The sequence below is a fragment of the Thamnophis sirtalis genome, unplaced genomic scaffold (genome assembly GCF_051295495.1).
Source record: "Thamnophis sirtalis isolate CommonGarterSnake01/CBP01778 unplaced genomic scaffold, rThaSir2_p1.2 scaffold_12, whole genome shotgun sequence".
NCBI lineage: Eukaryota > Metazoa > Chordata > Lepidosauria > Squamata > Natricidae > Thamnophis > Thamnophis sirtalis.
This window is the reverse complement of record NW_028261392.1, coordinates 63,217,527-63,455,205: the sequence shown is the minus strand read 5'-3', so window position 1 is coordinate 63,455,205 and position 237,679 is coordinate 63,217,527. Positions and strand designations below refer to the sequence as shown.

Here is a 237,679-nt window from a genome sequence, read left to right as displayed (position 1 = left end):
TCAAGTAGTGAATAATTTTGCAAGCTAACCAGTTATAACTTGGTTGAATGTTTAGCCTTTCCTATTTTTTGAAAACACAGTTCATTGGGAATATGGATTGCCCTTTTGACAATGAACAATCTGTTTGTGAATGACAAATAGCGACTCTCAGTAGAATTTAGAAGGAAGTGCTAAAATCAGGTGTTGCAAGAGAGAGAAAAATATTACGTGATATATAATAAAGAAAAAAAAGGAAGGCAAATCTTTAACAGAAATAATAGTAAAAATTTCCTTACTGGAATCTTATGGAAGATAATTGTATATAGTGTTTTGAATTTTCATAGGTATATTGTTGTTTTTGTACTTAAAAGCTTTGGCAGATATTTTGAGAATGGAGAGAACTAATTCCTCTTCTTTTACCATTGTTACTGTTGCTATATTTAAAATTTACCAGAATAATTGGAACAGATTTTTCTATCCTATTTTTCTATATCTTCTGTGGAGCACTTTATACCTGCTTTTTTTCCCCAAAGGGAATGACAAATTTTTACTGTAATTTGTGCCACAAAAATAAAACAGAAGCAAGCCAGCCAATAATTAATAATCCACACCTCAGTATCATGTCAGTCCATTTTCCTAATATTGAATTCTATTCCTGCACCTGTAAGACAGTTTCTTTGTTATTTATTTGAGACCATTTATTCTGATTGTGCTAATTAAGGAGACAAGAAGAAGTCGTAGGCCATTGGATCAGCCCAAAGCCTGGGAACTGGTTCCACCACAAAACCACGGAGGACAAAATCGCGCTCGACGAAAGCGCGCATTTGACGTCATCACGCTGTGATCGAAAAATGTAAAAATAAAGCGAAAACCTTACCCTAACCCTAAACCTAACCCTTAACCTAACCCTAAATCTAACCCTAAACCTAACCGTTAATGTAACGCTAAACCTAACGCTAACCCTTAACCTAACGCTAAACGTAACCCTAACGCTCTAAACCTAACCCTAACCCTTAACCTAACCCTAACCCTAAACCTAACCCTTACCTTTATGTGAATCGGCTTGCTTTAATTTTAATTTTATTTCAATTTTTAATTTTTTTCGTCGCGCTGTGATGATGTCACATGCGCGCTTTCGTCGAGCGCGATTTTGTCCTCCGCGGTTTTGATGGGTCACGAACTAGAATCATTTTTTTCTGATTCCTGTCGTTGAACAGGATTAAAGGGCATCCATTGCATTAAGACTGGTTGGTGGCCACATAATACAGTGTTTTAAAATTGATAGCAAGGGCAGATAAGTTAATTCATTTATTAAAAGCGGGTGCCGCAAATGTAGTCAAGCTGAATCACTAATCACACATTGTGAAACAATTTTAAAAGTTTGCAATTAGTTGCATTAGCAGAGCAGCTGCAGATAGTATTAACCACAAAATAAGAAATTTGGCACTCATTCTGGGCAGGAGGAGACCTCTCCAGCCAGAGCAGAGAAAAACAACTATGCTTTTGGCTAATTGAAAAATGTTCCCACATTATGACTATTTAAATTTGCTAACTTATTGCTCATATTTCATCATCCTGTTTTCCAACTTCCTGTTCACAACCCCGAGAACTAAAATACTTTTAGATTATAATTCTTTGAACTCTAAACTGCAAAAGTACCTTTTAATTGCATAGGCCGTCAGATTATTTTGATGATAAACCACCATTTACTATTTTAGTTCAGTGCGTGAAATTAAAAAAAAAAACATTAAATAAATTTGCACAATGACATATCTCTTTTTTAATATGTTCAAATAATTGATAGCATGCTATGTCAGTTATGCATTTAGCATCCTATATTCTAGAGGTGTTATATACTGAAAATATTTATGGCTACATTTCTCCATTTCCTATAAACCCAGAACAGTAAAATATGTCCCTTTGCTGTTAGTCATACAACATAAAAAAAACACACTTAAGTTTTGATCTATACAACAATAGAGCTTCACTGTGCATGCAGGGGAGGAAATTGAATAATGGAGGATTAGCAAAATAATAGAAACTATTAGTCACCAATTAGTTCTACACTTATTACAAGCAGCACTTACCACTCCTAACTGATTTCTCATTATTTGACAATTGGAAAAAGGCAAAGTGGGCAGATTTAGCCCTAAAGACTCCAGTTGCTAATCTTTGTCATAGTTATATTACAATATGAATTAATTTGAGATTTTAAATATTTAATTCAGGGGTGAAATCAACTTACCTTCGTTACTAGTTCACAAATCTGAGCGTGCACTATTGATAGTAATTAATACCGTGTTTCCCCCAAAATAAGACAGGGTCTTATTTTCTTTTGACCCCTGGAATAAGCGCTTGGCCTTATTTTTGGGGAGGTCTTATTATTTTTGAGGTGCAGGAGACGGTGAGTGTGGTCACTTCATGGCTGCTGCTGTGTTGCAATATTTTGGGGGAGGGTTATTTTTAGGAGAGGACTTATTTTAGTGGATGCGCTCAAAAGCCTGATTAGGGTAATTCGGTACTATGAACATTCCTTCTGAATTCTTTACTAAGTTTGCATAGCCATAACCTGTACACGATAAACCAGTATTTAACATCCTGAGATTTCAGAAAAGGCTGTTCCACTATTATTAATTACTGCTACCGTTCATTTTTTTCAAGCTCATAGGTGAGCCTAAAAAAAGATGCAGCTGCTTTGATGAGTCAACTTACATGACTCTTAAAGCAGTGGTGAATATCATTTCAGAAGTAGAGCATCTTTTATGATGTTCTGAGAAACTTGGCTGAAACTTGACTGAAAGTAATAATCTGTGTCGTGCTCCTATTCTCACAAAATGCTTTCGTAATGTTTCCTAACCTCCATTCTATAGTATTTGATGTGAAAGCAGGCCTTTGTTTATTGAATCTAACATGAGACCTTAAGAAATATGTGTTGGATCTTTATATTTTAAAAGAATGGCTTGGTACATGTTCAATGAAGCATGCCCAGGCATAACATCTCTTTCAAGCAGCAAATTTTTTTCCAGGTTTCCATAGGAGACTGAAAAATAATTTAGCTGTTCTAGAGCAATGCTTATGCTCTCCTATCTACCAAAATATATTTTCTGCATTATTTCCAAAGCATCTAGAAGATTTCATAAAAGGGAGATAAAATTAATGCAAGTCTACCACTTTCATTCAAAAATTGACTAACATGCTTATGATTGATAATACATATTTGTTTCCTAAAACAAGGGATCTAAATATTTACTTATGATTAAATCGGAAATAGCTCCAATTGCTTGCAATTGAGCCTTATGAGAATATATTTAGGAGTATAGCCTTAAAAATAAGCAAATTCCTTTTTTTCCTTTCTTTTTGAAGATTTGAGTATTTAATAGGAAATAATCATTTTAGAAAGTTTCTTCTCTCGAGACTTTTTAAAATCTGATATACTCTAATTTCATATGTACATGATTTCTTTCCTATGCATAGAACATTCCAGGTATCACTTCACATTCTTTATGTGTATATATTTCATTTGAAATAATCAACTTGACTAAAAGAACCTACAAAACACAATGTAATGATGTTAACTTTTCTCAACTGCATGTTTACAAAATAAAATATTAATCTCTCACATTGTGCATTTTTTCAAAAGAGATTTGGGACTCATTGGGGAGAGGGGATTGCTAGGTATTTACAAAATCCCAGTGAATATCATATTTGCCTATTACAGTGGCAACCCATTGCATAATAAGAACAAATATACAGATTGTAAATACAAACACCTAATTTTGAGATAATGAATACAGTGCAGGACTGAAACTATGAAAGTAAAATGGTGGAAATATTTGGAAGACAAAAAGGGGAAATAACTATTTAGGAAATGTACCCCGCGTACAAATTTAGTCTTTTAGCTTTTAAAACTGTTTTAAAGCTTTAAAAGTTGAGGGATTCCTATTTATTCAGCAATCTCTTTAGGTTGTTTAAAAGTGATGACTAGAATGGGTGCTGGATAGTAATATGAGGAGGAGGAGGTACACCCATGCTTCCTAACATTAAAACAGCGCATCTTCCTGGTGTGGTTATCTGATTTAGCTTCAAGATAATGGCCAATGAAGCATAAGAGAACTTGTATCCTGATCTGGGAGAAAGGCACTGGAAATAAAATAGAGGCTGATTGGAAAGGACTCTGTTTATTGATGAGCAGAACCAACAACTTGTACTTCTGGGACAGCTGACAAAATGGGATTGGGATAGCTGGGCGTTTATACATTCTTTACGGTTTTGTGTTTGAGATGCTCCAGGGGGTTGTGCAATGTGGTGAGCTTTTGCTATTCTAATGGTGGTGGGGTTAATCCTATTACGTCCCAAAAGTCCTGTCCTGTCCTCCTTAATCCCATCAACTGGATATGAACGTGTTTTGTTTGTGAATAGATTAGCCCCGTCTTTCTTAATGGGAACAAAATATTGTTCTATAAAGACTTCTGGTATCTGCTGAAGGCTGTTGGGGTGCATTCAGAGGTGGGTTCCTACCAGTTCGCACCAGTTCGGTAGAACCGGTTTGTCAAATCTACCGAACCGGTTAGAAGAGGTTCCACCAGTGGACCCGGAAAGCAGGCCACACCTGCTTTCCAAAGAGGTTCCAAAAAATTTTGAAACCCACCACTGACACACACACACACACACAGACTCACACAGAGAGAGAAAGAAAAAGAAAGAAAGAAATAAAAAAGAAAGAAAAAGTGAGAGATAAAAGGAAAAAGGGACAGAGAGACAAAAGGAAGGAAAGAGAGAAAGAGAGAGAGAAAGAAAGCACATGGCCGGCAAGCCACTCCCACTAGGTCACATGGCCAGCAAGCCACTCCCATAAAGTAGGTACGAAATTTTTTTGAAACCCACCACTGACACACACACACACACACACTCACACAGAGAGAGAAAGAGAAAGAAAGGAAGAAAGAAAGAAATAAAAAAAGAAAGAAAAAGTGAGAGATGAAAGGAAAAAGGGACAGAGAGACAAAAAGAAGGAAAGAGAGAGAGGGAAAGAAAGAAAACACATGGCGGCAAGCCACTACCACTAGGTCACATGGCCAGCAAGCCACTCCCACAAAGGAGGCCACACCCACAGAGTAGGTACGAAAATTTTTTGAAACCCACCACTGACACACACACATACACACACAGACTCACACAGAGAGAAAGAGAAAGAAAGAAAAAAAGAAAAAAGAAAGAAAAAGTGAGAGATGAAAGGAAAAAGGGACAGAGAGACAAAAGGAAGGAAAGAGAGAGAGAGAAAGAAAACACATGGCCAGCAAGCCAGTCCCACTAGGTCACATGGCCAGCAAGCCACTCCCACAGTAGGTTCGAAAAATTTTTTGAAACCCACCACTGGGTGCATTCTGACTTTTTAAAGATTTTTTTTTCCATTTGTCCTTTGGGGAATATTCTGCCTCTTTCTATATTCCCTAAAATATTTCAATCTCGGGGGGTTTCCTACATTAGCATATTGGGGAGTGGGATGGACTTTATACCAGCATCGCTAAAGGTGCTAAAAGTTGCCTCCTTTCTAAATTGCCGAGGTAAAGAAACAACAACGTGGGAATAAAGCAAAGCAAAAAATGATTTGCTTCATTGTACCACGCCAAGAAATGTGTAGCGAGCGGGATTGTGTTGCTTTGTAAATCCTTCGACAATCTAATACTTGGATTGGCCGTTCTGTACTTTTATCAAGTAGTGTGCTTTACTCAAAGAAATAAACATATTTTTTTTTAGGATTTGCAATTCACACATGTAACCAAGTCTTATGATGTCCGTGGGAACACAGATGAAGCAATATATGAATCAGCCAGTTTTCACACTTTCTACAGCATGTTGTTGCAAAAGCATTTTGAGGACTGCTGCAATAAATGGATAATTAGATTAAATATAAGCTTTATTCCTCACATCAAACACTACATTGGTGTGCCAGAGGTAGCACCTGGCTTTTAAGCAGGATTACCACCTTTCCAATTTTGATCAGAGTACCTGGGTTTAGTTTCTTTACTGCACCTGGGCTCCAATAACATCTGTCTGGAAAGGAAAACATTTTTTTCTAACTTTTCAAGTGATGTTGAACTTGGTAAATATAGTTTCTTTTTAAAACCTAAAAAAAGAAATTTCTGAATACATTTGCTTGCTTTGCCAATAGTTCCTTTGTCTCTCCAAAGCCTGGATAACCCTAAGGAGAATCAAGTCCAGATGATCCTGGAGATAAATATGAGAAAACGACTATTACTTTCTTGTTTTTTTTTTTTCCATTCCCTTGCTCTCTCCTCCCACTCAAAATAGCAATAGCACTTAGATTTATATACCACTTTATGAGGGGAGGAATGGGAAGAAGAGGGGAAGGGTAAAGGGAAGGAAGGGGAAGGAGAGAAGGGAAAGGAGAGGAGGAAGGAAGGAAGGAGAGAAGAAAGAGAAGAAAGGAGGGTAGGAAGGAAGGAGGGAAGGAAGGAGGGAAGGAAGGAGAGAAGGAGAGAAGAAAGAAGGGAAGAAGGGAAGGAAGGAGAGAAGAAAGGAGGGAATGTAGGAGAGAAGGAAGGGGGAAAGGAAGGAGGAAAGAAGGGGGAAAGGAAGGAGAGAAGGAGAAAAGAAAGGAGGGAAGGAAGGAGAGAAGGAGGGAGGGAAGGAAGGGGAGTAGGAGAGAAGAAACGAGGGAAGGAAAGAGGGAGGGAAGAAGAAGTAGGACCGTTGTAAGATAAGATGGATCTTCAAGTATATTGTCAACAGTAGGGAAAAATTGTTATAAATACATATTATTAATAAGTTATGAGATTATATAATTGTGAATGTATATATGAAATTGATAAAATAAAATAAATTATTATGTTATATATATATATATATATATATATATATATATATATGTATGTATGTATGTATGTATGTATGTATGTACGTACGTACGTACGTACGTACGTACGTACGTACATACATACATACATACATACATACATACATACATACATACATACATACATACATATATATATATATATATATATATATATATATATATACCACTTTATAGTACTTCACAGCCCTCTTTAAGCAGTTTCCAGAGTCAGTAAATTGACCCCAACAATCTGGGTTCTCATTTTGCCGGCCTTGGAAGGATGGAAAGTTGAGTCAATCTTGAGCCAGTCACGTCAGCAGAATTAGCCTGCAATATTGCATTCTAACCCCTGGGCCACCATGGAGTTAAAGCCCCCAGTCGAAGTCCATTTTCCTTTGGTTACCTTTGTTATATTTCTAGATAGCTGGCATGGGCAAAGATGCCTTTAACTGGCATGCCTGAAGCATTGAGACATGATGATTCGATACATTATGCAAGTGGTTTGCTGGTTTTCCGGGGCTAAACCTCAAAATTAGAAACCGCTTGGTTCTAGAACAGGTCTGTTTGGTCCAGAACACCACAAGAAACAGGACACATAGATAGCAGAGATAAAAATCTAAATTAGATTTCATTTCTATTTAATTAAAAATTACCTAATAAGAGTATTCCATCATATATTTGGGTTTTTTTAAAATTATTTTAAACAAACATAAAACAGACATAGACATACACAATACATAAAAATCATCCTTCAGTTACATACAATACGTCAATTGGTTACAAAGCTTTGTGCTTCCTCATAATAGTCCCCGCTGGCAATTTACACAAATTATCATATCATCAATCCTGTGTGTGTGTGTGTGTGTGTGTGTGTGTGTGTGTGTGTGTTGCATTTGTGCTGATAAGTAAATAAAGGGAGACTAGTATAGATCTATTTCAAGCTATTTAGCTCTCATCAGTTAGCCATACCCTTACTGGGATTTGAACCTGTGCTGTATTGCATATTAGGCAGCTGTGTTAGCCACTAGGCCACAGGTTCTCCTCCTTTATCAGCTAGGCCAGGGAAATAGGTATGTATTGTGTAATAACCCCTGGTATGCCCAAATATGGGAGGAAGCATACTGCTTCCTTTCTCTGTCTATCGGCTCATCACAAGAGACCATCACGACAGAAAGCCATTATTTTTACTGTTGCCTTTGTTACATTTGTGTTGCATTTGTGCTGATAAATAATGTTGATATATTTATTAAACATTCTTTTGACTATAACTGTTACTTAAAATATTCTAAATTTAAAGTAAATCTATATTATGGCATTTCATTACATCTCCATAAAATCATCCAATAATTTATACCATATTCTATATAAAAATTGTTTATATTTAAACATCCTCTGCATAGTCCTCACTTACAATTTGTATAAAGTTTCATATTGTCAATCCGGTGTATATGCATTATTATCATTATTATTCATTTATTTGACTATAACTATTATCACTCCATTTTATACATAATACTCTAAATTTAACTAAATTTAACTTGATTTTTATTATGACCTTTCATTACATCATCCTGTGTCCTTCCAGTAGTAGTAGTGCAATCTTATATTTCTTGCCATTTGTAGTATTAGTGTTCTAATTGCTTTCTTGGTAAGTCTTATATGGACTTCTCTTAGCAACTTGTTGCTCATTACGTATCTTGTAAAAACTCGAAACCCTCCATTTGATCCTTGCATCAGCTTGCCTTTGGTTATCACCGTGCTTCTGCCAAAATTTCTCTCATTACTTCAATCAAATTTTCTCCCTTTTCTTCTTCTACATTTTGAGGTCTGAGATAAGAGTTCCAATTCGTCGATCTCCCCTTTCCATTTCCACTCTTGCCATTTCCAACCACGCTCAGTTAGGTTTTTTATATTTGGGGTTTTTTTTTAACCACAATGAAAACGATAAGAAAATTTCTGGAGGTTTTCAAGAGACTCTGCCTAGGTCTTGTTGATTCCCAAGTTCCCATGGCCTGTTTTACAATTGCTACTGTGATTGAACTGAAGACTCTTACATCATGTGTTTGTCTAAAAGTTGCCCTGTTTATACTAGAATCCTGGCAATCTCAGAAACACAAAACGTATTTCCTTCTGCTTGCAGAAGACTGGCAGAACTTGAATTTCAATTATTTAATGTGATTAAACCTTGGACACAAGAGCAGTAGCTAATACAACAGTTTGTTTCTATGACCTGTAATCTCTATGGGTATAGATCTAAAATTCTAGAACATGATTGTTTTTCACTAGACATGTGATATCATTTTAGCCAGTCTATCCACTGCAGGATGAAAGCCTATTCCGCATTTTTCCAACCAATAAGATCCGGAGTTGTTTTTTTTTTTTTGCCAATTTGGCCCACAATACTTGCTGATGTAATCGATCCACCTTGTTTTAGTGGACGCTTTTTATCAAGTAGGATCCATTCTACGACTGCCTTGGTCCTAAGTACATGGAAAGATACATGCTCGGCATTACAAGACAAGATAGAAAGACCCGCACAAGGATAAGAGAACAAATGAAAGTATTTTATATAATCAAGAGAAAGAATTGAAATGGAAATGGGCTGGTCACATAGCAAGGCAGGAAGGAAACATTCTGGTGTTGTTTCTAGCCTCATCTTTATTGCCCTGCTTACAGAAACTGCCTCTCCGGTTAACCCTTATTACCATTGTAACCGCTAAGGCGAAGCGCCTATCAACGTGAGTGACATTGACTTGGCCACGCCCACCCAGTCACATGACCACTGAGCCCCGCCTACCCAGGTGATCATTAGGGCAGAGAACCCTTGTTAAATTATTTGAATCCCACCACTGGCTCCCTTCTTTCCCTGCCTTATTGAGGCATTATGGAAACGTCTGATATGACAAAAAATGCCTGACATCTCAGGGCAGGAAGATTCCCTACTATGCTCAATGTGTATAGATAGATGATTGATAGATAGATAGATAGATAGATAGATAGATAGATAGATAGATAGATAGATAGATAGATAGACAGACAGATTAGATTAGATAGATAGATGATAGATAGATGATAGATAAATAGATTAGATATAGATTGATTAGATAGATTGATTAGATAGATAGATATAGAGATAGATAGATAGATAGATAGATAGATGATAGATAGATATAGATAGATAGATGATAGATAGATTAGATAGATAGATTAGATTAGATAGATTGATGATAGATAGATAGACAGACAGATTAGATTAGATAGATAGATGATAGATAGATAGGATAGATAGATAGATTAGATAGATTAGATAGATAGATGATAGATAGATGATAGATAGATAGATTAGATATAGATTGATTAGATATAGATTGATTAGATAGATATAGAGATAGATAGAGATAGATAGATAGATGATAGATAGATAGAGATAGATAGATAGATAGATGATAGATAGATAGATTAGATAGATAGATAGATTAGATAGATAGATGATAGATAGATGATAGATAGATTAGATATAGATTGATTAGATAGATTGATTAGATAGATTGATTGGATAGATATAGAGATAGAGAGATAGAGATAGATAGATAGATGATAGATAGATTAGATAGATAGATTAGATAGATTGATTAGATAGATATAGAGATAGATAGATAGATAGATAGATGATAGATAGATTAGATAGATAGATAGATTGATTAGATAGATTGATTAGATAGATAGATATAGAGATAGATAGATAGATAGATTAGATAGATGATAGATAGATAGATTGACTAGATAGATTGATTAGATAGATAGAGATAGAGATAGATAGATAGATAGATAGATATGTGTGTGTGTGTGTGTGTGTGTGTGTGTGTGTGTGTGTGTGTGTGTGTGTGTTCGTTCGAGCCGTTGGCCGTTATTTTTCAAACGTGGATCGGCCCGACATGAAGCCGGAAATGACGGAGAGCAAGAGAGAGAGAGAAAGAGGAAATAGAAGAGAGAGCGGTCGCTAGAGCAAAGTCTCATCGTTTTTAAGAGCGCGACCGCCACGTCCAGGTTAGGCAGATAGCCCCGCCCGTTTGTTCCACGTATCCCTGCATCCCGGAGGGAGGGGGGCGGAGTGACGCACAGCCAGGTGATACAAACCTCGGCTCTCATTGGCCCGCGGGGCAGCGTCGCGTCGCGCGACCGGAAGGGAACCCGGAAGCAACCTAGCGGCAAGATCCCGGTTTCCTTGGCTACGCCAGAGAAAAGGGGCTGAGAGCGAGAGAAGAGGCGAGCGAAGGGCCGGTCCTTCGTCCTGTGGCGGCGGCCGCGCTGTTTGAAGGGATGGGACCGAACCGGGCCTAGCGAGGGGCAGCTGCCGCTATGAGCGGAGCAGCAGCTGGGGGCGAGGGAAGGAGCGGCGACCGCCCGGCAGGCCGTTGGTCCGGCTGGAAACTGCTGGCTTTGGGCCTCCTCTCCGCTTCCTCGGTGTTGGCAGCAGCGCCGGCTGCGCAGGCCATGAGCCGGGAGGAGAAGCGCCACCTCGGGTAAGAGAGCTTTCCTCCGCCGCGGTTCCTTTGGGCGAGGGGATGCCTCCCCGTCGACCGTTGGTTTTGGGAAGCCGAGGGTGGAAGCACATTGTGCCGTAGCCCCGAGGAAAGGTGTGATGGTTGGACTAGAGCCAGTGTTTTTCAACCTTGGCCACATGAAGATGCCTGGACTTCAACTCCCAGAATTCCCCAGCAGTGGTTAGGACAGTGTTTCTCAACCTTGGCCACTTGAAGATGTCTGGACTTCAACTCCCAGAATTCCCCAGCAGTGGTTAGGACAGTGTTTCTCAACCTTGGCCACTTGAAGATGTCTGGACTTCAACTCCCAGAATTCCCCAGCAGTGGTTAGGACAGTGTTTCTCAACCTTGGCCACTTGAAGATGTCTGGACTTCAACTCCCAGAATTCCCCAGCAGTGGTTAGGACAGTGTTTCTCAACCTTGGCCACTTGAAGATGTCCGGACTTCAACTCCCAGAATTCCCCAGCCAGCATTTGCTGGCTGGGGAATTCTGGGAGTTGAAGTCCAGACATCTTCAAGTGGCCAAGGTTGAAAAACACTGGACTAGACCTCTTCAAGGTTCCCTCCCGGCTCTGTTCTGATCGAAGCCCCGCTCCTTTCGTAGGTTGCCTTTGGCTGCCTGGGGGAGAACCGAGCCAAAGTTACCTTGAAGTCTTCTTTAACCCGACTGACACAGGCTGATTTCACGCTTGTCCTCACGGCAGAACCCGAGAAGGATTCCCCCCAGCTCATTGTTTATTTCAGCTTTTCTATGTAAAGCTGGACAGTAAAGATAGATAGATAGAGAGAGAGAGAGAGAGAGAGAGGATAGATGGATGGATGGATGGATGGATGGATGGATGGATGGATGGATGGATGGATGGATGGATGGATGGATGGATGGATGGATGGATGGATAGATAGATTGATTACTGGGTAGGTTTTCAAAATCTTAAGTTGCATTTCATTAGATTATTGGTGGGGTTCCTTTTTTTTTTTACCTCCACGCCCTCGGAAATTGTTTCTCTATTATTATTATTATTGTGAAACTTCCCTGTCTAGAAACAAAGCTGGACAATAAATATATATATTACTGGGTAGGTTTTCAAAATCTTAAAGTTGCATTTCATTAGATTATTGGTGGGGTTCCTTTTTTTTTTTTAACCTCCATGCCCTCGGAAATTGTTTCTCTATTATTATTTTTTTTGCGAAACTTCCCTGTCTAGAAACGATGAGTGTCATATATAGCAAGGGGATGTTAAGAACTTCGGTTAGTCAAAGTGAGAAACAGTTAAGTTAAAAGTGAGTCATAACAGGTCAGACACAAATGCTGTCATTGAAAGAGAAGAGAAAGATGGGAGGGGGCTTTTTTTAAAAAAAAATAAAAAACCTGAAAGATGCCCCAAATTTAAAGCATGCTTACCCGGGATGGTAAACGCATGGATGTCATTCTGTAAAATGATGCTTGTACAACGGAAAGTTCAGTTATGTAACTTCACTGAACTTTTCTTCTTGTTGCTTTTTTTTCCCCATAGAAAGATTTTTATTTTCCATTTTCATAGCATATAATCACATGTATACTATTACATAGTCAATATCATGTTGTATTATTAAGTAATTACATCAATTCATCTTACCATCAACTACCAAAGGGAAAAAAAGGAAAAACCCTGTTATTGGCTCTTCTGCTCTCCATACATCATATTTATACCTTATCCGACACTTTCTTCCCCCTCTCTCCTCCCCCTTTCTACATCCTGTCTTCCCTCCATCATTTTCTACTCTACTTCCCCTTCCTTTCTCCTCCTCCTCTCTCCCCTTACCACTCCTCCTTATACACCTCATCTTCCCCCTTCACCCTCTCTGCTATCCCTCTCTTCCTATCTTTCTTCTCTCCTCTGCTTCCCACTCTTCTACATCCTTTCTTCCCTCCATCATTTTCTACTCTACTTCCCCTTCCTTTCTCCTTCTCCTCTCTCCCCTTACCACTCCTCCTTGTACACCTCATCTTCCCCCTTCACCCTCTCTCCTATCCCTCTCTTCCTATCTTCTCTCCTCTGCTTCCCACTCTTCTACATCCTTTCTTCCCTCCATCATTTTCTACTCTACTTCCCCTTCCTTTCTCCTTCTCCTCTCTTCCCTTACCACTCCTCCTTGTACACCTCATCTCCCCCCCCACCCTCTCTCCTGTCCCTCTCTTCCTATCTTTCTTCTCTCCTCTGCTTCCCACTCTTCTACATCCTGTCTTCCCTCCATCATTTTCTACTCTACTTCCCCTTCCTTTCTCCTTCTCCTCTCTCCCCTTACCACTCCTCCTTGTACCCCTCATCTTCCCCCTTCCCCCTCTTTCCTATCCCTCTCTTCCTATCTTTCTTCTCTCCTCTGCTTCCCACTCTTCCTCTAATTCACTTGGTGCATTTCAGCTTCTGAGCAAACTCCCTTTTGTGTTGATGGTATTTATAATTCCATTTCAATATACATAAAAAAGAAAAAATAGCAGTATACATGTACAATCATAATAACTTAAAATCCAACACCCCTCCTCCAACTTAGTAAACTCCACTCCCTCCCACCCTCCCCCCAACCTTCCCCCACCCTGATTTCCCAGAACCAATACAAGGTATAAATCTTTAACAAAAACAGTTTAAAATATACTTAAAGAGAAAGTTGTTGCTTTTTATAGTTAGGTTAGAACACTTTTTTGCTATTGCGAGTTTTGCTGATCGACATGTTTTTTTTCCATGTGTGCTTATCATATGGAAGTATGATGGTGGTTCTAATATTTCAACAAGAAGGCACAAGGGTACTTAATGTAGAATTTTGTACATAATATGTGATGTAGCAGGTATTGGCAAAGAGGAGTGAATCCCACAGTTGAAAGTAATTTGGGGACTTCTCAAAGAAATACATTTATTTCTTCGCTGTTGACCTCTTTTGAGGACAGTTGAAGGCCCTGGAAACTATAACGTTATGTGGATAATATAATTACTTATAAAGAGTCACTGTTAAGGGATAATCTTGTTAGCTGTACAAACATTGTTTTGTTTTGAAAGAACAGATCCTTTAAATAGTGACCTCACTCATAAGGCAAATCAGACTCTTGTTTTTCATAGATTATACGTTCAACAGAAATGTACATCTCTGGAACCTGACTATAGCAAATATCTTCAGTGTCAATGCCTACTAATAATCAAGGATGCATCTACACATTACATTTATAATATTTGCACATTTCACTTTTTTTAAACTGTCATAATATTAATTTAACCTATGGCAGAAAACAATTTCACTTTTGGGAGCATTAGGAGAACCATCAGATTTTCTGGAGTCCTCTGGCCTTTAGAAAAAATAGGACTTAGATTAATTCTGGGGCTCTAAATTAAGAATTTCATAATTCATGGCTTGGTTGCTTTATTAACTGCAGTATTCTAATCTATCTTTGGTATGCAAATGCATCTGTGTTCATTATAAGGTTTTAAATGATATGAAAATGTATCTGATTTCATCCTAAGATTTAAATAAACTTATTTAATGCTACTTCCTCTTTGGGGGACTATTTATCAATATACAATTTTGTACATGTTTACTTAAAAGCAGATGTTTCATTTTTTTTGTTGAGATACCTATGTAAATATTTAAGATTACAGTCTGAGGTTTTCTTGAATAATCATAGAATATAAATTGATTGATGTATTGTTATACACATGTAGGTTCAGTGAGTCTTAAGATAACCTCAGTGACTACGGTATTCAGTTGGCACATTTTTAAAACTTAAGCAGAGTTAGCAATGCACATTTGAATCTGAACTCATTATTTCATTAAAATAGCCATGTAATTTTCTTAGCAACTGTACAGAATTGATTGCCCCCTTCCAGGATACTTCAATCTAGCATACTAACCTGAAATCTCCTTTTACTGTAATCGTCCTTTTAAATGCTAACTATATTTGACTTTTTTTTTTGCTTTTTTGAGAGCAGCTATCTAAAGTACTGTCACCTAACTGAGCATTAAAAAAAATCACATTAGCATTGAATCTTCTCTGTTTGAAAGCCCAATAGATACTGTCCACAGATCACTTTTTGGAACATCCACTTTCTTAGAATCATTTTGAATGCCTATTAAGTTAAAAAAAGCCATGTTTTTTAAAAAATAATTTCATAAAGAATCATAGCTCTCTTATAATAACAAGTGGCTACATAGCTTAGGATTATTAAACAATTATTATTGTAAAATCCCCAACAGTTCATCAAAATGTTTGGAAAGTCTCTGCAGATTAAGCAAAAATGTTGCTAGCAAATCTTGAGCATCAATTGATTATTCTGGTTTTATCTCTTTTTCAGAAATCAAGTACAGGAAATGTTTGATCATGCCTATAGTAATTACATGGTAAGTGCAATGTTTACATTATTTTAATGTTAAATAACAGTTTTTTACATAAACTATACATGATGAACTCTTGCTAGTATATTTTTAATTAATTATGATTTAATGCAAGGTTGGCCAGCTCATCACCTGGATAGTAATAGACAAGCAGTGCTCTACTTTCATTCTGATACTGTTTTTGGAATCTGGTTTTTGTTTCTTTCCTTAGTGTATTAAGCTTAAGAGAAACCGCTGACATCCTAATATTTTTTTCCCCTGCAAACAATGGGGAGAGATCATATTTTCATTCCTTCATAGTTTAATTAACAACTTTCAGTGGCAAGTCTCCAAAAAGGGATTTGGGGCCCACAGATGATTGGCAGACTATTGGATGCTCATTCTTGTACTAAAATACAATAAAGGGTCATAATTATTGTTTGATGTAATATGCTGAATCATACTATCAGCAACTTAAAAACTGGTTCACAGTGCATTGTGTTGATGTATGGTTTGGCCTGATGTATTATTTACAGTGAATAACCCTGCAGTTCTTACTTGTTTAATTGTTAGGCTATTTACGTGTTGAGATTTAAAATTTACTAATTTTGAATGCTAAAATATTCAACTGGGACTCACTGTTTCCTTGGTTTTCAATCTGTTTTATGTATTTCATAGGACGGAACTGGCACATTTATGCCTTACTGTATTTTTAAGTATGGTACACGTAACTGCAAATAAAATATGCATAAAATTGTATATATATTTTTGTGCTGGGGAGAACCTAGGGCATGTGGTCATTCTTTTACACTGTGTTGTGAAAAGGCTTTTTATCATTTGTGAGCTGGCAAAGAATGTCTATACTTGTAGCATGAATTATTTGTATTATACTTAAGGAAGTATGAGACTTGGCACATCCTGGAAGCTTATATGTCAAAAGGATATTTATTTAGTGTGAGTCCTAAAACAAATAGAATTTGTGAGTATATTGAATTTGGCAAACAAGATTAAGAATTTCAACATTTTTTTTGGATGATGCTAATCTTGATTCTATGGATCAGTTCTTTCCTCATTTTCCAATCTTGCAAGACTTTTTACTTGTTTTTTTTTTTTTTACAATAATGTAGCAAAATTCTATTCTAGAAATAGATTTTATTACTAAAGTTACTTGAAAATGTGCTTTTCTACTTTTAAAAGGGGAATGTTCATTACGTCTTGCTTTATATATCATACATGCCTTCAATGAAAAGTTCCATTTCTTCACTGATTTTTGTAAAGAATTGCATAGTGCTCATAGTTACAAATTCTACTTCAGTTTTGATGTTGCTCACTTAGTGATAAGGCGAGAAGGATGTTTAGATGGATTTAAAAATACAATCCAGTTGATTATTTGCCCTACACCCTCTTGTCTACAGTATATCCATAAAAGCCTAGTGCAGTGTTTCTCAACCTTGGCGACTTTCAGTCCTGTGGACTTCAACTCCCAGAATTCCCCCAGCCAGCTATGCTGGCTGGGGGATTCTGGGAGTTGAAGTCCACAGGACTGAAAGTCACCAAGGTTGAGAAACACTGGCGTAGTGTAACACTTCTGTACCAGATAATTTGTTGAAAAATCTGCAGTCCTGCATATTCTGTAAAATCTCTTTAAGTGGCATCTAGTGCAACTTCTTGTCTTGAGGCTACTGACATTTCAAAGAGATATAGAATCCTTATTGTCATTTATGTCCTTTCCATCAGCGTTGAAAATAATAAGTGATTAAAGGTCAAAGAATTATCTTAAGAGCTAGTAAAAGAGCAGAATCATCTTTATAAATGCGAGAATGTGGTCGTCCCATGTGCCACATAAGATTAAAATTTTTTTTTAAAGGTTATTGCTAAATTTACCATTTAATAAAGCAAATGTTGACATTAAAAGTATCTTGTAGAATGCATTTTCATTATTTTGGAATAGTTAAAGTTTGATTTTATTTGTATATGGACGTACATAGAGCAAAAAACGGTGCAAGATGCTTTGTATACATATACACAAAGATGAACATCTATCTGCTAGCACTTTTTCTGAAGGCAAAGTTTGAGTTTGGTTTGGAAATGAAATTCTGCCATCTTATTATGCTGTACATTTCTATTAAGAACTAGTGGTGTATATCAATATATTCTGAAATATACTGAGTTAGATACTTTTTTCTGCATTTAAAAGATTTAAATCCTTATAGAATCAATTTTAGCCATTCTGGAAGTGTTCTGAACTTAAACCGACTTTATGTCAAGCTCATAATTTCTGTTTCAGACAGGATATTCCTGAAATGGTTGGCATAGCCTGTATCAAGCAGTTTTTGAAATTGAAGTGTTTCCAAAATCCTTAACTTTTATACATTTTACACATCCCTTTTAGGGACATTAGTGAGAATGTAACATACCATTTGAAGGACCTTGGTTTGAAAAACCTGCTGATCACTACTTGTCAATATAGTGATCTTCTTAAATACATTATTTTGCTTTTCTAAGGATGGAGGCCGAAGGGGCAGTGTTCAGATATCGTCCCAATTTTCTTTAAATGAAAACAGTGCATGAGACTTTCAAGTGTAACTAGTTCTAGGTGGCAAAACCATGGTGAATATTTTATTTACATTCCTGAATTGCATTAATTAGCTCTTTAAAACAATTTGAATTAATTCAAAACAAGCTGCTGACAAAGAATTCCTAGTTATGTGCAATAACGGTGCAATGAATTCCTAGGTTAGCAACTTGAGATGTACTGAATAAGAAACATTTCAAAACCAATCTTTCAAATACCAAAATTAGTGTTCCACCAATATGGAACCATTCCCTTTTTGACTCTTGAAAGTTGAAAAAATAAATGTATAGTGTTGAAAGTTTTTTGAGGACATTAAGCTGGACTTACTGTTTCAGCCAATTTAGGAGAAGCAAATAAGGTACATTTTTTCAGGGCTTAATAAAGATTTCTGTGAAAAGCCAACTTGAGGGTAGAAAGCTGATTATGTTTATGATGCATCTTATTCTGAGAAATAAGTTCTGAACCACAAAATCTTGTTCCAGGCTGTATGGTGAGTAAATAAGACCCAGAACCATAAAACAAAACAAGAAATCCCCCACTTATTTTCTACAGTTCAGAAAACATTAGAGTAATTATGGCTTTTATCTTGCAATCTGCTTCTTTGCTATGGTACTAACTGAATGCATTAATGTGTTTCTGTAGGAAAAGTATTATAGGTAGTACTTGACTTACGACCAGTTATTTACCAACTGTTTGAAGTTATGACTTACTTACTTACTTACAACCTGCTCTCAAAGTTATGACTGCTGCCTTTCCTCTCCTCTGCAGTGATGTTATCATATTTTGGGCACTTGGCAACTGACTCACATTTATGACCAGTTGCAGCATTGCATAGTTACATAATCATTGCCACTTTTTTTGCCATTTTCCAGGAGAAACAACCCATTGGATATACTGGATTTGCTTGGCAACCATGGTGACTCCCTTTATGACTACTATAAAAATGGTCATTAATTTTTTTTTAAATTCGGTCGCATGCTGACTCCGCATATGATCACATGACTTATAGCAGGGGTGGGTTTCAGGCGGTTCGCGGCGGTCCCCGCGAACCGGTTGGTCAGCGAACCCGGAAGTAAGTAACTTCTGGGAACGCCGAAGGGTCCACCCACCCGCCCGCGTTTCTTACCCGGTTTTGACGAGTTCTGTGCTTCCACGCATGCGCAGGACGCATACAGCGCCTGCACGATCCTCCAGGAACAGCTGGAGCATCGCACAGACGCTAGTACGCATGCGTGCACTGCGCGCGTGCACGAGGACGCCGCCAGCCCCGTTCCAACCGAACCGGTTGGAACGGGGCGAGAAACCCACCCCTGACTTATAGCTACAATTCTGGGTTCCATCATAGTCATAAATTGAGGACTAACTGTACTGCAGTTCATGAAAAATATCGATTTAATCCAGTGTAAGAAACCTGTGTACCGTTTGGCGCTTTCTGCATTGTTTAATTTTGTAAACGCATACTCCTATGAATATAGAAATAGTCTTCCTTTTTATTTCCTGCATTTGTAAGAGTAAACGGTGAAACTTGATCTAACTGCTATTGCACCATGCATTTCAACTTCACTAGATTATTATTCTGCTTTGTTTTTCTTTCCTCCCCCCCCCCCCCCCCCAATAGGAACATGCTTACCCAGCTGATGAGCTCATGCCTTTAACTTGCCGTGGAAGAATTCGGGGTCAAGAACCAAGTCGTGGAGATGTGGATGATGCCTTGGGAAAGTTAGTATTTAGAAATAATTATTTGATGATTCAGTATTTACTTTTAATTGAAATTCTGTGGATCCGTTATTACAAATCCAATAGAATTGAATCTAAATTCTGAATAAATAGCCATAAACAGAACAGGAATATTTACCAAAATTGAGGAAAACAAAAATAATATCTGACTAATAATTGCATCATAGATGAACATTATTAATTTCATTCAATTATTTTTAGTTTGTGCATTATCTGGAGAATATTGTAGCAGGTTACAGTGTTTTAATAACATAAAACAGTTACACTATGGTAAGTAAAATAAATACTATAATTTATTGTAAAGGGATACGGTTGTTAAATGACCCATGTCCAATTTAGCTATCTTTTTTGCTGTGGTTGATAAGTGAATTTCACTTCTCCCGTTGACTTCGCTTGTTAGAAGCCCTCCTAGGAAGGTAGCAAATGGTGATCATGTGACTCTGGGAATGCTACAACCATTGTAAACAGGTGTTGGTTGCCATGGCAGATGGGGTTGATCTTTTCTCAAGCTGACAAAAGTCCTGAAGGCGTTCATTGTTTTTATTAATTGCTGAAGCTTCATATTTTTAATGTACAGTCTGTTTTCAGAAGTCTTCAATGGTTCATGAAAGCATTGTGTGTCTTCAACAGTTCATCAACTTGAGGAAGGGGAACACAGTCCACCATTTTTAGTAATAGGCAGCCTGTAACAAGTTCTTACATGAACATTTAATAATCAATTATTGCATTTCATTAAATCCTGTTTTTCATCTCTCCTCCTTTCTCACCCAGGTTTTCACTGACGCTAATAGATTCTTTGGACACTCTTGTGGTAGGTTTGATTTCTTCTACCATGTGTTAAATTTAAATTCTTGTTTTACAGTATTGCATAGAGCTTAATAATTGTCCTTAACCAATATATTGGTATTCGGAGACTTCAACTCGTCCAGAATGCAGCTGCGCGAGCGATTGTGTGTGCACCTCGGTACACCCACGTTACACCTATCCTCCGCGAGCTGCACTGGCTACCGATCGGTCTCTGGATACGCTTCAAAGTGCTAGTCGTAACTTATAAAGCCCTTCATGGTATTGGACCTGGGTACTTGAGAGACCGCCTGCTGCCAATTACCTCCCAAAGACCCGTCAGATCACACAGGGTCGGCCTCCTCCGGGTTCCGTCCACCAGCCAATGCCATCTGGCTACTACCCGGGGGAGGGCCTTCTCTGTAGCAGCTCCGGCCCTTTGGAATGAACTCCCCGCGGAGATCCGGACCCTCACCTCTCTCCAGGCCTTCCGGAAAGCCGTCAAAACCTGGCTGTGCCGGCAGGCCTGGGGTTGATGAGTTCCCCTCCCCTCTTGACTTGTATGGCTATATGATTCTTGTGTATTTTAATTATGTGTACTGTTGTTTATGTTCCCTTTCCCCTTTGAGTTGTTCGCCGCCCTGAGTCCCTCCTGGAGAAGGGCGGCATACAAATAAACCAAAACTAAACTAAACGAAATACTTGATTTAATACTTAAAATATAATCTATCCTTACAAAATGGATTCGTGATATAAGGTGGCAAACGCAGTTCTCCCCTATCCCATTTTTCTCACAGCAACCACCCAGTGGAGTACATAGATTGGGCTGAGAGATTGTGATTACTCCACAGTCATCCTTGAGCTTTTGAGAGTGAACTAACACTTGGGTCTCCCTCCTCCTAGACCAGCACTTGTATCTTAAGTGGATTGAGAGTGTAATGAGATTCCAGATTTCTTTAGTATTGCTCAACTATACCTCTTACCTTTTTTGAGACAGGATAAATTAAACAAAGCTGACAACCTTCGTTCAAAGTTTCTCTTTGTAATAGGATTTTTAGCTTGTTGCTGACCAAAGATGACAAGAATCTGATGTTCTTTATTTTTTTATTTAAAATGAAACTTCAAGTTTTTCCTTAACAAAACTTAGTTTCCAAAGAGATAATCAGCCTGTTTACTCTTGTTTTTCAGGTGTTAAATAAAACCAAAGAGTTTGAAGATGCTGTTAAAAAAGTAATTAGAGATGTTAACTTAGACAACGACATTGTGGTATCAGTGTTTGAAACAAACATAAGAGTGCTTGGGTAAGATTTATACCGTGGTCTCAAATTAAATACACCTATTTCTTAAATTTTTAAGCATAATAGAATTCATAGTTTGTAAACCTATTGTTTGTAAATTGCATTTTCTGCATTACTTTCATTTATCTTCATTTATAAACACTTTTTAGAAGTAAGTAGTATTTAAATGTTCTACAAACTATTTCAGTTTTTCAGCACTTACGCTATGCTTAAGGCTAGTATAACTAATTACTAAATATCATTAGGGATTGGAAGCCTGGGGCTGTTGACCTTAGTGTTAAGGTCCAGCCCCGATTAGAACGTATGCGTGTTGTGAATTTTAAATTATTTTTTATTTATTTTGCTTTTCTTTCTTTCTTCTTTCATTGTAAGCTGCCCGGAGTCCTCCGGGATTGGGCGCCCTATAACTTTAATAAATGAAATGAAATGAATGCTAGATCATCATTCGCTAAGCTGATAAACTTACTGACTTCTCCCTTTCATTTTATCTAGAGGTCTTCTAGGTGGGCACTCAGTAGCAATCATGCTGAAAGAGAAAGGGGAAGTCATGCAGTGGTACAATGGAGAACTTCTGCACATGGCAAAACAGTTAGGCTACAAACTGTTGCCAGCTTTTAACACTACAAGTGGTCTCCCATATCCAAGAGTAAGTAAACTGTGAGCTAAGACTAATGTATGCCATGTATTATTTGCTTTTCCAGTATGATAAAATTACATGTTGAGTCAGAGAGAGAAGTTATTAGCGATATTGTGAAACTTCTGATTTTTACAACTCTTAGAATCTTAACTCTTCAGCTAATAGCATGATTTATGAAGATATTTATATGTTTATATTTACTACATTTTCAAATGCAATAGATTTTAAAAAGTTTTGATTATGAAAATGAGGACTGCTCTCTCTCTAGCAGGTGATATACACAGCGATAGCTTCATTTAAACTTAAAGCATCAGTGACTTCAGCTTTGACATTTAAACTTACATACTAAATCAGTTTGCACAGGTTTGCCACACTCAGATGTTGTTGAGCATTATTTTATGGTGCTGAACATTCTCTGCTTCTAACTTCTGCAGCTTACTTAATTATTCCAGCTTTTCTGCAATATAGTACACAAACCTAGTGTCTACTTATTGTGTCTTGTTTGAAAGAACAAATTTATTTTCTTAAGTTTTTAAGAAATAACATTATCACAATAACAGATTTTAGCATTTCTTTTTTTTTTCTAGATTAATTTAAAATTTGGTCTAAGAAGTCCAGAAGCCCGGACAGGAACAGAGACCGAAACTTGTACAGCTTGTGCAGGAACGTTGATTTTAGAGTTTGCTGCTCTGAGTCGTTTCACAGGGGCATCGATATTTGAGGTTTGTTTAATGATAAGTGATGGATTATTTTTGTGCAACTGCTAACTTTTGATTTAAAAAAAAACAAAAAACTTCATAGTATTAATTTCATCTACGTTCTGTTGCTGAACCGGTCACTGAATCTCTCATACCAGAAATTGCTTTCCTATTTATATTATGAGGTACTGCTTAAAATATCTGTCAGTGTTCTGTCCCAGGGCCTGAACGCTGTGCTGTGTTTGGGAGAGTGAGACTTTTTATAACATAATGCTGTAATCTTTATTTTTTTAAATGGATTTTATTGTAATTTCTTTGATTCAGAGATGTTGAGAGTTGGGTGGTATAAATAAAAATTATTATAAAATATGTGAACATGAAAAAACCCTGTGTAAATTATACAATATTGAATTAAATTTTGTGTTACTACAAAAATTTAAAAGAGCAACTGAGAACAACATAAACATTCAGATGATATTTCCTCAATAAATTAAGTAGTTCATTAGGAATTTTATTTGTGCCTGGTGCCTTACCACTGTATTATAACTACAGTATTGGCCGTGTCTATTCTATAACTCCTTAGCATATCTTATGCATAATGAAAGCATACTGATTTTGTCTTTATATGATTCTTATTTTTGGATTGTATGTCCTTCAAGACAAATCTTTTTGGGACAAGTACTTGTTTTAATGATGCTGAAAAACTTGCTTATTGGACATTAATAATTTATGGTCTGTTGTACAGTCTACACGGAAAGATTTTGGCTGACATGGCAGCATCTCAAATTCAATTTCATATAACCATCAATTTGATTTTGGGGCTGCACTTTAGTGACATCTAGATGAAGTCTGCATTTATATTAGGGATTGTCAATAAAAAAGAATTATTTTCTTTAAAAACCTTTACATTCGTTTTTGCATCATTGCATCTTATCAGTCCGACTCTTCCTATAATTCCAGATACTTCAATTTTTACAATAACTGTATTTTAGTCATTATCTTTTCTTGAAGTTATATTTAGAATTCTTGCAATTAGCCATAGAGAATAGTGCATCAAAATCATTGTATACAATAAGCCTTCAGTTTCAGTTTTAATGGGCAACATTTTCCTTTACTAATCCATTAATCTGCAATATTATTTAAAGTAGTTTTTAGAAACTTTACAGATGGAAGTGGAGGCAGCAGTTAATCCTTAATTACAAAGTTTAAAGAAGCTCTGTCCATTTAAAACTTGGCCATGCTACTTGAGGCTTTTGGAAATTGAATTTTACTATATAGTATCCTAAAACATCTCTTACTTGAAGCAAAGAATAGGGTGGGGTTTTTAAATAAATGAACTGTTTTTGTTTATTAAAAATCGTATTTTATTGTTATGACATTCATAACTCCTTCTAGACCTTAATATTGGTACATAATATTGTTTCCTGATTTTTTATTGTGTCTAATGAAAATGAAAAAAAATGACAAATATTTGATTTGAGGGATTTATTTTGACATGGATTTAAGATACAATGTTCATTGGATCTGAATTCTTTTGTTTGAATTTCAGGCAATGAAGCTTTGCCCCAAATGCTGGTTCAAGTCTGAATCAATCTGAACAGTATTTGTTGCGATTCCTCAAAAATTGGCATTATTAGTGAGGGTTTTTTGATATACCAATATGTTTGGGGAGGTCTGAAGAATACCATTTTTTATTTAATAGGCAACTAGCTTTAATATACACTTCTTTCTTTTTTAGTCCATTAAGTGGAGATTTACTACAAAATGATATTAATTCTACTTCTCCCCCACCCCCAAAAGGGACAAAAATATCTGGAAATATATCTCATCTACAAAACAGCTTCCCAAATACTCAAAAGTCCTTCTTGTCCCCTGTTTCTTTAAAAACAAAATCAGAAGTTCACATTTGCCATCTGTTGGTGTGAGTCCAGCATAGAGTTATCCTTCCAATATTGTATGACAATTCTTAAGGAATATTTCCCACGTATAATTAATTATTGATGTTACATTTTAAATGCCTGAGGCTTAAAGCCAACAGGTAATTTATATACTTAGCATCTCTGATCAATATAAGGTTGCATTAATGATCTATCGATGTCCAAACTGCAGCAATAGTATGACGAATCCAAACTATACGAGTTATTCCCAATTTTTATGATGCATTTTTGGCAGTACCGCATTTTCATCCGACTTTTTTAAATCCTTCTCTGAGCTGTCCAGTACATACAAAATAAGGTTTGCTGTTGTGTGAGTTTAAAAGTAGAACCACAGAATAAATTTATTGCTTGCATCAATTTTCTGACTACTTCATTGCATGTAAAGCTGTATTTAATTAGGAAATGTTAATTTCGTTTTCTATAGGAATATGCCCGGAAGGCACTTGACTTCCTTTGGGAGAAAAGGCAACGTAGCAGCAATTTAGTAGGAGTTACTATTAACATTCATACGGGTGACTGGGTCCGTAAAGGTATGGATCTATTTTTCCCTCTTAATTACAGATAAGAATGAGATTGGAGGTTAGAGGTGTTTATGTAGAGCAGTGTTTCTCAAGCTTGGCAACTTGAAGATATCTGGACTTCAACTCCCAGAATTCCCCAGCCAGCATTCGCTGGCTGGGGAATTCTGGGAGTTGAAGTCCAGACATCTTCAAGTTGCCAAGCTGGAGAAACACTGATGTAGAGAACCTAAACTGTATGTCAGAAAATTGTACCTTACTTTGGACAAAAGTTTATGCTTTTTTCGTGCTTAGTTTCATTCCATGGTCCTTTTTATCTGTTTCTTGGTTGCACTTAATTGTTTTATAGTAATAAAAACTTACTTCATGGAAATGAAAACTAGTAATGAAATTAATTGTATTAATGTTTTTATCGTACTCTAGATAGCGGAGTTGGAGCAGGAATAGATTCGTATTATGAGTATTTATTAAAGGCCTATGTCTTGCTTGGAGATGACAGTTTTTTAGAACGATTTAACACTGTAAGTACAGATGGAATTCCTCTCTCCTTGAACTATAGAACTTTGTACTATGCTTGTGATGTATTATGTTAGATATTGTGGATCTCCGCTTCTAAAATTAGTGTATTACACTGCCAGAAATAATTATATGATGTTTCTTCCACGTTATCTTTTTTCCATTGTTCCATTCAGCATAAAATTCATCTACTTTCAAATATTGGTATATCTGTAATAAATATACTCAAATTAATCATAGAACTGATTTTAAAGATGCCTATTAGTGAGGCATTATCCACGTTTAGAATTCTTACGTTTTGGAAGTAAAATGGGCAATAAATAAGTGGATCAAAATATTTGCTAATGTTTGTATGTTGTTGGATTTAGAGGTCTGTCTATCCTGTTGACCAAAATAATAATAATAATTGACAGCTAAAATGTTCACTATAACTCATCTTGAATGTAGCATCTTCTGTCCTGAAGCAAGTTTATGCCAATGCTATGTATCCAAGACTAGAGCTTTATTGCGATGAAAGTACAGTTGAGGAAAATACAGATAGTCTTTGACCTACAAGCACAATGGTGACCAGAATTTCCATTGCCAAGTAAGGTGGTTGTTAAGCAAATCATGCCAGATTTTAAAACCTCTCTCCTGTGCGCTGCTTGGAGAGTCCAAGCATGGGGTTAAACACAGTCTATCTGCCCTAGGACTGAGTAGATTTTTCTTTGACCACGCCTCCCTTGCCTCATTGAGGGCAGTTTAAAAACTCAGTCCGCCTGTTAGGATTAATTTTGGGGAGCTCTTCAGTCAGAGGTGGATGCCCCTGTGGTCTCTTTGATGTCCAACTCAGCCCTACCAGCAGACTCTCCCTGGGACACAATAGCTTGGGTATGTCCCATGCTTGGACTCTTCAAGCAGCACACAGGAGAATGACCGTTGGCTTACCTGAATAGTTGTTCTCTGGGCGCTGCGGGAGAGTCCAAACCCGCCCAGGGTTCATTGCGGTGTCCAAGATTCTGCATCACGATCAAGATACCTGAAGGGCGTCCTACAGCGGATAAGATTTTGTTTTTAAACTGCCCTCAATGAGGCAAAGGAGGCGTGGTCAAAGAAAAATCTACTCAGTCCAAAAGCAGATAGACTGTATTTAACCCCATGCTTGGACTCTCCCGCAGTGCCCAGAGAACGACCGTTCAGGTAAGCCAACGGTCACTTTGCCATAGTTGTTAAGCTGATCATGTGATTATTAATCTGGTTTCCCCGAGCAACATTGCTTCTTGGAAGCTCTCTGGGAAGGTCTCAGATGATGATCACATGACCCTGGGATGCTGCAACTGTTATAAATAGATGCCAGTTGCCAAGCACCAAATCTTGATTACATGACCATGGAGTTGCTGTGACCCTTGTAATCATAAAGACTGGTTGTAGGTCATTTTTTCAGCGCCTTTATAAATTGAAACGGTTGCTAAATGAATGGTTATAAGTTGAAGATTACCTGTAAATAGGGAAACAAAAACTGATCCTTGGGACAGAAGGCAGTCTTTTAATTGCATATTCTGCTTGTGTATGGAACTTGGATTAATTGAATACTTCATTTTAAGTAAGACAATAATTACGTGAAATGTATTTCTGACTGTATTATTTATGCCTTAAGTAAAGTAGTTGAAGAGTGTGGCTGATTTCATTTTTAAACAAAAGCTGCAGATGGCTGATATTTGGCTTAATCTAAGTGTTATTGTTTCGTGTGCTTATCTGCTTTCAGTCCGTTTTTGCAAATAGGTTCAGTATTCAAAGTGAATAAATGCATCAAATGTTGATATTTTCTAGCATTACGATGCCATAATGAGATACATCAGCCAGCCGCCTCTCTTGCTTGATGTGCACATCCACAAGCCAATGCTCAATGCTCGCACATGGATGGACTCGCTACTAGCATTTTTTCCGGGTTTGCAAGTAAGTTGCATATGCAAAACATTTGCATCCAATGATATTAAAGCTACTCAATTCCAAAGCAATTCTAGATGGCTTCACAAGTTAGAAAGGCAACAATATACAAAAAACAACCAATATTCAGGAGACAACATAATCTCTAACCACATCCCCTCAATTAATATTAGTCCTCAAACAATTAATTTTCACAGGATTCTTTATCTATGCACAGAATCATCTTTCTTTCTAAATTATAAATTTGTTAGTCATTAAGAAGGTGCGTAAAATTATTAGATATTCCACATGTACTTTTTAACATTGTATTTCTTAAGCAATTTCAACTAATGCACTTCAGCATCATTTAATCTGAATTTATTATAAACATTAATTTTATAGACAGGCTATTTTATATTCTGTTAAAAGATTGCCACAAAGGATATGCAAATTTGAAATGTCCCATTTTCACTTTTTCAAATCTGAAATACTTCCAAAATGTTCAAAACAGCCTATATCAAATTTAAAAAAAAACCTGTGGCAAACCCAGAACAATATTTCAAACTTGCTACAGACTATTCTAAATTTAAAATAGTTCACATTTGATACTCTCCGTGTATCACTAACCACTACATTCTCAAAGCAAATGTATGTTTTTAGTTAGAGGACATAAATCATGTTGTTATCAAGTCCATTGCTTTTAATGAACAACTTACCATTTTAAAATATAAAATTGTTTTCATTATATTATTGTTAACTTGCAGTCTTACTCTAATGCCCTATGCTATGGATTGGAAAATAATAAAGTCTTTTATTTAAATATAATGGGATGTATCTTTTTTCCTTGAATTCTAGGTACTGAAAGGTGATATTCGACCTGCTATAGAAACTCATGAAATGCTATATCAGGTCATAAAAAAGCATAATTTTCTTCCTGAGGTAAGGCAATGATCGTGTCTTAAAAATTCAATATTCAGGGAGTGTAAATATGAAGTATAAATTTCAGGTATTTGGAGAAAATAATATTTCAGACTTGGAGAATTTAGCTTAAGTGTTAAGTCCATGAGTGTTAGGAATATTTAACTGTATCCACCTAGTTCGTTTAGTCAGTTTTTACTTTTAATTTTTTTAATTATTATTTTTAAACATAAATAAGACAAACAGTACATATACATCTGAATCCCAAAAAAGAAATAAAAAGGTAAAAAAAACATATTACAGTGTCGCCCCCACCCCCTGGAGACCTCCTCCCCTTATATTTCTTCATCTATAATAACTAATATATTCCAATTGTGCCCTTATCCTCTCCATAACAACATATATTCTTGAGTAGGTTTATTCCTTTTGCCTTCCACCAACACTGATTTTATAAAATCCCCCCATATTTCATTATAATTATTTGCTTTAATCATCCCTTTATAAATTTAATTTCTGTTGTTAATTTATCATTTGTTGCCATACTCCAGATTTCATTATACCACTCATTTCTTTGAATATCCCAATTTTGTCCCCAATATTTAGCCATCACTAATCTAGCTGCCATTATCAAATTTACAATCAATTCTTTTTTGTTTTATTTATATCCCATTTTTCCACCAGAAAGTGTAATGCAATCCTCAGTGACATATCTAAATTTACATTCAACAGTGCTCTAATTTCTCTAAACACCATGACCCATATTTTTCTGCACTATCACAATCCCTCCACATATGTTTATGTGTTCCAACCTCTTTCTTGCACCTCCAACAAATATTTGTATATTTACCATCTATTTGATTTAATTTGCGTGGTGTTAGGTACCACCTCCATATCACTTTATATGCATTTTCCTTAACTCTTAATTATTCTTATATACTCTTCTATTCCAAATATTTTTCCAATCATTATCATTTATTTCTTTCAAACCTGATTCCCAGATTAATTTTAAACCTTATGCCTGCTTTTCTAATTCAGTTAATAGTTTATATATTTTCCCAATTCTTCCTTTCCATATGTATTCTTCAATTTTTACTTTTTGAGATTTTGCATTAGTAACCCTGTCACTTTTCGAATGGCCAATTATATACTGACTCTCCTAAAAAAAAGAAGCTTCTAATTTTGACTAAAAATAAACCCTTAAAACATGCATGGATGTATGTGAAAATAAATTTTATATATAATAATAAATTATATATATAATATTTAATACGGTATTTGGTTATTTTGGTTGCTTTGTCTATTTCTATAAGATTTTTACCACTGATTGTCTTATTTTGAAGTTGATAACAGAATATTTGGATGGCTTACCATAAATATATTTAAAAAACCTTCAAGCAATGAATTATCATGAATGATAAAAGTAAACATTCAATGATTTAAATCAGTGTTTTTCTTAATGTTTGTGGATTGCTGTCTATTGATTACATTTAAATTGGAAGAGATTTTTGAATGAAAATGAAAATGTGAACTTGTTATTCTTCCATAAGCAAATTGCCCATTCTGAATTTTGCTGCACATGTTGAAAATGTCTTTTGGGCCTCTTTTAAGGTGGTGTGCCAAAAATGTCTGTGCATTCTGTTTCATTCATTTGAGAGTTGCTCCAGTAGAAGCAGACTTAAGGGGTCATTCATTGTAGCATCTGTATTACTGTTTGATATTTAGATATTTAGTGGTTAGAGGTTTAAAAAATGAGCTAAGTTTCAGAAGATTTCTTTTTCTTTACAGGACAATATATACATTTGGGGACATTTTTAATTTTTAATTAATTTTTTGCTGGAATCCCAGTATGCTAGAAGTTATTCCTTCAAAGAAGAATAATTCAGTATTTTTATCTTTCCACTTGTCTTGTTCAGGCATTTACAACAGACTTCCGGGTACATTGGGCTCAGCATCCTTTACGGCCAGAATTTGCAGAAAGCACATATTTCTTGTATAAAGTAAGTAAGGTTCTTCAAATTCAAGATATGCTACATTCTAGAAAATAGCAGGAAGCACATTAAAAATGAAATGAAATATATGGAGTATCTTCTCTTTGCAGAACTCATTTTGCCTCCTCCTTATCTAGGAAAGCTAGATATGCTTGGTTGTTCAAGTCTGACTGATGGAAAATATTTCTGTGAAATTGGTTATGCTGAAAGATGGCAGCTAGATGGTTGGGGGGAAAACTACTTATTTGTTTATTAGGAGGTGTGCTAGTTAAGTGTAATTACTGCACTGGAAAACAAAACCTTCCCTAATTTTAGCAGATGCTAGGACAGCAGGAGGGGTGGTTATCTTTATTTCAGCATAACTTAAGCACTGGGGTGACTGTTTTGATGGAAGTTCTGGATTTCTGGAATCTTTAATTTTAGCCTGTAGGTGGCAGATTATGATTTGAGTCTGAGAAAGTTGAGACATTTGTAATCAACCTGCTATTAAAATAAAATTTAAATTGATTTGATTTGTTTTAACTGAATGCAGAAAATAATTCTGGAGTGTAGTTTGTTTTTTGTTGGAAGACTATATTTTAAAGCATATTGGAATTATGACAATTAGCATGCAGTTCTGTTGAGAGTTTGTGATACTTCCACAACAAAAATACTTGAGAATTTTCTTTAAAGATACAGAAGCAGCCTCTAACTATGGTTATTAACAGGCTACAATTCCTAGTATGTTTTAGACATTATGACTTCAGATCAGGGGTGGGTTTCTCGCCCCGTTCCAACCGGTTCGGTTGGAACGTGGCCGGCGGCGTCCTCGTGCACGCGCGCAGTGCACGCATGCGTACTAGCGTCTGTGCGATGCTCCAGCTGCTCCTGGAAGATCGTGCAGGCGCTGTATGTGTCCTGCGCATGCGTGGAAGCGCAGAACTCGTCAAAACCGGGTAAGGAGCGCGGGCGGGCGGGCGGGCCCTTCGCCGTTCCCGGAAGTTAGTTACTTACGGGTTCGCCGACCAACCGGTTCGCGGGGACCGCCACGAACCGGTTGAAACCCACCCCTGCTTCAGATCAAAATCTTAAAATGCATCAGAGATCGAATATCAGAGTAATACAGTTATGGTTTTAATAAGTGTAATATATTAATCCAAATTATTTCCCTGAAAATAGGCTACCGGTGATCCCTATTATCTAGAAGTAGGAAAAACTCTCATTGAGAACTTAAATAAATACGCACGGGTACCTTGTGGATTTGCTGCTATGAAGGATGTTCGCACGGGAAGCCATGAGGACAGGTAACTTAATTTTTCAAAAGTCTGTAAAATTCCGTTTAAAAATGTCGATGCTCATTTGCCTGTCAAAGAACATTTGATGCTAGTAGGATTTTTTTTTTCTTTTTCATGTTACTATTTTATTATTTAAGCTTAAGAGCCAAGGTGGCGCAGTGGTTAAATGCAGCACTGCAGGCTACTGCTAGATCAGCAGGTCAGCGGTTCAAATCTCACCGGCTCAGGGTTGACTCAGCCTTCCATCCTTCCGAGGTGGGTAAAATGAGGACCCAGATTGTTGGGGGCAATATGCTGACTCTCTGTAAACCGCTTAGAGAGGCCTGTAAGGCCTATGAAGCGGTATATAAGTCTACTGCTATTGCTATAAGTCTACTGCTATTGCTTATGCAAAATAACATTCAATTAATACCTTGGGAAAATAATTGCATAGAGGAACCTCCAAGGCAGCTAATTAAAATTTTAAAATAAACATAATTAAGACTTTATAATAATAACTGGGAAAATAACTCCATAGCTAGGGTCCATAACACCAAGAGAGGAAATGCATGTGCAATTCTGTAAACATTTTGCAGGCTGGACAATTTTTTGCACTATATACTGTGTTTAACTATCGCATTGCTCAATTAAATATAACCGTATGTACAATTTTGAAATTATGGCTAACACAATCTAGATGCTAAAGCTGTGATTAGTAATTGTTCTTTAGCTACTTTATTAAAGAAAGATTTGTTTAGAAGTATAGGAAAATTAAAACATCAAAAAAGAAGTAATATATACGCAAATGCATGTTCTCTTCTTTTTTGTAGGATGGATTCTTTCTTCCTAGCTGAAATGTTCAAATATTTATACCTGCTGTTTGCTGATAAAGAAGACCTAAATTTCGATATTGAAGACTACATTTTTACTACGGAGGCCCATTTGCTACCTCTTTGGCTATCTACTGCAAACCAAACAGCCCTGGTAAAAAATATTGTGAGTTCTGCATTGCAAACCTTTCAGTCTAATTCAATTAATCACTTTTGCTTAAGTATTCGTTCTGTTCTTATTCTCTGTGTGCAGAGAGTACGCAGAATATGATTATGGAATTTGGACATAAAATCTTGATCGGTTGGAAGAAGAGTCTGCCTCCGTCCACATATCATTTTTACGCACTCCATTGGTCTATTTTGTAAAATAATATGATGATTTATAGGCATTAAAATGTAGCTCTAAACTTAGCAGGATGTGTATGTCCTTTTTTCCCCCTACAGACTACAGAATACATGGAGCTGGATGACAGTAATTTTGATTGGACTTGTCCTAACACCCAAATTCTGTTTCCCAATGACCCAATGTATGCTCAGAGTATAAGGGAACCCCTGAAAAACGTGGTGGATAAGAGCTGCCCTCGGAGTATTTCAAGAATGTAAGAGTTGTTTCTATTTTCCATTGGGGTTTTAAAGGAAGATAAACAGAAAAATGATTATGTTAATCCACATGTTGGTTTTGCTAAATTAAGTCCTGCTATTAATATTTTATTACTAATTTTTGCTAGGCTTAACAAATTGTATAAATGCAATTATAGAAATATAATTATCTTGTGGGAGGTTGCTTCCTTAAGATCTAATTTCCACAAGCAGGCTTTTTATTGAAACATTTTGCCAAATCCTTATAATCTTTTTCAGGGCATAACCTTGAAATATATGCACAAATTAGCTACTCGACAGAGTGAGAAGTGGAAGGAAACCAGGAAATAAAAAGTGCAAAAAATAAATAACATTGGAACAATTTTCAATAGTTGTGCATGCTGCCTCTCCCTCCCTCCCTCCCTGCCTGCTGATGCTGCTGTTATTTAGGGAAAGAGACAAAAAAATTACTTTGTATTTGTATTTGTATTTTATTATTTGTATGCCGCCCTTCTCCGGGAGGAATCAGGGCAGCGAAAAATTCAAGGGGAAAAAAAGGGGGAACATAAAAGACAAAATACAAATAATAAAAGTAGACAACAGTCGCACAACCATACATGTCGAGAGGGGAGGGAACTCATCACCCCCAGGCCTGCCGGCAAAGCCAGGTTTTAACGGCTTTTCGGAAGGCCTGGAGAGAGGTGAGTGTCCGAATCCCTGCAGGGAGTTCATTCCAGAGGGCCGGAGCTGCCACAGAGAAGGCCCTCCCCCGGGTAATAGCCAGGTGGCATTGGCTGGTAGATGGCACCCGGAGGAGGCCAACCCTGTGAGATCTAATGGGTCTGTGGGAGGTAATTGGCAGCAGGCGGTCTCTCAAGTACCCGGATCCAATACCATGAAGGGCTTTATAAGTGACGACTAGCACCTTGAAGCGTATCCGGAGACTGATCGGTAACCAGTGCAGCTCGCGGAGGATAGGTGTAACGTGGGTGTACCGACTTTGGACATCTCCTGTGCAGTTGGGCTTTTGACAATTTACTGGCCATTTGCCAAGTGTGCTTAGGTCTTCCTTGGCATGTCTTTTCCAATGTGGCATAAGGATAGGATTATAGGGAATGAAGTCCATGTGGATGGACATTAACAGGCATGTCACGCCCTCTGCAGGCTTGGAAAAAGTTTCCCTTCCATTCCTTTGGGGAAGGAGCAAGCCCCAGAACAAGGAATGGTAGCACAAAACAGACTGGAAAAAGCCTTGTTTATATAATAGCATCAAAGTAAGTAATGGGAGAAAAAGAGATTTTTAAAGCTGCCTGGAAGACGCTGACAATTTCTCAAGTACTTTTTTAACCTTTCAGCTTCTTAGAAGCTGTGGTGTTTTTTCAGGGGTTTTTGGGGGTGCTTTTAAGTTAAGATTGACACAGTCTTGTAAACATTTTTGGTAGTTATTATTATTTTTTTTGCCTTCTTTCTAGGCTAGAGGCATGACTAACCCAAAATCACCCACTCAGGAAACTTTTAACTACTTTACCACTCATACTCATTAATGGAAATCCATGGCACACTCAAGGCCATGCATGTCTGCTTTATATTCTTAAAATGTTGATAACGCTGGCTTTGCTTGCCTTTTTTTCAGGGAAGAGGGCTTAGGCAGTGGACCAAAGCCTCCGCTGAGAGCCCGGGATTTCATGGCTAGTAATCCTGAACATTTAGAGATACTGAAAAAGATGGGCGTCAGCTTGATTCATCTCAAAGATGGACGAGTACAATTGGTGCAGCATGCTATCCAAGTAAGCTCTCACTTTGCCTTAACCTTCTTTTCATTTATGTACAATAAAATACTTTTTTGAAATGCTTGCTCTAACCTCTGTGAACTATTTGGACAATGCATATTTCTTCATGCTATTTATCCTAGCGATAATAGGTATATTATAATTACTTATTCATGCTTGGCTATCATAGTGCTGATAGTTTCACGAGAGACAGGTTAAAATCATAGGAAAATTATAGATATTTATATATAAAAGACCAGGACCTGAATCATCTTTATGGTGGCACCAATGACTTTGGAATTCCTTCTTAAAGGATAGTTGTTCTAAAACTCTCTGAGCCAACAATTAGACCAGTTCAGTTATAAAGATCTCTCTCCAAATATCTCTTGGTTATTTTGGATTTAGTACAGTGGTGGGATTCAAATAATTTAACAACCGGTTCTCTGCCCTAATGACTATCTGGGTAGGTGGGGCTCGGTGGTCATGGGACTGGGTGGGCTTGGCCAACTCAATGTCACTCACATCAATGGGCGCTTCGCCTTAGCTGTTACAATGTAATAAGGGTTAACCGGAGAGGCAGTTTCTGTAAGCAGGGCAATAAAGATTAGGCTAGAAACAACACTAGAATGTTTCCTTCCTGCCTTCCTTACAGGATTAGCCCTGTAAAGTAGAAAAAAACAAAAGGAGATTTCTTCCAACAACCGGTTCTCTGAACTACTTAGAAAATTATCAACCGGTTCTTCCGAATAGGTGCTAACCGGCTGAATCCCACCACTGATTTAGTAGAAGGCTTTGGAAAATGCTAATTGAAATATTGACTTTTTAAAACTTTTATTAGGCAGCAAGTTCATTAGATGCTGAAGATGGCTTACGGTTCATGCAAGAAATGATTGAGTTATCCAGCCAACAACAAAAAGAACAGCAGCTTCCTCCACGCGCAGTTCAAATCATTTCCCATCCATTCTTTGGCCGGGTAGTTTTGACAGCAGGGCCTGCCCAGTTTGGAATGGATCTGTCTAAGCACCAATCGGGGGTATGTGTTGTCTTTGAAATTTTACTTAACCTACATCTTATATTTTGTGGTATGTGTAAATGCAGAAGGTGAAGTTATTGACAGGCATTCAGAATATCTTAAAGTTTGCTGTGAAATGTTTTATTTAGAAAAGAGGCTTATTAACTTGCATAAAAAGAGCCCATATGATATTCCATTTTTTAGCAGCTAGTAAATAATCAGTTAATGAAAAAAGGACCTTTTATTTATTTATTTGATTTGGAGATCACCTGACTTCAAAAAGGCTCTGAGAAGCTTACAATTCACACACAACCCCCCCCCCCCTAAAGAATAAAAAAGTATCTCCAGAAAAGTTGAATGACCAAATATGCCTGAAACCAGTTAAAAAACTAACAAAAGTCTTGGTATCTAATCAAACCTCATATGGATTTTTGACAACTTAAACAGCTTTAACGTGAGACTCATGAAACTACAGAGAGATGCTGTATCCAGGGCCAAGTACCATGATAGAGGAGGCACACTAGGCAGGCGGAAACTATTGAAGATAGACAGTCTGTTGTTGTTGTTTATTAGACTTGTATGCCGCCCACTCCCGGAGGACTCTCTTGGATAACTGGGCCCCATTAATTGCATTGGCATCCTTCAGTCTCAAAAGACTATGGTATCGTGCTCTGGAAAGAGGTAAAGCTAGAGTGTCCTCCCCGAAGCACGAGGCCTGGGTAGATTAATTTGGAGGATAGACTGTTACCCAATCAGCAGATTCCCCCTCTCCATGTTGCTGAAATAGTCCAATGAAACAGCAGAGCCGATACGATTGGTTTCAGCTACATCACAGGAGTTGCCAGAACATAGTTGTACACAGTCATGAACCACTTCCGGGACTCTGGCTCTGGATTTTGCCTCAAGGTTGACTCCTGAAGTCTGTTCTCGTAGTGGATATAGCCACAAGGCAGTGGAGGTTTGTAATCAGGGTTTCCCTTCTCCTAGAAGATGGTTCTGCTGCTTTATCTGCCGTTGGGGCGCGTAGAGCCCTCTTCCGCCTTCAAAACCGTTGACCGTCTTCTCCCGTAACCCTGGGAAGGGGCCCTTACGAGATGCTACCAGCCGGGCCAGCTGGACCAAGGCTTTTTAAGGAGGTCTTACTCCTCCATCACTCATCCTTTGTCCTGGCTTGTGACAGGCAGAGCCTGGCTTCCCAAACGTTGGGCCCAGGATGGCGGGTTTCCCCGTTAATATTGTACATCCTAGTCAGCACCCTGAATTGTAATCGGAAGCAAAGTGCAACCAGTACAGCTCATGAAGCAGAGATGACACATGCTTGCAATATGATATGCCCACCCACCCCCAAATTAGTAAGATAATGGAAGCCCCCCTAAGATTCTTCTTTTCATATTATACAAGTATTAAACAAGATGATTTCAATTAGTAGAAACAAAATATGGCGCATCTATAAGGAATTCAAAAGTTTGGAAAATAAGTATCATAAAAAAGGTTTGTCCAGGCTACTTGAAATCCTTGCCTCTGTTAAATGCAATAGCAATAGCAATAGCAGTTAGACTTATATACCGCTTCATAGGGCTTTCAGTCCTCTCTAAGCGGTTTACAGAGTCAGCATATCGCCCCCACAGTCTGGGTCCTCATTTCACCCACCTCGGAAGGATGGAAGGCTGAGTCAACCTTGAGCCGGTGAGATTTGAACCGCCGAACTGCAGATAACAGTCAGCTGAAGTGGCCTGCAGTACTGCACCCTAACCACTGCGCCACCTCGGAACACTCCCGCCCCCCACTTTTTTTGTGTTATCGTTCTCCCTCTTCTCCGCTTGCAATTTCTTAGAGATACTCTTTGGAATCTCATTTGCTGTTGTTAGAAAGTGCGCAAAATATTTCAAGCTTGCAACGGGGTATTGAAATTCCTCTGTTGTCAGTTTAGAACCTCCTGTGAAGACAGAACGACACATTTTAAGCTTGAAACAAATTCCCACAGTTATGTTGTTGATCAAGCACGTTTGGTTGATATGCAATGTAATAAATGCTCCAAATATTTACTATTTGCCTTTTTGAATTAATTTCATTATAACTTAGAGGGAACCTTTGAATCTTGAAGCATGATTTTATAGTACAGAATTCGAGGAATAGAATAGGTTACCAGTCCCAGTTGAATAACTGCTTGGCAACAATTCTGTCTTATGTTGGGTTTGCAACTCCAGAGATCAGATTGGACTAAGAAAACCTTCGTTGTAGCACTGATGCACAATAGAAGATTCAATCTAATTTACAATATAAATATTTTAAAAATGTCTTCAACTTCAACAAGGGGTTCAGTGATTAACTACAGCAAGATATACACCTGAATGCACATACAATTTAAAACCTAGCATGCAACTTTTTGGTTTGGAATAGTTTAACTGTGGGCTTGTCTTACATGCTTTCCTATTAAGTCTTGTGTATACTAAAATTATGGGTGAATTTTGATGTCATCCGATTCAAACCTTTGCATTCTAAATTACCAGATGCTACAAAAGACTTCGGACCAAATTTGGTCAATATGCTCCTTACCTTTTGGCTGTGTATATATTTTTATATAAAGATGTACATTGCATTTATGTTATGTGTGGTTAGCTAATATGTAAAATATGTTGGAAGCTTATTTCAATGCAAGAGTGTTCTTTTCCAGAAGAATATCATGTTCAACTGTATTTAGCAGAGATGGTCACCTTGCTGTTTAAGCTACAAATCTCAATATCTTCCACCACTGCCCATATTGGCTGAAAGTCCAACATATGGGGGCTACAGTCTGTTCACATTTTATACAAAACACAATGGAGATATTCAGCAAACGATGATAATTGTGCCTTCCACTTCTTAGAAGAAATCTTACGCTGAATATGATTATCTCAGTTCCATAATGAACTAGACAAGTGTTAATCTATCATGAGAAGCAGATTTTTTTTTTGTTTAAATAATATAGGAACTAAAAGAAATAAAAAATGTACCAATTTGGACCAGCGCTGCAAGGTTATGCAACCCCATATTAGATGCTCAATTTAATATATTAAAAATATTTAATACCCCCTTTTGTCATATGATAAATTAATGAAGCCGCTTCAAAATGTTCCTAAGGTTGATACAATTATTCTTATTTAGCCTAAGAATCTTATTGTTATTTAGCAGAACAAATATAAATGAAGAAAAACATTTTGTATTAAATGTCGTGAGTTTTAAAATTACTGCCTTATGTTCCAGTGCCGTTTAAGTGAATTGATTTCAGTGGATTTATACATATTGAATTTTGTGCTAGACTTGATAGATATGTTTGCTAGGAAGCTGTTCTTATGTTTTCCTGGCGGAATGCAAATGTCCTACAGGCTGGAATATTGTATACTAAAGCTTTTAATCTCTTCCACAGACAAGAGGGTTTGTTGCAGTCAGTAAACCATATAATGGATGCTCTGAGATTACCAATCTGGAAGCACTGAAGGAAAAAATTGCTCTGATGCAAAGAGGGCAGTGCATGTTTGCTGAAAAGGCCCGGAACATCCAAAAAGCAGGGGCTATAGGCGGCATCGTTATTGGTAAATTATTCACAATTATGCAAATATACACTATAATTCAGTGTAGATTTTCTGAATTGTCACAGGCAGGTATGAAACTTGCAATCTAGGATATTATCTGAATGGGTTATAAAATGACCCATGTTTAACAGCGAAACAGATAGGATTTATTGAACAGATTCAGCACTTGCTGTCTTAAGACTTCAGCGTCTTAAAGTTGTACAGGTAGTCCTCGACTTATGACCACGATGGAGCCCAAAATTTCTGTTCTTAAGTGAACTGTTTGTTAAGTGAATTTTGCCGCCATTTTAGACTTTTCTTGCCTCAGTTGTTAAGTAAATCGTTGCAGTTGTTAAATTAGTAACACAGCTGTTAAGTGACTGGCTTCCCCATTGATTTTGCTCGTCAAAAGGTTGCAATAAGTGATCACGTGACCTTGGGACACAGCAAGGGTCATAACTATGAACCAGTTGCCAAGCATCTGGACTTTGATCACATGATCATGGGGGATACTGCAAAGGTTGTAACTGTGAAAAATGGTCATACGTCACTTTTTTCAGTGCTGTTATAACTTTAGTCATTAAATGAACTGTTGTAAATCGAGGACTGCCTGTATTGATATCTGAACTGTATGCCAAACGGAGTAGAGAAATAGATTGGCCAGCCACAAGTTTATTTTAATCACTATCTGTTGACGAAGCCAAATGGCGATAAGTAGATGTAAGACAGACAGACCAAACAGTTGCCTAGATTCTTTCTGGTGGCTTGTGCTAGCTTAGTGACTTGGCCTTTCTTTTTTTTAGAGTGGGATATTTCATATTGTACGCCATTGTATTCCCTTTCTGTTCTGACCCCCCTCGTCCCACACCAAAGCGCACTCCGAGCCAGAGATAAAATACGGCATTTAATTAACAGACAAACAGGTCCTTGGCAGCAAACCAGCACAGACAAACTTGGGCAGCAATAAACACAGATAAGGCGTGGCAGCAATCCAGCCTGCCAAGTTCATAACAATGTTCTCTGACATTCAATTCTGTGTTGACTTCCGTAAAGAGGGGCGTGTGCACAAGTAGCCTTTTTATAGTCTGGAGAGGAGCCTAATGACCACCAGCTGAGTGCAATTACCTCCTGTAATTGCGTAATTGTTCCTGACGCCTATTAACTCTTCGATGGCGTGCATCCAGGAACAACTCACTACTGGCCTCCGGCTCACTCTCCCTTGTCTCCTCCCCACTGGTCCAAGGCTCAGGTGCCTCCTGGTGGCCAACCAGCCTCTCAGCGCCCTGCTTGGAGTCGGAACCCTGTCCAGGGTCCTCCACATCCTCCAGAGTCGACTCATAGGGCCCCTCGCTTTTGGAGTCTGGTGGCAGCTCCAACGGCTCCTGCTGGGCCACAACACCTTTCTAAGCATGTAGTATGATTTGGGTAGTGGGGCAGAAGCTGTAGACTAGAGAAACAGAGGTAAACACTTACATTATTTTAGATCTTGTTGCTTAGAGATGCACGCAGATATACAAATACAGAATGTGTGCTCAAAGTATATCAATAGAAGTATATCAATATCATGCTCACTGTAATTTTTAATTGTGCATCTGGGATTTGGATTCTCTTCATGACAGCTTGCAGTATTAAGCAGGTGATATTACCCATTATATAAAATCAGCACCTATCCATAACATCTTGAAAGATACATCTGAAATGCCTTTAAAAACCTTGTGAGTATTTGTACTTCATAGATTACACAAGATTTGCTGCCCCTATTTCTGTTAAAATAATTTCCCAAAAATTATTGCTGCCACACAAAAAAAATACATCACGTAGGTCAATCTGCACATATAAAATGCTCAATAAAAAGGTGGATATGGTAGAAATGATGGAAATTTTCTTTTCTTTTTTTTTAAATTTTAAACACATAAACAGAAACAAACACATGACTTAAAACAACAAGAAGTTCCATCATATATCATACAGCAGTTCCGTATCGGTTTCTTTACAGTTAGTGTTTTCCCTTCTATACATTTCTATCTTGCATTCATGGTCCCCTTATTTGTTATCCATTTTTATGTACAATTCTATATTTATACTTAACTATTTATAACAAAATATTGTTTACCTATATTATGCTTTATATTCTTACTGTCATTTATTCTCTTACATACAATTATAGGTATACATTCACATAGTTATTCTTTTTCTTTGCCATTCTTGTATTTTTGTTATTCTATTTAAAAGGTTATAATATACAGTTTGGGTTGCTTTGTTTACCATCCCTAGCGCCTGTTGTAACACCACCTTATTTTCCCTTTCTTTTCTTTTCACTGAAAATTTTAATGGGAAAAAATTATCTTTGCTGTGCCTAGATGATAATGAAGGAAGTAGCAGCGATACAGCTCCCCTTTTTCAAATGGCGGGTGATGGCAAGAATACAGACGACATCACTATCCCCATGCTGTTTCTCTTCAACAAGGAAGGAAATATTATCCTTGATGCCCTTCAGTCGTATGAAAGTGTAGAAGTGCTGCTTTCAGATAAAGCAAAAGACAGAGGTAAGGACAACATTGCTGCTTTCTGATAAAGAAAGGGATGTAAGAGTACATCTTTATTAAGATTAAAAGCTGTCCCAATGAACCATACAGTAGTACTTAACTTAATGATTAGGGGCTGTTCACATTTGCAGTTACACTGAATGAGTAGTAGTTACAACTGGGCCTCGGAGTTCCCGCTATTGCAGTGCGCCCATGGTCATGTGATTTTCAGTGTTCCCTGCTAGCTTCTCACAGGCAAAATCAACGGGAAAACTGGTGGAAAGGCAGAGTTGCAGTAACGGGAGATCCTTACTTAACAACCTGTGCAGTCCTCACTTAATGATGCCACTGTTAAACAGCATAGTCACATGACACAATTTATGTCTACATCGCTTAGCAATGGCAACTCCAGTCCCCGTCATTAATTGAGGACTACCTGTAGTCTTAAATTTCAATTGTGGAGAATATAGAAAGAGAGAATGAGAAGGGAAACGTGATCAGATTGGAAGTTAAGCTCTTAAAGTTAATAAACGAGAATCTATTCCAGAATTTTCTGAAATAGCATTATTTATTAAATACTCCGACTGAATTTCTTTAAGTGAATCCTTACTCGGCACAACAAAATAAATGTATTTTTTAAACAAAACATTTTAGAACAAAAAAACGTGTGAGGCGCAGTGCTTTACCCATGGAAGTTTATTAAGGAAATGTTGTAGGTTTACTTTTGCAACTCCAGGGATATTAAATCAGAAATTCCCAAGCTGTATATGTAAGGATAAAATGAACTGTGTTCTGATTTTATGGTTCTCCGTGATAATCAACCTTTCTGCTTGCCAGTTCAAGCCCACAGATATACATAATATAGATTTAGAGAAGAAAAATGTATTGCCGTGTCTTGATATGAATATGAACCTGGTAAAGTTTATCAGTGAATTTTCTTCCATAATCTTGAAAATAGCACGTTTAAAACAATGTTAAATAGTAAAGATGAATTTATGTAGTGGGCCACTGTCCTACACAGCAAAATAAATCTATACATTTTAAGCATACCAGAAAGATCAGATGATCATAACTTGTAATGCAAACAAGTTTGTTGATATCATGTAACAGACTAAATTTTTCAGTGCTTTAGGACCAAACAGTTTGCCTTGTAGCAAATTCTCATCAAAACTCCTGTGGATTTTGAAGTCTGAATTAACCAACTGCACGTTCGTGAAGACCGTTTTTCTTTTTCAATCTAAATGTTCTGTTGTTTTTTTTAAAGAACATTTTATGCACAGTATTGCAATGCCGAACTTTTAGGTTAATGTGGAAGTATCCAGAAACAGCATAATTTCATTGTCCCCCCCCCCCCCCAGTCTGGAGATTTGGGTTGAATTATTTTTAATTATTAAATAAATACCAGTTTAACACAACAATTTTTATTGAAAGACTTTTTCCTGGAAATGGCTGCTATTTCAAATTGTAATTTCTCTCAGACCAAGTATCTAAAAAGAATTTAAACCAAGGCAGCTGGACCAAATGTCTCAGTTTAACAAACTTTGGTCCAGTTGCCATGGTTTAATCTCATCCAAGTTACTTCTGTCAAAAAGCCTTTTTTTTTTCCTGAAAAAAATTATTTACAATCCAAGAGAAGTTATAAAAGCAAAGTATAGCAAATAGAGTGAAAATAGGAAAAAAATGCATAGGGAAAAATAATAATGTGAAAAAAGCACCAGATACTTTCTAAAACCATAACTCTCAATATAAATTTTGCAACACTTAAGGTTCTGAGAATTGATCACATAGAAGAATGGTTATCACAAAATCACAAGAGCAATGAACATTTCTGTCAATTGGGGCTATGAGTTTTGATTATGTGGGTATATAACAGGCATTTAATCAGAAGTAACAATAAAACAGACTCCGGGAGAAACTTCACCCGAATTCCTATTTAAGCAAAGGCAGTAGGAAGTATTATAGTTAATTGTTAGGAATAAAATAATTTAGGGTTCATTGCCATTTCTATATTTTGTATTTTATATTTATATACTCCCTATATATTTTAAATTTATGTTATATGGTGGAAGAGGATGTTGTTTGTTTTCATGCTTTTTGCTCCCCAGAGTCACACTATTCGAGTTGGCTGCCTTTATAAATCTAACAAATAAAGACACCCATATAAATAGTTGTTTGAATCCTGTTGAGATCTTATTTAGAGAGGTTTTTTTCCCTAAAGCAGCCGCTATGTAAATAAATGAACTTAATTGAAAGTTGGTGGGTTTGTGGATTTATGCATATGTACTTTTTTCTCTTCTCCTTGTGCTACCTTTGGAATGTCAGCAACTATATTTAAAGATAAAACGATTCCAAACTACATTATTGATAGCAGTAAGTATTAAAAATATCTGTACATGCTTTACAGAGAGAGAGAGAGAGAGAGGGAGAGAGAGAGATAAAAAGATATTTTGAGATGTTTCCTTTTACTACAACTAAGTAAAATGTAAATTAGTCAGCAAGACCTACGCCTTAATTTACAAATAGTTTATGTCTAGAAGTTATTGGGATGCTACTGACATCTTGATCCAACAAGAAACGTACAAAATCTAGTTGTAGAAATACGCCTACTATTTTGGGTGCTCCCATTAGGAAAGTTGGGGTATTTTCTACAGTATCCTCACTGCTTTGCTCAAAATCACCACGGCTCAAAAATTTGATGAATATTTTAGATGCACATAAATTATGAGCGGCAGTGACTAGTTTATTAATTCCAACTTCAGGAATCTAGTGTGGTGGTCAAAGATTTCTTTTCAAATAATGCTGGAGATTAGGATTTTATGTACATCCTAATATTAGAATGCTTTGAAAACTTAGATTCAAAATAGATAAACATGGTTTTAGACATATTCTGCTAGGCTGTTTATTTTAATGCTTATATGATAAAAACAGTTGCTTTGGATAAGGGGAAAAATTTGGTCCCATGGAAACCTCGGTTGATCAGTTTCTCGAGGAGAACATTATCCTTGTTTTAGCAATCAAGTTAAGTAATTTAAACTGATTTCTTTATAATACTTATCTAATAGATGAAAATCTGAAGAACCTCAAAGGTGTGTCAATGGGAGTTTAACTTTGACACTATTAATCATAGTTAAGAAAAAAGCCAATTGATATTGCTTATGGTCATATGGTACTTCTAGCTGGAAGTAAACTAGAAATGTTTTAAAGAATTGTTTTTTTTCCCCCCCCCTTTACTTCGAAGATTTGGAAATGGAAGCCGTGGATCAGATGTCATCTGATAATGATTCTCACAATCAGAAAATGGAAGAGATTTCAGCAGATTTGAACTTGGTCTCTCAAGAAGCTGAAGGAGAAGTTGGTACGAGCTCATTTGCAGAGTCGGACAGCAATAGTTTTTCTCAAACCAACCAAGATTCTTGTACCCCTGAATTCCAGCCAACTACCAGTAGCAGTCAAGCAGCAGAACAGGATAATAATCATCCTGAGGAACAGTCAAAGATTGAGACAGATTCCAGTCCCAGTAATAACTGGAGTAATAAAGACCAATCTATGGAATCGATACTAGCTGATTGGAATGAAGACATAGAAGCATTTGAAATGATGGAAAAAGATGAACTATAACTTCAAAATACTTTGCCTGGGAACTTACCAAGGAGATAACGGCCCTGATATCTGAAATTCAAAAAGAATTGTTCAGTATTGTGACAAGTAGCCAGGTTTTTATTGGCAAAAGCCAGCATGTGTTATAATTTGAACTGTTTTTTTTTTGTTTACCTTGTTTTTAAAAAATGGGAATGTGCAATCGACCCATTTGCAGAGTTCCTTTGCATGGTGCTGTAATACAGAAGGTTCATTCAGGGAATGATATGAATTCTTCCTGTGTTCCAGATTGTTGTGGGTTAGTTTAGCATAATCTTTGGGAGGCAAAGACATGACTGCAGTGGGAATTCATGCACCAGTGAGCCTGAATGGCCAGCTGTAGCTTTTACATCTTGGCCCATAAAGGCCACCACGAATGGCAGGTGTGACAATGCTGTTTTTGAGGGTAAATATTGTATCTCAAAGTCTTTTTGGAGACTTGGTGGGAAATAGTTTGCCGTGCCTTTAGGATGAAGGCGAAGCAGTGGGCAGCTGTGATTGTTTTTGTGCCACTTAATGTAGTAAGTGTGCTGTACCTCCTTATCACTTCTTCCATTTTATCACTTCGGAGAATGACCGATTCACTTGGATGTTATTCTTTGTTCTTAATTCAAGACAAGATAGTTTATAAACCAAAGGCAATGTGTTCTGTTAAGAAAAAAATGAAGAAGAAAAACTGGATAATCCTTAAAAGTGGTTTATGGATAATGGGACAAAAGCTCTCTACACTCCCATCCCTTTGGTTTTGAATGTTGTGCATTAAATGGCAAGTTCAGAATGAGCCAAACTTAGTATCCTTCCCAATCTCTGGAAAAGGTACGGGATCATCTTGCATTAGGATTTAATTTATTCTGCGTTTTTTTATTTTTAATAATTAAGTGGGCCTTACATCAAAACCATCCTGTTCTGTGCGTATCTTAAAATCTGTGTGTTTTAAACGTGGTCAGTATCTCAACAAGAAATAAGGCATCCTTAGCATAATAGGAAGCCAAACAAAAATTAGTATCATGTCTAGTTGAGGGGTATGCAAAATATGTTGAATTTGAAATCTTTCGACTTCAATTGGGGGGGTGAACTCTGCTTATTGGCACAGATGCCTTCCTGATCAGGGTCCACAGCAGGTATTTTGTGTTTTTTCACTTCTGGAAAAGACCTGTTCAAACTTGGAACCGAGCAGTTTGAACTCAGCATGTTTTGAGTTCAGAACATTTGGCATGTCGCTAGTATAGATTTTTTTCCCCCAACTGTAGCAGAAATATTTCACAGCAATCATGTTTCACAGATGTCTTAAGTTTATATTTAGTTTCCTTTAAAAAAAAAAACCCAGTGTAGCAAACAAGGCAAAAAGACTGTCTAATATAGGTTTTTTTGTTTTCATTTTTTTTTTAACTTTTAGGAAGCAAAAAGTCAAATAATTTGACACTGCCATATTGCACTGCGCCCTATTCTTGGCCTTTTCACGTATAGCTGTTTTGTTGCAAAAAATGACAAAGATCATACGCTCAAATGTAATGCGTAGTATGGGAAGGCTTATCATATTGCAAATACGCTTCCATTGCATCTCCCTGCAGGCTCCTTATTACTGAAACCTGACTATCCAATATTGCATTGGATAGCAGATTTCTGGAGGGAACCAATGGCTTCCTCTCTAACACAGCATTTTATTTCCCCATAGAACGGAGTGATAAGAGTGTGCTTCTGTATCAGGAAAAGGTCAACCGCAACGGCACGGGAGTTAAACTAGCTCTGTTATATTCCAATTGAATTGGGAACTGAAGATGGAAGGATTTATTCTTTTGCTCCCGTATATCCGAGTTATTTCTTGGTCACAAAAGATTGATACATAGCCAACGATTAAATTCACATGGCAGTTATGTATGTACAGTAGGTAGGCAGGGCAGACGGCTGAAAGGTCCTTCTACAAAAAATTTACAGTGTGTATGTAAAGCAGCCTTTTAAATGTACAGATCAGAATGTTTTTAGGAATGTGATACCTAGGTGAGACTTTTACAGGAACTGGATGCAAATTGTCGTTGAGTTTTAGTGAATTAATAAAACAAGTGTCCTTTAACTTTTTAAAAATTTTTATTTCCATATAATGAACCCCAAATTGTGTTTAGATGTGAAACTTGGTTTTTACCCACTAAGATTATTCCTTCAGAGAACGTCAGTACCAGTTTCTTTAATGTGCCCTATGGTAAAGAACAAGTTTTGAGCTGAGGTGGCGCAGTGGTTAAATGCAGCACTGCAGGCTACTTCAGCTGACTTGCAGTTCTGCAGTTCGGCTGTTCAAATCTCACCGGCTCAGGGTTGACTCAGCCTTCCATCCTTCCGAGGTGGGTGAAATGAGGACCCGGATTGTTGTTGGGGGCGATATGCTGACTCTGTAAACCGCTTAGAGAGGGCTGAAAGCCCTATGAAGCGGTATATAAGTCTAACTGCTATTGCTATTGCTATTTTGAGCTGACAAAATGCATTAAAAACACCTGGAATGTATTGCATGTCCAGAATAGGAACACCTTTAGTAAAAGGCTTTTAAAATATTTCTTCTGATTTAGGAAAATTTACCAAGCTGCTGTTTTTCTTTAATCCTGTAGCAGGACTTGTTCATTTTATTTCTGATAAGATCATTTAGTCGTGTCTTCACAAAGCATTTTGGACAGATTCGTATCTTTTTGCACAACGGCCACTAAATTTTCACCACCTCTTACATGAACTTTTAATTAATGCAGCTCTTTATTGAGAGTTTGCGCGCCTGCTGTTTCCTATAACATAGGTCATGCCATGAATGTTAGGTTATGCCTGCCATTAAATACCCACAAATGCTTTTGAGTTTTCCTCATTGATTCAGGGATTATTGAGATATTTGCTTGCCATTATAAAGGCGCATCTGAAAGGTGGTAGTCTACCTCAGATATAGCTTGTCCTTTTTATAGATCTAGTTCTTCATCACAGCCATAAGCCTGCTCAACCAGTAAAAAGGGTTTACATATTAACTACACGAACGGCTTTTTGGAGAGAAGTTACCTAATTTAAGATTGTCGTATTAGCCCTTTTAGACTACCGTTCTGGCACGTTTTACGAGACGCACGAAGCTCAGCCTCTTGCACGCATCTAAAGGGAAGTCGTGCAGAAGTTGGCATAATACTAGTTCATCTCTCATTGGGCTCTTCCTTAACCTGCTTGTCTCTCATCTTTTTTCCCCCATGTGGTTACTTAGTGCAGGTACAAAGAGATCCAAGGGATGATCTTATACCCAACCGTCAGTTACAACGAAGAGAGAACATTCTATGAATGCGTACCATACATCCACATTTTTTGTAAGACTTTTTACCAGCCCAATTTACAGCCATATATTTTCTTATGATGTAATTTATGAAAAAGGTCTAAAAAAAGGGGTGCTTGTTAAACACTACTGTTGGATTTTTCAGTCTGGCGATATTTTAAGCGTGTACAATATCCCTAAGGGCAAACATGTACTGTGATGTAAAAGTCTGAGCTCAAACGTGTACATAATCTTTGTATATAAAAATTGTCTACTTGATTATCATTGCTGATTGTAAAGATTTAATAAAACATGTAAATATATACCTGGTCAAAGTGCTGGAATGAATTGTTCATCGAGACTTAATGATTTAAACAAAGTTGATGCTCCTCAAAGTAATCTGTGCTCTTCATAAGTACATGTATATTCCATTAAGGTGTTGGTTATCACCTTTAAAGCCCTACATGGCCTAGGACCTGGATATCCGCGAGACCGCCTCCTGCCACGTACCTCCCAACGGCCGATAAGAACTCACAGGCTGGGCCTTCTCCGGGTGCCGTCGACCGGACAATGCCAGCTGACGACCCCTCGGGGGAGGGCCTTCTCTGTAGCTGCTCCGGCCCTGTGGAACGATCTACCCGCAGAGATCCGGACCCTTCCCACTCTCTCGGCTTTCCGAAAAGCCACTAAAACCTGGCTGTTCCGGCAGGCCTGGGGCTGTTGACCCCATGAACGAGGTCCAGCCCCACCTAGGTTGAGTGTATAGTATGCTGCTTTTAAATCTGTTTCTCCCTATATGTTAACTTTCATTTTTACTCTTGTATTTTGTAAGCCGCCCGGAGTCCTACGGGATTGGGCGGCATATAAATTTATTAAATTACAATTGCACATTAATCCAAATTGCACGTGTGCATGCTTATTTTATAAGACGTATCTCTGAGAGGAGTGAAGAGCAATATGCTAAGACCAGATTGACAATACTTTGGAATGATTCCTAGGAATTGTGGGATGCACAAAGGTCTATAGAGGCTTCCTACTGAAGGAATTAAGTCATATATCCTCCAGTGCAAGCATGTCCCCATCTATGCATAACTATAGGCGCCGTGTATTGAATCAACATAAGCATCAGGTATTCCAATTGGAATCTAGGATGAAATAAACACAGTTAAGATTTTATTTTTGCAGGCGCTCAAGGCTTCCTTCAAAGCTTAATTTTCTTAGAGGAACCATCAACATCTTGTGGCCCAGTCCAGCACTTCTCTGCTATAGTTTCCTGTTTCGAATCCTTGTTTTACTTGAACTAATAAACCCTTCATTCTTGAAAGGTGCAGTAGATGTTTTGGGATCTAATTTCTCTCTTTGGAAGATGTAATCTGGTAACAGGGTTTCCGAAATTTAGGGTTGCCCAGATTGATTACCAAACACTGGACCTAAAGGGGTTCTTTATATCGGCAGAAAGAGAAAGCCATTTTCCTTTGGCCTGGTGTCAAGCGTGCCTCCTTCAATATCTCCTTCTTTACACAAAGTGCTATGAATCACTATCTTCATAAAAATTAGCAAGAACCAATGAATTCTGGCAACAGGAAACATACAACAAACTTGGCTTCTTGCCCTCATTAAAAACAACAGTACTTTGATTTTTGTGATTTTATTGTCTAGTTCTGGTGTCATATGTATAGTCTGCTACCTTGGTAACAGTATATTTTGTTGGCTGGCTGGACCTGAATACCTTCTGATACCTCCTCTACTGTATATCCACTATGATTTTTTAAAAAAAATAATGCTAATAGTCTCTTTCCCAGGAAAAGCAACTACTTAGTCCTTCAGGAATTTGCAAAATTGAGGTAGACTGCAGTTACACTAAACACCACCTTTTCAAAGAAAACTACCACTTCTGCAGGAGAAAAGATTTCTGTGGAGTCTAAATCTCCACCATCCATAGTCTAGACTATAAATTAGTCTGTATTATAAAAACAGTTCCAATAAAACCGTCTGGCCTTTAACTAGACAGTAAATCCTGAGGGGCAAAAAATTATGCAGCCCTTTCTGTGCCATTCAATGTATTTCTTGGCTTTTGGACCTTGTTTTAATAAGCTGAAGATCAGGTACATTTTAACAAACTACCATAGCAGCTATGAGTTAGGCAAGGCATTTTAGTCAATGAGTTTTCTGGTTGATGAAGTTTCTACAAAGTGGCAATAGATGGCACTAAAGATTAAGACCAAAAACAGGAATTTGATTCATATTTAGACTTGGATAAGACCCAATTCCCCTAGTCTAGAATTTCCACCTCATTATTTATGGAAGTTCATGAAAAGGTAGCAAACAGGCTATTTGTTCCTCCTTTCTTCAATAGATTTAAGATTTTGAAGTATTCTTTGATCAGTTATCCTCAGATTCGTGCTACGGAGGCTAAATTATGTCGGATATTTGGGGAGTTTTAAGAATTGTAGCTTATTTCCTGTAAGATCAGGAGGTGGCTGTTACATAATTGCTTGCATTAATCATCAAAGAAAAACTTGTTTGGATCCTGGACAAGTTTTTTTTTTCCCCTTCTATGAAATTAAAAAAGTATTTTAGCTTTGGATCATTTCCTTCAAAGAATAAATGAGCAAGTATAATTTTTTGACTTGACTTGACTGAATTTGGTTTTCTTTATCTTTAACTTGTGTGGAAAAATCTCATATATTTACGCAGACATATTAAAGTTTTAAAAGGGTAACATAAAACCTATGTTTATGTATGATGAGTTTCAAGAGGGGATATTTTAGCAGTAGATTAATGAAACACCCATATTCTGTTCCTCAGTCCATGGCTACCTATTAGTCTCCGAATCCGCTTCAAGGTGCTGGTTGCTACCTATAAAGCCCTACATGGCATCGGACCTGGGTACCTGAGAGACTGCCTCCTGCTGATTACCTCCCAAAGACCGATTCGATCGCACAGGCTGGGCCTTCTCTGGGTCCCATCTTCCAGCCAATGTCGGCTGGCGACTCCCCGGGGGAGAGCCTTCTCTGTCGCAGCTCCAGCCCTTTGGAACGATCTCCCTGTGGAGATCCGGACCCTTACTACCCTCCCGGCCTTCCGCAAAGCCACCAAGTCCTGGCTGTTCCAGCAGGCTGGGGGGGGGGGGGGGCGGGGCTGAGAAGCATCTACCTCCATGGAAATTGTGAATGTTGGTTTTGTTTTTAATATGTTGTCTTTGTCTCGTTCTCCCCCTTTCCCTTGTCTTTTGTGAGCCGCCCGGAGTCCTCCGGGAGTGGGCGGCATACAAGACAAAATAAATAAATAAATAAATAAATAAATAAATAAATAGCAATAGCAATAGTTAGGCTTATATACCGCTTCATAGGGCTTTCAGCCCTCTCTAAGCGGTTTACAGAGTCAGCATATTGCCCCCAACAACAATCCGGGTCATTTTACCCACCTTGGAAGGATGGAAGGCTGAGCCAACCTTGAGCCTGGTGGGATTTGAACAGCCAAACTGCTGAACTGAAGTCAGCTGAAGTAGCCTGCAGTGCTGCATTTAACCACTGCGCCACCTCGGCTCTTAGAATGCATATTAGGGTATTGCAAAAAGAAATAAACACTCATATGGTTTCTCCTTTCTATTCGGGCTCTAGGAAATCTCTGAAACTTTCATTGCATTCTAGAATGAACACTTTAGGCAAAAAGGAATTGCTTTGAGATGGTAGAATATGGGAACAGCCATGCTGTGGCATATCTAGGCACATCTGGTCAGCAGCTGTCACACAGTGACCTACCAGATGCATCTAAAAGGTCCACAGACAGGAGCTCAAAGAAGACCTCTTCTTTCCTTCATGTAGAAAATCCGAGTTTAGAAAACTTTTTTTCACTTTAGTGTATAGATTATATGCCTTTGCAAGAATCAGATGAGGATATGGAAACTGCTTCTGGCTTTGCTTTATGCTGGAACTCTGGGGAGACATTTGGCTCTTAGTCTCTTCCTGTTTACAGGTGTTTATAGCTAGGTTTTGTCTCATAAATGTTTACAATGGCCATATCCTTTTGATTACGCTGGCTGGGTATTATAGGACTTGTAAGGACTACAATCTTCTATTTCTACAAATAATTGGAATAAAGTGAAGGCTGTTTGAAGACTTCTAAATTACCCTTCCTTCTTCGGTTCTGAATTTTAGTTAAGTAAATAATGAATACTTCATCAGATATTCAACTATAAAATGCCCATTTACTTGTAGGCATCACCCAAATGGCTCCTGATTGTTTGCTCATTTGGCATTTCAATTCCATTTGTTTGTAATTCTACCCTGATTTGTTTCTACTGTGGCACATTTCTCTTGGCCAAATTCCATTGCTATATCTAAACTGAAAATTATTATTTTGTGTTCTCTTGAAAGGTGGAATCTTCCTCTCTCCCAATTCCAAAGTATTAACTATTATCATTAATTTGCCGTGGTCCCTATGCACAATAGTTGTAAAATAATAGTAAAGACTAGATGGTAAAAGGCATGAAAGACACCAAACTCACTGACCTGTTTTGAGAAGGGAACAAATAAGACAATATCCTATGGAATATGAACATTTTGTCATGACTATTAGAACACAGAAAATGCCTGGATAAATGTCTCTACCCTTTGCTTGCCTCAAGAGTTTATTTTGAATGTATTGAAGACTTGTCTGAAGTCCGTCCAGGTTTCAGAGAGCCAGGGCAATTTATTGTCCTGTTATTGCCAGTCCAAAAGTCAGAGGTTCAAAAGTAGAACCCACAAATATGAGCTGACGTCAGATATTATTTCCAGCAAGAGAGTCAACTCAAGAGATGTTTCTTAAATAAGGTCGCAGACAGTTGTCAATAATCAGGTTTACTTCTTCGCTTGGCAAGGAGTCAATTAGATCTTCGCTGTTCTGCTCTCTTCTCTACTTATCTGGTGTAGGGACTGGGAGGCTTGATGTCATCTTCACTTGACTTGCAGCTGTTCAGATGGTGCCTGTGTTTGATCAACCTCATACGATTCCTGGCTTTGTCCTTTCAGAGACCGACATTCCAGACTCAATTGGAACAGCTTCCTTAGGATCAGATTTAGATTCAAAATTTGAGTCCATGTTGCTTCACTGTGAAACCAGGAATCTTAAGTCACATGGGTTTGTGGATGAAACTGTTAATTCTCAGAAACAAAGGAGGATACCTGATGGTTAGATATAATAAAAGAGAAAACGTATGTATTTCATAATCAGAAACATAGTCCTTTAAATCCAGGAGCTTTGCCGGAAGCTAAAGTGACAGTTCTCCAGGTAGTTGGCAAACGAACCTTTATGTACATGCAGCTTGCTAGCAAGTATGAATCAGTGTTGCTTAACCAAGAGTAGGAACTATGTGGTGAAGATATTATAAAAAAATCATAGGACATGAACCAGTGCCAAAATTTGGCCCAAGAATTAGTTTGTGCAGAATTTGAAAACGTTTCAGAAATGTTTTGCAAAAACTTGCATAAACACAGCCCTTCTCTGCTATTCATTAAAGCTGTCATTTCTCACCAGCTTGAAGCCATTTCTCCTTTAACAATCTACTTGTTTTACTGAGTCAATTCATTAAAGCAGGTATGTCTTTTTCTGGAAACCTTTTTTGTTTTGTTTTAAGGAATAGCATAAATATTGTGCTAACATAAATTAAAAAATAGTTCTTGCAAGTACTTTAATTTTTAAGTAAATAAGTAAAGTATGTTCAGGCTGGATTGCACTCATAGTGATAATATTGAGTTTAAAGTAGTCAATTATACCTGTATCATCTTCAATTTAGCAGGCAGCAAGAATGAAAGTGTTGAGGAGAGTGACATTCCCATATACACTACTGATCAGTGATCGGATGGCTAGAATCATGTGAAGCTAAGACTTTTGCATAACATTGCATTGAGAGAAATGCAAGTAAAAATATTAGAATAATTTGCAATAAATTATGCATCAGACATGGAGTCTTAACTACATCAATCCTGGTCATACATACCATCTGGTCAGCCTCTATGGCAGCATTCGTTATGAAGATGAATGTTGTTTAGATAGTTTCTTCCCATAATTATTGTTTATGCTGCATATCTTCCTGTATGGTGACAATGTTCCAAACTGTCTTGTTTTAAGAACACTTCTGATTTATGTTCTTTAGGCACTGGTGCTGCAGTGAAACTGTAACTGATACTGTTTTCCTACCTCAATCTGTGAAATCTGGACATCAAGTGTTTTGTGAAGCACCATGATATCAGATGGAGTGAGAGTATTTAGAAGTCAAACACAATCAGTTCTAATGCAATTATAGTACAAAGTTTTGACAATTGACACCCGAGCCCATTCAATGACCTTCGTCTGAGCAAAAGACACGTTTGGGATGTCTTGGGGAAGGGATTTTTGATCCCACCACTGGATCAATTTAAGAAAAAAATCCCGTAATTCAGTGACTATGGGCTCAGGGAATTGATGAGGACTTGTAGCAAAAACCCTAAGAGAAGCCCTTCAAGTGGGTTATGAAAAAACACACTATGCATCAGTGGTGGGTTGCAGGTGGTACGCCCTGCTACGGGTGTACTGGAGCCTGCCCGGAGCACCAGATACCGTTCCAGTACGGTGCTCCGGAGGGCCCACCTGAGCTCCTTACCTGTCTTTTAAGGCTTCCGTGCTTCCGTGCACGTAGATGTGTGTGTCGCGCACGTCCATGTGGACCAGTGATGGGTTTCAAAAAATTTTCGAACCTACTCTGTGGGGGTGGCCTCCTTTGTGGGAGTGGCTTGCCAGACATGTGACCTGATGGGAGTGGCTTGCCGGCCATGTGTTCTCTCTCTCTCTCTCTCTCTCTCTTTCCTTCCTTTTGTCTCTCTGTCCCTTTTTCCTTTTTTTCTTTCATCTCTCTCTCACTCTTCCTTCCTTCCTTCCTTCCTCTTTCTCTCTCTATGTGAGTCTGTCTGTCTGTCTGTCTGTCTGTCTGTGTGAGTGGTGGGTTTCAAAAATGTTTGGAACCTCTTCTGTAGGTGTGGCCTGCTTTCTGGTGGAACCTCTTCTAACCGGTTCGGTAGATTTGACGAACCGGTTCTACCGAACTGGTGCGAACTGGTAGGAACCCACCTCTGATGTGGACGCCGCCGGTCCCGTTCTAACCATACCGGTTGGAACGGGATTCGGAACCCACCACTGCTATACATGAGGAACCGAGAAACAATGAGCTGAAACTATGTAAGTGGGAATGGGAAGGGCTTTTAGTAATTCCAGTTCAGCTAAGGAAATCTTACAGGGAGTGGAGGGTGGACTATAAAAATCCAAACCATCCTTTCCAAACAGTGTATTCATACACTCTACAAAGAATAGCCAACTAAATCAAGAAAACTGAAAATTATAAAGGGAAAAGAGGAAGCAAGAGACTTAGGAAAATAATTCTCAGCAGAGCTTAGAGTAAATATGGAAGAGATTTTTTTAAAAAGCTAGGGATAATGGACAAAGAGAAGATAAGGAATGAACCAATTCCACCATAAGTATCTGTTTTTACAGTAGAGATAAATGAATTGAAACAGACAATGTGGTTTGCCTTCTCTCACCAAATACTTGCAGAATCATTCAACAGATTAATACCCAAGAAGTTATTATCCTCAATCTTTGAGAGTCAACGTTTCATTGTTGTGTTTACTTGAAGTTGGATGAGTCAAATTCTACATACCTGTGAATAATCCAGCTGTTAGGTCAAAATCTTGATATTCTTCACTTGCTGTAACTGAGTTAATGGCAAATAGAGGACCACTTATATTTTAAGAGAAAATACAAAAACCCCTTTAGGAAGCTCCTTCAATTATTTGGACATGTGTACATTCCCATGGGATAAAATGTTAATTATTTTATAAATCCCATTGACAATGTGATTTCTTTATTGATGGATTGACATCATGAGATCCTAATTGGGCAAATGCATCTCCATTGCTGCAAAGCTGCATTTTCCTTTATGATCATGTTCCTCAAAGTCACAGGACAGAATATAACATATTTAAGTTATAATGTATTTAAAAAATAAATAAATGCAAAAGTTTTTTTTTTTTTAACCTTAGGATCATTTTTACTCATGACAATATTTGTTAAAAATATTACATCTGCCTTTGAGAAGAGAGAGTATCAACTTTTTATATTATGGAAAAATAAACTCTACAGACATCTCAAATTGGCACACAGCATTTGAAAATAACATCCTTTCAAACCATCTTTCTAAACTTTTATCAACTCCCTTTTCCCAATTATTCTTAACACACTGGGATGTATGAATGGGTAGAAGAGAAGAATACCTAAAAACAGTAAAATGTTTATTTCTTTAAAAAAAAAAGACTGTGTGTGTGGGAGAGAGAGAAAGGGAGAGAGGGATTCGAACTGATTGTGATCGTAATTCCCATCTGCGGTCAGCCAAGCCAAATACTGCAAATATATTCCTTGATTGAAATAGTTAATAAAAGAAACTGGTGGCTTATTTTTTTAAAAAATACGGATTTTTCTGCTCCCGCATCACCATATTCAGTATCTGTATGACAACATGCTTTTTAATTGTTAACTTCTTCCTAGCAGAAAAACGAAGTTCATCATGGCAAAACATCCCATTTTCCAAAGCTCTAAACTCTCAGTATAGCAAGAACTCCATGCCCCTAGGCTGATGAGTAGGGTGAACTGGAAGATTCATCTGCTTGGTTATGGAAGATTTTTGTACAACACCAACTCAGCCAATAGAAAACAGGCCAACAGCCCCACTGAAAGCCGCAGTGTCCTTTAGATGTTTTAAAGTCAAACTTCTGTGGTGTTCCTGGGCCCGAGGAAATGAAAACTTGCAACAGACCTCAGTTAGCAGCAGCAAAGGCAGTTCCATAGAAGCCGTTCTTCTTCCTGTGAACCATGCTCATTGTATGGTCATTAAGAAAACACCGTAACTGAATGGAGCATACAATGTGGGGATAACTGTTTTGTTATGTAGCGCTGTTCACTTTGAGAAGACTCCTCCAAAAAGATCTGGATTGAACCGTAATCTATTTACACAGGAGCACTCCTGTTTCGATCAGCAGAACTGGCATTATGTGATATCCTCTTCTTCTGAACAATAATCACGACCCTTTGGAAGAAAATAAAAGAGATTTTTTTTAAAAAAAAGAAGAATTACACTAAAACCGTACAAAAAGATAGCGCATCGAAGATGTAGGATAACAACCCTATCATCATTTTGATGTATGGACATCTGAGTCATATATTCAGGGTTGTGTGTGTGTGTTTTTTTTTAGAATATTTCTATTCCACAAAACTCAACAGAGGAAAATTAAATTAGTCAGTTCCCATTGTTTGTTCTACAATAACTTTGTGAACTGGGTATGTCTGAGAACTGTCAGTGGTGGGGATTCAAATAATTTAACAACCGGTTCTCTGCCTTAATGACCATCTGGGTAGGCGGGGCTTGGTGGTCATGTGACTGGGTGGGCATGGCCAATTTAGCGTCACTCAGGTCGATGGGCGCTTCGCCTTAGCTGTTATAATGTAATAAGGGTTAACCGGAGAGACAGTTTGTCTGTAAGCAGGTCAATAAAGATGATGCTAGAAACAACACCAGAATGTTTCCTTCCTGCCTTCCTTACAGGATTAGCCCTATAAAGTGGGGAAAAACAAAAGGAGATTTCTTCCAACAACCGGTTCTCTGAACTGCTTAGAAAGTTACCAACCGGTTCTCCCGAATAGGTGCGAACTGGCTGAATCCCACCACTGGAGAACTGTAAACCCCTCTTCAGTCTTTCAGTAATTGGCAATAATCTCCTGTTGTTCAAGAAAACTGAATGGTTAGATACCAGTTACCACGTTGGGACTGCACTCCCTTAATGAGGCAAGAATTTTAAAATGCTGTGTGTAGCTTTTACCTGCAGCAATTAAGAACTGCAACAGTATATACTTCAACATACTTCCTTTCTTTGTATTTCCAGTAATCACCAAGGGCTTAAAGGCTATATTAGTGTGTCTTTCAATAACTTATAGTACATTATATTGCTGATGTGCACGGATTCTCAAATAAAGAAAAAGCTTAATATCACAGAACAGGTTGGAGGTCTTTATACTTCCCTTATCTAGATCTCAGCTCTTTAAAATTAGAAATGAAGCTTTGGAAAAATATAGCATCCTGGAATAAACGTTTTAGCAATAGCAATAGCAGTTCAACTTATATACCGCTTCATAGGGCTTTCAGCCCTCTCTAAGCGGTTTACAGAGTCAGCACATCGCCCCCACAGTCTGGGTCCTCATTTCACCCACCTCGGAAGGATGGAAGGCTGAGTCAACCCTGAGCCGGTGAGATTTGAACCGCCGAACTGCAGTTAGCAGTCAGCTGAAGTGGCCTGTAGTACTGCACTCTAACCACTGCGCCACCTCGGCTCACAGTTTTCTACTGTGTGTGCGTGTGCAGATCCAGACATAATATTCTAGTATCTTATATGTAGGCACATATCTATATATAGATAATTTACCGTATTTTTTTGGATATAAGACTCACCTTTTTCCCTCAAAAAAGAGGCTGAAAATCTGGGTGAGTCTTATACACTGAATACAGCATTTTTTGCCTCCCAAAATTCTGTTCCCTTCATGAAAATGGTCGTGCATACCTTTTAGAAGGCTTTCAGAGAGCTCCTTGGGGTTGGGGAGGGCAGAAATTAGCAAAAAAACAGCCCTTTTTTTGCCCCCTAGCTACCAGCAGCACTCTATAAGCTTCCTAAAGGCTATCCATGCCCTTTTTTTTAACAAAAAACTGGCTCTTTTCATGAAAAACTAGCCTTTTTATCACACACCCCCAGGAGCACTCTACAAGCCTCCTTCGTCTATTCATGCCTTTTAAAAAAAACACGGGCCCGTTTTCACGAAAAATGGGCCGTTTTTGGGAGGTTTGCAGAGTGCAAAAAAATTTTTTTTTAAAAAAAAATTTCCTCTTCAAAAACTTGCTGAGTCTTACACTCCAGTGTGTCTTATACTCCGAAAAATACGGTAGATTGTAAACAAATAAGACTGATAAATGGCTGGTTTGATTTTTGGATTTTTGCTCTTTACATTTATGTTTTCAGATATACATTTAGGTCTCCTAATGCCAATATTTAAAAGTGGATATTTGCTCACCTCAGATACCATATATGACATATGTATGCCTTTGATAAGCCAGATTGCTGCACATCAGAATGGAATCTATATCTTTCCATAAACGTCTTTGGAAAGCTCTTATTTCCTACTTAATCCAATCTCAACTTCATGAACTTGATGGTCTAAAAATTATTGCAAATCTACATGAGAGCTCCTGTAACCTAAAGGCTAGGAGTGTATAATTACAGTGTTTACATAATTGTTATCTCACAGGGAAGGGAAAGGAGAGGAGGAAGGAAGGAAGAAGAGAAGAAAGGGGGGTAGGAAGGATGGAGGGAAGGAGGGAGGGAAGCAAGGAGGGAAGGAAGGAGGGAAGGAAGGAGAGAAGGAGAGAAGAAACGAGGGAAGAAAGGAGGGAAGGAAGGAGAGAAGGAGAGAAGAAAGGAGGGAAGGAAGGAGGGAATGTAGGAGAGAAGGAAGGGGGAAGGAAGGAGGAAAGGAAGGGGGAAAGGAAGGAGAGAAGGAGAAAAGAAAGGAGGGAAGGAAGGAGGGAAGGAAGGAGGGAAGGAGAGAAGGAGGGAAGGGGAAGGAGAGAGGGAAGGAAGGGGAGTAGGAGAGAATAAACGAGGGAAGGAAAGAGGGAGGGAGGGAAGAAGAAGTAGGACCGTTGTAAGATAAGATGGATCTATGGGATGTTAAAAAAGCAATCTTCAAGTATATTGTCTACTGTAGGTAGGGAAAAATTGTTATAAATACATATTATTAATAACAGTTATGAGATCATATAATTGTGAATGTATATATGAAATTGATAAAATAAAATAAAAAAAATTGTTATCTCACAAACCCAGCCCACATTGATTATATGTTGACAATATAAGTTTGAGTATATCTTCCAAAGCAATTCCATTTGCACTATTATAAAAATCTGAGTATAATTAACCATGGCATGGCAATCTCATGTTAAAGAAAGGGTCGCAGCGGGACCATGATTTAAACCAGTAGAAGGTAAACAGTCGAGTCTCCATATTCACAAGATTTATGTTGGTGGATTTGCCTTTTCATGGTGGCAGTTGTAAAATTTATCATACTGAAAATCTGGCTGCTGCTTGCTGCATTCACGCTGTGAGTGATGGAGCAGCAAATGCATCTTTAGTCTCACAGAGAAATGTCATCTGCGTAGGGTGGCTTGTGATCTTGGCGTGATTTGTGTATCTGCATTAAGCTACTCTAGCTTGACTTTAGGCATATAAGTTTATGCATGCATGGACAACATCTGGGGGTAACTGGGCATGAGTATACATTTTCACTGAATTTCACATTTTCAAAGTTTTGACACGAGACCCCCATGAATATGGAAAATTGCAATCTGTTGTGGAAGTAATTTAAATCTCCAGAGATAAATTAAGATTATAAGAACACTCCATAAGCTGAGGACATGATCTATTCTATCCAGAAAACTCTTAACATTACCTTCTAAATCAGATACAATAACCATCACCAACAAAGTTTACTTTTCCAGATTAAAATGCAGTTTATATGCTTGAGCCAACCATTTCTGGTTTGGTCAGACTCATTTTAAAAGCAGAAAATGAGATCAATGTTATCAACTTACGGATGACTCATTCCAAATTTGGAATGGTCTTTGCTCGGTTGTCTGTCTGCATTTAAAAAGAAAGGCAGTGGGTCAGAGGTGGGTTGCTCCCGGTTCGGGCAAACCGATAATGGTAATTGGGACTGAGTCGCCAAACTGGTAGTGACAACTGGCTGGCCGCGCCCCCAAACTGGCCTGCTCACCTTTGCAATGTGCCTCCTCCTGCATACACACAGGTAAGTATTTGCACTAGCCTAGCCCCCCCTTCCCTACTGGCAAGCATCTCCCGAAGCCACCGCTGTTGCAGACGGGGACGGGGGCAGCATTCTGGAGAGGGTGGCGGGAGGAGAGGGCAGTGGCTGCGGGAGGAGAGGGTGGCAGCAGGAGAAGGCAGTGGCGGTGAGAGGAGAGGGCAGTGGTAGGAGAGGGCAGTGGCTGCGGGAGGAGAGGGTGGCCTTCTCAGGTTCCAGAGCGAGAAACCAAAAGAGATGCCTCCTTTGTGCTCCGCTCGCTCCCCACTGGAAATGGGATTGGTTTGGATCTGGGGCCTGTCAAGGAGCCGCTCGGCTTCATCAAATTCCTGCAATGGGTAAGTTGAGCGGTGGTGACGGGAGGCGGAGTGCAGAGCCAGGAAAAGCCATAAGCATTCAACTTTGCAGCATGGAGGCCATGCCTGTGTTTATAGGAGCCAAGGTGGCGCAGTGGTTAAATGCAGCACTGCAGGCTACTTCAGCTGACTGCAGTTCTGCAGTTCGGCTGTTCAAATCTCACTGGCTCAAAGGCTGACTCAGCCTTCCATCCTTCCAAGGTGGGTAAAATGAGGACCCGGATTGTTGTTGGGGGCAATATGCTGACTCCGTAAACCGCTTAGAGAGGGCTGAAAGCCCTAGGAAGCGGTATATAAATCTAACTGCTAACTGCTTATAAATCCGGCGGGTCAGTGGAGGGGGGAAGACAAGAATGGGAAGGGAAGGGTGGGAAATGGGAAAAAATGCAGGCTGAGGCACTGGACTGTGCAAGGAGGGTGGGAAGAGGGAGGAAAGTTCACCTTCACCTGATCCTGGCATGGGACAAGTGGGGGGGAGGAGGAACCAGCTGCCACCCCCCAAAACAACCCCAGATGTGGGGTGGGGGCCTGCAGCTCCAGTGAGAAAGAGGATGAGAATCTTTCCTTCTTCAGTCTGTCATTAAAAGGTTTTGCACCTAAGGTAATTATAATTATTGAAATAATTCAGCTCAAACTCTTGCTTTACTTTTAAGCATCTTATCGGCTTCATGATGGCTCTATGTAGGCAGCAGCAGACTTGAAAAGGGGAAAGGAATGAAAAGAGAACATGCAAACATTGGTTAAAAAATCAGGGATACAACCCACGTCTTTCCTGAAGAATGGCATGCAGCTCTTCGGCATAGCTCCTTTCTCAGGGTAATTGCCATGGAAAAAAAAAGAGAGATCATCGCTGAACTTATTAATTCAATTTAAAAATCTGTACTTGAATATAGGTCACTGCCGTATAGCGTTAATATTAGTCTGCTTAAATGATGCCTTCTCCGTGTTGCAATTTGGATTCAGTTTTCAACTTTAGTTCACAATATAAGCAAGGTAATTTAATCAAATTACCAGACTGAGAGAAGATTAAAAAAAAACCGGGAGAGCAAATTAAGTGAGAAAAATCTTCCTTTGGAAAGGGTTGAAATCAGGAGATGGAAATAAGAGTGGTAGCAGAGGTGGGTTCCTACCAGTTCGCACCAGTTTGGTAGAACCGGTTCGTCAAATCTACCGAACCGGTTAGAAGAGGTCCCACCAGTGGACCCGGAAAGCAGGCCACACCTACAGAAGAGGTTCCAAAAATTTTTGAAACCCACCACTGACACACACACACACACACACTCACAGAGAGAGAGAGAGAGAGGAGAGAGAGAGAGAGAGAGAGAGAGAGAGAGAGAGAGAGAGAGAGAGAGAGAGAGAGGGGCAGGCAGGCAGGCAGGCAGGCAGGCAGGCAGGCAGGCAGGCAGGCAGACAGACTCATATAGAGAGAGAAAGAGAAAGAAAGGAAGAAAGAAATAAAAAAAGAAAAAAAGAAAGAAAAAAATGAGAGAGGATGAAAGAAAAAAAAGGAAAAAGGGACAGAGACACAAAAGGAAGGAGAGAGAGAGAGAGAGAGAGAGAGAGAGAGAGAGAGAGAAAGAGAACACATGGCTGGTAAGCCACTCCCACCAGGTCACATGGCTGGCAAGCCACTCCCACAAAGGAGGCCACACCCACAGAGTAGGTTCGAAAATTTGTTGAAACCCACCACTGCGTGGGAGAGAGGGAAGGTTTTTTTTTAATTCAAAATTTTAAATCTTGAAGATTGCTTTCTTAACATCCCATAGATCCATCTTATTTTACAACGGTCTACTTCTTCTTCCCTCCCCTCCTCTTCCTTCCCTCCTTCCTTCCCTCCCTCCCTCCCCTTCCCTCCTTCTCTCCTTCCCTCCTTCCTTCCTTCCCTCCTTCCTTCCTTCCCTCCTTTCTTTTCTCCTTCTCTCCTTCCTTTCCCCCTTCCTTTCCTCCTTCCTTCCCCCCTTCCTTCTCTCCTACATTCGAGAGGGAAGTTTTTGTGAGAAATCTATCTATGTCTAGGCAAAAAGGTCTATATACTTAAAAGGCACGAATAGGGAAACAAACCTAATATTGTTGTATGCCACATGAGTAATCATCCCAGCTAAAACTCAATACTTGTTTTAGTTTGAAATTCAGTTAGGTTCATGCTGTGTGTTTAATCAACTTGATGATTTATTTTGGCAGGGTAGCATTATATTCCTTAGCATTACAACCCTAAATACAATTGAAAGAGGAAAAAGTTGTAATCAACACAAGAAAGAGAATGAAATGATGGTGACATAAGAAGTGGAGATTATTGTTATTTAAAAACAAGAAAACAATGTGGTATGTGGCCAAAAGCAATTCATTTCAGTCCTCTCTCTCTCTCTCTCTCTCTCTCTCTCTCTCTCTCTCCCTCTCTCTCTCCCTCCCTCCCTCCCTCCCTCCCTCCCTCTCTCTCTCTCTTTCTTTTGGAATAAAGTCTAAGAATTCAGCCTATTTGTCATTGAAGAGAATCGCATAAAGATAGGAACATTGTAGAATAAATTATAGATGAGTCATGAAATATTTCTAAATTCTGGCCAGGCCTATGGAAAGGGATGTGCACATTCTGTCAATTGTTTTAGCTTGAAATGCAAATTAGATTAAGCTTTTTTAGATAAATGCAAATTATGGTGTAGTTTCTAAATGGTATGACTGATATGATGGAACTCAGATAGCAATCAGTTATCTTTGAGATTGCTGCGCTATTAATTTTTATATATTTAAACTCCTCTGAGAACAGTGAATAAATAAATACCATCTTGCATTTAGTGTTTCAACATTAGTTCTACTTTTAAATACTTGATTCTATCCTACACCTTCATCATTCCTACCACAAACACACATTTGTATCCAATGTTATGTTGTACAGTTAAGGGTATTTGGGTTATCATCATGGAAATTTAAATTCAAATCCCATTCATCCATCGATTCGCTAGGCAACTGTAGACCATTCACATTTTCTCAACCTAATAGTGTTGATATGAAAATAAAATGGAAGAGAAATACTGTGTGTCTGCAATCTGAAACTCTATAAAAGATGGGTATAAAATAGAAACAAATTAACCAGGTCAGTTCAAATTTGTCTAAACCATTGGTTCTCAAAATGTGATTTTTCATGTTGTCAAGACCTTTTCAAGGAGTCTGCATTTTTTTTTTAGATATCCCAGTTTTAATTTCTAATTTAGTAAATATCAATCATTTTTTTAAAATTTAAAATAGTCTTAAGGCCAAAATATTTCAGAACCGCTGTTCCAAACATGTTCAGTTCATCCAGATCATGGTTGTCTTAAAGGTTCTTTTTCAAGAGGCCCTGGACTGTTTCTCTGAAGACGTTTCGCTTCTCATCCAAGAAGCTTCTTCAGCCCTGACTGGATGGTGGGGAATGGAAAGATTTATATTCCTTGCAGACAGCTGGTCATTTGCATTCTTTTTAAAGGGGCGTTGAGGCGACTTGGATGAGAAGCAAAACATCTTCAAAGAAAAACAAGAAAGTCCAATTGTCTCTTGAAAAAGCACCTTTGAAGAACCAATAATGATGGAAGCGTGGGAAAAGATTTGGGTAAGAAACGTAAAATTTACGCAAGCTCAAAACCTGAGAGAGAATTTTTGTAAGATGTTTTATAAGATGGCATTTAGATCCCAAAAAGCTAGCTTGTATGTGTCCGAATTTACAATCCAAATGCTGGAGATGTGATTGTGTAGACGCTACGTATTATCATGTACGGTGGACTTGTAAAAAAGTTAAAGCATTTTGGATAAAAATATGGTGTATTATTCAAAATATTCTTAAAAAGAGGATAAAGTTTACTCCTCAGTTGTTCTTGCTAGGTATAATTACAGACTGTACAGTTATAGAGACTAATTTGATTCTGAACTTAACAACGGCAGCAAGACTGTTGGCGCAGTACTGGAAGAAGGAAGATTTGTCTACTATTCAAGAATGGATGTTAAAAGTAGTAAATTTAGCAGAGATGGCCAAAATCTCAGCATATTCAGATGAGAAATACAAGTTGGAATGGAGAAGATGGATTGACTACATTCAAAACAAATATTGGACTAAGAAATTTCAATTAGCTTATGAATGAACAATGAATGTTATAATTTATCTAAATTTAGTTTAATAAAAGGGGAGTTAAAATACAAGAGGGAGGTAAGATGTTATAGTTAGCTTATGTTAGTGTATGATTGTTAAATGTTTATGCCCTGTATTTTGCTCTGGGAAGTTGGGGGGAGGGAGGGTCCGGGGGGGGGGGAAGGTTGGGGTGGGAGGAGGGAAGGGGAAATATTTGTAAAATTTACCAAAACTTTTCAATTAAAAAAAAGAAAAAGCACCTTTGGGACATGCTGTTCTAAACCATTAAACTTTGAAGGTCCTAAAGCTTCTGTCTCTGTGCTTGAGGCACCAGACACTTATTTTAAAATTATTATTATTTTTTTTTAAAGAAAACAAAATCCAGGCAATTTCTGACACAGATATTCTGAGTCCTGTTACCTTTAACTACTGTATATACTCGAGTATAAGCCTAGTTTTTCAGCCCACTTTTTGGGCTGAAAAAAGCCGCCTCGGCTTATACTCGAGTCAGTGAAAAATTTGCCCGAAATGGAGGAGAAAAAGGGGCGGGGCCATGCCGCTGGGTGACACTCGTGAATGGCCCAGTGCCCCTGTGAGTTTCCCCTCCCTCTGTGTCAGTTTGCCGCGCAGTGCGCACCGCACCATCCCCCCTCCTCACGTTCTAATGTAATGCAGGGCTGTCTTACGATTCCCCTTCCTCCCCCTCCTGCCGCTCTGCAACGATGTCCCACCTCCTCCTTGTTATGGCAAGCAGCCACATAGCGATGTCCCACCTCCTCTGGTACAGTGATCCAATGATAGGAATCACTGTGCTGTGTGTCATAGGAGGCGGGACATCGCTCCCGCGGCTGCACGGGACATCATCATCACAGCGGGACATCAGCATCATGAGGTGAGTGAAGTATTTCATTGAATACACCGCTAGTTTACTGTTTTTCTTTGAAATAAATATTCAAAAACATTATTGGTATCTATTTTTATTTTTGAAATTTACCGGTAGCTGCTGCATTTCCCACCCTAGGCTTATACTCGAGTCAATAACTTTTCCAGTTTTTGTGGTAAAATTAGGTGCCTCGGCTTATATTCGGGTCGGCCTATACTCGAGTATATACGGTAGTTCTAAATTATGCCTCTTAAAATAAAAATAAGCAAAGGTTACATGCATGTAAACAGAAGCACGATTACAGCAAATTTATCCCCACAACTCAATACAGACAAGGATGAATTTGAGTTTAAGGCAGCATGTTCCTGTTCTGCTCCTTCTTCCTCTTTCTCATTTTTAACAATTGATGATAATCATGCTCATATTCTGGCAGCGTTCTGCCTGTTCTGCACCACATCCTTTTATTAGCTGCTTTATTGTTTTAAAATGATGCATTCATAAACAAACTGACACCCCAGGAATAGAGAAAACCAGTAGGATGAATTATTCTTTTGCATAGCTCTATTATAGTCCCACAGTATGAGGTTCAGTAACCAGAAAAGCACAATGCCTTCTACTGCTCCAGCCTTTAACTCCTTTTTCGAATTGCTATTTAAAGGAAGCAAGGGAAGAGGATGGATGGCCTGGTGTGGCCTGGTGAAAATAATTATGTCAAACATTTTTGCTTTAACGATAGTAAAGGGAACTGCAGAGACACTGCAGCTTTTCTGATGAATGGTTTCTCCAAGGGATTAAAGGGGTTCCCAACACCGAAACTCTGCTCTTCTGTTTCCATGATGCTCTTTAGAAGAATGTCAATGAATGCACGTGGAAGCACGTATTCAGAGCATAATTTTTCGTTTCTTGAAAAGAAACAAGCAGAGTCCACCCACACGAGTGAAAACGGCTTTGCGGCCTAACAGAACTAAGCTCTGAAATCACAAAAGGGGGAAAGAGGGGGGGGGGGAAACCAAGCTTCTATCTCCACAACATGCTGTTTTAGCAATAGCACTTAGGCGTGTATAACTCCCCATAGTGCTTTACAGCAATCACGGGGTGGTTTATAATGTCAGCATCTTGCCCCCCAACAATCTGGGTCCTCATTTCATCACTCTCAGAAGGATGGAAGGCTGAGACAATCCTGAGCTATTCAGGATTGAACTCCAGGCTGCGGGCAGAGTTAGCCTGCAATACTGGATTCTATATCACCGTGCTATCACGACTCCTGTTTTAATCTCCCAAGCGTCATTCTTTGTAAGTGATCAGTAGGATCCAAGGAGATCTATTTAAAATTCAAAAATATAGTAATTTATAGGACATTTTGGATATTCTTTGGTCATAATTAACTATTGTTAACTATAGATATTTATTGATTTATCTATCTACTGATATTTATCTACTGTAAGATAGAATTATTGAGAAGAATATATTGGGAAGGAGAGTCTGGAAATTAGGGAGTTTTGGAGATAAAATCTGAAACAGGGAAGAGCTGAAGTGTATGTTACAGGGTATTTTATCCTGGAGAAACTGTGAATTTGTGTGCAACTGTGGGCAAGTATTAATAGAGGAATAAGGATGGCAACTTTTACCATCTTAACTAAGAAGAAAACAACATCAAACCCTACATCAGCGTCATCTTCACCATAAAATCAAAGAACAATTGAGAGTGCACTGGAGTTGGAGAAAGGTGGAACAATGGCAGGAACATCGGGATCAGCTCAAACAATACAAAATATGCAAGCAATGCTCCTGATGATCCAAGAGGCAATGATAGCAATAGCAGTTAGACTTATATACCGCTTCATAGGGCTTTCAGCCCTCTCTAAGCGGTTTACAGAGTCAGCATATCGCCCCCACAGTCTGGGTCCTCATTTCATCCACCTCGGAAGGATGGAAGGCTGAGTCAACCTTGAGCCGGTGAGATTTGAACCGCCGAACTGCAGATAACAGTCAGCTGAAGTGGCCTGCAGTACTGCACCCTAACCACTGCGCCACCTCGGCTCCTATGATGAAAACCCAGGAAGCAATAGCTACCAATCATGAAGAGATGAGAAGGCTCCATGAGGAAATTAAAAATGAAATGGGAGAATTGAAAGGGGACATTAAAAATATGGATGATAAAATTGTAAAGATACAGAATGCGATAACAGTTAATGAACAGAAAATACAGACCATTGAAACAAAGATATAACATATGGATCAGAAGATGGAAAAAATAGACCTGAAATATGCACAAGCAAATAAAGAATTAGAAGAATCAATAATCTTCCTGGAGATGGAAAGAGCTTCATATTATTTAAGATTTCAAAACACAACTGAAGAAAAGGAGGAGGATCTGAAAGGAAAAATGTTGAAAATTTTCAGAGAAATCTTACAGAGAAATAAGCAAGAGATTAGAGGAGATATTGATGAGGTGTACCGGGTGCACACCAATTACGCAAGAAGACATAGACTGCCGAAGGAAGTTCACATAATAGCAATAGCAGTTAGACTTATATACTGCTTCATAGGGCTTTCAGCCCTCTCTAAGCGGTTTACAGAGTCAGCATATTGCCCCCAACAACAATCCGGGTCCTCATTTCACCCACCTCGGAAGGATGGAAGGCTGAGTCAACCTTGAGCCGGTGAGATTTGAACTGCCGAACTGCAGATAGCAGTCAGCTGAAGTGGCCTGCAGTACTGAACTCTAACCACCGCGCCACCTCGGCTCTATATTTGCAAAAAGAACAACTAGGAACAAAATGTATAGGAAAACCAGAGAGGGGACAATAACATACAAGGGAACAGAGTTAATCACAGTTAAACATACCACGAAGAGTCAGAGAACAATGAAGGCAGTACCAATTTCTAAGTAATCAATTAAACAAAAGTAGAATAATGTACAGATGGTTGGTACCGGAAGGATACTTGTTTCATGGCAAGAAAAAAAAAACTACAAAATTGAGAGGATAGAAAAAGCCCAAGAATTTTTAAAAAAATATTTTACAACGGAAGAAGAACAAGGAAGCAGAGAAGAGCTAGAAAGTAGAAGTCAAGAAGAAGAAGAATCAACCGAGGAAAAGTAAAGAAACAGGGAAGAGGAACAGAAGCAAGAGAGAGCGAGAGCAGAAAGGGAAGGCGCGAGCGGGAAAAGTCAGATACAAACTAGAAGTAACAAAAAACATCAAGCCAAGCCAAGGTGGCGCAGTGGTTAAATGCAGCACTGCAGGCTACTGCTAGATCAGCAGGTCAGCGGTTCAAATCTCACCGGCTCAGGGTTGACTCAGCCTTCCATCCTTCCGAGGTGGGTAAAATGAGGACCCAGATTGTTGGGGGCAATATGCTGACTCTCTGTAAACCGCTTAGAGAGGCCTGAAAGGCCTATGAAGCGGTATATAAGTCTACTGCTATTGCTATTGCTATTGCTATCCCAATTAATTATGGAACAGGAAACAACAATCATTTCGATAAATATTAACGGTATGAATGCATAAAAAAAAGAGCACAGATTTTCACAAAACTCCAGAAACTGAAGGCAGACACAACACATCTGCAGGAAGTACACATCAAAAAGGAACATATTAACTTACTAGAAAATGCAAAATTAGGAAAATTATATACTTCATTGGCAGACAAGAACTCCAAACTCCAAATTAATCTTTGCCAACGAAGAGGGCAGGATTTTAATGATTAATTTGGAAACAACACAAAAACTGATTTTATTAATAGTAATATACGCCCCAAACCAGAATCAACAGGATTTTTACAGGAAACTACATAACAAAATAAATGAATTGGACTATGAAAACATCTGTCTAATTGGGGACTACAATGCAATAGCGGATAAAAAGATGAATTACAAAAGTAAAAAATATCACCAACGATAATTGCCAAAATGCTGGAAATGTGAAAAAGCCCACGGAACATATTATCATACATATTATATCACACATGGTGGAAGTGGGAGACAGCCAAAAAATATTGGAAAAAGATTAGAAAATTGGTTGGAGTCGATAACAGGAGAACAAATTGACTGGAAATCAAAGGCATTTCTATTAGGAATAATGATGACTAATAAAAAAGAGACTTTATATTTAACTTTACACTTAATCACTGCAGCTAGGATTGCTTTCGCTCAGAAATGGAAAAACAAATTGATACCAAATGAAGACGAAATAATAAGAAAGATTCTGGACTGTGCCGAGATGGACAAGTTAACAAAAGAAATTCAGGAAAAGGAAGAAACTAAATAGGCTGTTTAAGTAGCGTGACCCTTCTCATTGCAAAACCTCATTCTGTAGTTCTGCAAAAGGACCAGCAATAACCAATATTAAGCTAATATTTCATCATTCCTGTCTTACAGTTCCAATTGTGAAGCTGCCCTTCAAGCTAAGTTCACGAAAGAAGGCCAGTTTTGTGGTTCTATCCTACACACATTATTGTTATTTCAAATTCTTAGGAAACTCCAAGTCTTCTTTTCAGTTGGCAGGTCTTAGGAAAATGAAAGAATTATGGGCAAAAACAACCATTACCTTTGAACTAAAATTGAGGGGTCTGGAGCTTTTTCTAAGAAAACAAACAAAAGAATAGAACCACTTGCAAGTTATCCTCTATTAATCTCCTTGGGTCATCACAACCTGGAATGTAGGAGACAGGTATCCTGGCTTGTGGCAGATTAAATGGAAAAAATAATGCCTTCATAAGTGAGTTCTTAACCCTGGGGAGGAAATAATCTTCAATGAACACTAGAAATGGTCGACATGATTATATTTGGCCAAGAAGTGAAAACAAAAGATTGGGCTTCTTTTATGATTCCTCTGCTAATAAACCTTTTCTTTTGAAACAATTCTAGGAAATGGATAGCACTCTCATTTACTTTGTGAATGTAAAGGATGGTTTATATATTATGCCAAGAAAAAGTCACTCCCAGCTCCCAATAGGTACTTACACACTAGTACAGATACTCAAAGCAAAGTCTAAAAATTCCAGTGGCACAAGCATTTTATTGCTCAAGTGGGGGCAACTCTTAATTTATATGGGGATTTTTTTATTAGTGGTTATTCATTTAATATTAATATCTCATTCCTTCTCAACATAATGGAAAACAGGAAGATGATTGCCTTCAATTTTTCTTGGTCATTTACATTATAGCTTTTGAGAATATACGTAAGGGCAGCAGCCATATTGTGACCCGACAAATGCACGCACAACAATAGCGTGCTGACAAAACCTCGCCCACAAAAGCGTGATTAGGGTTATGGTAAGGGTTAGGGTTAGGGTTAGGTTCAGGGTTAGGTTTAGGGCAGAGGTGCATTCCTACCAGTTCGCACCTATTCGGTAGAACCGGTTCGTCAAATCTACCCAACTGGTTAGAAGAGGTTCCACCAGTGGACCCGGAAAGCAGGCCACACCTACAGAAGAGGTTCCAACAGTTTTTGAAACCCACCACTGGTCCTTGGATATGATTATTCTACACTATCATGCTCCTATTTATAAAACTCAGGGCCTCTGTGAAAGGTAAGGATGACTACTGCGTTTGTGGTGCAATCAGAACATTGCGTGTGTTTAGAGGTTTAGAGGTTTAGAGGTTTATTTGCATTTGTAGGCCGCCCTTTTCCCTGAGGGGACTCAGGGCGGCTCACAGAAAACCAGGGAAGGGGGGATACAACGTTGAGACAACAACACATAATAAAATAATGAACAACATGCATACAACATTCGGGCGGGGTAGCGATCCTTATCCCCAGGCCTGACGGGCGAGCCAGTTCTTCAAGGCTGTGCGGAAGGCTTGGACGGTGGAGAGGGTACGAATCTCAACGGGGAGCTCGTTCCAAAGGGTCGGGGCCACTGCTGAGAAGGCCCTCCTCCTTGTGGTTGCCAGCCGACACTGGCTGGCCAATGGAATGCGGAGGAGGCCTAATCTATGGGATCTTATAGGTCGTAGGGAGGTAATTGGCAGAAGGCGGTCTCTCAAGTATCCAGATCCACTGCCATGTAGGGCTTTATGGGTGATCAATAGCACCTTGAAGCGCATCCGGAGATCGACAGGTAGCCAGCGCAGCTCGCGGAGGATAGGTGTAATGCGGGTGAATCGGGGTGCACCCGCAATCACTCGCGCGGCTGCGTTCTGTACTAGCTGAAGTCGCCGGATGCTCCTCAAGGGCAGCCCCATGTAGAGCACGTTGCAGTATTCCAGCCTAGAGGTCACAAGGGCCCGAGTGACTGTTGTGAGGGCCTCCCGATTCAGGTAGGGTCGCAACTGGCGCACCAGGCGTACCTGGGCGAATGCCCCCCTGGTCACAGCCGCTATATGGTGGTCGAATGACAGCTGTGGATCCAGGAGGACTCCCAAGTTGCGGACCCTCTCTGAGGGGTGTAAAATTTGACCCCCCAGCCTGAGTGTTGGATTATTGGCCAAATCTTTGGGAGGAAAACACAACAGCCACTCGGTCTTTTCTGGGTTGAGCACAAGTTTGTTAATCCTCATCCAGTCCATGACGGCTTCAAGTCCCCGGCCCATCACGTCAACCGCTTCATTGATTTGGCACGGGGCGGACAGATACAATTGAGTATCGTCCGCATATTGATGGTATCTGATCCCGTGCCTGCGGATGATCTCTCCCAGCGGTTTCATGTAGATGTTGAATAGTAGGGGGGATAAGACCGAACCCTGCGGCACCCCATATTTTAGGGGCCTTGGGGACGATCTCTGCCCTCCCACTAACACCGACTGCGACCTGTCCGAGAGGTAGGAGGAGAACCACCGTAACACGGTGCCTCCCACTCCCACCTCCCGCAGTCGTCGCAGAAGGATACCATGGTCGATGGTATCGAAAGCCGCTGAGAGGTCAAGGAGGACCAGGATGGAGGAATGTCCTTCATCTCTGGCTCTCCAAAGATCATCCATCAATGCGACCAAAGCGGTTTCTGTGCTGTAACCGGGTCTGAAGCCTGACTGGAAGGGGTCTAGATAATTTGCTTCCTCCAAGGACCGTTGGAGCTGGAAGGCCACCACCTTCTCAACAACCTTCCCCAGAAAGGGGAGGTTGGAGACCGGGCGATAGTTGTTAAGGGCAGCTGGATCCAAGGATGGTTTCTTCAGGAGGGGTCTCACCACCGCCGCTTTCAGTGCGGCGGGGAAGTTCCCCTCCCGAAGGGAGGCGGTTACAACCGCCTGGATCCAGCCTCGTGTCACCTCACTGCAGTTAGAGACCAACCATGAGGGACACGGATCCAGAACACAGGTGGAGGAACTTACAGCTCTCATGGCCTTGTCCACATCCCCGGGGGTAACTTCCTGAAACTCAACCCAGAGCTGTTCTACTTGGTCCCCCTGTGCCTCGGCTGGAACTGCAGGTGTGGAGTCCAAGTCCGCCCGAAACCGAGCAATTTTGTCCGCTAAGAATTGGGCATATTCTTCAGCTCTGCCCTGCAGGGGTTCCCCCGTCTCCCTTTTGTTCAACAGGGAGCGGGTTATCCTAAACAGGGCGGCTGGACGGGACTCAGCGGATGCAACCAGGGAGGCTATGTGTGATCTTTTAGCTGCCCTAAGTGCCCTAGTATATTCCCTGGTGCAGGTGGTTACCATTGCTCGGTTCGATGCGGACTTATCGGACCTCCAACGGTGCTCTAGGCATCTCCTCCGGCGCTTCATCTCCCGGAGCTCCTCGGTGAACCAAGGGGGTCTCCGGGATCCGCCGCCTCGGAGGGGCCGCAGTGGCGCAATCCGGTCGAGGGCCTCTGACGCTGCCAAGTGCCACGCAGCAGCCAGAGTCTCCGCCGGACTGTGGGCGAAAGTGTCAGGAATAACCCCAAGCTCTGTCTGGAACCTTGCTGGCTCCATAAGACGCCTGGGGCGGAACCACCTGGTCGGTTCCTCCTCCCTACAGTGGGGGTTTGGCCTCCGGAAGTCGAGCCTCAGTAGGCAATGGTCTGACCACGACAGGGGTATGATGTCACTCCCCCTCAGACCAAGATCACACATCCACTGCTCCGAGAGAAATACAAGGTCAAGCATGTGTCCCGCTGAATGGGTTGGGCCTCGGATTACTTGGGTCAAGCCCATGGCTGTCATGGAGGCCATGAACTCCTGCGCCCCATCAGAGTTTTCACCGAGCGACGGCAAATTAAAGTCCCCCAGGACCATCAACCTAGGGAACTCAATTGCCAGCTCGGCTACCGACTCGAGGAGCGAGGGGAGGGCTGCTGCAACGCTGTTGGGAGGCAGGTACGTTAGCAGCAGACCCACTTGACCCTTGAGGTCCAACTTTAACAGCAAAGACTCACACCCGACAATCTCCGGAGCAGGGACCCTACGAGGAACTAACGACTCCCGGATAACAGCGGCCACACCCCCACCCCTTCTCTGAGCTCTCGGCTGATGCAGCACCTGAAATCCTTCTGGGCACAGCTCTACAAGGGGGACTCCTCCCTCTGGGCCCAGCCAGGTCTCAGTAATACATGCCAGGTCTGCCCTCTCGTCTTCAATTAAGTCCCGGACGAGAGGAGCTTTATGTACGACAGACCTGGCATTTAGCGACAACAGCCTGAGACCAGGGTCCTGACTACTTGCGCCATCTGGTCTTGGAGTGGGACTCGTAGGGCCGGAAGGAGGGATCTCTGTAATGTAGCGAACCCTCCTTCCCCGGTAATGGCCTGCCCTAAAGTCCCCGCCATATCTGCCTCTCCCTGTTACGACCGCAATACCCCGACCCTCTCCCGTGTCTCTGGTCCCCTCACCCACCCCCGTAGCCCCCGCAGCTCCCGGCAGGTCCTCCGAAGCACGCATACTCATACACTCTCCCAAACAATCCCCACGTAAAAAGTTAAAAACACAAAATTACAACAATATAATCATAAAAGTGGGACATTCATTCATCCCAAGCATACCTCATGCATAACCCATGCAAAGAAAGAAGAAAAAGATGAAAGAAAAGAAAGAAATTATGGGTTGAAGTTGTTTTAACGCAAACCAAAGATGCCTTTTAAAAAACAAGTTGACATCATATTCTTATGCAGGCCAGTGCTGTGTGTGAGGTAATTTAAGGTGGTTCTGACAAGTGTCGTCAGCATCTTCATATCCGGTCACATGAGCGGCAAGCCACTCCCATCCGGTCACATGGGCGGCAAGCCACTCCCATGAAGGAGGCCACATCCACAGAGTAGGTTCGAACAATTTTTGAAACCCACCACTGGTTTAGGGTTATTACCTTGTTTTTGCATTGTTTGTTGATGGCACGGTTTTGTCGGCGCGCTGTTGTCGGCGCGATTTCGACATCGCGGTTTTCTCGCCGCGGTTTTGTCGGCGCGCTTTTGTTGTGCGCGCATTTGTCGGTGAACCATAATTATTTAAACATAATAATGTCAATCCAACAGTATTATGTCATTTAAGACTACTGAAATCAGAGACCAGAGACACAGGCTGATGTTCTGTTCCCATGTAGCCAATATCTTTTAAAATATGTGGTATCAAATATTAACTTGAAAATCTTTGGCGCAGTGTGCGTTGGTGTGGGACGAGGCGGGTCAGAACACCTGAGGTAATTCACTTCATGGTCTGTGACGCAATATTCGCTCCATAAGATGAACAGATATTGCTTAGTCCATTTGTATGCCTTCCCCTCCAATAAAGGAGCACATGGTACAATTGATTCTATTTGCCATAAATAGAAATCTAGAACAAAAAGGCTGCCAGCTTTTTTTTAAAAAAGTGTGCATTTCCAGGGTTCTTCATATCTGGGCCAGATGAAAACCTTTCATTTTCCCACATCAATTTTTCCTGTATCTTTCTCAAGCCCTCATATTCCTCTTTCCCCAGGGCAGGCTGTGTACAACTAATGCAGTCCGTCCAGTAGCAGCCAAATTCTTTCCATCATTTATTATTTTTGCGTTGTCTAGACAAGTTAAGTAATTGCTGCTCGGGGAATCACTTATTATTACACAAACCTTTCATGCATTTTCACATTTTATAGTTACAATACACATGAAATAAAAGCAGTGTATCCAAGTGTTTTGTGTAACCGATGCGTTGATTAATAGTACAGGAATCTGCAATGAAGTTGATTGGATTAATAGAAGCAACTACTGAAATCCGTGGCTGGTTATTCAGTATTGACATAAACCTATAGTAACTGCTTTTAACTGCACACATTTTACTCCTGCATTAGAAGACACTGAATTTCGCTGCTATTTATTCTAAAGCCGGGAGGGGAAAAAAATCCTGAGATTTGTCTTCATTATCTTCGGCCTGGATAAACTTCAATGGAAAAGTTGAACTATATACTAAAATATGCTTAATCAGAAAAGAGACTCCTGTTCCAAACACCTGAAGTTTTGTTGGAGGAAAGGATCATGCAGAAACCTAGATTTAAATTCAAATAGCTGAACTATGGTGACCAAAGGAATGATCAAATTTTCCACCTCCCCCTAGTGCATTTAACCAACATTTCAGTTTTGAGGGTAGAAGTTACCATAAGGTGAACAGATATTTCCACCCACTTATTGGGGGAGGGGGCAGTGCGTCTTATGGAGCAAAAAATATGATAATTTGTACTTGCTGATGTCAGAGAATAATTTTCAGTTTTTCTTATGGAGAACAGTAGTTTTGTTACCTAAGGTAACACCTCTATCAAGGATGAAGATAAAATGTTCTCTGACTTTTTTAAAAAAAATCTTCATTTTGGTTAAAGACCAAAAAAATCATGAAAAGAAAAGCAGAAGGGAAAATTGCAGTTGTTGAACCATTATCAGGTATAAGATGAAATATCAGACCTATGAAAAAACCCCATAACCTTCTATATGCCATTATGTCAGGGCATGATAAACAATAGTTCTTATATTCCCATAAAAGCCCTTGGATCAGACTAGCTTACTATTCTAGAGATTTCATGGTTTTTCAAACTTTTTTAGAGTGCCGAATCTGCTTTAAAAAATCTGTAATACCTGATCAAGAGTTCTAAATGTCATTTAAGAAGCCCTTTTAGAAGAAGAGCAAGCAGTGCTGGTGTGGGGCTGAGTTAAACAAGTCATCAGCTTAGAATCATTATGTTCCTACAAATGATCTAAGTCCCAACCCCTCTTGAATTCTGTTGAGTCTTATTTAGCATCAATTTAGAGCTGATCCTTGGTTGAAAAGGTTGAAAAGAGTTTTCTTTCCCCTCAGTCCCGAGGAACTCATTTAAATCCTTCTTCAACCTAGTCTGGAAAAAAAAGACATTCATGGTGCCTAAGAATTGTATCCATACCTACCTACAAACTCTCTGTATTGTCTTGGCCTTGGGACTTGCCTCTACTGAAAATGGACACTGTCCCAAAAGGAAGGGGTTTTTTTAGGGTTAAGGTTTTACATTCCAATAAAACCAATCAGTCAGTGAAAGTATAATAGCTGAGCATTAGGAACTTGTTATAAAATGGAAACTTGCTTAGCCAAAGATAAGTCCCAAATGGATTCTCACCTTTTAAATGATTCCATAGTCACAGTTGTACATTTTAGATAATTTCTGTGTCTCTTTGCATTTCAGGATGACCCACGAGCAACTATATCGCAGCTCAAGTACAATAATGTATAAATTATTTTTCTTTTGTTCCTCTTACCTTTTCAATTTTCTCATCCAGCATTCGGAAGAATTCTTGTTGGCTTTCAGAAATGTGCATGCTGAAAACAGAAAGAATCATTTCAAAGGGATTTTCAAGTGATGTACGTTAGCGGGACAGTTAAGTCTTCCTATGGCAATCGCTAACCTGCCACTTTCAGAAGAAGAGAAGTCATCAACCCCCGTTGAGCAAAAGACTCGGAAGAAGGAAATTTGTTTTAGTGGGGATGCCTTTGCATATTTCAGCACATGCAACAAGGTCTAATCAGATTATGGAAACAGATCATGTATCTCATCTCACATATATGACAACAGAGGGAATGATTCCCAATGGAAAAATTTCCAATATTTGAATTACAGGAGATTAGAGGAAGTCTACTATCTTGACCTGCTTTTTAGAAAACAATCAGGAGAGTCATAATTTTAATGAATCAAGAGCTGGGAACTATGAATTTAATTTAGGATAGCCTCCCCCAATTCAGAATAATTTAGTTATTTAAAAAAGTCTCTGTTGAAAACAAAGATTTCTCAAAGACACAGAACCAACTGCATGCTTGGGAGAGCAAAGTTGGCACAATTTACTTTTACCCTCAAAAGTCCTTTTATAGAGTTGGACATAGCACAATAATTCTTTACATTGAATTCATCTGAAGCCTCTAATTTATACTCTAACATATACTGACATTTTTTTTTTGCCACCACCCACAAAATCAAATAATCTGCTTCCAGTAACAACCCAGTGCTAAGATGCCAAATTGGGCAGACTTCATTTAATTTAATTTAATTTAATTTAATTTAATTTTATTTGTCTTGTATGCCGCCCACTCCCGGAGGACTCCGGGCGGCTCACAACAGACAAGGGGAGGGGGGATAAATAGACAAAGACAACACTTTAAAAAAGACGCAACATTCACTTCAGTTCTCAGAAGCAGGAAGGGCTGGAAATATAGTTTTGATAATACTATAGTACAGAACTGCAATACTATTAAAGCGTGGCAGTGCATTTGCAAAGTTCAGGACCCAAGACATCATAAAAATATACAGAATAAGGTCAGATAATTTCACTGTACAAAGCCAGGATACACAGAGGATTCAAAGGCTATGTTTTGAGCATCCACTGCTGAATTTTAGGATGTATTTTTTTTAAAAAAAAAACAGAGTCTGGCGTTTTTGCTTCTGGGAAAAATGAACTCAGATCAAAATATTCGGATACAGATTCCAGAGGACCACTCAGAAAGTAGAAGTGACCTACTTGAGATTTGCTTGTGTTTTGTTAGGTTTTTTTGCTTGTATTATTTCTTATGGTTCCACCACAAAACCGCGGAGTACAAAATCGCGCTCGACGAAAGCGTGCATTTGACGTCATCACAGCGCGACAAAAACATCGCGCTGTGATCGAAAAATGTAAAAATAAAGCGAAAACCTTACCCTAACCCCCCCAAACCTAACCCTAAACCTAACCCTAAATCTAACCCTAAACCTAACCGTTAACGTAACGCTAAACCTAACGCTAACCCTTAACCTAACGCTAAACGTAACACTAACGCTCTAACCCTAACCCTTAACCTAACCCTAACCCTAACCCTAACCCTAACCCTAACCCTTACCTTTATGTGAATCGGCTTGCTTTAATTTTAATTCAATTTTTAATTTTTTTCGTCGCGCTGTGATGATGTCACATGCGCGCTTTCGCCGATCGCGATTTTGTCCTCCGCGGTTTTGACGGGTCACGATTTCTTATGACTCAGTGGCTTCCATTTTTTACTACAATTCTATCGGCAATATATTGGTGAATCGCGATTTCTAATGGAAATACCCTGATGTATATAGTCCTTTTCCTAAAGGCATCTTCTGTTGATATATAAGCATTCAGAATGAGATTATATACCGTGAAACAGAAAATGGAGAAACCAAGATTTTTAACGCCAGGCAACAACATGTCAAACACACTGGAAATCGAGCTTCCTCTTTTTTAAAAAAAGGGAATTACATATTAAAAAAACAAGACAAACAACTCTGTAGAAAAGGATAAATGCTTTTAAAAGCATAGGGAGAAAAACCGTATATGTGATGCCAATGCCAAATTTGCTTGCCTATTTTAGTTATTTTTTTTTAATCAAAAGTTCTCAAAAGTAATAACGGCAGATTTCAGAATTTTATCCAATGGTAGGGCAGAAGACGTTTCAAAAACAAAAGATAAGACTTCCTTTTCAAGATTATCCAGGAAGAAAGATGGTTGATTATAGAAGTTAAACCAACTTCAGCTTCCTTCCTACAAATTTAATGTCTTATCGGTCATCATCTCTGTAGAGCAGTGGTTCCCAAACTTGGCAACTTTAAGACTTGTGGACTTCAACTCCCAGAATTCTCCAGGCAAGTTTGGGAACCACTGGTGTAGAGAATAGTTAGTGAAAAGGATGGTCACGGGGAGCAGGAAAGTGAAGAAATATGAAACACCGAGGAAGAGGCACCCTCAACAATGATCACAAAGAGGAGAGGCTGCTACATTCTAAATGCATCCATAAGGATTAAGCTCGGCAGTATTTTGAATTAGTTCTGAGGTCATCTTTTTCAAGAAGCAGACATGTTTTAGGAGCATAATAAGTTAGGTAACCAATTCAGTCATGCAGATGTATGCCCCAGCTTCTCCCCTTGTATGTCTGATGAAGCCACATACAAAGTAATGGAGAAATGATTACACTGCGCCATTTATAAAAGGTGATGTGGCAGTTTCATAGCAGCTGATGCCCTGTTTGACATACCAAGCGTGAGAGATGCAGACAGAATGCTGATGAGACAGCTTGCTCATCCTCCGTTGTTATTTGAGGCAACATCAACCTAGCATTTGAAAATTCAGAACTGCTGCTGAGCTCTCTAGAACAGTGTTTCTCAACCTTGTCAACTTGAAGATGTCCGGACTTCAACTCCCAGAATTCATAGGGCTTTCAGCCCTCTCTAAGTGGTTTACAGAGTCAGCATATCGCCCCCACAGTCTGGGTCCTCATTTCACCCACCTCGGAAGGATGGAAGGCTGAGTCAACCTTGAGCCAGTGAGATTAGAACCGCTGAACCGCAGATAACAATAGCAATAGCAGTTAGACTTATATACCGCTTCATAGGGCTTTCAGCCCTCTCTAAGCGGTTTACAGAGTCAGCATATCGCCCACAGTCTGGGTCCTCATTTCACCCACCTTGGAAGGATGGAAGGCTGAATCAACCTTGAGCCGGTGAGATTAGAACCGCCGAACTGCAGATAACAGTCAGTTGAAGTGGCCTGCAGTACTGCACCCTAACCACTGCGCCACCTCGGCTCATACGGCAGCACCTCAAATATTGTAATGCTAATATCATGTCATCCCTAGTTCTTCTTTTTCACTAGACTAGACATACCCAATTCCTGCAACTGTTCTTCATATGTTTAGCCTTCAGCTCCCCCTCAACCAATCATCTTTGCTACTCTTCTCTGCAGTCTTTCCAGAGTCTCCACATCATCAGAGCTGAGGTGGCGCAGTGGTTAAATGCAGCACTGCAGGCTACTTCAGCTGACTGCAGTTCTGCAGTTCGGCTGTTCAAATCTCACTGGCTCAAGGTTGACTCAGCCTTCCATCCTTCCGAGGTGGGTAAAATGAGGACCCAGATTGTTGTTGGGGGCGATATGCAAACCGCTTAGAGAGGGCTGAAAGCCCTATGAAGCGGTATATAAGTCTAACTCCTATTGCTATTTTTATATTGTGGTGACCAAAATTGGACGCAGTATTCCAAGTGCGGTCTTGCCAAGGCATTATAAAGTGGTAGTATCACTTCTCATGATCTTGATTCTATTACATTCAGAATAATCTTCTCTTTGGGTAAGTACAGTTGTCCCCAATCCACAGAGACCACCCCCCCCCCCCCAATTTATATCTATTTTGTAGCATAGCTTCAGTTCGACAATTACGGGTGTCAAATATTTTTGCTTTATTTTTGTATTTAACATTTTATAAAGGTGGCCACTATAAATTATAGCTTGAGAGTAAAACAAAATAATCATTTTTAAGGAGCAGCAAAAAGCCAGTCATATAAAATAAACTGATTAAATTGAGAGACCGCCTCCTGCCAATTACCTCCCTGCGACCAATTAGATCCCACAGATTAGGCCTCCTCTGAATACCATCCGCTAGCCAATGTCGACTGTCGACCCCCCGGGGGAGGGCCTTCTCTGTGGCTGCTCTGGCCCTCTGGAACGATCTCCCCGTGGATATTCGGCTCCTCACCACCCTTCAGGCTTTCCGCAAAGCCCTTAAGACCTGGCTGTTCCGGCAGGCCTGGGGATGATGCGTTCCCAGTCCCACTTGAATTGTTGCGACAGTTGCCTTGTTTTTAACTTGTTTTTGTCTTTATTTTGTTGCTTGTATCCTCACCCCACCTTTGTTTGTTAGCCGCCCTGAGTCCCTCGGGAATAGGGCGGCATACAAGTGGAATAAACATTTCCAAACATTTCAATAATGAAGAATATGAAAAATATCTTAGTTTGGGGAAAGGGGCAAAGGAATGGAAATTAAATGCAACAAAATGAAATTGGACTTACTTTGCTCTAGGTTGATGTACTAATCCTGGCAGTTCTTTATTAGCCTTAAGTTTTACATGTGAACTGGCACTTTTTTCCTGGGGAAAAAAAAAACAGATACATATTCACAAGTTGATGAGGTTTTTTTTTTTTAATGTTAGGGAATATTTCCCATCACAGTCAACTGACTAATGAAGAATTCACGTATAAATAGGAGAGTTTAAAAATGAAAAGGCAGTCAAGTTTTACAATGATAATCTACGACGAAACAGTCACACATCAACCTCCTATTTGAACACGCAATTCAAAGTGTTGTGTTAAGCCAATTCCTTTTTCGTAGCATTTGAATTATCCAAACGATCCAAAACGACACAGAAGCTTGAATAATGCAGTGATTCCTCATGAAAAACAAAAGCACAATATTTAATAAAACAGACCTAGGGTATCTGGGAGCCATAAACTCTTATTTCCATAATCTGTTTTTTTTTAAATATCAAAACACACCTATACTCAGTCTCCGGATACTCTTCAAGGTGCTAGTCGTAACTTATAAAGCCCTTCATGGTATTGGATCTGGGTACTTGAGAGACCGCCTGCTGCCAATTACCTCCCACAGACCCATTAGATCTCACAGGGTTGGCCTCCTCCGGGTTCCGTCTACCAGCCAATGCCACCTGGCTATTACCCGGGGGAGGGCCTTCTCTGTGGCAGCTCCGGCCCTCTGGAATGAACTCCCCGCAGGGATTCGGACCCTCACCTCTCTCCAGGCCTTCCGAAAAGCCGTCAAAACCTGGCTTTGCCGGCAGGCCTGGGGTTGATGAGTTCCCCTCCCCTCTCGACATGTATGGTTGTGCGACTGTTGCCTATTTTTATTATTTGTATTTCGTTTTTTATGTTCCCCTTTTCCCCCTTTTGAATTGTTCGCCGCCCTGAGTCCTCCCAGAGAAGGGCGGCATACAAATAATAAAATTCTATTCTATTCTATTCTATTCTATTCTACTTTCTGCTGTTACATCCACTCAATGAATCTCATGCTAGAATACTGATTAACCACTCAGTAAGAACCAGATGGACCTGTCATCCATTGTTACTATTTTCCATCCCACAGATCTTTCAGCCCCAAAGCATCTTGACTCTTGATTACCAGGAGGTAGAAGCTGAATGGGGAAGCCATTAATAAATTATTTTGTAGCTGGTGAGATAGTTCTATGGGTAAACTCTCTGTTAATACCTGATATTTCTCAGGGTTGCAGAATCGTATACTGCAGAGAAGAGACCGACAGAGAGATAAGCAACAATGCACGAATGGATTTTCATTCAAAGCTATCTGCCCTTTCCACTCAATTCTTCAGCAGCACAATGTAAAGCCTCGGAATAAAAGATGCCAAAGGCAACCCATCTCTTGTGTCCTTTTGATCCCAGGGCACTTGGGATTGTCATTCCTGGCCAGGCTTTCTTTTGCTTACAAACACGAGAAGCAGACAGAAATCTCAAGTCAACAGAGGTGGGGAGTGAGTGCTAATGAAATTGAACAATAGCAATAGCAGTTAGACTTATATACCGCTTCATAGGGCTTTCAGCCCTCTCTAAGCGGTTTACAGAGTCAGCATATTGCCCCCAACAACAATCCGGGTCCTCATTTCACCCACCTCGGAAGGATGGAAGGCTGAGTCAACCTTGAGCCGGTGAGATTTGAACAACCGAACTGCAGATAACAGTCAGCTGAAGTGGCCTGCAGTACTGCACTCTAAGCACTGCGCCACCTCGGCGCAGGGGCACTATGACAGGAGTCTCTGCAAAACTGGGGTTTTAAAATCAGCATCTAGTTCCACAAGTCGAGAATGCTTGTTTGTTTTTCATTATCTCCTGTGATCCAGCGGTGGGTTTCAAAAATTGTTCGAACCTACTCTGTGGGTGTGGCCTCCTTTGTGGGAGTGGCTTGCCGCCCATGTGACCGGATGGGAGTGGCTTGCCGCCCATGTGACCGGATATGAGGATGCTGACGACACTTGTCAGAACCACCTTAAATTACCTCTCACACACAGCACTGGCATGCATAAGAATAGGATGTAAACTTGTTTTTTAAAAGGCATCTTTGGTTTGCGTTAAAACAACTTCAACACACGCAAGGTTCTGATTGCACCACAAACGCAGTAGGATCCTGATCTGATAGGTTAGGAAAGGCTTAAAATATTTATTGTACCTTTACAAAAGAGATAGAAGAGAATATCAGTGCTACGTTTCTGCATCAGGACACGACAGAGAGATTCAGATCTGGCATTATAACAAACACGATCCCCCACTGGCGTTACTTGACCTGATCAGTTTAATTTTTGTGACATCTCTAAACCATCATTTGAAATATTGGGTATGCTGGGCATGTATACATGAAGTCTACTCCTCTGAGTAGTGAGGGCTTTTCCTCTCTGAAAAGATTTAGTGAACTAACAGAGATTGACAAGGCAGCGTTCTTCTCTCAAGCTATATAAGGACATCTCCTTTCCTGATTTGATTTTTGCAAATTCTTTCTTGGCAGACTCACTGGGATTTCGCCAATTATCTATTGTTCTTACACTATCACAGGAATAACATAATCTCTGGCCAATATTTTCTGGGAATAAAATCATGGAACTTGAGAGTTTTCTTTCTTTTTTAAAAAAAATTTTTTTTTATTTTCAAAACAAACACAACACATAAAATCTTCCTTTTTTACACACTGTAGAAAGTGTATCAGTTGGTTTCAAAAGACTTTTGTGCATCTCTTCCAGTCATCAAGCATAATTCATATTGACTGACGTATTTTAACTCAGATATTTATACATATTACCATCATTATACCTCCATTTGACTACAATTGTTTAATTGTTATCCCTCCTTCCTTCCCTCCTTTCTTTTCTCCTTCTCTCCTTCCTTTCCCCCTTCCTTTCCTCCTTCCTTCCCCGCTTCCTTCTCTCCTACATTCCCTCCTTCCTTCCCTCCTTTCTTCTCCCCTTCTCTCCTACATTCCCTCCTTCCTTCCCTCCTTTCTTCTCTCCTACTCTCCTTCCTTCCCTCCCTCCTTCCCCTTCCCTCCTTCTCTCCTTCCCTCCTTCCTTCCTTCCCTCCTTTCTTTTCTCCTTCTCTCCTTCCTTTCCCCCTTCCTTTCCTCCTTCCTTCCCCCCTTCCTTCTCTCCTACATTCCCTCCTTCCTTCTCTCCTTCTCTCCTTCCTTCCCTCCTTCCTTCCCTCCTTTCTTCTCTCCTTCCTTCCCTCCTTCCTTCCCTCCCTCCTTCCTACCCCCCTTTCTTCTCTTTCATCTCGGAACTTGAGAGTTTTCAAGCAAGTTCTTTTTTCCTTTCTTCCCAGTAAAAGTCTTTTCTTGATACTTTGGTAAAGCACACATAGTGCCTGGAACTTGTCCAGAGGTCACGTAATGTGCAGTATATGCTATAATCTATTTTGAAATCCCCCTGAAAGGGTTTGAAACAAGTGGCTCTTTCAACATATCCGCCTTCGGGCTTCGCTTACAAATCAGCAGAGCTAACCTTTGCTTTTCTTTAACAACCAAAGCATTGGGCAATCTGCTTCCCCCCCCCCCCCCCCCGTCTTCACCAGGCAGCGCGGAAAGGCATTTTTGTCCCCTGGTTAAGATGGCATTGGCTTTTATGCCATGTAGGGGGGATAAATATGCTGCTGCAGAATATATTACATTTCTTCTACACAACATCATCTCCGAGTTACTCTAAAGTAGTCATCTTCCAGTGGTGGGTTTCAAAAATGTTTTCGAACCTACTCTGTGGGTGTGGCCTCCTTTGTGGGAGTGGCTTGCTGGCCATGTGACCTGGTGGGAGTGGCTTGCCGGCCATGTGTTCTCTCTCTCTCTCTCTCTCTCTCCTTCCTTTTGTCTCTCTTTTCCCTTGTTTTCTTTTATCTCTCACTTTTTCTTTCTTTTTTCTTTTTTTATTTCTTTCTTCCTTTCTTTCTCTCTCTCTCTCTCTCTGTGAGTCTGTGTGTGTGTGTGTGTGTGTGTGTGTGTGTGTCAGTGGTGGGTTTCAAAATTTTTTGGAACCTCTTCTGTAGGTGTGAGTGGCTTGCTGGCCATGTGACCTGGTGGGAGTGGCTTGCTGGCCATGTGTTCTTTCTCTCTCTCTTTCTCTCTCTCTCTCTCTCCTTCTTTTTGTCTCTCTGTCCCTTTTTCCTTTTTTTCTTTTATCTCTCTCACTTTTTCTTTCTTTTTTCTTTTTTTATTTATTTCTTTCTTTCTCTTTCTCTCTCTCTGTGAGTCTGTCTGTCTCTCTCTCTCTCTCTCTCTGTGTGTCAATGGTGAGTTTAAAATTTTTTGGAACCTTTTCTGTAGGTGTGGCCTGCTTTCTGGGTCCACTGGTGGAACCTCTTCTAATCGGTTCGGTAGATTTGATAGCAATAGCAGTTAGACTTATATACCGCTTCATAGGGCTTTCAGCCCTCTCTAAGCGGTTTACAGAGTCAGCATATCGCCCCCAACAACAATCTGGGTCCTCATTTCACCCACCTCGGAAGGATGGAAGGCTGAGTCAACCCTGAGCCGGTGAGATTTGAACAGCCGAACTGCAGAACTGCAGTCAGCTGAAGTGGCCTGCAGTGCTGCATTTAACTACTGCACCACCTCAGCTCTAATGAACCGGTTCTACCGAATAGGTGCAAACTGGTAGGAACCCACCTCTGTCATCTTCTCTTTAATTACAATACCATCAAGTGAGATTCATTAAGCAGCTTCCTTTGTGCTTGTGCGCAGATTTTGTCGACCCTTCTCCAGAATGACCGCTGGGAGGTTTTCTCATTCACTAAGGGCATTTATATACGCTGTGATTTTACAGAATGCTTTCTATCATCTTCTCTAGTCCCCTAACCTCTCCTTACCTTTGATCTTTTTCTGGCATTTTTCCAAACAAAGCAATATGCTGTAGTTACCAATTATTTTTATTTTTTCTGAGAAACAATTATGTGGGTCCCAAAGGCAGTCTTAGATGTAAAGATAATGCAGAAGGCCGGTGCTTTCCTTCAACATTTTTTTTTTAAATGAAACAATAAAAAAGTAAGAAAAAAAGCAGGTGTGTGAGAAAAGTGGCTTCCCTGGGTGCCATGTTGGAGAGCCAGTTCTTAAGCCTGGTTATGCCATAGTGGATGAAGGAATAAATGTATAGAAGAATTAAGAAAGAAGATATATTCACTTTGGAGAAGTTCCCTTGTTTTACCTTGAAGTATGCTTTACAATTAAGAAAAATAAACCTGAGATATATTCTAAGAAAACACATTTTATTCAGTGGTGGGTTTCAAAAATTGTTCGAACCTACTCTGTGGGTGTGGCCTCCTTTGTGGGAGTGGCTTGCCACCCATGTGACCGGATGGGAGTGGCTTGCCACCCATGTGACTGGATGGGAGTGGCTTGCCATCCATGTGACCGGATGGGAGTGGCTTGCCGTCCATGTGACCGGATGGGAGTGGCTTGCCGCCCATGTGACCGGATATGAAGACGCCGATGACACTTGTCAGAACCACCTTAAATTACCTCACACACAGCACTGGCATGCATAAGAATAGGATGTAAACTTGTTTTTTATAAGGCATCTTTGGTTTGCGTTAAAACAACTTCAACACACGCAATGTTCTGATTGCACCACAAACGCAGTAGTCATCCTCACCTTTCACAGAGGCACTGAGTTTTATAAACAGGAGCATGATAGTGTAGAATAATCATATCCAAGGACCAGTGGTGGGTTTCAAAAACTTTTGGAACCTCTTCTGTAGGTGTGGCCTGCTTTCCGGGTCCACTGGTGGAACCTCTTCTAACCGGTTCAGTAGATTTGACGAACCGGTTCCACCAAATAGGTGCTAACTGGTAGGAACCCACCTCTGATTTTATTGTAAAATAAATAACAAACAAACTTACTAGCTAATGACCACATTTTGGCAAAGTTCCTAGCCTACCTCCTCGGCAGGCAAACAAAACAGAAAGTAAAGAGTGAACACAAGCGTGGTGAATTTACAGATAAGAGACAGTCTACCGTATATCTCAGAGTATAAGCACAGCTGGCAAAACAAACACATAGTGACATGGCATGTGTGCCGTAGCTTTGCCATCACAGTCCTAGACCATTCTGGATAAATGGCTGTCCAGCCTCTTCTTAAAAACCTCCAGTGATGGAGCATCCATAACTCCTGGAGGCAAGCCAGTCCACCATTTAACCGTTCTATCGACAGGAAATTTCTCTTAATTCTAAGCTGGATGTCAGGCCTGCATTTATATTCCTTTTAGAATTTTGGCCTGCCAAACTTTCTCTTATTTCATTACGCTGTTTCTTTAAGTATAGTCAATGGGAGGGGGGGAATAGACAGGAGTAGGATTGTGGAATGTATTGTTTTCATTCTTTACTAGAAGCCAAGGTCGTCCTTTGTCTCCGTACTTTGACACCTGACCGGAAGCAGCTGGGTGGAGAGGCCAGCATGGAAGAAGAAGATTGGACCATGTGATGGTTTGTGGGTGTGGGGACAAGATCATGAACTTTAAACTTGGTGGAATTCTGATGTTATTTCCAGTATTGGGATTAACACAGATGTGCTAAGATGTCTGCTTTATTAAATTGGAATTTCAAGGATCGTTTTGCCTTTGATTCTGATTTAATTCTACATGATACTTGGAACGCTGACACCAAACCTCTCTTTGGTAAGCTTCCATCTGTTACTTCTTATTGTTCCCTTAGGTGCTTTGGAGAAGAGGTTGACCACTTCTTCCCCGTGACAGACCCCCAAATATTGGAAGACTGCTATCATGTCAACCCTAGTCCTTCTCTTAGTTATGCTAGACATATCCAATTCCCGCAACCCGGCTAACATGATTTTTTAAAAAAGAATAAACCTTGTTGATGATAATTCCCAACAATAATATGTCTAAAATTTAGAGCAAGTATATGTGTTTTGCAAATATCCCTAGCTATTTTTTTTCAGTTTGCAACACACCACTACTGTACGTATTATGTGCTGACAACAGCTCTAAAAAACTATCTGTGCTGGGTGCAATAAATTGTGCAGTATATTAGTATTGGACACAAGAGGCCGAAGATAAAATCTTATTCCAGATAAAGATTATTAGACGGCATTAAGCAAGTTGCAATTTCTCATCCTAATGTACCTTAAAGACTAGGAATTGATACCAATTTGTCTTTTTAAGTAGATTGGAGAAGGTTGGGGGGTTGACAGAAGAAAATGGGTACAGCTAATCACCAAGTTTATCCAGGGAGAAGCAGCCATAATACCATATTGTACTGTTTTTAAAAAGCAACAATTGTCTACAACAAAGACATATCACAATGAGAGGTCCTTGATGCTCTCTGAGCTTTCTTGCAGATGTTTTATTATCCTTACTAGGTAACACCATCAGGACTAGACTAGCACTGATGATGTTACCTAGTTAGGGTAACGAAACGTCTTCAAGAAAACAAGCAAGCTTAGAAAGCATCAAGGAATCTTCATTTCAACCTGAGATGCAAATATTTTCCTTTATTGGTGCCACATATCACAAAGATTAATTCATTCATGAATAGGAGTGGCAAATTTGCCTGAATTTCTATGTCGTGTGTGCACATGCGTGTTTATCAGGGGTGGGTTTCTCTAGGTTCGCACCAGTACGCCAGAACCGGTTCGTGAAATTTAGCGTACCTTTTGGAACCTGTTCAGGAAGGAAGGAAGGAAGGAAGGAAGGAAGGAAGGGGGAGAGATACACACAGGAAAGGAAGAGATACACACAAGAAAGGAAAGAAGGAAGGAATGGAGGGAGAGGGAGAGAAAAGAGAGAGAGACAAAGATAGAAAGAGAAAGAAAAAAGAAAGAAAAAGGAAGTGGGAGAGAGAGAAGAAAGAGGTGGAGAGAGACAAAAGGAAGGAAGGAAGGAAGGAAAGAAAGTGAGTGTGTGTGTGTGTGTGTGAGAGAGAGAGAGAGAGAGAGAAAGAAAGAAAGAAAAAGAAAGAGAACTTACGACCACAATTGAGCCCAAAATTTTGGTTGCTAAGCAAGAGCGTCGTTAAGTGAGTTTCACCACATTTTCCAAGTTGGCCATGCCCGCCCGGTCACACGCCCACCAAGCCATGCCCCCAGTCACATGACCACCGAGCCACTCCCACAAAACAGGCCACACCTACAGAATAGGTTCTAAAATTTTTGAAACCCACCCCTGATGTTTAAGTATGTGCCACGATTATGTGGAATCAGGTCACAGAACCTTAGCAATCACACAGGTAGGCTCTTTCAGTATATATAGAACCAGTGGAAATACCCTGCGGATATTCTTGATTGTCACCCTTCGAAGAACTATTCAATGTCTAGCAACTGCATTTGAGATGGCAGCTTTCAATGGAATTCCATCTGGTTTTCTTTAAAAAAATGTGATACAAATGAAAAAAGTTGGATTTTTAAAAAATGCACAAGAAACTTGATCATGAAGAAAAAGAAAGAAGGAAACTTCTTTCGCAAAGGAGAAAAACAAATGCTGTCGCTTTAAATCGGAACTGAGCATGCCTGGCTGTGGAATTCTGGGAGTTGAAGTCCACAGCCTAAAAAAATTTGAAACCCACCACTGCGTCAGTGCCTCACCAGCCATAAACCTCACTGCACGTCACTCTCAGAAGACATTAGAGTTTGATAAGGTCATCTACTTTGCTACAAGAAAGCCCACCATCCTAGTAACAATTGAAGCAAAGCCAATATTTCTTACTGGTCATTTTAATAAAATTATTTCAAGGGCACATTTTCTGGGCAACAATTCAGAAGTTGCTTACTATTAGATTTTTTCTTTCTTTCTTTCTGAGGTGTTTTTTCTTTTTTCAACTATGACTGATCTATAATCCAATACTAGTCCTCCTTAAGTTTCTAAGAGCACCCAGCATCAGCCAGATAATGCCATCTCTTCTAGGATATCACTTCACTAACCACATCCTCAAACAGCAACCACTTAGTGGGAACACTGTTGTAAGATACCATACATTCAACCAGATTTAGCTACATTGCAACATCGCTGAAACTAAATGAAATGTTTGGACTGAGATGAATGCTTCCTGCAGAAGGGAGCAGTTGTAAAGATAGGCTTACTGATAAAATTGCTAAATTGACTTTTAATGCTGTTGGAAATATTCACGAAAGAGAGGTGTTAGGGTTTAGTCCCACTAGATGACATAAAAGTTCCGTAATAAACCGTGGTACTGAATTTCATAAACTGACTGTTTCATCTGATCTCACTGACAACCTCAACAACTAATGCAAGATTCCTTAAAGCAAATATTTCTGATATCTGCTCTAAATATCTTTCAATGCTGTTTCAAAAAAAAAGGTAAATTCAGATGGAATGATGGTCAAGGGAAGATCAAATGCCACTCGTCAATGATTGAACAGTTTTTTTTTCCTATTAGAATTGTTAAATATTTTACCACACAGAGAAACACACATACCAATATTATTTGTTTGTTCCTCTGTAGCAGTGGTGGGTTTCAAAAATTGTTGGAACCTACTCTGTGGGTGTGGCCTCCTTTGTGGGAGTGGCTTGCCACCCACGTGACTGGATGGGAGTGGCTTGCCGCCCATGTGACCGGATATGAAATTATGAATTAGTACTTGGGTCGGTCCAAGTAGCTATTCAGAAACTCTGGCATTGAAGCATGCAAGTCTTAAAGCTGTCAAGTTACAAGATCCTTGCCAGTGGTGGGTTTCAAAAATTTTTGGGACCTCTTCTGTAGGTGTGGCCTGCTTTCCGGGTCCACTGATGGAACCTCTTCTAACCGGTTCGGTAGATTTGACGAACCGGTTCTACCGAATAGGTGCGAACTGGTAGGAACCCAACTCTGCTCTGTAGGCTGTAACAGTGATCAAAGAAACTACTTACTAAATGTCTTTTTGCTGCCATTTGTGTAGCTTTATCATATGCAAGAATATTAGGAAATAATACTAACTGGATAGCCAGATGCTATTAGCAGAGAAACATCACTATGATTAATTGCTTCCTAATAATTTTACTTTTTTTAAAAAAATGTATCATGTCACTCTGAATAATTCTTTCTCTAGAACTACCTTGGAATTTTCTCTGCTCTGCTAATTTTACACAATGGACCCAGTCATTCTTAATAACATTATCTGAACGAACCACATCAACTTCCCTAGTTTTCTACAACATTAAAATTAAAATTTCCTTAATATTAGAGAAAGCTCTTCCTTAAATTGTCAGGTTTTAAATGATATTATAGGAGACTCCAAGTATATGACATATCTTTCCAGCCTTTGTTATGCTACCTGAAGAGTTACAGAAGTTTGAAGAACAATCCATATGGAAGGGACCAAAGTGAGACAAATTTTTATATTGTGAAAACCATCTGACATTATTCATGAGGAATTCACGTGCAATGCATTCCTAGGTTTTCTTTATTGTACCCAAAACTAATACTAGGAAAATCTAAAAAAAAAATGCTGCTCACTTCCCACAGATCTTTTCCTTATAACCCAACAATTGTACAATACTAGATACATTTTAGATAGCAGATAGTTTGGATCACAATGCCAATATTTAACCCAATACATCAGTCTTAGTTGTATTCTTACTAGTCTTTTCAAAAGAGTTGAGATCTGTCAAACATCTTTTATAAATATTTCAAATAATACAATTATTGCTAATAACGTATGCATAAGCTATGATGGATTCTTCAAACGAGCATTACACTAGGGGATGCTTAGCCACAGAGAGAACAAAGGTTTGTTTAGGGACATACAGATAATTCTGTTTACATTTTATTTATAAAGGTGAGCTATTGGTTAGTTGCAAAGATATGCAATGCTAAGTCAGATCTCTCAAGTCTGGAGACTAAGTTGGTATCTCCTGCCCAGAGGTGGGTTCCTACCAGTTTGCACCAGTTCGGTAGAACTGGTTCGTCAAATCTACCGAACCGGTTAGAAGAGGTTCCACCAGAAAGCAGGCCACACCTACAGAAGAGGTTCCAAAAAATTTTGAAACCCAACACTGACACACACACACACACACACACACACACACAGACAGACACACAAACACAGACATAGACTCACACAGAGAGAGAAAGAGAAAGGAAGAAAAAAATAAAGAAAAAAAGAAAAAAGAAAAAGTGAGAGAGAGATGAAAGAAAAAAAAGAAAAAGGGACAGAGAGACAAAAGCAAGGAAAGTGATAGATAGATAGATAGATAGATAGATAGATAGATAGATAGGTAGGTAGGTAGGTAGGTAGGTAGGTAGGTAGGTAGGTAGGTAGGTAGGTAGGTAGGTAGGTAGGTGGTAGGTAAATAGATAGAGATAGAGATAGAGAGAGAGAGATAGAGAGATAGAGAGAGAGAGAGAGAGAGAGAGAGAACGAGAACACATGGCCGGCAAGTCACTCCCACCAGGTCACATGGCCAGCAAGCCACTCCCACAAAGGAGGCCACACCCACAGAGTAGGTTCGAAAATTTTTTGAAACCCACCACTGCTCCTGCCCAAAAATCTCATGTTACTATGTTGAACTCTTTCATTCACATGGAATAGAAAAATTATTCACAAATGCCAGTTTTATAGTCCTTTTCTTTGCAATTTTGTTCTTACACAAAAACCAGTGATAACAGGATGGTCTAAATATAAATCTGGGCTCCTGTTAGATTCCTTTCCTACTTCATTCTCTTGGTGTTTACATGAACAATTATTTTGTTCTAGCAATTAAGCTGTCATTCTGCCAGAACAATATTTGTGTTATACGGGGCCATATCCTTCATTTCCTACAATCACAGGCAGCTCAAAACAACTGGAGAGTATTGATTACATTATAAACCTACAACAAAGCGGTGTTTAGAGACTTATGAGAATACATTCAGGTTATCCCATGGTGCTTAGTACCAGAATTGCACATAATTTCCCGAATTGGCAGACCCAGCACACCAGAGGTGGGTTCCTACCAGTTCGCACCTATTCGGTAGAACCGGTTCGTCAAATCTGCCAAACCGGTTAGAAGAGGTTCCACCAGTGGACTCGGAAAGCAGGCCACACCTACAGAAGAGGTTCCAAAAGATTTTGAAACCCACCACTGGTCCTTGGATATGATTATTCTACACTATCATGCTCCTATTTATAAAACTCAGTGCCTCTGTGAAAGGTAAGGATGACTACTGCGTTTGTGGTGCAATCAGAACATTGCGTGTGTTGAAGTTGTTTTAACGCAAACCAAAGATGCCTTTTAAAAACAAGTTTGCATCCTATTCTTATGCATGCCAGTGCTGCGTGCGAGGTAATTTAAGGTGGTTCTGACAAGTGTCGTCGGCATCTTCATATCCGGTCACATGGGCGGCAAGCCACTCCCATCCGGTCACATGGGTGGCAAGCCACTCCCACAAAGGAGGCCACACCCACAGAGTAGGTTCGAACAATTTTTGAAACCCACCACTGCAGCACAGAGATGCCCAGGATCATTAAGCAGAGCCAAGCCTAATGTCCTTTTGTCAACAAAGCCACTGAAAAAGCACATCACTCTAGAAAAAAAAGAGATCATTATTAGTTTTCTACGCAATCATTCTAGGGAATTATTATTTTATAGTATGATCGGCGTCGTGTCGACGCCTGTATACACAACCATGACACGAGTTGATAGACCTTGGCAGAGTTCCATCATTGATGTGCATTTTGCCCTGGGCCCTTAGAAAATACGCTTCACAATTTGCTGTTACTGTGACTTTTTATTTAAAGAAAAAAGAAAGGATATCCCATAACTGATGCGCTTCAGGCAAAAACGAAGCCTCTTCGTTTTTCAGTAGTAGGTTTTGTACAGCTATTGCCAGGAGGATCTCAGTCCACCAACACAAAAAGCACTTTAAAATATCCTTTATGGTTGTGCTTTATACTTTGGAGAACAAACAATTGTCCAGAGCTCCCTTCCTTTTGCACCAGACTAAGGGTCCTATTACCAGCCGAACAAAGAACTGCTTATAGGTTTCAAAAACAGGAAACAGATTGGTAATCTTTGTGAGACTGAAGGCGCGTGCCTCTTTGACGCACCTAAAATATCAGAATGCCTGAAAGGGAAACCACTGCAAAAATAGAACGTGTCTGAATCAAAATTCAGGAAAAAAACTCTAGAATATCATTTCCCCCCTCTCTGCTTTTAAAAGGGTTACCTTTGGCGGAGACAAGAAAATGTTATCGAAGATTTATCAATTTTTGACCTGCCAAGATGCTAATGAAGAGATGGACAAAAGCCTTCTAATAGCATGGGAGAGAAACTTTGGCTATGAGATTGAAATGGGCAAATGGTGGGATCTATGGAGTAAGACCATTAAACTTACAATATCTACAGCATTGAAAGAAAACATATACAAGATGGTTTATAGGTGGCACTTCCCCCCAACGAGGTTAGCCAAGATGTTCCCTGGGTTATCTCCATTGTGTTGGAAATGTGGAAGAAAGGATGGCACATTCTACCATATTTGGTGGTCCTGTACTGAGCCAAGGTGGCGCAGTGGTTAAATGCAGCACTGCAGGCTACTGCTAGATCAGCAGGTCAGCGGTTCAAATCTCACCGGCTCAGGGTTGACTCAGCCTTCCATCCTTCCGAGGTGGGTAAAATGAGGACCCAGATTGTTGGGGGCAATATGCTGACTCTCTGTAAACCGCTTAGAGAGGCCTGAAAGGCCTATGAAGCGGTATATAAGTCTACTGCTATTGCTATTGCTATTGCTATTACTGAGGCCACGAAATACTGGAGAAGGATTAAAAAATGGCTAAAAGAGGTTACCGGGGCAAGCATGGAATGGAGACCCGAGAACCTTCTACTAAGCATTAAACCAGAAAACATGAGCAATTCAATATGGCATTTGAGCCCTACATATAATTGTGGCCGCAAGAATAACTTATGCACAATTATGGAATTCCACTACCATACCGTCGGAAGATGCTATAATTAAAAAGATCTATGAATGTGCAGAAATGGACAGAATGACGGGTTGGCTGAGGGACAAAGGAGAAACGGAACATTATCTTAGCTGGAACCTATGGTATATGTGGGCGACAAGGAGAACAGCAGGGACTTAAAATGGGGAAAGTTAAAAGTGAACATGGGTATTGTAATAGATTCCTAAATTTTGTAATGAGAAGATGTGGCTTAGAGACCTAACAATGAGGAAGGAAAGAAAAAAGTTGGGCTGTGAATGACTGTCACCGCGGGGTGTGTGGGGTGTATGTTTAAAATTGTATTTGTATTTGTATGTTTTACTCTTAAAAAAATGTATAACTAACTATTATAGTACCTATTATAGAGAAGAAGAAAAAAAGGGTTACCTTTGCTATTATTTGCCGTCTGCAACACTTTATATTTAAAAAGTGTATCTTCCATATAGATTTTTAAAACCACTTAAGGTTTATTAGGAACTTTTGATAAATAATAGAGGATGGAAGGCCAAGTTATTTGTATTCTTGGATCAGGGGAGTCCAATCATTTGCTTTCCTGGATGACTTTTTCTTCAGCTAGGAAAAAAATATATCCTAACATAATGATGCTCCACAGGGCATTTCCCTTGAACGAGACTTGATCTGCTTTTGTGTTCCACAACATTTATGCGGTACATTTCATTAGCACATTTTCTTTTAATAGTCTCAAGAGGAATTTTCAAACAGTAACCAATTGAGTTTTTTTAAATTGGAAGAAGATTTAAGTTCTAATTATTCATCAATGAGAGTAAATACTAATTGAAGTTCTAAACTGTAAGAATTATCTTCCAGCAATTTGTGATCTTTAGTACGAGAAATAAATAAAATACTAAACAATATCCAACTTAGATTATCTTTGATGTGGATTTATTGGAACAAGGTCTCTTGGGTTACTTTATAAATTCTTTTATTTTTAAAGTTTTATCTGTGGTGCTGTATATTGTGCATCTGTGATCATAACCAATTTGTGTCTCATGAACACTGTAACTAGGTTTGTAAAACTAAGCCATGCTGAAACTATAATTGTCCAATTCATGCTTAATATTAAGTGATAAATTGGGTTTTACAAAGTCTTATTCTCACACTGCGCAAAATCAAAACTAAATAAACCATATTGATAGCTGGAGTGGCTGTGGCTCCTTGCAAATCTTGTTTTCATACTCCCCCAAAAACAAGTATTACCGCTTTTATATCCTGACTAGAAGATTAACAGACAATTAGTCCTTTTTTCTATGGCTCTGAACCAAACGAAAAAGACAATTGGAATTTGTTAACTTCTTGAGGAAGGCAGGTAGGTATAATAGAAAGACAAATAGAGACTTATTCTAAATAATACAACAGGAAAAATGGAGAGAACTCCAATAAATGTTCTATTGTGTATCTGCATTTGGCAATGAACTTCCAACCTTGTGCCATGTGGATATACCTGTCTGTATATATCATTATGTGATATGTCTTTCCTTTCCTTTCAATTATGCCTTAGATGACTCCTGCAATTAAACAACTATAAAAAGACATGTTAGAAGATGTAAGGCTCATAATAATAAATAAGAGAAATAGTTTGGACAGCCTAAAATACATTAAACATTGCAAAAATGGTTTACAAATAAATAGTTTAAATAAATGGAATTCAGAACAAGCTCTAGCAGAAGGCAGTAAAAAGGAATTTACAAATACATGGCATAATGAATCTTTCTTGAATGCAAGAACTTAATTTATAATTTATGTAAATATCTAACATCTAAATCTAAATACAGCAATGAAAATTGGATATTTATTGTATTATTTGAATTGTATTATTCAATATTATGGTTAAATATATTACCTACGAATGTCAAGACACTTACATTATTTGTCTAGTAGATGATGTACATATTTACATTCGCAAAGGCTGCATTCACACCTTCCTAGGAAAAGATCCAGCTGCTTTAAGGATTTACACATGTTTGGGAGTACCTCAGCACTCAAGAAGCACTTTTCCTGGTTTGAATCTGAAACACAATCCTAGAAGACTCCTGGAGCAAATTCTGAGAGATCTGGCAAAGCCCTTAGAAATATAATAACAATGTACTTCGTGTTTTATTTCTACCACACTAGTTTCATTTCTCTTTCTGTATACAAGAATAATGATCTGTTGTGGCCCAGCAGGAGCCGTTGGAGCTGCCACCAGACTCCAACAGCGAGGGGCCCTATGAGTCGGCTCTGGAGGACCCTGGACAGGGTTCCAACTCCAAGCAGGGCGCAGAGAGGCTGGTTGGCCACCAGGAGCCTTGGACCAGTGGGGAGGAGACAAGGGAGTGTGATCCAGACGTCATGCATTGGAGCAGTGGGGAGGAGACAAGGGAGGGTGATCCGGATGCCAGCAGTGAGTTGTTCCTGGATGCCTGGCACCGAAGAGCTAATAGGCGTCAGGAACAGTTGCGCAAGTACAGGAGGTAATTGCACTCAGCTGGTGGTCATTAGGCTCCTCTCCAGACTATAATAAGGACTGCTTGTGCACACGCCCTCTTGAAGAAGTCAACGCAGGAACGAATGTTGGAGAACAGAATTGTGAGCTTGGCAGGCTGGATTGCTGCCAAGACTTATCTGTGTTGGATTGCTGCCAAGGCTTATCTGTGCCGGTTTGCTGCCAAGGACCTGTCTGTCTGTTAATAAATTCTGGAAAGTATCTTTGACTCGGAGTGTGTTGGTGTGGGAAGAGGGGGGTCAGAACAATGATCATATTTAACTTCGCTGCTAGAATTGATCTCTTTTTAAACCAGCAAAACATTCTTAGCTCTTGAATAAATCTCAGAAATAAGAATCAGTATTGCATAGGCAATAGTAGTTCCTTTAAATATATTACAATGAAAAACCATGATGTGAGCACTGTTGCATTTAAGCATATCTCAACTGCTTCATTTTACTTTATATCTTAATAAATCCACCCTCCACTCTAAGAACTGCCTCTTGGTCTCCGGACACGCTTCAAGGTGCTAGTCGTTACTTTTAAAGCCCTACATGGTATCAGACCTGGGTATTTGAGAGACCGCCTCCTGCCAATCACCTCCCTACGACCAATTAGATCCCACAGATTAGGCCTCCTCCGAATACCATCTGCTAGCCAATGTCGACTGTCGACCCCTCGGGGGAGGGCTTTCTCTGTGGCTGCTCCGGCCCTCTGGAACGATCTCCCCGTGGAGATCTGGATCCTCACCACCCTTCCGGCTTTCCGCAAAGCCACTAAGACCTGGCTATTCCGGCAGGCCTGGGGGCTGATGAGTTCCCGGCCCCACTCAAACTGTTGTGACTGTTGTTTTGTTTTAACTTGCCTGTCTTGTGTTCTGTTTGTATTCCCCTTCCCTTTGGTTTGTTAGCCGCCCTGAGTCTCTCGGGAATAGGGCGGCATAGAAGTTGAAGTTGAATAAACAACAACTATCAAGGAAATCATTTTAAAGACTCAGATATGGACCAATATTGACTGTAAAAATAGTGGGAAGAAACACAAGGAAATGTCAATATTTTAAGTAAGGGTACTGATAAATTAAGTCCAACGTAGAAAAAGGTATCTCTTTTCTTTTCAAGATAGGTATGCCTAATTATTTTGCACCCTGTTTTTCTTTAATATTTTTGCCTAGGTTCTGCCTTGGAGCAAGATGAGACGAAACTGCTAGATAAAAACAGATCTAAAAACCATGGGGGCTCATTGCTGAAAGACTGGATTTTTTTAGCAGAAAGCTATAATTATTAAAGAGGCAGAGTTACAATACTAAAAGTAACTAACTGCAAACTAGCACCACCGACAGAGATTCTGTGTTGAACAAATGGAAATCACAATTCCACCCAGTGGTGGGTTTCAAAAAATTTTCGAACCTACTCTGTGGGTGTGGCCTCCTTTGGGGGAGTGGCTTGCCAGCCATGTGACCTGGTGGGAGTGGCTTGCCGGTCATGTGTTTTCTTTCTTTCTTTCTTTCTCCTTCCCTCCCCCCTTCTCCCTCTCTCTCTTTCCTTCCTTTTGTCTCTCTGTCCCTTTTTCCTTTTTTTTTTCATCTCTCTCTCTCTTTTTCTTTTTTTCTTTATTTCTTCCTTCCTTTATTTCTCTTTCTCTCTGTGTGTGAGTCTCTCTGTGTGTGTGTGTGTGTGTGTGTGTGTGTGTGTGTGTCAGTGGTGGGTTTCAAAAAATTTGGGAACCTCTTCTGTAGGTGTGGCCTGCTTTCTGGTGGAACCTCTTCTAACCAGTTCGGTAGATTTGACAAACCGGTTCTACCGAACTGGTGCGAACTGGTAGGAACCCACCTCTTGATTCCACCTCATTCTAACTCAATTGAAGTATTTTATGCCTTTGTTTCGCTTGGTAAGACATCCCCTCCCCATATGATGCCAATCAACCCTAGAGGGATATCCTGCCTCTCTTTTGAAATGGGAACTGCTAATTTAAACGAAGCGGTTACCTTTTGTCCTGAGGATGCTTTTGGGACATTGCTAGATATTCATTAAAAAAAAAAATTACAAAAATGAATCTCTCCTCCTGTTCTGGTTGTTGAGTTTCCTAGTTTCTGAGGTCCCAATCCCTGTGAGTAACTTCCGACCTGAAGGATGGCCAGAGAAAAGGCAACTACATAGTGAGGGAAGTTATCACCCAGTCCTCTCCCAGAAAAATGAAATATCCTAGGAAATATTGAAAAGGCAGAATATTTCTCTGGATGTGAAAAGAAAGAAACAGGCTTTAAAAGACAGAATAGCTGCCTGTAGCTTCCTGCCCATCCCCACTGTTAATGGGCCATTGAGAAGGCCAAGCTAGTCCTTTTTACATAATAAAGACTTCTCCACTGCAGCCCCAGGGGGGAGGTGGGAGTAAAGGCATGATAATATTGGCCCTTTACTCAACTGACCACATGGCATCTGAGAACTCAACTAAACCTGGATTCAAAACACAGCCTAGAGAGTTGCCCCTGCATGGCCCCATGGGAATCTGACAACCAATCAGAATATATTTCTTACACAGGAAGAGGAAACAGAGAGGTGGGACTGAACAGGGTATAAAAAGCCTAGCAAGCCCCTCCCTCAGCCCTTCTCTTCTTCTCCACCAACATTGAAGCATGTGATCCCCTTTTCTGTTCAGGGCTCAAGCCATGTGGTCCTGTCCAACAATAAACCATCTTTCCAAGCAGCCTCCGTGTCTCCAGTGTCTTTTTCCCACATTTGGAGCCGAACCCAGAAGGACATTTCTTTCATCAATAGAAATGAAGCACATGGATTTAAAAATATCTGTTTGAGTAGCTGTACCAAGTATAGATTAAAAAAAAAACAGTCGCTATGATGAGTTTTGCTTGAGATAAACATAAACAACCATAAAAGGGAGCGTCTGAAGAAGCTGACCATGATTTATACATGAGCATAAATTCAGTTAGGCTCCCAAAAGATTTGAGCTGTTAAATGCTAGTGATCTGAAAATCATTGACCCTAACACAATGTTGTGAGAAAGCTCCAATAGGACATGCTGTTCTGCAGCTGAGAATTATCTCAAAAATGTCCTCATGGTTCTAAAATATTTTGTTCATGAGGACTGTTTTTTCCCCCCAACATGTAGAATGTAATTCCCTAATAGTCATTTCCTCTTCACTCGTTTTTTCCAACTAGTACCAAAAATGGAGAAATATTTATCAAACAACACAGTGGCTTTTTAGGAACAGTTTTTACTTTAGATTCATTTTTTTTCCTACTTTGGTGGCCACTATTTATGTCAGTCTACAGGACCGGATTTAGGCTATTCCACTTATGAGGCCCTTTCACCTCCCATTTTTAAGTTTGTAAATTACATGAGAGACAATAAAATACATCATTACTGTGATATATATCAATATATATCAATATATATAGCTGGCCTCCCGACGGAGGGCGGCTCTGCTCTGCGGCAAAGGCAGCGAGGCCAGCCGCCTCCCCTGCTGCGCTCAGCTGCCCGGCTCGGCCCCCTCGCCCTCACCTGCCTGGCCGCTGGTGGGCTCCGCGTCGACGGGGCGGCTACTGGGAGCGGCCGCGCCTCTCGCCCAACCGCCGGTGCCGGGAACGTGGGCGGGCTCCCCAACTGCCACGGCGCTGGAACGATCTTAACCAATACATTTTTATGTTTGTTTATTAGTCATCTGCGTAGAATTTCTCCTTATTTTCGGTTCAGTGTTTTAGTGTTCACTGTTTTTAGAATAGTGTAATTCTAATTTTGCTAACAATTTGAATGTAGGCCCCTCTTGATCTTGAGGCCCTAGGCTGAAGCCTAGTTAGCCTATAGGAAAATCCGGCACTGTCAGTCTACCATGCCAAGAATTTCAAGGCAACATCCAACATCATCTTTGTCATAGTCTTGTTTTTAGTGATTTCAGCTTTCGGAAGCCTGATCTAGATTAGTCTACATTAGTCTTTAAATTCATATTAGGCTTCAGCTATCTAAATTCTATTCCATTTCATCCATCAACCAAAGGTAATACCACTGAGATTGTAGAAATGACACAGATTACAGAGATGGATGGATTCTCCCCTCAAGTGCAAATACTGCTATTACTAGCTAATGGGTTTAGGAAATGAAGGGCCTATACATTACAGGAACCTTGACACTAAAGTTCAGGAGAACGTGTGGGACAGGTTTTCACTGTCTTAATACTTATAACCAGGTTGAACTTTCTTACTTCAGTTTAATTCAGTGAAAGTCACTGACAACTGGATTAGCAGCAACTTTGATATCCCAATACTGTATCTTTCTGTATTAATTCTTGATCATGCTACAGTTTGATAAAACTAATGCATTTAGAAAATAACTGTTTAAAACCATGCTCACATTAAGGCATGGTGATATGTTCAGACTTCTGTGTATTTATATAGAAAGTGACTGTGTGCAATGTATGTATGTATGTATGTGTATGTATGTGTGTGTGTGTGTGTGTATATATATATATATATATATATATATATATATATATATATATATATATATATATATATATATATATATATATATATATATATATATATATATATATATATATATATATATATATATATATATATATATATATCAGCACAAATACAACACAAATGTAACAAAGGCAACAGTAAAAATATTGGGTTTCTGTCTGGATGGTCTCTTGTGATGAGCCGATAGACAGAGAAAGGAAGCAGTAGACTTCCTCCCATATTTGGGCATACCAGGGGTTGTGACACTAAATACATACCTATTTCCCTGGCTCAGGTGATAAAGGAGGAGAACCTTGTGGCTTAGTGGTTAACACATCTGCCTAATATGTAATAGAACCCAGGTTCAAATCCCAGTAAGGGTATGGCTAGCTGATGAGAGCTAAATAGCTTGAAATAGATCTATACTAGTCTCCCTTTATTTATTTATCAGCACAAATACAACATATATATATGTGTGTGTAACAAAGGCAACAGTAAAAATATTGGGTTTCTGTCATGATGGACTCTTGTGACGAGCTGATTGACAGATAATGGAGGCTGTTAGCTTTCTCCCATAATTGGGGCTTACCAGGGGTTGTGACACTAAATATATACATATATATATATGTGTGTGTGTGTGTGTGTGTGTGTGTGTGTGTGTGTGTGTGTGTGTGTAGCTCAATGGTTAACACATCTGCTTAAGAGGCAATAGAGAACAGGTTCGATTCCCAGCAAGGGTATGGCTAGCTGATGAGAGCTAAATAGCTTGAAATAGATCTATACTAGTCTCCCTTTATTTATTTATCAGCACAAATATAACAAATGTAACAAAAAGGCAACAGTAAAAAATATTGGGTTTCTGTCTGGATGGTCTCTTGTGACGAGCCGAAGGACAGAGAGTGGAAGTGTGACCTTCCTCCCATATTTGGGCATACCAGGGGTTGTGACTTTATATATATAAACTTTTCAGAACAGCTGATCTTCAAACCTTCTCCAGGACTATTACTTGCGTCTCACTCGTTTATGGTGATTAGCTCAGCTGAGTGAACTTACTAAAACAAAGCTTCTACCCTTGAGGAAAATAAAAGCTACCGATTCGATTCCCTTTTCAGTTTTCCTTTCTATGCTACACAATACTAAAGGGAGGAGGAGGGAACCGCTAACTCTGTAGAGCCCTCATTCAATTTTCATAAATGGGACTTAGGTTCTGCCTTATTTTACAGTACGGTTGCTATATACTTAAAAGTAATCCTGTATTTTCAGCACTGCTTCCTGGGCCATTCCTTTCTGAACAGTTTTGCAGAGTGTATGATGGATAACCACACAATCTTCAGCCTGCAAAAACAATGGTGACATGTTGTGTTACAAGGAGCCCACTTAATTCTTATCCAGTTGTGGATTGCTTTGACCTCACAGCAGGCCAGCAAAAAAAAAAAGAAAAAAAAGGGCTTATTCCTTCATATCAGTGGTGGGTTTCAAAAATTGTTCGAACCTACTCCGTGGGTGTGGCCTCCTTTGTGGGAGTGGCTTGCCACCCCATGTGACCGGATGGGAGTGGCTTGCCGCCCATGTGACCGGATATGAAGATGCCGACGACACTCGTCAGAACCACCTTAAATTACCTCACACACAGAACTGGCATGCATAAGAATAGGATGTCAACTTGTTTTTTAAAAGGCATCTTTGGTTTGCGTTAAAACAACTTCAACACACGCAATGTTCTGATTGCACCACAAACGCAGTAGTCATCCTTACCTTTCACAGAGGCACCGAGTTTTATAAATAGGAGCATGACAGTGTAGAATAATCATATCCAAGGACCAGTGGTGGGTTTCAAAAAATGTTGGAACCTCTTCTGTAGGTGTGGCCTGCTTTCCGGGTCCACTGGTGGAACCTCTTCTAACCGGTAGATTTGACGAACCGGTTCTACCGAATAGGTGCGAACTGGTAGGAACCCACCTCTGCTTCATATCCTAGTGGGTAACAGTGATCTAATGAGCATCTAAGAACAGCAGGCCATGACCCTTGCTACAGGAAAATGAGAAAAACTGCTTGCTTTTCCTTTTGTATGGGGATGTTCAAGATTTCTGAAGGATGAAACATGAATGACAGAATAACATGCATACTGTTTATACTTCTGAAGAAAGCCTTGATCACTTAACCTGGCACTTAAGTCTAGGAAGATACTAAAGAGGCTTTCTGTAGCAACAATTACAGCTGTAAACAGCAATCTAAGAAACACAAAGAAAAAATATATAGAACGCGCCTCTTTCACTGAACTGGGCAATACACATATTGTGACTTTTAAAACCCACGCATTCTTTATATGGATCTGATAAGCATAAAACCAGTCAAGGCTATGCCACAGAACCTTTCCATGTGAATTTCAAATGACGCGAAAATGTCGAATTCCAAAGCATGACATTTATCTGCCCCACATCTATTTTAAATAAGTGATGCACAATACATATTTGCTTTGTAATGAACATTCAAGCTAGCAGAAGTAAGATGATGTCTGAAGCAGCTGTTCCCAAGAGGAAAAGAACAGCAACGAAGTCATTTGTTAGGTTAGAATCCTTCCATTCTCCATCATTCAACCAGAAGTGAAGAAACGTCTAGGATGAGAAGTGTCTTCAAGGATCCAGAAGACTAAGAACCTCCATGTTGTTGTTGTTGGTTGCGAAGTTGTGTCTGACCCATTGCGACCCCATGGACAAGGTGTCTCCAGGGCTCCATGTCCTGTACCATCCTCTGGAGTCCATTTAAGCTCATGCCTACTGCTTCTAGTCCATTTAAACTCACCCCGACTACTACTACTGAATAGCACTAGCAATAGCAGTTAGACTTATATACCGCTTCATAGGGCTTTCAGCCCTCTCTAAGCAGTTTACAGAGTCAGCCTATTGCCCCCAACAACAATCCGGGCCCTCATTTTACCCACCTCGGAAGGATGGAAGGCTGAGTCAACCTTGAGCTGGTGAGATTTGAACAGCCGAACTGCAGAACTGCAGTCAGCTGAAGTAGCCTGCAGTGCTGCATTTAACCACTGCGCCACCTCGGCTCCTACTGAAGACTCCAAAGGAAACTGTATATCCTATTGATGTCAGCAGGTGGCAGCATCTAGCCAACTTTGCCTGTTGGTGGAATGTAGAGATCCATATACTAGCTTGGAATTTATTTATTTTTTAAACCTTTGAACAAGGCATTGGCAAGCCACTTCTGTAATGCTGCCTAGGAAATGGGCTAGTTGATTTTCCACCTTATGACAAGGGATAAATTGGGAATACTTTGCTCTCCCAAAGTATTAGAGCCGAGGTGGCGCAGTGGTTAAATGCAGCACTGCAGGCTACTGCTAGATCAGCAGTTCAGCGGTTCAAATCTCACCGGCTCAGGGTTGACTCAGCCTTCCATCCTTCCGAGGTGGGTAAAATGAGGACCCAGATTGTTGGGGGCAATATGCTGACTCTCTGTAAACCGCTTAGAGAGGGCTGAAAGGCCTATGAAGCGGTATATAAGTCTACTGCTATTGCTATTAAAAGTCTTTTGTTGCTAATACGTTTCATTTTGCACTGAGGTTTAAAAGGATGATCTTGCATCGTTTTTTATAAATCTGAAACGAAAGTTATGATCGGCTGTTACTTATGTGGTTTTTGACGATATTTATTACTATGGTTTTTATATTTGTATTGTTTTATCATTCTATTTGCCTATTACTGTAAATCACAGATAATACATTAAATCACAATAACATAAAAGTAAAGGTTCACCTCGCACATATAGCAATAGCAATAGCAGTTAGACTTATATACCGCTTCATAGGGCTTTCAGCCCTCTCTAAGCGGTTTTACAGAGTCAGCATATCGCCCCCCACAGTCTGGGTCCTCATTTCACCCACCTCGGAAGGATGGAAGGCTGAGTCAACCTTGAGCCAGTGAGATTTGAACTGCCGAACTGCAGATAGCAGTCAGCTGAAGTGGCCTGCAGTACTGCACCCTAACCACTGCGCCACCTCGGCTCTTGTGCTAGTCGTTCCTGACTCTAGGGGGCAATGCTCATCTCCATTTCAAAGCCGAAGAGCCAGCACTGTCCAAATACGCCTCCGTAGTCATGTGGCCGGCATGATTAAACACCAAAGGTGCATGGAACGCTGTTACCTTCCCACCAAAGATGGTTCCTATTTTTCTACTTGCATTTTTACATGCTTTCCAACTGCTAGATTGGCAGAAGCTGGGACAAGTAACGGGAGCTCGCTCCATTACGCAGCGCTACGGATTTGAACCGCTGAAATGCCGATCTTTCTGGTTGACAAGCTCAGCGTCTTAGCCACTGAGTCACCTTTACAAATTACAATAAACAACTAAGATTAGGAATAATGTAAACTGCTTAAAGTTTGTGTAACGGCAAGGAGCTGAGTTCAACGCAGAGATCTTATTGATTTTTTTTCTTTTTTTAAAATTTCCTTGGTTTTAATATATTTTAGACTGTGTTTGATAAAAAGCTATACCGTGTACAGGCTCTGGGAGGTCGGGGGGGGGGGAAGGGAGGTGGGGTCCTAGGGGGGAGGGGGAAAATATAGTATGTGCTAGATTTTAAAGTAACATGATTGCACTTGTATACTGTTGCTTTTTTAATTCTAGTGTAAAAATAGGAAGCTGAATATATTGATAGATAGTAGAAATACACCGAAGGGAGGAGTGGAGGGATAGAAGAAAGAGGGGTAGAGAGGGTGGGAGAGAGGATCGGAAGGAGGGTGAGGTGGAAGGGAGGGAGTGTATTGGGAGAGAGGAGTGATAGAGGGGGAGGGGAAGTAGGGTAGAGGGGAATGTTGGAGGGAAGAAAGGAAAGTTGGAGGGGGGTGAAAGAAAGGGTGTATGGAGGGTTGAAGTGGTATATTGGGTTTGTATTTTGGGGGGTATTGTTGACAAGAATGGCTGTGTTTATTGTTCAATGTTATATGGCCCCGGTTATGCACAGTATATATGTGACTGTATGAAATGAAAATGAAAATAAAACATATTTACACTGACAAATTACAATATAATTGTCATAATTGTAATTATTACATTATTTGTAAAACGTCTTTAAGAAATTCAAGCCAATGTGGTGCAAATGTTACAGTAACAATAAGAAAAGTGAAACCAACTCCAGATGCAGCGCTTTGCAGAGCAATACTGTAGGACTTATTCAAGGGAAAAATACAGGTAAACAAATAAATCTTCAGAGCTTCCTGGAAAGCTGGCAGCAATGAGGCCTGAGAGACACCAGATGGCAAGGCATTACAGATAAAATTATAAGGGTACAAAGACACATGTGGTACTGTCTTAAGAGTCACTGGAAATGGGAAAGTTTCATTCAGGGAGCATTTAACTTATCCCAACAGACCAGCACTGTTAAAGCCCATGAAACAAAACTTGAGGACCAATTTGGAATACTTCCAAGTCTAAAGATGCCTAGGCACACAGAAGGCGCAGGGCTGCAGCCACCCACACAATGCACACAGTGTCAACATTTGCATATGAGTCAGGCACGCATAGCTAGATATACGTACGCTCAAATGCATAGCAATTATCCTACACAGAACTGAGAACAGGAATACAGAATGGACCGCTGGGCGTTCAATCCACGCATGGATATTTTATGCAACGTTTACATTTAACACCCAAGTATTTTCTGGCCTCCCTGGCAACACTACATAAGAAAAAGTGCTTTTTTTAGCAATAGCAATAGCAACAGCAGTTAGACTTATATACCGCTTCATAGGGCTTTCAGCCCTCTCTAAGCGGTTTACAGAGTCAGCATATTGCCCCCAACAACAATCCGGGTCCTCATTTTACCCACCTCGGAAGGATGGAAGGCTGAGTCAACCCTGAGCCGGTGAGATTTGAACTGCAGAACTGCAATCAGCTGAAGTAGCCTGCAGTGCTGCATTTAACCACTGCGCCACCTCGGCTCATATCTCGGCTCGGCTTTTATCAGGGCATCTGTCAGCCTCTGCTTTGCTGTTACTTCGGCTGCCATGAAACGGGGAGGGAGGGCATGGTATTTGGGAGGGGTTACTCATTGTGCTGGAGGAAGGTTCTGGAGCTCAGCTGCCTGTCGGACTACGCCTGCATGGGAGATTCCCGCCAGGACTAACGGCACCGACATTCCATCTTGGTGATGCCTTTTGAAGTTATCTCACACCTGACACTTGGGAGAATTATGATTGGACTGTAACTGTGATGCCAAGGGGTGGGGAATGGGTTATTCTATATATCAATCGCTTTCGCGCCTAAATAATCAGTCTTCGCTTCGCTATGCCTTTAATCATTTATAATTAGTAAAAGTACACTTGATTTCTACTCATGGGAGTCTCGTGATCTTCTTTCCTAATTATCTAATGGAGAGGTTCTGACAGCAACCTCTCCATTAGATAATTAAACTAACTAAACTAAACTAAACTAAACCTGGTCTACCCAAATATGGGATAGAGCATACTGCTTCTGTTTTCACCTTTCAGCCGCAATCCAGGAGCCTTCGCAGGCCCTTGCTCTCGCCGCAAACTTATTTTTGTGTTAAATTTATATTTACCCTTTATATCTTTGTTGGTAAACGTAAATTTAACACAGCATAAGAAAGTCAGTCAAAGTCATAGATTAGATCATACTCTTCGAGCCTCACATGAGATGTATCAAGCAATTAGTGGACTGCACTGTTTATAGCATGGGAGGAAGAAAGGCCGTGTTGTTGAATTGAATTGGAATTGAATTTATTATATTTCTATGCCGCCCTATTCCCAGAAGGGACTCAGGGCGGCTCACAACCAAGTCGGGGCAGGGGGGGGGGATACAAATAGGGAAAAAAAGAACATGGACAGAACAATACCACAATTTAAAACACACAGCAGTCATACCATTCGAGCGGGGACAATAACTCATTAGCCCCAGGCCTGTCAGAACAGCCAGGTTTTAAGGGCTTTGCGGAAAGCCTGGAGGGTGGTGAGGGTTTGAATCTCCATGGGGAGCTCGTTCCAGAGGGTCGGAGCAGCCACAGAGAAGGCCCTCCTCCGGGTGGTCGCCAGTCGGCATTGGCCAGTGGGTGGAATTCGGAGGAGGCCTAATCTGTGGGATCTGATCGGTCTGTTGGAGGTAATTGGCAGCAGGCGGTCTCTCAAGTACCCAGGTCCAATACCATGAAGGGCTTTATAAGTGACGACTAGCGCCTTGAAGCGTATCCGAAGACCAATAGGCAGCCAGTGCAGCTCGCGGAGGATAGGTGTAACGTGGGTGTACCGAGGTGCCCCCACAATCGCTCGCGCGGCTGCATTCTGGACAAGCTGAAGTCTCCGAATGCTCTTCAAGGGCTGCCCCATGTGTTGTTGTTAGTTGCGAAGTCATGTCCGACCCATGGACAACGTTCCGCCTTCCTGTCCTTTACCATCCTCTGGAGTCCATTTAAGCTCACTCCTACTGCTTTGATGACTCCATCCAGCCATCTCATTCTTCATCATTCCCTTTTTCTTTTGCCCTCCATCGTTCCCAGCATGAGGCTCTTCTCCAGGGAGTCCTTCTTCCTTCTCATTAGGTGGCCAAAGTATTTGAGTTTCATCTTGAGGATCTGGCCTTCTAAAGAGCAGTCAGGCTTGATCTCCTCTAGGACTGACCGGCTTGATCGCCTTGCAGTCCAAGGGACTCGCAGGAGTCTTCTCCAGCACCAGAGTTCAAAGGCCTCCATTCTTTGGCGCTCAGCCTTTCTTATGGTCCAACTTTCACAGCCATCCATTGCAACTGGGAAAACCACAGCCTTGACTAGACACACTTTTGTTGGCAGGGTGATGTCTCTGCTTTTTAGTATGCTATCTAGATTTGCCACAGCTTTCCTCCCCAGGAATTTAGAATTTAGAATTTTAGAATTTTATTAGAATTTTATTAACATTTATAGGCTGCCCTTTTCCCTGAGGGGACTCAGGGCGGCTCACATAAAATCAGGAGGGGGAATACAAACAATGACATAGACACATATAAGTAAAATAATGAGCAACATACATTCATCATTCGGGAGGGGCGGCTATCTTTGTCCCCAGGCCTGACGGGCTAGCCAGGTCTTAAGGGCTATGCGGAAGGCCTGGACGGTGGTGAGGGTACGAATCTCCACGGGGAGATCGTTCCAAAGGGTCGGAGCAACTACTGAAAAGGCCCTCCTCCTTGTAGTTGCCAGCCGGCACTGACTGGCAGATGGAATTCGGAGGAGGCCCAATCTATGAGATCTAATTGGTCGCAGGGAGGTAATTGGCAGAAGGCGGTCTCTCAAGCAAGGAGAAAATGCCTTTTAATTTCTTGGCTATAGAAGACCATGTACCTATATTTCACTACTCAGAATGAGAAGGATCAGTGTTAAATCTCCATTATTAGAAGCAAAACATGACTTGCTGCTATCACTAAAGACAATTTATCTATGCATCACTGCACGCCAGCTTGCCAAAAAACATGTCTCAATAATATCTCATATCACACTATGCTTCAAATTAAACTTCTGAACAAATTCTGTATTTAATCATCAGGAAAACAAAGGGGAGATCAAATAATACAAATGCGTCCCTCCCTCTCTCTTTTTTTTTAAAAAAAAAGAAAATCGGATTAGAGCTAAAGAAAAAAAAAACAGTCTTAAAATCTCCCAGTGAATGTTGAGTTTATGGAAATCCTGATTTATTGCATATTTAGTATCTGTGGTTTCTGCTAAAGTTTTTCAAAATTTATCTTTGTTCGACAGATGTTGAGTGGTGCTCTTTAACCTTACAGTATGCTTCAAGTAGCTGAGGATCAACATTTCTTTCTTAACATTATAAAGGTTTAATTGAGGACTCAACTCTGGAAGTACTGAAATCTGGACAGAAGGAATTGTTTGCCGAGATAAATTCCCCATAAAATTAATCTGGCTGGGGAATGTTCTTTGCAAATCTGTACAGTTTGGGGCTTTTTTCCAGGTAGATTTTATAAAACTCGAGAGGAATAGGAGAAAGGGAAAGGCAGAGGAAGAATGGGAGGGAATGTAAGAGTAGGAAAGAGGGGAGGAATGGGAAGAAGAGGGGAAGGGTAAAGGGGAGGAAGGGGAAGGAGAGAAGGGAAAGGAGAGGAGGAAGGAAGGAAGGAGAGAAGAAAGAGAAGAAAGGGGGGTAGGAAGGAGGGAGGGAAGCAAGGAAAGAAGGAGAGAAGAAAGGAGGGAAAGAAGGAGGGAAGGAAGGAGAGGAGAGAAGAAAGGAGGGAAGGAAGGAGGGAATGTAGGAGAGAAGGAAGGGGGAAGGAAGGAGGAAAGGAAGGGGGAAAGGAAGGAGAGAAGGAGAAAAGAAAGGAGGGAAGGAAGGAAGGAGGGAAGGAAGGAGGGAAGGAGAGAAGGAGGGAAGGGGAAGGAGGGAGGGAAGGAAGGGGAGTAGGAGAGAAGAAACGAGGGAAGGAAAGAGGGAGGGAGGGAGGGAGGGAAGAAGAAGTAGGACCGTTGTAAGATAAGATGGATCTATGGGATGTTAAAAAAGCAATCTTCAAGTATATTGTCAATAGTAGGGAAAAATTGTTATAAATACATATTATTAATAACAGTTAGGAGATCATATAATTGTGAATGTATATATGAAATAAAAAAATAATAATCTGGCTGGGGAATGTTCTTTGCAAATCTGTACAGTTTGGGGCTTTTTTCCCAGGTAGATTTCATAAAACTCGACTTGTCCAAAAAAAAAAGCTTTTTCTGCAGGTTGTATTTTGCTTTGTATGGCTGCATCGGTTTAATTAGGAAACTTTAGAGGGTGGTGGTTTCATTAGCACTATTATTGTAAATGAACTGTGTGGGTTTTGTTGTGATATATTTTCCAATTGGTTTGCTGGAGCCCTTTGGTATATACTTTGTAAGCAACTCTGGGTATCATATAATCCAACAGAATGAGACACACAATATAAATACTTTATAAAATACATAATTATTTTTTAGCATCTGCTTGCCATAAGCGAGGCACTTTTTAATTTATCAGCTTCATTCTGGATTTCTCTATTCACTGCTGGCAAGTTCCCAGAACAACTTCATTAAATCTTACCTAAAATGTTTCAAATCAATGTTTTGCTTATTTTTAAATACTTCCTTAAAGCAGGAAAATATACAGCAAACAGATGTAGGCATGAAATTAGTAAGATAAAGAATGTATTTCCATACTGTTGATAGACAAGCCCTCTTTTAATAGCCGGGCATTCATAACAGAACTCACGCCTACACAGATTTCTTTAATAAACATGTCTTAAAAATATTTATTTTTTTTCAAAAATAGGCTGCCTGTTGGCATCTAAACCTGCAAGCCTTTGAAACATTTCTACTTTTACTTCCCATCATGAATAGTTACGGAAATAGAAATTTTAACATTATGTCATGAATTAGATGTCCCATAAGCTTAGTGACATTATATAGGAGGATAGCAAAAGAAACATGATACAAGGGTTGTTGCTTTTGAGAGTGACGAAATCTCAGATTAATAGGTTGTGCAAGACTTGTATGATGAAAAGATAAGAGGCAGACGTAAGCTAATTAATTGACTACATAGACTCTGTCTTGAAATTTACTTGGCAGAAATATTTAAGCGGCCCTTTTTGGGGGGGATTTCAGGTCTAGCCTAACTTGTCCTGACTTCGCTTAATTTTCAAGTCCAGACAAGGTTGTCTAGCAGGTGTCATTTCCTGAACTGCATTTCCATGACTGCATGTCTCTAAAGGCAGGAACTTTATTTTAGCCATATTACATTTTTACCTAAAGATCCATGCCAAGATAAATTTCTACCTATTTCCCATTCTGCAGGAGAGCACAGCTAGTTTTTTTTTGGACGCTAGGAATCACACACTGAAGTAAGTGGAGGACAGCATTAAATGGGGCAGTGACAAATAAGTGGGCAGCACCACATGATGTCCATTAGCAGATGAGATATTCGGTGTGTCTCACACACACACACACCTGCCGTTTTGCTATTTGATAAAAACTGACTGTTCTGACCCCCCTCGTCCCACACCAACACACACTCCGAGCCAAAGATAAGTTACGGTATTTAATTAACAGACAGGCAGGTCCTTGGCAGCAAACCGGCACAGATAAGCCGTGGCAGCAATCCAGCCTGCCAAGCTCACAATAATGTTCTCCAACATCAGTTCCTGCGTTGACTTCTGCAAGAGGGGTGTGTGCACAAGCAGTCCTTTTATAGTCTGGAGAGGAGCCTAATGACCACCAGCTGAGTGCAATTACCTCCTGTAACTGCGTAATTGTTCCTTACGCCTATTAGCTCTCCGGTGCCGGGCATCTAGGAACAACTCCCTTGGCTCCTCCCCACTGCTGATGTCCGGATCACACTCCCTTGTCTCCTTCCCACTGGTCCAAGGCTCAGGCGCCTCCTGGTGGCCAACAAGCCTCTCTGCGCCCTGCTCGGAGTCAGAACCCTGTCCAGGGTCCTCCAGAGCTGACTCATAGGGCCCCTCGCTGTCGGAGTCTGGTGGCAGCTCCAACGGCCCCTGCTGGGCCACAACACTTGACTATGCCTAAGACTACAGTAGACTGCCTTCCATGACTTTGTCTCAAAGACACTAGCAACCGGAGAAATCTGAGAGCAGGCAATCGAAAATAATCAGCTGAATCAAATAAATATTAAATAACTTCATCGGGTGTTCCTGCCTGATCCTAAAGGATCCTACTGCTATCTCACGATCACATTAGTTCAATCAATTCTTAAGCTTTTAGTACTAAAATGAAACTTTTGAGATTTATTTCCTCTATGGTCAAGAATAATGAAACGGGTTATAAATACCAAGACAAAATGACAAAATGAAAGACTTTTATACAATGCTTACATGAATGTACTGAGGTTCCTTTAAGTGTCTCTAGAAATAGTATTTGCAATACATAGTAGTTGCAATATTATCTAGAATTGTCAGCTAAGGGTTGGTTAGGGCAGTGTTTTTCACTAGTGTGCCGTGACATAGTGTAAGGTGTGCCGTGGGAAAAACACCCGCCGGGTGTTTTTGCCTCGGGACATCTCTGTGTCCCGAAAGTTGCTTTCGGGACACGGGGATGCCTCTATTAAGTCCCTGCGGCCCCGCCTTTACTTTAAAAACGCGGGGACCGCCGGGAGGTAGCGCACGCAGGGACGTCACTGACGTCCCATGCGTGCGCCCATAGCAACAATCGCGGAGGACCGGAGCAGCGAGGAGAAAGCGCGCTGTCAACTTGGTAAGTGAGAATTACTTTATATATAGTCAATATAGGCAGAGAGTTAATTTTTTTTTAACATTTTCTAATGGTGGTGTGCCTCGTGATTTTTTTCATGAAAAAAGTGTGCCTTTGCACAAAAAAGGTTGAAAAACACTGGGTTAGGGTTAGAGATCCTCCTTTGAAGTAGCTAGTCCATGACTAGCATAACCCTGGATTCATAGTTCCTGCTGGACCAGCAGATGGAAGTTATGCCCAGGAGAACGTTACATTGCTACAGCTGGTGTCCCCATTACTGCATCGCCCACTGATGACAGCAGCTTATGCTCTGATTAGTAGATGACTGGACTATTCCAATACATTCTTGAAGATGATTCAAAAGCTGCCACTTTCCCCCCAGGGATAACAATGCAGCTGCTGGTTGGGGAAACCAACTATTTCAGAATAATACTTGCCGTAAGGTTACTGTGCTGGTTACCAGTTGAGTTCTAGGCCCAGTTCAAAGTGCTGGTCACTGCCTTTATTGTGTGGCACCAGGATATCAGGATATATATACCATCTTAATAAGTAGGATTCTATTATTATTCGTCAAATCTACCGAACCGGTTAGAAGAGGTTCCACCAGTGGACCCGGAAAGCAGGCCACACCTACAGAAGAGGTCCCAAAATTTGTTTGAAACCCACCACTGGTCCTTGGATATGATTATTCTACACTATCATGCTCATACTTATAAAACTCAGTGCCTCTGTGAAAGGTAAGGATGACTACTGCGTTTGTGGTGCAATCAGAACATTGCGTGTGTTGAAGTTGTTTTAACGCAAACCAAAGATGCCTTTTAAAAAACAAGTTTGCATCATATTCTTATGCATGCCAGTGCTGTGTGTGAGGGAATTTAAGGTGGTTCTGACAAGTGTCGTCGGCATCTTCATATCCGGTCACATGGGACGGCAAGCCACTCCCATCCGGTCACATGGGCAGAAAGCCACTCCCACAAAGGAGGCCACACCCACAGAGTAGGTTCGAACGATTTTTGAAACCCACCACTGATCCCATCATACAGTCATGCCAGCCACCGGACCATGGAAGCATCTTTGGACAATGCTGGGTCCCTTGGCTAGGAAACAGAGATGATCACTGCCCCCTAGAGTCGGGCACAACTGGATAGGGAAAACTTTTATCTTTACCTTAGGTTAAAGATTGTTTTACACAAATTAACTCCAAGCGAAGATGAAGCAATAAGAAAGGTTATGGATTGTGCTGAAATGGACAAACCAACTAAAGAAATCCAGGGAAAAGAAGAATCAGAATTCTACCAGATATGGGATCAATGGTATAGGTGGATGGAGGAAAGAAACAAGAATCAATGAAAAGAATATAACAAAACTCAAAAAATAAATAGTTATGAGTAAAATAAGAATGGTGAAATCCAAATGAAATACAATAGAAGGGGAAATAATATAAGGTGAGCGGTATCGATTGATGATTGCTATTAGAAAGAACAGGAAGCTCCTGTTCGTATTGTATTATGTAAATGTGGTGTACGTCTAAGTTTTGTCTGTGTGTTTTACATGTTTGTTAATTTAAAAAAAAGATTGTTTTAGAGTATGGTCTTTGTGTTATTGTGTCACAATTATACACCAGAGTCCGATGATTGTTGACTATATACAAAAATATGAAAGAAACAAATAATCAAATAAATAATTATTAAGGCTGATTGAAATTCCTCTTTTAACAGGATTTGAAATCAACTTTCAGCCAAATTTTCATATTCTAATTTAAACAGGAGCTGTACTATAATTATTTTTAACTAGGACTACATACCGGTAGTTAACCATGGTTAAGAAAAGAAAGTGAAATTCATTCCAAAGACAAGAAAAGGTTAAGAAAAGGAATATATAAAGTGGTTTATAATTTGTCTCCCTTTTATAATGATTTCATAGCTGAGTGTTATTTCAGCTTTAATATAGGGAAAAATGAACATAACTTCATTTCATGAAGCTTTTGAATAACTTTTCATCCTTATAACGCAACCCTCTTTCCAGACCTAGGAAATCTGCCAAATGTGAATCGATGTGGTAATTCAGAGAATGTGTACAGAAAGTAGGATTTTGTGAACAAGTGATAGATTCTTTGATGGACAAATGAGAGGGGCCACCTGCTTCACACATACACAATGGTAAAAATTAAATATTGGAAGCCCTCAAAGGCTGGGGGTACATACATAATGCCATAATTAAACAAGGATACTATGCACTGTCTGACATAAGAATCTAGTTTGCGGAATCCATATCTCCTCTAATAACAAATGATTTTGAAATCCAGATTAAAAATTAAACATTTCGTCAGCTAGCAATATTGCTCAAATTTGTTCAGTCAAAAGAAATGCCTGTTCACTGATTTCGCTTCAAACCTCAAAATAAACCTGTTTGCATAATGAAGCTAAATAAATTTCCCTTATTGGATCCTGCTTCCCCCCCCCTTACTTCATAGCACAAATGATTCTTTGTTAAATTTGACCATCTACAATTTTCTAGCACAGGGGTTTTTCCACTGTGAGGCCTAGTTTGGGAAACTAATGATGATATATGGAAGTATAAAATATGTTTATAATACTTGCAAATGTAGCGTGCTTGCATCAATAAAAAAAATCAATGATTAAAGTATCGTTTTCATAAAACTACTTTTTGACATTACTGATTATTATTAAAGGCCTTTACTTTGTATTTCATTTGAAAACCCTACAGTTAAGCAAAAGCGATGAAAATAGAACAATAATTACAATTTAGAAAAGAAACTAACTCAGCCCAACATCATAACACACATACATTATCAAAAGGCAACACATTGCACTATTGCAATGTGAACAATATTGCACAATATTGCACAAATTGCACAATATTGTCCAATAACTAACAGTGGAGGAAAAGATTCTGACAATTTCTGTCAACATTTGTTAATTCAATACAGTTTTTATCTATGATATGTGAATGTTTACATATTACCATTAGTATCTTTTCATTCGTAATTAATACCTAACAGCCTTTTAATCCAGGAACAGATTTTTTTAATCTTCTCGCTACATTTCCAGCAGTGGAAGAAGCAAAATGCTTTGCTAAACAGCAAAAATTAAACAGTAAGTTATTCTGATATAACTTTCTCTAACCTCATCTGTATTATATGTCTACACAGCAAACGAGAACAGACACAAACATATGTAAAATGAACATTATCATGTAAGAACTTCAATTTGTCACAGGATTAATAAATGATGCTTATAAATAACAGAGATTCATAAACCATAAATTGCAAATATCCATTCACCAAAAATCTTTTCTGCAGCAGCAAAAAATATATTAAATTTCTCCAGAAAATACAATAATACAATACAATAGCAGAGTTGGAAGGGACCTTGGAGGTCTTCTAGTCCAACCCCCTGCCTAAGCAGGAAACCCTATATCGTTTCAGACAAATGGCTATCCAACATCTTCTTAAAGACTTCCAGTGTTGGGGCATTCACAACTTCTGGAGGCAACTTCTGTTCCGCTGATTAATTGTTCTAACTGTCAGGAAATTTCTCCTCAGTTCTAAGTTGCTTCTCTCCTTGATTAGTTTCTACCCATTCCTTCTTGTCCTGCCCTCAGGTGCCCTGGAGAATAGTTTGACTCCCTCTTCTTTGTGGCAACCCCTCAAATATTGGAAGACTGCTATCATGTCTCCCCTAGTCCTTCTTTCTATTAAACTAGACATACCCAATTCCTGCAACCGTTCTTCATATGTTATAGTCTCCAGCCGCCTAATCATCTTTGTTGCTCTTCTCTGCACTCTTTCTAGAGTCTCCACATCTTTTCTACATCGTGGTGACCAAAACTGAATGCCGTATTCCAAGTGTGGCCTTACCAAGGCCTTATAAAGTGGTATTAACACTTCACGTGATCTTGATTCTATCCCTCTGTTTATGCAGCCTAGAACTGTGTTGGCTTTTTTGACAGTTGCATGTTCAAGGTACTACTACTATTATTATTATTATTTTTGTAAACTTGAGACTAGTATACTTATTTTTCTCAATGAGCAATAGATTCTGCCTTGATACTCTTCTATGAATTCAATTTTTACCCAGTTCTTTTTTTTTTGATAGTAGGGTTAAGAATACTTAAAGGTGAGAGAAACTCATAGTTATATATTGTTCTTATTTGTGACTTCCCAGACTGATTGGAGTTCTTTTGACAGGTAAACTGTAGTTGGGAAGATTTACTACTGTCCAAAGTCTTTTCTATTGCAAGAGACCGTGACTCTAACTGTGGATGGTGGAGCTTAGAGACTTGGAAACTAGACTAACAGGCATTAATAACTTTTTATAGACCTTTAAAAATTACTTTGAGTGGAACATGTCTTATGCTGTTTGGAGCACTTTGCTCTGCTGAAGGCAGTCACAGTTTGTAAGCTTTATATAAGACAGAGTCAACTGTTTAGCTAACCACTCACACCACTAATCCTAGTTACCTTTTTCATTAAACTGAATTGACTCAACCGGGGGTGACGTTACTTTTTTACACTGTCAAACTACAAACTATGAAATAGATTTTTTGGGTTCTACCACAAAACCGCGTTCGACTAAAGCGCGCTCGACGAAACCGTGTAGCTGACGTCATCACAGCGCGACAAAAAAAGCACGCTGCGAACGCTAAAGCTAAAATTAACCCCTAAACCTAAACCTAACCCCCTAAACCTAACCCTTAACCTAACCCTAAACCTAACCCTAATCCTTAACCTAACCCTAAACCTAACCCTTACCTTAACTTGAATCGGCTTGCTTTCAAAGCGCTATTTAACGCGCCCTTTTTTCTCCGCGGTCGCTGTTGTCGCCCTGCTGATGACGTCAGCGACGCGGTTTAATCGGGCACGCTTTAGTGGAGCGCGGTTTTGTCGTGCCACGGATTTTTTGTCCCTCTGGATAAGTATTTAATTCTAACTGAGTTTTTGGAATGTTTGATTCCTGGCAACCATAAGAAGGCTTACAACGTATGTTCTTGGGTTTAACTTCTGATTACTTTAGATTTTTTTTAAAAAAATCCAAATTGCAAGATTTATGTTGTATGTTGTTCCGAATCAGTTGATCAACTTTCAAACAAAGCCTAATCCCATTTTTTAAAAATCTGTAGGAAAATACAAAGAGCATGTGACGAACAATCCGTGCCTCAATGAGACACTGAATGACAGGAACACACTATCAATCTCATTTTACCTTCCTCTGAGGTAATAGTTTACACAGAAATATCATCAGTAGGGCAATTATGCCAGTGTTATTTTGAATGTTAAACTGAGATGTTGTTATGGCTTTTTAATGAACTGAATGCACTGCTGTTCAGATAAAGCACTGAGTACTTTCAAGAGTAAAGATAAACGTACCTCTTTAACTGGACCATCATCTTATTTACACAAATCTCATACCTAAATGTGGTGGCCCGGCAGGAGTCGGTGGAGCTGCCGCCAGACTCCGACGGCGAGGGGTCTTATGGGTGGCCTTGGAGGAGGTGGAGGACCCTGGACAGGGTGTTAGGGCTCGTCCGGAGTTATTAAGAGCCGCCGCCAGACTCCGACAGTACGGGGGCTGGTGGGTCGGCCTTGGAGAGGGTGGAGGACCCTGGACGGGGTGTTAGGGCTCATCCGGAGTTATTAGAGCCGCCGCCAGACTCCGACAGTACGGGGGCTGGTGGTTCGGCCTTGGAGAGGGTGGAGGACCCTGGACAGGGTGTTAGAGCTCGGCCGGAGTTATTAGAGCCGCCGCCAGACTCCGACAGTACGGGGGCTGGTGGTTCGGCCTTGGAGAGGGTGGAGGACCCTGGACAGGGTGTTAGGGCTCGGCCGGAGTTATTAGAGCCGCCGCCAAACTCCGACAGTACGGGGGCTGGTGGGTCGGCCTTGGAGAGGGTGGAGGACCCTGGACAGGGTGTTAGGGCTCGTCCGGAGTTATTAGAGCCGCCGCCAGACTCCGACAGTACGGGGGCTGGTGGGTCGGCCTTGGAGAGGGTGGAGGACCCTGGACAGGGTGTTAGGGCTCGGCCGGAGCTGTTAGAGCTGCCGCCACACTCCGACATGGCACCATCCATCTTCTATCTGCAGAAGACGACCCTAACGAGCAACAGCTGCTCATTATTCTTGCATCCCGATGCAACTCACAGCAAGCTTCTGCTGAGTCACAACCCTTAAATATTTACAAAAATATATTTTTTTTCATTCTTCAGCAATAATTTTCTTTAGAGTTACTTTATCTATAACTGGAATGTTTTTTTTATATCTTTTTCATAATAAAAATAATAAAAATATTATAATACAATTTTCCCTATTTGGCTATCCATCAAAACATTTCACACTTTAAAATTCAGAACTCCCAAATCCCATGGTTTTCGGTTAGATGGAAATTCTGAAAGCTGAAATCCAGAACATCTGGAAGGGCCAGGATGAGGAAAACTGCTAATACCAGAAATCAACAAAACGTCCTTGTTAACCAACCAAATCACATTTTCCAGATAATCCTGCATCTTTTTTTCAGACGAAGTCTATCTGCATTAGATTAAGATTGACCCAACAAAATTGAAGAAGGGTCTGGTCTCCTTTAATGAAAAGGGTAAAACCTTCCCATTGTCTTAAGCCCCAGATGCTTCTAAAAGCATAATCTTCATTAAGGAAGCCTCATTATGGAATTTCCTACCCATGGCAATGTATTTGCAATTACTATTAGTTCAGTTTAGCTGACTGCTTAAGATACATCTCTTGCCGTAGGCTTCTGAATCCTCTTAATGTGCTTGTTCCTGCTGTTTTGAATGTAAGCATTGCTTTTAATGTTTGGTAATCAGCTCTGCCGCTTTATTTTGTCAACTGTGATCCTCTGATTTAAAAAAAACGTAATCTATAAATAAAGAATAAAGTACTAATAATATGAATAGTTACAACTTCCAAGTACCCTCGAGGCTTCGTATCAAAAAATAATTTTTTAGGTTTCTTCAAACAGAACAGTAGAAACTTCCCTCTATCTTTGCTCCAAACAAAATTAAAACGTATTTTACAACAGTGAGCACAATTCTTTAATGTAACAAAGACCACATACTGTATAGCAGTGATGGCGAACCTTTTTGGCATCGCGTGCCAAAAGCGGGGGGAACGCAGGGGGGTCGTGGGTGGGCATGCCACACCCATAATCCTATGTGCGCGACCCCGTGCACATGCACACGCTACCCCCCCACCCACGCGCATGGAAACCCCACCCTCTTTTGAGTCCGCAATGATCTCATTTTTTGCCCTCTCCGGGCTCCAGAGGATTTCTAGGAGCCTGGGGAGGGTGAAAATGACCCCCCCAGGCCCTCCGGAGGCTTCCAGCGCCTTTCACTTGCACCCACAGCACCTGCCGCTCCCCACCGCCTTCAGAGGCAACAGAGGCAAGCGCTACTCTTGGGGGGGGGTGCTCGCGCGGTCCTGGCCTGAAGCCTCATGACCACCACCCCCGCTGAGCCAAGCACGGCTCAACTGCGCCGGGAGGCACCTGGCAACACCAGCGGTCTCCCTGGTGGCCAGCAAGTGGTTGCAAGTGCAATGCCCCTGATGTCCAGTACCTTCCACCAGCGCAGAAAGGGTGTGCGGTGGGGAAACAGGTTCCCGAAGTAGGGGGGGGGGGAGAGAGATCGGACCAGTGGGGGGGGTGTTTTCCCGTTGGCCACAGGAGCAGCGCTGGGCTATATACTCTCAAGCAAATTTCTGAGGCTATAAAGCAGGGGTGTCAAACTCGATTTCATTGAGGGCCGCATCAGGATTGTGTTTGATCTCAGGGACTTGGCGGTGGTGGTTAGGGCGTGGCCAAAATGGGTATGGCCAACTCGATGTCACTTGTTGAGGCCCCGTTTTTGACCGTGATGGCCTCCTGCAGCCTTCTGCCAGCAAAAACAGAGCACGTGGCCTCCATTTTCGCTGGCAGAGGGCTGCAGGAGGCCATTGCGCCCCAAAACAGAGCCCAGGTGGGCCTTGTGCAGCCTTCCTGAGCTCCATTTTCACTGGCAGAGGCACCCTGGGCGGGTTCTTCGCTGTTTCCAGGGTGGCCCCGTAGGCCAGATCTAAGCACTCTGTGGGCCAGTTTCAGCCCCCGGGCCTTGAGTTTGAGAACCCTGCTATAAAGAATAGTGTTTTAACTTTTACTTTACTACAAAGTTTAATTCCTCCTTACCCACCGAACTGCAGGGCGCACAGACCCTGGCAATATGCAACTCAGGATAAAACAAGAATCCTACAAAATTATAAAGCTAGAAACGAGAGTATACATTATAACATATTGCTAAAAATATTCTTGTGAATTCTGTTATGATTACATTATGTAGATTTATATGTCCAAATTCAGGGTGGGATCCCAGAGAGTAAATAATGATAGACATCATCTTAAGAACAGGTAGCTTCCTTCTTCAACAGGTAGTAAATTCTGTGTTGGTAACAGCTCCTTTGCATGCAAAACACATTTATCATGAGCCAAGCAGTATTGCCTCTTGCAAAGGATTGGATATAAATGCCTGCTGTATTGGAGCGCCCTTCACAGTATTAAAAATGGGATAATTCATAAAGACAAGCAGTGAAGGGAGCATTTCACACTATGCCTCTAAGCTATAAATACTCCTGGCATTTTCAAGAAAGTTCTTCTTCAGAGCTTTAAGTGTTCTACATACTTCACCTTTCATGGCAGACATAGAATCGCGCCCAACTTGTTAGATAATAATAATGTTCAACACATACCAAGTTTTCTTGGTTTCTCGCAGCTACTTTCTGATCATCTTCTCCCCCATTTTTCATGTATTTGACTTCCTCCACAGGTTTGATCCTATACTCATCTGGAAATTTAAAGGAGAAGAAAAAAGTCACACACAAAAGTAGTAATAGAAACTATAGGGCTTACAGCAGGGGTGTCAAACTCGCGGTGTCTTGTCGTCATGTGATGTATCGCGGCTTTTCCCCCTTCGCTAAAACGGGGATAGGTGTGTGTATATATTTGTTTCATTTGCTATAAGCCAGGGGTGTCAAACTTGTGTCATAGTATAACCCAGTGGTGGGTTTCAAAATTTTTTAGAACCTCTTCTGTAGGTGTGGCCTGCTTTGTGGGAGTGGCTTGCCGGCCATGTGACTGGGTGGGTGTGGCCAACTTGTAAAATGTGATGAAACTCACTTAACAACGCTCTTGCTTAGCAACCAAAATGTTGGCTCAGAAACTCTGGCATTTGAAGCACACAAATCTTAAAGCTGTCAAGTTACAAGACCCTTGCACCCCTAACCCTTTAGAGAAAAAAACCCCAGGGGTGTTCAAACTTGACAGCTTTAAGACTTGTGGACTTCAACTTCCAGAATTCCTCCTCCAGTCATGTTGGCTCAGGAACTCTGGCATTGAAGCACGCAAGTCTTAAAGCTGTCAAGTTACAAGACCCTCGCATTCCTAACCCTTTTGGAAAAAAAAAACCCAGGGGTGTTCAAACTTGACAGCTTTAAGACTTGTGGACTTTAACTCCCAGAATTCCTCCTCTCGCTCTTCATCTTGATGATGTGCGGACGGGCGGGGAGAGGGAGCTGGAACCGGTTCTAAATGGCACTGTAGATTTGTGGAACCTCTTCTATAGAAGAGGTTAGAACTGGCAAGAACCCACCCCTGGTATAACCATACATTCATCTGTAAACCATATATAATGATTTACAGAGAACAAGCTATGCATTTTTCATAATGTCATTTAGCAGCTTAACAATAGTATTGTACAGTACTATCCTTTGAGTATTAGAAATAGCAATTTCTAGATATATAAGAAGATAGAATGAACATTTTTTTTTAAAAAGAACTTGAAGTATATAAATATGTTAAGAGTATTTTGATCAATGACCCCAAGGACCATTCAAAATATAATTGAATGGTCAAATGTGTACCTTTAATACCACTCTGAGCATACATACCTAGCATATGCAATTGAGAAGCACACCAGAGAATTGAGCAAAGTGCACCTCCCTGATACTGTATGCTGGGGTACAGGGAGTGGTAATGAGTTAAAAGAAAAGGAAACAGAATCATGAACAGTCATCACAAAGGAAGAATAGGAAATAGTGCCCCTCTGAAATATTAAGAATGATGCTTTTAAACTTTAGCAATAGCAGTTAGCAATAGCAGTTCGACTTATATACCGCTTCATGGGGCTTTCAGCCCTCTCTAAGCGGTTTACAGAGTGAGCATCTTGCCCCCAACAACAATCCGGGTCCTCATTTTACCCACCTCGGAAGGATGGAAGGCTGAGTCAACCTTGAGCCGGTGAGGTTTGAACTGCCGAACTAGCAGTCAGCTGAAGTAGCCTGCAGTACTGCACTCTAACCACTGCGCCACCTCGGCTCTACTAAAGATTGCCAATTTTTATTTCCTCATCATAGATTGTTGCATCTCTGTAAAACAGCCTTCCTCAATATAGTGCCCTCCAAATTTGGTGATATATCTGGTTCTCAAATGAAGGAGAATATTTTTAGCTCAGGGTTGGAATGCAGGGTCCTTGGTGCTCTCTGAGTTTGCTTGTTTTCTTGCAGACATTTCATTACCCTAACTAGTAACATCATCAGTGCTAGCATGATTAGGCATCACTAGCCCTGATGATGTTAGCAGTAGCAATAGCAGTTAGACTTATATACCGCTTCATAGGGCTTTCAGCCCTCTCTAAGCAGTTTACAGAGTCAGCATATCGCCCCCAACAACAATCCGGGTCCTCATTTTACCCACCTCGGAAGGATGGAAGGCTGAGTCAACCCTGAGCCAGTGAGATTTGAACAGCCGAACTGCAGTCAGCTGAAGTAGCCTGCAGTGCTGCATTTAACCACTGCGCCACCTCGGCTCTTACCTAGTTAAGGTAATGAAACATCTACAAGAAAACAAGCAAACTCAGAGAACACCACAGTCCTAGAATTCGTGGTCAGCATACCAACAAACATTAGTTCTGTCTTCTTCTGTCATCTCAGAATATTTTTTTAAAAAATGGCATTTCACAAGTTCAAGGGATCTCTGTTATTTTAGGAAGATTTGTTTCTACCCCACTAAGAAAAGTACGACTAAAATCTATGTTGTCAAAATGAAAAATTACCGCCAGAGGTAATTGGAAAAGTCTTAGTTCCTTGCTGAGAAAACAGAAGTGTCTCCTAGGTAACTTAACTGTCAACGTTAAAAGAGAAATATGACTAATTATGACCTACAACAGTATAATATGAATCACGGCAAGTATAAATATATCTGTCCTGGAATTGACCCAATGCACTTTGAATTCAAGAACTGGATTTCCATGAGGCTGAAAAGTATTATTTTAATTCAAATGTCAACATTCACAACTGGTAACTTGCAATAATTCAATTTCACAAATATTTCCCCGTGACGTTCGTACTAATGAAAATGGAATCCCTATAGGAATATACGAGAACACACTAAATTTATTTCTCCCAAGCATTTGGAAGTAATTCTGATAACACAAACTAAGAATTGTTACCAGAATGACAGCTGGGATACAGTCAAACTAGGTTAAGCAAAGTCATCATACAGCTTGTCATTGAAACCATAGGGTTACTGTTCTGACCCCTTCCTCTGTCCAGCTGAGACAAGTGTAAAATGGAATGTCCTTTAATAACAAGACCAGACTCTCGGTGGCTGAAAGCCAAATAAACAAACAGATAAGGACCTTGGCAGCAAGGCCGACAAACCTTGGCAGCAATTCAGACTAACTCTGGCAGCAATCCAGCCTGCCAAGTTCGTTCCTCTTTAGTCCAAGCATTGACTTCTGCAAGAAGGGCGTGGAACAAGCAGTCTCTTTTATAGTCTGGAGAGGAGCTTAATGACCATCAGCTGAGCGTAATTACCTCCTGTAATTACGTAGTTGTTCTTGACGCCGAGTAGCCCTTCGACAGCGTGCATCCCGGAACAACTCACTATTGGTTTCTGGCTCACTCTCGTTTGTCTCCTCCCCACTGATCCAAGGCTCAGGCGCCCCCTGGTGGCCAACCAGTCTCTCTGCGCCCTGCTCGGAGTCAGAACCCTGTCCAGGGTCCTCCACATCCTCCAGGGCCGACTCATAGGGCCCCTAGCTGTTGGAGTCTGGTGGCAGCTCCAACGGCTCCTACCGGGCCACAACAGGTTACTATCAGAGGTGGGTTGCTCCTGGTCCGGCCTGGATCAAGGGAACTGGTAGTAGCGGTGGTGGAACGCTCCACCCATCCACCCAGACACTTCTGCGCATGCACAGAAAGATTACGTGAGCGCACCCGAACCAGTAGTAAAAAAATTGGCAACCCACTACTGGTTACTATGTAATGTTCTGCAGAGCCAAGAACAACCTTGCAGAGAGAGCATCCTATAAATTGTATGAACCTTAGAATAGATTCTAAGGAGTGTAGGAAGTCTGTATTTTCATGCAGTATCATAGGAATCGAGATACGCATGCATATTTACTCAGAGGACTGGAATTCTCCATCTTTTAACCACAATCATGTCGGCATTTGGTTCTACATTTAACTGATTTTGTTTTACAATATTTTAAAGATGGTTTGAAATTTGATTATCGAGGGATTTAGGAACAGACTTTATAATAGTTCTACAAATCCAAAGTTAACATAATTTTGCTAGTGGTATCAAATAATTTCTACCTTTTTGAAAACATTTGGTCAACTGACCCATAGGAGCAGAGACAAAAAAAAACATAATGGCAACTTTAATTGGTGTTGTTACTTTAAAGCCATGTTTTTCACATTTAGTAACTTTAATATGCTGGCTGGGGGATTCTGAGAATTGAAGTCCATACATCTTAAAATGGCTAAGGTTAAGAATCATTGTTTAAAGTCATAACACTCACTGTGGCTTTTCACTGATTATCACTATGGCTTTTTTTAAATCCATTTTTAACGTTGATACAACTTTGCTCAATAACTTGCATTTCTGTTTTTTCATATCTCTCTTCCCCAATTATACAAATAGAAATTCCCTTATAGTTCCATATTTTATTTCTCAGGACTTTAAAAACAAAGAAGGAATGGTGCTATTTTACAGTTAGAGAGCGTATACAAAAACAGCGCTTAGCTACAACACAATAATGACTGAATAATATCCCAAATGAAGGAAAGTATACGGGACCCAGGATAATGTTGCACGATCCAATCTGGATCAATCACCAGGACCAGAAGTTTAGTTTTTGGTTTGTTTGTTTATTATATTTATATGCTGCCCTTTTCCCCCGAAGGGGACTCAGGGCGGCTCACAACTCAAACCAGGGAAGGGGGATACAGACAAAAAATTAAAAAAAACAAAGCATAACAATGCATAATTTAAAACACACAACAGTCATACCATTTGAGACAGGGGCAACAGCTCTTTAGCCCCAGGCCTGTCGGAACAGCCAGGTTTTAAGGTCTTTGCGGAAGGCCTGGAGGGTGGTGAGGGTTCGAATCTCCACGGGGAGTCCGTTCCAGAGGGTCGGAGCGGCCACAGAGAAGGCTCTCCTCCGGGTAGTTGCCAGTCGACACTGGCCGGCGGATGGAATTCAGAGGAGGCCTAATCTGTGGGATCTAATCGGTCTAGTGGAGGTAATTGGTAATTTTTGAGTCCTAACGCTTGGAAGACTAAACCTCTTGTCTTGGTGACCGACCCAGTTCTTGAATAATATCAGTCAGATTTGATGGAGAATCCTTATTATGATTATATGAGTTTATGCTTCAATCATAAAGAGAAAGAGTAGACATGTGAATAGAAGACGCCAGGAAGATATGGCCCTTGTGTTGGTTACTAGAAGGCCAAAGTTGGAAACAATAAAGATGAAAACATAGTGAGAGTATTTGACTTTGGAAATAAAAATGAAACAGGAGAATGACTTATTCATTTTTTGTACTCCAATCATTTCTTATTACTCACACCGTCTCCAAGCAAACAAAACAATGCCTATTTTACTACTGGTAAAAGGAAGTAAGAGCATCAAATACGTGGCCTGATGCTGACTGCAGAACAGTTCGTAACTATTTATGTACAATTTCCAAATTAAGGAAATGAAGTTAAAAAAAAAAGAACAATTTAGCAGATACGATCTTGACCCACCGTTTTCAGTGAGTACACTGGGAATCGCCCTGAACTCTTGAACCTTATTGACGAAGGACCCAGAGGAACTCTGGAATGAACTTAAAGATAAAGATAAGAGAGCCGAGGTGGCGCAGTGGTTAAATGCAGCACTGCAGGCTACTTCAGCTGACTGCAGTTCTGCAGTTCGGCGGTTCAAATCTCACCGGCTCAGGGGTGACTCAGCCTTCCATCCTTCCGAGGTGGGTAAAATGAGGACCCAGACTGTGGGGGCGATATGCTGACTCTGTAAACCGCTTAGAGAGGGCTGAAAGCCCTATGAAGCGGTATATAAGTCTAACTGCTATTGCTATTGCTATAAAGCTAACGGAGGCCAACTCCAAAAATGTCAGGAAAGAATTTCAACAAAGTATTTCAGAGATCTGATAGAACAGTGATGGCTAATCTTTTCCTTAAGGTGCCAAAATTGTCTGTGTGTGCTATCACATGCGTATGGATGCCCACCCATCTGCACATGAGCACATGACACCCCCCCATGCATGCACACATGACCCTGTTAAGTATTAATAAATCTTCTAGGAGGCCAGCAACAGACCCTCGATCTTCAAAAGACCCCACACACAGGAGGGAGTTTTTTTTAATAGCAATAGTTAGACTTATATACCGCTTCATAGGGCTTTCAGTCCTCTCTCAGCGGTTTACAGAGTCAGCATATTGCCCCCAACAACAATCCGGGTCCTCATTTTACCCACCTCGGAAGGATGGAAGGCTGAGTCAACCTTGAGCCTAGTGGGATTTGAACAGCCGAATTGCTGAACTGCAATCAGCTGAAGTAGCCTGCAGTGCTGCATTTAACCACTGCGCCACCTCGGCTCCTTTCCTAGGAGGTTCACCCTTCCTAGTCTTCAGGTAAGCCTCCGGAGCTTGGGGAGGGAGGAAAACAGGCCCAATGGATTCAGTTGGGCCTGTTTTTTGCCCTCCCCAAGCTCCAGAGGCTTTCTTGAAGCCTGGGGAGGGCAAAAATGGGCTTCTTTGGCCCTCTGGAAGGCTGAAAATCAGCCGATATGCTGGCAAATATATCTATGTGTGCCACCTGTGGCACGTGTGCCATAGGTTCGCCATTACAGTGATGGAAGAAGAAGTATTACAATGCCATCAGTAAAGACAATGAAATAGACATGGAAAAACAGGGAGGATCTTCCAAAGGATCTCTGAATGCAGAAGTAGATTACAACCTGGAATTGATTTGCTAAAGGATGCCAAAGGACAGATAATGTCTGATTCAATAACTGATCCAAAGATCAATGAAAGATGGTGGAGTATACTAAAATCCTTATGTAGCAGGGATATTGATGCTCATAAGACCTTAAAAAATACTCCATGCTTTTAAAAAAAACCTCTTGTATTGGACAATGAAGTAAGATGAGCACACTGGTCATTACAAATTGGAAGACGATAGGAACTGATAGAGCCGAGGTGGCGCAGTGGTTAGGGTGCAGTACTGCAGGCCACTTCAGCTGACTGTTATCTGCAGTTCGGCGGTTCTAATCTCACCGGCTCAAGGGTTGACTCAGCCTTCCATCCTTCCGAGGTGGGTGAAATGAGGACCCAGACTGTGGGGGCGATATGCTGACTCTGTAAACCGCTTAGAGAGGGCTGAAAGCCCTATGAAGCGGTATATAAGTCTAACTGCTATTGCTAACTGCTATAATACCTACGTAAATACCGCAAGTAACAGGAACAAAATATCAGTAAAGTTTTTAACCAAGGTATGGTACCAAATTGAAGGAGGTCACTCTACATACTACACTACATTACAGGAAGGGAGGGGGGGAGAGAGGGAGGGAGGGAGGGAGAGAGAGAGAGGGAGAGAGAGAGAGAGAGAGAGAGGGAGGGAGAGAGAACCAGAGGTTTAGGGAAACCGATAGCTCTGAAGATCAGCTGGGAGCAAACTGGTTCACTTCCACTAGCAAGCAAGGGCTCAGAGAACCGGTTATTAAAGTGGTAGGATCCCACCCATGGAGAGAACTGAACTAAAGAAAATGATTTACACCATTTAATATATACTCTGAGAATTCCTAGGGAGGAGCTTTTTCTGACTCCGTTCTTCCCACTCAAATGTTCTAAGCTTCACTGCGTTTTTGGTTCCTCTGGAATGCACTCCCTGCCTCCTGGGAATCTGGATTGCACTCCTTAATTTCATTTGCAGTGCTAGCAAAATCACGTTCAGGTTCATCCAGTGCAGATTAGAATTCTATCTAGAAAAAGAGGTTCAACTGGTTTTTAGAAAAGGCCAAGAATTTACCATATTGCTGATGCAGGTTGGGTAAGTAAGTGAGAAAGCCAAAGAATATCAAAAAACAAATCAGCATATGTTTGACTGATTAGAGAAAGCGACGAGTACAAATAATATTTTATCCTTTTCATACATGATTCTAAAGTGCACGATAAACAGAACCATAAAACTGAAATCGCTTAACAGTCCTGATAACAACAATCAGGTTGTTGCTTTTTTCTGTGGTGTGTGAAGGGAGTCAATACATTGGTACAATAAAGGACATTATTTATGTCAGAAGGTGTAATCTCAATAGAATGGATGGACTTGGAGCCTCATTATAAGAACAGAATGCAGAGGCCAACCCATAATGAGGCCAACTCATGTTATTATCAGATTCTGCCTTCTTTTGATGAAGCTATAATTTATTCTGCTTCTGTATGACCCGTATGTAACTTCAGAATACAATCAGTAACCATGTGGGCTTTGGAGTCCTCTGTGTTCTTTTTGGTCTTGTTGTATTCGGGTCTTTTCCCGTGTAAGATTGAGATTGTCTTGGCAACGTTTTTGCAAGGTCCCACTCGCCATCTTCAGGCTGGTGTTTTCGGTTTCTTGCTTGTGCGAGTAAGGCGTGGTCGGAGCTGTCGTCTTTCTATAAATCTTGGTGTGTGTGTGTGTGTGTGGAGTGCTGGCTTTGTTGCTGTAAGTGGGTTGATTGGCTGTGTAGTTGCATCCTGATTGGTAGATGGAGTTGATGTTTGTAGATTGGTCGGCTGTTTCGTATCATACTGTGTGGCTGAGGTGCTGGCTGTGTGTCCGTTGTTCTTTTGTGTTGTAATGACCTGGGTGGTGGGTGGGTTCATTTGTTGACTAGGGCTGGTTTCTAGATGTCTGGTAGGAGGGAGGTATGAATAAACATGACGATATCGGCTCTGAAGGATGTGGAGGACCCTGGACAGGGTTCCGACTCCGAGCAGGGCGCAGAGAGGCTGGTTGGCCACCAGGAGGCACAATAATGTTATTATTGTGAGCTTGGCAGGCTGGATTGCTGCCAAGCCTTATCTGTGCTGGATTGCTGCCCAAGCTTGTCTGTGCCGGTTTGCTGCCAAGGACCTGTCTGTCTGTTAATTAAATGCCGTAACTTATCTTTGGCTTGGAGTGTGTGTTGGTGTGGGACGAGGGGGGTCAGAACATATATGTAGAACATATTTAAAGAACTGCAATCTGAGAAAGATTGGCATACATATATTTCTCTAAATCTGTAAAGTAAAAAAAAAAATGCAGAATTTGCCTGATCAAATGCTTACCAGGGTCAGGTCACAGTTAATTCTTAGGTAGGAGATCAACTGGGAATTTAAGGGCTTTTAGCTAAACTGAGTGCTTGGAAAATCAATCTGGGAAAGAGGTTATGGCAAACTATGTCTTCAATACCGCCACCTGCGGATTATGCAAAATATTTTTAAAAGAAGGATAAAGTTTACTCCTCAGCTATTCTTACTAGGTATATGTACTGACTTTACAGTGGTAGAGACTAACTTGATTTTGCATCTAATAACGGCAGCAAGACTGTTGGTGGCGCAATACTGGAAGAAGGAAGACTTGCCTACAACTCAAGAATGGACATTGAAAGTTACAAACTTAGCCGAGATGGCAAAAATATCGGCATATCTTATATATAAAATAGATATAAACGAGACTGGAAAAAAATGGATTGACTATATACAAAATAAATATGGGACCAAGAAATTCCAGTTAGCCTATGCTTAAGATCAGAAATGATTTAAATTGTTTAAAGTTGGTTCAGCAAGAAGAAGCTAAGGTCAATGTAGAATGTTATTAATTTTTTTTTCTTTTTTTTTTCTCAATAGATTTTAGACTGTGTTTGTTAGAAATCCATACCGTGTACGGGTTCTGGGAAGTCGGGGGGGGGGAGGAGGAGGGGGGTTGGGGGGAGGGGGGAGGGGTATATATTAGGCTAGACAAGAATTTGGTGGTAAACTAGAATTATTTTGATATACAAGAAATTGTACTTCGATGTCTTACTGATTGAGGAATGATGAAATGTTTGCCTTAAAAGAAATAAAACTTTTGAAACAAACAAACAAACAAAAAATAATAAAAATAATTAGGGAAAAAATACCGCTACCTGCATTTTCAATTCAAAGCCATCTTCACTTTTTTAATGAAACGATTTTTTAAAAAATTAAAATTGAAACGCAACATGACACGAAGATAAAATAAATGTAAATAAGTAACAATGAGCCTTTAGAGAAATAACCACATTTACCCATAATAAAATTATTTATACACAAATAACTAAAGAATTCCACGTGGAGACAAAAAAAAAAAAATCCACCATACAATGCTACCATAGCAACATAATGAAGTAGCATGACATCCATTAATATCAGTCTTAGTGATAAATGAGTACATCACCGAGTACTACCGAATCAATTACTAAGTACAGGAAAAAAACTGATAAATTAAACAACACGAGATGCAGCTCCAACACAAAGAGGTATTCTTAAGAGATGCGTCCAACGAAAAATAATGAAAAACCACACCTCACAAATCAGATCAAGCGCATCTGAATGAAACACAGTTTTCACAAATTCAGACTTTTAACAATCAGATATTTCTGGTCCGGATGTATACAGACAAACTTTCAGAGATGTTTCACAATGTGGAGATCCTGTGAACTACACAACAGAAAAAAAAATCTTTTAAAATCAGTTTAAAACGGTTCCACCACAAAACCGTGCTCGACTAAACCGCGTCCGACTAAACCGCGTCGCTGACGTCATCAAAAGGGCGACAACAGCGCGGAGACAGAAGCACGCTGTAAACCCTAAACCTAAAATTAACCCCTAAACCTAAACCCCCTAAACCTAATCCTAAACCTAACCCTAAACCTAACCCTAATCCTAACCCTTAACCTAACCCTAAACCTAACCCTAATCCTAAACCTAACCCTAAACCTAACCCTAAAGCTAACCCTAAACCTAACCCTTACCTTAAGTTGAATCGGCTTGCTTTCAAAGCACTATTTAAAGCACCCTTCTTTCTCCGCGCTGGCTGTTGTCACCCTGTTGATGACATCAGCAACACGGTTTAATCGGGCGCGGTTTAGTCGAGCGCGGTTTTGACGGGTCACGGTTTAAAACAGACCTGGGTACTTGAGAGACCGCCTCCTGCCAATTACCTCCCTACGACCAATTAGATCCCACAGATTAGGCCTCCTCCGAATACCATCAGCTGGCCAATGTCGACTGTCAAACCCCCCCCCCCGGGGGAGGACCTTCTCTGTGGCTGCTCTGGCCCTCTGGAACGATCTCCCCGTGGAGATTCGGACCCTCACCACCCTTCAGGCTTTCCGCATAGCCGTCAAGACCTGGCTGTTCCGGCAGGCCTGGGGCTGATGAGTTCCCGGCCCCACTCGAATTGCTGCATTTGTTGTATTTTTAATCTGTCTCTGTATTCTGTTTGTCTTGTTCGTTTTTGTATTGCCCCTTCCCCATGTGTTTGTTCGCCGCCCTGAGTCCCCCTGGGAGTAGAGCAGAGGTGGGTTCCTACCAGTTCGCACTTATTCGGTAGAACCGGTTCGTCAAATCTACCGGACCGGTTAGAAGAGGTTCCACCAGTGGACCCGGAAAGCAGGCCACACCTACAGAAGAGCTTCCAAAGTTTTTTGAAACCCACCACTGGTCCTTGGATATGATTATTCTACACTATCATGCTCCTATTTATAAAACTCAGTGCCTCTGTGAAAGGTAAGGATGACTACTGCGTTTGTGGTACAATCAGAACATTGCGTGTGTTGAAGTTGTTTTATCGCAAACCAAAGTTTACATCATATTCTTATGCATGCCAGTGCTGTGTGTGAGGGAATTTAAGGTGGTTCTGACAAGTGTCGTCAGCATCTTCATATCTGGTCACATGGGTGGCAAGCCACTCCCATCCGGTCACATGGGCAGCAAGCCACTCCCACAAAGGAGGCCACACCCACAGAGTAGGTTCGAACAATTTTTGAAACCCACCACTGGAGTAGGGTGGCATACAAGTTTAATGAATACTAATACCAATACTAGTTTTACGAATAATACTTTGCTGATCCACTGATAGTAAATACACCGAGGTTCTGTGATCAACTGGCATCTTTAATGACAATTTCTTTCTTTGGTTTTAAAGCATCAATAATTCCCCTTCTACACAAAGAAAAGCAAGACAGCAAACAACTTATGTTGCGCAACTGGAAATAACATATGGGAATATTTTGCTTGATATCTGAAATTGAAATACACGCTTCGTGTAGCCACTTGCACTGTTTTTATTAGTGCCAAATAAATTCAACGTTAGTGTTACATCATTAATTCTTATTTATGGAAAGCAGCACACATGGTTGCACGCACTGACATATTAGTCATGTACAAAATAATGAAGGATGTGATACAACATTAGCTTTTTTGCTGTCTATATTTAGCCAAGCATTTTACAAACTTTACCAAAGGCAATGAAGCTGCGCTACACAATTATAGCACCCTTTGGCAAACAATCCCCCTAAATATTGAGCATCCTATATTTAGGTGTTTATCATTTCACGCTTCCTCTTTTTTTATGCCAGTACAAATCTAAGTCTAATGTGAAACAAAACACAACATAAATAATACTGTTATTATTTATGCAGGTAAATAGAAACACCATTGTTCCATTGTGATGTTCCCGTCCTCTGCTACCAAATGTGATGTTCCCGTGGTTGTGGAGAAAAGACAGGACACGATCTTTCTCGGGATGGAGCGACCCAGATTGGGGGTCTGAGAGCCCCTTTTATTGAGATAGGACAAAGGCAGGAGGAGCAATAGCATGTGGTTAAAAACAGCCTGTAAAAGTACAATTTCTAATCTGCTTGTAAACTTGTTTTTTAAAAGGCATCTTTGGTTTGCGTTAAAACAACTCCAACACACGCAATGTCCTGATTGCGCCACAAACGCAGTAGTCATCCTTACCTTCCACAGAGGCCCTGAGTTTTATAAATAGGAGCATGATAGTGTAGAATAATCATATCCAAGGACCAGTGGTGGGTTTCAAAAATGTTTGGAACCTCTTCTGTAGGTGTGGCCTGCTTTCCGGGTCCACTGGTGGAACCTCTTCTAACCGGTTCGGTAGATTTGACGAACCGGTTCTACCGAATAGGTGCGAACTGGTAGGAACCCACCTCTGACCATGACCTGGATGACTGAAAATCTCCATAGAAATCCACCCTTTTATCTTTCCTGCTAGCATTAACCCAGCAAGGGTTTGAATAAGAGACTCTCTAGCTTTGGATCTTACAACTTCCCTACTAGAATTACTCTGCCAGTGAACCTGATCCAGTCAATACGTATACACATTGAAACATTAAGTATTGAGTTATATACACACACTCAGTAAGATGTTCCTGGTTTATGGAGGGAATAACGCTAAGTGGTGCTTATCTGGCAATATACTATTGCCCTGGAGGAGAAAGCCACTTATTACATTATTGTTCAACATAAATAAAAGCTAGCAACAGACAGAGGTGAGTACATTTTTCTCTCAACTCTTCATGGCTTCTATCAAACAGGAGAAATAATCTCATTATTAAAGTTTAGGGGAAGTTAAAGGAGTGTTGTCCTAAATCAATAGATGACAGATTCAGCAGATTTATTTGACATATTTCTTCTTTTTTTTCCACCTTTGTCCAAATATAGAATACTAAATAGGTGAGTAGAAATTACCAACACTGTGCAATATTTGATGAACTCGTAAGGCTTTTTGGTCATTAAAATCCTGTAAGTGTGAACTTTCTAAGTCCTGGTTTATAAGGTACCCTCAATATTTGATGCAATATAGTGATATCTGTTCTGACCCCCCTCGTCCCACACCGACACACATTTTGAGCCAAAGATAACTTGCGGCATTTAATTAACAGACAGACAGGTCCTTGGCAGCAAACCGGCACAGATAAGGCCTGCCAAGCTCACAATAATGTTCTCCGACATTAATTCCTGCGTTGACTTCTGCAAGAGGGGCGTGTGCACAAGCAGTCCTTTTATAGTCTGGAGAGGAGCCTAATGACCACCAGCTGAGTGCAATTACCTCCTGTAACTGCGCAACTGTTCCTGATGCCTATTAGCTCTTCGGTGCCGGGCATCCAGGAACAACTCACTGCTGAGGTCAGGAACACTCTCCCTTGTCTCCTCCCCACTGGTCCAAGGCTCAGGTGCTTCCTGGTGGCCAACCAGCATCTCTGCACCCTGCTCGGAGTCAGAACCCTGTCCAGGGTCCTCCACATCCTCCAGAGCCGACTCATAGGGCCCCTCGCTGTCGGAGTCTGGTGGCAGCTCCAACGGCTCCTGCTGGGCCACAACAGATATCTATACAAGAGGTCCTCAATTTATGACCAGTAATTTAATAACCGTTTCAAGTTACAACAGCCACAGAAAGAGTGCTATATGGCCCATAAAACACTTCTGGGCATCATAAAATTCTGCTGCCGTATCCTCTCCTGGGAATCACATGACCATATTTCAGAAAGGTCACATTTATGGCTGGTTGAAGCATCTCGCAGCAAAATGATCCGTTTACAATGGTTTTTAAAATCACTGTCTGTCATTGTTGGTTTGTTGGTTGGTTTCTGGGAAAAATAAATCTATTTGAGAGAATGGGGTTTTCATTTATCACCACATCATTCACTTAACAATCTCCATAAAGGATAATAAAATCGGGCCTGGTAATATGGGCGCTTCAACTTGTGATCAGCCAGACCGAGAACCAAAATTCCAATCTGATTGCAGTCATAAATTAGGAATTATCTTTCACAGGAAAACATTGGTAATTGTTAAACTAAGTCAATATTAAAGAAAGATGGGAAGAACATGCAGAAAATAAAGGAAAGCCCATTTTCCTATCCTGCTGCAAAGTGTTCTTCCAGGAACGCTAGCATTTTCATAAGACAAGGAGAGATAAGAGTATTTATTGTACATGGTGTTGCTTCCTTGTTTACTTTTCAGCGATCCAGCAATTCACAAATTTGTTCCCACTGTTGATTAGGTCTTAAACCTAAAGCATCAGGAGTGTGATAGCACCTTATTAGTGTGACTAATAAGTATTTAAATAGTTTTTATAAGAAGTTACAAAGCTCAAGTTAAGATAAAAAAAATTTCTAGATCAACAGAAATAAATACAGCGGTTTTCTAAACGCTACAGACAAAAATAGAATACCAAAATAAAAATCTAAATATTTAAAACTAAATTTAAAAAACTACTTTAGGATTAAAGTGCTGAGATGGTAACGCGTTAAAGACAAAACTGTTAAAAGTGTATATCGTTTTTTGTGGCCAGGAACAAATGAGGCACAGCAGAAAATATAAAACAGCATAGAATGTGTTAAAATACATGTTTATGAGCTCTAAAATAGGAGGCCAATTTTCTGCATAAAACAGTGACAGCTGAATTTTTTTTTGCATCTATCCTAAAGATGGTAAGGTCTCCATCTAAAAATAAAAAGCAAATGGGATTATTCTCAAACAGGCTGAACTTCTGTCGGAAAGTGAGGTTATCAAATTAAGACTCAGCTTGTCGTAGAAAGGACACTGAAGAAATATGTACTGCTAGCATCTTCGGTTTCTCCAGGGGATTTTTGGCTCTGCAAAATAAATACTTTTATACCTTTCACTCAATGTCACAGAGAGCATTGAAGGTTAAGGAAAAAGCTGTACAATACACTGGGCAGATAATATTGAAAAAGTAATTTTTCCTGGTTATATTTCCTGCCATTATCGAGTATCTAATATGTTCTGCGACATCTGGAGAGATACATTTGAAGATGAATTGCAGCTCTAGCTCTTAATAACCTTACAGGCAGTAGAAATGTGATGGACATCAGCAGAAGTGTTTGTTTATTTATTTCTAAGTAAATGGTTCTAACAAGAAGTATCACATATGCAGGGCCGGATTTTCCTATAGGCTAACTAGGCTTCAGCCTAGGGCCTCAAGATCAAGAGGGGCCTACATTCAAATTGTTAGCAAAATTAAAATTACACTCTTCTAAAAACAGTGAACACTAAAACACTGAACCAAAAATAAGGAGAAATTCTACGCATATGACTAATAAACAAACATAAAAATGTATTGGTTAAGAACGTTCCAGTGCCGCGGCAGTTGGGGAGCCCGCCCACGTTCCCGGCACCTGCGGTCAGGCGAGAGGCGCGGCCGCTCCCAGTAGCCGCCCCGTCGACGTGGAGCCCACCAGCGGCCAGGCAGGTGAGGGCGAGGGGGCCGAGCCGGGCAGCTGAGCGCAGCAGGGGAGGTGGCTGGCCTCGCTGCCTTTGCCGCAGAGCAGAGCCGCCCTCCGTCGGGAGGCCAGCTATATATATTGATATATATTGATATATATCACAGTAATGATGTATTTTATTCCCTCTTATGTAATTTACAAACTTAAAAATGGGAGGTGAAAGGGCCTCTTAAGTGGAATAGCCTAGGGCCTCTTTTCATCTAAATCCGGCCCTGCACATATGTATGTTCCTGGATCAGAATTTCCCCTCATTGCTTCACATTTCCCAGGCTTTTGATACCGCTATTTGTGACCAATTTTAGTTTAATATCCCTTATGCTATGTATTTGTTGAAATTACTCTTAGTAATAGTCGCTAGGTAGCAGTTACAGTAATATTTCAATCCATAGAGTAATGTATCAATCACCATCTTTCCCTTCAGTGGCTGACAGGGATCCTGTCAAGTATCTCTAAACAAGAATATCTACTGAAACCTTGAAAATATGTGTTTATTAATATAGATTAAATCATTAATCCCTATTTGTAACATTTACCCCCTTTTCATTTAACTTTTAGAAAGATTATCAACTTCAACAATTTCACTGAAAATATATCTTAAATATTTGCAATTCAACAAGACCATCAGGAATGCATATGTTCTGTACTGTGCATCACAAAACAATACACACACACACGAACTTTTGGGCCAATATAACATACATTTTAAAAGGGAAAAAAAGTACTATCTAGAAAATTATATGAAAAATTACAAGAATATTCTTATTTTTGTATTATTATTCTACTTGAAGAGTGTTCGAAGACTACAGTTGGTCCAGAATGCAGCCGCGCGAGTGATAATGGGTGTACCTAGATACACCCATGTTACACCTATCCTCCGCGAGCTGCACTGGCTCCCCATGGGTCTCAGGACCCGCTTCAAGGTGCTAGTCGTTACTTTTAAAGCCCTAAAAGTATTGGACCTGGCTACCTGAGAGACCGCCTCCTGCCATTCACCTCCCAACAACCAATAAGATCGCACAGGTTGGGCCTCCTCCAGGTGCCGTCGACCGGACAATGCTGGATGGCGGCTCCCCGAGGGAGGGTCTTCTCTGTAGCTGCACCGGCCTTATGGAACGATCTACCTGTAGAGATCCGGACCCTTACCTACTCTCCCGGTCTTCCGTAAAGCAACCAAGACCTGGCTGTTCCGGCAGGCCTGGGGCTGTTGATTAATATCCAGCCCCACTTGATTGAATGGATGTTGTATTAATTTTAATAATTGTATTTTTTAATTTTTTTTAAATGTTCTTACTTTGTTGTGAGCCACCCAGAGTCCCAAGGGAGTGGGCGGCATACAAATCTTATTAAAGTTGAAAGTACTTCTCAAGAAGACAAAGGGCTTATGGGAACAAAAGAAGCAATAAAAGTCCCAATGCAAATAACTAGAAATATCTCAAAAGAGGGGAAAAAAAGGTTGTTACAATAGGTATCAGCAGATACCGTTCATATAGTTGAACACACTTTTACAAACATTGTAATGAGAAGCTGGACCTAGAAAGAAGCAGAGATTTTCAGGGAGATTACCTCTTTCATCAGTAAGATAAGATAAGATAAGATAAGATAAGATACTTTATTTGTATGCCGCCCTTTTCCCTGGGGGGCACTCAGGGCGGCTCACAGTTCAAGGGGAGGGGAGGACAAACCAAATTACATATAGGACAATACATCGGTAAAAGCACAACATTCATACTATTCGGGTAGGGTTAAGGTCTTTAGCCCCAGGCCTGTCGGGACAGCCAGGTTTTAAGGGCTATGCGGAAGGTCTGGAGGGTGGTGAGGGTACGAATCTCCACGGGGAGTTCGTTCCATAGGGTCGGAGCTGCCACAGAGAAGGCTCTCCTCCGCGTGGTTGCCAGTCGACATTGACTGGCTGATGGAACTCGGAGGAGGCCTAATCTGTGGGATCTGATTGGTCGAGTGGAGGTAATTGGCAGTAGGCGGTCTCTCAAGTACCCAGATCCAATACCATGAAGGGCTTTGTAGGTAACAACTAGCACCTTGAAGCGCACCCGGAGATCAACAGGTAGCCAGCGCAGCTCGCGGAGGATAGGTGTTATGTGGGTGAAACGAGGTGCACCCACGATCGCTCGTGCGGCCGCATTCTGGACTAGCTGCAGTCGCCGAATACTCTTCAAGGGCAGCCCCATGTAGAGCACATTGCAGTACTCCAGCCTAGAGGTCACAAGGGCACGAGTGACTGTTGTGAGAGCCTCCCGGTTCAGGTAGGGACGCAACTGGTGCACCAGGCGAACCTGGACAAATGCCCCCCCTGGTCACAGCTTACCACTTGCGTTCCAAAAACGAATCCTTTGAAATTGAAATGTTGAGAAACACTGAACAAATAGTTAGGCAGGAAAGTAAGAAGGGTGAAGAAAAATAAGAGATCCACATAAATAAAAACTCACCACCAAATACATCTCCATTCTGGTAGTTTTTCCCCTTCTGAGCTTCTTCTTCATTTTGTACAGCAGAAACATGCTTGGCTGACGCACAGCCCATACTTTCATTTAGTCAACTCCAGCTTGACTAAAGCCGCAAACCATTTCTACAGGTAAGCTCCCATGGTCTTTGTGTTTTTAGGAAAAATAATCCACCTTCCAGCTTTGTAGTCAAAATCTGTGATATAAAAAAAGAGGAATAAGAAAAAAAAATCAATAGGTATATAGCAGTTAGACTTATATACCGCTTCATAGGGCTTTCAGCCCTCTCTAAGCAGTTTACAGAGTCAGCATATCGCCCCCACAATCTGGGTCCTCATTTTACCCACCTCGGAAGGATGGAAGGCTGAGTCAACCTTGAGCCGGTGAGATTAGAACCGCTGAACTGCAGATAACAATAGCAATAGCAATAGCAGTTAGACTTATATACCGCTTCATAGGGCTTTCAGCCTTCTCTAAGCGGTTTACAGAGTCAGCATATCGCCCCCACAATCTGGGTCCTCATTTTATCCACCTCGGAAGGATGGAAGGCTGAGTCAACCCTGAGCCGGTGAGATTTGAACCGCTGAACTGCAGAACTGCAGTCAGCTGAAGTGGCCTGCAGTACTGCACTCTACCCACTGTGCCACCTCGGCTCTATATGAGCTAAATGGCTATTACTAATGTGTTCCACACTAAAATATTTTAAAAGAAGGAGGTTCCTTAATGGTCCTCTTCCTTATTACACAAATTCTTAACTGTAGAAAAAGTACTTTATATTATTTAGCCTGTATAAAATTGTAAAAAAAAAAACACTTTTGTTTTAATGCCTAAAGCTTTCTTTTCATCAGCGAACTTCATCACAACCCACAAAATCAAGGAATCGTTTCACTTAAACAATTCCTTCATCACGTACAATGTGTGTTTCAAGGAGATAAACCTGCAGAATTTTCATACAAATGATGATTTAGTGACAAAGTAGTTCCATCTCTAACACACAGCTATCATGTATGTCAACTTTAGGAAAAGGGTTCAATTATTGATAAAGATTGTTGAGTAAATAGTTCTTCAGAAGGTTCATGAATAATTGAATAAGATCAATTTCCCCATATACCACAATAAATCAGACCTCAGCATCAAATTTCTACTCTTATCGCCAACCTGTTGAATCAATCCACATAATGGACTGAACTTCAGCTAATCATAGCCAGTATATGGATATTATTTTAAATTGCGTGGGTATTCTAAAGAATCCCTTAGATGTAAATTTATGAGATATGCTCCTTGCAGAGAATACCTATGCATAATGTAAAATAACCCATAGACCTGGGGATACTATTATTATTATTCCAGGTCTCCTGTTCTACACTTGAGAGTTTTTTTGTAACTCTTGAACATATATAACAAATTATTCGGAGTTTACCTGTTTTGTTATTCCTACATCTGGTTCTATAAAAGTCCGAAGAAGAGAAAAGCTAGGTCTATTTCTATAAAATTCCTTGCCATTATAATCAGTATTGGTTATGTTGGGATACAATAAACAATGTTATGTATCACTAAAGAACAAGCTTCCCTTGTCTAGAATAGCCACACACCCACAAATCAAGTATTCAGTTTTACTTAAAGACTCTTGTAAAAACATGAAGCCTCCTAAAGCAGGACTCACACTGGTTCATTACCAAAATGTTTAAAATTAACCAAGCTGTCTGGATTTGATGAAAAACTGTAACTTCTAATCTCCTTCTTAGAGTTATGCTTGGATAAGATGGGTGACACCAATCCCATAGACTGCTGTGACTAAATATTACACTATGTTATAATATATAACATATAGATGAAACTATGAGGCACTAATTATATTTATTGCTTATTATGCTTATTTGCATAACACTAATATGGGACTGTTGTGGCCCAGCAGGAGCCGTTGGAGCTGCCGACAGCAAGGGGCCCTATGAGTCGGCTCTGGAGGACCCTGGACAGGGTTCTGACTCCGAGCAGGGCACAAAGAGGCTGGTTGGCCACCAGGAGACGCCTGAGCCTTGGACCAGTGGGGAGGAAATAAGGGAGTGTGATCCTGACGTCATGCATTGGACCAGTGGGGAGGAGACAAGGGAGTGTGATCCTGACATCATGCATTGGAGCAGTGGGGAGGAGACAAGGGACTTCTTCCTGAATGCCCAGCAATGGAGGGCTAATAGGCGTAAAGAACAATTACGCAGTTACAGGAGATAATTGAACTCAGCTGGTGGTAATTAGGCTCCTCTCAAGACTATAAAAGGAATGATTTTCCACGCGCTTGTCACAGGAGTCAACGTATTTACTAAGAGCTGGAGAACCTATCGTGGCTAGCTTGGCAGGCTGGATTGCTGCCAAGGTTAGTCTGTGCTGGATTGCTGCCAAGGTCTGGTCTGTGTGTTAATAAATCCTTGAAGTATCTTTGTCTCGGTGTGCTTTGGTGTATGAAGAGGGGGGGGGGTCAGAACATGGGACTAAGTTTAAATATATAGAAGACCAAACTAACAACAGGCACAGCAACCAGCCTTAGAACTGACAATGAAAATAATGAAGTGGTTGATAGCTTTTGCCATTTAGGATGAATTATAGACACAAGAAATATCCTCTCGACTAGCACTTGGCAGAACTGATAAGACCCCCGATGGCGAACCTATGGCACACGCGCCAGAAGTGGCACACAGAGCCCTCTCTGTGGGCATGCAGGCCATCACCAGCTGGTCTTCTGGTTTAGTTAGCAGTTAGCAGTTAGACTTATATACCGCTTCATAGGGCTTTCAGCCCTCTCTAAGCGGTTTACAGAGTCAGCATATCGCCCCCACAGTCTGGGTCCTCATTTCACCCACCTCGGAAGGATGGAAGGCTGAGTCAACCTTGAGCCGGTGAGATTTGAACCGCTGAACTGCAGATAACAGTCAGCTGAAGTGGCTGCAGTACAGCACTCTAACCACTGCGCCACCTCGGCTCTTTCACTGGTTTCCGGTGGGCGCATGCATGCCAGCTAACTGGTCTTCGAGTTTCCAGTGCTCTGGCGCACACGAAGACCAGCTGGACAGCATGCCGGCATCTGCCAGAAACCAGAAGGCCAGCTGGCCATCGCGTTCTGGTTTTGGGCACTTGGTTTGCCATCACTGTGATAGACCTTGGAAAAGATATTCAAATGCCAGGATGGGCGTTTACCTCCAAGGACAGAGTTGTGCAGACAATTTCCTGCAACATTTGGTGAAAGGGAAAGTTGGATGGAGCTGATCTAACTTCAAGGCAGGCACTTCGGAGGCAAAACTACTTGGGACTCAACAGATGTAGATCCCTAGTTGATAGCACCTTTCAGCATGTCTTCTCTATCAGATTTTACAGGGCAGGCCAATTTCACTAGGGAGAGGTGCAGAGGTGGGTTCCTACCAGTTCGCACCTATTCGGTAGAACCAGTTCGTCAATTCTACCGAACCGGTTAGAAGAGGTTCCACCAGTGGACCCGGAAAGCAGGTCACACCTACAGAAGAGGTTCCAAAATTTTTTGAAACCCACCACTGGTCCTTGGATATGATTATTCTACACTATCATGCTCCTATTTATAAAACTCAGGGCCTCTGTGAAAGGTAAGGATGACTACTGCGTTTGTGGTGCAATCAGAACATTGCGTGTGTTGAAGTTGTTTTAACACAAACCAAAGATGCCTTTTAAAAAGCAAGTTGACATCATATTCTTATACATGCCAGTGCTGTGTGTGAGGTAATTTAAGGTGGTTCTGACAAGTGTCGTCGGCATCTTCATATCTGGTCACATGGGCAGCAAGCCACTCCCATCCGGTCACATGGGCGGCAAGCCACTCCCACTAAGGAGGCCACACCCACAGAGTAGGTTCGAACAATCTTTGAAACCCACCACTGGAGAGGTCGTACCTCAGATAGCACAGTTCCCATGACATTTTGGTTGTCACTAAACTGTGATTTCAATGAGTTTTCTGCATCTTTTTTCCTTCATTCAGCAAAGTAGGGCCACCAGTACTTCATTCAACCAGCCACGCTTATATTCATGGAAGAAAAGAGATATGGGGACGATAGTTTTGAAGATCGGCGGAAGGACGAGACGAGAGCCAGGACTGCCAGAACAAGAGGTTTATTTACATTGAACTATTTACAGGCGATTCAGCACCATCCCTGCTTGACAGCTATTTAGACGAGCTGTCAGGGCAGGGATAACCAATGGGCGCGCTTTCATCATCTAGCAACTGATGACGCTGCGCCTTAACCAATCAGGGCGCCTCTAGCGGCTAGCAACAGGCGACGCTGCGCCCTAGCCAATCAGGGCTCTGCTTGGCCTGTTGCTGGCTGCCAGGTCATATGTCGAGGACTTTCCGAGTCCTCAACACATAGGCATCCCTGTTTCAAGTTTACTTTCACTACTGAATCACTGCAAATTCATGCATATTGTCATTTGTAGTTTATCGCAGAAAATCTTCAGATCTATAACCATGTATTCCAGTACTCCCGTTAATCTTGGGAGTGCTCAACCTTCTGACCCGATATACACAGTTAAAGTAGTCAAGCAAGCAAAGATCAACTTCTCAAAATGTTTTTGCTTTTCCCATATTCATCGTCTGCTGGTTATTTGACCTCATGTGTCTCTGCCTTGTCAGAAAACCTTCTTTTATAGCAGCGTTTGTCTCTGCAAGCATGATCTTAAGCAAAATTCTGCTTATGTGAAGAAACATTGTGTAATTTATAGCTTCTTTTGATTCCTTCTTCTTCAGTATAGGTATATACACCAATCTATCTCACTCTCTCTTGTTCCATATTTGTTGAGCCGAGGTGGCGCAGTGGTTAGAGTGCAGCACTGCAGGCTACTTCAGCTGACTGCAGTTCTGCAGTTCGGCTGTTCAAATCTCACCGGCTCAGGGTTGACTCAGCCTTCCATCCTTCTGAGGCGGGTGAAATGAGGACCCGGATTGTTGTTGGGGGCAATATGCTGACTCTGTATATAAGTCTAACTGCTATTGCTATTTATTTATTTAGAAAATCTATATAGCAATCTACTCGCTCACAGTGACTCTGGGTGGCTTACAAGCAATAAAAACATATGATAGAAAAAAATGAAAATAAAAAACAATAACCACCCCCACCCACCAATAAAATGTTAGTATTTTAAGTTCCTAGTAAGGTGGCAGGCTGAACCAAAGTAGGCCTCAAGCCTGAAGCAAACTAGGGTTTCATGATATTAAGCTTTAACTGTTCATATATAGAAATGGCAAAGATTTGCTTTTAGAACATGGTGCAATTAGACACGAGTTAGAAGGAAGTCTGCACATGAAATCTGCTGAAGCAAAGTATCTATTTTAACCTTTTGCTCGCTTGGTTGTAAATCTGTTTATTGTCAATTCCTCAAAATACGAGCTACGCTGCTCCATGTATACTTCCTGTAACTTACTGTAACTCAGGGGCAAATCTTGAGGGGTGTTTCCAAAACTAACAGATGGCTTTAGCTGAAAGCGATAAATTGTATAAGGAATTTCCTGACTTTCACTCTTTGTTCAGGCCACTGTTTCTGAACCTGCGCAATAAACATTTCCTTCCCTGAAGAGTTGGCTTGCGTGTCCTGTCTTTTCTACACCAGTTTTTGGCGACTACTCCGCCGGGACACTGAGCGAGGCGATGTTTCGCTGAGGGCAGCCTGACCCCTTGGACCCTGCAGGGGACCACCTCCGAACAGTCTCCAGGCGCCACGGGGGATTGAGCCTCCGGGAGACGGCTGTGGTACCTCGTTGGGGCCAATGGTGCTGAGGGCTAGTCCAAGATCCCTTAAGGGAAGGAAAGGAGGTCTGAACTGTATCCTGGCCAGGACAGGACTTTGTGGAGACGTCTCAGGCGAGTACATGTAACTGTTTGAAACCAGTTTGAAATCGCTCAGGGAGTTCTGTTCCTGGCATGGTCCTATCTGACTGCTGGTCTACTGCCTCTCTTCCTCCTTTTCTACCCGACTAATTCTGAAATTTATTTTTGCCCTGTAAATGCTTCCCTTTATTTGTAAAAGTTGTCAGCGTGGTCTTTTAATCTCCCTTTAACCACATCAAATCTCTTCCGTAATACTTTTAGGTATTCCTCTTAGGCCTAAATTTTCTTGCAATCCTTTTGATTTTGAATGCATAAATATTTTTAGTAGAATGTTCTTGTTCATTTCCTTTATCTCTTTGACATTTTTGACTGCTACATCATTTCTTGTCCTTTCACTTTTCAAGTGAAAGTTTGTTCAGTTGTTGTATGGCTTTGTTGCCATACATTTTTATTCTCTCTCTCTTTTCCTGGCTCTTCTGATAGCTTATTCTGAAAGCCCTTGGCTCCTTTCTTCTTTGATACTCTGAGAATACTTTTTCCACTTCAACTTTCATAGCTCTTCCCATAGTTCCTAGTTTGCTATTGAATGAGTTAATACGCTGAATCTGTTCCTTACATTGATCCTATATTCTGACTGACCTTCAAGTGGAAGCTTGCTGGCACACCTACTCACTTCATGCTCTAAATTTAATCTGTGTATCTGACACCAATAATTTATAGTTTGCTCCACAATCTGTACCTAGCCTGTCCTGTCTGACTAGATTATATTTCTCCAGCTTCTGTTCTCATTATTTAGTCTATTTAATTTCAGTATTGTCCATATGGTGATGTCTATATCTAGAGTCTGTTTATATTGCTTGAACAAATACACAAAGAAATCTCTCTGCAAAAGTCTATTAGCCTATCAGTACCCAATCTGAATCTTTCTAATTCTATGTACTGTACCTCTGGATCTACAATTTTTGCATTCCAGCCACTCATTAAGAGCACATCCTTTTCCTTTGTCTTAATATATTTTAGACTGTGTTTGTTAAAAATCTACACCGTGTACGGGCTCTGGGAAGTCGGGGGGGGGGGAGGGAGGTGGGGTTTTAGGGGGGAGGGGGGATATATAGTATGTGTTAGATTTTAAAGTAATGTGATTGCACTTGTATACTGTTGCTCTTTAATTCCAGTGTAAAAATAGGACAAGCTGAATATATTAACAGATAGTAGAAATACACCGAAGGGAGGAGTAGAGGGATAGAAGAAAGAGGGGTAGAGAGGGTGGGAGAGAGGATTGGAGGGAGGGTGAGAAGGGAGGGAGTGTACCGGGAGAGAGGAGTGGTAGAGGGGGAGGGGAAGTAGGGTAGAGGGGAATGATGGAGGGAAGATCGAAAGTTGGAGGGGGGCGAAAGGGTGTATGGAGGGTCGAAGAGGTACATTGGGTTTCTATTTTGGGGGTTATTATTGACAAGAGGAATGGCTGCGTTTATTGTTTAAAGTTATAAGGCCCCGGTTCTGCACAGTATATATGTGACTGTACGAAAATGAAAATGGAAAATAAAAACACATTTACACAAAAGTTTAAAAAAAAAAAAGAAGAAGAGCACATCATCTTTCCTTGATGTCCCATCTAGTGATATGCCACAAAATTATCCAATCTGCAGGGTTACGATGTGGAGAGCCCCGCATCCAGATCAGAAACACCATACATTGTTTTGAACGGTTTAATCCATCATCTCCTCAAGCTGCTTCAAGTCAGTTTGGAGAGAGTTAAACAAAATATTTTTGCATCCATTCAAAACCAAGTTCCCAAGAAAGAAAGATTTAAGCACTCAAACCCATATAACGGTGTTGATTTATTTATTTTATTAAGGGTAGATGAACAGCAGAATTAGCTCAGCATTACACAATTAATATAATGTGTGACTGGTTTACACAAAGTGGTACTCAGTGTGTATCCATCAGGCCATTATCAAGTATATTGCAAGGTCTCCATGGCACGTGTGCAAGATTTTTCTGGAAAACATCCATATGGAAATTACGTTCTCTAATTAATAAGTACTGCAGAACATCTGGTGACAGGGGAAGCACAATGGTGTTTGGAAGACCTGGGAGAAAGAAATCCTTGAGGGGTGGATATTCTGTAGTAACAGAAACACATTATGCAAGACAGGCATTCTGGAGAATAGGGGCCACATTTTTTTAATAGGGCAGAAACAGAAGCAATGTATTTGCTAACTAGGTCATTATTGCAGTAATCAACTCTCCTTTCCAAATCATTGCTTACCTCTCAGCTGTCATCTGATATCCAATTTACCCATTTTAGCCTATAAATAGAGTGACGTCCTTTTAAATGCATTTTTACTGCTTTTAGAATAACGACAGAGAAATGAAAAAAAGAACAGAAATGCATGCATTGTCAAATTAAAAAAACACATACATAGAAAGTAGAAGGGAGTTTTAAACCTGCTATTAATAATGCAAATACATATTTAAGTAATTGTGGATTTAAAGGCAAGGAGTTACCAACAATTGTGAAATAAAACAAGATGTGCTACAACACTGATTTACATGATAGAATACATTAATTAGTATTTTATTGATTTTCGTATTTACTACAATGTTTATTAATTTGCTGAATGAATAAAAAAGTAACAGAAATCAGAATTCATAGAAAATATAATTCTATTTTTTCATTAAATTTCTCTTTCCCCTGAATCCTACACCAAAACTATCCTACACAAATATAGGCCGGTATTTCTCAACCTTGCCAACTTAAAAATGTGTGGAGTTCATCTTCCAGAATTCCCCCAGTCAACGTGGGGATCCAGCCTAACTAATAACTTAGTGCAATACTTTTAGAAAATAAAAAAAAAGGCAATCCAGGAAATTATACGTCAGTATACTTAACGTGTATCCAGGAAAAAGTGGCAGAAACTATCATCAAAGCACAGAAAATTCTGCAAAGTCCTGCTTCACTAAACTTCTAACGTTCTTGAGGGAGTGAATGAAGGTCATACCGTACAGTGGGAGTTTCAAAATGCCTTAGACAAAATTCCTCATCAAAGTAAATCAGGAGTCACAGAATGAGAATGGTTATCCTTTTAAGGATTACTAATGCATTAAAAAAACATAAAGCAAGCAGGCATTTTTCTCAAAGGAAGACAGTAAAAAGTACACTCTCTCAAGGATCTGGGTTGTGATCGCTGCTTTTTAACTTGATCATAAAGTATCTTAACTAAGAAGTAAACATGAGCTGGCTAAGTTTGCGGAAGCATCTGTAATCATCCAGGAAAAAACAATTTGTAGACAGCTGTGTTAAAGACAAAACCCATACTAAGGATCAACAGGAAAGCTTTATCAATGTTTTAGGAATGGTATCGGACCTGGGTACTTGAGAGACCGCCTCCTGCCAATCACCTCCCAAAGACCTATTAGATCCCACAGATTAGGCCTCCTCCGGATTCCATCTGCCGGCCAATGTCGGCTGGCGACTCCCCGGGGGAGAGCCTTCTCTGTGGCTGCTCCGGCCCTCTGGAACGATCTCCCCGTGGAGATCCGGACCCTTACTACCCTTCCGGCCTTCCGTAAAGCAATTAAGACCTGGCGGTTCCGGCAGGCCTGGGGCTGTTGAACTATCCAGCCCCATCCGAGGTTAAGACTGTTGTGAATTTTAAACTGCTGTTTTTGTTTTATTTCTGTATCCCCTCCCCTTTTTATTGTTAGCCGCCCTGAGTCTCTTGGGAATAGGGCAGCATACAAACTCAATAAAATGAAATGAAAAAAGTGAGTATTGCTCAAGATAAGGCAGATTGCAAAGGGAGCTCTAAGCCATGTTTCAGATACAACAGAAAGATATAGTGAATTGAATTGAATTGAATTTTATTATTTGTATGCCGCCCTTCTCCGGGAGGGACTCAGGGCGGCAAACAACTCAAAAGGGGAAAAGGGGAACATAGAACAAAATACAAGTAATTAAAATAACCAAGAATCACACAACCATACAAGTCGAGAGGGGAGGGGAACTCGTCAACCCCAGGCCTGCCGGCAAAGCCAGGTTTTGATGGCTTTTCGGAAGGCCTGGAGAGAGGTGAGGGTCCGAATCCCTGCGGGGAGTTCGTTCCAAAGGGCCGGAGCTGCCACAGAGAAGGCCCTCCCCCGGGTAGTAGCCAGATGGCATTGGCTGGTAGACGGAACCCGGAGGAGGCCAACCCTGTGCGATCTAATGGGTCTTTGGGAGGTAATTGGCAGCAGGCGGTCTCTCAAGTACCCAGATCTAGTGGATACTAGTCTGCAAGGGTTTACATCTTCCTTCTGAGTAAAGTCTTCAAGGGATTTCCACTTGGCCCCATAAGACACCCTAGTGCAATGTTTCGTAACTTTACCAATTTTAAGACACGTGGATCTAACCTTGCAGTATTCTCCAGCCAGCATGATTTCCATTTGGTTGTGCGAGAACCCTAGTGCCATAATGGCAAACCTATGGCACACGGAGCCATTTCTGAGGGCATGTGAGGTGTTGCTCTGTCAGCTCCAGTGCGCTGGATTTTCGGCTACTTTTTGCCCTCGGGAGGCTTCCCGGAAACCTCCAGAGAGGGGAAAACCTCCTAGCGTGTAAGTTCGGGAACGGACTTCCAGTTTGCACATTGGGATGTTTTTCGCCCTCCGAAGGCTTCAGGGAAGCCTCCTGAAGCTTCTGGAGGGAGAGAAATGGCTCAACGGGCAACCCAGACTTCCGGTTTGTGTGTTGGGCTGGTTTTTCACCCTCCCCAGGCTCCTAGAAAGCCTCTGGAGCCTTGGGGAGGGTGAAAAACAGAAATACCGGGCCCACTGGAAGTCGGAAAATGGATTGTTTCTGATCTCCAGAGGGCTTCCTCGCAGGTGGGGGACTGTTTTTGCCCTCCCCAGCTCCAAGAAAGCCGTGTTGTGCACATGTGTGGGGAAGCGCTGGGAGGGTCACATGTGCATGCACAGGAGGCACAGTGGGGGGGCATTAAATGAAGGGGTTGGGCACATGAGTACGCGTGATAGCACGTGCACATGCTTTTGGCATCTGAGGTTGTGACCCAGCGGGAGCCATTTGAGCTGCCACCAGACTCCGACAGTAAGGGACCCTATTACTCTGGAGGGTGTGAAGGACCCTGGACAGGGTTCCGACTCCGAGCAGGGTGCAGAGAGGCTGGCTGGCCAACAGGAGGCGCCTGAGCCTTGGACCAGTGGGGAGGAGACAAGGGAGTGTGATCCTGATGTCATGCATTGAAACAGTGGGGAGGAGACAAGGGAGTTGGTCCTGGATGCCTGACAACAGAGAGCTAAGCAATTCGGAGAACCGGTTGTTGGAAGAAATCTCCTTTCGTTTTTTTCCCACTTTACAGGGCTAATCCTGCAAGGAAGGCAGGAAGGAAACATTCTGGTGTTGTTTCTAGCCTCATCTTTATTGCCCTGCTTACAGAAACTGCCTCTCCGGTTAACCCTTACTACATTGTAACAGCTAAGGCGAAGCGCCCATCGACCTGAGTGACCTTGAGTTGGCCACGCCCACCCAGTCACATGACCACTGATCCCCGCCGGATGCGCCACGCCCCACACCCGATTTAGCAAAGGAGGAAAAAGTCCCGATATGTCACACGATGCTGCCATGATGTGAGTTTGACACCCCTGCTGTAGTTGTTTCATCATTGGTAGCACCTTGCTTTTCTACAGATAGTCCTCATTTACCAACGACCTTGTATAACAACTGTTCACGGCTATGATGATGATGATGAAAAAGTAACTGACCAATCCTAACATTTATGACCTTTGCAGATCTGAAAAACAAAGAAAATGTGACGGAAAAATAATAAGTACAGTTGTGGTTTAACTTAACATAGAGTTGCCCTTTGCAGTTGTTACTAAAAGAGGACTACTTCCACATGGATTAAAAGCAGATTTCTGCAAAGATAAGAGTATAATGATGCAGCAAATCAGAACACACAAGGAAAGATCATAGAATAGCAATAGCAATAGCAGTGGACTTATATACCGCTTCATAGGGCTTTCAGCCCTCTCTAAGCGGTTTACAGAGAGTCAGCCTCTTGCCCCCAACAATCTGGGTCCTCATTTTACCCACCTCGGAAGGATGGAAGGCTGAGTCAACCCTGAGCCGGTGAGATTTGAACCGCTGAACTGCTGATCTAGCAGTAGCCTGCAGTGCTGCATTTAACCACTGCGCCACCTGATATCCCTTTTTTCAATTGTGACATCAACACATCCATCTGTTAGCCCTTCAACATCTTACAATTTTAAAAAAATGTTGTTTGTTTTATTCCCTTAATTTCTAACTCTACTTTTCAACGAATAATTGGTAGTTAGGACCGCTTGTAATCTTTGCAAGCTAAATGCCCTAGGAGGGTAGAGCATCTGTGGCAAAATGCCATCATTTTTTTTTATGAGAGAGAGGGAGACAATATGACCCCGTTTTCATCTAATTTACTCAAGGATACAGGCAGATAATCATGTCTTTCAGGCGGGAGCAGCAATATTCACTAAGAAAGATTTATGCATAGCTTCTCTCACAGACTACTCAGACTTCTCATATCTACTCAAGTGTGGTGTCCTATATCACCCTTCGTTGCCTTTTTTTTTTTGGCTCTGCTCTCCTAGACTGACATTGGAGGCCATATCAAGAATACAAGTATCAATGTCACCCTGCATGAGGCTCAAAAGCTGTGTACAACAGTGTGCCAATGGAGACTACGGAAACCTACTTTTTTCTTTTTTTAATTAAAGAGTTTTAATAAATTTTACAAATATTTCCCCTTCCCTCCCTCCACCCCATCCCTACCCTCCCCTCCACCCCACCCTCCCCACAACTTCCCAGAGCAAAATACAGGTTATAAACATTTAACAATCATACACTAACATAGGCTAACTAACTTTACATCCTACATAGCAATAGCAGTTAGACTTACATATCACTTCATGGGGCTTTCAGCCCTCTCTAAGCGGTTTACAGAGTCAGCATATTGCCCCCAACAACAATCCGGGTCCTCATTTCACCCACCTCGGAAGGATGGAAGGCTGAGTCAACCTTGAGCCGGTGAGATTAGAACCGCCGAACTGCAGATAACAGTCAGCTGAAGTGGCCTACAGTACTTCACCCTAACCACTGTGCCACCTCAGCTCCATTTAGTATCTGAAAAGGTTGCTTATTCTTGCCTGCTCTAAGAAAAAATGGTATTTGTGATGAAGTTAAAATGTCCCTAAAGATAATTAGAGATACTTAAATTTATTAAACCCTGGATATACATTCATTACACAAGGAAGATTCTGCAAATAGTGAAATACCACATGCTATGTAAACAGTTTTCTAATAAAACTTCAGTTTGTTTTTATAAAGCATTCCTCAATAATTCATCGTAAAACAAGCTTCAGCTTGTAGAAAGCAAAGATACTAGCATTTCATCAAATTTTTTGTCTAGCCTAGCTAGACAAAAACGATAAACAAACACTTCAAATTACAATTGTCCCTACTTTAAACGGGCTATTTTTCAGCTTCTCCACCCTGTCTAGCTCTTCTTCAATTGACACAGCTGCTCATTTCCCCTCCTTCATTTTAACCTTTTAAAAAGTTTTTTAAAAAGGAACCCAGTTTTCTGTTACGTGTATTTATCAACTGGTCATCCATTTCATCCAAGGAGTACAATCACAAAGAGTGAAAATGGGTGAGACTGATGAACCTTCTTCCACCCCAAAAGATTCACCTTTGACATTTTGGAAGGGGGGGGGACACAAAAGAAGTTGTCAAGCTACATATAAAACAACCTGGTTGGTACTTAAATAACTACTGCGTTAGCACTGATTTTACACACAAAATCTATATCCCACTGTTCTGACCCTCCTCGGCCTACACCAAAGGACGCCGAGACAAAGATACTTCAAGGATTTATTAACACACAGACCAGATCTTGGCAGCAATCCAGCACAGACAAGACATTGGCAGCAATCCAGCACAGACTAACCTTGGCAGCAATCCAGCCTGCCAAGCTAGCCACGAGAGTTCTCCAGCTCTAGTGAATACGTTGACTCCTGCAATGAGCGTGTGCACAATCATTCCTTTTATAGTCTTGAAAGGAGCCTAATTACCACCAGCTGAGTCCAATTATCTCCTGTAACTGCGTAACTGTTCCTTACGCCTATTAGCTCTCCGTTGTCGGGCATCCAGGATCAACTCCCTTGTCTCCTCCCCACTGCTCCAATGCATGACGTCAGGATCACTCTCCATTGTCTCCTCCCCACTGGTCCAAGGCTCAGGCGCCTCCTGGTGGCCAACCAGCCTCTCTGCGCCCTGCTCGGAGTCTGAACCCTGTCCAGGGTCCTCCACATCCTCCAGAGCCGACTCATAGGGCCCCTCGCTGTCAGAGTCTGGTGGCAGCTCCAATGGCTCCTGCTGGGCCACAACATCCCACTAGCCATTTTATATACATACAATATTTTTTGCTTTTTCTCCTCTTATTACTAGTATATAAAAAAACCTTTAATCGAATTTAAAATCCCCCCCTGTGTGTGGGGGGGGCAGTGGTGGGTTTCAAAAAAAATTGGAACCTCTTCTGTAGGTGTGGCCTGTTTTCCGGGTCCACTGGTGGAACCTCTTCTAACCGGTTTGGTAGATTTGACGAACCGGTTCTACCGAACTGGTGCGAACTGATAGGAACCCACCTCTGATGCAATTCAACATCAGTAGTAGCAATAGCAATAGCAGTTAGACTTATATACCCCTTCATAGGGCTTTCAGCCCTCTCTAAGCGGTTTACAGAGTCAGCATATCGCCATCACAGTCTGGGTCCTCATTTCACCCACCTCGGAAGGATGGAAGGCTGAGTCAACCCTGAGCTGGTGAGATTTGAACCGCTGAACTGCAGATAACAGTTAGCTGAAGTGGCCTGCAGTACTGCACTCTACCCACTGCGCCACCTCGGCTCATAGTACCCGCCCCAGGAGTACCCTCCCCATAGCAAAGCATATAATACTGAGAGAAGTCTCAAGGTCACCCAAGGTAATGTATAAGGAACTCAATATCTCTCTTGCATTGGCAAATGTCAGTGTTTTTTGGAAGCATTATTGCTTCAGACAGTTTGGTAATTCACTTCCTTCTATCCAGGACATAGCATGTAAGCAATACTTGAGCAGAATCCACAGGATTGTCTGGAACACAACATATCCTCTTCACATATATATGGTGCAGGCACATATATATATTTATTTAAGTATTATAGCATATGCATATTGTGTTATGTATGTGTTTGGATAGATATACGATTTCTCTTGCGAGCAGGCAACAGAATTTCATTTTTAACATGGGCCAGCGTGCTCACAGTAAAAAAAAAATGACAATAAAAGCAATCTTATTTAATCTTATGGGACCACCATCAGGAGAACATTGAAGAACGATAGTAGGCATGGCAGGGTTGCAAGAAAATAAGACATACTGTCTCTTGCTGTCTTTCTACAATTTGCAGAAGACCATGAGCTAAACCAGGGAAAAATATTCTGTGAATGGATGAAAGTAAAATGGAATTTGGATGAAAAGCGTTGTGTTTGGCGAAAGACACTGCATTCTAGAATAAGAGCCTTATATCCCTTCTATAAATCTAAACACAAAACACACATATCAATGGTTAAAGCAGAAGGAAGTTAATGTTTTGGAATGGCCAAGTTAAAGTCCTGGTTTTTAATCCTGGATAAATATAGTTTTAAGGATCTAAAGTAGGCTGGTTCATGGGATGAAGCCCACCAACAACCTCCTGTTCTGCAAGGAGGTGTGGGTTCAATTTTCTCCAAGCCAATATGCATGATTGATCCAACAGCTGTCACAGATGTTTAGCTGCAGTTACTGCTGTCCAGGTTATTGAAAGCAAACGTTTACATATTTTTGCCACACATGTGTAGCTTTGAATAACCTATCAATACATCAATGAACAATGTTTTTGACTTATTTGTTTAATTGGGTTTTCTTGATCTGGTTTTAGAACTTATGTAGAAACTTTAGAATACCTCTTCAGCTAATACATGGGGCAGCCCTTGAAGAGTATTCGGAGACTTCAACTCGTCCAGAATGCAGCCGCGCGAGCGATTGTGGGTGCACCTCGGTACACCCACGTTATACCTATCCTCCGCGAGCTGTACTGGCTACCAATCGGTCTCCGGATATGCTTCAAAGTGCTAGTCGTAACTTATAAAGCCCTTCATGGTATTGGACCTGGGTACTTGAGAGACCGCCTGCTGCCAATTACCTCCCAAAGACCCGTTAGATCACACAGGGTCGGCCTCCTCCGGGTTCTGTCCACCAGCCAATGCCACCTGGCTGCCACCCGGGGGAGGGCCTTCTCTGTGGCAGCTCCGGCCCTTTGGAACGAACTCCCCACGGAGGTTTGGACCCTCACCTCTCTCCAGGCCTTCTGGAAAGCCGTCAAAACCTGGCTGTGCCGGCAGGCCTGGGGTTGATGAGTTCCCCTCCCCTCTCGACTTGTATGGTTGTGTGATTCTTGTTTATTTTAATCACATGTATTGTGCTTTATGTTCCCTTTTCCCCCTTTGAGTTGTTCGCCGCACTGAGTCCCTCCCGGAGAAGGGCGGCATACAAATAAACTAAATCTGAAATCTGAAATCTAATACCTCTTCAGCTAACCTAAAGGCTACCAATGTCTTTTTTCTTGGAAGGCAGTTATGTCATTTCTTGTTTTTTCTTTCTTTCCATTCTCCTATAGCTGCCTTTCTTATATGGAGGGCGTAATTAGCTTTTTACTCACAACCGAGCAGAACAAAATGCATTTTCATCCAAACACTAAGTTCAGGCCTCAGATTATCCCATTCCATTCACCCAGATGTGCCTCCCTCATTTCAAAGGTCTGCAAACGAATGATTAAAGTCCGTGGCAACTGATTACAATCTCTTTTCAGAGGCAGTAAACATCTGTGTATCACGTACTGGACCCAAACAAGGGTCTTTATACCCAATTTATAAATTCCCAGAGGGATTTCATTCGGCCGATGGCTGTTGAGGAAGAGCATTGTACTAGATGGGTTCAGTGGGCATCAGATTGGTCCAAGAAGGCATTATCATACATAATCCTGTATGCATTAGCTGTGCCAAGTGAATTCCGTTGTTAGTGGCATCATTTAACCCAGAGCTTTATTGAGAACAGTCTAGACACACTTCCCACCCTCTTCAAAAGACTTCCAAGGCAAGCTGCGTGGAATCTTAATGTATAAAACTGAGTTGACATAGATCCATTTAATCCAAGATGATGCTCTTTCGTTGTAAGACGCCCGGAGTCCTCCGGGATCGGGCGGCCTATAAATTTCATCAATGAAAATTTAATAAATGAAACATATATTACTAGTCTACAGAAGCTGATAACCAGGCTTCCATTCCAAATATTGTGCGAATGACTAAATTAGACTGAATTTGGCAGGGAGGGTTTGAAGCTGTGAAATCTGATCGCGGCTCACATTGATAATCAATCAAAGAGACACAGCGTTTGAAAGAGTAGCACTGATTAATGAATACCTCAGCTGGGCAGGGATGAATGCTGACCAAATGCAGCAAATTCTCCCCTACATTTTTCACCTTGTACAATATGTGCTCCTTAGCTTTTCTTCGGAGGGATAATTTTAAGATTAGCTCAAACCAAATTCCCTAGGCCTTATACAAGTTATTTCCCAGACAGGTTCATTGAAAAAAAAAGATAAATATCAAATGTATGTACTTACGTACTTACATTCCTGTTCTGACCCCTCCCTTCTCCGTCCAGGAATGAAAGCCAAAAGCCACATAACTAAAAAGGTATCTTTTAATCAGTCCAAGCTCTTCTTGGCTGCAAGCCCAAATAAACAACGATAATAGCTCCGGCAGAAAGTCCTATAACTCACACCAAAATGCAAACCCGGCTTCTTTTATCTCAAACCACTTATCCAAGTTGGCTTCTCTCAGTTTGTGAACACGAACAAGAACAATCACTAGAACAGGAGCGGAACGTTGACTTCTGCAACCAGGGCGTGGCACCAGCAGTCTCTTTATACTCAGGAGAGGATCCCAATGAGCAACAGCTGCTCGCAATCATCTCCTGCTAGTACTCAGTTGTTCCTTCCATTGAGTAACCCTTCGACGGGGTGCATCCTGCAACAACTCCCAAGTGTTTCCCTGAACACTCCCTCTGATCCAATGCTCTGCCGCCACCTGTGGCCAATGTCTCCTTCCGGGCCACAACACATTCCTATCTATTAAAGAGTTACAAAACCAACTGCTCCAATGGTAAATCACTGCCAAATTCTACTAATCCAATAAAACTGCTTACATTCTATAAATTTGGAAAAAATAGGTCTATTGATAATATCTATTAAGTCCATTAGATAAGGAAAAATAAAGAGAAAGGTAGATTCTAAAAGAAATCATAGGATAACAAAGTATACATATGTTTAGATATCCTATTGGCGATAAGGGCTGAGAGAATGGGTTCACATAATTGCATTCCTTTTCTACAAATTTAAAGTCGTACTGTAGTTTATCAAGCATACTGTCTTACAACAACAATTGAAAATGACAGGCTTCTATCTCTGCAGAGATTCTGAAAACGTTCACGCAGAGCTAATATGTGAGTTTGAGTAGCTGAATGTGAATTCTCTGAAAATAAATATGTAAGCAGGAAAAAAAAGACATCAGCTTTAGGATCTGCAGTTTGCAAGGCTCTCATAAGCACGAACAGTCTAAATTAGGTGTGAAAGGGAACTGGAAAATTGTCTCTGCCATTGCTGATCTCCAAGTATTGTACATTGTACTATTTTTGAGGGTGGGAGGTAGCAATAGCAATAGTTAGACTTATATACCGCTTCATAGGGCTTTCAGCCCTCTCTAAGCGGTTTACAAGAGTCAGCATATTGCCCCCAACAACAATCCGGGTCCTCATTTTACCCACCTCGGAAGGATGGAAGGCTGAGTCAACCTTGAGCCTAGTGGGATTTGAACAGCCGAACTGCTGGACTGCAGTCAGCTGAAGTAGCCTGCAGTGCTGCATTTAACCACTGCGCCACCTCGGCTCCTGTATAATAAATCTGAAAGATAGATTATTATTATAGACCGTAAATCTGTAAAATGTGGCAACACAGCAAATCTCTCACTAAAGAAAAATGTAGTCAAATAATTGTCTTTGTTTTGTTGCTGGATATGATTATCAGACCATCTGGAAGCCATTCATCTAATTCCATTATTTGCTCCTAAAACAGAATGACGCCAAGAGATTTTAATTGTGTACGTTCTATTGAAAACTCAAAACTTGTTCCAAAAACTGTGCTTAATTATTATTTCAATCTTACCTCAGCTGTTAAAACCTATCATGCCTCTGAAATTATATCAAATAATTTCTTCCTTTTATTGTTTTTTTGACAACTAAATCTGTTTTTGCTTACATTGTTCAATAACTCATTCCTAACCCAGTGATGGTGGGACATACATAAAAAAAATGAAGGGATACACTATGCCAATACAAAATAATCTTTTAAAAAAAATGCTTAAAACAAAAGAAAAGATTGTGATATTTTAAATTGTGCAGCAAAAGATTTTAAAAATGTGTTTTTTTATTTATTTTACTGGTTAGAAATCCTAACCATAACCTTTCAACTCATCTCAAAAATGTCAACAGCCAAGCGGAATATCACACTCCCATTTCTATTAGGATACTAGAAAATACATTTCAAGATACAATTATAAATTATGGTCATGACCAGAGGTTCTAGTATAAATGGATTCTCCATGGTCAAAAAAATGCAGCATGGGAAAGTTAATTGTAACCCCCCTTTTACTCAAAAGATTAAAGACCTGGTTATATTTGGTACCTATGAGTGGATTGCCTACAGAGCAGTGGTGGGTTTCAAAAATTGTTCGAACCTACTCTGTGGGTGTGGCCTCCTTTGTGGGAGTGGCTTACCACCCATGTGACCGGATGGGAGTGGCTTGCCGCCCATGTGACCGGATATGAAGATGCCGACGACACTTGTCAGAACCACCTTAAATGACCTCACACACAGCACTGGCATGCATAAGAATATGATGTCAACTTGTTTTTTAAAAGGCATCTTTGGTTTGCGTCAAAACAACTTCAACACGCGCAATGTTCGGATTGCACCACAAACGCAGTAGTCATCCTTACCTTTCACAGAGGCACTGAGTTTTATCAATATGAGCATGATAGTGTAGAATAATCATATCCAAGGACCAGTGGTGGGTTTCAAAATTTTTTGGAAGCTCTTCTGTAGGTGTGGCCTGCTTTCCGGGTCCACTGGTGGAACCTCTTCTAACCGGTTCGGTAGATTTGACGAACCGGTTCTACCGAATAGGTGCGAACTGTTAGGAACCCACCTCTGCTACCGAGGCAGATTTTGCATGGACATATATGACATATAAGACTCATTCATACAAAACACAGGTTAAAATATGATTATATAAACATATTAGAAATATAGAAAACTATATACAGAATTCTAACTATAACTAAAATGATACATTATACATGTTTTTTCTTCCTTCATTACACTTTCTATGATTTTTCCCCCTTTTTCTTTTTCTATGATGACATTGCATGTAGTTATTTAGTTGTTATATTCCACCAGCAAAAAGCTGGCACTTGTCATTTAAAACCTATGCAAAACAAATGGTACATAATTTTCTGAATTCTGTTGCCACTTCTATTCTTTTATTTTGCATAATTTATGCTACTTCTGCGAGAATCTTGAGAACAGATCACTGGAATTCTTATTTTAACCATCCTGCTGGCTTCTGAGACATAATTCGTTGCCCACACACTTTCCCTCACTTTTCTCTGGAAACAAAGACGAGAAAAAACACAGTTTTTAAAAACTGAACTGTACTTTAGCAAAATACCTTCCAACCAGTTCAGAATGTCATACCAAGTTTCTCCTCCTCGCAAAAATCCTTTAAAGCAGATTATTGGACAAAGTCAGTCTGTGACTAAAGTCAACTCAGGTGTGTCAAACTCAAGGCCCAGGAATCGGATCTGGCGCATGGGTGCTAAGATCTGCCCCATGAGGTCACCCTTGAAACAGCGAAGGACTGGCCTGTGGTGCCGTTTCCAGCAAAAACGGAGGTTGGGTGAGCCGCGCGCAGCCCGTCTCAAGCCGTGTTTTCAGTGGCAGACGGTTGCAGGAGTCCGTCGCAGCCGAAAACGGAGCTCAAAACCCCGTTCTTTCTGGAAGAGCGCTCGGGACACCACAGGCGCCCCTGATACGAGTGATGTTGAGCTGGCCATGCCCACCCTGGCCACGCCCACTTCTGGGCCCCGAGGTCAAACACAGCCCTGATGCAGCCTCAATGAAATCACTAGAATAGAATAACAGAGTTGGAAGGGACCTTGAACGCCTTCTAATCCATCCCACCCCAAGACATTTCTGTGGTCATGACGTCACCATGACTATACATTGAGGCTCACAGAATGCTTTATCTTTCCAATGAAGTTGCAAGCAAACTTGAATTTAAAGTCCTTAGCTCATATCTGATAATGATCTACAGAGATGAGACTCTAGCAAGTTCCTCTACTTTTGTTTGTTGCAAGATATGTGTTTTATTTCCATCAGGAGGAACCTAAGTTTCTAAATATTTTCTCTGGAGCTAATCACTTCGATACTTTTCCAACTATAACACATGATTTCCAGATCAATTGATAAGGAAGTTGGTGGGAGGCATTCAACAGTGGGGTCTAAATCACTGCATTTGATACTTCTGTATTTAATTGCTACCATAGTTTTCTGTTCTGACCCCCCTCGTCCTACACCAAAGCACGTCAAGACAAAGATACTTCAAGGATTTATTAACACACAGACTAGCCCTTGGCAGCAATCCAGCATAGACCAGACCTTGGCAGCAATCCAGCACAGACTAGCCTTGGCAGCAATCCAGCCTGCCAAACTAGCCACGAGAGTTCTCCAGCTCTAGTGAATACGTTGACTCCTGCAACAAGCATGTGCACAATCATTCCTTTTATAGTCTTGGGTGGAGCCTAATTACCACCAGCTGAGTGCAATTATCTCCTGTAACTGCTCCTTACACCTATTAGCCCTCCGTTGCTGGGCATCCAGGACCAACTCCCTTGTCTCTTCCCCACTGCTCCAATGCATGACGTCAGGATCACACTCCCTTGTCTCCTCCCCACTGGTCCAAGGTTCAGGCGCCTCCTGGTGGCCAACCAGCCTCTCTGCGCCCTGCTCGGAGTCGGAACCCTGTCCAGGGTCCTCCACATCCTCCAGAGCTGACTCATAGGGCCCCTCGCTGTCGGAGTCTGGTGGCTCCTGCTGGGCCACAACAGTTTTCAGCATCATTCTTTAATCGTTTCATTTTGTCCCAGCATGAAAACACCAATCTTCAGTACAGCTAGTCCTGAACTTACAGCCATTTGTTTTGTAACCATTTGAAGTTACAACGGCACCAATATGTCTGCTTCTTACACTACAGTGATGACCACTGCAGCATCTCCATGGTTATGTGATCAAAATGCAGACGCGTGGCAACTGGCATGTATTTATGACGGTTACAATGTCCCAGGATCATGTGGGTAACCTCTTTTGACTTTCTGACCAACAAAATCAATGGAAAACTCAAGATTCACTTAACAACTGTGTTACCAATGTAATATCTGCATGTTTCACTTACCAACAATGGCAAGGAGCCGAGGTGGCACAGTGGTTAAATGCAGCACTGCAGGCTACTTCAGCTGACTGCAGTTCTGCAGTTCGGCTGTTCAAATCTCACCGGCTCAAGGTTGACTCAGCCTTCCATCCTTCCGAGGTGGGTAAAATGAGGACCCGGATTGTTGTTGGGGGCGATATGCTGACTCTGAAAGCCGCTTAGAGAGGGCTGAAAGCTCTTTGAAGCGGTATATAAGTCTAACTGCTATTGCTATTGCTAAGGAAAGTGGTAAAATAGGGCAAAACCCATTTAACAACTGCCTTGCTTAGCAATGGAAATGCTGGGCTCGATTGTGGTCATAAGTCAAGGATTATCTGATGGGCAACATGTTTGGAAAGCCTCCAGCTTTTCAAATCATTCAAGCAGGGTCAAAGATTCTGAATCATACAGCAACATCTGTAATGATTGATATATGCACATTTTAGAAGTAACACTCGTGCTGTTTCTTGCCAAAGGCAGTGGCAGATATTTTCTATTATTTGACAGCTGAATGGAGGTATTTAAACCATTCACCTTGCTTAAGGTGAAGAGCCAAGGTGGCGCAGTGGTTAAATGCAGCACTGCAGGCTACTGCTAGATCAGCAGTTCGGCTGTTCAAATCTCACCGGCTCAGGGTTGACTCAGCCTTCCATCCTTCCGAGGTGGGTAAAATGAGGACCCAGATTGTTGTTGGGGGCAATATGCTGACTCTCTGTAAACCGCTTAGAGAGGGCTGAAAGCCCTATGAAGCGGTATATAAGTCTACTGCTATTAAGCTGATTTCTGTCAAAATGGAGGGTTGCCCGCAAGCTACGTATACCTTGATCTTACTAGCAAACAAAAGGAGAAAAAAAAGGGATAAAATTTATATAGCAATGCCTCCTGGCTTTGTAGCAGAGAAGCAGGTGACCGGAGAAATCATCCTCTCCTTCTTTGAGGAGGTAGATCAACCTCACTTGGCGTTAAAAAAAGAAAAATCAAACTTTATTCTTTTAGGGAGAAGAGAAAAAGGAAGGTATTTCTTTTTAACTTTTAACAAATTACATGCAAAAACATTCACTGATGGAAGAGGTAAAATGCAAAGTTGTTAAAAAATCATAAAATCCTGAAAGAACCTCCAGTAGAAAAACAGGTAGTCCTCAAGTTATCATTGCTCATTTAATGACCATTCAAAGTTATAACAGGCACATCCCAAAAAAGCTATGTACAACCTGGTTCTGAAGTTCTGGCCCTTGTCCCATAATCACATGGGCATGATTTATGGCATTTTTGAGCTGTGGTGGCGCAGTGGTTAGAATCAGTATTGCAGGCTAACTCTGCCCACTGTCAGGGATTTGATCCTGACTGGCTCAATGTTGACCCAGCTTTCCATCCATCCGAGGTTGGTAAAATGAGGACCCAGATTGTTGGGGGCAATATGCTGATTTTGTAAACCACTTAGAGAGTCACATGGGCGGCAAGCCACTCCCACAAAGGAGGCCGCACCCACAGAGTAGGTTCGAACAATTTTTGAAACCCACCGGTGGAAAAAATTAACTTAGCATAATAGCAATAGCATTCAGACTTATAAACTGCTTCACAGTGCTTCACAGCCCTCTCTAAGTGCTTTACAGTATAACCATTATTGCCCCCAACAATCTGCGTCCTTTTACCGACCTTGGAAGGATGAAAGGATGAGTCAACCTTGGCCCTGTTGGGATTTGAACTGCCAAATTGCAGGCAGCCAGAAGTAGCCTGCAGTACTGCATTCTAATCACTGTGCCACTGGGGCTCAACTCAAATTAGTTTAACCCTAAACTAACTTTTTCCTATTCCTTTAGAAAATTGATGACTTTTAGAATTGACATTATCTAATGTCAGTTTATCACCTGGAACGTCCCGCTTTTACTATATCCCAATTTCAATCTGAGGCTGGGGAGAAATGTGAACTGCTAGTTTCCTGTTAACTTGATTTTCCTAATTAACAGGGGGGGGGAAAAAGAGGATTTGATGACATCTATTTATTGCGTCCTTGCCAAAACCTATGTTACTCTACTTGAGATGCAGAATACTGTGTGTCTATTCACTGTCTGGAAGCAACTGTCAATTCTATAAAATACAAGCAGTGTCACGACAGGCGAATGTGACAAATATATCATAATGCAACACAAATTTATATGCCCCCAAACTATTTCGGATGCAACAGAGTTGCCCATTATATAAGGAGTATGTGCAGGCAGAGAGTTTGTTCTCCCCAAATTCATTAAACAGGGTTTGATTATATTACAGAGCACAATTGGGCCACTCTTTTAACATAACTACTTTGAAGCACGTGGGAATGCATATGTTAAGACCCCTCTTTTTACTCCCCAAAGCAGCCATATAGTCACCCTAGTTCATATGGATACTTCAAAAGGTTCTTCCAGCTGTCTCCACATGTGTATGAACGCACAACCACTTTGTTTCAAAGTATATTTTTCAAAGAATTTGAAAACCTAATATACAGAATATATTGGCCGAATCAGCAGCTATAATTAGGGGGTGATTAAAGACAGCTAACATAAAATAAGCGTAATGTAGGGAAGATCTTGGGAGATTAGGAAATAATGGACCAATGTTGCTGGTGCCCTAACCCTAAGAGCCGAGGTGGCGCAGTGGGTAGAGTGCAGTACTGCAGGCTACTTCAGCTGACTGCAGTTCTGCAGTTCGGCGGTTCTAATCTCACCGGCTCAAGGTCGACTCAGCCTTCCATCCTTCCGAGGTGGGTGAAATGAGGACCCAGACTGTTGGGGGCGATATGCTGACTCTGTAAACCGCTTAGAGAGGGCTGAAAGCCCTATGAAGCGGTATATAAGTCTTAACTGCTATTGCTATTGCTATTTTTGAGCCAGGTAGAATCTCTGCCATCCAAGGATTCAAGCGTGTTTCTCTTCTGGTTTCAGTAGCACTTGTTTCATCATTGCAACTAGTATATATATTAGTTAAAAAAACAATAGGACATAATTGAGTATTTCTTGTGATCCTGATTAACACTTCCTCAATCTCAACATTAAATAGATAACCGTGGAATAAGCTCTATATGAAAAGACTGGTTAGTTCTATGTTGAGCACACTAGTCACAAATTAGCTTTATAATGTAATCCCAAATACTTTGTGAATAGCTTGGAGTCATGTGAATTAGCCTAGAATTTTTCTGTACATATTGAAATATATTTACTTTAATGTATGAATGTATACATGTGTATATACAGTGTTGCATTTGCGCTGATAAATAAATAAAGGGAGACTAGTATAGATCTATTTCAAGCTATTTAGCTCTCATCAGCTAGCCATACCCTTACTGGGATTCGAACCTGTGCTGTATTACATATTAAGCAGTTGTGTTAACCACTAAGCCACAAGGTTCTCCTTCCTTCCTTCCTTCCTTCCTTCCTTCCTTCCTTCCTTCCTTCCTTCCTTCCTTCCTTCCTTCCAATGTGTTGCAGCTGTCCAATTCCAATGGACCCATAAAAACAGATATATATAAAACCACATAGACAGCCTACATTAAATGTCCTGTCCCTCTTCTCTATCTTGTCAACCAGAGGATTGCCAACTACAATTGAAACCAATCCTGGAAATATCCCCTTTCAACAAATGCATGAATGCATGATAGGGGCACACACACATATAAACATTTACATTTGCCATAAGGATCTTCTAAAGAAGAGCCAAAATGTTTTAATTAACTTATTCATGAAAATTAATTGTAAAACAAGGCATCCAATGTATAGTATAGATCACACATCGAGATATATCAACCTTTCTTTCACATACATGCAAACCACCATTGCAGGCGCAAACACCAAGACACACTCACACATGCCTTCCTTCTTCCAGCAGAAGCAACAAAAAAAGAAGAAATACACCAGACGGTGATGCTTTCAGAGTAGTTGCATGAAGAAATACGGAAGGAAACTGGATGGTGGTGAGCAGCAGAAGGATACTGGGTAGGGATGGGGGGGAAAAGAAACGTAATCCAATTTAAGCATTATTTTAAAGAGGGGGAGAATAAAAATATATTCAGGTAAACTACAGAGATAGCAGCAATAGTATTTATATACCACTTCATAGTACTTTTATAGACCTCTCTAAGGAGTTTGCAGAGTCAGCATATTGTCCCCAACAATCTGGGTCCTCATTTTACCATAATACTGCATTCTAACCACTGCGCCACCATGGCTCCGGATAGCAATAGCAATAGCAATAGCAGTTAGACTTATATACCGCTTCATAGGGCTTTCAGCCCTCTCTAAGCGGTTTACAGAGTCAGCATATCGCCCCCACTGTCTGGGTCCTCATTTCACCCACCTCGGAAGGATGGAAGGCTGAGTCAACCTTGAGCCGGTGAGATTAGAACCGCTGAACTGCAGATAACAGTCAGCTGAAGTGGCCTGCAGTACTGCACCCTAACCACTGTGCCACCTTGGCTCTGATGAGCTCTGTAACTCCAGAGGCACCTAGCAATAGCTAATGGAACAGCTAATGGAACTTCCAAACACACACACACTCACACACACTCATTCTACTCACTGTCAACACACCCCACTCCCCAATTCATAGGTAATGATGAAAAACTTCAACTTCCAGGAAATGGTGTGGAATACTAGAACTCCCAACTCAAGGGCCATCAATGAGATTGAGGTTGAGTTTCTATTGGTGAACGCTTCCAATTCAAACATGAATTACGGTTCCCAGTGTTCAAAATAACACTGTGCTTTTTTAAAACATGATTTCCGAACCTTTTACTTGGACTATTTCTCACATTGTACTACCATATTTTCAAAGTTCAAAATATAAACACATGGAATAGACCAGTGTTTCTCAACCTTGGCCACTTGAAGATGTCTGGACTTCAACTCCCAGAATTCCCCAGCCAGCATTCGCTGGCTGGGGAATTCTGGGAGTTGAAGTCCAGACATCTTCAAGTGGCCAAGGTTGAGAAACACTGGAATAGACCATTGAAGCATAAAATAAGAATCGCCTTGAGGTTAGTCCATCTACTCCAATATTTATCATGTAGTGACCATATGCTTCTGAAGCTTACAGGTATAAAAATGTTAGGCTTCACCAAATTATTACTTTTCTCACTGTATAATTTTCAGAGATAATTTTATATATCTAGGAGACTCTACTTAAACTTAAGTAGAGACTCCTAAATATATAAGCCATTTTTAAAAAAAAAAAAAAAAACAGCACCATCACTTATAAATTAAGGCAGGGACGGTCATAATAATCTTGTAATAGTGGAATCCATAAATTCAATATTCTGCAATCAGATACTACTTAAATTAGCATTATAAACCATTAGATTTCTGGGCACCAAGCAGAGACTATGATGGGAATTGTAAACTAGCACGTTTAGATGGAGAAAGTTGTTTTAAGCTAATTTTAAATTTAACTGAAGCTCAAAAGCTACAAGTTTAAAACCTGATCTCGTAAAAATACATAAAAGGTTTTGTTCTTCCTTTAACAACTCCGGTATTCCAGCTAGCCAGATCATTCTTAAGCCCCTGGGTTAACTTATTATTAAGATAATGGATAATAATACTGTAGAACCAATACCTCTGAATACACCAGTGAGAACTATTTTATATATAATGACATCAAAATATTTATTTTTTTAAAAGAATTCTGAATTTTGAAGTGTCTTCCTGAGCTACGTTGGCTCAAACATGCACGTTAAGGAGTATGCAGAAAGTATGTTTAAAAGCCAATTAATTCAAATTCTGGGTTGTCCACAAATACCTCGCTTGGTAGCTTATTGGGATATCTGCTATTCCTGACCTTAATTTTCTATCAGATTCTTTTAATTGAACAAGGGAACTTGACCGTCTGCAAATCAGAGTACCAGCTTTAAACATCATTTTATTTATAAGTATTCTTCTACTTCCTACATTTCTCACACTGACATTTTTAAAAAAATATTGAATAGTTCTCCAGAAAAAAAAGTACTGAGAGACAGCTTGACTGCTAATAAACAATTTTATAAGTAGCTGCATCCATCAGGGCAGCTATTTTGTGAATAAGATGCGACCATCTCATGATGGTTTCTAATGGCTGTGAAAAACCCAAGTGTATCTACTCATCCCACAAGGTCATCTATCTCTAATATGTAAACGTATAAAGATCCCACATTTTAAAGAAAATTCCATAATGTAATTCACAGGAAGGAAACTATATATTTGGGGAACTACAGCTGGCAAATAGTGATTTAGAACATTCGAAAGATCTTAAAAATACTCCATAGTAGCTGCTGAAAATCATGGTTTCTATATGGGAAATGCCCTGGGAGTTTTACTCCTAAAATAAGCTTAACGTTAAAGAAAAAAGTTGATTTCAACCCAAAACCTAGAGAGAAGAAACTTTGATCTTTTCTATTACCATTGTTTTGTTTTGTTTTATATTTCCAAAGGTTTTATTTCTTTTAAAACACAAATATTTCATTGTTCGTCAATCATTAAAACATCGAAGTACATTTTTGTGTGTGTGTGTGCCCTTCCCTCCCTCCCCCCCATCCCCCTCCTCCCCCCCGACTTCCCAGAACCCGTACACGGTATGGATTTTTAACAAACACAGTCTAAAATCTATTGAAAAAAGAAAAGAAATAAAGAAATTAATGACATTCTGCATTGACCTTAGCTTCTTCTTGCTGAACTAACTTTAAACAATTTAAATCATTTCTGATCTTAAGCATAGGCTAACTGGAATTTCTTGGTCCCGTGTTTATTTTGTATATAGTCAATCCATTTTTTCCAGTCTCGTTTATATCTCTCATTTGAGTGATCTTTAAGATATGCCGATATTTTAGCCATCTCGGCTAAGTTTGTAACTTTCAATGTCCATTCTTGAGTTGTAGGCAAGTCTTCCTTCTTCCAGTATTGCGCCACCAAGAGTCTTGCTGCCGTTATTAGGTGCAGAATCAAGTTAGTCTCTACCACTGTAAAGTCAGTACATATACCTAGTAAAAACAACTGAGGAGTAAACTTTATCCTTCTTTTAAAGATATTTTGCATAACCCACCATATTTTTATCCAAAATGAAGAAACTTTGATCTTGTTCAGGTGGATGGCATAGGTCCAATCACATCCACCATGGCCATCTTTAAAACAACATCGCTTCTTAAGCACCGCAGGTGACTACAGGAATCATTCATTGTTTTCTATTGCCTGAATCCAGTAATTATGATTAATTTATACTTCCATTTTCTATGGCCCTGGGCAATTGAATTAATTCATTAAACCATGGTTCAATTAACCACGGGTAAATGTATTGTATAAACATGAGAAATTATTAATAATGAATGAGAGATGCAAAATTAAATCACATTAACTTGGAATATACTTCATTATTCTTCGGTCAGGAAACATAAAGAGTAAACTATAATTAATAATCAGTGGAACTGCTTAACGGTAATACAAAACTGCAAATGTTTTGATATATAACTAAGGGATTGAGAATATCCCCTAAAGCTACTACAGAATTCAGATTATTCACAAAGTCGATAGCCATCTAAGTAAACAAAAATTGCTTTATTTCTTCTATCTCCGAGGTTCCTGTGATACATCTGAAAAAATTAACCTAATCATTAGGGCCTTAATATTTTTAAAAAATTATATTAGAAAGGTTATGCTGCTAGAATTAATAAATTAATATCAGGGGTCTTCACATCTTATCCTTTGATAAGATGTGAAGACAATATTGTGTATTGTCTACACAATATTTTAAAAAGGCAGGAACATTGAAAATCTTCATGTAGAATGAAATAGATTTTGAGTAACTTAGAAATTTTTATCATATAAAATGCTCCACAATGAACATAAAGGCCCCTAATTAAAGAGAAATTGAATAAATGTAAGTTAACAGAGAAACATTCTTGACTGTTGCATGAAATATACATTGTGTAGCAACACACAAGTTATGAACAGTAAAACTGATTATGTTACATACAGTACAAGTAAACATACTGTATTTTGTTTCTGCTTTGCTTAGAGATGGGTTGAAACATTTGAAGAAACGGAAATATCAGAGTTTCTGTTTCCAAAGAATTCAGTAACTAACCATTTCCATTAAGGCCCCCAAATTAAAACAAATATATTAATTGACAACAAAGGATTTTTAAACATATGCTTCAGGGTGAAAAAGAAGTGAAAGCTGACAACCAAACAGGGAAAATTTTCAAAATAAAAATTATTCAAGAATTTGGTTCTCTACATCTCCCTTAAAAGATATGCACCAGGGAATCTGTCTGGAACCAGGTTAATAATCAGACAGAAAAGGTTTATACCCTATTAACATAACAAAGATAAAAACTAAAGAATGTTATGTAGAGTTGTTGTTAATTCCTAATGACTAAGTTACATTTTCTGATTCCTTACTAATTCAAATGGCAGCAAATGAAATGAAGTTAAGCATTCCTATGGTACTGCAAAAAATATTGTCACCTGGATTCATAAAAAGGAATACTACAAGCTATTACTTCCCTAAGCCCTATTTTCATTAATACCTGACTTGGACTTCAAAATGCCTGAATAACAATAGCAATAGCACTTAAGACTTATATACCGCTTCACGGTGTGTTACACCCATCTCTAAGCGGTTTACAGAGTCGGCATATTACCTCCAACAATCTGGGCCCTCATTTTACCGACTTCAAAAGGAGGGAAGGCTGAGTCAACCTTGAGCCGGTGAGACTCGAACTACTGAACTGCAGGCTGCCAGCAGTCAACAGAAGGAGCCTGCAAAACAAATATGGGACTAAGAAATTCCAGATAGCCTATGCTTAAGATCAGGAATGATTTAAACTGTTCAAAGTTAGCGTAGCAAGAAGAAGCTAAGATCAATGTAGAGATGTTTTTTCTTATTCCTTTTTTTTCTCAATATATTTTAGACTGTGTTTGTTAAAAATCTATACCGTGTACGGGCTCTGGGAAGTCAGGGGGGGGGGAAGGAGGTGGGGTGTTGGGGGGGAGGGTGGTGGGAGGGATATATACTAGGTTAGATACGATGTGTTAGATTTCAATGTAATGTGATTTCACATGTATACTGCTTTTCTTTAATTTCTCTGTAAAAATAGGATAAGTTAAGTATATTGACATATAGTGGAAATACACCAAGGGGAGGAGGAGTGGATAGAAGAAAGATGGATAGAGAGGGTGGGAGAGAGGAGGGGAGGGAGGGTGAGAAGGAAGGGAGGGAGTGGATCGGGAGAGAGGAGTGGTAGAGGAGAGGGGAAGTAGGGTAGAGGGGGATGATGGAGGGAAGATAGAAAGTTGGAGGGGGGTGGAAGAAAGAGGTGTACAGATAGTGGAAGAGGTATATTGGGTTTCTATTTTGGGGGGTATTGTTGACAAGAGGAATTGCTGCGATTATTGTTTAATGTTGCACGGTTCCGGCTATGCACAGTATATATGTGAGTGTATGAAAATGAAAAAATGGAAAATATAAACCTTTTACATGAAAAAAAGAAGCAGCCTGCAATTCTGCATTCTAACCACCCCACCACCATGGCTCTTATAGAACCATGAAGAACACAGTGAAATGGGCAGGAGAAGGACAGCGTAATTTTTAGAACACTCCATTTCCTATATTAGTATACTTTCAGAACCAGAAGAATAAATTAAGAAAATGGCTCTAAAGTTGACTGTTACTGTAGTAAAGTTTGAGTTAACCTAATCTCCAATTACATTAAACATTACTAATGTGCACTGAGCAGAATCAGATTCAATTCCAGCTACAAGCACATGATTTAAGACCAGTCACTATCTCTCAGCATAAATGATCCTAGAGGGCTATTGTGGAGAAAAATTCGCGGTATGGGCCGATATCAAAAGAAAAGTGTAAAATTAAGTACTTCCAACAAGCAGGATTAGTAGGAGACAATATTGCTATTAGTCTTTGATGGCATAGCTGCAACAGGGTCAAAATGTTCTTTACAATCATCGGAATGGCAGCTCACCCTACAGAGCTCTGAAAAGGGACCATTTCTATATAGAAAAATGATTCTAGGAAAATTTAGCAAAATATAGCCTCAAGTAATAGAAAAGCAATTTCCCCTTTGTGCAACCTAACCATTAAGGCGTGTGGTTGTAGAAATTAGACACTGTGCTGAATGAGGGAGTTGGTATTTGTTCACCTAGAAGAATAAATTTTCAGACAAATTTTGTGATTTATATAAAAATTCATGAGGGGAGGAGCCAACGTCACGACGATACGGACGTGCGGTCTCGATGCTCCGAGACCGCAGCCGATACTTTTGCCGCTGGGTGGTGCAATCGGACCTAAAATGTCCCACAGAGACGGTGAACAGGAAGAATACGTCTTGCTGATCTCAGGGACACCGCAAGCCAGCGACAAAAAATCCAGCCAAGGCTGATGAAGTCAGGGCGACTCCAAAATGGAAGGATACGGAAAGAGAAAGTGTTTCCAGCTGGTCAGGAATTTTTACCGTTTTAAAAAGAGACTGCCTATAAAAAACTTAAAATTAATTTAAATTGGAGAACAGAAGAAATAAGCAGCGGAATTAAATTTGAAATGGTTTTGGACAGTGGGTTAGCTTATTTTTTAAATGCGATCTTCATGGATGGAATTTATGCAAGCCTTTTAAAAGTGTTAATGGAGGATGTTAGAAATAGTAAATGAAATGCCAGTATGTGGTTATGTATTAAATCTTGGTATAATTTATGATGAAGGACGTTTAAACAATTATAGGCAAATGAAAATGGAGATATGATGAGGGTAACATGTATAAATATCTGAGTTAAAATATTTGAGTTAATATGAATTATGTTTGTGGACTGTGGAAGTCTTTTTGTAACCAACTGATAGACTTTCTACAGCATATAAAGAAGGATGTGTTGTGTTTCTTTTGAAAATTTAAAAAAAATGTATTAAAAATTCATAATTTGTAAGAATTATATTCTAAAACGTAGTATTAAGTTTTCATTCTTAATTCTTTTTGGAATAATAGAATATATTAAAATAAAGAACCTAAATAGTTTTTTTCCCTTTCTTGCAAAAGGAAAAAAAATACCCTAAAATATGAACTGAAACTCGTCATATTATGCGCACGCTTAAAATTACATCTCTTTTTTACACTACAGCTTTCATTGTCTCAAGCCAGCAAAGCAATCAACAGATGCTGTATAGGGTAGGACCTAAAATATATTTTTTTGAAAGAAACAAACAAAAAATGCAGCAAAATTACCAAAAATTCCAGAAAAATAAAAAGCATCAGTCAAAATCAGGGAATTTCAGATTATGCACAAAAGATATCTTAAATATGATTGACAAGAAATGTAAAATCTTCTGATCAAACAAGTTATTTCACTGGAATACATCTGACTAAACAAGACAATCATCTCTACACTGGGTTAGCATATTAGGATAAATCATGTCTTATTTTACCAATATAATTGGGTGGGTTTTGAAATGGTCTACAGGGAAATGTATTGCTAGGAGATTCCCATTTACCTTGATGCTAACAGGCCATGTTGTGACAGGAGCCATTCTGTTAATGAGGAAGTCTCCATCTTTCATATCACTATATAAGAAACATAACATACTCTCAATATTTTAAATGGGTCCATTCCATTCATTATGATTATGGGTACCTGCAGAGGTGGGTTCCTACCAGTTCGCACCTATTCGGTAGAACCGGTTCGCCAAATCTACCGAACCGGTTAGAAGAGGTTCCACCAGTGGACCCGGAAAGCAGGCCACACCTACAGAAGAGGTTCCAAAATTTGTTTGAAACCCACCACTGGTCCTTGGATGTGATTATTCTACACTATCATGCTCCTATTTATAAAACTCAGTGCCTCTGTGAAAGGTAAGGATGACTACTGCGTTTGTGGTGCAATCAGAACATTGCGTGTGTTGAAGTTGTTTTAACGCAAACCAAAGATGCCTTTTAAAAAACAAGTTTGCATCGTATTCTTATGCATGCCAGTGCTGTGTGTGAGGTAATTTAAGGTGGTTCTGACAAGTGTTGTCGGCATCTTCATATCCGGTCACATGGGCGGCAAAGCCACTCCCATTCGGTCACATGGGTGGCAAGCCACTCCCACAAAGGAGGCCACACCCACAGAGTAGGTTCAAACAATTTTTGAAACCCACCACTGGGTACCTGCCTCATTTCAGCCCTCTTGCTACTTGATTTGTGTTTCGTTCTTTCAACTATCAGTCACTATCCTGAAGTCCCTCAGTCTTCACAGGTTCTTCTAGCATATAATTTATATTTTTTTTAAATTAAAGATAACATAATAATTAACAAAAATTAATGCAGAATAAAGAGAAGGGACAGAGAGAAACTTCTGACTTCCTTTGCAATAAATACAAGTAGGATGACAAAGTTATCAGCCACAAATTGTAGATATTGTGTTTTCTCTAATCAAAACAAATTAATTTAATAAACTCTTCAAGGAGGCATTTTGCAATCTGCCTCTTATTCTTCAGCGAGGTGGTTGATACTGTTCTACTCTATTGTCAGAGTACCATTTTGGTTTCTTGAAAACTGGCTCTCAGAAAACTACATTATTGGTGTGTTATTGACAACACGCAGACCTGTTTAGTCTACATTGTGATCATCTTGTTCTTAATGTCTTTCAGGAAACTGGTGTGCATTTCGAAGTATTTTAAAAGTACTGACTTGCCCTGAAGCAGGTTCATTCATATCCCCATCTCACAGAGATTGCCCTAGATATACAGCTACATTTCCTCTTATAGATGCGGATAGAGCTAAATCAGCTATTCCAGGAATTAGTGAAATTATGTCAGTCCAGCTGCTAAGGGTTCTTCGTAAACATACTTTAGAGCTTAGCCAATGCTGTGGATAATCTCGCATATCAAAAATTGAATAATCTCACTAATATGAACATTGTCTGCCATTATAATTTACTGTTCTTAAACTTGGCTCAAATTTTAATTGCAAACTTGTTTCTGTGCAAAATTCTCCTTCAGTTCACAATATAAAACAAGAATCTGCAGGCTTAGTTAGCAAAACAGGAGACGCATTTATGCAGCTACAGCAATATTTGAACAATGCCTTCAAAATGACGTTATAGGCATAAGGAAAATGTTGGACTTTAATGCAGTCTTGGTTTATTATCTCGTTAATTACCTTGATAACTGCAATAAAACATAATCAGATGTTTGATATAGCTTAACAATACTTCTTGAAACATCTTGTTTAGAAAGAACTACACTGAAAAATCTGAGTTTATATGCATCATCATCTTTGTCTCTAAATCTATCGTAATAATATCTACTTGAAATAATCTGTTTTTTTTCTTATAAATAAATTTAGCATTTATAGCAAGGGGGCGAGTCACTAAGAAATTCACCACTTTGCTGGTGAGATTACTTTAATGAGAAATTGAGAATATCACACAACTGAAAAACAAGAATTTGTTTCTTAATTGATTTCGGATTCTTATAATTAAGACCTAATTCTACTTTGTGAAATCCCTTCCTATCCAAAATACACAAACTGTGTTTCACAGACTGTCTTCTTTGGGAAGAATTCTGGATATGCTCTGAAACTCAAGATTCAAAAGGAATGTACTGTTTGGGGAAAAGGAAAGAAAAATCCAGATTGGTTCAAATGTCCTATGGACCATGCCATTCCGGGCCAATTCAGTGATAAATTGTACTGACCTGGATACCACAAGCTGCTTCCCATATGGAGCATTTATTTTTGAAAATGGCCAAGCCAGTGACAGGATGGATCACTGTGGAATACTTCAGAAAATTCTATTCCTGAATCAGTAAGCTGTCCTTAATTACAAATATCTGCTACTCAGAAAAAATTAGTAATGCATATTGCGAGGGAAGAATTCTAAACAGAAATTTATTATTCTTGTTATGTGCAATTTTCCTCCTTGAAAATAAAGTCTGTTTTATTTCATTCCTCTTCTTTGAAATAAGTTGTTTGAAATATGGCTAAACTGGAGTAGATCAGACTTAAATGGAGTTTGGTATTTTGTGTTTCTGCTTGTTTTGTGAAACTCAGCCATTCTTGTAGCAGCCTGGGTGAACCAGATCCTCGCTTTACGCCATTACATGGTTTATGTGAGCATATAATATGCTATGAGAACACAAGAATTGTATTTTTTTTTAAAATACAGTTTTGCAGTTAATTTAATGTGTCGTTTCTTTTCACAAAAATTCTCATGCTTAGCACTTCACAGTGACAAATTTATTTCACAATGTGTTAAATTGTCTTTCATTTTATACACACACACACACACAGACACACACATATATATATTCATCAATGAAGACTGATATATTGAAAACTTTACTAAAACAATTACACACATCTCATGCAAAAAATATATAAGCAAGCATGTCCAAAATGAAATCTGTAAAGGCTTAGGTAATAGATCTAGTACATCCAACTCAGTGGTGGGTTTCAAAAATTGTTGGAACCTACTCTGTGGGTGTGGCCTCCTTTGTGGGAGTGGCTTGCCACCCATGTGACCGTATGGGAGTGGCTTGCCGCCCCTGTGACCGGATATGAAATTATGAATTAGTACTTAGGTTGGTCCAAGTAGCTATTCAGAAGTTAGTGGTTAGAAGCAATCGTAAAGCAAGATATGGAATTAAAACCAGAAATATTTTGTTGGCCATTTGAAAGGGAGTATAATATATATTTAATTTTACACATGTTAGCAGCTGCTGGAATTGTCTTTGCACAACAGTGGAAAAACAGAGATATGTAAATGAATAAATATTACAATGTGCAGGAATAAATAAATCGACAATTAAAATCAAGAAGGCTTTGAATACTTTTTCACGTGGGATTGGTTTTACCAATTGCCAACTAACGGAAACAGAAATTAGAAATCCAAAAGTATGAAAGAAAACACCAACTTTGTAAGGAAAGGTCCCTAAAATGTATAAGGAAATATTACTAGATCATTATTAATGCATAGATAACTGCGGGACATTACACACCCAGCAGTGGTGGGTTTCAAAAAATTTTGGAACCTCTTCTGTAGGTGTGGCCTGCTTTCCGGGTCCACTGGTGGAGCATCTTCTAACCGGTTTGGTAGATTTGACCTGGGTGGCAAGCCACTCCCACAAAGGAGGCCACACCCACAGAGTAGGTTCCAACAATTTTTGAAACCCACCACTGATTCATAGGCAATTAAAATTTATCTGAAACATAATAGACCAAGGAAGCAAACATTCTGTGTCAAATCATCAAATAGTAGTCTGACACACAGGTGGGTTGCTAATCTTTTTACTACTGGTTTGGGTGCGCTTGTCCGTGCACACAACACTTCCACGCATGCCACTACTACCGGTTCGGCTGATGTGGGCCGAACTGGCACCCCTGGTCCGACCACTGGGATAGAGAAAAACAGAACTCCCAACGATCAATCATTTGGGATTTTAAAAAGTGGCAAGAAAGCTGTTAATTTAATGACAGAGACTCATATTAAACAGGCAATAGATTATTTGCATGATGTTTACTGGATTGTATTATATCTACCTGTGGGCGTACGACCTGAGGAAACTCCCAATACTGACTAATAATGAGCAAGAACTTCCTTGGGGATAAAAAGAAAATTCCAGCAATTGCTTAATGAGCACTTGTTAAGTATGTAAATCAAGCTCACATCCCATGAAAATGTTTGCACTGTGGAGAGGCCAGTGAGTCCATTGTTTTAAATGGTGTACAGCATGAGGTTATCCGTGAACCAGACCACTAAAAACTATTCGAACACTGCCTTAGCACAAATGTGGAAACCTGTAATACCAGGAAAGAAAAAAGGGAGAAAGAAAACAAGGCAATCTGCAATTTTGCGTCCTGCTTTAAGCAATCTAAATTTAAACAATTTGCATGCATACTAAGCATACTTTATAAAAAGTGCTTGGTAGGTTGGAAATTAAAAGCAAAGCAAAATAATAGAGAAATTGTAAGCTAATATGAAAGTTCATTAATATGAACAAGAATTATGGTAGGTTTACTCACTGTATATTTAATAACTTAAAGCATGTCTCGTTCTTATGCTACAGAAATGCCGTTACATACTTAGCTTATCATAAGCAAATAACTGTACACCTTTATAGATGTACTACGTTTATAGATGAACTAAGGAAGAAGGATATATTCATACACAGAACTCCCAAAGGCCACTGCTGTGTTGGAATTTGGAACCATCTCTCTGATGGGCAAAGCTGGTGTATGTCTGTTTACACCTGGCATGGAATGGTTGAACCAAATCTCAGCATAGAAAAATGAACAACAGATATAAATTTGTTTTTTGTTTTTATATCCGCTGTCTTTCATTGTAGAAACACAATACTATTCATAATCAAAAGTATTCCACATCTGTGGGCGTACTTAAAGCAGCAGAGAATTATCAGCCGTATTTTGGAAATGGACAGGGAAATATTCTTTATTGTCTTCCTAACACTAACGTTATCTTTTCATGTTGCTATTTTTATTTTCTAGAATAAGGTCAGAAACAATGACCAATCTTACTAATGACATTGGGTCAAAGCCTTATCATTTTTTTCCTTTTACATTCTTCTGTTTCATAAATGTTTAAAATGACAGCATTATTTCTACTAAACAGGCTTTGTTGCAAGAACCTCTTTAAAGTAATCCATTGGGCCAAGCCAACGTTTTAATGATCAGTTACTATTTGATGAAGAGATTAGCTACTTAAATAATGCAATACCAAATGTGATGATGATGTTTTTGCCAACCTACAAAAAAACATGTCATTTCCAAATTGGAGAGCTCATTTTATATTTGAGAAATCATAATGGAGCAACTTATACTTATCCACTGCATATGAATATTCAACATCATTTACCAGTTGTGGTCCTTTTATAGAACTAAAGGCCTTTTAAACAAACATATTCTTTAGCACCTTTGATCATTTTTTAGTTTACTTCAGTGGTACTCAACCTTTTTCTACCTACCGCCCAGGAATGGATCTTTCTTGATGGATAAATTTCCTTACCGCCCACCAGTTTTTGCACAAGTGCGGAATATTTTTTAGAAATGAGGGTGTTTTTTAAAAAAATAAATAAATGTACGTACATTTATCTTTTTATTTCTACTTTATGCATGTTTATAATGTTTTTAACTTTATAAAGTTTAATTAGAAAACAAAAAAGTAAATTGAAATTAGCTTTAATAAGATTAATGAGATCTTTGAGGCTGACGCTGCGAGACTAAATATTTGATATCTGGTTCGACTTTCGTAAGGAACCAACGAAGGTCTCCTCTTTCGGTGATATTCAGACGGTTTCTCTGTTTGCTCATAATATGATTCTACAGCCTGATTCTACAAGATATGTGGTAGCTTCTGCCTGTCCCTGCTATCAATAGCAATAGCAATAGCAGTTAGACTTATATACCGCTTCATAGGGCTTTCAGACTTCTCTAAGCGGTTTACAGAGTCAGCATATCGCCCCCACAGTCTGGGTCCTCATTTCACCCACCTCGGAAGGATGGAAGGCTGAGTCAACCTTGAGCCGGTGAGATTTGAACCGCCGAACTGCAGATAGCAGTCAGCTGAAGTGGCCTGCAGTACTGCACTCTAACCACTGCGCCACCTCGGCTCCTCCCCTTCCTCTTCCGTGTTTGCGTGCACACGCACTTTGGTTTATTGATGTGTGCGCTTGCGCCTGCCCACTCGCTCAAAAGGAGGTTTTAACCTCCGAAGTCCCTACCGCCCACCTGAAATCCCGAAACGCCCCCTAGTGGGTGGTAGGGACCAGGTTGATGACCCACGGTTTACTTGGTTGGAATCACTCAACTCACCAGCCAAATGCAAGAACCTCAATTCCTTCAGGAGCCGAGGTGGCGCAGTGGTTAGAGTGCAGCACTGCAGGCTACTTCAGCTGACTGCAGTTCTGCAGTTCGGCGGTTCAAATCTCACCGGCTCAAGGTTGACTCAGCCTTCCATCCTTCCGAGGTGGGTAAAATGAGGACCCGGATTGTTGTTGGGGGCGATATGCTGACTCTGTAAACCGCTTAGAGAGGGCTGAAAGCCCTATGAAGCGGTATATAAGTCTAACTGCTATTGCTATTGCTATTCAGTCTACTGGGGAGCAACTCTCCAGAGTGCAGGTGGGTGATCTCACGATCTCTCCTTTTTCCAGAGAAACCTTGCTGGCCAGAAGTTACCATTTCACCTCCAACCTCCACCTCAATGCTCTCCTTCAGAGACAACCATTTTGCCATGAATAGTTGGTAGTAGTTGGTAGTTTATTTATTTATATGCCACCCTTTTCCCTGGGGGGACTCAGGGCGGCTCACAGTTCGGAAGGAAGGGAGGACAAAAAATTAAACACATAAGACAGTACATCATTAAAAGCACAACATTCATACAATTCGGGTGGGTTGCAGTCTTTAGCCCCAGGCCTGTCGGGACAGCCAGGTTTTAAGGGCTATGCGGAAGGTCTGGAGGGTGGTGAGGGTACGAATCTCCACGGGGAGTTCGTTCCATAGGGTCGGAGCTGCCACCGAGAAGGCTCTCCTCCACGTGGTTGCCAGTCGACATTGACCGGCAGATGGAACTCGGATCCCACCCACCCCCAAGAAGTTCCCTCTTTGATCAGAAATTAATCTGGCCAATGAACACATTGCCCTGCTCTGCTCCCAAACGCTCATCCTTTTTTTTTTTAAAGGATTCTGTAACTGTTCCATTAATAGCTTAGTAATATAAACCATTGCTGCAGGGATCACATAAACTATGAGCGAACGGCAATAATCCCCAAAGTGTGTGTCAGGACAAACTAGTGTTCCTGAAGGCCTTGTAGCAAGGGGAAAATGAAATATAATACAGGTGCCTGCAAGTACAAAAAAAAACAACCCACCCAGAGTTAAGATTAAAAGGTTGTGCCAAAGGATAGATTAGAATCAGGTTCTCTCTCAGTTAACATTCCTGGCCAATGTGACAAAAGGCACTCACGAAACTTCATTTATCCAGGTTTTCACTACTTCACTGCTTTCAAGAGCCGAGGTGGCGCAGTGGTTAGGGTGCAGTACTGCAGGCCACTTCAGCTGACTGTTAGCTGCAGTTCAGCGGTTCTAATCTCACCGGCTCAGGGTTGACTCAGCCTTCCATCCTTCCGAGGTGGGTGAAATGAGGACCCAGACTGTGGGGGCGATATGCTGACTCTGTAAACCGCTTAGAGAGGGCTGAAAGCCCTATGAAGCGGTATATAAGTCTAACTGCTATTGCTATTGCTATTAAGAAATGGTCATATGATCCCCTTTTGCAACCTTCTGACAAACAAAATCAATAGGGAAGCCAGATTCACTTAACAACCATGTTACTAACTTAACAACTGAAATGATTCACTTAATAACCGTGGCAAGAAAAGTTGTAAATGAGGCAAAACCCACTTAACAAATGTTTCACTTAACATAAAGTTTGGGCTCAAATTGTGGTCCAGGACTATGTATTTTTGATTTGAAGATACTCCAGATCTCCAGATTATAAAAAATAGCTTTGAGCACTATTGTTTTATGAAAATGCCACCTTTAATGATGTTTTACTGGAAGTTTTAAAGTTACATTCAACTGCATGTATACAATGTTACTACCATTATTTATTTACCAATAGAATGATTTGCAACAGTATTTCTGAATACGCAAAGCAATAGGAAACAAAAAATATTTTCTCATACCCAATATGTTCGTTAGTTTAACACCAGCTTAACACGTGTTTCCACCGATTTGTGCTGGATGCAACAGATACTTTTTATTCTAGAGTTTCCTATGATTTTGATACCATGACACCCCAAATTCCTAACCACTTTGGCTACTGGTTAAAAATTCTTCTCAGATGCTCATTCCGAATGTATTTTCTACAAAGTGAATTTTATTAAACCGCACTTGAGAAGTAGGCGAATGCAGAAGTTTTAACTCCCATTATAACAATTTGTGTAAGGGTTACTTCTTTCTAACCATCAAGAAATCAGCTGGCGCAGTGGTTAAATGCAGCACTGCAGGCTACTGCTAGATCAGCAGGTTAGCGGTTCAAATCTCACCGGCTCAGGGTTGACTCAGCCTTCCATCCTTCCGAGGTGGGTAAAATGAGGACCCAGATTGTTGGGGGCAATATGCTGACTCTCTGTAAACCGCTTAGAGAGGCCTGAAAGGCCTATGAAGCAGTATATAAGTCTACTGCTATTTTGAAAGTACAATAGTATCAAGAAACTTAAAGAAATATATTGTGTTTATTACTTCAAAAATGCTTTGGATTATGGCTAAGAATTAGGAATCCCTGTCCAACCCCATGTTCAACTCAGATTAGAAGACAATATGTCAGCATTTTTCTTTTAATTTCTTGTCATTAATCATAAAGGAATTTAGTTGGGATTCTAAATGACCTCTCATCCAGGCACTGTTGAGACCTGCATGGCATACCACAAACATAAATTCATAAAAAGTGGATATTTTTTGTTGCAGTGTTGAATACAAATTCCATTTATTTTTCATTTGCTTCTTCCTCTTTTATCTGACTGATAATTAGAAAGTGGTTCCAGGGGTACGTCTGGCTGAAATTTGCAGATATTCAACATAAAATAGCAATAGCAATAGCAGTTAGACTTATATACCGCTTCATAGGGCTTTCACCCCTCTCTAAGCGGTTTACAGAGTCAGCATATCACCCCCACAGTCTGGGTCCTCATTTTACCCACCTCGGAAGGATGGAAGGCTGAGTCAACCTTGAGCCGGTGAGATTTGAACCGCCGAACTGCAGATAGCAGTCAGGTGAAGTGGCCTGCAGTACTGCACTCTAACCACTGCACCACCTCAGCTCAATAAAACCCTGGTTCTATTTGTTCACTCGGGAGTCAAGCTTCTACAGCTTCAGTTATGATTATGATTAGCTACAGGCAACACCAGTGGTGGGATTCAAATAATTTAACAACCGGTTCTCTGCCCTAATGACCAGCTGGGTAGGTGGGGCTTGCTGGTCATGTGACTGGGTGGGCGTGGCCAACTCAAGGTCACTCATGTCGATGGGCGCTTCGCCTTAATTGTTACAATGGTAATAAGGGTTAACTGGAGAGGCAGTTTCTGTAAGCAGGTCAATAAAGATTAAGCTAGAAACAACACCAGAATGTTTCCTTCCTGCCTTCCTTACAGGATTAGCCTTGTAAAGTGGGGAAAAACAAAAGATTTCTTCCAACAATCGGTTCTCTGAACTGCTTAGAAAGTTACCAACCGGTTCTCCCGAATAGGTGCGAACCAGCTAATCCCACCATTGGGTGACATGTTAGATTATATGTAACATAAATAAAAATTAAAATGCAAATTGACATTTCTTAGTCAATAACTCTATGCTACAAGTAATCCTTGACTTATGACCACAATTGACCCAAAAATTTCCATTCCTAAGCAAGGCAGTTGTTAAGTGAATTCTGACTCATTTTATGACTTCCCCCCACAGTTGGTAAGCAAATCACTGCAGTTGTTAAGTGAGTCAGGCTTCCTTCTACTGACTTTGCTTGTTGGAAGCTAGCTGAGAAGGCTATAAAAAAGGTGGTCACATGACCTCAGGATGATGAAACTGTCATAAATACATGCCAGTTGCCAAGCAGGCGAATTTTGATCATGTGACCATGGAGAAGCTGCAAAAGGTCGTAAGTGTGAAAAACAAGCCTAACTCATTTTGTAAAGTGCTGTTATAATTTTGAACTGCCACTAAACAATTGGCTGTAAGTCAAAGACTACATGTACTGCTATGTGCTATTGTTATATATTATCTACTTGCATTTAAAGAATGAACAGAATATCGTCATAATCACCCCAGCAGGTAGATTTGAAAGGAACTAATAAGAAGTTTAAAAGGTTGATGGTGTGCCAAGAAGTAGAACAAGTCATACTTATTTTTCTTAAGAGGAAGACTAGGTTTTTCGGTTCACCGACAAATGCACGATAGATACATGCGCGGCGACAAAACCGCAACATCAAAATCGCGCCCACAAAAGCACGCCGACAAAATCGCGTCATCAACAAACTACATAGTGGGACGCATATACGTACGTTATAACCCTAACCCTAACTGTGCTTGTCATCGTGCTTTTGTCATCGCGCATTTGTGGGCGCGCTTTTGACGTCGCGGTTTTGTCGTCGCGCATATGTGTATCGCGCAATTGTCGAGTCACGGGTTTTTCTCAAACTGCATCTTTCATATAACCCTGCACCTCCATTTTCTAGGTATAATAATTATGGAAGTCATTCATCAGTCCTCTTATAAGTGTATTTATTTTGTTATTCTTACTATTGTACATATATCCTGTCTTTCCCCTAAAAAAAAAGGCAGCCCTAATGGAAACCTTCCCTCATTTTATCTCATCAAGGTAAAATTTTCTTCCTCTCTTTTTAGGATAAAAAAATAATGCTTGGCCAAGTCATGAAAGGAGGGTTTCAATTGGGTTTCTTCCTAGACACAATTCTACATTTTAATTATTGTTATCACACCGGTTCTCTTAAAAACACACACCTCCAGCCAAGAGGTGATAGGAGAAATAGTAGAACGTTTCTTATGCTGTTGAAGAATAAGATTCTTCAACAGCATAAGAAACTTACTACTATTTCCAGAATATAGTCCAACACTTCCGTTGTATAGGACAATAAAATATAGTCACAGATAGTTTAGTCTGATCCCTCTCTTTTAATGAAATAAAAGCATCCACAGTAGAGGGTACTTATTTGTGTGTCCCCCTTACCTGAACATTATTGAAATATACAAAAATCAAAAACAACACCCTATACCTTTTGATATAAATTATACTATTTACCCGAAGCAAAGATAGAAAAGTTTGATTTTAAAAAGCACCCCCCTCCCTCTTTCTTTTCCATCCTTTCACCTTTTCTTCCCATGGTTCACAAGGCTAGAAAACAAACACATGTAAAATACTGCCAGATGCATATGCTATAGAAAGAGACATAGTCCAATTCGTTGTCTCAGGCATAATTGACCCAAAGGAAGCAGTTAGGAAGATACACCAGGGAGAGAAAGAGAAGGAGAGAGGGTAGGAAGGGGAAGAGAGAGGGTAGGAGTAGGGGAGAGGTAAGGGAAGAAAGAAGGGGAAGGAGAGGTGGGTGGAAGGGAGAGAAAGAGAAGGAGAGGAGGGTGGAAGGGAGAGAAAGAGAAGGAGAGAGGGCAGGAAGGGGAAGAGAGAGGGTAGGAGTAGGGGAGAGGTAAGGGAAGAAGGAAGGGGAAGGAGAGGAGGAAGGAAGGAAGTAGAGAAGGAAGGGAGGGAGAAAAGAAAGGAAAAATATGGTGGTGTTACAACAGGCGCTAGGGATGGTAAACAAAGCAACCCAAACTGTATATTATAACCTTTTAAATGGAATAACAAAAGTATAAGAATGGCAAAGAAAAAGAATAACTATGTGAATGTAGACCTATAATTGTATGTAAGAGAATAAATGACAGTAAGAATATAAAGCACAATATCGGTAAACAATCTTTGGTTATAAACAGCTAAGTATAAATAAATATAGAAATAGTACATAAAAATGGATAACGAATAAGGAGACCATGAATGCAAGATAGAAATGTATAGAAGGGAAAACACTAACTGCAAAGAAACCGATACGGAACTGCTGTAAACTTTTTGTTCCTGTGTTGTTTTAAGTCATGTGTCTGTTTTTGTTGATGTGTTTATGTGTTTAAAATAAAAATTTATATATAAAAAAAAGGAAGATACAGCGGTGAACCCAAGATCCTCTTGGTCTGCCATTGTGCAAGAAGTCACTATTTATATATCCATGTTGCTTGCTGTGAGGGCAACTGTAACCCCTAACGTAAAAGCACAATATAAATAGGACAAAATTAAGGATATTCACAGGGATAGCTCAGCTCAGTCTAACAAACAGCCATTCAGTATGCAAACCGTAATACCACTAGCGGCAGAAAGGGACATTCCTCAGTCACAACTGAAAGAGGGAAATTTCCTTAAATGGCACATTTACTCTTGGCCAACTATACCCCCAGTTGTGGGGGCACAACTGCATCATGCAGAACAGCCATAGCAGGAAACATAGGTTGTTGTTGTTATCTTTTTGGCCAGCCAATACTGTGTAAAAGCAACCCGCGGACGAACAATGTGACAGCTCACAGAGCACTGTTGGCATAGCAACAGACAGGCCCACCACGGTGTTATTTTTACTCCAGACCTCCACTCCCATACTTAAAAAGTCCATTTTCTAAACTCAGTGGCAAGGCATTACTCCACTTCTATGATTCTCACTGACTCCGGGAATGAATTCTATGACCCTAAACTCCAGCACGCATCACTGTATGGCAAACATTTTATCACAATAGAAGCCTCTAGCATCAAATCTTAGAACGGTGGAGTAAGATATGCAGATATCACTCCCTTTCAAACCATCACAAAAACGTTAGTCGGAAAACAATTATAATGCAAGGCACTTTTTAATTGATGAAATGTTTTCTCACCGGGAAAACTATCCTGAAACCAAACCATGAGTAAATGACAAAAAAAATGACCATTTTCACATCATATTGCATTCTTTGACTTTTCTGTGGCTGCTCCGACCCTCTGGGATGACCTCCCCGTGGAGATTCGAACCCTCACCACCCTCCAGGCCTTCCACAAAGCCCTTAAAACCTGGCTGTTCCGACAGGCCTGGGGCTGATGAGTTTTTGTCCCCCCTCGAATGGTATGATTGTTGTGTGCTTTTAAATTGTGTATTGTTTTGTTTGTCTTTTTATCCCTTATCTGTATCCCCTTCCCTGACTTGGATTGTGAGCCACCCTGAGTCCCCTTCGGGGAAAAGGGTGGCATATAAGTGCAATAAATTCAATTCAATTCAATTTTCCAAATGCATGCATACATAAACCCACGTACAAACCTATATATCGGTCAAACAAAATAAGAAATAAATGCCTTAAAAAAGTTGTAACGTATGGAAATCCGAGAGAAGAAGAAGAAAAAAAATTTGCAGCGATGTGAAAGACTGAAGTTCACTTTTTAAAAAAAAAGATTTGTGTTGGACAAAAACACCCACCTTCTGTCTATCAATCTTTTAAGAATATTGAATGTTGTAAGAGGGAAGTACGCACAGATGTCGTCTACTAACATCCAGTCCCAAAGACAGAAAGTGAAAAATGACTTTCAGCCGCCAATATTATTGCACAACAAAACACAGACCCTGCTGTGTTCTGCTGCTGCTGTAACATAAGCTATCAAAAAAGGGAATATGACATGGAGTTCCAGCATACGTTACTGGATTGAGAAAAGATAAGAGTCACAATACTTGGGACTTGTCATTCTGAAGATATATAATACAGGTATTATCAACATAGCTGCAAACCAGAACTTTGAACAATACCCAGGGCTTAAATCTTTCCACCTACCACACAAAATTTGTGACAGTCCATCCTTGTCTTTAAACTTTACAAAACAGAATAATAATCATAATTAGCAAAACTTCCTGAGGGACACACTGACAAAACGCACAGCCTAAAATATATATCAAATTTCTGTTATAATTAAAATTATGAGGCCGTTAAATGTTTTTAAGGTATCAAAATAGAGTCAGACACTCAGACATAACAGCCAGCAAGAAGAATGCAGAAATTATGTGCAACTATAATAAATTGCCAGTCTGAATCCCTTTTCTACATCATGCTATTATTACATTTGGTATATTCATATGGTTCAATTAAGGATTACGGCTCCCTTGTTACACTGTACCATCTAGTAACTTACCTACAATGTTTCAGTGTTAATAAAACTACTGTCCTTTTCCTTATATTAAAATATGATTGTATATGTTCAGAATACTGAAAACAAATTTCATACCAACTTGCCAAGAATCATTCCCTAGACAACCAGGCACGGCAGCATCACTAATCTGACATTATTATTATTTTTTTACCAACACAGAATTTTATGAGAGGTATGCATGATTTAATCAAAACATTTAAACAGGAATCAATGAAGTTAATGTGTAAGCAAATCTGATCATCCAAAAAGTTAATATGATATATATTATAAGGAAATGAGATTTAGAGAAAACGCCAACTGTTAAAACTTCTCAGCATTAGGATAAGCTGTAAAATCTCCTCCCTTCTGGAGAGGATTTTAAAAAAAAAAAAATCAACATGTGTTGGGAAAATTTCGTCATAGTATCTCAGCTTCAGAAGTGAGGAGAGGGGGCTACACTAGGTTAACTAATTCCTTTTGAATTCTAAGTAGTTTCTCGCAAATAGAAACTCTTCGGAGCACCAAATGAATAGAACGTGAAATTTGATTCTACTGAACAGCAGTGTGTTTGAAATCATCTGTCAGACAAAACGAGAACTGTCTTGGCTGCAATCTCGAAGCTGTAGGGCAGAGATTTCCAACCTTGACCACCACCGTCTGCGGACTTCAACTCCCAGAATTCCCTAGCCCTTTCAATTCATACGCCTTTGAATACTTAGTATGCAATGGGCAAACTCATCCCACCATTCCAGAATTATTCTTCACGGGCATACATAAACAGCAAACAGCCGCTTTCTATCACAAACAGGGAAAACTCAACAGCAGTATAAATCGCACAGAGATTTTGCCTTGGGCAAAAATGGCTCTCTAATGCAGTTATTTCCAAAATTACAACGGATACGTATAAGAGACAATGAATGGCAAACAAATAAACAAACAAACGAATAAATAAACAACTCTTCCAAGTTTGCAATACAGTAACACCTCCAAAAGTACTGACACTCCCTAAGAAATGAAGCTTTTATGCACTAATTGGAGAAATTTTAGGGAGACGCCTTTATTGCTACTCCTCACACTGCTAAATGCAGCTTGAAAATAAACAGGAAGCCCTCCACTGGCCTCTTTGGGAGGAAGTATAAAACTGCAAACATATATAAATGTATATAAATGTGTGTTTATGTATGTATGTGTATGTGTATGTATGTTTGTATGCATGCATGCCAGGGAAAGCAGATTCTGACACCTACAGTTAAGTCAGCAATAATGTAAAAGGCTGGCTTTCTTATAGATATTGCACATTGAAATGTATTTTCTTTTAAACTGGAGAGGATAACAGCAGGATTTGAAGACCTAAGTGGTTTCCTTGTTTTGTTCCCCCCCTTTTTTAAAAAAAAGAAGTAATTCCCAAAAGGAACTTAGGGCAATGATTATTAGTTCACTTCTACAAACGAAACACAAACACAATAGGTGAATTTCAGATACTCCTTCAAACAACTGTCAGCGGCTACATGACTGGAATATCCCGATTAAGTCTGGTTCCCAGTATAGCACTGAGAAGTATTTATGTCTGAATGGTTCCCAGTATAGCCCTGAGAAGTATTGATGTCTGAATTCCTCTATGGGGAAACAACACGCATGCAAAAATAAACAACAGAGACATTCATCTTTTGTTGTTGTTGTTGTTATTTCTTCTCCAGAATAACTGGGACTGCAGGAGATGAGAAACCAGGTTATTTGAAACCCTCATCCAGCCAAGCCATGGCTTGTCACCTAGCAGAAGGCATTCTCACGATACCGTATTGGGAAGCAACCCAAAAGCGTGACCCGACAAAAGTGCGAACGTCATGAGCGCGCCGACAACACCGCAGCGCTAAAACCGTGATGTCAAAAGCACGCTGACAACAGCGCGCCGACAGAAGTGCGATTTAATTTAAGGTAAGATATACGGTTAGGTTTAGGGTTAGGTTTAGGGTTACGTTACAGCGCGCGTCGGCGCGCTTTAGGGCTCATTCGTCGCTCATTCGTCGCGCGGTTCTGTCCCCGCGCTTTAGACACCGCGGTTTAGTCCGGCGCGCTTTTGTTGCGCGCGCATTTGTGGTGGAACCCCCCCAAAGCACCAAAACAATCAAAACTCAACCTTAAATGAGAAAGAGAGAGATGGAAGAGGGTCTAATCAAATCCTGGAGGGCCCAAATCACCTGCCAGCCCATCTAAACCAAGCCCCGCAGGAGGAAAAAGACGCTCGCCCGCAGCAACTCAGCCGAGGGGGGGAGAGGATGCTCGAGTGCCTTTTGCTCAGTGCCAAGCTCCGGCTGGCAGCTTAACGCCCAACGTCCAAAGGGCGACAAAATAAACCAGGCCTCCCAGGACCTGGGAAAGGCAGAAGCAGCAGCATCGCTTTTCCTATCCAGCAGCAGATCCTTCATTCTCTCCCGGGGAGAAGAGAGAGAGACGGCCGGGGGGGGGGGGGGTTCCCTCTTTGACGGCCGCGGGTTGACATGCAAGCGACCGATTGCCAGGCTGGCTCTGTTCTCGCTCTCACCTTAAAGGAGCTCCGTTGCCCAACGGCCTCGGGGGGGGCCGTCTCCCCTTCTCCGCCCCGGCTTGCAAGAAGTGCCTTCTTTGGGGGGGGCTTCGGGTCCCGGTTGGACGGCGCGGGGGCTGCTCTCCGGCTGCTGCACGGTGGATTTAGGAGGGGGGGGAAAGGCAGGAGAAGGGGGCGAGTTGCAGCCCGTTTGCGCGACCGCAGCAGCAGCAGCTGGAGAGCAAGCGCCAGGCTGGTGGGGGAAAAGAGACGGAGCGAGCGAGCTGGCAGGCGGCGGTGGCAAACAGGCTTGGCGCTGGGCGGCCTCTCCGGGGAGTCGGAGGCGGGACCGGAGCGAGGAAGGGGCGGGATGCAAGAGGAACTCGGCCCGGGAAGAAATCAATGGGGGGGGAAAAAAAAACCCCAGGCGGTGCGCTTGGTTGCAAGCCGCTCTTCCTTTACGCACGTCCTACTTGAGCCTGGCACTCCTCCTCCCTCCGGCCCAGGATGCCCACGCCAAAAGCATCCTTGTCTTGACCGATTTGCAACGGGAGGGAGGGGGGGGAGTCTGGGGAGTGGGAAACAGCTGGCAAGCACACCTGGCTCCGCTTCAAGAAGCCCGCAGGAGGAGAGACCCCGCCCCGGCTTCAATTGCGGGCGCTGCGCCGACAAGAGGCGTCCAAACGAAGCGAGAGAATCCGGAGTGTTGGGCTGGATTGTGCCACTTCGGATGGGCAACGCGGGGCAAAGGGAGGGGGGGGAAATATCGTGCTTTTTTGTCTTAGAAAAAGTGACTGCAAGGACGCCGAACGTTTTCTAGATCTGCGTTCTTTTTTTCCGTTCTGGAGAGGAAAAAAATCCCTGTGTCAAAAGAAAGGAATTGCCAGAGCAGAAGAGTAATTCCCATTTGCATTCTGGAATGGTACAACCCAGCCTTGTCCCACCTCTTGGTACCCTGTCCAAATCTGGACTATAGATATAGATATAGATATAGATATAGATATAGATTAGATATATGTATGTATGTTATATTTGTGCTGATAAATAAAAGCTATTTAGCTCGCCATACCCTTGCTGGGAATCGATGAGAGCTAAATAGCTTGAAATAGATCTATACTAGTCTCCCTTTATTTATTTATCAGCACAAATATAACAAATGTAACAAAAAGGCAACAGTAAAAAATATTGGGTTTCTGCCTGGATGGTCTCTTGTGACGAGCCGAAGACAGAGAGTGGAACTGTGACCTTCCTCCCATATTTGGGCATACCGGGGGTTGTGACTTTATATATATATATATATATATATATATATATATATATATATATGTATGTATGTATGTATGTATGTATGTATGTATGTATGTATGTATGTTTGTATGTATGTATGTATTTGTGTATGTGTATGTGTATGTGTGTGTGTATATATATATATATATATATATATATATATATATATATATATATATATATATATATATATATATATATATATATATGTATGTATGTTATATTTATGCTGATAAATAAATAAAGGGAGATCTATACTAGTCTCCCTTTATTTATTTATCAGCACAAATATAACAAATGTAACAAAAAAGGCAACAGTAAAAAATATTGGGTTTCTGTCTGGATGGTCTCTTGTGACGAGCCGAAGGACAGAGAATGGAAGTAGTGATCTTCCTCCCATATTTGGGCATACCAGGGGTTGTGACTTTAAAAATATAAATATATATATATGTGTGTGTGTGTGTGTGTATACACACACACACACACACACACACACACATATATATTAAAAGGTTTTATTTCTTTTTAAAAAACACAAATATTTCATCATTCGTCAATCATTAAAACATTGAAGTACAATTTTTTTTGTATGCCAAATCTGGACTATATTCAGCGAGCAAAATTTGGGTCCTCTAATTGAGACAGTGGGTCCATATAATGCCTTCCTATTTTTCAGCTTTCTGCAGATAAAACAGTAGGATCCCAGGGGAGAAGGTTCTTTCTCCTCTTCTTTTTGTGTGTGTAGCTTTTTTCTCTGTGGTGTCATTTAATCTTCCCAACAGAAATGCTTTTTTTATTTTTATTTTATTTTTATTTTAAACACATCAACACATCAACAAAAACAAACACATGATTTAAAACAACATAGGAACAAGAAGTTCCATCATATATCATACAGCAGCTCCGTATCGGTTTCTTTGCAGTTAGTGTTTTCCCTTCTATACATTTCTATCTTGCATTCATGATCCTCTTATTCGTTATCCATTTTTATGTACTATTCTATATTTATTTATACCTAGCTGTTCATAACAAAATATTGTTTACCTATATTATGCTTTATATTCTTACTAACATTTATTCCTGTTACATACAATTATAGGTATACATTCACATAGTTATTCTGTTTCTTTGCCATTCTTATACTTTTGTTATTCCATTTAAAAGGTTATAATGTACAGTTTGAGTTGCTTTGTTTACCATCCCTAGCGCCTGTTGTAACACCACCTTATTTTCCCTTACTTTCCCCCTTCCTTCCTTCTCTACTTCCTTCCTTCCTCCTCTCCTTCCCCTTCCTTCTTCCCTTACCTCTCCCCTACTCCTACCCTCTCTCTTCCCCTTCCACCCTCCTCTCCTTCTCTTTCTTTCCCTTCCACCCACCTCTCCTTACCTCTTTCTTCTTCCCTTGCCTCTCCTCCACTCTTCCTCTTCCCTTCCTACTATCTCTCCTTTCCTTTTCTCCCTTCCACCCTCCTCTCCTTTCCCTTCCTTCTTCCCTCCCTTCTTCCTTCCTCCTCTCTTTCTCCTTCCTTCTTCCCTTACCTCTCCTACCCTCTCTCTTCGCCTTCCTACCCTCTCTCCTTCTCTTTCTCTCCCTTCCACCCACCTCTCCTTACCTCTTTCTTCTTTCCTTGCCTCTCCTCCACTCTTCCTCTTCCCTTCCTACTATCTCTCCTTCTCTTTCTCTCCCTTCCACCCTGCCTCTCCTTTCCCTTCCTTCTTCCCTCCCTTCTCTACTTCCTTCCTCCTCTCCTTCCCCTTCCTTCTTCCCTTACCTCTCCCCTACTCCTACCCTCTCTTTTCCCCTTTCTGCCCTCTCTCCTTCTCTTTCTCTCCCTTCCACCCACCTCTCCTTACCTCTTTCTTCTTTCCTTGCCTCTCCTCCACTCTTCCTCTTCCCTTCCTACTATCTCTCCTTCTCTTTCTCTCCCTTCCACCCACCTCTCCTTACCTCTTTCTTCTTCCCTTGCCTCCCCTCCACTCTTCCTCTTCCCTTCCTACTATCTCTCCTTCTCTTTCTTTCCCTTCCACCCTCCTCTCCTTTCCCTTCCTTCTTCCCTCCCTTCTCTACTTCCTTCCTCCTCTCCTTCTCCTTCCTTCTTTCCTTACCTCTTCCCTACTCCTGCTCTCTCTCTTTCTCCTCTTCAAGTGTTTTTACTTTAAGGGACCTTTATAAAACTAGTGCTATTCTAGAAATGGTATAACTCATCTCTATTCTGACTTGGTAAAAATTGTTAAGCATTGTAGTCTGCTACATGCAAAGATGTGGTGTAATGTTTTCCACCTTGGCACAAGTCCTTCTGGTGCTTCTGGAAAGATACAAATCTATTGACCTCAAGGGAGAACCCAGGTGTGTGGCATCACTTTGCAGTTCTATTTATTGCATTTTATCTTACTCTTACTTCAGGGAGAGCAGAATAACCTATAAAGTTTTCTCTTTCTCTCACGCAAAGTGTCTCGTAGCAAACCTGTGTAAGCAGATTGCACAGAGCAAGAATGGCTTGCCAGAAGTCTGGAAGTCTCTGGTGCCAATCACTACATTACAATGGTTTTTTTCATAATGCCAAAAATCATAATCCCTGTGAAGTACCCGTGGTTCGCCCATGAGGCCAATGTTGAGAAAAGACACGGACACGAGCTTTCTCAGGATGAGGCGACCCAGATTGGGGTCTGTGAGCCCCTTTTATTGAGATAGGACAAAGGCAGGAGGAGCAATCAGCATGTGATTTAAGACAGCCTGTCAAACTACAATTGCTAAATAGCAATAGCAATAGCAATAGTTAGACTTATATACCGCTTCATAGGGCTTTCAGCCCTCTCTAAGCGGTTTACAGAGTCAGCATATTGCCCCCAACAACAATCTGGGTCCTCATTTTACCCACCTCGGAAGGATGGAAGGCTGAGTCAACCTTGAGCCTGGTGGGATTTGAACAGCCGAACTGCTGAACTGCAGTCAGCTGAAGTAGCCTGCAGTGCTGCATTTAACCACTGCGCCACCTCGGCTCCTAATCTACTGCTCAGGGAAGTTCTGTCTATATATGGTCATATCCTGGTCAGGATGTTTTATCTTTTGGGACTTGTATTTTCCTGTGTGGTTCAGCGTGGCTGCGCATGCCCTGTTATGCACTGGGACATGGGTGACGGCCACACCTACACAAGGAGTTATATGACAACAAATCCCCGTTTTCAAGTCCCCAGATGTGATGGATATCTACTCTAGCTTCCTTGTTGGCTAATGATTTGTTGGCTACAAAATTGTCCACATTGGAATGCTTTATTGAGTATACATAAGTCTTGAGTCAGTTTTAGGTCTTCAGACATCAAGAAAATTGATTCTGTAAAAGATTCATTTGAGCCCTTCTCTTCTACACTCTTTCTTCTCACTGCATCCTACGTGGTATAATATCTTTAGCTGTGGTTGGTATTGTTGTCCATTGTGGTCAACAGATCAATAAACCAATGAGTGAAATTGCCTAAAAATATTGAAATAACTCTTCAAATTATACTTTTAACTGATTAATTTTGCCACCTTGTATGGAAAGTGTTGATCCATCTGATGATTTAAAATACAGAACCATATTCAACTTTTGATGTTTGAGACCCAGAGCAGTTGCAACAACAACACAAACACACACACAAACACACACACACACACAGAGACCTCTCTTTAAACAAATAACCCAGATCAGTTCACACAGTGCAAAGCATTACACAAAGAAGAAAACAGTATATAAAATATTTGCATTTCAACAAAGACAAATTATTCCTCTAGAGCAGAATAGTTGGTACATTCCTTAGCAGCATATCATCTGTCCAAAAACAGGTGCGAAAGAACTGAAGGACTTTATTTCTGCACAGGATGTATAAAATTGGCTATATTACCTTATTTTAATTGAATGTAATATTAAAATTGTACTGTATTTGGAAATAAAGGTTTCTACAAAATAAAGAGATTTGAGAAGGTACAAAAAATAGTTTCCTGAGTAAAAAGAGATATTATTAATCTCTACATATCTTGAAATGTTGCTTCATTGACTAAAAGTAGTCAAATTCCTAAACAAGCGAAAGTTAACACGTGCTTTCATCTGAAATCTGAAATAGGAAGTGCTGGATTTCGTTGAAAAATAATTCAGAGCAAAATCATAACAGAATGAAAAAAATATGACATAGGTACATTTCATATTTCATGGAGAAGTATAATTAAAATTTTAGAACTACAATATAAGCTGGATTTAACTTCAGAAAGTTAAGTTAGAAAATTCCTTTGCTTAGTATGATATAAATAGAAATAAGCATCTTATATTCAAGCATAATACGTCCATCGCAGAAGCGTTTAATTAATCTCTTCACGATAAATTTAAGCAAATGATATTTTTCTCTATATTATGAAGTTGAGGAAGTCAACCTGTAAGAGAGAAAAAATTGGACAGGTCTAACATATGCTTTTTGTTTTGAAAAGCTTGTGCTACTTCCCAGTTGTAGCTATTATGTCTCCACTTGGTGGGAAAAGCAATAGGAAAGGATTGTAGCTCCACTTCCTGCTTACAATCATTCCAGAACCACCATCTAAACCAGTGAACTCAGATGGGCCTTAGCACGATGCCACAGATTTATTTTTACATTCTCAATGGAGTAACCAGAAATAAACTGAAGTTTCATCCGCATCCACCGGCTTCTTTCTTCTGAAGTGTGGGAACATGTTATATGGAACCCAAAAGGAAATAAAAATGTTCAGCTGACAGCTTGGCAAGAAAGATTTCAACGCACATCATCCTTACTCAATTCATGGATTTAAAAGGGAAATAGCAATAGCAGTTAGACTTATATACCACTTCATAGGGCTTTCAGCCCTCTCTAAGCGGTTTACAGAGTCAGCATATTGCTCCCAACAACAATCCGGGTCCTCATTTTACCCACCTCGGAAGGATGGAAGGCTGAGTCAACCCTGAGCCGGTGAGATTTGAACAGCCGAACTGCAGAATTGCAGTCAGCTGAAGTAGCCTGCAGTGCTGCATTTAACCACTGTGCCACCTCGGGAAAGAGAGGAGGGGAGGGGGTGTTGTATTAGTCTAGAAATCACTGTTCTTAACCTTGGAAATTCTACATATAGACTTCAACTCCCAGAATTTTGCAGCCAGCATGCCGGCTGGGGAATTCTGGGAGTTGAAATCCATGCATCTTATAGTTGTCAAACTTGAGATGCATACCAATCTAGGTATCCAAATCCTCTGCAACTAACTACCAGTTTAGTGGTGCTTTGAACTTATCTTGGATTTTCACCTTAATACTTTTTATTTCAAAACTTCACTGAGCCGATAGTTGTCTCCAAGAAATATCAATAATTGTTTCTGAGATTTCTGTTAGTTTTTCTATGGATAACAAGAAATGTGAATTAATGACTGCGGGTTGGCTGTTGCTGAAATAGCAATAGTAGCAATAGCAGTTAGACTTATATACCGCTTCATAGGGCTTTCAGCCCTCTCTAAGCGGTTTACAGAGTCAGCATATCGCTCCCAACAACAATCCGGGTCCTCATTTTACCCACCTTGGAAGGATGGAAGGCTGAGTCAACCTTGAGCCGGTGAGATTTGAACAGCCGAACTGCTGAACTGCAGTCAGCTGAAGTAGCCTGCAGTGCTGCATTTAACCACTGCGCCACCTCGGCTGTCCTATGAAAAGGACATAAAGCACACAATTTAAAGTTTTTTATTTATATCATTTATTCTCTCACAGTGAATCATGTCTATCTCCAAACTTTGAAATAAATTATTTTCTTCATTTGGATATTGCTTTGATAAATGTGTTCCCTTACCATCTAAAGTCATAACACAAGTTTCTTTAGTTTCGTGCGTGATAACGATCATTGGAGTATATTAGCCATGGCATGTTGTTGAGTATTTGATTGTATGATAAAGTGGGCTCAGAATATTGAATAACCAATAATGCTGGACACGTGGGAAAGAATATGGGTAAGAAATGTGAAATTTTCACAAGCACAAAACCTGAGAGAAAATTTTTATAAGATGTTTTATAGATGGCATTTAGATCCTAAAAAGCTGGCTTCTATGTATCCGAATGTACAGCCTAAATGTTGGAGATGTGGTTCTCTCGATGCTACATATTTTCGTATATGGTGGACTTGTCAAAAGGTTAAGGCATTTTGGATAAAAATGTGGTGGATTATGCAAAATATCTTTAAAAGAAGGATAAAGTTTACTCCTCAGTTATTTTTACTAGGTATAAGTATTGACTTTACAGCGGTAGAGACTAACTTGATCCTGCACTTAATAACGGCAGCAAGACTGTTGGTGGCGCAATACTGGAAGAAGGAAGACTTGCCTACAACTCAAGAATGGACATTGAAAGTTACAAACTTAGCCGAGATGGCTAAGATATCGGCATATCTTAAAGACCATTCAAATGAGAGATATAAACGAGACTGGAAAAAATGGATTGACTATACACAAAACAAATACGGGACTAAGAAATTCCAGATAGCCTATGCTTAAGATTAGGAATAAGTTAAACTGCTTAAAGTTTGGGTAAGAGCAAGAAGCTGAGTTCAACGTAGAGATCTTATTGACTTTCTTTCCTTTTTTTTTTAATCTCCTTTGTTTTAATATATTTTAGACTGTTTGTTAAAAAGCTACACCGAGTATTTTGTGAGTCCAGTCGTGGTGCACATTGTCTGTTTTGCTGAATAAACAAAAACGAGGAAGCCAGATGAAGCACTTTATAGTTCAAGATGTGTGAATCAAGCCAACTAATTGTTTTCCTTCTAAAGGAGGCTATGTTGGTCAAATTACCAGAATATTTTCTCTTAAAACTACACCTATATTAAGATAATGACTTTATTAAGTCACCTAAAAGCTTACAAAATAATGGGCAAGCACTCTTCCACAGACATAATGATTAAAAGCCCAGTGAAGTAGGAGGCAGGAAAAAATGCGGTTGCTTGTTTAAACTGTGCCTTCGTTAGATTAATCTGTCACTCCGGGTAAGCCTATCACTAGTGCACATTAGAATGTGCTTGATGCAAAGATGGTGTCAGCCTACACAAAGAGCTTCCTCAAAACTTCCAGAGAAAAAGAAATAAGTAAATACTTACTGCTAGGCACTTACTCACATGTCTATGTGCTACAGGAAGATGAAGAGTAATCTCGTGTAGGCTTTAATAACATTCACATTTTTTTCTTTGACATTTAATTTGCCTGCTGAAAAATTGAATCTGCTTAGGAAGAAATACCTGTTTTGACTGTGTGTTTTTAAGTGTAAGTCTATTTATGCACACACATAGCAAAGGAATGACAGGTCTGCAAAAAAATTGTTATTCCACGTAATTTTTATGTTTTTTGGTGCGCTGAATCCGAAAATGACCTCCATTTTGTCATAGGACATCACGTTTCCTGACAATTTAGGTAACTATGTTAAATAAAGAGCCGAGGTGGCGCAGTGGTTAGGGTGCATAACTGCAGGCCACTTCAGCTGACTGTTATCTGCAGTTCAGCGGTTCAAATCTCACCGGCTCAAGGTTGACTCAGCCTTCCATCCTTCCGAGGTGGGTGAAATGAGGACCCGGATTGTTGGGGGCGATATGCTAAACCACTTAGAGAGGGCTGAAAGCCCTATGAAGCGGTATATAAGTCTAACTGCTATTGCTATTGCTAAATAAGGCAATACCTCAAAATAAATGGAAATAGACTTATAAAATTAAAGATTTATTACAATATTTTCATGAAAATCCTTTTTTGAACTGAAATGAGCTCACCTACACACATTAAACTCGATTCTTCTTCCTTGTGAGGCTCCTCTTGGTGTATTTACGCTTGTGAGTAGCATCTGGAATGTCTCTCTGAAGCATCCAACACAGAGGTGGGTTCCTACCAGTTTGCACCTATTCGGTACACCCGGTTCGTCGAATCTACCGAACTGGTTAGGAGAGGTTCCACCAGTGGAGCCGGAAAGCAGGCCACACCTACAGAAGAGCTTCCCAAAATTTTTGAAACCCACCACTGGCAAGGATCTTGTAACTTGATGGCTTTAAGACTTGCATGCTTCAACGCCAGAGTTTCTGAACAGCTACTTGGACCGACCTAAGTACTAATTCATAATTTCATATCCGGTCACGTGGGTGGCAAGCCACTCCCATCCGGTCACATGGGTGGCAAGCCACTCCCACAAAAGAGGCCACACCCACAGAGTAGGTTCCAACAATTTTTGAAACCCACCACTGATCCAACAGTAGTCTGCCATCATTGTAATGCTCCATTTTCCCTGGTATCTCCTTTCCATGTCTTTAATGTCTTGGTGGAATCGTTCACCTTGTTCCTCACTCACAGCTCCCAAACTTTCAGGAAAGTAGTCAAGGTGGGACTGGAGGAAATGCACTTTCAAACTCATCAGGCAACCTAACGCTTGAAATGCTTTCAGCATTCTTCCGACGATCTTCTTGTGGCGAGGATCTTTGTTATTGCCTAAAAATTACAGTGCTATATTTTTTTTTACATAACTCGGACAAACCCTTTAAGGTTTTTTTTTGGCATTTTATATCTTAAATGCACTTATGTGAATTAATTAATAGTAATTTGGACTTTAAATTTGGTTAAAAACCCATAATATAAAAAATACCAATTTTTTTTAAAAAAATTGATAAATCTGAAGACAATTTTGCATGTTGTGGCAAATCATGACGTACGTCTAGGAGTTTTTTCAATATTTTATTTGTTTTCGGCACACCAAAATACATGGAAATTAGATGAAAATAATCAAACAGCTTTTTATTCTTAGACCTGTGTTATATTTATTCTTTATGATGAAAAAAAAAAGAATCAATGAGAGATACAAGGTGCTTTTATCAAGGTGATGTTCTGAATATAAGACAGTCCATTGTTAAATAGTGTCAGAAGTGGATCTTTGATAAGAAAATAAAATGAAAAATAAAAAAGTAAAAGAAACTAGTGGTAAACGAGAACAACTGCAAGGAAGTTGTAGGAAGAGAAACATGTCCTGTGTAAAAGATTAATTTCCCAAAAGAATTGAGTGACAACAAGAAAAGAGGATGTAGAACCCTCCTGGAACAAAGTGAAAATATCATATTACAAGGGCCACAAGAGAGTGTGTGGGTTTTGTTAATGGAGAATATGGAAAAGTGTGTTTGGAATGATACAGGTGAGAAAGATGTGGAGATAAAAAATGTGTGTAAGAGAATTAGTGCTACAAAAAATGTTTGGTCTGATTTGGTTTGGTTTATTGGATTTATATGCCGCCCTTCTCCCAAGGACTCAGGGCGGCGTACAACATTAAAAAAACACATATTACAAAAGTTTTAAAAAATTAAATAGAATATCCAAAACAAACCTAATTAAGATTAACAATAACATTTTTTAAAAACAAATTCGATTAAAATTAACAATAATAAATAATTTGTTTTGTTTTGTTCAGGCCAGGCTGGCTTGCTGGAAAAGCCAACTTTTTAGGGCGCGTCGGAAGGACCGGAGGTCGGGGATTATACGAAGCTCCGGGGGGCAGCTCATTCCAGAGGGAAGGCGCTCCCACAGAGAAGGCTCTCCCCCTGGGGGTCGCTAGCCGACACTGTCTGGCTGACGGCATCCTGAGGAAGCCAACTCTGTGGGATCGCACTGGACGGTGGGAGAATACCGGTGGCAGTAGGTGGTCTCGCAGGTACCCTGGGCCTAAGCCATGGAGCGCTTTAAAGGTCATAATTAGTACCTTGAATCACACCTGGAAGACAACCGGCAACCAGTGCAGGCCGCCTAAAAGGGGTGTAACATGGGAGCACCTTGGTGCCCCCATGATAACCCGCGCAGCCGCATTCTGGACCAGTTAAATTTTAACTAATAGGGGGGAAATGCTATGATATAGGACATAGTTAAATAAAGAAAGGATAATGATAATAAATTATATACATGGAGGATTAGAAAACTTTGGTATTAAATATTATGGATGTTTAGCTAAAACAGGATATGAGGACTTAATGTTAATGGAGGATTTTATAAATAAGTAAATGAAATGCCAGCATGTGGTTATGGATTGAATCTTTGGTATACTTAAGGATGAAGGATGTTTAAATAACTGTAGCCCAATAAAAGTGGAGGTATGATGATGTTAAGATAGTAAATATTTGAGTGGAGATATTTGAATTAATATGAATTATATTTGATGATGGTGGAAGAGATGCAGAAAAGCTTTTGGTAACCAGCTGATATACTTTTTACAATACACGTTTGTTTTGAAAATAAATAAATAAATGAATAATGTATCTTTTAAAAAAAGAAATACAGTATATGAACATGAGAAAAAACATTATTGTACGTGGGTCTGTTTAGAAAAAATAATAATGATAAATCAATCGGCTTGAAAGGCAAACATTGGTTGCTTTGGTGGAGTTGAGCCAAGGTGGCGCAGTGGTTAAATGCAGCACTGCAGGCTGACTGCTAGATCAGCAGTTCAGCGGTTCAAATCTCACCGGCTCAGGGTTGACTCAGCCTTCCATCCTTCCGAGGTGGGTAAAATGAGGACCCGGATTGTTGTTGGGGGCAATATGCTGACTCTGTAAACCGCTTAGAGAGGCCTGAAAGGCCTATGAAGCGGTATATAAGTCTACTGTTATTGCTATTGCTATTGCTATTGAAGGTTGGTGGCTAAACGTAGCAAAAAGTATACCGTGTAAGAATGCGGGAGAATAAATGGGACATTTAGCAAATGGTTTAATACTCAGCAGAGTTCAGGCAAGGGGATTTTTATGGATCAATCTATAAGAAATGCTTTGTGATGGAGGCATGAGTACTGTTGCATGCAGATGTTGCCGTGTTGTTAGCTGGAAAGGCTGAAGGATTTATAAGAATTATAAGTTTGTATGACACAACAAAGAGTATGGATCTGCAAATTAATGTATCAAATCTAGCAGTGACTATTCATCACTGCCTACGAGGGCTTTTGGGTGAAAGGCACTACTAAGGCATTACTTTATGTCTTCCCTTTGCCTATCACTCTGTCTGCTCTTTGTCTAAGATATTCCTAATTTGAATTTACTTCCTTCTGCCTTTCTTTCCAAGCCCACATGCATAAAATATATGCTTTTGGATTCTGCTCTTGAAAAGATGTAGCTAGCTACTGTGTGTGAGAGGCTTTGTCTAGTCCTATAATGCATTTCCTGAAAGAAGTAACACCTTATTTTTTTTTTATTACTGTTACAAACCTGCTTCTAGAACTCTTTCTCACATTAGATTCCCACTCTCAGAAGCACATGTGGAGACGGTATCGATCTTTGACATCAAATACCATAGGTAGTGGTATTTTCACTGTGTTCGACAGTGAAAATAGAGAGAATAGTCCCAAATTAAAATATAAGTGGTAAAAAAAACAAAAACAAGAGATTATTCCTTTTTAGCATTGTGGAAAGTTATCCCCCAGCCCTCTCCCAGAAAAATGAAATATCCTAGGAAATATTGAAAAGGCAGAATATTTCTCTGGATATGAAAAGAAAGAAACATGTTTTAAAAGACAGAATAGTTGCCTGTAGCTTCCTGCCCATCCCCACTGTTAATGGGCCATTAAGAAGGCCAAGCTAGTCCACTTTACATAATAAAGACTTCTCCACTCCAGCCCCAGGGGGGATGGGAGTAAAGGCATGATAATATTGGCCCTTTACTCAACTGACCACATGGCATCTGAGAACTCATCCATACCTGGATTCAAAACACAGCCTAGAGAGTAGCCCCTGCATGGCCCCATGGGAGTCTGACAACCAATCAGAATACATTTCTTACACAGGAACAGGAAACAGAGAGGTGGGACTGAACAGGGTATAAAAAGCCTAGCAAGCCCCTCCCTCAGCCCTTCTCTTCTTCTCCACCAACATTGAAGCATGTGATCACCTTTTCTGTTCAGGGCTCAAGCCATGTGGTCCTGTCCACCATTAAAACCATCTTTCCAAGCAGCCTCCATGTCTCCAGTGTCTTTTCCCCCACTTGGAGCCAAACCCAGAAGGACATTTCTTTCATCATCTTGATAGAATGTTTATTGAAGATGGAAAAAATTGATAGAGAAATGTTAAGACATGCAGATACTGGTAACAAGATACTAGGTAGTATATGTTCTACTGTGAGTTATGAACTTTTGTTAAAAGAAGATCAAATGAGAGCTAGCTTGGTCCAGAGGTTAAGGCACCAGGTTAGGAAACTGGGATTGTGAGTTCTATTCCTGCCATAGGCATAGAAAGCCAGCTGGGTGACTTTGCTTCAGTCACTCTCTCTCAGTCCTACTCACCTCCCAGGACTGCGGTGGGAAAATAGGAGGGGGAAGACCAGAGGTCTCTAAACCAAAGAATCTTCTTTCCATCATTGTGTTAAATTGAAGTGAAAATTTGGTGTATCGGGAGAAATAAAAAAAAGTTGAATGCAGGGGAATAAGTTTCTTGGGAAATATATATGGCTGAATCAGAAGAATGGATGAGTGATGAATGAATGTGAACTGAATATAAACAGGATGGATCGATTTAAAAAAAAGAAACAAGTAATTTGATAAGTAGATGAATTAAAGTTCATTTTGAGAGGTAGAGAGTTAGACTGTGGGCCTTTAATTGTGTATTTTTAAAGTTGTATGCCACCTACACAGTGGTGGGTTTCAAAAATTGTTCGAACCTACTCTGTGGGTGTGGCCTCCTTTGTGGGAGTGGCTTGCCGCCCATGTGACCAGATGGGAGTGGCTTGCCGCCCATGTGACCGGATATGAAGATGCCAACGACACTTGTCAGAACCACCTTAAATTACCTCACCCACAGCACTGGCCTGCATAAGAATAGGATGAAAACTTGTTTTTTGAAAGGCATCTTTGGTTTGCGTTAAAACAACTTCAACACACGCAATGTTCTGATTGCACCACAAACGCAGTAGTCATCCTTACCTTTCACAGAGGCACTGAGTTTTATAAACATGAGCACGATAGTGTAGAATAATCATATCCAAGGACCAGTGGTGGGTTTCAATAAATTTTTGGAACCTCTTCTGTAGGTGTGGCCTGCTTTCCGGGTCCACTGGTGGAACCTCTTCTAACCGGTTCGGTAGATTTGACGAGCCGGTTCTACCGAATAGGTGCAAACTGGTAGCAACCCACCTCTGCAATGAACCATAAACTCACCGTACAAGCTAAAAATCCAGTCTCTGGTCAATGATTCGGTGTGCCAGGCAAATACAGCTAATGAGCAAAATAGTTGCGGAAAGCAATAGCAATAGCAGTTAGACTTATATACCGCTTCATAGGGTTTTCAGCCCTCTCTAAGCGGTTTACAGAGTCAGCATATCGCCCCCACAGTCTGGGTCCTCATTTCAGCCACCTCGGAAGGATGGAAGGCTGAGTCAACCTTGAGCCGGTGAGATTAGAACCACCGAACTGCAGATAACAGTCAGCTGAGGTGGAAAGAACTAAGAGAAATTATTTTCCTCCTTATGCATCCTTGTGTAGGTGGGATTTATTTTTTTTTAAAAAAAGAAAGATTCCTCAGTGGCTTCTTCCACAAGAGGTATTGCATTGTTCTCCGAAAGGCAGAGATTCCAATTCCATCCCCACAGAGCATGATGGAGTAGCGATGAGACACAGCTGACTCTTTAAATGGTGAACCAGCCTTGACCGGATTCATAGGCAGGAAAGGCACAGCTGTGTTACGGAGTTGCCTCTGGCCATTACCCAGGCTTTGCAAATCGGGCTGCCTCCAATTTTTCAAATAAATGAACCAACTAGAGATGGAGAAGAAGAGACAAAAATCCAGGGCTAACCCTGCCACAGAGGACTGGCAAAAGACACAGAAAGTTGGATGGTTGAGAATATCAGTTTATTTTCATCCAAAATTGGAATTATACTAGCAATGTATTGTTTGGTTTCAAAATGAGGAGACAAAGAGGAGCCCTTTTTCATTCTTATAAATGATCTGCTATCCAGCCATAGATCCCCAGGGGAGATAGATTGCCTGACCTGTTTTTGTCGTATGTTATCTTACACATTAGCATTTGCTAAATATATTGTGGCAGTTTATTTATTCTGTCCATAGCTCTAGGAATCGCATCCAGGCATCACTGGAGTGGCTTGATTGTATGAAAATAATGAATTATTATTATGTTTTCCAACCCCCACTTTACTCTTTTATAGAGGGAATCATGCACACATTGTCCTCGTAAAAACTTTTTTTTTTGAGAAAGCGTATTAATCCACCCTGATATTCAAGGACACATATAGGTAGTCCTTGACTTATGACACAATTGAGCCTAAAATTTCCGTTGCTAAGTGAGACATTTGTTAAGCGGGTTTTGCCCCATTTCTCGCCACAGGTTGTTAAGTAAATCTGGCTTCTCCAGAGACTTTGTTTGTCAGAAGGTTGCAAAAGGGAGTCACATAATCCCAGGAGGCTACAACTGTCATAAATATGAACCAGTTGCCTAGAGTCTGAATTTTGACTACATGACCATGGGGAATGGTGCAATGAGCCGAGGTGGCGCAGTGGTTAGGGTGCAGTACTGCAGGGCACTTCAGCTGACTGTTATCTGCAGTTCAGCGGTTCAAATCTCACCGGCTCAAGGTTGACTCAGCCTTCCATCCTTCCGAGGTGGGTGAAATGAGGACCCAGATTGTTGGGGGCAATATGTTGACTCTGTAAACCGCTTAGAGAGGGCTGAAAGCCCTATGAAGCGGTATATGTCTAAAAAAAAGTGTGGAAAAACAGTCGTAAGTAACTGTTTTCAGTGCCGTTGTAATTTTGAACTGCTGTAAATCAAGGACTACCTGCACTTCAGGATGTGTCCCCCCCCCCAGAGGTCAATTTCCTCATTAAATACCTTTTCACTAGCATAGGATCTTTGGCCCTGTGAAGAGTGACTCAGAGTAAAGCTTGAAATTGGCTTAATTATGTGAAGGCAATTAATATGCATCATTTTCTGTTATGTAAACAGCATCGGCAGGACAGGCTGAACAGCCTAATGATGCATAACCCTTTCTGTATCCCATTCTGTTTGCATTTCAAGGAAGCCATTGGAAATTCTTGAAATGTACAGCAGCTTCAGAGAGACGAATGCAGGAAGCAGTTTGGAAGAGAGACAGCAGTTTCTGTCTGGATGACACAAGGAAAGCATTGTGTTTTCTCTCCCAGCAGTCCTGTGGTTATTATTTGCATTGGTAGAAAACATCATCACATTTACGTAATTGATATTCTATCATCTCTAGCTGTACCATTTATTCAAAATATAGGGGAGGCTTGTATGCAGGGGTGGGTTTCTCCCGGTTCGCACCGGTACGCCAGAACCGGTTCGTGAAATTTAGGATACCTTTTGGAACCTGTTCCAAAAGGAAGGAAGGAAGGAAGGAAGGAAGGAAGGGGGAGAGATACATACACACACACACAAGAAAGGAAGGAAGGAATGGAGGGAGAGGGAGAGAAAAAAGAGAGAGACAAAGATAGAAAGAGAAAGAAAAAAGAAAGAAAAAGGAAGTGGGAGAGAGAGAAGAAAGAAAGAAAGAAAGAGGGGGAGAGAGACAAAAGGAAGGAAGGAAAGAAAGAAAGAAAGAAAGAGTGTGTGTGTGTGAGACAGAGAGAGAGAGAGAGAAAGAAAAAGAAAGAGAACTTATGACCACAATTGAACCCCAAATTTTGGTCGCTAAGCAAGAGCATTGTTAAGTGAGTTTCACCACGTTTTCCAAGTTGGCCACACCCACACGGTCACATGCCCACCAAGCCACGCTCACCCAGTCACATGACCGCCGAGCCACTCCCACAAAACAGGCCACACGTACAGAATCGGTTCTAAAAATTTTGAAACCCACCACAATTATCTTGCTGATGTCACAATGCTCTCCTCACTCAAATGTAAACCCTAACCATTTTCGATGAAAGAGAAAATTTAAAAACTCTTCTCCTGCTTACCTTTCATCTAAGGCGCATCTCTCAGGGAGCAAAACACGTCCGTTGTCTGAAGGTTCTGGTTACTAATTTGTTCCTCTGATCCCTCTCAGAGGAAAGGATAGGACTCTTTGAAGCAAACAGATGCTGCTTTTGATAATGAACGAAACAACTGCAGATCTGTCATTTCTGAAACACAACGATCAGCCACACAGGTACACATTTCTTAACTGAGAGTGGGTGTTGCATATTTGCCTCTGAGTAACTCTAATTAAGGATGCCATGTTCACTTATTTTTATAAGTGCCAAGGTGGCGCAGTGGTTAAAGGCAGCACTGCAGGCTACTTCAGCTGACTGCAGTTCTGCAGTTCGGCTGTTCAAATCTCACCGGCTCAGGGTTGACTCAGCCTTCCATCCTTCCAAGGTGGGTAAAATGAGGACCCGGATTGTTGTTGGGGGCAATATGCTGACTCTGTAAACCGCTTAGAGAGGGATGAAAGCCCTATGAAGCGGTATATAAGTCTAACTGCTATTGCTATTGCTATTTATAACAACGAATGGCTAGATTTGCATTGTAGGCTTTTTCTAGGAGCTCCAGGTAGTTTCCATTTTATTCCTACAGTAACCATCCCATGCTGTAGGCTGGGCTTCCATTACTGAAGGCCTGATTTAACCTTAAGTCTCTTCATTCCTAGATCATCATCACACCTAATGTGGATACCTTTGCTGCTACTCTGAATGTCTCTCATCTACGGAATAGTTTGTGTATTCATTTCTTAGAAAAACGGGTGTTGCATATATGAAGGCCAGAGGTGGGTTCCTACCAGTTCGCACCTATTCGGTAGAACCGGTTCGTCAAATCTACCGAACCGGTTAGAAGAGGTTCCACCAGTGGACCCGGAAAGCAGGCCACACCTACAGAAGAGGTTCTAAACTTTTTTGAAACCCACCACTGGTCCTTGGATATGATTATTCTACACTATCATGCTCCTATTTATAAACCTCAGTGCCTCTGTGAAAGGTAAGGATGACTACTGCGTTTGTGGTGCAATCAGAACATTGCGTGTGTTGAAGTTGTTTTAACGCAAACCAAAGATGCCTTTTAAAAAACAAGTTTGCATCCTATTCTCATGCATGCCAGTGCTGGGTGTGAGGTAATTTAAGGTGGTTCTGACAAGTGTCGTTGGCATCTTCATATGCGGTCACATGGGCGGCAAGCCACTCCCATCCGGTCACATGGGCAGCAAGCCACTCCCACAAAGGAGGCCACACCCACAGAGTAGGTTCGTACGATTTTGTAAACCCACCACTGATGAAGGCCTACCATTCTAAAGTTTAAATGATGTGAATGTTGTGGGTGGGTGTTCGTTTTTGTACAGCTTGACTTTGTTTTACTTTCCAATTAATTATAAATATTAAAATATTTCTGGTCTGTGATTTTCAATTATCTAATTGAAGTGTTCCAGAGGTGGTATTCAGCAGGTACTGACCAATTCTGGAGAACTGGTTAGTGGAAATTTTGAGTAGTTTGGAGAACCGGCAAATACCACCGCTGACTGGCCACACCCCCTTCTATTCTCTGCCTCCCGAGTCCCAGGTGATTGGGAGGAAATGGGGATTTTGCAGTAACCTTCCCCTGCCACACCCACCAAGCCACACCCACAGGCCTCTGTCTCTGTCTCTGTCTGTCTGTCTGTCTGTCTGTCTATCTATCTATCTATCTATCTATCTATCTATCTATCTATCTATCTATCTCCCTCCCTCCCTCCCTCCCTCCCTCCCTGCCTCCCTATCTATCTATCTATCTATCTATCTATCTATCTATCTATCTATCTATCTATCTATCTATCTATCTATCTATCTATCTATCTATCTATCTCCCTCCCTGCCTCCCTATCTATCTATCTATCTATCTATCTATCTATCTATCTATCTATCTATCTATCTATCTATCTATCTATCTATCTACCTACCTACCTACCTACCTACCTACCTACCTACCTACCTACCTACCTACCTATCTATCTATCTATCTATCTATCTATATCCCTCCCTCCCTGCCTCCCTATGTATCTCTCTCTCTCTCTCTCTCTCTCTCTCTCTCTCTCTCTCTCTCTCTCTCCCTCCCTCCCTCCCTCCCTCCCTCCCTCCCTCCCTCCCTCCCTATCTATCTATCTATCTATCTATCTATCTATCTATCTATCTATCATCTATCTATCTATCTATCTATCTATCTATCTATCTATCTATCTATCTATCTATCTATCTATCTATCTATCTATCTATCTATCTATCTATCTATCTAATGTATCTATCTATCTATCTATCTATCTATCTATCTATCTATCTATCTATCTATCTATCTATCTATCTATCTATCTATCTATCTCCCTCCCTGCCTCCCTATCTATCTATCTATCTATCTATCTATCTATCTATCTATCTATCTATCTATCTATCTATCTATCTATCTATCTATCTATCTATCTACCTACCTACCTACCTACCTACCTACCTACCTACCTACCTACCTACCTATCTATCTATCTATCTATCTATCTATATCCCTCCCTCCCTGCCTCCCTATGTATCTCTCTCTCTCTCTCTCTCTCTCTCTCTCTCTCTCTCTCCCTCCCTCCCTCCCTCCCTCCCTCCCTCCCTCCCTCCCTCCCTATCTATCTATCTATCTATCTATCTATCTATCTATCTATCATCTATCTATCTATCTATCTATCTATCTATTAAACAAAACACATACAAAACAAAGCAAGAGAGGAAAAAAAGAACAACTTTCCTCCATTTCACCAAGCATGTTGTTTGGTTACAAGTTTTTGCGCATCAATTCTTAAATTTAGGATTAACATCACTGGTTTACATTAAACATAACTGAATATTTCACTGTCATTGAGCATTATACATTCAGATTACCATTGATATTATTTCATTTGTAACAATCCTTATTTCCTTAAATTCATAATTATCTATCAAATATCAATGAATCTTTAAACTATTATAGTATCACCTATCTCTAAAGAGAAAAAGCGAAGATTGGGACAAAGAATTCCCATTGGTTTATAATAAAGCATTCATATTTTCAATTGACCATAATGTCTCCAATCATCCAGACTTCCAAGAATGGTTTCCCATTATTAATTATTCGTCCATATAGTAGTTAAGTATTTCAATTCATGTATATATCAATTATTCCTTACACCATCATTAATCTGTTTAATATACAAAGATCTTTCTAATTTGAAATGGTCACTACATACAATTATACCAAAGTATTCCAATCATCCCACTCTTATACATTAAAAAACATTATTGTCCTTTATATATCATATAAGTAGTACTCTATATCATAACAGAAAAAAATAAAAAAAGACAAAAAATAAAAAGTTATTACAACATAAGTAAACAGTTTCATTCCCAGGTTTTTTTTATCTAACCATTGGTAAAACAAGTCCCACACTTTATAATATTGCTCACCCTCTTGTTCTCCAATTTCAAATGTAAGCTTACTCATTTCGGCACATTCCATTATTTTCCGGATAGTTTCCTCCTGTGATGGTACTTTCTCGTTTTTCCAATTTTTGGCAAATACAATTCTAGCAGCTGTTAAAAGCATATCACCCAAAAAAATTGAATCCCACCACTGTGTATTATTATATTGACACATAATTTATTTTATTTATTTATTTATTTATTTGTCTTGTATGCCACCCACTCCCGGAGGACTCCGGGCGGCTCACAAAAGACAAGAGAAAGGGGGGAACGAGACAAAGACAACATATTAAAAACAAAACCAACATTCACAATTTCTGTGGAGGTAGATGCTTCTCAGCTCCCAACTGAGTCCTATCCTATGTTTTTATTAAACATTAACAAAAAAATTTATTAATGTTTAATAAAAACATTATTAAGGTCTTTTTCTTCCCTAAAATTGCTAACTGGCCTAGCTGCAAATGAGACTACCAAATGCTTAAAATTGAAGTTATAAAGCGAAACCGGGCAATTGAAATAAGGATTTCTTTATTTTAGTTAATGGAAATGAATTAGCAACGTATTTGGAATGCAGGAAACAGTTCCGTTGTCCTCATGACTTAGCATTAAAGAGAAGATAAAACTGGGCCTGCCAATTTGTGACTCACTGAGACAAATGTAGCACATGGCCATGTGTGGCTATTATTACTCCCTGAACACATGTAGACATGCATATAAAAAAGGTGAAATTGTACCGTCAAAAGAAAAAGAAAAAAGCTGCCATAAAATAAAATAAGCAGGTAAAGCCAAAGAAAGAACAAATCTTTGCAGAAGAGAGAAATTGCACTGACATTAGAAGGGAAAGAAAAATGAAAAGGGTTTCACCTTCAGGGGTGGGTTTCAACCGGTTCGCGGCGGTCCCTGCGAACCGGTTGGTCGCCGAACCCGGAAGTAAGTAACTTCCGGGAACGGCGAAGGGCGTGCCCGCCCGCCCGCGGTCCTTACCCGGTTTTGACGAGTTCTGCGCTTCCACGCATGCGCAGGACGCATACAGCGCCTGCGCGATCGTCCAGGAGCAGCTGGAGCATCGGGCAGACGCTAGTACACATGTGTGCGCCGCGCGTGTGCATGAGGACGCCGCCGGCCCCGTTCCAAACGAACCGTTTGGAACGGGGCGAGAAACCCACCCCTGTTCACCTTGGGTCAAAAAGTTAAACGAGGCAACAAGCAAATCTGAACAGATTATAATTATGAAGCCATGAATTATGAAGCTATGAAGTCTATTATAATTGTGAAATTATGAAGTCCGTTTCTGAATTGCCATTGTCAGAGCAAGGTCTCCAATGACCACCTGTGAGCCTCAGATATTCCTTAAGGCTTCATTGCACAACACCAGCATGCTGTGCTGAGTGAGAGGGAGGAAAACTTAAGAACTTGCCTCTCCCCACCAGGCTTCAAGTCACCCCACACTTATTGTCTGAAATAGCACAGGGTTTCCTGCTTGAGCAGGGAGTTGGACTAGATGACCTCCAGTGTCCCTTCCAACACTGCTATTCTGTTATTCTACCTGCAAGTTACAAAACTGAGCTTTAAGGATCAGCAAAATTTGCTCCTGCAGTTTGAATAACCACAAAAGTGGGCAGATTAACTTTCTGCTAGGCCTCCCTCTCTCTGGTCTGGACTGAACCTCAGTCACTAAGATGACTACCACAATCAAGAAGCCCTGTGAGATCAGCCAGAGAAGGTGTGCATATCATCAACTAGTGATGATGTGGGTTCCCTGCCATTAATGTGATTCTTATATTATATATCTAGGTTTTTATATAGATAGCAATAGCAGTTAGACTTATATACCGCTTCATAGGGCTTTCAGCCCTCTCTCAGCGGTTTACAGAGTCAGCATATTGCCCCCAACAATCCGGGTCCTCATTTTACCCACCTCGGAAGGATGGAAGGCTGAGTCAACCTTGAGCCGGTGAGATTAGAACCGCTGAACTGCAGATAACAATAGCAATAGCAATAGCAATAGCAGTTAGACTTATATACCGCTTCATAGGGCTTTCAGCCCTCTCTAAGCGGTTTACAGAGTCAGCATATCGCCCCCAACAATCCGGGTCCTCATTTTACCCACCTCGGAAGGATGGAAGGCTGAGTCAACCTTGAGCCGGTGAGATTTGAACCGCTGAACTGCAGATAGCAGTCAGCTGAAGTGGCCTGCAGTACTGCACCCTAACCACTGCGCCACCTCGGCTCTTCATTTGTAAAACCTTTAGTAAGATGGGTGCTATATAAATTTGATCAAATAAATGGATCAATCAACAGCAATCAATCGATTAAGCATATTCACTGCACCACCAGGATCTGATTAGCAAAGCAGAGCTGCATTGCATCAACATTTTGACACGGCCATGCTTCCTAAATCTCTGAATGATTACGTTAAAGTTAAACAGTACGGGGAATTTCATGTCAATTTAAAATAGCATAGGGAATGAGAAGCCTGTAAAACCCCAAATGTAAAAGCTAAGGAATCAAGCAGATATTCTGCTGTCTTCTGTAAACAGCTATCAAGAATTAAGCAACATCCCTGCAGAGTCAACATTCTGCATAATCCACAAGACACAATGTCATCAGAAGGATAATCGACAGGCTCACATTCCCAATATAGAACAAGCCACCTTGGAAGCAGGCAGGGGTGGGTTTCTCGCCCCGTTCCAACCGGTTCGGTTGGAACGGGGCCGGCGGCGTCCTCGTGCACGCGCGCAGTGCACGCATGCGTACTAGCATCTGCGTGACGCTCCAGCTGCTCCTGGAGGATCACACAGGCGCTGTATGTGTCCTGCGCATGCGTGGAAGCGCAGAACTTGTCAAAACCAGGTAAGGACCGCGGGCGGGCGGGCGCGCCCTTCGCCGTTCCCGGAAGTTACTTACTTCCAGGTTCGCCGACCAACCAGTTCGCAGGGACCGCCGCGAACCGGTTGAAACCCACCCCTGGAAGCAGGACATCATGAAGGTTTCTGTGATGGCTTTTCACTCACTTCTCATTCCTGATGGTGTGCACATCCAAAACAGGATCACCATCCGGACTTTTCCAGGCTTCCAGGGCTTGCACACACAAAATTGCACAAGTAGCTTGTACAATCCCATTCTGTCTGCACAAACCACTTGGTGATTTGACAAGCGAAGCAGAAAGGACAATTCAGAGAATGGTCTTATAGGATATGTATGCAAGACTTAGGTCATATGTACCCACAGCTGAATCACTGCCAGAATTCTCTCCAGTTCTCTCCTATTTTGCTTGGACAAGTCATCGATAAACCAGAAGGTGTTTTTTCCCTATATATTCTCTTAAAACTTCATATATACAGGTAAACCCCGACTTATAACCATCTGTTTAGTGACTGGTTGAAGTTACAAAAGCACTGAAAAAAGTGACTTGTGGCCATTTTTCACACTTACCTGTTCTGACCCCCCCCCCTCTCGTCCCACACCAACACACTCCGAGTCAAAGATACTTTACGGAATTTATTCACAGACAGACAGGTCCTTGGCAGGTCCTTGGTCCTCCATCACATGGTCCAATCTTCTTCTTCCATGCTGGTGTGTCCACCCAGCTGCTTCCGGTCAGGTGCAAAAGTGCGGAGACAAAAGATGAGCTTGGTCTTCTAGGAAGATGCAAGAGCCCATGCTCTCCAAGGGCAAAATCCCAGATTCAATATCCTTGGGAAATGTCTCTGTCCCTATCCCTATCCCTGTCCCTATCCCCGTGTCTGTCTGTCTGTCTGTCTGTCTGTCTGTCTGTCTGTCTGTCTGTCTGTCTGTCTGTCTGTCTGTCTGTCTATCTATCTATCTATCTATCTATCTATCTATCTATGTCTGTCTGTCTGTCTGTCTATCATCTATCTATCTATCTATCTATCTATCTATCTATCTATCTATCTATCTATCTATCTATCTATCTATCTATCTATGTCTGTCTATCATCTATCTATCTATCTATCTATCTATCTATCTATCTATCTATCTATCTATCTATCTATCTCTGTCTGTCTGTCTGTCTATCTATCTATCTATCTATCTATCTATCTCTGTCTGTCTGTCTATCTCTCTATCTATCTATCTATCTATCTATCTATCTATCTATCTATCTATCTATGTCTGTCTATCTATCTATCATCTATCTATCTATCTATCTATCTATGTCTGTCTGTCTGTCTGTCTATCTATCTATCAATCATCTATCTATCTATCTATCTATCTATCTATCTATCTATCTATCTATCTATCTATCTATCTATCTATCTCTGTCTGTCTGTCTGTCTGTCTATCTCTCTATCTATCTATCATCTATCTATCTATCTATCTCTGTCTGTCTATCTATCTATCTATCTATCATCTATCTATCTATCTATCTATCATCTATCTATCTATCTATGTCTGTCTATCTGTCTGTCTGTCTATCTATCATCTATCTATCTATCTATCTATCTATCATCTATCTATCTATCTATCTATCTATCTATCTATCTATCTATGTCTGTCTGTCTGTCTGTCTATCATCTATCTATCTATCTATCTATCTATCTATCTATCTATCTATCTATCTATCTATCAATCATCTATCTATCTATCTATCTATGTCTGTCCGTCTGTCTGTCTGTCTGTCTGTCTGTCTGTCTATCTATCTATCTATCTATCTATCTATCTATCTATCTATCTATCTATCTATCTATCTATCATCTATCTGAGATAAAGAAGACTCTGGAGATTCCCTTGCTAACCAGAGTCAGCTATACAAACACACTGCCGGTTTTACACATTATGACGAATGATTATGATTTGTTTGCTTTGCAAGTCCCAATTAGCTGGGTTAGTAAATTAACCACAATCAACTACATCATGATTTGTCTTGAATTTATATTTACTGGCAAAGGAATAAAGAAACAATTTCTTGGTCGGTAAATATAAATTCAACACACACAAAAAAATAGTTTGGCATTAATAGCTACTGCCTGCGAAAGCCCCCGGATTGGGTCTGAAAGGCAAAAGCAGAACCAGTATGCTCCATCCTAAATTTGGGTAGACCAGGCTGCCCTGATAGAAAAAAAAAACACCCCACTTAATTTACATCATGATTTATACGTGAATCCAATCTGATCAAGTAGAGGTAGCTTTCTGCGATTGGGAAAAGAAGAAGCTGCATTGTGCTGAAAGCTTCATGAGTCACATCAAGCCCAATGCAAACTCAAAAGACAGGACCAATCAACACGCTGAGCTATTCCTGAGCTCCAGAAGGTTCTTTTCTGACCGGCTTTATTAGCTATGTTGCAAAAAAAGTGGGATGGGAGAGCAGGTTATCCATTGCATACAAATTGAAAACACATCCTTGTTTTTGTAATTTAGATAGGAACACTCAAATTCCCGCTAGGAAGCCCATTTAAAATCACTTTTGAAGCTGCAGACAGTATTAATGTGATGATACAATTTTCAGTCTACAAGAGTTTGTGTAAAGAGTTTTTTTTTTTTTATGGGAACATGTTTGAAATCCTTTGTAGAGCAGCTACCCTTTCCGTTGATAATATACATGAAATCAATTTGCTCTGTTGCCAATTAGATGTGTTTGAAAAACAAGGCATCTATATCCCCACTGTTCGCTTCAAGCGCATAATTTATAGCGTCTTTCCTCTTTTAAAACAATGGGGTTGGACAGGAAAGGGCAGGAGATTATGTTATGAGTTTGGTTTCCGTAGGCATTAAGTCAATGGTTATGAATTGCTATGCTTGCTCATAATTTACTGCGAGAACCTAAGAGCTCTGATGGATGAGACTACTGTGACCCGTCAAAACCGCGCTCGACTAAACCGCGCCCGACTAAACCGCGTCGCTGACGTCATCAACAGGGCGACAACAGCCAGCGCGGAGAAAGAAGGGCGCTTTAAATAGCGCTTTGAAAGCAAGCCGATTCAACTTAAGGTAAGGGTTAGGTTTAGGGTTAGGATTAGGGTTAGGGTTAGATTAAGGGTTAGGTTTAGGGTTAGGTTAAGGTTAAGGTTTAGGATTAGGTTTAGGGTTAGGTTTAGGGTTAGGTTTAGGGTTAGGTTTAGGGTTAGGTTAAGGGTTAGGTTTAGGGTTAGGTTTAGGGTTAGGGTTAGGGTTAGGTTAAGGGTTAGGTTTAGGGTTAGGTTAAGGGTTAGGTTTAGGGTTAGGTCTAAGGGTTAGGGTTAGGTTAAGGGTTAGGATCAGGTTTAGGGTTAGGTTAAGGGTTAGGTTAAGGGTTAGGTTAAGGGTTAGGTTAAGGGTTAGGTTAAGGGTTAGGTTTAGGTTTAGGGTTAGGGTTAGGGTTAGGTTTAGGGTTAGGTTAAGGGTTAGGTTTAGGGTTAGGTTTAGGATTAGGTTTAGGATTAGGTTTAGGGTTAGGTTTAGGGTTAGGTTAAGGGTTAGGTTTAGGATTAGGTTTAGGGGGCTTAGGTTTAGGTTTAGGGGTTAATTTTAGGTTTAGGGTTTACAGGGTGCTTCTGTCTCCGCGCTGTTGTCGCCCTGTTGATGACGTCAGCGACGCGGTTTAGTCGGGCGCGGTTTAGTCGAGCACGGTTTTGTCGGTGAACCGAGACTACTGCTTGCATTGTCGAATGCATTATTTCTTTCAAGAGCCAAACATATGTATCAGGGAAGCAGAAGACAACTGCAAAACAAAACCATCTTCAGCATCTAGGATTTACAGCCATAGTACCCGTTTCAAAAAACTCAGCAACCCTATTTTATATTTACTGAAAAATGGGGCATACTGTTGACCTAATTGAGTCTTGGTATCAAAATCAAGAGTGTTTTATTGTACTTAATGTTATCGCGTAGGTTTCCCTGCAACTGAGCTCTCCTACTCATATGGATATCCTGACTGGGGACATTGGAGGAGGAGATCTGTGCTAGTATATGTGTTGTGGCTTGGCAGGAGCCTTTGGAGCTGGTGACAACAAGGGGCTCTATGAGTCAGGCCTGGAGGATGTGGAGGACCTTGGACAGGGTTCTGACTCCGAGCAGGGCGCAGAGAGACTAGTTGGTCCCCAGGTAACGACTGAGCTTTGGATCAGTGGGGCGGAGACAAGAGAGGCTGACACAGAAACCTCCTGTGAGTTGTTTCGGGATGCACGCAGGAGAAGGGCTGACCGACGTAAGGAACAATTGAGGACTTACAGGAGATGATAACGAGCAGCTGTTGCTCGTTAGGATCTCCTCCTGCTGATAAAAGAGACTGATGGTGCCACGCTCTGGTTGCAGAAGTCAACGTTCCCCGTTCACGTGCAAACATCGAGTAAAGCCAACTTGGATAAGTGACTTGATTTATATAATCCTGTTTTGTAGAAGTTTATGAGTTATAGGACTTTTGCCAGAGAAATTATCTGTGTTTATTTTGGACCAGCAAGAGCCGGGACTGATTAAAAAAAAAACATTCCTTTGAATGTTCTGTTTGGCTTTCGTTTCTGAACGGACAAGGTGGGGGGTCAGAACATATATGGTAGCAAAAGTAGCCTTTGTTAGTTAAAACAAGATGGTAGATTGACATGGCTCTCCACTTATTTCATTCATTCATTTCATTTTTCATTCATTTAGTTGTCTTGTATGTCGCCCACTCCCGGAGGACTCCGGGCGGCTCACAACAGACAAGGGAAGGGGAATAAATAGACAAAGACAACACTTTAAAAAAGACGCAACATTCACAATTTCCGTGGGGCTGGATGTTTCACAAGCCCCCCGGCCTGCTGGAGCAGCCAGGACTTGGTGGCCTTGCGGAAGGCCGGGAGGGTAGTAAGGGTCCGGATCTCGACAGGGAGATCATTCCAGAGGGCTGGAGCTGCAACAGAGAAGGCTCTCCCCCGGGGAGTCGCCAGCCAACATTGGCTGGCAGATGGAATCCGGAGGAGACCTAACCTGTGAGATCTAATCAGTCTGAGGGAGGTAATCAGCAGGAGGCGGTCTCTCATGTACCCAGGTCCGATGCCATGTAGGGCTTTATAGGTAGCGACCAGCACCTTGAAGTGGGTCCGGAGACTAATGGGTAGCCAGTGCAGCTCGCGGAGGATAGGTGTGACGTGGGTGTACCTGGGTGCACCCACAATCGCTCGCGCAGCTGCGTTCTGGACTAACTGAAGTCACTTAGAATAAGAACTGACTTCTTTTGATTTTCTGACTGTGCAGAAATCACTGTAAGCATAGATTTAATCCATAATACATGGATGTTTACCAACACAGCTGATAACATGGTCCTGTTCACAGATAAACACATAACCCTCCTTCAAAGGATTCATGTGTGAATGAAATAGCTACTGCTAAACTGTGAGATCCTATGCAGATGATGGCTGGTAGCACTTGTCCAGGAAGTTTGTCCTCCATTCATGACCAGATTTGGAGTTAAATCTCTTTTGAATAGAGATAGTCCTTGTTTAGCAATCATCTTATTTAGCAACCATTCTCAGTTACAAAGGTGATGAAAAAATAACTTGGGGACTCACCATTCCTTGCTTTTACAACTTCCACAGTCCTGTAAAGCAAAGGAAAAGTGAAATAAGATCATAAATAGAGTCGCAGTTTCACTTAGCGACCACTTTGGTTAATGGTCATGTTGTCAGTTCCCATTAGTCACCTGATTGGTACCTGATCATTTTCAGATATGATTCATTGTAAAAGTGGAAGGGAGATAGAGACTCATGCTCTAGCTCCACATTAATCACGAGCGATTGTGGGTGCACCTCGGTACACCCACGTTACACCTATCCTCCGCGAGCTGCACTGGCTGCCTATTGGTCTCCGGATACGCTTCAAGGCGCTAGTCGTCACTTATAAAGCCCTTCATGGTATTGGACCTGGGTACTTGAGAGACCGCCTGCTGCCGATCACCTCCAATAGACCGATTAGATCCCACAGATTAGGCCTCCTCCAAATTCCATCCGCCGGCCAATGTCGACTGGCGACTACCCGGAGGAGGGCCTTCTCTGTGGCTGCTCCGGCCCTTTGGAACGAGCTCCCCGTGGAGATTCGAACCCTCACCACCCTCCAGGCCTTCCGCAAAGCCCTTAAAACCTGGCTATTCCGACAGGCCTGGGGCTAATGAGTCTTGTCCCCACCCTCGAATGGTATGGTTGTTGTGTGCTTTTAAACTATGGTATTGTTTTGTCTGTCTTTTATTCCTTATTTGTACCCTTCCCCCTTGACTTGGGTTGTGAGCCGCCCTGAGTCCCCTTCGGGGAAAAGGGCGGCATAGAAATATAATAAATTCAATTCAACTCAATTAACTAAACTCCAACCTCCTTGTGTTGAGGCGAATGTTCTGAGCAGAGTTGTAACCATCTGTACGCAGGTCACTTTCTCAATCTGGATTTTTCTGATCATGTGCAGGCAAGTAGCCAGAATCCACAGAATGAATTTTATGCTTCCAATTCTACGGAGGAATATCTGTAGAGCACAAAGCAGTATGCTTCTTCCCCATAATTAGAATTATGTGCCTAAAGACATTATTGGTAACTAACCTCATATTTTGTGCCAACAAATTCTATATGCTAATTATCCATTATCCTTGGAAAGATACTTTATGTGGTCTATAGTCTGATCTAAAAATGGTCATACATTTCATGGGGAAAATGAATTAGAACAGAGTTCTAATGCCACGAAAAGAAGATTTAAAAAAAGATCCCTCTGCTTACATTTCTCCTATCACTCATTGGTTGCTTCCATGCACTGGGCAAACCATAATGGGGTTGGTTTGTTTTTGACTTAATCTGTTGAGTGACGTTAACCATTGTGGTTTATAAGTCATAGTTTATAACTTACATTTGAAGAAGGCTGTTATGGCATATTTAATAAACAGGAATTAAAGAGACAGAGATTTACTGACATATGTAAGGCGTGTCACTGAAGGCTCTTTTATCAAGTTCCATATTTGTTATCTAATTTTACACTCAGGAATCTCCCATAATTTGTATTTTCAATTTGGAGAGTGTTCCAGTCCTGTAATTGATTTGATTCAGTGGTGGGTTTCAAAAATTGTTCGAACCTTCTCTGTGGGTGCGGCCTCCTTTGTGGGAGTGGCTTGCTGCCCATGTGACCGGATGGGAGTGGCTTGCTGTCCATGTGACCGGATATGAAGATGCCGACGACACTTGTCAGAACCACCTTAAATGACCTCACACACAGCACTGGCATGCATAAGAATAGGATGTAAACTTGTTTTTTAAAAGGCATCTTTGGTTTGCGTTAAAACAACTTCAACACACGCAATGTTCTGATTGCACCACAAACGCAGTAGTCATCCTTATCTTTCACAGAGGCACTGAGTTTTATAAATAGGAGCATGATAGTGTAGAATAATCATATCCAAGGACCAGTGGTGGGTTTCAAAATTTTTTGGAACCTCTTCTGTAGGTGTGGCCTGCTTTCCGGGTCCACTGGTGGAACCTCTTCTAACCGGTTCGGTAGATTTGACGAACCAGTTCTACCGAATAGGTGCGAAGTGGTAGGAACCCACCTCTGGTTTGATTGATGCTTTCTTTGCCTTTCTGGGTCCATTACAATAGATAAGTGAGGTACGGTGTATTTTCTGAATTAGAACTCCTTGCAATAGTCTAAATATAACTTTAGGCTTCTCCTACCTGCTGCTTTTTAGCTGTGCTAGATAGTCCATTAGAGTTAAAGGACTTGTCCAAGGAAGGAAATGGGAAGTCCACTTTATATAATGAAGGAGTAAAATGAAGTTGCATTTTTTAATATTGAAAACAGTTTATTCCATAAATTTAAACAATAACCGCCTGGTCTCTCCATCCTGATTGAAAGAGAAAACAGCAAAAGATTGAAATATATTGCGATACTGGCTATTTTTGTTCTCAATTGCATTTTTACCAGTTTCTGTCATTACAAAGCCAGACACGGTTTGCTATAAACTCTTCACTCTGAATCTCTTTGCGCCCATTATATCTTTTTTACCATTTTTTAATGAATATCCCATAAACCTGGCTGGGCTATTTATATGTTATCTGAGTAAAGGACAGAAAAAAACACCCCTGTGGAGAGAAGCAGCTTGCTGGCTTCATGTGGGCACAGCTGCTGTGCTATACATAACATCTGCCCCCCAAAATGTTTTTAGTTGCCACCAAGTCTTTTGTTTTTAAATTACAGTGGAATCATCCAATGGTCTTGGCAGCATACAATTTTCCCACCAAGTGAAACAGAGAGAGAGAGAGACAGAGAGACAGAGACAGAGAGACAGACAGAGAGAAACAGAGAGACAGAGAGAGACAGAGAGAGACAGAGAGACAGATAGAGACAGAGAGAGACAGAGAGAGACAGAGAGACAGAGAGAGACAGAGAGAGACAGAGAGACAGAGAGAGACAGAGAAACAGAGAGAGACAGAGAGAGACAGAGAGAGACAGACACAGAGAGAGAGAGAGACAGAGAGAGAGAGAGAGAGAGAGACAGAGAGACAGAGAGAGACAGAGAGACAGAGAGAGAGAGAGAGAGACAGAGAAACAGAGAGAGACAGACAGAGACAGAGAGAGAGAGAGAGAGACAGAGAGAGAGAGACAGACAGACAGACAGACAGACAGACAGAGACAGAGAGAGACAGAGAGAGCCGCGAGCTCAGGCGGGTGAAAGAAAGTGGTTTAGTCAGTGGGGTGTTGGGGGAGAGGACTGCCTCACCAGCCATAAACCTCACCGCACGTCACTGCTTCTAACCCAGCCTTTTTTAATGTAGTGCCCACCAACTATTTTGGGTTGCAACCACAGGTATGAAGTACAGTTCATGAGGATGAAAAGAAAATGTTCATGAAAGCATCATGAAGCAAAACACAGATTTCCATCTTTTGTTCTGATGTTGGATGCAGGGATGTAAATTTGGCTCATGTCATGATAGATGTTTTTTCATCTGTCCCCCTTCATTTCCCTTATGACTATAACCCCCATTCCATCTTAGATGGCCAGACAATTTGGCTCAGAGGGAATTACTCAATGTTTAAATTTAATAGGTACTCTGATATAATTCTTGCACACACAACTCAAGAGGTTACATCTCCGGGACATCGTGAAAACATAGAAATGCCTTCCAAACAATTACTAAAGAAGTTTTTTTTTCTTTGTATTCTCTCTCAAGTCTCTAGTAGCGCTTCTAAATGGGGTCTGTTTATTTTATTACAGGTGCTTTTATGCCATTTCAATTGATTGAATTCAGTTGATGTATAGTGCTTTTAAAAAAAATGTCTGCAATTTTCTCCCCATAACCATTTCTTTTTATAAGACTTCGTTTACTCTGGGACACATACTGAGTTCTTCATTTATACTTAAACAGCATCCGAGGAAATAAGCAGTCTGAACAAGCAAATCAGGTAGAGACTTCATGAATCCAGGCTAATTTAAACAAGAGCAAGGCTGTTCATGGAACTTTACTCCCTGAGAAATCTGAACTTATCTTCACCCCTGCCAGAGGCAGTTTGCCAACAGAAAGACTGAGACCATACTATACAGCAATTTGCTATTTTAAAATTTCCAGGGATAAAATAATATCGGCTATTTTGGGAAAGACTAGCATGAATGCACCATCTGAAGTGGAAAGTTTGACCAAACAATCTCCTAGTTCTGTTATTCCACTGGTAAGTTTACACTAGAACAGATCATCCAGAGCAGGGGTGGGTTACAAAAATTGTTCCAACCTACTCTGTGGGTGTGGCCTCCTTTGTGGGAGTGGCTTGCCGCCCATGTGACCGGATGGGAGTGGCTTGCCAACCATGTGACCGGATATGAAGATGCCGACGACACTTGTCAGAACCACCTTAAATTACCTCTCACACTGCACTGGCATGCATAAGAATAGGATGTATACTTGTTTTTTAAAAGGCATCTTTGGTTTGCGTTAAAACAACTTCAACACACGCAATGTTCTGATTGCGCCGCAAACGCAGTAGTCATCCTTACCTTTCACAGAGGTACTGAGTTTTATAAATAGGAGCATGATAGTGTAGAATAATCACATCCAAGGACCAGTGGTGGGTTTCGAAATTTTTTGGAACCTCTTCTGTAGGTGTGGCCTGCTTTCCGGGTCCACTGGTGGAACCTCTTCTAACCAGTTCGGTAGATTTGACGAACCGGTTCTACCGAATAGGTGCGAACTGGTAGGAACCCACCTCTGATCCAGAGCTCAACATGGGACAGTAGTCACACAGAGCCGAGGTGGCGCAGTGGTTAGGGTGCAGTACTGCAGGCCACTTCAGCTGACTGTGATCTGCAGTTCAGCAGTTCAAATCTCACCGGCTCAAGGTCGACTCAGCCTTCCATCCTTCCGAGGTGGGTGAAATGAGGACCCGGACTGTGGGGGCAAGTTGCTGACTCAATTTGCTAAAAAAAAAAATCTGTAAACCGCTTAGAGAGGGCTGATAGCCCTATGAAGCGGTATATAAGTCTAATAAATAAATAAATAATAAATAAATAAATAAACATCTGATCCAATGTTCCTGTCAGAGCAGTAGTTATTTAATCTAAAATTGGGGGAGCTCTCAGAATCTCTCCCTTGTCACGGTCAGATCTCACACTGATTATCATGGGATGTTCTAGGACTTTCCATAGCAGGGAAACTGGACTCTGCCCTAAATAGCCAGATTCATAAAACAAATGAAATATTAACTGACTTAGCTCCTTTTAAACAAACGTGCTAGGAAATCCAGTGAGGGCTCCCCCCTTCTTCTGGTTATCCTTATTCTGCTTATGTGAGATTTCCTATATTTCTTCGTTCTCCCTGCTATCTTGTTAGTTTTTCTTTTTTTTTCTTTTTTACATTTGCTCCTTTGAAGCAAAATAATTCTTAGTGACAGGGAAGACTCGTATGCAAGTTGAATCTGCTTATTACACTGCAAGACATTTTATGACACACAACTTAAATCTCACAGTACATGTGGTTGCATAAAATCTTTCAGAATATTTGGAGGAATTTTGAGCCAGTCACCAGATAACCTTAAGGAAACTTTAATCCTGCTCTCCAGCTTTGAAACATATAAGAAAATACTGGCTAATTTTAGATTATAACAAAATAACGCTGTATTTTCATCCACCATTGCTATTAAAATCCTCCAAAAACATTATCAGGAAGCTATCGGATTCTATTTCAATTCGCCTTCTTTTTGAAAGCGATGCCGACATTCCATTAATAAACTTATACAGAAGTCAGAAAAAAATTTATTAATTCGCCTGATGGATGGGATTCAGCACTTTATGGCTCTTGTAAGCATGACCTGTCAAAACCACGGTCCACTAAAGCGCGCCCGATCAAAGCGCGTACATGACGTCATCAGCAGCGCGACAAATAAAATTAAAAATAAATTAAAATAAAATTAAAATAAAATTAAAGCAAGCCGATTCACATAAAGGTAAGGGTTAGGTTTAGGTTTAGGGTTAGGGTTAGGTTAAGGGTTAGGGTTAGGTTTAGGGTTATGTTAAGCGTTAGGGTTAGGTTTAGGGTTAGGTTAAGGGTTAGCGTTACGTTTAGCGTTAGGTTAAGGGTTAGGTTTAGGGTTAGGTTTAGGTTTAGATTAAGGGTTAGGCTTAGGGTTAGGGTTAGGTTTAAGGTTAGGTTTAGGGGGTTAGGGTAAGGTTTTCGCTTTAATTTTAAATTTACCACTCACAGCGTGCCATTTTCGTCGCACTGTGATGACGTCACGTACGCGCTTTCGTCGAGCGCGCTTTAGTCTACTGCGGATTTGTGGTGGAACCCTTGTAAGGGCTGCAATAATTTAGACCATTTCACAAAATTGTTTTTCTTTTAAATCCCACCACAACCAGCGCCAACCACACTTCTGTCAGTTGTATAATGTATATCTCTATTCCCTACTTCCCCGAGCAAGCTTTTAAGCAGAGCATAATAAGGTTTTTGAATCAGGAAGCATAACAGATTGTTTCTACAGTTGCTCATCTCCTCTCTGTGGTGTGTTTTATTCTTTTTCAAGCAGCGATCCTCAGAGAAATAAACTAAATTTAGCACACTCCACATTTGGTTGTGAATTGTAGGTTGGAGACACAATTTCCCTTCCCCCCCCCCAGCTGAAAGTAGTACAATAGACTCATTGTTACCTATAGCTCAGATGCTCAACCAGCAATAGTTTTACGATCTGAAGATTATTTTTTTGTACTATTTCCTAATCGTGATATCCTTGTTGGACATAAAAGCTTTTTATAGTACTTTCGTCAGATCTAAAGTACAGATGAAAATCCAAGACTATTTTAACCTCCTGAAAATTTGAGAGCTCCATTCTATACAGCTCCACCTTCTACTTCATTTATCCCTTATTGATGGGAGGTTATGGAGCCACAAGTGAGGCCTTTTACTGTAATGAACCCCTGAGCTCTGAAATTTATTGTTATTAAGATGCCATGGACTCAGTACAACAGGATTTTAGAATGCTCTGGAAATTTATCTACCTTGGAAAGACTCTGAAATATCCACAATGGGGATGGTTGGTGAAGAGGACAACTTTCAGATATGGCAAGAATTGATATGTTTAATTAGAGAAAAGGCAATAACTGAGGAATCCTTGAACGCTCTCTGAGCTTGGCTGTTTTCTTGCAGTTGTTTCATTACCCAAATTAGATAACATCATCTAACACGGATGATGTTTGGGTAATGAAACATCTGCAAGAAAACAGCCAAGCTCAGAGAGCATTCAAGGACTCCAGGTTTCAACCCTGAGCTTCAAATGTTCTCTTTTAGTTTCAGTTTCAGTTTATTGGTATTTGTATGCCGCCCACTCCCAGTGGACTCTGGTCGGCTTACAGAAACAAGGGAATTAAAAATAGAAGTAAATCATTTTAAAATTACACAACATACATACACTTAAAATGGGGCTGGATGTTGGTCAGCAGCCCCAGGCCTGCCGGAACAGCCATGTCTTAGTGGCTTTACGGAAGGCCGGAAGAGTAGTGAGGGTCCGGATCTCTACGGGGAGATCATTCCATAGGGCCGGGGCAGCAACAGAGAAGGCCCACCCCCGGGGGGTCACCAGCCGACATTGACCCGCCGATGGTACCCGGAGGAGGCCCAATCTGTGTGATCTAATCTGTCTTTGGGAGGTAAATGGCAGGAGGCGATCTCTCAGGCAAAACAATAACTACATTTCTTAGTGACTTGAAATCTTTTTTATATTTTTGTTTAAATGAAAAAAAGTGAATCTGTGATAAATGGGGTTTGATGATTAGAAAGGTAGATTATAGAAAGAGAGCCATGATATAACCCTTACAGAGGATAAAATATAACTGTAAAGACGTTTGAAGACCACTACTGCATATCATCTTTTTTCTTTTCCTTCCTTCCTTCCTTCCTTCCTTCCTTCCTTCCTTCCTTCCTTCCTTCCTTCCTTCCTTCCTTCCTTCCTTCCTTCCTTCCTTCCTCCCTTCCCTTCCCTTCCCTTCCCTCCCTCCCTCCCTCCCTCCCTCCCTCCCTCCCTCCCTCCCTTCTTTCTTTCTTTCTTTCTTTCTTTCTTTCTTTCTTTCTTTCTTTCTTACCACTTTGCTTTCTTTCTTTTTTAAATTTATATTGAATTTAAAAATATTTAATAAAATACTTTTTAAAACAGAAATGGAATTGGGGGAAATCTTTCAATCTGTATTTTATCCGAGTGGATTTTTCACTGTGACATATATTAAGATTTCTCTGGAGTGAATATTTCTACTGACGTCGAGTTTAGGAAAGTTGATTTACAACGTTTGTTATGTTGGGTTTTTAATATGCAAGCAAAGGTAAAAATGTTTATTTGAGAACAAAACGAATATGCATTTTTTTTTCTTTAAATGTATGAATGTTCTTGCATTCTAAAGCTAAGCTAAAAAATTTCTCCAATGAAGAATCTGATTGTAGGGATTTCTCTCTTTGCCTCTGCTTACAGAGTGCCTACAATCTTGGAAAATGAAGCCTTTGCTACAGAATATGGAATAATATAGGTTATATCTGTGGTGGTACCGTGCAGGCTACTTCTGCTGGCTGCCTGCAGTTTGGCAGTTCGAATCTCACCAGGCTCAAGATTAATTCAGCCTTCCATCCTTCCAAGGTTGGTAAAATGAGGACACAGAATTGTTGGGGGCAATATACTGACTCTGTAAACCGCTGAGAAAGGGCTGTAAAAGCACTGCGATACATCTAAGTGCCTATTGCTATTATATTTCTTACGACTGAATCTGTAAGAAAATATTAGCAATAGCAGTTAGACTTATATACCGCTTCATAGGGCTTTCAGCCCTCTCTAAGCGGTTTACAGAGTCAGCATATCGCCCCCACAGTCTGGGTCCTCATTTTACCCACCTCGGAAGGATGGAAGGCTGAGTCAACCTTGAGCCGGTGAGATTAGAACCGCCGAACTGCAGATAACAGTCCGCTGAAGGGGCCTGCAGTACTGCACCCTAACCACTGCGCCACCTCGGCTCCCTAGATTTATTGCTGGAAGCACCATACATGTTCAAGCTAACTCTTTGCTAGGATACTCCATTCCATTTCTGATTTTGTATTCTCATCCCACAAATCACTCAACATTGTATGTCTGCTAAACAAACTTCCAGTTACTCTACTTTACGATGTAATTTGGATTACTCTTTTAAATCTTGGGAGTCATGTCAACTTGCCAATACATCTTTTCACGCCTAGGCTGTGCTGTTTTGACTACATCAGAATTAGCAGAAAACGGCAGCTCTGCCTTCTCACACAACTGTCTACTATTCCCTGTGTTACACAAGCCTTTAATCAAATTCAGAACTTTTATTAAGGCTAAGTTTGTTGTGTGAACCAAGAATAACCACCACTTCAGGTTTCTACAACTTAAAATTTGCAACTGATGACTGGGTTAATAATCCAGTTTTTGCAACAAGAAATGGTTGTAATTTCTCACATCTTCTGTAACACAGTATGGGAAAAAATATTTGTCCTCAGACTGGCTTCATACCACACCAAATCATGGTTTGTTGACTATCTTGCGTTTGATTGGATTCAAGCAACAGATTAAGCCAAAACCAAAAAAAAGGCATAATGTCTAAGACTAAGAGGGAGCTCTATTTACTGACCTATTTCTCTTTACGTGGATAATAAAATCAGGAAGGAATCAGCTTATATTACCACTTGCATGGATTCTAAGAATTAGATTATTAATGCAGAGGAGACTTATGAAATTGGTAGCATTCGTTAAGTGGTCTGCAAAATTCTTCTGCATTAATCACTGCAGAATCATCTGACATTATCACATGTCACAAGGTCACCATGAAATAGAATAGAATGACCCGTGACCCGTCAAAACCGCGCTCGACTAAACCGCGCCCGATTAAACCGCGTCGCTGACGTCATCAACAGGGCGACAACAGCCAGCGCGGAGAAAGAAGGGCGCTTTAAATAGCGCTTTGAAAGCAAGCCGATTCAACTTAAGGTAAGGGTTAGGTTTAGGGTTAGGTTTAGGGTTAGGTTTAGGGTTAGTTAAGGGTTAGGGTTAGGTTTAGGGTTAGGTTAAGGGTTATGATTAGGTTTAGGGTTAGGTTAAGGGTTAGGTTAAGGGTTAGGTTTAGGGTTAGGTTAAGGGTTAGGTTTAGGGTTAGGTTAAGGGTTAGGTTTAGGGTTAGGTTTAGGATTAGGTTTAGGGGGGTTAGATTTAGGTTTAGGGGTTAATTTTAGGTTTAGGGTTTACAGCGTGCTTCTGTCTCCGCGCTGTTGTCGCCCTGTTGATGACGTCAGCGACGCGGTTTAGTCGGGCGCGGTTTAGTCGAGCGCGGTTTTGTGGGTGAACCGAATGACCTACCCCCAGAAATCCAGACCTTGCCCACTCTCATGGCCTTCAGAAAAGCTGTGAAAACCTGGCTATTCCGGCAGGCCTGGGGCTGTGGACCTCATTGTTGAGGTCCAGCCCCGATCGTAACGAATGTATGTGTGTTGTTTTTAACATGTTTTTATTGTCATTTTTAAAAATTATTCTTCTTTCTTCGATGTAAGCCGCCCGGAGTCCTCCGGGATTGGGCGGCCTATAAATCGATCTAATAAAAATAAATAAAATAAAAATAAATATCAACTGCCCCAAATGGCCTTTTCAATATGCCTATATCCACCTATATTCAGAGAAGGGCGAATCCTCTCAATCCATTTTCCTAAGCAATTTTTAGTAGCTCCGTTTTAAAATTGCAAACTGGAATTTTTTTTCCTCTTTTGTTTCATGCGCGGTTTGCCAACAACAGTACAATAGTTTTGCAACTGTGAGAATAAATGTGCCCTTAAAATGGTTCGAAACATTTGAGGAGCAATGGACCAGAAGAGCTATGAAGAGTCTTGAGATGCCAGGTGTGAGTCACGCACAAAAGCACCAAATTGCAATCCGATAGGAAATGTTCCAAGAATTTGGTTGTAATTGGATGTTACAGGATGGTCCACAAAAGCTGGAAATTCTTAAGTTTTTGGTGCTAGTAATTCATTTGTTGGGAACAGCGTTTGTCAGAAAAACACAATGCTGGCTACAATTCATGGCTGAATTAAGCAATATGATAAGAGCCGAGGTGGCGCAGTGGTTAGGGTGCAGTACTGCAGGCCACTTCAGCTGACTGTTATCTGCAGTTCGGCGGTTCTAATCTCACCGGCTCAAGGTTGACTCAGCCTTCCATCCTTCCGAGGTGGGTGAAATGAGGGCCCAGATTGTGGGGGCGATATGCTGACTCTGTACACCGCTTAGAGAGGGCTGAAAGCCCTATGAAGCGGTATATAAGTCTAACTGCTATTGCTATTGTTATCTGCAGTTCAGCGGTTCTAATCTCACCGGCTCAAGGTTGACTCAGCCTTCCATCCTTCCGAGGTGGGTGAAATGAGGACCCGGACTGTGGGGGCGATATGCTGACTCTGTAAACCGCTTAGAGAGGGCTGAAAGCCCTATGAAGCGGTATATAAGTCTAACTGCTATTGCTATTGCATTAAAAAGTAGACCTATCCTGTTTCCTAAGTGATGGTTTGAAGCAAACACGTCCTAGGCAACAGACTGAAAATGAAACACGTTTCATCAAGAATGTTGCTCAATATTGACAGGCAGGAAGAGAGAAATGGAGGGTGTTGTGCTGAATTATTCAGCGATGCCTGGAGAACATATAGGAAGGAACGATCAAAAATCATTTTTGGTTCGAAGAAAATGCAGTTCAGCTGACGGACTACAATGGCTTACACCGAGTAGTCCAGATATAGCTTTGTTTCAGAGGGACCAACGCTGTTTGAGAGACTCTGCCTGTGTGATAGTCAATTATTTGCTCATAGTATATTTGTGTGTTCTCCAAGGAACTCAAGAGACCATAGTGGGGTTATCTTGTTTTCTCTTATCATCACTATTCTGAGAATAAATTAGATCTGAGAGATAGTGGCTGCTGTAGTGAAATCCAGTAAAGAGGCATCAAACGTCAGTATGACAAGCCCAAAATCTGAAAGGACAGAAACTGGAGATAAGAAACTGCAGAAATGGCTGTCAGCAATGGTAGAAAAAGGACTATAAGCTATACATGCCCCTATTTTGCCACAATTACAAACCTTTAAATTTTACTTGCGCTGTTGCAGCTCTAACAGCTATTGCTGTGGTCAAGACGATGAATATTTTGTGTTCAACAGAAGTCCAATAATGTGATGAAGGAACTTTTTAAGTTTGAAGGATCTGCTGGGCTTAATTTGAGATAGCTCCTTGAGAAAGCAGATGGGTAAGAGCTTAAAGGTATCAGAAAAGAAATTATCATGGATTGACAGATGGAGGGAAATTTGGGCATGACCTTCTCCCTCAAACTTCAGATGGATCAGTGGTGGGTTTCAAAAATTGTTCGAACCTACTCTGTGGGTGTGGCCTCCTTTGTGGGAGTGGCTTGCTGCCCATGTGACCGGATATGAAGATGCCGACAACACTTGTCAGAACCACCTTAAATTACCCCACACACAGCACTGGCATGCATAAGAATATGATGTCAACTTGTTTTTTAAAAGGCATCTTTGGTTTGCGTTAAAACAACTTCAACACACGCAATGTTCCGATTGCACCACAAACGCAGTAGTCATCCTTACCTTTCACAGAGGCACTGAGTTTTATAAATAGGAGCATGATAGTGTAGAATAATCATATCCAAGGACCAGGGGTGGGTTTCAAAAATTTTGGGAACCTCTTCTGTAGGTGTGGCCTGCTTTCCGGGTCCACTGGTGGAATCTCTTCTAACCGGTTCGGTAGATTTGACGAACCGGTTCTACCGAATAGGGAGAAAGGAGGCCACGCCCACAGAGTAGGTTCGAACAATTTTTGAAGCCCACCACTGCTCTGCTCTATAATTATTTACAACAGGGCAGAATGCTGTGAAAACAAAATTCTTCCAGTATATTTCATCTTGAACTGTAAAATGTATGACTTTTCTGTTAGGATTAGATCTTTTAAAAGGCTATAACTTCCTATAGAAAATAAATCAGAGTATGCACTCAGTATAGATAAGGCAAAACTAGCAGGCCATGTGCAAAATGCAAAGAAAAACAGCAATTTGGTGAATGGCTTGTGGTCGTCCTCAGTTCCCCTTTAACTCAGAGAGACTTTGAGAGGGAGTCCATCTCTCTAACATTCCTCAGGGATTTGCATAGTCTTTCCATTTCTATTTCAAGCCTTAAAAAGTTCAGCGAGAGGCATGAATTGTGCTCGTGGGGTTTTTCCACTGCCCCAAGTACTGAAAATGCCTTAGATAGTATCTGTATGACTTATTTATTTTTAACAAAACTCAAAAATTCGATATAGTTTCAATTTTTTTGAACCTGAGAAAAGATCTGCATGCACTTTACATTGGACAATGAACAGGTGGACCAAGAAGTATTTTGATAGCTTAAAATCAGTTTGCCGAATGCACTTTCCT

At 40.5% G+C, this 237,679-nt stretch overlaps 2 protein-coding genes across 3 annotated transcripts; one reads left to right on the top strand and one right to left on the bottom strand.

The window, feature by feature from the left end:
- The first annotated feature begins 11,023 nt into the window (after positions 1 to 11,023).
- On the top strand, positions 11,024 to 49,974 carry EDEM3 (ER degradation enhancing alpha-mannosidase like protein 3). Of its 2 annotated transcripts, XM_087726161.1 has the most exons (21): positions 11,024 to 11,361; positions 15,703 to 15,748; positions 19,915 to 20,015; positions 20,805 to 20,844; positions 22,005 to 22,117; positions 22,607 to 22,760; positions 23,339 to 23,473; positions 25,811 to 25,916; positions 26,328 to 26,425; positions 28,230 to 28,355; positions 29,181 to 29,264; positions 31,157 to 31,240; positions 32,390 to 32,514; positions 33,315 to 33,480; positions 33,759 to 33,913; positions 35,527 to 35,680; positions 36,501 to 36,695; positions 40,081 to 40,246; positions 42,586 to 42,771; positions 45,073 to 45,120; positions 45,989 to 49,974. In XM_087726161.1, the coding sequence occupies exons 1-21, from the start codon at positions 11,198 to 11,200 to the stop codon at positions 46,366 to 46,368; spliced, it is 2,826 nt and encodes a 941-aa protein (XP_087582287.1). In that variant the 5' UTR covers positions 11,024 to 11,197; the 3' UTR covers positions 46,369 to 49,974. The 2 variants fall into 2 exon arrangements, with proteins under 2 accessions (XP_087582287.1, XP_087582288.1); XM_087726162.1 differs by lacking the exon at positions 45,073 to 45,120.
- Positions 49,975 to 57,687: 7,713 nt separating this feature from the next.
- On the bottom strand, positions 57,688 to 195,432 carry CUNH1orf21 (chromosome unknown C1orf21 homolog). Its single transcript, XM_087726160.1, has 6 exons — positions 195,138 to 195,432; positions 144,300 to 144,510; positions 125,944 to 126,038; positions 84,093 to 84,169; positions 79,527 to 79,587; positions 57,688 to 58,748 (listed from the first exon to the last, which is right to left on the bottom strand). The coding sequence occupies exons 2-6, from the start codon at positions 144,391 to 144,393 to the stop codon at positions 58,710 to 58,712; spliced, it is 366 nt and encodes a 121-aa protein (XP_087582286.1). The 5' UTR covers positions 144,394 to 144,510; positions 195,138 to 195,432; the 3' UTR covers positions 57,688 to 58,709.
- Between the last annotated feature and the right edge of the window lie 42,247 nt (positions 195,433 to 237,679).

Coding starts and splice junctions, on each gene's coding strand:
- CUNH1orf21 (XM_087726160.1), bottom strand. CDS start 144,393: ATGGGCTGTGCGTCAGCCAAGCATGTTTCTGCTGTACAAAATGAAGAA. Junction 84,170..125,943: donor CGAGAAACCAAGAAAACTTG/GTATGTGTTGAA, acceptor TTTTTTCCCCAG/GAAAAAAGTGCCAGTTCACA. Junction 79,588..84,092: donor GTACATCAACCTAGAGCAAA/GTAAGTCCAATT, acceptor TTCTGTTTTCAG/CATGCACATTTCTGAAAGCC.
- EDEM3 (XM_087726161.1), top strand. CDS start 11,198: ATGAGCGGAGCAGCAGCTGGGGGCGAGGGAAGGAGCGGCGACCGCCCG. Junction 20,845..22,004: donor ATTCTTTGGACACTCTTGTG/GTAGGTTTGATT, acceptor CTTGTTTTTCAG/GTGTTAAATAAAACCAAAGA. Junction 31,241..32,389: donor GCACATATTTCTTGTATAAA/GTAAGTAAGGTT, acceptor CCCTGAAAATAG/GCTACCGGTGATCCCTATTA.